Genomic DNA, 288,358 nt, shown 5'->3' with positions numbered 1-288,358 from the left:
TTCATTTCATTTTAGTTGCTTTTCTTATATTTCAGTGATGAGAACATCAGATCACTTGATGTTCCCAATTTTCTGATGGGAACATCAGACCATTTGGGAAGGAATCGGACGAGGGAGTGGGGAATGGTGGGGATGACAAGGGGACGGAAGTGAGAAATGGTGGGGAGGACAAGGGACATGGAAGGGGGGTAATGGTGGAGAAGGACGAGGGGATGGGTGAGTTTGGGATGGTGGGGAGGACAATGGGACAGGGGAGTGGGGCATGGTGGGAAGGAAGAGGGGATGGTAGAGTGGGGAGGATGCGGGGATGATTGAGTGGGAAATGGTTGGGAGGCCGAGGAGACGGGTGAGGCGGGAATGGTGGGGAGGACTGGGAGACAGGGAAGGGGAAAGGTTTGCTGTGGCTCAGCAACGCACATGTGTTGCTGAGCCACAACAACGCGTGGCCGGGTACTGCTAGTAAATAAATAAAAACAAAAATATATAATACGTGAATCTTCACATATATAAGAATCACACATTCTGAACAATCTGAATGTCATTCAGGTTTATCATCTGAATGCACCAAGCTGTGCCTCTTCATATTTCGAAGATGACTGAAGCTGGAGACTTGTAACGTCGATAACCCGTAACCATATTTTGGCTTTCACTTAATATTTATATTCCTTGAAATGTAATCACATTACTATCAATATATCTGCCTTTCTTCTGACATATGAAAACGTTAAAAACAAGAAAGGAGACTTCTGGCAAGGAAAATGTTTTCTTTTTATTTACAAACATGTCAATTTCTACTTTGTAAAACACAACATACTAAGTCCCCTGCTAGCTTGTCTTCAGTTCCCAAGAGAGAGTACCAGTGATGTCATTATTGATCTGCTTGTTATAATCTACATTGCCCTTGACAAAAAATTAGTTCCCAATTGTCCTCTTCATTAACATGAGAAAGGCCTTTGGTACTGTAAACCATAACATAAAATCTTACTTAAACTTCACCGCTATGGTATCCGAGGCCTTACTTTGGACTATATTCGTTCCTATCTCAGTGATAGGACACCAATATGTAGTCATTAAAACCATTACGACCCCCACTTTACCTGACTCCAGGAGTCAGGAACTCCTACCCTGACAGTAGGAGTTCCACAGGGCAGCATCTTGGGACGTCTCCTATTTCTTATATACATCAATGATTAGCCGAATGTTTCTAACATTTTTAAACCTATACTATTTGCAGACGACACTATCTTTGTCTATTCTGACCCAAACCCCCCACAACTTCAGATAGACAATGTTAACATTACCAATTAAAATGAGGGGAAGTTCCTTGGCCTATAAATTGACAAGGGATTGAACTTCAGCACCAACATACAACACACAGACAAAAAAGTCTCAAAAACGGTCGGTATACTTTCTCAAAACAGATATTATGTTCCCCCACTCTGCTCTCAACTCATGATACTGCGCAGTAATCTATTCTTATCTAACAAACGGTATCTGTGCATGGTGTTCAACCACTGCACATTATCTGAAGCCAATCATCACTCAACAAAAATCTGCTATCAGAACTATATCAAACTCTGTCATCAGACAACACACAACCACTCTATTCAAGTCCCTTATCTTGTCACTCCACACATTCTCATGTGTGGAGTGACATACCTTATCTTCTCACATACACTCACTCCACACATTCTTATGTGCTATGTACATGTACAAAACCTTGTTCCTAAATGCTAATCTTGATCTGAAACTTTTTCTTGGTAGATGTAATAGATATGAAGTAGACATGAGTCCCACACCAGAAATAAATATATCTTAGATATCCCCAGAATGAGACTAAATCTGTGAAAACACTCAATGCAAATAAAACGGCCCATTCTTTGGAACTCACTCCCTGATTATTTTAAAATATTCCAGTTCAAAAGCAAAACCAAAAAGTAACTAATTTCATCCTCATAGTTTCCTAGCTTTTGCTTCAAACTCGCACTGTATCTTATACTACCCACTTCCCTAATATTAGTTCTTGAGACATATATCCTTACCAGTGTAATTACCGTTGTAAACTTATGTTGTAGTTATTTGTTGATATAAATATCTTGCTACAATGTACCCTTTCATCTTATCTGATATTTTAGATTTAGATGCATTTTAGAGGCTTTGCATGAATGTGAAAATACCCATCTTATATAATCTCACTAGGCCATTATACCTTCTTGCAAATATTATTATTATTATTATTATTATTATTATTATAATTATTATTATTATTATTATTATTATTATTATTATTTTCATTATTATTATTATTATTATTATTATTATTTTCATTATTATTATTATTATTATTATTATTATTATTATTTTTATTTTCATTATTATTATTATTATTATTATTATTATTATTATTATATAGACCAGTAAAGTTAATTAGCATATGTGCATATAAATTGTATAAATCTCTGGTGTGCTGCCATTTTGATTACTAAATGCAAGGGAGGAAATCTCATCTTCAAAATAACAACGTTGCTCTGGAAAAAAATGCAACACAAAAATCATTCCAGAGTTAAGTGAACTTATGTACGAGGAACGGTTGAGGGCCACAGGGCTAACAACACTGCAAACCAGGTATGACATGGCGGATCTCATTGAAACTTTTAAAATATTGAACAACTTGGAGGATGTTGATCCGGAACATTTATCCAAATGGTCAGATGTAACACAAACAGGGAGTAACGGTTTCAAGCTCAACAATCCAAGATATAGGACTGATAACAGGAGAGCCTTTTTCACCCAAACGGTTATATACCCATGGAACCGCCTACCCGCGGAAGCAATAAATGCCGAAACTCAGTTAACATTTAAAGTACAGATGGAAAAGATCATCAAGACAAATGGGTGACCTTCTTCAAACCGTCGGCTACCTGTCCTCATCGCGACCACTGGTGTTAGTGGCTCTCAGGTAAACTCAGGTATATCTGCAAGCAGACTGAATATCTTCAATCACTATGGACGCTTGTGGAATTTAATATCTAAATGCTCTAAGATGTGCTATATTATGGGTCCACAATATCGAAATCTTGTGCCACACACGCCACATTCAAAACGTCTTTCATCTGTATGGAATATTCTGATAGGTGCAGCTCGTGTTGAAGATTTCCACCATCAGGATGACTGCACAATTGCCTTAGTCGGGAGACACATCACGGTGAAGCCTCAAAGTTGACCGTTTTATATGTTGAGTCCAAAATAGTCTCAAAACTGAGTCTATTTTCGTAATTGTTACGATTATTTTGCACATCCCGATTGTACACCATGGCATCATGACATGGCATTTATCATGATGCCATGGTGTACCTTTTTATATATGAATGCTGACTGAATCTCTTTCATCAATCTGGACGCACGCAATACGGTGGACCGCTAATTTCTGGGCGAAGAAAACATATGACTAACAAGTTGTGTCAAGCTGCGCATTCAACAAGCCGGGATACTGAAAACGCGGGCAGCGGAGGTTGCAACCTCTATTCACCTTCAGTCGCTGCCTGCACCACAAGTAACCTCCACCACCTCATCACCCACATGGCCTACGACGTCAAGTACCTCCGAAGTTTAGAAGTACTTCAGAAAAAGTACATTTGCAGCTTCCCATGGATACAGTGCCAGCACATCTGAGGTACCAGACATCAGCCCTATTTAGGATCATTCCCACTGTGCTTACGATGCGTACACAGCGTCAGTATACATGCCCGGGCGCTTGCAGCGCCGGTGTACATGCCATCCCTTAGTTGCCCTCCCTTTCCCACGCCGTCCCTTGCATCTGAACCTAGGGCTGTGATCGGACTTGCCAGAACGGGCGGCGTTTGGTTGAGCAGACCACGTGTTGGTCGGGTAGTCCCCAGGCCAGCCGGGCGAAGTCGTGTTCAGCCCGACGGCCGCTTGGGCGGACAGGCGGCCATACGTGGTGGGAAGGTTTCGCTTGTCGGCAACAGCCTCGCTTTGTATGAGCAGGCCTTGTGGTTTAGTCGGACGAGCCGTGTACGACTAACCAGGGCGTGCCCACGGGCGAGGTCGCCATGGGCCGAGCAGCCATGTCTCAGTGGAGCAAGGCTACATGTTCAGTTGAGCTGCTCACATGCGACCGGGTCTGCGCTCACGCGTCTAGATGAGTTCTCCCTCCCACGCCTGGCGTGGGAGGAAGAACTCGTTATTATAAAATTATATTATTATATCATTAATATCATTATCAATTGATATCATTATCAAATGAATAAATCTACAAGAGACGTGACAAGGGTTCGAACCTACGTCCGAGAGGAGCACAGACGCGCCTTAATCGATTGAGCTACGACTTGAATAAAAATTGCAACCGGGAAATCAACTTGATCTATCACGGATCATGCAGTTTCTCCGAGTAGGAATCGGCAAACCGTGATACTGCCACAGTGACCCCTAAACTATCAACGGGAAGTGCTAATTATAGGGACCAGCTCTCTCACATGGCCAAAACAGGCCTTAACTACATAAAACAGCTAAGATTTCACAATTATACTAACATAATTATAACATTGTGTAGTACTAACATTATACTGTAGCTTATTTTTACCACCATATGTGGTTTAAACTATGTGACATTAACAGTAAATGTATATAGCTTATTTATAAGCACCAATTGTGGTATAGGCTATATACATTTAACCACACCCCCAATTGTGTTCAGGTAAACACCCAGAAGGTTAAATATTAAAATACAGTCCACTATTTGAAGTAATAATAAAGATCAATTAAATAAATTTAATATAAATAATTAAACTATCCTATTATGAGAGAATTCAAATCATATCAAATGTTTATTCAGGTAAAAGTATATAAATAGATGATGAGCTACAAACATAATTTTGGATTTCTAGAAAGAGCTAGTATATACAATGCCTAAAGCCACTAATACGCACAGTGTTTCAGACAGGGTGTGGGAAACAATACTTAGGCAAATTGAGATCTAAGCATAAATTGAATTGAAAAAGGGAGGGTAAAAAATATAGCAGAAATCAATAGTTATACAAATTGGTCAACAAACAGTATTATTTGAAAATAGCAAGACATGGGTTGACATTTAGGGAGAACGGTAGGTTACATGGAGTTTATTAGGTAGTACTTAGTTTTTCTCTGAAACTGGTTGCGAGAGATACAGTCATGGACGTGATTGGGAAAGTCACTCCACATTCTGGGTCCCTTGATTTGTAGAGCATTTCTAACTTGGTTAAGTCGTACTCTTGGAATATCAAATAGGTATTTGTTTCTAGTGTGGTGCGCATGGGTTCTGTTACAACCTTATAGGAAGTGTTTAAGGTCAGGATTGATATTACAGTTCAGGGTTTTAATTATATATAGAGTAAACTTGAGAGATGTGCAGTGACTTAATATCTAACACATTAAAACATTTAAGTCAGGGTACCATGTGCTGTCTGCGGCCAGAGCTTGGTATTATTCTAATAGCAAATTTGTGTTGAGTAATTAGAGGACGTAGATGATTTTGAGTACTAGAACCCCAAGCACAAATATCATAATTGAGATAAGGATAGATGAGAGAGTAATAGAGCGTTTACCAGGGCCGGGCGAGGTACATCATATCTGATCTTGGAAGTAATGCCAACAGTTTTATAAACTTTTCTTGCTATATTTTAAGAGTGACCCTGGAACTTCAGCTTCTTATTGATGAGGACACCAAAGAATTTACCATCTACTTTGTTACTAATCTGGATATTGTTTATTCTTAGATTAATTTGATCTGAGGATTTATCACCAAACAAAATATTGGTTTTGTCAATGTTATGGGTGAGTTTGTTAGCAGTTAGCAAAAGATGGAGTTTATTAGGTTCAGTATTCACTGAATCATTCAGAGTAAGAGGGTTAGGACTGGAGAAAATGAAGGTTGTGTCATCAGCAAATAAAATTTAGTTGAGGTGTTGAGAAGCAATTGGATGGTCATTAATGTAGATGAGAAACAAGAGAGGGTCAAGTATGCTGCCTTGTGGAACACCAATGTTGCTGGGTAGGGTGGGAGAAATGGAATCATTCACAGAAACATGCTGGAGCCTGTCATTAAGGTTAGACTGAAGGTATTGGAAAGAGTGACCTCTGACTCCTTAATGATGTAATTTAAGAAGAAGGTTTTGGTGTTTGACAGTGTCAAACCCCTTATGTAGGTCAACAAATAACCCAATAGGGAACTCATTTTTTATCAAGAGCTGCATTTATCAAGTTAATCATACATATAAGTGCATCGTTAGTGCTGATACATTCTGGACGTGTCCAGTTGCTCAGATTTACTTATCAGTTATAGGAGGAAGAAGCTTATTTAATTTTAATTTATTGTTATATCCAGTCTTGATAAATACTTTTCTTCGTATTTTAACTCAATGACTTGAAACATTATATTTATTGGGAGAAATATTAAGAAACTCTCCCACTTGGTTGATGCAACACTTTTCCCGTGGTTGCGTGGGAATTATATGGTACACTTCTCTTTGATAAATTTAATACTGTTGGTATTATTAGTAAATACCTTACATAACAATTTAACTAGGTATGTCAGGGGTTAGTAACTGATGTCGGAATTTCCGACAATACCATCGTCACTGGGGGATGTGGCTTTACCTTTGTTTAGCCTTGAGGTTACCTTGAGGTGCTTCCGGGGCTTAGCGTCCCCGCGGCCCGGTCGTCGACTAGGCCTCCTGGTTGCTGGACTGATCAACCAGGCTGTTGGACGCGGCTGCTCGCAGCCTGACGTATGAGTCACAGCCTAGTTGATCAGGTATCCTTTGGAGGTGCTTATCCAGTTCTCTCTTGAACACTGTGAGGGGATTGCCAGTTATGCCCCTTATGTGTAGCGGAAGCGTGTTGAACAGTCTCGGGCCACTGATGTTGATAGAGTTCTCTCTCAGAGTACCTGTTGCACCTCTGCCCTTTCAACGGGGGTATTCTGCACATCCTGGCATGTCTTCTGGTCTCATGTGATGTTATTTCTGAATTGAATGTGATGTTATTAGGGTTGAAAATAACTCAAACTCAGTAAATGGCACGTTGTATTCATCTTCCTTGTGGAGCATGAAGTCAACGAGATCTCCGTAACCAGCATTTAATCTGAATTGTGTATCTGGTGGAAGATTATCGAAGCTAGAGGTGATTGCCCAAGCATCGACTAACTCGTTTGCTCTGTGTAGAGGGTGAGGGTGTGACACTTAGCCGATCTTAACGCCTTTAATTCTTGTAAATATACTTCCATGCCTGGCTGAGGGGTGTGTGAAAGTGGAGACTGTTAACAAAAGTTTCCCAGTTATCTTGCCTGAGCTCTGTTATGCGCTCTCTTGCCTTGGCTAGGGCTTTCTGAAAGAGCTCGAGCATTGCTGGCATACGGGTTTTATATGCAAGTCTAACTCATCTGGCAGTGCGTTTTAAAGTACATAGTTTGGGGGTCATTGTAATTGGCATGGTATTTATTACTTTTCATATCGTTCTGACCATTGGATGGTGCGGAGGGCTCACCAAAAGGGACAACGAACATCTGAATGTTCTCTACTAGATTGTCGTTAAATGTCTGGATTACGGAGGGATCATAAGTGCTGTACCATTCTGACACGAGCAACAAAATCTTCACGTCAAGTAATAGGAACACTGATCCGTTTGCGTTTAAAGGTCCCACCGGGCAAGATGGTATTTCCGATACATAGAGTAGTCAAATTAGGATGATGATCTGACAACAAATCTGTTACAATTGATGATGTTCACAAGATGTGAGAGACGTTGAAACCAACACAGAGGTCATGAATGCCTCCACATATATGCGTGGGTTCAAGGTCGTGCACAATCTGCAAATCTTCGTGACTAGTAGCGACATCAGTTGATTCCATTCCCGTTACTGAAGCAAAAGCCACCAATATCCTTGTGTCAAGCATTGTATTCACCAAGAATGATTGTGGGCTCTGCTTGAGCACAGGCTGGAAGATCAATATAATTTAACTTTCCTTGTGGATAATATAGATTAAATACATTGAGGATAGAGTTGCCTACATAGTTCCTGCCACTCTGTGATGTTGTTGACCCTCAGTTTGCTTTCTTGGAAGAAGTTGATGGGGTAGAGATTGTTTGATATATAGAATGCAAGAGTTACTGGATCTGAGGTTGTAAGAGACAAATTGTGGGAACACTGCACTCCTGGAGACATTCAATATCGAAGTGTTCAGTTGTTACTTTGTGGTGTAAATCAGAGTCTTTTTTTTTGATGGGTGCAATGTTGCAGCTAAGGATGGATAACTTAGTTATTTGTGCATTTAAAGTAAGCATTATATAGATTTGACATTATTAGTCCACATAATATATATTATCGATTTCACTACGATATAAGTCTAGGAACATTTCTGAGCATATTACCAATGTCACACATTTCCCTCCAATTGTCCAATACACATTGTCAGTCTTTTTTATCTTAGAGTCGTTACCTATATAGCTAAGCACAGCTTTGGCATTTAACTTGCATAGAAGGGTTCCTCTACACAAGGATTCAAGATCACTAGAATTTTTACCTAACTGGCAAGGGAATACATGTTTTGAGGGTTCAGGGATGGAAAGAGGTTGGAGGGAGGGGTAGGGGGGGGGGGTAGGGAGTGTTGGCAGTCCTTGCTTACAAATCTCTTCATGCACGTGAGCAGCTCTTCAATGTCGCTGGTGGATTTTTTCTCATGTTGGCGCTGCTCTTGCAGCCGCTTCGTCTCCTGCTGTGACTGCTACTGGTATTCCTGCCACAGTTTACAAAGGGCAGCCGCTGCTTGAACAGTTGAGCGACCCAAGCGAGAGTTGATAGGGAGGCCGAGGTTGCGATCCACCTCATCTTGATCCTGTTCCTTATCCCCCACTTTCAGTTGACTGTGGGGTCCAGCTGTGGGTGGTCCCCTCCCCCCACAGTAGGTGACATTGTGCCAGACCCGTGAAGTGACCATTCTACATCAGGGGGCGTGACCACCACTGGAAGAATTGGGGCATGGTCATTCTACATCAGGGGCAGACCCACCGTTCGCAGAAGATACAGCACCTGGTGCGTGTGGGGGGAGCTGGAGTGATGGGAGGAATCTTTGGTCTGCCACTGGTCCCCTTGTGGATTTTGTAATTAACAGGGGGTGCATTTGGTAGCCAGCTTGAGCGAACCTCACATCTAGACGCCTCTGAACGGCGAGTGGAACTGTTGGCAGCACTTGGCAACTGCTCTTCATGGTGGGTGGTGTGAAGGAAAAGGCAAGTGTGCTACTGACACCCCTGTGTGGCAGGTTCCCAGCACTTGGCGTGTTGACACCCCCCGTTGGCAGGTTCCTGGCCCCCTGGTGAACTTTGTGTTTGGCAGATGGTAAAATATTTGGTAGCCAGCTGCTATGAACACAACACCCAGATGGCTCTGCCCAGGTAGTAGAACCTGCAGCAGTACCTGGCAACTTTCCTCCCGGGTGGGCGCCATCAGGCGTCAGACAGTAAACTGCTGGTCGTTTAACACAGTCAATGTGCCATGCTGGATTGCCTCGTTGGCCACTAGGGGGTCCAGACGTGCTCGCCTGCCCTGCCAGTTGTTACCTGGAGTTGCAAGAGGGAGGGTGCTGTTTGGCGTGTCGGCGCCATGGAGGGGGGCCCCCTTCCCCCCAGTTGTGCGTGCCCAGTTTGTAGGCCTCGAGTTTTCTGATCAAGCTGGCTATTCTGAGGTGGGGCTCGTGCTGTGTGAAATGCTGCGGGTCCCTGTGGTGGACGTTTATGGCATTGAACTGGTGACTGCCCGTAGGGTGGTTGTCAAGTTTACGATGGAGGAGGTGTACCCGGCGTTTTTGCGTCGTTACACTGTGACTGTCTCTGATCGCAGTGGTGCCATCACAGATGTTAGGGTGCGTGGGGCGCCCTTGGAAATCCCAGAGGGGCTTCTGTAGCGTTATTTCGGTCAGTTTAGAGCTGTTGTCAGTGTGCGGCTGCACCTGCTCTCCTCGGGTACGCTTAAGGCTTTGCAGTCAAACATTCACACCCTGGGAATGAGGCTGATGGTGGATATTCCGTCCTCAGTGAAGCTCCTGGGTAGTTATGTTAGGGTGTATTATGCACGCCAGCCCTTGTGGCCAGTATATCTCATCCTCACTAGATGGCGTCGTCCATTTGGAGGGGGTTTCGGGAGCTGACCCACAGATGGCGCGGTCGTCACTGCTCCGTGCTCGGACGCTGGGCTCGGGTCCGTAACACCTCCCCACCAAAAAGAATTTGGTTTAGGGTTCTATAAAGAAAAACACAAACCAAATTAGTACGTGGATACAACTCCACACAATCTCACGTACACTAAGAACTGGAATGGCGAGGATGTCCTGTCCACAGAACTGTCCCACTGGGCAACTCTGGCATGAAGGAAACTTGCAGATGGAAGACGATGATCTGCCTGATGTAATCTTCCACACCTCCACTGCGATGTCAAGCAGGGGCATAATCTCACGTGTCCCGAGTAAGGATTGGTGTAGACACGATCTGGGGCGACTCGACACTTCCCTGTGTCGTGGCACCGATGATGGCTGGTCACAGACGGCATTTCTGGTACCAGTCCGGTAGTCCTTCAGGGAGACGGGAACCTGGAATACAGGGGTCTGATAATTTAGAGTGACAGCGGCAGTGGGCAAGTCAGTACTTACTGCACACTCGCCTACTAGGCCCACACCTAGTTCCAACAGAGCTGCTTGTACCCCGCAGATGGTGTCTGCTCTGCCACCGTCAGGTCGACCAACGTTCCGCATAACGCTGAATCCAGGCTCAGCAATCACGCGGGGGGTGTCAACCTGTCGGAAACAGTCACTCTTAATGTCACATCTCATACCTCCCGTATCTACCATCACCTTCCAGGTCCCTTCTTCGACTGCACTACTCACAGTGCACGTCTCCAATCCCTGGGGTCTTTTCACGATGTTCAAGGGAGCCATCATCTGTCAGGTCGTCCACCGGTCCTTACTGAGAACACACACGAGAATAAAACAAAATACAGCTAAGAGACATGGGGCCAACTGAGGGATAAGCTTCCTGAGCCTGTAATGTCCATAACCGGCTATATTCATTAGCCTGGTTTGGACCGAAGAGGGCACTAGAACTTTCGTACATACCTCACATACCTCCGACGTCTGGGGAATCTCTGGCCGGTTCAATGAATGCTGTATCTTGCCATACCGCAAGTACTCATCTGCCTTCGCTCCAGACTCTGGGGTATCCGTAGGTGCTTGCACACGAGACCTCTCCTCTTGCTCAGTTGCTTCTGCTACCTTAACCGCATGTTCCTCGTCGGGAGAAGAATCAGGAGACTCTGCTAGGATGCTCTCGATCTGTCGGGTAGAGGACAAAATAAACATGTTACCTGATTCCGGGTCTGACTGTACCTGGACATTACCACTGTCTGCTATTACCTCAGACCTTGCTGTTCCGGCTGACTCGTCCGCGACCTTGGGAAGATTGTTGCTCCAATCTGTCACCAAGTCGTTGGCTAGTAATAAGTCAATCCCAGCTATAGGGAGGGTATTGACTACTGCCAACGCACATGTGCCGCTGAAGTAAGGCGAGTCGAGATGTATCGGCACTAAGGGGGCGATGTACTGCGTCCTAGGAAACCCAACCAGGACAACCTTTTGTCTCCCATCCACACTCACTCCCTCGGGTAACGAGTTTTTCACGATCAGGGACTGGGCTGCTCCACTATCTCTGAGCACTACAACTGATCTACCAGTATGATCACTCGTTACATACCCGCTTGAAGTGTGAGGGGAAAACAATCTTGGTTCTTCCTGCGTAGTCGTAGACTGGCTTCCTGCTGGTAGTGTTACGCAGCTCATCAGCATCACCTCCCTACGTGGGCCGCTACCTCTTCTGCCTCGACACATAGCAGCTACATGCCCTTTCTGCCCACAAGTCCAACACACCATATTCCTCCTCGGACTCCGGTGTTTCGGACTGTTAGGACTAGTCCTTCGAGGGCTACTTGGGGGCGTCTTCTCAGCGCTTCGTGGGACGGGTCTCTCCTCTTCCTGATGAGGTTTGTCAAACCGGCGTGGATAATTCCTCGGGACGTACTTAGCAGAAGGCCTATGCGTTAAGATGTACTCTTCAACCATGGTGGCTGCCGCACGTAAGGTCTCTACCTGCTGCTCTTCTAAGTATGTCTTCAGGTCTCCAGACAGACAGTCTTTGAAGTCCTCTAACAGTATGAGCTGCTCGAGGTCTTCTTTGGTTTCCACCTTCCGAGAGGCACACCATTCTTGGAAAAGCCGCTCCTTGATGGTCGCGAATTCGGTGAAAGTGTGCTCCGAGGTCTTCTTCAGGTTTCTGAACTTCTGCCTGTAAGCCTCAGGTACCAATTGGTACGCCATGAGCACCACTTTCTTCACCTTATCGTAATCGCCAGAGTCATCAAGGGACAACGTGGAGTAGGCGATTTGGGCCTTCCCAGTCAAGACAGACTGTATCATGATGGCCCAATTCTCCTTTGGCCACTCCAAAGAGGCTGCGACTTTCTCGAAGGCTGCGAAGAACTTCGAAACTTCCTTCTCGTTGAACTTCGAGACCATTTTGATGTTCCTTACCGGATCGAAACCACTTGTTTCCATTCTTTGCCTCCCACCGCCTAACCGCAATACTTCTAGCTCATGTTGTCTCTCTCTTTCTTTTTCTTCTCTCTCTCGCTCTTCTCTTCTTTCTTCTCTTTCTCTTTCTCGTTCTTCTCTTTCTCTTTCTCGTTCTAATTCTAAACGCCTCATCTCTAATTCTTTTTCTTGTCTCTCTCTTTCCATTTCTAATTTCTTCCATTCTATCTCACGATTTATTTCCAAGGTACGCATTTTTACTGTAAGTAAGCTAATATTCAGCTCACCTGCATCACTGTCAATGTCACTGCCCTTATCTTTCTTTTCAGTGGAAGCTACTTCCTCACTTTCTTTTGAACCTTGTGCCTCACTTTCTCGTTTCTCCTCGGCCTTCAAATGCCAGTGAACCTTGGACAAGATCTCCACACGGGAATCACTGGCACGTATCTTGATCTCCAGGTAGGCACTCACCAGTACGAGTTCCTGTTTGCCCAGATATTTCAATCTGGCAAGACAGTCCTCCCTGTTCAGAAAAGCCTGAACATCGTCCAGATCGTCGATGGTCGCTTTTTCTGCCATTGTCACCGAGATGGAACACTAGCACTTAACACACCGCTTTCGTTAGCACTTAACGCACCGAGCACTGTTCTACGTCAATATTGCACTTTATCGCACCTAGCGCCTCACTTGCCAATATTGCACGTGAGAGGCGGGGCACCGCACTACACAATATTGCACTTAATCACAGCGAGCACTTTGCTATACAATGTTGTACTTAATCAGAGCGAGCACCGCACTCTACAACATTGCACTGAATCACTCCGAGCACCGCACAGGACGTATAATGTCCTAATAGTCACACACAGGGGGAATTATTTACAGGGATTATGCTACTTCACCACCCCTGTCAAACATACTTGACAAGGGGTCGGATCCCGCTGGGGATGCCAATTATGTTACGGCCCTCTAGGGTCGCAACTGGGTTCTTTCTCTGATGTTAGTAGAGTTTGGGTATCCGGCCCCAAGCTAGTAGTGACTTTCAAGGGATGTGATCCGTAACGCAAGTAAATTAAAGGGGAAGGGATACAAATTAAATAAACTTAATATATAATTACCATCACCATAAATAGATATATAAAAGGTCACAGGGGGGGGGTATAAACACTATAATATACAATCTGGTCTTCCTCTGAAGACGCGGAGTGTTCCACGGTTCTTAGTGTTCTCAACGATGCTTAGCTCCGGTTCTCTTCTGGTGGCCTCTAGACGAATCCTTAGATTCTCCCAGCGAGTCTACCCCGGCCACAGGCCAGCCAAATCACAGTCCCACTGGGTACACCGTCGTGAAGGCCGTCAACCACAAATCCAGCCTGTAGCTGGCAGGTTCCAATCAGCAACGCTGCGTAGGCAACTCCACGACCGATGCTAGGGTTGCGAGCCCTAGGCAGGAGCCTCGTGTGATTCCACAGATCACTCTCCTCACCATAACACCCCAGTGGCTATTCTTCTCCACGAGTCAGCCCTGGGTACGACAATTCCTCAACTGCCACGTCACAGGCAGACTAACACAACAGTGTTCATCCGGGGGGGTGACTCAACTTCTGCAGCTAATACTTGGAGACTCTACGGCTGCCTTGGGTAGACTGATCCAACGTTTATTACAGCAGTCCCAGGTCGACTCTGTAATCAGACACGTCATCAGTACCGGTTACACTCTAGGGCACCTCACTTACTGGCTTAGACACAAACGCCCACCTATCCACTCCATAGATGGCGTTGCTGTCTAAGCGTCACCTCACCAGAGGTCAGCAGCGGCTGTGTTATGAGCTGATCAGGACGGGAAACTAGCCCTTGTGGCCAGTATATCTCGTCCTCACTAGATGGCGTCATCCATTTGGAGGGGGTTTCGGGAGCTGACCCACAGATGGCGCAGTCGTCACTGCTCCGTGCTCGGACGCTGGGCTCGGGTCCGTAACATATGTCTAGACAGTAAAAATAATCAATCAGTTGAAGGCTACCTTGCTCAGGGAGCATGAGAGGGGGGGAGGGGGGATGGCTGGGAGAGAAGCCCCTACCACACCTCGACCAGAACACGTGTGTTTACAAACAGTGAACATGTGTCACAGTGCTTAGCGAACATTTATCGACTTAAGACACCTTATCGAATTATCTTTATCACTAGTGATTACTCTCTAGAACTGAGGGGAGTACCTGGACAATATATCTAGAAGGAAAAATTCCTAGAACTTTCTATATAAGTGTAGTGTGGAGCACATAAAGTGACACTGTCTCCACCTCCACCATCATCACCAATCATCCATCTGCAAACACAAGTAAGGACAATCACATAGCAATGCTACCAGAACTATCTACAGCAAAGGTGTGATATAAAATATCGTGCCTAAACTCAATAAGAGAGTTATCCAGTCTGGCACACTTGTCAGACAGGCACCCGGCATTCAGAGAAGTATATTGAATGTTGTTAAGTGTACTAATTGGCCAATTGTATGCTTGTATAACTTTAATATGTCAAATAAGTCTGTCTGTCGGTTATAGAGTGAGGCAACGCCTCATATTTCAGTAAGTTTATTAATATTGTAGTGCAGCAGTTGAATCTTCTTCCAAGCATAAAGACGCTCGCGAGGTAAACAAAATCTCATGAGTGTCCCTTGTGTGGGAAAAGCTTCAATCGTGTTGACTGAATCTCTTCATATAAATTGAATATATCTATATATATATATATACACATGAACATATAAATTAAGTTAACAATTGCTTACTTAGTTTTCTTTAATTTATCATATAAGTTTATCTAATTGAATATAATCTTTAGAGCTTAGTTAATAGTACTTAGACCATATTTAAGGTCCTTTATCATACTTCTACAATTTAAATTGTTGTTTATAGTAAATGAATATTGGCTGTTGATAGTTATGGTGCTAGGCTGAACTATGTATATGTTTAAATCCCTGCTTTAGACAGAACCAATGATCAGTCACAGAACTGAATTTATTAAAATCTTATCCTTGGATAAAAAAAATACAAGTTAATGTGAGATACTTGTCTGCAGGTGGACTGGAACTTCAATCAACTAATTCATTCACCCCCACCTGCCCCTTACAGCCCACAATCTGTCATTAGGAAAAGAAGAGCTAGGATTTACTACCTTAGCTAGAGACTTTAGATGAATTAATTTGCAGACAGTAATTTTTAATTTAGTACAGTACAAGTCCCTAGTAGTCTCCTCTCATATCAATCCTGGCAGGTTTTTCCCACATCAGGTTTGTAACAAAGGACTAACCACTGCACCACAGGGACTGCAACAGCTGGGTGTCCATCACCCAGGTAACCTCAGTTGTGCAGACCTGACAACAGCCAGGTCTTGCACCAGAGGTAAAGGGAAACTCAATTGTGCAGACCTGACAACAGTCACAAATGCCCAGATGGAGTCACTCTGCATCCATGGAGGGATGGTAGACAGGACGTGTGGAATTATATGTGTGCGTTTACATTGGCTGATACTTATACACCTCAAAGTATAGCTGAGGGAGGCTAGGCGGCCACCTTCAGGGAGACCCAGAAAACTAACAAGTACAGGGACCTAGAACGTTGTTACAGATTCATGCAGATAGGCTCTAAGATCTGGAGAGCCTGTGGTAAATATGCACTTAAATTCCTAAAAAAGGTGGGTGAGATACTCATTAGGCAAACTAGAGACTCAAGAGGGGCCAGTTTCTGGTTCCAGCGCCTCAGTGTTGTGTTCCAGAGAGGAAATGCTTGCTGTATCTTGGGCATGCAATCCACATCCAAAGCAACCTGTCCTCTTAAAAAGAACGTCAACATTTGTCGTTTGACTCTACAGCTGTTTTTGGACGTTATTTTGTGTAAAACTACGTCTATTATCGCTTCCATGGACTATCTCTTGTTATACAATGAAATACCACACTCTTATTATTCTATAACTCACTGACTATGCTCTGATATTTGTTCTTCAAGTAAAAATATGTATATTTTTGCCTTAATTAGGCTATAATACAGAAAATTCCAGCCTATTGATCTTTATATTTAGGAAAACATTTAATAAATTTGGAAATGAATTTTTCGTTCGCCGACAGTTGCCTGTTACTACTTAACCCTCTATGCTTTAATGTCGCTGGTCATTGTGACTTTCCCAGGATTTATATAGGTTTTGTATTAGCATTTAGTCAGACTACAGTAATTTAACTAATGGGAAACCTCTATAGTTGTCGTAAATTAATAATAATCATATTTCAAATAATAAGATAGCAAGCATATGCAACATTTTATGTTACGACTTTTCGGGTAGGCCGTTCTGTTTGTTTACAACCCCAATGGTTCAAAATACACAATACTTTTAATATATAAGTGACTAAGTATGCTCTAATATATGGTCCTCGATGAAAATTATCGTTTTTTTTGTTAATTTGTCCATAATGAATAAGATTCCTTACTGTTGATCTTTATATTAAGAAAAACATCTAAACAAATTGGTATTGTGTTTTCGTTCAGATAAAGTTTCCAGGTACTATTTCCTAGTTATCAATTAATGTAGGTGGTTATTTTATTTCGCGGCTACCAGGGGCTTTCTCCCATTATACAATATAAATGTACTCACTAACTATTCTCTGGTATCTGTTCTTCAAGTAAAATTACCTATTTTTTTTGCTTAATTAGTCCATAATTCATAAAATTCCTTCAGGTCGATCTTTATATTTAGGAAAACATCTAATAAATTTGGAATTTAATTCCGTATGGTATGTACAAGACGCCTTAATCCACTTGACCATCACGACCGGACAAAATGAGGTGATAGCCGAGCCTATTTGAACCACCCCACTGCCGGCACTCGGATAGTATTCTTGGGCATAGCATTTTACCAAATCACCTCATTCTTTGGGGCACACGTGAGGAACACAAATGCGTCAAGTGGATTAAAGCGTCTTGTACATACCAGTTGCGTTGCTCCTGGGAGTATGGGTTCGAGTCACTTCTGGGGTGTGAGTTTTCAGTTGCATATTGTCCTGGGGACCATTCAGGCTTGTTCGCATTTGTGTTCCTCACGTGTGCCCCAAAGAATGAGGTGATTTGGTAAAATGCTATGCCCAAGATTACTATCCGAGTGCCGGCGGTGGGGTGGTTGAAATAGCCTCGGCTATCACCTCATTTTGTCCGGTCGTGATGGTCAAGTGGATTAAGGGGTCTTGTGCATACCAGTTGCGTTGCTCCTGGGAGTATGGGTTCGAGTCACTTCTGGGGTGTGAGTTTTCAGTTGCATATTGTCCTGGGGACCATTCAGGCTTGTTCGCATTTGTGTTCCTCACGTGTGCCCCAAAGAATGAGGTGATTTGGTAAAATGCTATGCCCAAGATTGCTATCCGAGTGTCGGCGGTGGGGTGGTTCAAATAGCCTCGGCTATCACCTCATTTTGTCCGGTCGTGATGGTCAAGTGGATTAAGGCGTCTTGTACATACCAGTTGCGTTGCTCCTGGGAGTATGGGTTCGAGTCACTTCTGGTGTGTGAGTTTTCAGTTATATATATATATATATATATATATATATATATATATATATATATATATATATATATATATATATATATATATATATATATATATATATATATATATATATATATATATATATATATTTATATATATATATATATATATATATATATATATATATATATATATATATATATATATATATATAGATATATATATATATATATATATATATATATATATATATATATATATATATATATATATATATATATATATATATATATATATATTGGTGTATACTGGCAGCAGGTTTTCTTTCAAACATGTTTCATTGAATATGACCGCATATTCTGTATTTATTATTTTCTGGTTTAGGGCTTCTATCCCTCTAACTATTTTCTTAGCATCAGGGCTTATTTGAAATAGGAGTTCTCCAAAACTCATTTTCGTACTTTTAAGGTGAAGAAAAGAAGTGATTTACTATAGAGTGTATTAGGTCAGGTGATAATACAATGAAGGTGAAAACATGGGGGGATACATAAGGGATAAACATAGGGGCTGCAGAAGGCTTATTGGCCCATACGAGGCATCTCCTATCCAAACACAAAGATTAATCCAGTGTAATTGGCCTGTTATGTTGGACATTGTCTTCTGTGTTGGCATCGATATGTTCTTGTCTTGTCCTTACTCTCATGGTGGGTAGAGTAAATAGTTCCGTGATTTGGGTGTTCATGGTAGGTCGCTCTATTCTTATGTGAATTGCCTCAAGAATTTGTAATCTTCTTGAATCTTGGGTTTTGTCTATTATGCAAGTATTCTTGTTCAACATTTCTCTTGTTAGAGTAATGTCATGGGCTTGTCTCATGTGATTCCTAGGGGCACCAGATTGAAGATGGCATGTCAAACGCCTCGTCAGCTTGGTCGACGTCATACCTATGTACTTACATTGATGGTTACATCCTTCGTGGGGGCAAGTGTACATGTATACAACGCTTGACTGCTGTAGAGGGTTCTCCGTCGGCTTCGGGCTGTTTTTGATAAGGAGTTCGGAAGTCTTCTTGGTTTTGTAGAATATTATCAGGTTTATGTTATGTTATGTCTCAGATGAACTAATTCACCTAAAAAGACACCTAGAGAGAGAGTCAGTACTCCGATTTACACATGAAAATAGTGAAAATAACAGTCTGCCATTCTTGGATGTACTAATAACAAAAACAGGAACCTCTTTAAGCACCAACGTATATACCAAGCCCACCAACATAGGATTATGCCTGAACGGTAGAAGTGAGTGCCCCCAAAGATACAAAGCCAGTGTTCTCAATGCTTATATTCGTCGAGCGCTTACCCACTGCTCTGAATGGAGCAACGTGAGTAGAGAGTTTGAAAGAGTAACTCAGGTATTGGTGAACAACGGATATCGCAACGCGGAAATAAACGCTGCTATAAGAAGACACTTGGACCGTTGGTATAATTCAGAACCTAGAACAGAAACCACAACACCCCCAATAAAATTATATTACAAATCAACCATGCACAGTGAACATATAAAAGAGGAAAGAATAATGAAAGAAATAATCCGTAAAGGAGTAAAAAGCACTACTCCTAACCAAAACATAAACCTGATAATATTCTACAAAACCAAGAAGACTTCCGAACTCCTTATCAAAAACAGCCCGAAGCCGACGGAGAACCCTCTACAGCAGTCAAGCGTTGTATACATGTACACTTTCCCCCACGAAGGATGTAACCTTCAATGTAAGTACATAGGTATGACGTCGACCAAGCTGACGAGGCGTTTGACATGCCATCTTCAATCTGGTGCCCCTAGGAATCACATGAGACAAGCCCATGACATTACTCTAACAAGAGAAATGTTGAACAAGAATACTTGCATAATAGACAAAACCCAAGATTCAAGAAGATTACAAATTCTTGAGGCAATTCACATAAGAATAGAGCGACCTACCATGAACACCCAAATCACGGAACTATTTACTCTACCCACCATGAGAGTAAGGACAAGACAAGAACATATCGATGCCAACACAGAAGACAATGTCCAACATAACAGGCCAATTACACTGGATTAATCTTTGTGTTTGGATAGGAGATGCCTCGTATGGGCCAATAAGCCTTCCGCAGCCCCTATGTTTATCCCTTATGTATCCCCCCATGTTTTCACCTTCATTGTATTATCACCTGACCTAATGCGGGTATAAAATCAACTAGTATTGTAAGATCTGTTCACTTGCGAATGAACCATGGAGGTTCGAAACGTCGTGCAAATTATACAAATAAGTGTAATACACTCTATAGTAAATCACTTCTTTTCTTCACCTTAAAAGTACGAAAATGAGTTTTGGAGAACTCCTATTTCAATTAAGCCCTGATGCTAAGAAAATAGTTAGAGGGATAGAAGCCCTAAATCAGAAAATAATAAATACAGAATATGCGGTCATATTCAATGAAACATGTTTGAAAGAAAACCTGCTGCCAGTATACACCAACATATATATATATATATATATATATATATATATATATATATAAATATATATATATATAAATAAATATATATATATATATATATATATATATATATATATATATATATATATATATATATATATATATATATATATATATATATATATATATATAGTTTTTCTTTCAAACATGTTTCATTGAATATGACCACATATTCTGTATTTATTATTTTCTATATATATATATATATATATATATATATATATATATATATATATATATATATATATATATATATATATATATATATATATATATATATATATATATATATATATATATATATATATATATGTATATATATATATATATGTATATATATATATATATATGTATATATGTATATATATATATATATATATATATATATATATATATATATATATATATATATATATATATATATATATTAGTCTGACGCGACACGAGCGCGTTTCGTAAAACTTATTACATTTTCAAAGACTTTAGTTCACAAATACACAACTGAATAGAACTTACGCATCTCCGATTTTATATCCACATTTGAGTGAGGTGGAAGGGGTGATGTGGCATTAACACAAGACAGAACAAGAGGTGGCATTAATAGGGTATTAATTTCATCAACACAAGACAGAACAAGAGGTGGTATTAATAGGGTATTAATTTCATCAACACAAGACAGAACACGAAACAATGGGTATTGAATAGAAGTGTTTGTAGAAAGCCTATTGGTCCATATTTCTTGATGCTTCTATATTGGAGCGGAGTCTAGAGGTGGGTAGAATATAGTTGTGCAATAATTGGCTGTTGATTGCTGGTGTTGACTTCTTGATGTGTAGTGCCTCGCAAACGTCAAGCCGCCTGCTATCGCTGTATCTATCGATGATTTCTGTGTTGTTTACTAGGATTTCTCTGGCTATGGTTTGGTTGTGGGAAGAGATTATATGTTCCTTAATGGAGCCCTGTTGCTTATGCATCGTTAAACGCCTAGAAAGAGATGTTGTTGTCTTGCCTATATACTGGGATTTTTGGAGCTTACAGTCCCCAAGAGGGCATTTAAAGGCATAGACGACGTTGGTCTCTTTTAAAGCGTTCTGCTTTGTGTCTGGAGAGTTTCTCGTGAGTAGGCTGGCCGTTTTTCTGGTTTTATAGTAAATCGTCAGTTGTATCTTTTGATTTTTGTCTGTAGGGATAACGTTTTTACTGACAATATGTTTCAGGACCCTTTCCTCCGTTTTATGGGCTGTGGAAAAGAAGTTCCTGTAAAATAGTCTAATAGGGGGTATAGGTGTTGTGTTAGTTGTCTCTTCAGAGGTTGCATGGTGTTTCACTTTCCTTCTTATGATGTCTTCCACGAAACCATTGGAGAAGCCGTTGTTGCGCTCGTGTCGCGTCAGACTAGAAATAAAAATGAATTTTGGAGAATTGATTTTTGATTTACCTCCAACAGTGAAAAGAAATGTACGAAAGATTGAGAAAATTCGTGTTAGAATTATTAATCTTACTTTTTCGGTCATATTTAATAATATATGTCTACAGGAAAGACTGCTACCAAAATATACTAATATTAAAGTGCACGACCCAGCAGCAAGGAATCAAGCCTTCACGATAAAATATCGCCAGGATCTGATTCGTGATCAGATATACAAGGCAGAGAATGAAATCAAAGACAACAAAACGCAACTTCTTCATGCTACAAACGAGTGGAGAAATAGCAACATCGACGAAAGTATCCGTACCCGCATTGAACAACACCTCGACATCCTCACAGACCAACATCACCTCAGCACTGAAACAAGGATTATCAAGAAACTAACAACATTATATGGAGGACCTATGGCAATTCCACGACCTAGAGATGGCTTCCTGAACCTTGCAGGAATTAACCTCACTGAGGACCAAGTAACTCTCCTAAATCTGGGCATAAACTGTCATGTTATGTCCAGACCGAGTGAGATGGCCCGGAAAGTAGAGTTGGACATTCTGTTGGACGACATATTCGACCTCGAGACACAAAAAAAGGTCACTACCAAAGATACCTTACAAGCAGAACTTATTGCAGAAGGAGGAAAGAATCGAGGCAATTACAGAAGCACCATACTGTCCCCCGAGCTTAAAGCGGCAGCTAAAAGCCTTCGTGAGAACAAGGAGATAGTTGTCAGGAAAGGTGACAAGTCGCCAATATATGTCATTCTTAAAAAAGACGAATATCTGGCGAAAATGAACATCATACTCTCTGACCAAACTAAGTTCCAAAGGGTAATGAAGGACACTACAGCTGAATTAAAAGCAAAGGTCAACAAACTGATCGAAACTGTGAACGCCAAGAAATCCGGACTCCACCTGCCAAAGATCATTGGGGAATATAAACCTGGATATGCGTATGGAAATGTCAAGACACACAAGCCTGGAAACCCACTTCGGCCAATCATTAGCCAGATACCCACACCCACGTACAGACTGGCGAAGCGACTCAATGGCCTGCTGACTCCTTATGTTCCTTGCGCCTTCAGCCTGAAGTCTCCAAAGGAATTTGTTGACTTACTGCGGGGCACACGGGCCACAGGGATAAGAGCCTCGTTGGACGTAGAATCGCTGTTTACCAACGTACCTGTGGACGAGACAATCGGAATGATAGCCGACAGAGTGTATCGTGATCCAGCCTGTACTCCTCTTGACATACCAGAAAATATTCTGATGAAACTACTCCAAGCTTGTACTAAAGAGGCACCCTTCTTGAGCCCGGATAAGCAAGTAGATGGGGTCGCCATGGGTTCTCCCCTAGGTGTCCTGTTTGCAAACTTCTACATGGGTACCATCGAGCAAAAAGTCTTAGTCGACATGAACTTGAAACCGGTCATATACTGCAGGTATGTTGACGACATTTTTACACAGGTACCTGATGTCAGACATCTGCAGGAGCTGAAGGAGGCATTTGAGCAGAGTTCCGTGCTGCGTTTCACTTACGAGATGGAAAAGGATGGGAAGCTGCCCTTTCTAGATGTAACAGTCATGGAAAAGGGCGGAGGTTTCCACACTGCAGTCTACACTAAGGAAACGAACATAGGAATGTGCCTAAATGCCAACAGCGACTGCCTAGACAGGTACAAGAGGAGTGTTGTTAACGCATATGTCAACCGTGCTCTCAGCCACAGCTCAGAATGGAAGCAAGTCGACGAAGAACTCTGCAGGGTAAGGCAGGTACTAGTCAATAACGGTTTCTCCAATGTTTTTTTCGAAGACATCATAAGAAGGAAAGTGAAAAGCCATGCAACCTCTGAAGAGACAACTAACACAACACCTATACACCCTATTAGACTATTTTACAGGAACTTCTTTTCCACAGATCATAAAACAGAGGAAAGGGTCCTGAAAGATATTGTTAATAGAAACGTTATCCCTACAGACAAAAATCAGAGGATACAACTGACGATTTACTATAAAACCAGAAAAACGGCCAGCCTACTCATGAGAAACTCTCCAGACACAAAACAGAACACTTTAAAAGAGACTAACGTCGTCTATGCCTTTAAATGCCCTCTTGGGGACTGTAAGCTCCAAAAAACCCAGTATATAGGCAAGACAACAACATCTCTTTCCAGGCGTTTAACGATGCATAAGCAACAGGGCTCCATTAAGGAACATATAATCTCTTCCCACAACCAAACCATAGCCAGAGAAATCCTAGTAAACAACACAGAAATCATCGATAGATACAGCGATAGCAGGCGGCTTGACGTTTGCGAGGCACTACACATCAAGAAGTCAACACCAGCAATCAACAGCCAATTATTGCACAACTATATTCTACCCACCTCTAGACTCCGCTCCAATATAGAAGCATCAAGAAATATGGACCAATAGGCTTTCTACAAACACTTCTATTCAATACCCATTGTTTCGTGTTCTGTCTTGTGTTGATACTTTTAATACCCTATTAATATCCCCTCTTGTTCTGTCTTGTGTTAATGCCACATCACCCTTCCACCTCACTCAAATGTAGATATAAAATCGGAGATACGTAAGTTCTATTCAGTTGTGTATTTGTGAACTAAAGTCTTTGAAAATGTAATAAGTTTTACGAAACGCGCCCGTGTCGCGTCAGACTAGAAATAAAAATGAATTTTGGAGAATTAATTTTTGATTTACCTCCAACAGTGAAGCGTAATGTACGAAAGATTGAGAAAATTCGTGTTAGAATTATTAATCTTACTTTTTCGGTCATATTTAATAATATATATATATATATATATATATATATATATATATATATATATATATATATATATATATATATATATATATATATATATATTTATATATATATATATATATATATATATATATATATATATATATAAATATATATGGAACCCTCAACTCTATAAGTGTTGGGTTCCTACAAACTCAACCAGAGGTGGTACCCTCTATATAAGAACATAAGAACAAAGGTAACTGCAGATGGCCTATTGACCCATACGAGGCAGCTCCTATCTATAAACACCCAATCCCACTCATATACTGATTGATTACCAATCGTCAGCCAGATACCCACACCCACGTACAGACTGGCAAAACGACTCAACGGCTTGCTGACTCCTTATGTCCCTTGCGCATTCAGCCTGAAGTCTCCAAAGGAATTTGTTGACTTGCTGCGGGGAACACGGGCAACAGGGATAAGAGCCTCGTTGGACGTAGAATCTCTGTTTACCAACGTACCTGTGGATGAAACAATCGGGATGATAGTCGACAGAGTGTTCCGTGATCCGGCCTGTACTCCTCTTGACATACCAGAAAACAGTCTGAGGGAACAACTCCAAGCTTGTACTAAAGAGGCACCCTTCTTGAGCCCGGATAGACACATGTATAAGCAAGTAGATGGGGTCGCCATGGGTTCTCCCCTAGGTGTCCTGTTTGCAAACTTCTACACGGGTACCATTGAGCGAAAAGTCTTAGTCGACATGAACTTGAAACCGGCCATATACTGCAGGTATGTTGACGACATTTTTACACAGGTACCTGATGTCAGACATCTGCAGGAGCTGAAGGAGGCATTTGAGCAGAATTCTGTGTTGCGTTTTAATTACGAGATGGAGAAGGATGGGAAGCTGCCCTTTCTAGATGTAACAGTCATGGAAAGGAGTGGAGTTTTCCACACTGCAGTCTACACTAAGGAAACAAACATAGGAATGTGCCAGAATGCCAACAGTGACTGCCCGGACAGGTACAAGAGGAGTGTTGTTAACGCATATGTCGACCGTGCCCTCAGCCACATCTCAGAATGGAAGCAAGTCGACGAAGAACTCTGTAGGGTAAGGCAGGTCCTAGTCAACAACGGCTTCTCCAATGGTTTCGTGGAAGACATCATAAGAAGGAAAGTGAAACACCATGCAACCTCTGAAGAGACAACTAACACAACACCTATACCCCCTATTAGACTATTTTACAGGAACTTCTTTTCCACAGCCCATAAAACGGAGGAAAGGGTCCTGAAACATATTGTCAGTAGAAACGTTATCCCTACAGACAAAAATCAGAAGATACAACTGACGATTTACTATAAAACCAGAAAAACGGCCAGCCTACTCACGAGAAACTCTCCAGACACAAAGCAGAACGCTTCAAAAGAGACCAACGTCGTCTATGCCTTCAAATGCCCTCTTGGGGACTGTAAGCCTCAAAAAAAACAGTATATAGGCAAGACAACAACATCTCTTTCCAGGCGTTTAACGATGCATAATCAACAGGGCTCCATTAAGGAACATATAATCTCTTCCCACAACCAAACCATAGCCAGAGAAATCCTAGTAAACAACACAGAAATCATCGATAGATACAGCGATAGCAGGCGGCTTGACGTTTGCGAGGCACTACACATCAAGAAGTCAACACCAGCAATCAACAGCCAATTAATGCACAACTATATTCTACCCACTTCAAGACTCCGCTCCAATATAGAAGCATCAAGAAATATGGACCAATAGGCTTTCTACAATTACTTCCATTCAAATACCCATTGTTTCGTGTTCTGTCTTGTGTTTGAATTTAATACCCATTCAATACCCATTGTTTCGTGTTCTGTCTTGTGTTGGAATTTAATACCCATTGAATACCCATTGTTGAAAGTTCGTTTTTAAACTCATCCACCTCACCCAAATGTAGATATAAACCTCGATGATGTGTAAAGTTCTATTCAGTTTAAGTTGTGTGTTTGTAAACTAAAGTCTTTGAAAATGTAATAAGTTTTACGAAACGCGCTCAAGTGTTGTGTCAGACTAGAAATAAAAATGAATTTTGGAGAATTGATCTTTGAATTACCATCAACAGTGAAAAGAAATGTAAGAAAGATAGAGAAAATTCGTGTTAGAATTATTAATCTTACTTTTTCGGTCATATTTAATAATATATGTCTACAGGAAAGACTGCTACCAATATATATATATATATATATATATATATATATATATATATATATATATATATATATATATATATATATATATATATATATATATATATATATATATATATATATATATATATATATATATATATATATATATATATATATTATGTGTGTGTGTACTCACCTAGTTGTGCTTGCGGTGGTTGAGTTCTGGCTCTTTGTCCCGTATGTATGTATTCATAATATATATATATATATATATATATATATATATATATATATATATATATATATATATATTTATATATATATATATATATATATATATATATATATATATATATATATATATATATATATATATATATATATATATATATATATATATATATATATATATATATATATATATATATATATATATATTATATATATCCTGCCTGAAATGCTGCACGTACTAGTGGCTTTACAAGATAGTTCTTATAAAGATAACATTTTGTGGTTATTCTCTGTATCTGGTTCATCTAACAGTAAATAAGTACCTGGGAGTTAGACAGCTGCTATGGACTGCTTCCTAGGGAAGTGTGTGTGTGTGTTTGTATTCATGTCGAATTTTACAAAGTAGGAAGAAAGATGTTTGAAAAAAAAAAAATCAAATATTTTTGAAAGTATAAGTAGATTTGATATTTTTCTTTAATTGTTTATGTCTGCTGTCTCGCCTTCTTTATAAAATGGCATCATTCTTGCTTTTTTAAGGATATCAGGAAAAGTAAGGCACTCCAGAGATTTGTTGACTCCTTCCTAGTGTTGCCTAGCCCAGCCCAGCCTAGACAAGGCAGGCTGGGCATCCTAGCCTCACGCAGCTTAGCCCCCACCTACATGTTGCATCCCAGTCCATCCTAAGTGATCATTACCTTACTGGCTGTGTTTTCTCTACAGCCCTGAATGTAATGTGGTGGAACATAAGCAGATACATATCAGGTCTTAGAGAATCTGTACTTCATACATTTCTTAATAATGTCTCACAAATATTTAAATGATTAAAAAAAATTGTATAATAACTTCATATTATTCTTGCAATTTATTTTTGCATTTTTTTTTATACAAAATTTACATTTTAAAAGATTACCTCTATTTTTAGATTGATGACTTGAAGACTACAGTGCCATCCACAGCAAATCATGGTCTTAAAATATCTCCTAGCAATAACGAGACCAATTTTCACAGAGATCAAATTTTCGCTAAGCAGTAGTCACAGGTAAATATATATTATATATATAATATTATATATATAAAATTAACTACTTCATTGCTCAAAGCCCCTTTAGTCATTCTGAGATTTGTGCTATTTTATTATTAATTAATTAGGCTATATTTTAATGTTTTGTAATGTTTTCATTACTTTTTTTGTTTTGAAATATAAATTGTTGTTTTGAAACATTTTGACATTAACTATACCTGAATATTTATAAACAAAAAAATACAAGAACTATGTCCTTGACAATTGCACTAAGAAGTCTTTGCCAAAATCAGGTGCTCAGTGCAGTAGGGAAAAACTTAAAAGTTGTACCACCTCTGGTGCAAGATTAGGGACCCATAGCCTCAGAGAAGAAAATAAAGAGTACTCAGAGAAGGCCTTAAATAATAGGCAGGCTGTTTGTGTGTGTTTCGACGGTAAGCTTGCTGACACCATATGTAATTACCTAAGTGTAGTTACAGGATTAGAGCTACGCTCGTGGTGTCCCGTCTACCCAGCACTCTTTGTCACATAATGCTTTGAAACTACTGACGGTCTTGGCCGCCACCACCTTCTCACTTAACTTGTTCTAACCGTGTACCACTCTGTATGCGATAGGAAATTTTTGTATATTTCTTAGGCATCTTTGTTTAGTTAGTTTAAATCTATGACCTTTTGTTCTTGAAGTTCCAGGTCTCGGGAAATCTTCCCTATCGATTTTATCAATTCCTATTACTATTTTGTACATAGTGATTTTATCACCTCTTTTGTTGTCTTCTAGTTTTGGCATATTTAATGCCTCTGACCTCTCCACATAGCTCTTGCCCTTTAGTTCTGGGAGCCACTTAGTAGCATGTCTTTGCACCTTTTCCAGTTTGTTGATGTGCTTCTTAAGATATGGGCACCACACAACCGCTGCATATTCTAGCCTTGGCCGAACAAAACTCGTGAACAATTTCTTTAGTATTTCGCCATCCATGTATTTAAACGAAATTCTGAAGTTAGAAAGCGTGGCATAGGCTCCTCACACAACGTTCTTTATCTGGTCCTCAGGTGATAGTTTTCTATCTAGAATCAACTCTAGACCTCTTTCTTTATCAGAATTATATAAAGATTTCTCACATAATTTATAGGTTGTGTGGGATCTATGTTCTATTCCACATTCCATAACATGGCATTTATTCACATTAAATTCCATTTGCCAAGTGGTGCTCCATATACTTATTTTGTCCAGGTCTTCTTGAAGGGCATGACAATCATCTGAATTTCTTATCCATCCCATTATCTTAGCATCAAAAGAAAACATGTTTATATAATTCTGTATTCCAACTGGTAGATCATTTATGTAGACAATGAACATTTCTGGTGCATGTACTGTGGTACTCCACTTGTGACACTTCTCCAGTCCGATTGCCTCTGATTACTGCCCTCATTTTTCTGTCAGTCAGAAAATTTTTCATCCATGTTAGAAGCTTACCTGTCACCCATCCAAAATTTTCTAGTTTCCAGAACAACCTCTTATGTGGAACTCTGTCGAAAGCCTTTTTTATGTCTAGATAGATGCAGTCAACCCAACTACCTTTTTCCTCTAAAATCTCTGTGGCTCAATCATAGAAACTGAGTAAATTCGATACACAGGATCTTCGATATCGAAAACAGTACTGTCTGTGTGATATTATATAATTTCTCTCCAGATGTTCTACCCATTTAGTTTTTATTATTTTTGTTTTTGTTTTCAATATTTTCACTGTTACACTTGTCAATGATTCAGGTCTATAATTGATGGGGGTGGGGTCTTTCCTGTTGCCACTTTTGTAGATTGGAACTATGTTAGCCTTTTTCCACATGTTTGCTATGACTCCTGTACACAGGGATGCCTGAAAGATCAGGTGAAGTGGAAGGCTGAGCTCAGATGCACATTCTCTCAGAACCCATGGTGAAACTTCATCTGGACCAACTTCTTTGTTCATACTTAGCTCCTTTAGCATATTTTCCACTTCATCTCTAGACACCTCTATACGCTCTATGATGTTCTCAGAAATTCTTATTGTGTCTGGTTCTCTTAAGATTTCATTTTGTATAAACACACTTTGGAACTTTTCGTTTAATGTTTCACACATTGCATTAACATTTTGTGTGAATCTGTTTCCTATTTTCAACCTCTGGATATTATCCTTTACCTGCAATTTGTTGTTTATGAATTTGTAGAATAGGCCCAGTTCTGTTTTACATTTATCCATTATCCCTTTTTAAAAATTGTTTCTGCCTCTCTCCTTACTCTTGCATAGTTGTTTCTCGCATCTTTGTATCGCTGGTATGATTGGGGGTTTGGCTTCTTTCTATATTGATACCTGCTTGATGGGGTTCTGCTCTTCTACTCCCCAAGCCCGGCCCGAGGCCAGGCTCGACTTATGAGAGTTTGGTCCACCAGGCTGTTGCTTGGAGCGGCCTGCAGGGCCACATACCCACCACATCCCGGCTGATCCGGAACTTCTCTTAGAAAACAGTCCAGTTTTCTCTTGAAGATGTCCACGGTTGTTCCGGCAATATTTCTTATAGTCGCCGGGAGGACGTTGAACAACCGCGGACCTTTGATGTTTATACAGTGCTCTCTGATTGTGCCTATGGCACCTCTGCTCTTCACTGGTTCAATCTTGCATTTTTTTTCCATATCGTTCACTCCAGTACGTTGTTATTTTACTGTGTAGATTTGGGACCTGGCCCTCCAGTATCTTCCATGTGTATATTATTTATTATCTCTCTCGTCTCCTTTCTAGAGAGTACATTTGGAGAGCTTTTAGACGATCCCAATAATTTAGGTGTTTTATCTCGTCTATGCGTGCCGTATATGTTCTCTGTATTCCCTTTATTTCAGCAATCTCTCCTGTTCTGAAGGGGAAAGTGAATACTGAGCAGTACTCGAGACGGGACAACATAAGTGACTTGAAGAGTACAACCATTGTGATGGGATCCCTGGATTTGAAAGTTCTCATAATCCATCCGATCATTTTTCTGGCTGACGCAATATTTGCTTCGTTATGCTCCCTAAACGTTAGATCGTCGGACATCATTACTCCCAAATCCTTGACATGCTGTTTTTCTACTATGGGAAGATTCGATTGTGTTTTGTACCCTGTATTATGTTTCAGATCCTCATTTTTGCCGTACCTGAAATTTATCACTGTTAAACATCATGTTATTTTTTGCTGCCCAATCGAAAACTTTGTTGACATCTGCTTGTAGTTTTTCAATGTCTTTCATTCCATTTTTGTGTCTTTTGGTCTGTGGCCCTCTCTCAATTTCTGTTGAACCAATCCTGTTTTCTGGCCCTGCATCTCTGTTTTGGTATGAATATTTGGTATGTGCCTTCATTGTGTATTTTGCCAAAATTTGGCATACATTTAATTTACTTCCCTGTTTAGCAACAAGTCTGCCTAATTACTTATTAAACCAATTTTGAAGTTCCCCATAGTGACCTCTCTCTTGAAACCAAGTTTATCAACTGTTTCAATGTCCCCATTTTCTGTGTGTGTGTGTTTGGAGGCTAAGCTTGCTGATACCATGTGTGTGTGTGTTTGGAGGCTAAGCTTGCTGATACCATGTGTGTGTGTGTGTGTGTGTTTGGAGGCTAAGCTTGCTGATACCATGTGTGTGTGTTTGGAGGCTAAGCTTGCTGATACCATGTGTGTGTGTGTGTGTATTTGGCGGCTAAGCTTGCTGATACCATTTGTGTGTGTGTGTGTGTGTGTTTAGAGGCTAAGCTTGCTGATACCATGTGTGTATTTGGAGGCTAAGCTTGCTGATACAATGTGTGTGTGTGTGTTACGGCCCTCTCGGGACGCAACGGGGTTCTTACTCTGATGTTGTTAGAGGAAGTTGTATCCGGCCCCATGCCAGTAGTGGCTATCAAGGGATGTGATCCGTGACACAAGTAACTTAAAGGGGAAGGGAAATAAAGGCAAGAACTTAAGATTATAATTATTAAACCATCACCAAATAAATAATATAAGATTACACAGGGGGAAGGGTATTAACACTGTACACAATCGTCTTCTCCTGAAGACTCTGGATCCAAGCTCTTGGTGCTAAGTCCTCGGTGCTTTCGTGGCCTCACAACGAATCCTTTGAGAAGCTGAGTCTACCCTGGCCACAGGTCAGCCAAAACACAGGTCCACTGGGGGCACCGCCGTGGAGGCCGTCAACCACAAGTCCAGCAGGTCTGCTGGCAGGTTCCGGATCAGCAACGCTGGTCAGGCCACTCCACGAGCGATACTAGGGTAACGCCCTAGTCAGGAGCCTCGTGTGATACCACAAATCACTCTCCTGTCCTCAATACCTCAGTGGATTATCGTCTCCAGCAGTCGGTCCTGGGTAATCCTTCTACTGCCACTCCACTGGCAGGGTAACACCACAGTGTTCTTCCAGGAGGCGACTCACAGCTGCTACAGTAAAGCACAAGGTATGGGGACGGCTGCCTTGTGTAGACTGACTCAACTTCCATCACAGCAGTCCCAGGTCGACTCTGTAAGCAGACACATCATCAATAACAGGGACACACAAAAACACCTCACTTACAGGCTCAGACACAAACGCCCGGCGTATCCACTCCATAGATGGCGTTGTAGTCTGAGCACCACCTCACCAGAGGTCAGCAGCGGCTGTGTTGTGTGCTGAACAGGACTGGAAACTGGCCCTCGTAGCCAGTACACGTCGTCCTCACCAGGTGTCGTCGTCCGTTTGGAGGGGGTTTCGGGAGCTGACCCACAGATGGCGTGGTCGTCACAGCTCCGTGCTCGGACGCTGGATCCGGGTCCGTAACACCTCCCCACCAAAAAGAATTTGGTTTGGGTTTCTAAAAGGAAAAACACAAACCAAATTAGTATGTGGATACAACTCCACACAGACTCACGTACATTATGAACTGGAGTGATGAGGCTGTCTTGTCCACAGAACTGTTCTACTGGACAATTCCGGCACAACGGGAACTTGCAGATAGAAGGCAATGACCTGCCTGATGTAATCGTCCACATCTCCACTGCGATGTCAAGCAGGGGCGTCATCTCACATCTCTCAAGTAAGGATTGGTTTCGACACGATCTGGGGTGACTCGACACTTCCCTGTGTCGTGGCACCGATGATGGCTGGTTACAAACGGCATTTCTGGTACCGTTCCGGTAGTCCTTCAGGGAGACGGGAACCTGGAATACAGGGGTCTGATAATTCAGAGTGATAGCGACAGTGGGTAAGTCAATACTTACTGCATACGTCTCTACTAGGCTTACACCTAGTTTCAACAGGGCTGCTTGCACACCGAAGATGGCATTCGCTCTGCCACCGTCAGGTCGACCAACGTTCCGTATAACGCTGCATTGAGGCTCAGCTATCACGCGGGGGGTGTCAACCTGCCGGAAACAGTCACTCCTATTATCATATGTCGTACCTCCTGTATCAACCATCACCTTCCAGGCTCCTTCGTCGACTGCAACACTTGCAGTGCATGTCTCTAAGCCCTGGGATCTCTTCACGATTTTCATGGGAGCCATCATCTGTCGGGTCGTCCACCGGTCCTTACTGAGAACACATAAGAGAACAAAACAAAATATCACTAAGAAACATGGGGCCAATTGAGGGGTAAGCTTCTTGAGCCTGTCACGTCCATAACCGGCTATATCCACTAGCCTGGTTTGGACCAAAGAGGGCACTAGACCTTTCGAACACACCTCACATACCTCTGACGTCTGGGGAATCTCTGGCCGGTTCAATGAACACTGTACCTTGCCATACCGCAAGTACACATCCGCCTTCGCTCCAGACTCGTTGGTATCCGTGGGTGCCTGCACACAAGGCCTCTCTTCTTGCTCAGGTACTTCTGCCCTCGAAACCTCATGTTCCTTGTCGAGAGAAGAATCAGGAGACACTGCTAGAATATTGTAGACTCTGTTGTCAATCTGTAGGCGAGAGGAAGGATTAAACATACTCAAATCCGGGTCTGTCTTTACCTGGACATTACCACTGCCTGTCGTTACCTCTGACCTTGCTGTTCCGGCCGACTCGTCCATGACCTTGGGAAGATTGTTGCTCCAACCTGTCACCAAGTCGTTGGCTAGTACCACGTCAATCCCAGCCACAGGGAGGGTATCGACTACTGCCAACACACAGGTGCCACTGAAGTAAGGCGAGTCGAGATGCACCGGCACTAAGGGGGCGATATACTGCGTTCTCGGAAACCCAACCAGGACAACCTCTGGTCTCCCATCCACTTTTACTCGCTCGGGTAACGAGTTCTTCACGATCAGGGACTGGGCTGCTCCACTATCTCTGAGCACTACTACAGATCTACCAGTATGATCACACGTTACATACCCGCTTGAAGTGTGAGGGGCGAACAAACTTGATCCTTCCTGTGTCGTCGTCGACTGGTTTCCTGCTGGTGGTGTAACAGCTCATCATCATCACCTCCCTACGTGCGCCACCACCTCTTCTGCCTCGGCACATAGCAGCTACATGCCCTTTCTGCCCACAAGTCCAGCACACCACATTCCTCCTTGGACTACGGTGTTTCGGACTGCTAGGACTTGTTCTTCGAGGGCTACTTGGGGGCGTCCTCTTAGCGCTTCGTGGGACGGGGGTCTCTTCTTCGTCCTGAGGTTTGTCAAACCGGCGTTGGTAATGCCTTGGGACGTACTTAGCAGACGGCCTATGAGTCAGGATATACTCTTCAGCCATGGTGGCTGCCGCACTCAAGGTCTCCACCTGCTGTTCCTCTAAGTACGTCTTCAGGTCTCCAGACAAACAATCCTTGAAGTCCTCTAGCAGTACAAGCTGCTCGAGGTCTTCTTTGGTCTCCACCTTCCGAGAGGCACACCATTCCTGAAAAAGTCGCTCCTTGATGGTGGCGAATTCGGTGAAAGTGTGCTCTGAGGTCTTCTTCAGGTTTCTGAACTTCTGCCTGTAAGCCTCAGGTACCAATTGGTACGCCATGAGCACGACCTTCTTCACCTTGTCATAATCGCCGGAGTCGTCAAGGGATAACGTGGAGTAGGCGATTTGGGCCTTCCCAGTCAAGACTGACTGTATCATGATGGCCCAATTCTCCCTTGGCCACTCCAAAGAGGCAGCGACTTTCTCGAAGGCTGCAAAGAACTTTGACACTTCCTTCTCATGGAATTTGGGGACCATTTTGATGTTTCTTACCGGATCGAAACTACTGGTTTCCGTTGTTGGCCTCCGACCACCGCCTAATCGTAATACTTCTAGTTCATGTTGTCTCTGTCTTTCCTTTTCTTCTCTCTCTCGCTGTTTCTCTTCCCTTTCTCGTTCTTTTTCTCGTTCTTCTCTTTCTCGCTCTCGCTCTTCTCTTTCTCTTTCTCGTTTCTCTTCTCTTTCTCTTTCTGCTTTCCTTTCTTCTAATTCTAAACGTCTCATCTCTAATTCCTTTCCTAATCTCTCTCTTTCCATTTCTAATTTCTTGTCTTCTCTCTTTCTCGCTTCCTCTTCTCTCTCTTTAGCGATTTCTAGCTTTTTCCATTCTATTTCGCGATGGATCTCTAGTTCACGCATCTTCACAGTGAGCACACTTATATTTAGTTCACTCATCACTTTCGATATCACTGCTCTTGCCTTCCTGTTCAGTGGAAGCTATTTCCTCACCTTCCTTTATACTAGGAGTCTCGCCTTCCTGTTTCTCTGCCTTCAAATGCCGGTGAACCTTGGACAAGATCTCCAAACGGGAATCACTGGCACGGATCTTGATCTCCAGGTAGGCGCTCACTAGCACAAGTTCCGGTTTGCTCAGATATTTTAATCTGGCAACACAGTCCTCTCCATTCAGAAAAGCCTGAACCTCGTCCAGATCATCGACGGTAGCTTTTTCTGCCATTTTCACAGACGGAACACTTAACTAGCACTTAAGACACCGCTTTCACGTTAGCACTTAACGCACCGAGTACTGTTCTACGCCAATATTGCACTTTATCGCACCTGGCGCCTCACTTGCCAATATTGCACGTAATTACTTCGGGCACCGCACTACCCAATATTGCACTGAATCACAGCGAACACTTCGCTCTACAATATTGCACTGAATCACGACGAGCACCGCACTACACAATATTGCACTTAATCGCTTAATCACAGCGAGCACCGCACTGCACAATATCGCACTTAGTCACTCTTGAGCACCGCACAGGACGTATAACATCCCAATCGTCAATCACAGGGAAAATTATATACAGGGATTACGCCACTTCACCACCCCTGTCAAACATACTTAACAAGGGGACGGATCCCGCTGGGGATGCCAATTATGTTACGGCCCTCTCGGGACGCAACGGGGTTCTTACTCTGATGTTGTTAGAGGAAGTTGTATCCGGCCCCAAGCCAGTAGTGGCTATCAAGGGATGTGATCCGTGACGCAAGTAACTTAAAGGGGAAGGGAAATAAAGGCAAGAACTTAAGATTATAATTATTAAACCATCACCAAATAAATAATATAGGATTACACAGGGGGAAGGGTATTAACACTGTACACAATCGTCTTCTCCTGAAGACTCTGGATCCAAGCTCTTGGTGCTAAGTCCTCGGTGCTTTCGTGGCCTCACAACGAATCCTTTGAGAAGCTGAGTCTACCCTGGCCACAGGTCAGCCAAAACACAGGTCCACTGGGGGCACCGCCGTGGAGGCCGTCAACCACAAGTCCAGCAGGTCTGCTGGCAGGTTCCGGATCAGCAACGCTGGTCAGGCCACTCCACGAGCGATACTAGATTAACGCACTAGTCAGGAGCCTCGTGTGATACCACAAATCACTCTCCTGTCCTCAATACCCCAGTGGATTATCGTCTCCAGCAGTCGGTCCCGGGTAATCCTTCTACTGCCACTCCACTGGCAGGGTAACACCACAGTGTTCTTCCGGGAGGCGACTCACAGCTGCTACAGCAAAGCACAAGGTATGGGGACGGCTGCCTTGGGTAGACTGACTCAACTTCCATCACAGCAGTCCCAGGTCGACTCTGTAAGCAGACACGTCATCAATGACAGGGACACACAAAAACACCTCACTTACAGGCTCAGACACAAACGCCCGGCGTATCCACTCCATAGATGGCGTTGTAGTCTGAGCACCACCTCACCAGAGGTCAGCAGCGGCTGTGTTGTGTGCTGAACAGGACTGGAAACTGACCCTCGTAGCCAGTACACGTCGTCCTCACCAGGTGTCGTCGTCTGTTTGGAGGGGGTTTCGGGAGGGTGTGTGTGTGTGTTTGGAGGCTAAGTTTGCTGACACCGTGTGTGTACTCACCTGTTTAAATAATACTTAAATAATGCTCAGAATACTCTCACAAATTTATATCAATGCAATATTTTGGAATCTTATAAAACAAAAATTGTATGACTAAAAATTTTCCTTCTTTCCCATCAACAGGTCTTCCTCACTGGGCTTGCTCGGCTTTTGTGTTACTGTGAGGGTGCCATCATCGTTTACCCTTCAAGACTGACTCATGTTGGCATTGCATTTGTGGACTTCCCTTCACAATAAACAGTCCTTCTCCATATGGTGATTGTCCAGGGCAAGCAGGGTGTGACTGCCATCTTGGAGAAGCAGGATCTTTTAATATGAGGAATATTCCGTCTTCTCTACTTACGCCAGCTTGTGCCAGCCTTGCATTCTTGTTACTTCATGGCCCTTGGGCCTTTTTTATTTATTTTACCTAATTAATTTTTTTGTTAATACCCGTGTTTCACAAGAGATCCTTAACATTTTAAGCACCAATTGTATTGACTAATGTACGTCTTGTAACCTTTAAGACATAGATTGACAAGACATAGATAAATGAGTGAATAATACTGAGTGACTAGGTTAGGGCGAGGAACATAGTACAGTGTCTGACTTTGGAAGAATGCCTACTGTTTTAGTAACCTTATTGCTATGATCATAATCGTATGGGTTAAAAAGCATTTGTTGTCACTCCTACACTGTGTCTTGTTGAGCTTGAAACCTTTGCTCCTTGTTCGTGTTACATCTGACCTTTTGAAGAAATTGTATGAATCAATATCCTCCAAATTGTTCAGTATTTTAAAGGTTTCGCTCTATTACTCTCTCATTTGCATATATCTAAGCATATAGATTAGATATAGATTTAGATTTGATTTTTTATTCAGGTAAAGGTACATACATTGCAGATGAGTTACAAAGGGAAAGACAATGGCTAGAGTTCACTAGCTCTGTTGGAAGAGAAACGTCTGCAAGACAAGTGTGGGCAAAAATTCAGGTAGCTAAGGGGAGCAGAGCCCGGCCTGCGGCTCACAACGACCCCCAACGGCTTCATTTTGTATCTTCTCTAACTTGCCCATCCTACCTTTACCAAAACAAGAAATGACAGGTGCAGCATAATCAATAAGAATTCTTACAGTACTCAAGTACATCATTCGTAGCACAGGGACTCCCACTCCTTTCCACAGCATGCCAAGGCCTTCAGAGGTTGTAATCTCTTCCGACATTGACCCAACAGTCTGTTCATCTCAGTTTCCAAACTCTCATGGGTATATCCAACATATATGCCTAAATATTTATATATATTAACTCTCTCTATATATTTTTACCGTTTATTTCCAATATAATGGGCCTCCGACTTCTACATTCAAACTTTAGTTTTGTCTTCATTAACCACCAGTCCCATGTGACACAGGTTTCCGAAATTGTCCAACACTGTTTGAACCTTTGAAATATCTTTGCCCTGAAACAAAATATCATCGGCAAATATGATTGGAGTTACCCAATTTGAGTATTTCTCAGATGCTATCTTATTCATTTGTACATTAAACAGTGTGGGACTCAACACTCCTCCCTGAGGTGTGCCGAGTTCTTGACCTTGATACCTTGAACCTTGAACCATACAACCTTGATACCACACCTGAGCCTTTCTTTCCTGAAGATAATCCCCTATCCAGCGCAATAATCTCCCTTCAACTCCAAGACCAGCTAATTCATATAAAATAACCTCTTTGTTGGCTTTATCAAAAGCTCCATGTAAATCAATAAAAATTCTATAATAATCATTACCATTAGCTAGACATTTAATAATACAGTCAGAGGTACTTTTTCCTCTGAGGAACCCGAACAAATTACTAGACAGCTGATCACCTATTATATACAAAAGTTTATTTAAAATGATCCTCTACATCATTTTACAAAAACAGGACGTTAAAGACACAGGTCTGTACTCTCCATTGGCTTTAGGGATAAGGATGATCATAGTTTTTTTTCATTTACTGGGAATTCTGCCCTCTTATAACTAATATTAAAGAGGTCTAACAGCGGGCTTTTCGTCATAATGGCAAGTTCATTAAGTATTTCATAAGTTACTTCATCCTCTCCAGGGGCGGTAGATTTCCCAACTTTAATCGCCGTTATTAGTTCTTCTCTGGTAATACCTGTGCAAGTGACATCACCACTGTTACCTGTTGTAAGTATAAAATCCTTTCTTGAATCTTTCCAAGAATGTAACGACTCTCGTTACAGCGGGTAATTGAATGAACTAAGTTTGGCAGCTTCCGCCCATTTATTTACGAGACCTTTTGCAATTCCTTACGGGTCAGGATGTGCAACAAAATTATGCTTTTTACCCCATATTTTATTTATGTCTTGCCAGATTTACTTCAAGTTTATGTTACTCCAAACTTTCTCTGCAAACTCCTGCCAATACTTGCTCCTAATTTCCTTTCTCTTCTCCCCACAATTTTATGGGGGGATGCTTTTCTATACCAGATGTTTTCCGGTTCAATGATGCATTAAATACATCTACCTCGTTAATTAAATCTTAATAAAATGCTTCTGCCGAAACTGGCTTATAAGTATCATACCAAGACTTAATATGACAAACAAAACCCCTTAATTCTCCCTTATTAAACTTTAAGCTTTTCCTCTGAGGACAGGCATGCTTTTTATCTAGTTTAAGCTGTATTTGTAATGCAAAATTATCCCTTAGCATTTCATCCACAGTAAGACAATTCTCCTCTATGCCCTTAGCATTTATCAAACAAGCATTATCTAATCTCCCTCCCCTCAGATAAGTAGGAGAGGGCTCGCCCAGCAGTTGAACATCTTCATGTTCAACATGTTCATCTTCATGTTCAGAATGTTACCATCCCTATCCACAGTTTCCTGGAGTGCTACTATGTTAATATTCTTTCTAAGAGTATAATAGTGTACATCCACCGCTCTAGTTTTTAATCCATTAACGTTCCAAGATAATATTATCAATCTACTTTCATCCATGATTAATAATAAAACTACCTTTGCCCTGTCCGTCACATTCCATGAGATACGAGAGTACCTTAGAAACTTCCTTCCAACTCCCTAATATTTTTTCTTTCTCCTCACTTGCACAACTACTAGTTGTGACTGAGTTGTTAACTGAGTTAACTGAGTTGAGTTGTGTTAACTACAACTTGCACAACTACTACAACTATTACACACACACACACACATTGTATCAGCAAGCTTAGCCTCCAAATACACACATGGTATCAGCAAGCTTAGCCTCTAAACACACACACACAAACGGTATCAGCAAGCTTAGCCTCTAAACACACACACACACACACACACACACACACACACACACACACACAAATGGTATCAGCAAGCTTAGCCTCCAAACACACACACACACACATGGTATCAGCAAGCTTAGCCTCCAAACACACACACATGGTATCAGCAAGCTTAGCCTCCAAACACACACACACATGGTATCAGCAAGCTTAGCCTCCAAACACACACACACAGAAAATGGGGACATTGAAACAGTTGATAAACTTGATTTCAAGAGAGAGAGGTCACTATGGGGAACTTCAAAATTTGTTTAATAAGTAATTAGGCAGACTTGTTGCTAGACAGGGAAGTAAATTAAATGTATGCCAAATTTTGCAAAATATACAATGAAGGCACACAAACATTCATATCAAAACAGAGATGCAGGGCCAGAAAACAGGATTGGTTCAACAGAAATTGAGAGAGGGCCACAAACCAAAAGACACAAAAACGGAATGAAAGACATTGAAAAACTACAAGCAGATGTCAACAAAGTTTTCGATTGGGCAGCAGAAAATAACATGATGTTTAACAGTGATAAATTTCAGGTACGGCAAAAATGAGGATCTGAAACATAATACAGGGTACAAAACACAATCGAATCTTCCCATAGTAGAAAAACAGCATGTCAAGGATTTGGGAGTAATGATGCCCGACGATCTAACGTTTAGGGAGCATAACCAAGCAAATATTGCGTCAGCCAGAAAAATGATCGGATGGATTATGAGAACTTTCAAATCCAGGGATCCCATCACAATGGTTGTACTCTTCAAGTCACTTATGTTGTCCCGTCTCGAGTACTGCTCAGTATTCACTTCCCCCTTCAGAGCAGGAGAGATTGCTGAAATAGAGGGAATACAGAGAACATATACGGCACGCATAGACGAGAAAAAACACCTAAATTATTGGGATCGTCTCAAAGCTCTCCAAATGTACTCTCTAGAAAGGAGACGAAAGAGATGCCAAATAATATACACATGGAAGATACTGGAGGGCCAGGTCCCAAATCTACACAGTAAAATAACAACGTACTGGAGTGAACGATATGGAAAAAAATGCAAGATTGAACCAGTGAAGAGCAGAGGTGCCATAGGCACAATCAGAGAGCACTGTATAAACATCAGAGGTCCGCGGTTGTTCAACGTCCTCCCAGCGACTATAAGAAATATTGCCGGAACAACCGTGGACATCTTCAAGAGAAAACTGGACTGTTTTCTAAGAGAAGTTCCGGATCAGCCGGGCTGTGGTGGGTATGTGGCCCTGCGGGCCGCTCCAAGCAACAGCCTGGTGGACCAAACTCTCACAAGTCGAGCCTGGCCTCGGGCCGGGCTTGGGGAGTAGAAGAGCAGAACCCCATCAAGCAGGTATCAATATAGAAAGAAGCCAAACCCCAATCATACCAGCGATACAAAGATGCGAGAAACAACTATACAGCAGTAAGGGGAGAGGCAGAAAGAAATTTTTAAAAAGGGATAATGGATAAATGTAAAACAGAACTGGGCCTATTCTACAAATTCATAAACAACAAATTGCAGGTAAAGGATAATATCCAGAGGTTGAAAATAGGAAACAGATTCACAGAAAATGATAATGCAATGTGTGAAACATTAAGCGAAAAGTTCCAAAGTGTGTTTATACAAAATGAAATCTTAAGAGAACCAGACACAATAAGAATTTCTGAGAACATCATAGAGCGTATAGAGGTGTCTAGAGATGAAGTGGAAAATATGTTAAAGGAGCTAAGTATGAACAAAGAAGTTGGTCCAGATGGAGTTTCACCATGGGTTCTGAGAGAATGTGCATCTGAGCTCAGCCTTCCACTTCACCTGATCTTTCAGGCATCCCTGTGTACAGGAGTCATAGCAAACATGTGGAAAAAGGCTAACATAGTTCAAATCTACAAAAGTGGCAACAGGAAAGACCCCACCCCCCCTCAATTATAGACCTGAATCATTGACAAATGTAACAGTGAAAAGATTGAAAACAAAAACAAAAATAATGAAAACTAAATGGGTAGAACACCTGGAGAGAAATTATATAATATCACACAGACAGTATTGTTTTCGATCTGGAAGATCCTGTGTATCGAATTTACTCAGTTTCTTTGATTGAGCCACAGAGATTTTAAAGGAAAAAGGTAGTTGGGTTGACTGCATCTATCTAGACATAAAAAAAGCTTTCGACAGAGTTCCACATAAGAGGTTGTTCTGGAAACTAGAAAATTTTGGATGGGTGACAGGTAAGCTTCTAACATGGATGAAAAATTTTCTGACTAATAGAAAAATGAGGGCAGTAATCAGAGGCAATCGGACTGGAGAAGTGTCACAAGTGGAGTACCACAGTACATGCACCAGAAATGTTCATTGTCTTCATAAATGATCTACCAGTTGGAATACAGAATTATATAAACATGTTTGCTGATGATGCTAAGATAATTGGATGGATAAGAAATTCAGATGATTGTCATGCCCTTCAAGAAGACCTGGACAAAATAAGTATATGGAGCACCACTTGGCAAATGGAATTTAATGTGAATAAATGCCATGTTATGGAATGTGGAATAGAACATAGATCCCACACAACCTATAAATTATGTGAGAAATCTTTATATAATTCTGATAAAGAAAGAGGTCTAGGGTTGATTCTAGATAAAAAACTATCACTTGAGGACCACATAAAGAACGTTGTGTGAGGAGCCTATGCCACGCTTTCTAACTTCAGAATTTCGCTTAAATACATGGATGGCGAAATAATAAAGAAATTGTTCTCGAGTTTTGTTCGGCCAAGGCTAGAATATGCAGCGGTTGTGTGGTGCCCATATCTTAAGAAGCACATCAACAAACTGGAAAAGGTGCAGACATGCTACTGTAACACGGGTAGGGTGTTCTCGAATTATCTTTCCTTCCTTCTTTCCCTCTACCCGTATTCTTACTTTTTATTCTCTACCAAGGGACTCCAGAACTTTTACTAAAGCCGACTCCACGCCACGTGGTCCTAAGACGATTGACTGACTTAGGATTCTACAACCCGTATGACGTGACATAGGCTTTGAGCAAAACCCTAGAGTCGCCTCCGCCGCCACCACCAGACCAGTAACACTGGGCAATGATCGAGGTCTGGATCGATCATGCTAATTAATAAACGTTGGGGCTTGATCCCCACTATAACCGATGACCTTGGAACTTGAGTGTGGAATTAATTAAACGGGAATGATGACTTCCGATTTGGTGTTAGAATCGGCGCCCAATCCAACTCTGCCTCGTGTGGACCACGTGACCGGGGCAATTTCATATACATATAACAAACACATGGAAATAATGAAAATACAATTTTACTAGCTATTAATTTATTAAAAGAAAAACTAAAACAAAATCTAAATGGTTATCACTCCCTATCAATCTACCACTCCCTACTTGGCAATGAATGGGCTATCCCTATAAATACTCATAAAGCAACTCTACCTTGGGAGACCAGCTAGATGTTTGTGCTGTCGGGAGGCCGATGATGGTAAGGCCACCTGCCCGAGTTGTTTCTCAAAGCACACTAATCTGTTCTCTCTCTGGTCTTCCCCAGACTAGGGCATTGTATTGTTCCGCATCGCTTACCAAGTTACTTAGCAAGGTTTAAGTTATGACAATTAACCTCTGTTGTACTTAATTGATCCAGACTGGTTGAATTATTTTACTGAAGTTAAATTACACAAGCATCTAACGGCAGAGCTGTTCCCGATCACCAAATGGCTATTTGACCTTTGAGAAATAGTGGACATGTCAACTCTGATGACCTATGACCGCCGGTCACTCCGCCTTACAACTTAGATCTGATTCGTGACGTCACTGATGGTGACTTAACTCAATAATTAGAATACTCTTGATATTATAACTATATAATACAATTTGAATGCAACCTGAATAAAGACTATTTTCTCTAAATTACTGAATACTATAGGATGATTCATTATACGAAGCTATGAACAAGGCGTCGATTATTTTCACCGCGAATTCCCTGGGGTCAGGTCCCGGGTCACCATGCGGGTCCAGCTTCCCATTCTCTTTTGTCGATAAACCACTCTGGATAATTCTTACAACCAGCCTAGTTTGTTACAACCCCCCCCCCCCCCTGCACAAGCACTTAGTAAACCTTGTTAATTTGTTAAAAATCACGAGGTTTAGTATCCAAACCCACAATTCAACTCATGCCACAAACAAAAGCTAACCTAACTAAAAAAATTTGACAATTATTTGAGTGTCCAACATCATAAACATGTTCCAATTCATAAATTTCTCAGCTGTCAACTGACAGCAATCCTCCGACATCAGGAAACATACATCCTATCCTTACTGACATAGCTAAATAACATGTCCCTACTCTAACAGCAAAGACTAGCTAATAAAATCTCTTGGCTCTTCACTAGCCAAGTTCATGTGTCCTCTAGAGCCGGCCACACCGTGCTCAAACATAAACATAAAAGTTAACTACAGACTGAACTTTCAGTCATCTGGGAGCGTACTACTGAACTATCAAGTTCACCTCCGTGTACTATCTACTCCCCACTCAATGTCAACCTTAACATGCTAAGGAACACACCTAATGTTTATTACATGTATCTAAAAATATATAAAAAAAATTCCTATACTATCTCACAGGTTTCAGCTGACTGTACAGCCAAGTGTTCTCACTTACTAGAAGTGTCAATGTTTATATTGGTATGCCTCTCCTGTGTTCAAACATTCTGCAAACGTAGCACACAACATAATTTTCCCTAACCGTTTGTTCTGGGCTTAAACAATGTCACAGGGGCTTCGATTTTGATTACTGACCAATTTATAGAGTAAAATTTTCATATATTATACCAGAATTATTTTAAATCTGTTTTTCGACATTTATAAAGTATTGATTCTAAATCTGTTTTTTAACATGTAAACAAAAGTGTCCAGATATTCTTTATACAGATGTTCAGAGCCAACTTTGTTGTTTGTATCAATTGTTCATATTGAGTAATCGAGAAAAAAAATCGATGCTGCTGGATGCTGAATGTAGTCGCTGACGATGACGATGTCGATCTTGCTTCTCCCCATGTGTAGACATCAATACCTGGTCCTCTTGTACTCCCATCCGGTACTCTTGAATGACGACAGAGTGTAGTAGAGCGGAGTGCCAAGTGACAGCTGTAGAATACTGTTACTTCGGCCATTGATCTTGCTCTCGACAGTCCACACGCCTTCATATCAATCACAGTTCACACGGCAGTCTTGATGTTAAACTTGACGGCGCAGATGACCACAGCAGAGCAGGACTGGATGTACCAACAGCGTCTCGTAGCAGGAGTGATGTCAGAGGGTCGTAGAGGCGGGTTGCTTGTTTGCAGAACAGGTGAATCTCGTCTTCCATCATTGCTCACGTCATCTCGGGCGTTTCTCGATGTCACCAGGTTACTAGGCCGTAAACACCAACTGTGTATACCCTCGTACCGCCGACTTTAGGCCAAAGGAGACAATTTTGCGACCTTCTATTGGCGAGTCCCGGTACTCTGTAGGGAAACCGTGCCTTCCACCTGTGACCGCCTTACTTCCGCTTTCTTGTTACTTCTGATGACGTAATCATTAATCTTCCGGCGAAATTTTTGAGTACTGCTACGCGCTTTCTATTTCTTGACCTCTCCTCCAACACTGCTGGAATGGCTGCAGTCTTGATGACGCAGCAGGTGGGTAGTGGTGATCTCGAGACAGCTACCCCGGCGTTGTATGGCACCTCCGGTGACTGCTATAATGTGGACAGCTCGCTGGCCCTGACAACCTCGTTAGTGACGTGAGGCGTCGGCCAGGTGACTCTTGGACAGTCACTCATCCCCAAAGTAACTGATGTATGGGTTACTGGGTCTGGTGGGGGAAGGTCTTTGTGTAACGTGCCTCCCCCCTCGGTCTTTACAGACAAGGGTTCACGTGTGGCTGGGACAACTGGGTCGGTGTACCAATCAGACCTGGGAACAGACAGACACAACACAGCGGAAGCATAGATATACTCTGGGTTTGGTGGAGGTGGAACCCCAGAGCACGGTAAAAGTTGCTACCTGAGTCAAGTATAGAGATAGTACACCTCATTGCCTTTACAGGAAAATCTAATGAATGCTAAATTATACTAACCAAGGAAGTTACTTTACTGTATAGCGCGAGATCTCGTCACCATAGGGTGGCGAGACTGCACCTGACTACTGATGAGCGATGACAGAGGGTCATCCTCGTCCTCTGGCTCGTCGGTGAAGCCATGAGTCAGCACTGCTGAGTCAGGAACTAGACCCGCTGAAGGCAGTTCTAATTCCTCTCTAGCATGATAATGTTTCAATTTATTTACATGAATTGTCCTTTCCACCTGGTCCTCGAATACTCCTTTTATAACAAGATTAACCGGCCCCGCCCTTTTAATTACTCTATATGGTCCTCCCCACCTCGGAGCTAGTTTCCTGCTCTGATTGGCGGGCGCAGCCTCATTCACTCTCAATACGAGGCTTCCTTCCTTCAACTCAAGGGGGCGCACTTTCTTGTCATAAAAATGAGCATACCGATTCCGTGCCTTCTTGGACGCTTCAGCTGCAATATTCCATGCATTTCTCATTTTTCCAAGGACCTCTGAAGGATAGTCCTCCCCGTATGCAACATTATGTCTGTTAAGCAGACCTGAGGGGAAATTGCATGAATTACCAGTAAACAAATGAAGTGGTTGGGTGTTAATTGATTGGTGGATGGCAGTATTCAAGGCGAACTGAACATAGGGTAGGTGTTCATCCCAGGTGTTTGCGTCATGTTCAGCAAGGATTGCAAGCATATCCTTGACTGAACGATTAGTCCGTTCCGTCATTCCGTTTGCTTGTGGGTGGTAGGCTGTTGTAATTGCCGAAGTTGTCTCTAAAATCTTTCACACTTCTCTAAATATATTCACATTGAATTCTTGACCCCGGTCAGAGACTAAAACTTTAGGAGGTCTGAGTACAGTAACGAACCTACGCAAGAACGCATCTGCAACCGTACGAGAATCCTTCTGAGGTAATGCAACTAGTGTAGTGTACCTAGACAGATGGTCAACTAGCACCAACACGTATCTGTTACCTGAATGACTGTGATGTAAATCAATCAAATCGGCCCCCACACGATCTAACGGCTTACGAATTTCAGGAAATTCCTGAAGTGGGGCTTGTACCTTAAGGGTACCTTTCCTCCTCTGGCAACGAAGGCCCGACTTCACGAAATTGATTACTTCAGAAAGTAATCCTGGAAAATAAAATAGAGACTTTGCTTTCAAGTGGGTTTTAAAGACCCCCGGATGCCTTGCAATTTTAGAAGCATGCGCAAGTTTTAATGCTGATGACCGCAACGCGTCCGGAATAACTAGTTGAAATACTGCCCTATCATTCTGGCTATTCACATAATACAGGACGCCCTGTTTCATCTCAAAATCATGAATAGGTAAATTCTTTTTCGTTTTTGGGTATTTTCCTCCTTCTAAATTCTCAATAATTTCTTTCCATCTAGGCTCGCTCATCTGGTATTCCCTCATTTTATCTGATGGAATGGTTTCAATATTTTCCTTAACTTGAACTGCCGCTATGTTTCTACTTAGCGTATCTGGCACAACATGTGCTGGACAAGGCTTGTACAAAATCTGGAATGAGTGGGCCGAAAGTTCGTGAGACCAGCGTGACATTCGTGGGCATTTTGTTCGCTTTTTAAATATGTGTGTTAACGCTCGATGGTCTGTGTAGATTACAAAGTGCCGCTGAAATGGGTATGGCTCGAAATACCAAACTGATTCTACTACTGCCAGTGCCTCCCGATCCGTAGCTGAATAACGAACTTCAGGTCCTTTGACCTTCCTACTGAAATAGGCTACTGGATGGGGTAAATTATCTGCATCTCGCTGAATTAAGCACCCGCCAATAGCTATACCGCTGGCGTCAGTGTGCACCTCCCACTCTTTCTCAAAATCAGGAATAGCCAATACCGGTGTCGTGATCAGTTGGTCTTTCAGTTTGCGATAGGCCTCGTCATGCTCAGAGTTCCACATAAACTTCGCATTTTTCTTTGTCAGGTCAGTCAGGGGTGCTGAAATGCCAGCGAAACCTTCAATATGACGACGAAAATATCCGGCCGCCCCCAAAAACCAACGCACGTCCTTTGCTGTCCTTGGAGTAGGCATGTCAGCAATGGCGCGGCAAGAGTCTGGGTCAGGTCGGATACCGTCTGGGCACACCTGGAACCCCAGAAATTTGAATTTCTGAGCGGCCAGGGTGCACTTCTGAACATTCAGCTGAAACCTGCCTGATCTAACAACTTCAAAGTCTCAGTCAAGTCCCATAGGTGTTCCTCAAACGTCCTGGAATATATCACAACATCATCCAGGTACGCTAAAGAATGCCTACCCAGTACCGGACTAAGGATAAAGTTGATGGCCCTCTGAAACGACGAAGGCGCTGTCTTTAAACCAAACGGCATCCTACGGAATTGATAAGTGTGCCTACCATCCGAGAATGCTGTTTTTTCCCTATCTTGTTCTGCCACCGGAATCGCCCAATACGCCGATTTTGCGTCAAGAGTTGAGAAATACTTAGCAGCATCAAATTGATCTATTATCTCCTGTATTCGGGGCAACGGATACACATCACCCTTAGTTAATTCGTTCACCTTCCGGTAGTCAACACAGAAACGATAACTACCGTCCGGTTTCTGAACTAGCACAACAGGAGAGAGCCACGGAGACGTACTAGGCTCTATTACGCCCTGTCTCAACATTTTCTGGCACTCCTCCCTGATAATGTTCTTTGCCTGTTCCGGCAACCTCCACTGTCTCGTATACACAGGCAAATGATCACCAGTTGGAATGGTGTGCTCGATCTTATCAAGGAGACCAATCTGGTCATCCTCTGTCGCAAATAATTTCGGGAATTTTCGTAAAACTCCTCTCAGTGCCTTCCTATCTGCCTGTGTAATATGTTGCAAATGAAGTGCTGAAATTAATTTTTCTACTTCTTCTACATTCTGTGCAACATTTCTCGTCTCGTATTGTACTTTGGATGGAGTTTTCTTATCTACCATTTGCAATGCACTACATTGTGCAGTGACGGCTGGCGTCTCAGCTGACTCATGGTGAAAGATTTCTGTGTCCTCCACCATGGTTCCCTGAGATACCCTATCACCTGCCCTGAAGCGAAAAGTCTTATGCGAAAGATTGACAACTGGAATGAGTGCACCTTTATCGAGCACTACAATTAAGTGATGAGGAATTAATAAGCTATCACATCTCCCAGCCACCTGAAGGGTGGTACCTGGTTGTATGTGACGTCCCACGGCTACTTTAATAAATTTAACAGAGTGTGGTGGGCAACTCTGTTTGGTCAATGCATGCAATGCGCATGACCTCTTAACTGTGCCTGGAAGAGACTTAAAAATCAATTTTGGATAGTGCGCATTATATTTCAGCTTCCTCTTAAGTGAAGCTACAACTGGGGGATGGTCGATCATCTCCACTGGGTAGGAAGTCTGTCCCAACTGCAACCTGCAGTTCCTAGCCCCTTTTTGAGCAGACAAGGAATAATCAAATCGCGACAGAAAATCAGTTCCCATTAAGATGTGACCAGGAAAATCAAGGTTCTCTACGATCGTTGATGTGTGAGGCTGCAATTCCTCATCAATATATGAACCGGATGGTAGATAAAGGTTTTGTGTGCACTACAGGAAGGTTTTGCGAGTTCTTTCCGGAGAGGTGTTCCGGTACTGTTTGGGGTGCTGCCGCATGTTGGTTGGGGGTTTACAGACTTGTGTGCTTGAGCTGTGGCTCTGCTTGAGCTAGCGTGTGTGTGTGTGTTTCTCTTCGTTTGTTACATGCTTTGTATGTCATGAGAGTGAGTAGAGTGTGGTTTAGTGTTATATTCTGTGTGAGTGTGTCCTGTTGCGAGGGTGGGAGGAGTCTCCCCCTCTTGTTTGCTTCGAAAAAATTTGTGTGTGATGAACATGGTGCAGTTCTGATTTTGGAATGTGTTCATTCCTTTCTTGTGTGCCTCTATCCTCTGACCTCAGCAGTTGTATTAATTTATTTGTCTTTGTATTGCTGTGTTTTTCTACGTTTTCTCTTGTTGGGACTTATTATGTGTTATATTTCCGTGTAATTTGTTGGGTTTGGTGGAGGTGCTGTCCTCTTTTTATTGAAGGCCTTTGTGAGTGTTTAATTTTCTTTTGTGTTTTCTGTATTTACGTGTTATATTTTCCTGGTTCTGTCTTTGCAGTTCCTTAACTGTGTTTCCCATAGTGTAGCTCTGTTCCCTTTTATGCGAACTGTGCCCTGTTTCGTGTACTTGTGTTTCAAAAGGTGATTTTTTTATTTATGTATTGGTTTGGTGTATTTGTTTTGGTATTGGAATAGTGCTCTGTTGCTGGTGATGTATCTTGTGGTGTTCGACAATGTTATGGTGCTTCGGTAACTTGTCTTTTATTTATATTTATATGCTATTTTATAATACAGAGAACAAAATATCCTGGGTGACCACGACCAATCTAAGAGTCCGACATTACAATAAGCAACTTTCATGCACACGGCTAGACTAGAACTTTGAATCAACTGCCTACACCTAGTGCTCGAACACTTCTGGCAATTCGTTGCTAAAAATATACATACTTTGTTCCTCAGTGTTTCTGCGCCTTCACAAAGCTACCTCAGATTCTGTGGTAGTCTTGCAAACTGGAACTAGCAGGTCCAGTGTTTATCACAAAGCAATGTGCGAAGTAAAACATGTGTATGGGGGCAAGTAACAAAATAAGCAGACTAACAGACATTGTCATAGATCGAATAAGACTTGGCTACAAGTAATTCTGGCAGTTCGGCTTGTATAGGGATCTAGATGAAATAAAGTGTAAAGTGTGTGGACAAAGACAGAGACACACACTCGACCACTATATCTTGGATTGTAGTAAAATTTAGCCATTTACAGATAAATCTACACTAATGTTGTATGATATGGCACCCTATCTTATTATTAAGGATAAAGTACCTGAAATCCTTGCACTGAATCCATATTTCGCTCCCAGTAGATAAACGATATACGAGATTAAGAAACAAGTAATGTATTGTGAAGACTAATAATAAACAATAGCTTCCCTACAACTCTGTAATATCTCCATTGCTCAAACAATTTGTATTAGCGATAGGACCTACCATTAATGTATAATGACTTACTGTAAATATATAGCTCTTGAAATAAAACATTCTCTTTAACTAGCTGACATTGTAATTATAAGTTGTGAAGGATAGATGAAATTGTTCATGTAACAATCTCCGTGCACAATAAACTAGCCGCCTTCGGCGGCAACAATAAAAAATAAATGTTGATTGAAAGTTAAGAGGCGGGACCAAAGAGCTCGAGCTCTCCCTCGCAATTACAATTAGGTGAGTAACAATAAAAGTGTCACACACAACCCATAAAACCTATAACCCATGTCAGACACAGCCAACACAGACAGACACTTACAACTATGTCTCACTCAACCCATGCCACAAACAACTGTGTTGCACACAACCCATACCACTTACAACTGTGTTGCACACAACCCATACCACTAACAACTGTGTTGCACACAACCCGTACCACTTACAACTGTGTTGCACACAACCCATACCACTTACAACTGTGTTGCACACAACCCATACCACTAACAACTGTGTTGCACACAACCCATACCACTTACAACTGTGTTGCACACAACCCATACCACTTACAACTGTGTTGCACACAACCCATACCACTTACAACTGTGTTGCACACAACCCATACCACTTACAACTGTGTTGCACACAACCCATACCACTTACAACTGTGTTGCACACAACCCATGCCACTTACAACTGTATTGCACACAACCCATACCACTTACAACTGTGTTGCACACAACCCATACCACTTACAACCTTGTTGCACACAACCCATACCACTTACAACCGTGTCGCACACAAACAATACCACCTACAACCACTTCACAAACAACCCATTTCACTGAGAACTCGTATCATTCAAACCATTCCACATGTGAGAGCGAGAAACACAGGTGTTTGAGTACATAACTTTTTCTTACGTACAGTTGCAAATATAGTGCCTTAAGTACAGACACAAATATTATGAAATAATCAATGGAGTCGGAGTTTGTCTCCCTGTAGATTCCTTCCCATAGTGATCTCGGAAAGCATGATAGAACTGATGAGTTAGCCAAACCTTTTGCTCACTGAGAAGGAATTGATTATCATCTTGGACTGCCTTTGGGCAGCCTGAGGGCAGAAATATTCTGGGAACATGAACATTTCGTAGACTTGACGCAAAGTGAAATTCACACCAGTTACTCCATCTATCATCATTCTATTATGCAGTAAGAACCGCTCGTCTATGGGTGATCAAATAAGGTAGGCAGATGTCTAGATGTTACCACTGCTAGGCTTAGGCTCGGCTACAAGTACCTCTGGGAGTTTGTAACATGTGCTGATGTAAATTTGACTGAATGTAAACTCTGTTAGCAGAACTATTCACATAATTTGCGTCATTATATAATGGAATATGAAAAATCGCGGAACTCGGAGATACCACCAATGGTGTCCAAGAGGGTCTGCTATCATAGGGGGGTGTCGTGAACCTGAACCCCGGTTCATTCCGAACACAGTGAATACACAACACATAACACTTTGCCTCAGCAACCATTACTACCACCGTGTACTCCTACACACACCAGACCCTTGAGGCGTACCACTAGGTTTGTACTGGAACACAATGAATGAACATACGGAAGGTATTTAAAGGCCGTCGGATTTTGTCATTTAATTACAAAGAATAGACTCTGACAAATAATACTATATTAATTAACATACTCTATTAGGTCAATACACTTCCAATACCCATAGACCACTTGACCTCCGCGATCACCACACACACTCGTAACTTCCGCCTAAGTCCCTAATACGGAATGATTACTACAACGCTCCACACCCGGTTAGTCTTACATTCAATACTCACATACTGCAGACTTAACTTGGTCACTAAGATCACAACAGGCTCTCGCATAGCTGTCTGCTACACTTCGCTGCTGCCACAGACGGGGATCCAAAGGACTTGCTAGTTCCACCTCCACAATCAGACTGCCTCCAGTCAGCCATGGCCTCAAACATTTCACCACGCCTCTCAAGGAAGGTATAATCCGATTAACCTTATCCCTAGAGCGGTAATCTTGTTCCTAGAAGCCTGACGAAGAATAATTCCTCTTTCCAGGAATTATTAATTTGGCTAAACAGCTTCGGTCTTAATCCATTGACCTTTCTTAGATATGTGATCCATAGTCTGTCTACTTACATGTACTTTCAATCATCATTCGTTAAGTGTTGTAGTAATGATCCTCTAGCTAATAATTCCTACTAACTTGTGGATTACAACAGGGGGGCCTATGCCCCATGTCATCAGGCAGGCCTCCATTGGCCTGGAGTTCTCTGGGATTGCTTCCTACCACGCTGTGCAGGTGGTAATGATTGATTTGCTACGTGTCCCATTGGAATCTGTATGTGGTGTGCAGCTGCTTGCCGGACGACGGGCGATTGTCAAGTTCAGCTCCCCAGCGATTTATCAAGGTCTCGTCATGCGCTATGATGGGCGCTCATTCGATCTTCCTGGAGATGGTGGGTCGGTGACCCTCTCAAACCGTTGTAGAGCCACGACGTATGTGGCAGGGCCTGAGATGCCTTTTGAGTTCCCTGAGGATCTTCTACGTCGGTACTTTGCCCGGTTTGGGCGGGTCCTACATGTGAGGATGAATGCCGTCCCTACCGGGAGATGGAAGTGGGTCCCGAATGCGACCCGCACTCTCGCCATTCGCCTCAGGGATCCTGTACCGTCCTCCATCATGATGTTGGGGTTCCCGATTCGTGTTTTTAACGCAGGACAACCTTGGACTTGTTTCAGGTGCGGCCAACCGGGTCACCTGGCCGCGGGGTGTGAGGAGCGCCGGGTCACCCATGTTAACCTCTTTCAGGAGGAGGATTTTCTCCCGCTGTCGGCCCCGGACCTGTCTCCACGTGCTGGACCGGTTTCTGCCCCGGTGTTGGGTGGTGGTGTGGATGTTGACGTGGGGTTTGGGGCGGCCTGCCCCCGCCGCCGACTTCCCCGCCTCCGACATCCCTGCCCCTATTGCCCCGTTTCGGCCGCCCATGCCTGCTCCGTCCCTGCATGTGGCGTCTCCTGTCCCTTTGGATGTCCGCGGCGAGGAGTCTCCTGCTGTGTGTGGGCCGGTACCTCCGGCCGTGGAGGTTGCGGTTCTCAGGGGCCAGGCCTTGAAGGCGCGTCCGTCGGAGAGTTCTGCTGTGTTACGGGATGATGAGGGTGATAGCTCGGATGTCTGGCAGCCCGTCTCCAAGCGCTTGAGGCGGGTCCTGAGTGTGTCTCCCCTTCGTGGGGTGCCTTGGGTGGAGGTGGAAGAGTACGTTGATCCGGCGTCTCCTGCCTAGGTTGGCGGGTCTGTGGGGGGCACTGTGCTGCCTCCGATGTCGCCCCCTATGCCTACTGCTGATGACTCCCCACTGTGGGAGGTTGCTCTTGCCGAACGGGACCTCGTCGTGGTCTTACGGAAGGATGTGCGCCAAGGTGCCTCTGCTCCTGTGCTTGCTGGCGGGGGCCCCGACTCGTCTGTGTCCTCTGAAGGTTCCCAGACACAGATTCGAATCCTCGTCACAGCCCTTGTGGATTAGTTCATTGGATGCATCACGTTAGTGTGATTTCTGTGTGTAATGATGAAAGGGTAAAGAGGGAAAACGGCCTATTGACATAGCTCGAGTGCAGAGGGGAGTTGTGTAAAACCCTGGTTTGTGCCTCGGAGAGGCTGCGGGATCCAGTAAGTTCAGTAGAACTTCGGTTTCAATTCTTTTAACCCTGTCGTAGCTTAGTCGATTAAGGCAGTGTCTGGGATGCTCCCGGACGCAGGTTCGAATCCTCGTTACGGCCCTTGTGGATTTGTTCATTGGATGCATCACTTTACTGTGATTTCTGTGTGTAAGGGTAGTACCTGGTGGAATGTTACGTCCCACGGCCAAAAATTGTCGTACTAGAAAATGGTAGTGGCTCGCAAAATTGGAATAATGTTACGTTTTCTGTTTGGGGTCTTCTGGTAGGTTAGGATACGTAGGTAGGACACTTTTGTATGACAGTTTGTTGACGTTGGGATACCTTAAAAGGAGAAAGACAGGCTGATAAGGAGTGTGCAGTTGTTTCACTTTAAAAGATAAATCAAATAAATAAAATTAATTCGGTGGAAATGCAGGAGTGCATACACACATTCACAAGCAAGGGCCGCTTAACACACAGCGGAGGGCGTGTACACACACACACCGTAGAGATTGAGAGGCGGAACCAAAGAGCCAAAGCTCAACACCCGCAAGTGTTCACGGGTGTGGAGGCGAACATACAACTAGGCAAGTACAACTAGGTGAGTACACACTCACACTGTTATGGCCTCATTTAGCCCGTAACTGGGTTCATTTCATTCAAACTTCCTACTGGACCTTAGTGCCTACTCTTACCAGATCCAACCCCAAGTCTTAGGTAAGTTATTAAAACTGAATAGTAATAATCAATCCGACGGGAATGGGGTAAACAACACTAAACAAACCCATCATCACAAGTACTTCGTAACTATATACACTATATAAATATTTACATTATGGATGACACTGTAGGTGTCACTTTCACACAGGACTCTACAACAGAATCTCTGTGATCTTCTATCCCGGCAAGTCCACGTCTATCTTCTATCGTACAACACTCAAGGTTCCTTCTTTGAGCCTTTCTTCTATGGTACTCATGCCGGCGAATTCCCCATTTTCAGTAATTCATGGGCCGGTCCTCCCCAGTATCATCACAGGGTCAAAATATCACTTCGAAACTCCAGCAACACGCTGGTTGACTTCCTTTAAAGGCTTCACCTCTATCAAGCCTAAACTTAGATGACAGACGGATGCTAATTCCATCAAGTAACACAATTAGGCCACTGAGGGATACGTCAGTCCAATAACTCGCTGGACTGCACTTGCTAGTCATTCCAGGTGAACAAACTCTTGTCAACCAAAGTAAAGAATAAAACTTGTAAAGTAAGAAGAAACTGCACAGGTGTCAGTATGATCACAGCCTTCCATGGGGGGGAAGAGAAAATGGGATCTGGTGCACTCAAATGATGGCGTTGACATCGTCACACCTGCCTTTCTAAAAGAATTTGTTTTATTTCTTAACAAAAAAAATTAGCGTTTTAGATGCAAGATAAGGCATCTGATTCCCCAATAATCCACTCCTTTTATGTGTTCAATAAGAAGTGCATTTTGTTGTAGGTGTAGGCTCTATCTGGTTAACTTAAGATGAAGACGGAATAACCTTATAAGTTATTCTTATAAGGTTATTCCGTTTTATCGGAATATTATTTAGTTATTCCGTATATGTTATGACGGTTTCAGGAGGCCTGGTCGACGACCGGGCCGCGGGGACACTAAGCCCCGGAAGCACCTCAAGGTAAGGTAACGGTTAACTGTCATAACCTTATGACGGAATTGTGCAAAAAACTATAAAGGATTTTGGCCAAACCTGACCAAAATTAGATAACCATTACAAGTCAGATAGACGTCAAAGTGTTGCTCAGTGTTCACAAGAAGCCAATGTTTCTTTTTTTATCACTGAATGATTCCATTGACTATCACTGAATTTCTTGGAATAATAAGCCACAGGGTGTTCTACCCCTTTTGTATCTTTTTGTGACAAAACTAGCTTCCCTCTATGCCGAAATCTGAAGCATCTACTGTTAATATGAATCTGTCATTGAAATTAGGGGACATGAAAATGGAAGATGATATCAGTATGGCTTTTAGGCTCTCAAAGGCTAGCTGACAATCTTTGGCCCATATGAACTTTGCTCCCTTCTTCAGGAGATTTGTCAAGGGCACTGCTATTGTCGAGAACTTAGGAAGAAACTTACGCTAGAATGTGGCCATACCCAGGAAACGCAGGACCTCCTTGCGTGATGAGGGGAGTCGGGTATCGAACAACGGCTCCTACTTTCATGTTCTTAGGGGCGATCCATCACCACCAACCACATGCCCTAAAAAGATTACTGATGTCTTAACAAATTCCGATTTATGGAGACTGGCTACCAACTGAACTTGATGAATAGCCAAAAAGAATGTCTCCTTGCAGGTCGGGTGCCTGCACCCCCCCCCACCCCCTTGCTACACTTCTCACGCCCGGTGTGCAGGCCGCGAGGTGACTGTGCAGGCTGCGAAGTGGCCGTGCGGGCGGCAAGGGGGCAGTGTAGGCCGTGTGGTGGACGTGCATGCTCGTTTCTTTCTTTGGTTGGCCCAGCTAGTTTTACTTTAGTGCTATGCCCTAGGGGCTGGTGTTCCCTTGCAGGTTAAGTTATCGTTTCTCTTGGTTTCTCCTTGCCTTTGGCTTATTATTATTTTAAATTAGGTTAAGTCGGTCCTTGTTCTTGTCTAGCCTGGTTATTTCGCCCCTCTTTATTGGATTTATCTACGGTTTTTGTTTTATTGGTTTGCTTGGTTTTTATACTTATTTGGCTCCTGCCTCGGTGCAACTCCTTAGTAGCTACGCTTTTTCTTCACTCCTTGTCTGAGAAACCTCATTAGTGTCAGAGTGTAGGGAAGTTTCAGTCCATGCGCTCGTTTTGAAGCGCCCTAATAATGCACACAGGTGTTAAACTTCATATGTGTACAGAGTGTGGGAAAAGATTCAGTCACTGGGCACTCCGAAGGTCTCATAATGGTGCACGCAAGTGATAAGTTTGTCTATGCTGCATATAATTTTTTTGTTGTTTGAAGCTTAGTATTTGGTTATAATCTGGAAAATTGTTCCCCCCCCCCCCCCACTGCCTATTTAATTAATTATAATTGTTATATTAATGTTTTTGTTGTACCTCTTTCCTTCAGGAAAGGAAACTATTTCCTTTTAGCTATGATTACATTTATCCATTTGTTTTAAGTTTTGGTTTGTTTACATTATGTGCGCCTTATTTACTTCTTGCAATTTATCAGGTATGTGTATTATTTGTTCCATTTAATTGTTACTTTCATGTTTTGTCAGTTTTGTGCCTTTTGGCTTATTGGTTTTCCCTTTGGATTTGTTTCATTATAGGTGTAAGGGAAATTAGCTAATTGGAATATGAATTTAGGTAATAGGTTTTAAAAACTCGCTTTTTGCACTGTTGGTTTTATTTATGTACTTTGGATTATTGTTTTGCTTAATGGAATTATTGGAATTTGACTTAGTGCATGATAGGATTCTTGTTGAAGTATTGGAATATTCTTTTTGGATTATTGGAAATACTGCATGATTATCTTTGTATTGGAATAAAGTCAGTGTTGGAATACTGACTTTTGAATATTGGATTTACTTAATGGGTATAATGGATTATTGACTTGATGCATGATTGGATTCGTGATGAAATATTGGATTAGTCTCTTTTGAATTATTGAAATTTCGTAATGGATTTTTGGAATATTGACCAGCCTGCTGGTTTGGTCAATATTAACCTGCTGTTGAACTATAGATTTTACTTAATTGTGTCAGTGGTGATGACTTTTTTGTTGTCTTCTAGCTTATGGATGTCGTTCAGAAGCATTTCGATTTCCAGGCGTTTATTATGCATCTTTGGTTTAGATATGAATGGACAATTTAGACCAATATTTAAGAGGTCTCTATGGTCCTGGGTAAGATCATAAGAAGTAAGGTTAATATAGCCATCTTTAGGACGAGGGATCTTTAACTGTCTACCGTTTAGGGCTGTTAACTGACGGAGTGTCTTAATTTCTAAACGAGTTTTATGTTGTTGTTTCAGGTTAAATAGTTCACTGTTGATGGTTTGCTTGAGTTGGTTGGGGATGTTGTACTGGCTCCATTTGTTTAACTGATGTTTAGCTTGCTCTGTAAGGGTTTGTAGGGCTTCCTTCTTCATGTTTAGTTGATTACGTTTGAGCTCTTGCCTATACCTATATGTAAACTGTGCGTTGCGGACTGCTGGGTCATGTGAGTTTATGTTTTTTTTTTGTTTTTTTTTTTTTACATGCAAAGCATGCAATTTAAATACAATAAAAACAACACAGAATACAAAACAGAACAAAATAAAACAATAGACCACCGGCCAGAAGGGCCGACAGCATAGCACAACAAAACACAAACACGAGAAATGCATAGAAAAATACAGCATACATCAAGGCACAAAACATAATACAATGGCAAACTAGCAATCACAGTAACATCACAAAACAAAACCTGCATAAAACAAAACATACATCAAGAGGCATAACAGGAAACACAACAGGACAATCAGAATACATTCCAAACAAAACATAAAGAACAAACACATACAACAGGTAAAGCAATATAAAAACACCAGGTCAAACATACAGCACAGAAACAATACAGGAATAAAAACACTCAAATCCAAACCGTCCGCCCTGTAACAAACAAAGGGCGAGGCCAAAAGAAACAATAATAATAAACAAGCAAACCACGCAAACAAGAAAACAAAACAGGTACAAACACAACAACATATAAGCACTGGCCTGAAGGACCGAGAAGAAAACACAACATAAAGTACATCAAGAAACATGCTGGAACTTAAGTTTTGTTTTTGTTTTTTTGTTTTTTACTTTTATGGTTACATGCAAAGCATGCAACTGAAATACAATATAAACACAGAAAACATAACAGAACAAAATAAAACAAGAGACCACCGGCCAGAAGGGCCGACAGAAGAGTACAACAAAACACAAACATGATAAACTCATAGAAAAATACAGCACACATCAAGACACAAAACATTATACAATGGCAAACAAGCAAGCACAGTAAAAACTCAAAACAAAAAACACTGCATAAAACAAATTATACCTATACTATCCGCCCCGCAACCAAAGGGTGAGGCCAAAATAAACAATAATAAGAATCAAACAAACCAAACACAACAACATACATGCACTGGCCTAAAGGACCGAGAATAAAACACAAAACAAGGCAATATGCACAGCACGCAACAAGCCATGAATAACAACAAAAACAACAACTACGGTAAGTGTACATGCAGGCCCGTAAGCCTGTCCGGTGGGAACCGCATATTGAACGCCTCCCAAAGCAGCTACTTCGTCCAGGAGGCTCGACCCAACACTGGGGGCGCCATGCGGACCAGAACCCCGGCAACAAACACCCGCAGACAAGGAACCCACGCGGTGTCCCTCCGGACGCGAGTAACCGCCACCCTATCCCATTAATTCGGAACCCATCCATCAGAAAAATCCTCCGGCCGGGTAAGCATCAGGAACTCGGCAACCCAGGCCTCCAGATCCGCAAAGCACAACGGGGGCCCGACAGAGGGCATCACCACAGGGGCATCAGCGGCCACGGGCACACCACCAAATGACTGCAGGGAATCATGGTGGGGCGGATCCTTACGTAAAGTCACCACCAGGCCACGCCCAGCACCAGCATCCGCACCATCCCTGGCAGCAGATGCCACCACACCCCACAGCGGAGAGCCCCCGGACGGGGAAGAAACAGGAGACCTACCCGAGACACGGGCATCAGCACCAGCATGCACATGAACCTCCGCCACCACCACCCGCGGAGACAACGACTCAGCCGGATCCACGCCGTCAACACTATTAGACTGTTACGGACCTGAGTCCAGCATTGTAGCACGGAGCTGTGACGACCACGCCATCTGTGGGTCAGCTCCTGAAAGCCCCTCCAAATGGACAATGCCATCTAGTGAGGACGAGATATACCAGCCACAGGGGCTGGTTTCCCGCCTTAATCAGCTCGTGACATAGCCGCTGCTGACCTCTGGTGAGGTGGCGCTTAGACAGCAACGCCATCTATGGAGTGGATAGGTGGGCGTTTGTGTCTAAGCCTGTAAGTGAGGTGCCCTAGAGTGTAACTAGTACTGATGACGTGTCTGATTACAGAGTCGACCTGGGACTGCTGTATTGGATGTTGGATCAGTCTACCCAAGGCAGCCATAGTATCTCCACGTGTTTGCTGCAGAAGCTGTGAGTCACCCCCCGGATGAACACTGTTGTGTTAGCCTGCCTGTGAGGTGGCAGAACCAGGGATTGTCGTACCCGGGGCTGACTGGTGGAGAAGACTAGCCACTGGGGTGTTGTGGTGAGGAGAGTGATCTGTGGAATTACATGATGCTCCTGCCTAGGGCTCGCAACCCTAGTATTGGTCGTGGAGTGGCCTACGCAGCATAGCTGATTGGAACCTGCCAGCTACAGGCTGGATTTGTGGTTGAAGGCCTCCACAACGGTGCACCCAGTGGTACTGTGATTTGGCTGGCCTGTGGCCGGGGTAGACTCGTCTAGAGAATCTAAGGATTCATCGTGAGGCCACGAGAAGAGGACCAGGGCTACTCATCGTGAGCACCGTGGAACATCCCGTGTCTTCGGAGGAAGACGAGTTATTGTAAATAATAAGTGTAGTAATAGCAACCCCACGTGTGACTGTGATATATTTATTTATGGTGGTGGTAGCAATATATATTTAATTTTGTGTATTTGTATCCCTTCCCCTTTAATTTACTTGCATTACGGAACACACCCCTTGAAAGCCACTACTAACTTGGGCCGGATACCCAAACTCTAATAACATCAGAGAAAGAACCCAGTTGCGACCCAATAGGGCCGTAACATAATTGGCATCCCCAGCGGGATCCGACCCCTTGTCAAGTATGTTTGACAGGGGTGGTGAAGTGGCACAATCCCTGTAAATAATTCCCCCTGTGTGTGACTATTAGGACGTTATACGTCCTGTGCAGTGCTCGGAGTGATTCAGTGCAATATTGTAGAGTGAAGTGCTTGCTGTGATTTAAGTGCAATATTGCGAAGTGCGGTGCCCGGTGTAATTACGTGCAATATTGGCAAGTGCGGTGTTAGGCGCGATAAAGTGCAATATTAACGTAGAACAGTGCTCGGTGCGTTAAGTGCTAAAGTGAAGCGGTGTGTTAAGTGCTAGTGTTCCATCTAAGTGACAATGGCAGAAAAAGCGACCATCGACGATCTGGACAACGTTCAGGCCTTTCTGAACAAGGAGGACTGTCTTGCCAGATTGAAATATCTGGGGAAACAGGAACTTGTATTAGTGAGTGCCTACCTGGAGATCAAGATACGTGCCAGTGATTCCCGTGTGGAGATCTTGTCCAAGGTTCACCGGCATTTGAAGGCCGAGGAGAAACAGGAAGGCGAGGCACATAGTATAAAAGAAAGTGAAGACATAGCCTCCACTGACAAAGAAGATAAAGGCAGTGACATTGACAGCGATGCAGGTGAGCTGAATATAAGCTTGCTAACTGTCAAATTGCGTGCCTTAGAAATAAATCGTGAGATAGAATGGAAGAAATTAGAATTAGAACGAGAATTAAAAGATAAAGAAATGGAGATGAGGCGTTTAGAATTAGAAGAAAGGAAAGAAGAGCGAGAAAGAGAAGAGAAACGAGAGAGAGAAGAACGAGAAATAGAGAGAAAAGAGCGAGAAAGAGAAGAGAAACGAGAAAGAGAAAGAGAAGGGCGAGAAAGAGAAGAGAAACGAGAAAGAGAAGAGCGAGAAAGAGAAGAGAAACGAGAAAGAGAAGAGCGAGAAAGAGAAGAGAAACGAGAGAGAGAAGAACGAGACAGGCAAGAACGACGAGACAGAGAGGAAAGAGAGAGACAACATGAGCTAGAAGTATTACGGTTAGGCGGTGGGAGGCAAAGAATGGAAACAAGTATTTTCGATCCGGTGAGGAACATCAAAATGGTCCCAAAATTCAATGAGAAGGAAGTGTCGAAGTTCTTCGCAGCCTTCAAGAAAGTCGCAGCCTGTTTGGAGTGGCCAAAGGAGAATTGAGCCATCATAATACAATCCGTCTTGACTGGGACGGCCCAAATCACTTACTCCACTTTGTCCCTTGATGACTCCGGCGACTATGACAAGGTGAAGAAGGTCGTGCTAATGGCATACCAATTAGTACCTGAGGCTTACAGGCAGAAGTTTAGAAACCTGAAAAAGACCTTAGAGCACACGTTCTCCGAATTCGCCACAATCAAGGAACGGCTTTTCCAAGAATGGTGTGCCTCTCGAAAGGTGGAGACCAAAGAAGACCTCGAGCAGCTCATACTGTTAGAGGACTTCAAAGACTGTCTGTCTGGAGACCTGAAGACGTACTTAGAAGAGCAGCAGGTGGAGACCTTGAGTGCGGCAGCCACCATGGCTGAAGAGTACATCCTAACGCATAGGCCTTCTGCTAAGTATGTCCCGAGGAATTACCCACGCCGGTTTGACAAACCTCGTCATGACGAAGAGAGACCCGTCCCACAAAGCGCTGTGAAGACTCCCCCAAGTAGCCCCGAAGGACTAGTCCTAACAGTCCGAAACACCGCAGTCCGAGGAGGAATATGGTGTGTTGGACTTGTGGGCAGAAAGGGCATGTAGCTGCTATGTGCCGAGGCAGAAGAGGTAGCGGCGCACATAGGGAAGTGATGTTGATGAGCTGTGTAACACCACCAGCAGGAATCCAGTCTATGACTAGTCAGGAAGGACCAAGTTTGTTCGCCCCTCACACTTCAGACGGGTATGTATCGAGTGATCATACTGGTAGATCAGTTGTAGTGCTCAGAGATAGTGGAGCAGCCCAGTCCCTGATCATGAGAAACTCGTTACCCGAGGGAATGAGTGTGGATGGGAGACAAAAGGTTGTCCTGGTCGGGTTTCCTAGGACACGGTATGTTGCCCCCTTAGTGCCGGTACATCTAGACTCGCCTTACTTCAGCGGCACATGTGCGTTGGCAGTAGTCGATACCCTACCTATAGCTGGGATTGACGTGATACTAGCCAACGACTTGGTGACAGATTGGAGCAACAATCATCCCAAGATTGTGGACGAGTCAGCCGGAACAGCAAGGTCTGAGGTAACAGCAGGCAGTGGTAATATCCAGGTACAGACAGACACGGAATTAGTTAACCTGTTTAATTCTCCCTCTCACCTACAGATTGACAGCATTCTAGCAGAGTCTCCTGATTCTTCTCCCGACGAAGAACATGCGGTTAAGGAGGCAGAAGCGACTGAGCGAGAAGAGAGGCCTCGTGTACAAACACCCACGGATACCCTAGAGTCTGGAATGAAGGCACCTGAGTACTTGCGGTATGGCAAGGTACAGCGTTCATTGAACCGCCCAGCGATTCCCCAGACGTCGGAGGTATGTGAGGTATGTGCGAAGGTTATAGTGCCCTCTTCGGTCCAAACCAGGCTAATGGATGTAGCCGGCTATGGACATTACAGGCTCAGGAAGCTTATCCCTCGGTTGGCCATATGTTTCTTAGCAGTATTTTGTCTTGTTCTCGTGTGTGTTCTCAGTAAGGACCAGTGGACGACCCGACAAATGATGGCTCCCTTGAACATCGTGAAGAGATCCCAGGGATTAGAGACGTGCACTGTGAGTGTTGCAGTCAAAGAAGGGACCTGGAAGGTGATGGTAGATACAGGAGGTACGAGATATGATATTATGAGTGACTGTTTCCGACAGGTTGACACCCGCCGTGTGATTGCTGAGCTGGGATGCAGCATTATACGGAACGTTGGTCGACCTGACAGTGGCAGAGCGAATGCCATCCTCGATGTACGAGCAGCCCTGTTGGAACTAGGTGTGAGCCTAGTATAGGCGTATGCTGTGAGTACTGATTTAACTGTCGCTGTCACTCTAAATAATCCAAACCCTGTATTCCAGGTTCCCGTCTCCCTGAAGGACTACCGGACCGGTACCAGAAATGCCGTCTGTGATCAGCCATCATCGGTGTCACGACACAGGGAAGTGTCGATTCACCCCGGATCGCGTCAGTATCAATCCTTACTCGAAGCACGTGAGATTATACCTCTGTCAAACATCGCAGTGAAGGTGTGGGAAGTCACATCAGGCAGAGCATTGCCTTACATCTGAAAGTTTCTTTCATGCCAGAGTTGCTCAGTGGGACAGTTCTGTGGACAAGACATCCTCGCCACTCCAGTTAATAGTGTACGTGAGACCGTGTGGAGTTGTATCCACGTACTAATTTGGTTTGTCTTTTCTTTTATAGAGACCCAAACCAAATTCTTTTTGGTGGGGAGGTGTTACGGACCCGAGTCCAGCGTCGTAGCACGGAGCTGTGACGACCACCCCATCTGTGGGTCAGCTCCCGAAGCCCCCTCCAAATGGACGATGCCATCTAGAGAGGACGAGATATACCGGCCACAGGGGCTGGTTTCCCGCCTTAATCAGCTCGTGACATAGCCGCTGCTGACCTCTGGTGAGGTGGCGCTTAGACAGCAACGCCATCTATGGAGTGGATAAGTGGGCGTTTGTGTCTAAGCCTGTAAGTGAGGTGCCCTAGAGTGTAACTAGTACTGATGACGTGTCTGATACAGAGTCGACCTGGGACTGCTGTATTGGATGTTGGATCAGTCTACCCAAGGCAGCCATAGTATCTCCACGTGTTTGCTGCAGAAGCTGTGAGTCACCCCCCGGATGAACACTGTTGTGTTAGCCTGCCTGTGAGGTGGCAGAACCAGGGATTGTCGTACCCGGGGCTGACTGGTGGAGAAGACTAGCCACTGGGGTGTTGTGGTGAGGAGAGTGATCTGTGAAATCACACGAGGCTCCTGCCTAGGGCTCGCAACCCTAGTATCGGTCGTGGAGTGGCCTACGCAGCGTAGCTGATTGGAACCTGCCAGCTACAGGCTGGATTTGTGGTTGAAGGCCTCCACGACGGTGCACCTAGTGGGACTGTGATTTGGCTGGCCTGTGGTCGGGGTAGACTCGTCTAGAGAATCTAAGGATTCATCGTGAGGCCACGAGAAGAGGACCAGGGCTACTCATCGTGAGCACCGTGGAACATCCCGTGTCTTCGGAGGAAGACGAGTTATTGTAAATAATAAGTGTAGTAATAGCAACCCCGCGTGTGACTGTGATATATTTATTTATGGTGGTGGTAGCAATATATATTTAATTTTGTGTATTTGTATCCCTTCCCCTTTAATTTACTTGCGTTACGGAACACACCCCTTGAAACCCACTACTAACTTGGGGCCGGATACCCAAACTCTAATAACATCAGAGAAAGAACCCAATTGCGACCCAATAGGGCCGTAACATAGACCCACAATCACTGAAGTCCCCAACATCAGCCCAGGCCGTAGACGAACGCCTGGAACATTTGGGCTCTGGCCGGATATCGTCAGAGCCGGAAGCGGACCCAGAAACACGGGCACCACCAGCCGGACGAACCAACGCCCGACACAGAACGGCAGCAGCCTCTACCACAGGGGGAACCGGACCACACACAGCAGGAGGCACCACAGCCACCCCATCACACAGCACAGACGGCGAGGGTGCAGGGACCAGGACAGATGCAGCAAAGGAAGAACCGGAAGACGATGGGCCCGAGCAGCTGTCAGACGGAAGAGGCTCAGGAACGGCAGACGGAAGAGGCTCAGGAACACCAGCTGGAACAGGTGGAGCACCAGCTGAAACAGAGGGCACCTCCTCAGCCGAATAGACGTCCACATCCACCGAATCATCCACGGCAGGCGCAGAACAGGCAGCAGCCTGATGGCCCAAAAGACCACAACGATAACACGTCTGCGGCTGGCGGGCGTAAAACACCCGAACGTTGTACCCCATAAGGCGCGCAGATGACGGAATATTTGCCCGGAGTCTCATGCCCAGGGTGCAAATGTTAGACCTCACACCCTTAAGAGGACTAGAAGACACCTCGTTCACCCTCACACTAACTACCGCGCCAAACCGGCCGAAATACCACCGTAGCAGAGCCTCTGGGAACTCCACGGGAGCCCCATGCACACTGATGTAAGTAAGTGCACCACTTCTATCAGAAAGGGTTACAGTGCCCGCACCATCCGGTAGGGGTAGTGTCCGCCCCTCGTATCACAGAAGAAAATCGCGATACGCGACCTCCTCTGTGAACTTCACAATCGCCCTACGGGCCGTTACCAACTCGACCCCATAAATCTCAAACACAGGGACAGCGCATATCACAAGCAAGCGCAATCTCCGGGTAACCTGCCCGCACAGAGAACTATAGACCCACAGACTGAGCCCAGACGACAGGGGGTAGAGGGACCCCCATTGTAACGCCACGTCAGCACAGGCGGGCAGAGACACCCGCCCCCAACCGGCCGAAACTGGCAAACAACACCAACTGCTGGAGCGCCGAAGCAACACGTCTGTCCCCTACCGAAGCTAGGGCCAGACTCATGTGGGTTTATATTGGTGTATACTGGCAGCAGGTTTTCTTTTAAACGTGCCTCATTAAATATGGCCGCATATTCTGTATTTACTATCTTCTGTTGTAGGGCTTCTATCCCTCTAACTATTTTTCTAGCATCAGGGCTTAGCTGAAAGAGTTCTCCAAAACTCATGTTCGTTATTTTTAAGTTAAAGAAAAAAGTGGATTACTATAGAATGTATTACACTTATTTATACAATTTGCAGAACGTTTCGAACCTCCATGATTCATTCTCAAGTGGAAAGAAATAACAGAGCTCGTTAAATTTATAGCAGTATGGGGTCAGGTGATAAAACAAGTAGAATAAAGGAAAAGGCAAGGAGATAAATATGGGACGAAGCACATACAAAGATTAATTAGGTGTAATATTGCCTGTTATGTTGAGTCGTGTCTTCTGTGTTAGCATCGTTATATTCCGGTCTTGTCATTACTCTCATCGTGGGTAGAGTAAATAGTTTCATGATTTGGGTGTTCATGGTAGGTTGATCTATTCTTATGTAAATTGCTTCAAGAATTTGTAATCTTCTTATATCTTGGGTTTTGTCAACACAGGTATTTTTGTTCAACATTTCTCTTGTTAGGGTGATGTCATGGGCTTGTCTCATGTGATTCCTGGGGGCACCGGGTTGAAGATGACAGGTCAAACGCCTCATCAGCTTGGTCGACGTCATACCTATGTACTTAGATTGAACGTTACATCCTTCGTGGTGGCAAGTGTACATGTATACAATGCTTGACTGCTGTAGAGGGTTCTCCGTCAGCTTCGGGCTGTTTTTAATTAGGAGGTCGGTAGTCTTCTTTGTTTTATAGAATTTGATCAGGTCTATGTTTTGTTTAGGAATAGTGCTTTTTACTCCTTTACGGATTATTTCCTTCTTTTTTATGTTCACTATGCATAGTTGATTTGTAATATAATTTTATTTATACAGGTCCATTTTACTTAATGAATATATTGGAATATTGACTTATTGCATGTTTGGTTACTTGATGAAATATTGGAATATTCACTTTTGAATTAGTGTAATCACTTAATGGATGTATTGGAATTTGCCTTAATGCATTTTCGACTTATTGGCGTAATTTGGGATATTGCATTTGAATTATTGATTTTATCTATTGGATTTATTGGAATATCAATTTTGATTTATGGATATTACTTATTGGATTCTTGGAATATTGACTTATTGTGTGTTGAACTGTTGGAATATTCACTTTGCTCTATTGTAATTACTTAATGGATTCTTTGGATTAATGACTTAATGCATTTTGGATTCTTGACGTAATTCTGGGATATTGACGTTTGAATTATTTTTTTAACTATTGGATTTATTGGATTATTGATTTATGGATTTTGCTTATTGGAGTTATAGGATTATTGACTTATTGCCTTCTCATGTCACTCATTGCATTGCACTTTCCTGGGTATCTGGGTGTTATTTTGGCCTGCAGTGCCGTCGGACGTGTGCTCTGCGTCACGCGTCCCCGTGTAGTTTGTGTGAGTGCCCTGCACCTTAGCCCTGCCATAGTTGACTTGGAGGGACGCTCAGTCGCCCTGGGCCTCTGGGCGTGCTCGGTCAAGTGGGGTGGCGTGAGTCGGTTAAGGCAAGTGTCTGGGAATCACCAAAGCACGGGTTCAAGACCCTCCATTGCCTCAAAATGGTTTGCCTTATGCATTTTGGTTTCATCGACGTGATTTTGGGATATTGGCGTTTGAATTAATGATTTTATCTATTGGATTTATTGAAATATTGATTTTGATTTATGGAATTTACTTATTGGATTCTTAGAATATTGACTTATTGAATGATTGTTTTTGTTGAATTATTGGCATATTCACTTATGGTTTATTGAAATTACTTAATGGATTCATTGGTATATTGACTAAATACATTTTGGATTCATTGACGTAATTCAGGGATGATGACGTGTGATTTATTGATTTCAACTATGGGAATTATTGGGATTTTGATTTATGGATTTTGTTTATTGGATTTATTGGAATAATGACTTATTGCCTTCTCACTCAGGGCTGCATTCGAAGGTGCTACAGGTCGGCACTTTTTTTTTTTTTTTTTTTTATTATTTTCTACCACAGACGTGGCCACACATTTACAATGCTAACCAGCATATATACATTTTCTTCTGTCCTCCATGGACAGGGTTAGAGAAGTGTTAAACATACAGTTCAAGGGTTTATTGAACACTCAACCACAGAAGGTGATTCGGTGCTTTTAAAATGCTAAGCTAACCTACATACGTAAATACATAGATACACAGATTTACGTATGCCCTACATAAAGTATTAGATGTGTCTTTTACATAGTGTCATTAATGTACATTCACAAAGGTGAAATGTAATTCTGATCAGCTTCCATATATGCTTTATACCCATACATATACATACACACACACACATACACATACATATATACACACACACATGCATTCACATACATTTGTCTCATTTACCCTGACAGGGTGAGGTAGCTGATAAAGAAACTAGTGTGCAATTAAGCACTTAATCACTGAAGGTGATGAAGGTACTTTTACAAGCTCAGGTTATATAGTTACATCACATACATACATTGTATGATTGATACATTACATGGTCAATTTTGGATACAAGTCCAATATATCATCAAGTGTTCCAGTACTCATATAGTAACTACAGAGTTCAGCATACCTTAGCCCAGGAGGGCGAAAGTCAGTCAGTATTGGACACTCTACAATATAATGTTCAAGAGAGTGCATGTTTTCTCTTTCACAAAGTTGACACATTGTGTACTCGACATTTGGGTTTTGAGAAAGCTGCCAGATACGTCTATATCCCAGGCGTATTCTGGCCACCATAACATCACATTGCCGGGTTCTTGTTCTATTAGTCCCATATGTGAATGTCTCCTCACGATATCTATCATAATATTTAATGCTACAACTTTCAGGTCTTTGAGAATTTGTTAGGTCGGTGAGATTTTCATTAGATATTTGTTTAAGTATTCTCTTTGTCACTGCTAATGAAACACCCATATCAATTTCTACCACTGGTTTTCTGCAGGCTGACTTAGCAAGCATATCAACAGTGTCATGCCTTGAGATGCCAACATGTGATGGTATCCATAGGAATTTAATCTCAAATCTGTTTTCTTTGGCAGCTAAAACATTAATTCGAATATCACTGACTATTTTCTGGGTGTCACTACTATGTGCGTTCAATGCCAGGAGTGCACTCTGCGAGTCACAGTATATAAGTCCACTGCCTTTGTCTTTTAAAAATTCAGTGGCAAGGTATATGCCTGCAAGTTCGGTTTGAGTTGGGTCGGCACTGGGAGGGCTGCACACATAGGTGCTACAGGTCGGCACTGGCAGGGCTCCACCAGTAGGTGCTACAGGTCGGCACTGGCAGGGCTCCACCCGTAGGTGCTACAGGTCGGCACTGACAGGGCTGCACACATAGGTGCTACAGGTCGGCACTGGCCGGGCTGCACACGTAGGTGCTACAGGTCGGCACTGGCCGGGCTGTACACGTAGGTGCTACAGGTCGGCACTGGCAGGGCTGCACACGTAGGTGCTACAGGTCAGCACTGGCAGGGCTGCACACGTAGGTGCTACAGGTCAGCACTGGCAGGGCTGCACACGTAGGTGCTACAGGTCAGCACTGGCAGGGCTGCACATGTAGGTGCTACAGGTCGACACTGGCAGGGCTGCACACGTACGTGCTACAGGTCGGCACTGGCAGGGCTGCACACGTAGGTGCTACAGGTCGGTACTGACAGGGCTGCACACGTAGGTGCTACAGGTCGGCACTGGCATGCTGCCAGGCCCTGCTAGCGTAGGAGCATAAGACGTCATCACAGAGGCCGTCGTAATGCCAAAAAACTGCACACAAGTGCGCTAAATGGTTACCTGGGGATGCGACTTGCCAAGACTGCGCATGCGGAGGGAGAGATGTCAGAGGAGGGACATCACGCCGGCCGGTGCCAAGGGCCAAATGCGCCAGCAGCTGGTAGTGGTGGTAGTGGGAGTCGTGGTAGAGCGAGTAGAGGTAGTGGGTGTGGTGGTAGTGGGAGTAGTGGTAGTGATAGTGGTGGTAGTAGGAGTTATGGTAGTGAGAGTGATAGAAGTGGGTGTGGTGGTAGTGGAAGTGGTGGTAGTGGCAGGTTGCCGTACTGGGAGTGGTGGTAGTGAGAGCTGTGATGGTAATGGGTGTGGTGGTAGTGGGAGTGTCGGTAGTTGGAGTGGCAGTAGTGAGGGTGGTGGTAGTGTGAGTTGTGGTAGTGGAAGGGTTGCTAGTGAGAGTGGTGGTAGTGGGAGTGGTTGTAGTGGGAATGGAGGTAGTGGTAGTAGTGTGGGTGGTGGTAGTGAGGGTGGTGATAGTAGGAGTGGTGGTAGTGGGAGTGGTTGTAGTGGTAGTGTGGATGGTGGTAGTGTGCGTGGTGTTAGTGGGAGTGGTGGGTAGAGGGAGTGTTAGTAGTGTGAGTGCTGGTAGAGGGATTGGTTGTAGAGGGAGTGGTTGTAGAGGGAGTGGTTGTAGAGGGAGTGGTGGTAGTTGGAGGGGTGGTAGTGTAGGTCGTGGGAGTGGTAGTAGTGTGGGTGTTGGTAGTGTGGTTGGTGGTAGTGTGGGTGGTGGTTGTGTGGGTGGAGATAGTGAAGGTGGTGGTAGTGTGGGTGGTGGTAGTGTGGGTGGTGGCAGTGTGGGTGGTGGTAGTGTGGGTGGTGGTAGTGTGGATTATGGTAGTGTGGGTGGTGATAGTGTGGGTGGTGGTTGTTTGGGTGGTGGTAGTGTGGGTGGTGATAGTGTGGGTGGTGGTAATGTGGTTGGTGGTTGTGTGGGTGGTGGTAGTGTGGGTGGTGGTAGTGTGGGTGGTGATAGTGAGGGTGGTGGTAGTGTGGGTGGTGGTAGTGTGGGTGGTGGTAGTGTGGGTGGTGGTAGTGTGAGTTATGGTAGTGTGGGTGGTGGTAATGTGGGTGGTGGTTGTGTGGGTGGTGGTAGTGTGGGTGGTGGTATTGTGGGTTATGGAAGTGTGGGTGGTGATAGTGTGGGTGGTGGTTGTGTGGGTGGTGGTAGTGTGGGTGGTTATAGTGTGGATGGTGGTAGTGTGGGTGGTGATAGTGTGGGTGGTGATAGTGTGGGTGGTGGTAGTGTGGGTGGTGATAGTGTGGGTGGTGGTAGCGTGGGTGGTGATAGCGTGGGTGGTGTTAGTGTGGGTGGTGGTAGTGTGGGTGGTGGTAGTGTGGGTGGTGGTAGTGTGGGTGGGGGTTGAGTGGGTGGTGGAAGTGTAGGTGGTAGTGTGGGTGGTGGTAGTGTGGGTGGTGATAGTGTGGGTGGTGATTGTGTGGGTGGTGGGTGGTGGTAGTGTGGGTGGTTATAGTGTGGATGGTGGTAGTGTGGGTTATGGAAGTGTGGGTGGTGTTAGTGTGGGTGGTGGTAGTGTGGGTGGTGGTAGTGTGGGTGGTGGTAGTGTGAGTTATGGTAGTGTGGGTGGTGGTAATGTGGGTGGTGGTTGTGTGGGTGGTGGTAGTGTGGGTGGTGGTAGTGTGGGTTATGGAAGTGTGGGTGGTGATAGTGTGGGTGGTGAGTGGTGGTAGTGTGGGTGGTTATAGTGTGGATGGTGGTAGTGTGGGTTATGGAAGTGTGGGTGGTGATAGTGTGAGTGGTGGTTGTGTGGGTGGTGGTAGTGTGGGTGGTGATAGTGTGGGTGGTGGTAGTGTGGGTGGTGATAGTGTGGGTGGTGGTAGTGTGGGTGGTGATAGTGTGGGTGGTGGTAGTGTGGGTGGTGATAGTGTGGGTGGTGGTAGCGTGGGTGGTGATAGCGGTGGTGGTGGTAGTGTGGGTGGTGATTGTGTGGGTGGTGGTAGTGTGGGAGGTGGTAGTGTGGGTGGTGATAGTGTGGGTGGTGGTAGCGTGGGTGGTGATAGTGTGGGTGGTGGTAGTGTGGGTGGTGATAGCGGTGGTGGTGGTAGTGTGGGTGGTGGTTGTGTGGGTGGTGGTAGTGTGGGTGGTGGTAGTGTGGGTGGTGATAGTGTGGGTGGTGGTAGCGTGGGTGGTGATAGTGTGGGTGGTGGTTGTGTGGGTGGTGGTAGTGTGGGTTATGGTAGTGTGGGTTGTGATAGTGTGGGTGGTGGTTGTGTGTGTGGTGGTAGTGTGGGTGGTTATAGTGTGGGTGGTGGTAGTGTGGGTGAGGGTTGTGTGGGTGGTGGAAGTGTAGGTGGTAGTGGTAGTGTGGGTGGTGGTAGTGTGGGTGGTGGTAGTGTGGGTTATGGTAGTGTGGGTGGTGATAGTGTGGGTGGTGGTAGTATGGGTGGTGGTAGTTTGGGTGGTGGTAGTGTGGGTGGTGATAGTGTGGGTGGTGATAGTGTGGGTGGTGATAGTGTGGGTGGTGATCGTATGGGTGGTGGTAGTGTGGGTGGTGATAGTGTGAGTTATGGTAGTGTGGGTGGTGGTAATGTGGGTGGTGGTTGTGTGGGTGGTGGAAGTGTTTGTGGTGGTAGTGTGGGTTATGGTAGTGTGGGTGGTGATAGTGTGGGTGGTGGTTGTGTGGGTGGTGGTAGTGTGGGTGGTTGTAGTGAGGGTGGTTATAGTGTTGATGGTGGTAGTGTGGGTGGTGGTAGTGTGGGTGTTGGTAGTGTGGGTGGTGATAGTGTGGGTGGTGGTAGTGTGGGTGGTGGTGGTGTGGGTGGTAGTAGTGTGGGTGGGGGTTGTGTGGGTGGTGGTAGTGTGGGTGGTGGTAGAGCGAATTAGCAATAAACACAGTAGGCTTAGTGACGTCGCAGGATATGCTGTGAAGCGGTCATCCTATTTGAATTTCATGTTTTGGCTCAATTATCTTATGTTCATGTCTTACTAGTTCATAAATTACAAATTAAAAAGCAAGGAAAAAAGATATAACACAATTTAAAGTGATTATCTTGCTATAAATAGCTCATGTTGTGATGTAAACTAATATAAATAAGTACATAAAAATGGGAGCGGATACCCAGAGCGGACTCTGGCCGCAGGTCAGGGTGTCCTGAGCAGTCTGGCTCCATGTACACTCCCAGCAGGTCCTGTCACAGCCGTCCTCTGTTTGGTAAGATGACTACACCACCACCACTGTCTCTCACCCTCACTGGCACTCTCTCACCACCACCACCACCGCCACTGTCTCTCTCTCACCACCACTGTCTCTCACTAACCACCACTGTCTCTCACTCACCACCACTGTCTCTCTCTCACCCTCACTGGCACTGTCTCTCTCACCCTCACTGGCACTGTCTCTCTCACCATCACTGGCACTCTCTCACCACCACCACCGCCACTGTCTCTCACTCACCACCGCCACTGTCTCTCTCACCATCACTGGCACTCTCTCACTGCCACTGTATCTTACCCCCACTGTCTCTCACTCACCACCACTGTCTCTCACTCACCATCACTGTCTCTCACTCACCACCACTGTCTCTCACTCACCACCACTGTCTCTCTCTCACCACCACTGTCTCTCACTCCCCACCACTGCCTCTCTCTCACCACCACCGCCACTGTCTCTCTCTCTCACCACCATTGTCTCTCACTCACCACCACTGTCTCTCACTCACCACCACTGTCTCTCTCTCACCACCGCTGTCTCTCTCTCACCACCACTGTCTCTCACTCCCCACCACTGCCTCTCTCTCACCACCACCACCACCGCCACTGTCTCTCTCTCACCACTATTGTCTCTCACTCACCACCACTGTCACTCACCACCACTGTCTCTCACTCCCCACCACTGCCTCTATCTCACCACCACCACCACCGCCACTGTCTCTCACTCACCACCGCCACTGTCTCTCTCACCATCACTGTCACTCTCTCACCACCACCACCACCGCCACTGTCTCTTACCCCCACTGTCTCTCACTCACCACCACTGTCTCTCACTCACCATCACTGTCTCTCACTCACCACCACTGTCTCTCACTCCCCACCACTGTCTCTCTCTCACCACCACCACCACCGCCACTGTCTCTCTCTCACCACTATTTTCTCTCACTCACCACCACTGTCTCTCACTCACCAACATTGTCTCTCTCTCTCACGACCACCACTGCCTCTCTCTCACGACCACCAGTGCCACTGTCTCTCTCTCACCACCATTGTCTCTCACTCACCACCTCCACCGTCTCTCTCACCACCATTGCCTCTCACTCACCACCACCACCGCCACTGTCTCTCACTCACCATTTCCACCACCACTGTCTCTCACTCACAACTACCACCACCACTGTCTCTCTCTCACCACCACCACCACCACCACCGTCTCACTCTCACCACCACCACCACCATCTCACACTCACCACCACCACCACCACCATCTCACACTCACCACCACCACCACCACCATCTCACACTCACCACCACCATCTCACACTCACCACCACCACCACCACCATCTCACACTCACCACCACCACCACCACCATCTCACACTCACCACCACCACCACCACAATCTCACACTCACCACCACCACCACCACCACAATCTCACACTCACCACCAACACCACCACAATCTCACACTCACCACCACCACCACCACCACCATCTCACACTCACCACCACCACCACCACCGTCTCACACTCACCACCACCACCACCACCACCACCACCACCACCACCACCACCACCACCACCACCACCACCATCTCACACTCACCACCACCACCACCACCGTCTCACACTCACCACCACCACCACCACAATCTCACACTCACCACCACCACCACCACCACCACAATCTCACACTCACCACCACCACCACCATCTCACACTCACCACCACCACCACCATTATCTCACACTCACCACCACCACCACCACCGTCTCACACTCACCACCACCACCATCTCATACTCACCACCACCATCTCACACTCACCACCACCACCACAACCACCACCACCATCTCACACTCACCACCACCACCACAACCACCACCATCTCACACTCACCACCACCACCACCACCATCTCACACTCACCACCACCACCACCATCTCACACTCACCACCACCACCACCATCTCACACTCACCACCACCACCACCACCATCTCACACCCCACCACCACCACCATCTCACACTCACCACCACCACTGTCTCACACTCACCACCACCACCACCATCTCACACTCACCACCACCACCACCATCTCACACTCACCACCACCACCACCATCTCACACTCACCACCACCACCATCTCACACTCACCACCACCACCATCTCACACTCACCACCACCACCACCACCGTCTCACTCTCACTACCTCCACCACCACCACCATCACCACCACCGACTCACTCTCACTACCTCCACCACCACCACCACCACCACCACCACCACTACCACTGTCTCACACTCACCACCACCACCACCATCTCACACTCACCACCACCACTACCATCTCACACTCACCACCACCCCCGTCTCACACTCACCACCACCATCACCACTACCGTCTCTCACTCTCCAACATTACCATCTTTCACACACCACCACCACCACCACCACCGTCTCACACTCACCACCACCACCACCACCACCGTCTCACACTCACCACCACTACCATCTCAAACTCACCACCACCACCACCACCATCTCACACTCACTACCACCACCACCATCTCATACTCACTACCACCACCACCGTCTCACTCTCACCACCACCACCACCACCGTCTCATTCTCACCACCACCCCCACCACCACCACCATCACCACCACCACCGTCTCACTATCACCACCACCATTTCACACCCACAACCACCATCACCACCACCGTCTCCCACTCACCACCATTATCATCTCTCACACTCACCATCACCACCACCATCTCACACCACCACCACCATCTCACACTCACCACCACCACCATCTCACACTCTCCACCACCACCACCGCCGTCTCACACTCACCACCACCACCACTGTCTCACACTCACCACCACCACCACCACTTTCTGACTCACCACCACCACCACCACCACTGTCTCACACTCACCACCACCACCACCACTGTCTCACTCACCACCACCACCACTGTCTCACTCACCACCACCACCACCACTGTCTCACTCACCACCACCACCACCACTGTCTCACACTCACCACCACTGTCTCACTCACCACCACCACCACCACCACTGTCTCACTCACCACCACCACCACCACTGTCTCACACTCACCACCACTACCACCACTGTCTCACTCACCACCACCACCACCACCTCCACCGTCTCACTCTCACCACCGTCTCTCACTCACCACCATTACCATCTCTCAAACTCACCACCACCATCACCACCACCGTCTCACACTCACCACCACCATCGTCTCACACAACCACCAATACCACCGTCTCACTCTCACCGCCACCACCACCGTCTCTCACTCACCACCATTACCATCTCTCACACTCACCACCACCACCATCGTCTCACACTCACCACCACCACCATCGTCTCACACTCACCACCACCACCATCGTCTCACACTCACCACCACCACCATCGTCTCACACTCACCAATACCACCAACACCATCGTCTTGGAATTTCGTCCTCTGCCTCTGGGGGGCGTGGACGTCGGGCTCTGGCTGCCAGTAGCTGTTTGTCGCTGACTGGTGGTGGTTGCTCGTTGGTGTGGGGCGCCAGCTGACTGGGGCGGAGGTCAGCAATATGGCGGCGGCTGGTGGTAGCAGCATCTCTCCCACTCGCGTGGCGGTGACGTTTGACACGTCACCTGGATACGAGCGGTTTGTGGGGTGTTGGAACGAGCGGACGACTCCCCTTCCTCATTCGGCTGTGTCTGTGACTGTCTCTGATCCGTGGGGTCCACTGAGCGTGCACGGGGTACCTGTTAGGTTTCCTGAGGTGGAGCTTTCTTCTGTGTTTGCGAGGTATGGTACGGTGTTGTGTCATCGGTACAACTTGTTTAGTGCCAGGCGGCTGCGGGGCCTCCGTCTGGGTACTCGCACGCTGCATATGCGCCTCAAGGAGTCCATCCCCACTAAGGTTATGTGCTGTGGTCTTCCGCTCCGAGTTTTCTATCCAGGGCAGGCCCGCACGTGCTTCCGCTGTGGGGAGGAGGGCCATGGTGCTGCCCAGTGTGAGGTTCCTCGAATGGAGACTGCTTCTGTATTCAGTGTAGGGGATTTTCCCCCCCTCCGTGAGAATGGTGCTTCCCTGGCCGGTCCTCGGCATGGGGGTGTGACTGGTGGGGCACCTGTGACTGTTGTGCCTGGTGGTGCACCTGCGACCGTTGTGCCTGGTGGTGCACCTGCGACTGTTGTGCCTGGTGGTGCACCTGCGACCGTTGTGCCTGGTGGTGCACCTGCGACCGTTGTGCCTGGTGGTGCGCCTGCGACTGTTGTGCCTGGTGGTGCACCTGCGACTGTTGTGCCTGGTGGTGCGCCTGCGACTGTTGTGCCTGGTGGTGCACCTGCGACTGTTGTGCCTGGTGGTGCACCTGCGACTGTTATGCCTGGTGGTGCACCTGCGACTGTTGTGCCTGGTGGTGCACCTGCGACTGCTGTGCCAGGTGGTGCACCTGCGACTGCTGTGCCTGGTGGTGCACCTGCGACTGTTGTGCCTGGTGGTGCACCTGCGACTGCTGTGCCTGGTGGTGAACCTGCAACTGCTGTGCCTGGTGGTGCACCTGCGACTGCTGTGCCTGGTGGTGCACCTGCGACTGTTGTGCCTGGTGGTGCACCTGCGACTGTTGTGCCTGGTGGTGCACCTGCGACTGCTGTGCCTGGTGGTGCACCTGCAACTGTTGTGCCTGCTGGTTCGTCTGTGCCTGTGGTGTCTCCTGTGCCAGCTGTGGTGGAGGACGTGGCTGCTCCTGATTCCTGTCTTCTACTTCCGGTGGATGTGGAGGTGCATCCTGTTCCTGGTGCTTTGTTGGTGGATGGGCGTGGTGTTGGGAGTGTCGTCTCGGTGCCTCCCATTGTGGGCGGTGCGTTCGCTGAGGGTGATGGAAGCGTCGTCGTTGGCGCCGGCGTTCCTGTTGCATGCATTGCGAGTCCGCTTTCTGCTCCCCCTGAGGGTGCATTCCATGAGGGGGCGTTGACCTCCCTTGCTCCTCGCCGGAAGCGCGTTGCGGGGGCGCGCTCACGCAGTAGAGAGCCCCCTGGCAAACGGATTGAGGCTTCGCAGAGTTGTGCCTTGTGTGGTGCCCCCACTCCTCCTAATTCTCATGTGTCTGATATGGATTCCGGAAGTGATGCAGTGCCGGATGGCAGCAAGATTTCCTCGTCGGTGGTGGACGTCGGTGATACCTGGTCAGTGGCAGCGGGGTTTCGGCGTGCTTCGCTGGGTGATGCCGGCACTGTCCGCTTCCTGCGGGATCAGAGTTCCGGCATTACGGTGGATTTCCCGACGGTGGGGCGGCGGCAGTTTGAGCCTCAGGATGATGACGGCGCCTCTGCAGTGGGTGGCTCTGTGCCCTCTGGTGGTCCTGGAGGGGCTGGGGGTCATTAATGGGTTCGATGGCGCCTGCTATTGTTTGTGCGTCTTTGAATGTTCGTGGTCTGAATGCTTTGGCGGTCCAATTGGGCCTTGTGGATGTGCTTCGGGAGCAGTGGGTGGATGTGGCTCTGGTCCAAGAGCACAATGTTCGGGATGTGTCTGTGTTGCAGGGGTTGTGTGCTGAGTTTCATGTTGTGTTGAACCCGCCGAGGACGTCCTTTGGGGGAACGCTGATGTTGTTTTCGCGGAGGGCATCTATTTCCGTGCTTCACACGGAAATGGATGAAGAAGGGCGGGTCTTGTTTGTTCGGGCTGAGTATTTGGGGGTTGTGATTCCGTTATTGACGGTGTACGCCCCTTCTGGGGTGGCATATCATCAGGACCGGGAGCTGTTTTTTCGGGAGGGGCTTTTGCCATACCTGCGGCATGATTCATGGGATTTGATCTTTGGGGGGATTTTAATTGTGTTACGTGTGTGAGGGATTGCTCTAGTGCTCACCCTCGGAATGTTTCGGCCGCTTTAATTGAGGTTTTGCGTGCGTGCGGGTTTCGCGATGCGGCTGTTTTGTGTGGCGGCTCGTTGGAGTATACCTTCGCTGCGCATGGGGCGAGTTCTAGGTTGGTTAGGTTCTATGTTTCTGGTGGGGAGTGTTCGGTTTTTGATTTTCGCACGGTCCCTGTGGCTTTCTCGGAACATTGTTTGGTGGTTGTCTGGAGTCAGGTGCGGGTGGGGCCTGGGTGGTGGAAACTAAATTGTCGGTTATTGCGTTGTCCACGTATTTGTGTGCAGTTTCGGGCCTGGTGGGTTGGCATCGTTGCCCGGAAGGCTGATTTCTCCTCTTTGTTCGTTTAGTGGGAGTGGTGTAAGGTGGAGTGTCGGAGTTTTTTTGGGATTGTTGCTAAGCGGGAGGCTGCCGGGAGGTTTGGTCTGCTGCGGTTACTTCAGGCGCGTTTGTCTTCTTTATATGTGCAGTTGAATGCTGGGGTTGACTGCTTTAGTGAAATTGCTGAGTGTAAGGAGCGTATTTGTGATTTGCGTGCTTTGCGTGCGGTGTTGGCTGACGGTGTTTGCGTGCGTGCTCGTGTAGCTGAGCGGGTGGATGGGGAGAGGCTCTCTCCCTTTCTTTTAGGGAGGGAGACCTACCTTACCTTACCTTGAGGTGCTTCCGGGGCTTAGCGTCCCCGTGGCCCGGTCGTCGACCAGGCCTCCTGGTTGCCGGACTGATCAACCAGGCTGTTGGACGCGACTGCTCGCAGCCTGACGTATGAGTCACAGCTTGGTTGATCAGGTATCCTTTGGAGGTGCTTATCCAGTTCTCTCTTGAACACTGCTACTGTCTGAGAAGGCTGCTAGGGGTTCTCAAGGGTCTTCGGCGGCCTGATGGGTCTGTGACTTCTAGCACGGAGGGTGTTCTGCTTACCGCGCGGCAGGAGTTGGAGGCACTCTATGGGGAGGTGCGTGGGGATAGTGTGCTCACGGGTTCCTTTTTGGACAGGTGCTTCCCCGGTTTGTCACGCTCGGAGTGTGACCGGTTGGTGCAGGATGTTTCCACAGTGGAGCTCCTGGAGGTGGTTTGGTCGTTTCGTTCTGGGAGAGTGCCGGGTGCGGATGGCCTGCCCATTGATTTCTACCTTACCTTTTGGGATGTGTTGGGGGAGGTGCTTTTGGAAGTGGTGCAGGCGTGTTTGCGTTTGGGTGCTCTGCCTGATTCCTTTTGTAACGGGATCGTGCGGCTGCTCCCAAAGCCGGGCGATTTGCATTTGTTTTCCAATTGGAGGCCTATTACGCTCCTAAATGTTGATTATAAAATTCTTTCTAAGGTTTTAGCGCGTCGATGTCAGGGTGTCGTTGCGTCACTGGTCTCTATGGAACAATTTTGTGGTGTGCCTGGCCGTGCCCTGATGCATTGCAATGCCTTACTTCGTGATGGGCTTCTCTATGCGTCCGATTATCGGCTTTCGGCGGCTATGATCAGCTGGACTGGTCCAAGGCCTTCGATCGGGTGTCTTTAGAGTTTGTTTTTAGTGCTATGGAGAGGCTTGGTTTTCCGGTGGTGTTTGTGGGGTGGGTCCGTTTGTTGTATGTCCGGAGTCGCAGTCGCGTTTGTGTGAATGGGTTTTTCAGTTCATTTTTTCCTATTTGCCGTTCCGTTCGTCAGGGGTGTCCCATGTCCATGCTTTTGTATGTGATGTTTCAGGAACCTCTTTTCCGGGCGGTGAAAGCGTGTTCCTTGATTGTGCCTCCTTGTCTGCCATCCGGTCACCGGCTACCCGTTTGCGGGTATGCTGACGACACCGTTCTTTTTGTAGCTTCGGAGGGTTCTGTTGGGACTGTCCAGGACGTTCTCCTGTGGTTTGAGTCCGCTATGGGGGCAGTTCTTAATCGAGCGAAGTCGGGGTTGATGGGGATCAGTGAGTGGGCCTCCGCCTGGTGTGGGATAGGTCGTGGTTTCCGGTGGTCTCCTCGATTCGGGTTCTTGGGGTTACTTGGTTTGCCTCCTATGACCACTCCTTGGAGTGGAATTGGGGTGCTGTCTCTCGGTCGGTTGGTGTTGCGGTTGGCCTTTTGTCGCGTCGTCCTTTGACGATTTATCAGAGGGGACTGCTTGTTGCGTGTAAGGTCTTGTCGCGTGTCTGGTTTGTAGCTCGATGTTTCCCGTTGGATCGTCGGAAGGCCTTGAGTTTGGAGAGTGTGGTGTACAGATATGTATGGTGTGGGCGTTATCAACCGGTGCGCCGTTCGACGTTGGTGTTAGGGGTGAGAGAGGGGGGTGTTGGCATTCCTGACGTCTTCACGAAGGCCAAGGCCCTCGTCTGGGTCTCGTTGCGTCAGGGGTTGGTTCTCGGTGGGGGGTTGAATACGCTGGGTGTTTTTTTCTGCTCGCTTCGCTTCAGTTTTTTGGTTGATTTGGGGGGTTTGTCAGGAGGTGGCCTTGTTTACCCCCCTGTTTATTCTTGGGCCGTGGGGATTCTTCGGGAGCTCTGCCACCATCCTGGGTTTCTGTCCTTCTCGTGCAAGGCTGTGTATGGGGTGTTGTTGCCCCGGGTGCGGCCTCGAGTGGAGGGCTTATTCCCGTGTTGGGGTTGGGGTGGTATCTGGTCCTGTTTGGGGGCACGGTTCTTGGCGCCTCAGCAGCGTGAATTGCTGTTTCGGGTTCTGCATTTGTCGCTGGCGACAAATGAGCGGTTGTGTATGCTTGGCTTGCATGATTTTGGGGCGTGTGTTCATTGTGGTTTAAGTGAATCGCAGGTGCATGTATTTTATTTTTGTGTCCGGTTACAGGGGTTGGTGGACTGGTTTCGGGATGTCCTGGAGGTGTTTTGTGGTCCGGGTGGGTTGTCGGGGTGATGTTTTGCAGTTTTTGTTTTTGTATTTTCCGGCTTATTCGCAGCGGGTGCGTAATACATTATGTGTTTTGGTTGCTGATTATGTGTTTTGTGTGTGGGTTGGGAGGCGGGAGGGTTTTGGGGTTGCCCGAATTTTAGGATTTTTGCGGGGGCGCATGCGGTTTATCTGGTGGTGGTTGCAGCGCGCTTTTCCAGAGGAGTTTGGTCGGTGGTTCACAGATGCCTATGTTCGTAGGGTTGCCTTTGGGTCGGTAGGTGCCTTGGTGGGAAGGTGATGTTCTCGTCTTGGGTGGGGTTGGGGTGTCGATGTGGGTTTAGAGGGGTTGAGGGGTTTTCGGGGTTTGCTTTGCTATGCGCTCCCTTTTCGCTTCTTTGGGTGTCCTTGGCGGGGGTTGCATGTGATTGTGTGTCTCCCCCCTTGAGATGCTGCTGCTCCTGTGTGTGTGTGTGTGGTGTGTTTCCGTACCTCCGGGTGCCGGTTGTGTCCGTATGCGTTTGAGCGTGTGGTTTTGAGGGAGGTTTTGGCTCCTGCGTGGGCCTGGGTTTTGTGCTGTACTGCTTTCTACTGTTCTTTTTGTGGCCGTGTTTCGCTTTGGCCTGCGACCCATTATTTTGCGTGCTTGGGTGCTGTGTGGTGTGCCGTGGTGGTGTGGGTGGTATGAGTGTGTTTGTCTTGTTGTTTAGGGTGTTTAGTGTGTGTGCACATAATTTCTTCTCAATTAGTGTATGTCATTTTCCTGGGTAGTGCGTGTATGGTCCTATGCTCCTTTGTTATTCTGTGTGTGTGGTAGGGGTGGTTTTGTGCACGTGATTCTATATCCACGTCTGTGTATGTTTTATGTTATTGGTTCCAGGTGTGTTTAAATGTTATTTATGTACTCTATTGTTTTCTTTATTTTTCATGTAATTTTCTTTGCCATGTTCTGTATTGCTATGTAGATATGAACTGTTTTGCCTATTGTTTCCATGTACTGTTTTAGCACTTAATTCCCTGCACTGTTTAGCCCATTGCTTCAATGCGTTTTTATTTTGTTCAGCGCTTGTGTTTGTTTTGCGGTTACTGTTATAGTTTAGTGTACAGACTGTTTATTCCTGTGAACTGTTCCTTCATTGGTATACTTGATGTGTACAGGTTTTCGTTGGTTTGTGTGTTCTTGTATTTGTGTAATTTATAAAAATTCAAAAAAAACACCATCGTCTCACACTCACCACCACCACCATCGTCTCACACTCACAACCACCACCACCACCATCGTCTCACACTCACAACCACCACTGGCCGGTTTTATTAATGTGAGTACTCATAAATTTATCTCTGTATTTTGTTGTTGCGCTTAAGTTTCTTGTGCTGATTATACAGCGACCTTCCGACTTGACGCTGTCTCATTAGCACCTGTACAGGTGAGTGAAGCATAGTCAAAGAATGTACATGTAAGGGACGGTTACAGTACATCTGGGGGATTACTGTAATTTGGTCTCTCTTTGTGTATGTGTTACACGTTTATACACATTTAGTCAGGTTGTACTTTTCTTTTGAGTTGCGGTTCGGTTCAATATTATACCTTTCTGGTTATAGATTTCCATGTGTATGGTTTGTTATCATTTCGGAAGAAACCAGTTAATCCAGAGACGTAAAAGGTGATCTGTTGTGATACCCTGATTTATTGACTACTGTGTTTATTGATAATTCTCTTTGTGATTAATAATGCCAGTGTGTTGTGTTGTGATTTTGTGCTGTGTTATTGATTAAGCACTGTGAAGAGTAGCCTAGTGTTACCATGTTCTGTTCTGTCTGCGTGATGAGAATTTATGTGATCTATAATAGTTAATTGAAGAGTCAGTGAAGTTAATTAGTTATTGTGACTAGCTGTCAATTGAGGCAGTGTAATTAACGTAATCAAGTGAAGTGACATAGTCTTGGTTGGCAAGATATCTTAAGTTACAGCGTTGAGTCAGCGTAAATTGTTCTTGATTAATTGATTAATTATCTGTCCGCTTGACAGTCATTCATGGAATTTCCCAATGATTGTTTAAATGTCTTTGTGGCAGAGTAATTACTGTGGAACAATTATTGCTTTGGTTGTTAGACTAAGTGACAGATTGTAATTAATGTAAATTACTTTTGGGTGTTGATCGTCTGGATGTAATTAAATAATGTAATCAACTAAATTGTTGTTTTATTAAAACATTTTATTGTTTGTTTGATAGAACGATAAAGTAATTACTGCTGCTTTTATTGCCGTCCTTAGAGACGTGTGTTATTAACGTAATTTGAGAGTGTTACAGGAGACTCAGTGACCAGTGTTCTGATCACCATGGGGGGGGGGGGGGTTTATACAATGAAACTTGGGTTATTATAACCAACCTGATACTTGTTTACCGTCGAACAGAGACCCCAACCACTCCCTGACAGCCACTCCCTGACAGAACAAACAGCCGACCTCGGTAGACACACTCGCGCTACCACCGATTGATCAGCAATGGACACTGGAGAGTTTGCAATTCTTTGGAAGATCACCATAGTATGCGTCTGGTTCTGGGAGAGTGGTTCAGCGGCACCTCTGTTTCGGGGGATATGGCTCACACTTATATTCCTCCTCCGGTGCGATGTTCTCTCACTAACGTTTCTCACACAAACGTTGCAGTTCTCCCACACAAACGTTGCAGTTCTCCCACACAAATGTTGTAGTTTTCGCACACAAATGTTGCAGTTCTCCCACACAAATGTTGCAGTTCTCCCACACAAATGTTGCAGTTCTCACACACAAATGTTGCAGTTCTCACACACAAATGTTGCAGTTCTCCCACACAAATGTTGCAGTTCTCACACACAAATGTTGCAGTTCTCACACACAAATGTTGCAGTTCTCACACACAAGTGTTGCAGTTCTCCCACATAAACGTTGCAGTTCTCCCACATAAACGTTGCAGTTCTCCCACATAAACGTTGCAGTTCTCCCACATAAACGTTGCAGTTCTCCCACACAATCGTGAATCCATCATCATCATGACATAATAAATGTTTTCCTAATAAAACATAATTAAATGTATTCACAGAAAATAATCTCCACCCAACATCTCTCTTAACACTACGGCATCGCCGTGAGATGGGTCCTCCCCCATCCTGGACGGGTCCACCTGGGAACATGTCTTGACAAGTCCCTGGGGCCTCCCTTCGTCACTGGGGCTGCTGCCCCTCAGTCGCTCACCAGACAAGGGAGAGTGAGGGTGCGCAGCTATCGCCTCCAACATGTCCACTCAATTTAAATTTCCTATTTCAGCTCAATAAAATTTCTACCCTATATATTCATATGTTCATTATGATCGTTGGACACACGATCAAACACTGTTAGCTAATCTAACAAACTATTAAACAAGCCTACTACAAGGATCTATGACCTAGGGGCATGCTCAGGCCCTGGTCCTCAACAATGGCGCTCACACAGGCCGCCCAGAAAATCACTGTAGGACTGCTTCACAAGGCTTCTTCAAGTCCTGACTTGAGCACACTGAGTCGCCCAGTAGGCTCCACAACAGAAGGCCTGCTTGTTTACTTCCTTTTGAGGAAGCAACACAATTAGAGTTCTACAAAGGCATGACAGACACACACTTTCAGGTCGCCTCTAATTTGTCAAAATTACAGAGAAATGGTGCACTATGTCCCTCAATAGTTTCCTCACACTTGGAAACAAGCAGCCTTTGCTCCACCACTAACACAGGGAACTATATTCTTCCTTCTTCCAGGAGAATCAACAAAGTACAACCACCTCTGACGACTGCCATAACTCAAGTGAGGTCACGACCTACTGCTTGCATCACTTCTTCCCACCAAAGTATCAACATCTCATTTCATGTCACTTATTTCAATGCACATCCTCTGCTCATATTTTAAAATTAATCACTGACGATTATTATTTATTAATATATACATCTTTCCTCTGACCTCTCAATCAGGTCCGGAAGGCAGAATAACTCTCACTGGGGTGGCCTCGCTCCACCCAGTCTACATTGCGTCATAACACCAGTCTTGCTGTGTTTGCTTTGTTGTTAATTGTTTTGATTTGTGTCTTGAGTCAAAGTGAGCATCTTTTTGTTCAGTCTACTTCATTTTACCAGCCAAAAGCATTACAAACAGGATTCCGTACTGTACTGCTACTTGAATAGCTGTCATTAGTAGTTACCTAGGACAATTAACGTAACGTTAAATGGTTGTGCTTTGTATTAGTATTAAGTCCTATAATAAATTGTTATTGTTAATGAAAGAAGTGTCTTTATGTCAATAGCGTTCAACAATATTTACCACCATACCTATGCTGCAACAAACTAGGCTATTTCTTGCATTTAATGAAGGTCTGTTTCTAGACTCGAACTTCATTCATAACCACACACCAAATATAATTTTGGTGTGAGATTCCAATAGTTACCCTTAACATTGCCCTAGAAATTGAGGAGCTAAGCGACCTAGTGGATAGGTTTCCCAAGGAAGTGGACATCGACGGTTGCTCTTGTCATTTTATTTTTCTGTTTTAAAGTAAAATGTTCATGTCTAACACTCAACGTGTTGGCTTGTGCAAGCCTATCTGTCTGACCATCACTAGTGAATTAGTGCAAAAAATAAGAAAATCTCAAATTATTACGAGGATCTAAAAATTTACACCTAAAGTCATGGAAAAGATGATCTATTTCTCAAGAGTCCTCCCTAAGTTCAAAAAATGACGGTTTACACCCATTATGCTCCAATATTCAAATATTAAAGTTGCTTTTGGAAATACTTGCATAACTAGAATTATGGCATACACATGAATAGACCCTCTCCACCTCTCTTTCTTTTTTAAACTAAGGCTAGGGGTTCATAATGGCTGTCACATGACGTTCCTAGTGAAACTTCATGCAAGAGCTGTTATCATAATCTAAGCTCATCTGAAGTCTGCTTCTAGAAACTCATTTATTTCAAGAGAACATATTTTTAATCTATTACATAGGGAGCTATCATATAAAGAACCTGGTGAAACTGCAAGCAAGAGCTGTAATCCTTCATCAGCTATGTTGAAACCTACTCCTAGAGGCCCTTTAATTTCATGAGCCTAGTTATATGCTTTACTAGGAGAAGCCTTTATTCGTTAACAACATTAGGTAACACTCATATAAGGAACAGGCTGAGCTTGTAGCCAACTGTGTGCCAGAGTTATGTGATCAGTTGACCTGGTCTCCCGTGTATCAACCTGTTGAGCGAACAAATCCCAGATGCGAGTCGTTCTAGGAATGAATGATCACTGACGGAGTGATGTTCTCGAGAAAGGCACCGCCAGCATGAGAATTGAAGGTTGAGCGCCTAGTGCTACAGGTGGCAACTACTGGTAGTCCACAGAGTTGGGCCAGGTGCGAAACTTTTTGGATGTTGGCCTTTTACATAAAAATAAGACCACCAACGTCACGACGGTGTTGCAGGCTCAGATGTTCAGACCGTTCCCGCCAGACTTGGTCAAGACTAGAGATGAGCCTTTCTGCACGGCTCGCCACTTTGTCCAATAGTCTGATGAATGGTGGGGAGCTGACTACTCAGGAAAGGGGTGCGATGATGTACTGCTTGTTAGATGAGAGCGAAATTGTGCTTCATGTAAGATTTTGCAGCTGTCAAATCACCTTCTTTCACACCTTCATGTAAGGCTGTAAGTGTCCTGGCTGACGTTTGGGCTAAGTTAAGCACGTTAATCTTCATTATCTCTGAACAGTCAAACTTCACTCCAGTCAATTTTATCTGTCAACACTAGGGATTTGCCATCCATTTGAAAGCCTGTCCGATTTGCAATGTACAATCTAGTTATCATCATCGTTTGTGTTTTCTCAGCCGCAAATGTGACCTGTTATCTCCTACCCCAGGTAGAAATCAATGAAAGTTGATGATTGATGAGTCTGGCAATTTCTTCTTTTCTGTTTGTAAAGTTTAGAGTGCAATCATTAGCATAGGCTTGAGTTTGAGGAATGAGATGAAATAGATTGTTGAAATAGACATTCCACAGCAGAGGGCCAAGCACACTACCCTGTGGATCGCTGGCACCAATTCAGTGACTTTTGGATTCTGCTCCATTGAGGACTACTGTTAGGGTCTGTTGTCGAAGGTAGTCTTTTATTAACTCTAAGACGGAGCCTGAGATACCTAGTGCTTGAAGCTTCATTACTAATCCAGAGTGCCAGACCCAATCAAAGGCTTCTGCTATGTCTAGAGCAACAACACTGATGATTTTGGACTCATTCTGTGACTGATGCCACTTAGTGGAAAGATTTAGCAAGAGATCCGAAGCAGGTCGGCCTTTTCTAAAACCATACTGTCGATCACATATTAGCCGATGATGATAAAAAAAAATATAATGACCAAATCCACAAGGGCCGTGATGAGGGTTCGAACCTACGTCGAATCATCAGGGCCCTTGTGAATTTGTTCATTTAGTGCATCACGTTATTGTGATTTCTGTTTGTAAAGTGATATAATTTGCTCAGTAATTAATGATTCTTGGATTTTACCAGTAATGAAGAGAAGTGAGAATGGACTTTAGTTACCAACCACTGTGCGGCTCTTCTGGACCACTGGACTGCCTTCTTCCGTACTGGAACAACAACTGCCTTCTTCCATAAGGAGGGCTAAATTCCTTCACCTAAATTCCTTGGAATGACCTTATCTGGCTCCAAAGCTTGGCCTGTGTCTAGCCTTTTAAGGAAATGGAGAACTTCAGCCTGCTGTATAACTACTTCAGTCATCCTAGACACAGTGCTTAGAGCAAGATGTGGAGGCTGACATTCAGGATCAGGAACTTGCAGCTTGGCAACAAAGTGGTTTGCCAAGATGCAATATCTACACCAAAGCTAATCAGTAGGCTTGGTCACATTCTGCCGGTGAGGGATATGCCAATGCTTGAGGTCTAGTATAGGAATGTACTGAGAGGGTATGCCAATGCTTGAGGTCTAGTATAGGAATGTACTGAGAGGGTATGCCAATGCTTGAGGGCTAGTATAGGCATATACTGAGAGGGGTTCTGTCTCTTTCTCTCTCTCTCTCTCTCTCTCTCTCTCTCTCTCTCTCTCTCTCTCTCTCTCTCTCTCTCTCTCTCTCTCTCCCTCTCTCTCTCTCTCTCTCTCTCTCTCTCTCTCTCTCTCTCTCTCTCTCTCTCTCTCTCTCTCTCTCTCTCTCTCTCTCTCTCTCTCTCTCTCTCTCCTCTCTCTCTCTCTCTCTCCCTCTCTCTCTCTCTCTCTCTCTCTCCCTCTCTCTCTCTCTCTCTCTCTCCCTCTCTCTCTCTCTCTCTCTCTCTCTCTCTCTCTCTCTCTCTCTCTCTCTCTCTCTCTCTCTCTCTCTCTCTCTCTCTCTCTCTCTCTCTCTCTCTTTCTCTCTCTCTCTCTCTCTATTTCTCTCTCTTTCTCTCTCTCTCTCTGTCTCCTTCCTTCCTCTCTCTCTCTCTCTTCTCTCTCTCTCTCTCAAAAGTGAATTTCTGATAGTACAACAAAATAATTATTATGAGTCTATAGCCAACTGAACCTTATGAACCTCATATAATATCATGATAAAAGTTCGAATGAAGAGACGAAGTTGCACAGTAATTGAGTTTTCCCTGGAGTGCCTGGTATCAGGCGCCCTTCACGCAGTGCGCAACAATGACGGAGTGCGTGACCAGCTGAGTCATTGTTGTGTATATTGGTGATGAGATAGGCAGCATGTGCTGATCTCTCTGGGCAGCTCCCTCGCTCATTCTTGGCCAGACACAGATACGGAAAGGACCGGTAAGCACGCTACTGCCGTCGTCAGTATTCGGTCTCTCTCACTGTTATAATATTATGAAGAAATATTGTGACCATTGTAAGAGTCGGTCTCAGGGTAGAGACGATGGGTTAGTTATATTTTACACATTGTTTTTCAATCATATTACAGCGTCGTGGACTTATGCTCTTGGGCTGCAATCTGTCTTACTTAACCACGACCTCATATCTCACCTCTAGATAAATGTTTTGGAGCGACGCTGGGAATGTGACGCAACATTCGATAGTGACTCCCAGATTCTTGCCTTACTGGTCACATTTATCACTAAAGCGTTGGTTCAACTCCCCGCATTACTCCTAATAATTTTCTCCCGGCTATATCACGTCATTGATATGCATTGGCATATCCCTCACTGGCAGAATGTGATCTAGCTTACTGATTAGCTTTGGTTTGGAAATTGCTGCCGGACGGCAGTCGAGGCCAAAAACAAGGCCTAGAGTAAATTTAAGACATCCCTCGGCTCATAACAGAAACATTCATAAACAATTTTGTCGTATTATCAAAGAAGTTCAGTGGGTATATCCAGATGGAAATCTGAAACCCGAAGAAAGCTTGTATCTTGAAGGGTTAGATCCAAGGTCTGGTGGTCCCTGGTGAAAGATCGGCATAATTATTCATCTGAGGACACAATCCCAGATCTAAACCTGGAACGATGGAACCAATGATCAGGGAAAGGCTGATCTACTGGCAAACCACTTTGTTGCCAAGATGCAAGTTCCTGATCCTGAATGTCAATCTTCCCTTTTATCATATCATGTCATATCTGAATGTCATATCTTCCCTATTATCTTAGCATCATCAGCAAACATGTTCATGTAATTCTGTATTCCCACTAGTAGATCGTTTATGTAAACAATGTACATTACCGGTGCAAGAACTGAACTCTGTGGTACTCCACTCATGACATTCCTCCAATCCGATACCTTGCCTCTGATTACGTCCCTCATTTTTCTGTCAGTTAGGAAACTTTTCATCCATGTTAGTATCTTACCTGTCACCCCTCCAATATGTTCCAGTTTCCAGAACAACCTCTTATGGGGAACTCTGTCGAAAGCCTTTTTTAGGTCCAGATAGATGCAGTCAACCCAACAATCTCTTTCCTGTAAAATCTCTGTGGCTCGATCATAAAAACTGAGTAAGTTCGTTACACAGGATCTTCAGATCGAAAATCATACTGTCTGTCTGATATTATATCGTTTTCCTCCAGGTATTCTACCCATTTAGTTTTAATTATTTTTTCCAATATTTTGACTATTACACTTGCCAATGATAAAGGTCTATAATTAAGGGGGTCTTCCCTGCTTCCACTTTTCTAGACTGGAACTATGTTAGCCTTTTTCCACACATCAGCTACAACTCCTGTACACAGGGATGCCTGAAAAATCTGTTGAAGTGGAATGCTGAGCTCAGGTGCACATTCTCTCAGAACCCATGGTGAAACGCCATTTGGACCAACTGCCTTGTTCTTACTTAGCTCCTTGAGCATTTTTTCCACTTCGTCTCTAGTCACCTCTATGTGCTCTATGTTGTTCTCTGGAATTCTTATTGTGTCTGGTTCCCTAAAGATTTCATTTTGTTCAAACACACTTTGGAACTTTTCGTTTAGTGTTTCACACATTTCCTTTTCATTTTCTGTTAATCTATTTCCCATTTTCAACCTCTGAATATTATCCTTTACCTACAATTTGCTGTTTATGAATTTATAGAATAAACATGGTTCTGTTTTACATTTGTCTGCAATCCCTTTTTCCAAATTTCTTTCTGCCTCTCTCCTCACTGCTGTGTAGTTGTTTCTCGCATCTTTGTATCGTTGGTATATTTGGGGGTTTGGCCTCTTCCTGTATAGATTCCATTTTTGTGTCTTTTGGTCTCTGGCGTTCTCGCAATTTCTATTGAACCAATCCTGTTTCCTAGTTCTGATCTCTGTTTTGGTATAATTTTTGTTGTGCCTTTATCATATATTTCACAAAACTTGGCATACATCTCATTCACTTCCTTGCCTAGCAACAAGTCTGTCCAATTATACTCACTAAAAAAAAATCTAAGGTCGCCATAATGTCCTCTCCTGAAGTCAGGTTTTTCAACTGCTTCAACCTCCTTATTTTCTTCCAGATTATAGTGCATTGCATACTTTATTCCCAAAAAGACATGGTCACTTTTACCCAAGAGAGGAAGGTACTGAATGTCAAATATCTCTTTCTCCTTCCTGGTAAATATCAAATCTAGCATGGAGGGAACGTCCCCTTCCCTCATCCTCGTTGCTTGTTTAACATGTTGATACAAGAATGTTTCCAGGATGAGGTCTACAAATCTACAGGTCCAAAAATCTTCTGGTTTAGCTTCATATGCTTCCCAGTCTATGGATTTCAAGTTGAAGTCACAGACTATCAACAGTCGTTACCTATCGTTATCCGCTCTCACTATAATCTCTCTCATTGTTGTTATAAGACCTTCTCATTTACTATCTAGCTCCTCCTTTGAACATGTGCTGCTTGGTGGTGGACCATATGCATTTATGATCATTAGTTATCATCTTCATGGCAGATCTTTAGTGCTATTATGTCACCTATTTGTGGAATGGCAGTCATTATTTCCTTTACCTTTAGGTGTTCTTTCACCAGCCCAGCAACGTCACCCCCTTTCCTAATTTTTCTGTCCCGTCTCCAAATTGAGTAGCCCCTTGGGAATATGACCACATTTAAAATACCATCTTCAAGTTTTTTCTCCGTGATAGCAACAATGTCTGGTGTCTGCAGCTGTATTACATCACTTAACTCCAGTATCTTCGATCTCACTCCATCTATGTTGGTGTATGCAATCTTCAGGAACTTGTTCCCCCTCTCCTTATTCTTCACTCCCCCCCACCCCCTCTCTCTATTGATTTTGTTGGTTTGCCTTTATGTACCAATTTACTGGTCGGCCTACCCCATCACTTTGTAGAAAAAAGAATTGATTTCTTCTTCATTCCTGCTCTCATTTAAACGTTTTGCCTCGGCGAGGTTCAGTTTCAGCTTCTCTCTGTCTTCTTTTGAAAGCTCTCGTCTTAACGACCACACTTTCCCATCCTCATCACTTTGTAATTTTCTAGCATTCCTTAGTACTTCTTCCATCTGTTTGGCACCATTTAGGGTAATCCTCAAAGGTCGATCTTTCCCTTTTGCATATCTGCCTATTCTCCTGTAGTCGCACACATTCTCTATGGTTGTAAGACCTTCCAAGAGGCCAACAATTTTATCTACTACTTTTGCTTCTTCTACAGCTCTTTCTGGCCTAGATGTTGTCTCCTTTTCTTTGCAGCCAAAAATTATCAGGGACTTACTCCGATCAACTGTGTTTTGCACCAACTTCGGGTTAGATGCCAATTCTTTTCTCACTTCCAGCCTAATGTTTGTTTTATCTTGGTTGCTACAGTGTTTGGCTTCCTTTACTGCTTCTTCAATTTTTTCCTTCTCTTTGGCCACTTGTGCATAGGTGAGTTGCATATCTTTCTTGCACTGTTCTATTCCCTGTGTAACTTCCTCCATCTGTGCTGACAAAAGCTGTTTCTCCTGTTGAATTTCCTTACCTAACCTATTGTACTCATTTATGTTTAAATTTACTTTAACCTCTTCCAAAGCTATTTTTAAGAGTTTATTTTCTTCTTCCGTGGCTTTGCAATTTGTTTCCAATTGATTCTTATTCTTGCGCATGTCTTTCACTAAACCCTCAAGACATAAAACTTTGCTATTTAAATGGTCATTACTTTCTTTCAATTTACTAATTATTTCTACATGAGAGTTCACTATAGTATCTAATTTTACCAACTTGTTATGTAGACTGTTAATATCAATGCTTTCTTCATTGAATCCAGCAAAATCAAGCTCTGTTTTGTTTTTCATCTTGCCGGCGGCCATCTTGAATGTTCTTCTCTGCACTGGAAACACTAGGGCAACTTTTTCTCATCCGATTTTTCACTTCCTTTGGCACATTCCTGTTATCTCACCTATTTTTCAAAAGCACTATACCTTTATGTTCTCTGGGACACCACTCACTATCATCAACCTGTACTACAATACTTATAATTCTTGAAATATGCTGAAGCTCCTCTGATGCAAGTGTTGATCCTAGGGGTGTCACCTTTTGAATCATCACTTTTCATTGAATTCATCACATCATCATTTGAAGTTATCACTGCCTGATGTTATAATGGAAGGGGGACTCCCCTTCCAATCACTAACCCCTTTCCTCCTCACCATCTACCATACACCAACAAGAATAATCAATAAAGGTAGGCAATAACTTGTACATATTTTAGTACTAAAGATTTGGGTGAATTAGGTATAAAATATACTTTAAAGTTATATTTTTTGGAGTGTAGAATGGATTAATTCAATTTACAATATTTCTTACGAGATAATTCGCTTTAATTTACGAATTTTCGGCTTACGAACCGTCTCTGGGAACGGACTAAATTCGTAAGGTACCACTGTACAGGTTTTATATATTATAATAAACCCATTTAAAAAAAAAAATTATAAACCCATGGAACTGCCTAACCATTGAAGCTGTAAATGCCAAAACTCTTGTTAAATTATAAAATCCAGCTGGAAAAAATCCTCAGGGCAAATGGGGGATGACCATTGACAATCCGCCAGCTTTCTATCCTCGTCAAGGTGACTAGTGTGTTAATGGCCCATCAGGTAAATGGCTGGCCTTATTTTATCACAGTTTCTAGCTGAAAAGCTGTGAAGTTAATGGTGGACCATTACTTGGAAATAATTTTCTTTTCAATATCTTGCAAGTTTGTATTTTTATTTGGCCTTTCTGGCATGTATTATTATGCCCTATACATAAGATGGTATAAGGTATAATAATACATAATACCCTATACATTTGTCAGTTTCTTGGCCATTTTTGAAGTTCAAGTACAGTAGATCCTTTTACAAGGCCTCCATATCATTTTCGCTCCCCACTTTCCTTTGATCTTAGCTCCCCACTTAGATCTTTGTGTCAAGCACACAGTAGAGTATCAGACAACACATTCTAAACTGGAAATGGCTGATAGAAAACAGAAATTCAGTACAAATTAAGTGAAGTCAGAGTAGATAGATGTCACTAGTGGTGTGCCACAAGGGTCTGTACTGAGACAACTGCTGTTCTAAACCTAAAAAAAATGACCGGTATACTGGAGCGACCAGTAAAATCAGGAAATTTGCAGACTAATCAAAGATTGGGCATGTAGTAAAGACAAAAGAAGAGTCATGAACTGCAAAGACAAACTCCAGTGCTGGGTAGAAAAATTACATGTTGAGAAATGCTTGGGAAACCTTGGTAAATGCAGGGATGCTATGTACCGCATCAATAATACACTTATGGGCAGATCAAATTGTGACTGACTTGGGAGTCATGGTAAAAATTATCTAAATCCAAGATCTAAGTCCATCAGTGCACAGAATGAAGATAGCAGGTTGCTGGAATTTCTAACACCTATCACCAACAGAAGTACAAATATCATCCTTCACAGGTCTGTGTCTAGCACAGGTGATGCCCATCTTGTACAATATTTAGTTATGGTCCTTATAGTAGAGAACGGATGTAGATCATTAATAAACGTACAAAGAAGAATGACGAAAATACAGTGGAAAAATACCTGGTATGGGAGAGTTTTCCTACGGTCAATATAATATGCACTTCTTAGAGAGAGATGCAGGATAATGGGGGGGGGGGTGGAGGATATGGTCAAGGATTTCAAGCAGGTTAGGGAAACAGGGTTCTACAAATTTTGAAAAAGAGGTCACACCCACAACAATGGGTAAAAGCTGGTTATGGAAGAGTGGAATGGTCTGCTAGTTAACACTATTGAGAGGAAGTTAACAGGTGTCAAGAACAGAGTGGATAGATACTCAAGTAAGAGGGGATGGATTTAAATGGGAACTGCCTAGTATGGCCCAACAGGCCTGTTGCAATGCTCCCTAGTTCTTATGTTCTTATGTCATTAATGAAAACTGTGTACTTGTATTACTGTATATAAAAAGAGTTGCACCAAAATGGAACCTTTCAGTATTCTCAGCATTTCTCCACTTTTTTTCTAATTCAAATAGAGCAACCCTTTGTTTTGTATTTTAACCACTATTGTACAATAATTTGCCATTGATTACATGTGCTAATAGCTTTTGAGCCGAGTCTTTCATGTAGTAAATTATCAAAAGCTTCAGGTCTTAAACCATGCATCAACTGTTTCCATAAATATGTTAAGGTTTGTAAAGCAGGAATTGGTTTAGACAAAACTGTTGAGTGATGCTTTTACAAGACTGAACAGAGGGAATGGATGGACGATGTATACCCTTAGAATTCTTTCCATAAGCTTTCAGATGTGTGGTTAGGCTGATTAGTCTATAGGTAGAGATTCAGTTTATTGGCAAGTTCTTTTATGATTGTGGATTGAATTCTATTAACACCTAAAGCTCTTAACTTGCCAATGCACTTGATAATATAATATATAACATATATAATGGGGAAACAGTATCCCTTAACTCATTCTTTTTCCTGCTTCAAACACATGTGAGGGTATTGAGATGTCTGATCATTCTTGTGTGACGACCAATGATGTAACGTATGCATGCCCCTCAGTCGCTCACCAGACAAGGGAGAGTGAGGGTGCGCAGATATCGCCTCCAGCATTTCCACTCAAATTAAATTTCCTATTTCAGCTCAATAAAATTTCTACCCTATATATTCAAATGTTCATTATGATCGTTGGATACACGATCAAACACTGTTAGCTAATCTAACAAACTATTAAACAGGCTTACTGCAGGGATCTATGACCTAGGGGCATGCTCAGGCCCTGGTCCTCAACAATGGCGCTCACACAGGCCGCACACAAAATCACTGTAGGACTGCTTCACAAGGCTTCTTCAAGTCCTGACTTGAGTACACTGAGTCGCCCAGTAGGCTCCACAACAGAAGGCCTGCTTGTTTACTTCCTCTTGAAGAAGCAACACAATTAGAATTCCACAAAGGCATGACCGACACACACTTTCAGGTCGCCTCTAATTTATCAAAATTACAGAGAAATGGTGCACTATGTCCCCCAACAGTTTCCTCACACTTGGAAACAAGCAGCCTTTGCTCCACCACTAAGACAGGGAACTACATTCTTCCTTCTTCCAGGAGAATCAACAAAGTACAGCCAACTCTGACGACTGCCGTAACTCGAGTGAGGTCACGACCTCCTGCTTGCATTACTTCTTCCCACCAAAGTATCAACATCTCATTTCATGTTACTTATTTAAATGCACATCCTCTGCTCATATTTTAAAATTATTCACTGACGATTATTATTTATTAATATATACATCTTTCCGCTGACCTCTCAATCAGGTCTGGAAGGCAGAATAACTCTCACTGGGTAGCCTCGCTCCACCCAGTCTACATTGCGTCATAACACCAGTCTTGCTGTGTTTGCTTTGTTGTTAATTGTTTTGATTTGTGTCTTGAGTCTAAGTGAGCATCTTTTTGTTCAGTCTACTTCGTTTTACCAGCCAAAAGCATTACAAACAGGATTCCATACTGTACTGCTACTTGAATAGCTGTCATTAGTGGTTACTTAGGACAATTAACGTAACGTTAAATGGTTGTGCTTTGTATTAGTATTAAGTCTTATAATAAATTGTTGTTGTTAATGAAAGAAGTGTCTTTATGTCAATAGCGTTCAACAATATTTACCACCATACCTATGCTGCAACAAACTAGGCTATTTCTTGCATTTAATGAAGCTCTGTTTCTGGATTCGAACCTGATTAACAGCCACAAACACCAAATATAATTTTGGTGTGAGATTCCAATAGCATTGGAACATTGCCCTAGAAATTGAGGAGCTAAGCGACCTAGTGGATAGGTTTCCCAAGGAAGTGGACATCGACGGTTGCTCTTGTCATTTTATTTTTCTGTTTTAAAGTAAAATGTTCACGTCTAACACTCAACGTGTTGGCTTGTGCAAGCCTATCTGTCTGACCATTACTAGTGAATTAGTGCAAAAAATAAGAAAATCTCACACTATTACGAGGATCTAAAAATTTACACCTAGAGTCATTGAAATGATCTATTTCTCAAGATCTATTTCCCTTAATTCAGAATATGACGGTTTACACTCATTATGTTCCAATATTCAAATATTAAAGTGGCTTTTGGAAATACTTGCATAACTAGCATTATGGCATACACATGAATAGACCCTCTCCACCTCTCTCTCTTTCTTTTTTAAACTAAGGCTAGGGGTTCATAAAGGCTGTCACATGACGTTCCTAGTGAAACTTCATGCAAGGGCTGTTATCATAATCTAAGCTCATTTCAAGTCTGCATCTAGAAACTCATTTATTTCAAGAGAACATACTTTTAATCTATTACATAGGGAGCTATCATATAAGAAACCTGGTGAAACTGCAAGCAAGAGCTGTAATCCTTCATCAGCTATGTTGAAACCTACTCCTAGAGGCCCTTTAATTCCATGAGCCTAGTTATATGCTTTACTAGGAGAAGCCTTTATTCATTAACAACATTAGGTAACACTCATATAAGGAACAGGCTGAGCCTGTAGCCAACTGTGGGCCAGAGTCGTCATTTGATCAGTTGACCTGGTCTCCCGTGTATCAACCTGTTGAGCGAACAAATCCCAGATGCGAGTCATTCTAGGAATGAATAATCACTGACGGAGTGATGTTGTCGAGAAAGGCACTTCCAGCATGAGAATTGAAGGTTGAGCGCCTGGTCCTACAGGTGGCAACTATTAGTAGTCCACGGAGTTGGGCCAGATGCGAAACTTTTTGGATGTTGGACTTTTACATAATAATAAGACCAACAACGTCACGACGGTGTTGCAGGCACTGATATTCAGACCGTTCCCGCCAGACTTGGTCAAGACAGGAGATGAGCCTTTCTGCACGGCTCGCCACTTTGTCCAAAGGTCTGATGAATGGTGGGGAGCTGACTATTCAGGAAAGGGGTGCGATGATGTACTGCTTGTTAGATGAGAGCGAAATTGTGCTTCATGTAAGATTTTGCAGCTGTCAATAAGGTGTGAAATGCACCTTCGGCATGTAAGGCTGTAAGTATCCTGGCTGACGTTTGGGCTAAGTTAAGCACGATAATCTTCATTATCTCTTGAAGAGTCAAACTTTCCCAAAATGTCAATTTCATCTGTGAACTCTAGGGATTTGCCATCCATTTGAAAGCCTGTCCGGTTTGCAATGTACAATCTAGTTATCATCATCGTTTGTGTTTTCTCAAACACAAGAGAGAGAGAGAGAGAGAGAGAGAGAGAGAGAGAGAGAGAGAGAGAGAGAGAGAGAGAGAGAGAGAGAGAGAGAGAGAGAGAGAGAGAAAGAGAGAGGGGCGAGAAAGAGAGAGAGAGATAGAGAAAAAGAGAGAGAGAGAGAGAGAGAGAGAGAGAGAGAGAGAGAGAGAGAGAGAGAGAGAGAGAGAGAGAGAGAGAGAGAGAGAGAGAGAGAGAGAGAGAGAGAGAGAGACCAGAGACAGATAGAGAGGGGAGAGAGAGAGAGAGATAGAGAAAAAGAGAGAGAGAGATAGAGAAAAAGAGAGAGAGAGAGAGAGAGAGAGAGAGAGAGAGAGAGAGAGAGAGAGAGAGAGAGAGAGAGAGAGAGAGAGAGAGAGAGAGAGAGAGAGAGAGAGAGAGGAGAGAGAGAGAGAGAGAGAGAGAGAGAGAGAGAGAGAGAGAGAGAGAGAGAGAGAGAGAGAGAGAGAGAGAGAGAGAGAGAGAGAGAGAGAGAGAGAGAGAGAGAGAGGGGGAGAGAGAGAGAGGGGGGAGAGAGAGAGAGGGGGGAGAGTGAGAGAGAGTGTGACGGACCCGAGCCCAGCGTCCGAGCACGGAGCAGTGACGACCGCGCCATCTGTGGGTCAGCTCCCGAAACCCCCTCCAAATGGACGACGCCATCTAGTGAGGACGAGATATACTGGCCACAAGGGCTAGTTTCCCGTCCTGATCAGCTCATGACACAGCCGCTGTTGACCTCTGGTGAGGTGATGCTTAGACAGCAACGCCATCTATGGAGCGGATAGGTGTGCGTTTGTGTCTAAGCCTGAAAGTGAGGTGCCCTAGAGTGTAACCGGATGACGTGTCTGATTACAGAGTCGACCTGGGACTGCTGTAATGAACGTTGGAGCAGTCTACCCAAGGTAGCCGTTGGTTCTCCAAGTATTAGCTGCAGAAGTTGTGCGTCACCCCCCGGATGACCACTGTTGTGTTAGCCTGCCTGTGACATGGCAGTGGAGGATTTGTCGTACCCGGGACTGACTAGTGGAGAAGACTAACCACTGGGGTGTTTGGATGAGGAGAGTGATCAGCGGAATCACACGAGGCTCCTGCCTAGGGCTCGCAACCCTAGTATCGTTCGTGGAGTGGCCTACGCAGCGTTGCTGATTGGAACCTGCCAGCTTACAGGCTGGATTTGTGGTTGACGGCCTCCACGACGGTGCCCCCAGTGGAACTCTGATTTCGCTGGCCTGTGGCCGGGGTAGACTCATCGAGGGAATCAAAGGATTCATCGTGAGGCCACGAGAGAACCAGGACCACTCGTCTTGAGCACCGTGAACGTCCAGAGTCTTCAGAGGAAGACCAGATTGTATATAATAGTGTTTATACCTCCCCCGTGTGTTAAGATATATATTATTTATGGTGATGGTGATAATTATATTATTAAGTTTTTGCCATTGTCTCCCTTCCCCTTTAATTTACTTGCGTTACTGAGTACACCCCTTGAAAGCCACTACTAGCTTGGGCCCGGATACCCAAACTCTACTAACATCAGAGAAAGAACCCAGTTGCGACCCGAGAGGGCCGTAACAGAGAGAGAGAGAGAGAGAGAGAGAGAGAGAGAGAGAAAGAGAGAGAGAGAGAGAGAGAGAGAGAGAGAGAACCTCTCTCAGTATATGCCTATACTAGCCCTCAAGCATTGGCATATCCCTCACCGGCAGAATGTGACCAAGCCTACTGATTAGCTTTGGTATGGATATTGCATCTTGGCAAACCACTTTGTTGACAAGATGCAAGTTCCTGATCCTTACCTCCACATCTTGCTCTAAGCACTGTGTCTAGGATGACTGAAGTAGTTATACAGCAGGCTGAAGTTCTCCATTTCCTTAAAAGGCTAGACACAGGCCAAGCTTTGGAGCCAGATAAGGTCATTCCAAGGAATTTAGGTGAAGGAATTTAGCCCTCCTTATGGAAGAAGGCAGTTGTTGTTCCATTACGGAAGAAGGCAGTCCAGTGGTCCAGAAGAGCCGCACAGTGGTTGGTAACTAAAGTCCATTCTCACTTCTCTTCATTACTGGTAAAATCCAAGAATCATTAATAACTGAGCAAATTATATCACTTTACAAACAGAAATCACAATAGCGTGATGCACTAAATGAACAAATTCACAAGGGCCCTGATGATTCGACGTAGGTTCGAACCCTCATCACGGCCCTTGTGGATTTGGTCATTATATTTTTTTTTTATCATCATCGGCTAGTATGTGATCGTCAGTATGGTTTTAGAAAAGGCCGACCTGCTTCGGATCTCTTGCTAAATCTCTCCACTAAGTGGCATCAGTCACAGAATGAGTCCAAAATCATCAGTGTTGTTGCTCTAGACATATCAAGCCTTTGATTGGGTCTGGCACTCTGGATTAGTAATGAAGCTTCAAGCACTAGGTATCTCAGGCTCCATCTTAGAGTTAATAAAAGACTACCTTCGACAACAGACCCTAATAGTAGTCCTCAATGGAGCAGAATCCAAAAGTCACTGAATTGGTGCCAGCGATCCACAGGGTAGTGTGCTTGGCCCTCTGCTGTGGAATGTCTATTTCAACAATCTATTTCATCACATTTCTGAAGCTCAAGCCTATGCTAATGATTGCACTCTAAACTTTACAAACAGAAAAGAAGAAATGCCACCCGTTGCAAGACTCATCAATCATCAACTTTCAGTGATTTCTACCTGGGGTAGGAGATAACAGGTCACATTTGCGGCTGAGAAAACACAAACGATGATGATAACTAGATTGTACATTGCAAATCGGACAGGCTTTCAATTTTTTTTTTTTTTTTTGAGATATATTCATGAGTTGTTACATTCTTGTACAGCCACTAGTACGCGTAGCGTTTCGGGCAGGTCCCTGGAATACGATCCCCGCCGCGAAGAATCGTTTTTACAACCAAGTACTCATTTTACTGTTGAGTTAAACAGATGCTACAGTTAAGAATTTGCGCCCAGTAAATCCTCCCCGGCCAGGATACGAACCCATGACAAAGCGCTCGCGGAACGCCAGGCGAGTGTCTTACCACTGCACCACGGAGACTGGTGGCAAATCCTTAAAATCCCTAGTGTTGACAGATGAAATTGACATTTTGGGAGTGAAGACTCTTCAGAGATAATGAAGACTAACGTGCTTAACTTAGCCCAAACGTCAGCCAGGACACTTACAGCCTTACATGAAGGTGTGAAAGGTGAATTTGACACCTTGACAGTTGCAAAATCTTACATGAAGCACAATTTCGCTCTCATCTAACAAGCAGTACATCATCGCACCCCTTTCCTGAGTAGTCAGCTCCCCACCATTCATCAGACTATTGGACAAAGTGGCGAGCCGTGCAGAAAGGCTCATCTCTAGTCTTGACCAAGTCTGGCGGGAACGGTCTGAACATCTGAGCCTGCAACACCGTCGTGACGTTGGTGGTCTTATTATTATGTAAAAGTGCAACATACAAAAAGTTTCGTGCCTGGCCCAACTCCGTGGACTACTAATAGTTGCCACCAGTAGCACCAGGCGCTCAACCTTCAATTCTCATGTTGGAGGTGCCTTTCTCGAGAACATCACTCCGTCAGTGATCATTCATTCCTAGAATGACTCGCATCTGGGATTTGTTCGCTCAACAGGTTGATACACGGGAGACCAGGTCAACTGATCACATGACGACTCTGGCACACATAGGTGAGTATTAATTAGGTGAGTACACAGTTGGCTACAGGCTCAGCCTGTTCCTTATATGAGTGTTACCTAATGTTGTTAACGAATAAAGGCTTCTCCTAGTAAAGCATATAACTAGGCTCATGGAATTAAAGGGCCTCTAGGAGTAGGTTTCAACATAGCTGATGAAGGATTACAGCTCTTGCTTGCAGTTTCACCAGGTTCCTTATATGATAGCTCCCTATGTGATAGATTAAAAGTATGTTCTCTTGAAATAAATGAGTTTCTAGAAGCAGGTTTCAGATGAGCTTAGATTATGATAACAGCTTTTGCATGAAGTTTCACTAGGAACGTCATGTGACAGCCTTTATGAACCCCTAGCCTTAGTTTAAAAAAGAATGAGAGAGAGGTGGTGAGGGTCTGTTCATGTGTATGCCATAATGCTAGTTATGCAAGTATTTCCAAAAGCAACTTTAATATTTGAATATTGGAGCATAATGGGTGTAAACCGTCATTTTTTGAACTTAGGGAGGACTCATGAGAAATAGATCATCTTTTCCATGACTCAGGTGTAAATTTTTTGATCCTCGTAATAGTTTGAGATTTTCTTATTTTTTGCACTAATTCACTAGTGATGCTCAGACAGATAGGCTTGCACAAGCCAACACGTTGAGTGTTAGACGTGAACATTTTACTTTAAAACAGAAAAATAAAATGACAAGAGCAACCGTCGATGTCCACTTCCTTGGGAAACCTATCCACTAGGTCGCTTAGCTCCTCAATTTCTAGGGCAATGTTAAGGATAACTATTGGACTCTCACACCAAAATTATATTTGGTATGTGTGGTTATGAATCAAGTTCGAGTCCAGAAACAGACCTTCATTAAATGCAAGAAATAGTCTAGTTTGTTGCAGCATAGGTATGGTGGTAAATATTGTTGAACGCTATTGACATAAAGACACTTCTTTCATTAACAATAACAATTTATTATAGGACTTAATACTAATACAAAGCACAACCATTTAACGTTACGTTAATTGTCCTAAGTAACCACTAATGACAGCTATTGAAGTAGCAGTACAGTACGGAATCCTGTTTGTAATGCTTTTGGCAGGTAAAATGAAGTAGACTGAACAAAAAGATGCTCACTTTGACTCAAGACACAAATCAAAACAATTAACAACAAAGCAAACACAGCAAGACTGGTGTTATGACGCAATGTAGACTGGGTGGAGCGAGGCTACCCCAGTGAGAGTTATTCTGCCTTCCGGACCTGATTGAGAGGTCAGAGGAAAGATGTATATATTAATAAATAATAATCGTCAGTGATTAATTTTAAAATATGAGCAGAGGATGTGCATTTAAATAAGTGACATGAAATGAGTTGTTGATACTTTGGTGGGAAGAAGTGATGCAAGCAGGAGGTCGTGACCTCACTCGAGTTACGGCAGTCGTCAGACGTGGTTGTACTTTGTTGATTCTCCTGGAAGAAGGAAGAATATAGTTCCCTGTCTTAGTGGTGGAGCAAAGGCTGCTTGTTTCCAAGTGTGAGGAAACTGTTGGGGGACATTGTGCACCATTTCTCTGTAATTTTGATAAATTAGAGGCGACCTGAAAGTGTGTGTCTGTCATGCCTTTGTAGAACTCTAATTGTGTTGCTTCCTCAAAAGAAAGTAAACAAGCAGGCCTTCTGTTGTGGAGCCTACTGGGCGACTCAGTGTACTCAAGTCAGGACTTGAAGAAGCCTTGTGTAGCAGTCCTACAGTGATTTTGTGGGCGGCCTGTGTGAGCGCCATTGTTGAGTACCAGGGCCTGAGCATGCCCCTAGGTCATAGATCCCTGCAGTAAGCCTGTTTAATAGTTTGTTAGATTAGCTAACAGTGTTTGATCGTGTGTCCAACGATCATAATGAACATATGAATATATAGGGTTGAAATTTTATTGAGCTGAAATAGGAAATTTAAGTTGAGTGGACATGTTGGAGGCGATATCTGCGCACCCTCACTCTCCCTTGTCTGGTGAGCGACTGAGGGGCAGCAGCCCCAGTGACGAAGGGAGGCCCCAGGAACTTGTCAAGACATGTCCCCAGGTGGACCCGTCCAGGATGGGGGAGGACCCATCTCACGGCGATGCCGTAGTGTTAAGAGTGATGTTGGGTGGAGATTATTTTCTGTGAATACATTTAATTATGTTTTATTAGGAAAACATTTATTATGTCATGATGATGATGGATTCACGATTGTGTGGGAGAACTGCAACGTTTATGTGGGAGAACTGCAACGTTTATGTGGGAGAACTGCAACGTTTATGTGGGAGAACTGCAACGTTTGTGTGGGAGAACTGCAACGTTTATGTGGGAGAACTGCAACGTTTATGTGGGAGAACTGCAACATTTGTGTGGGAGAACTGCAACGTTTGAGTGGGAGAACTGCAACGTTTGTGTAAGAAACGTTAGTGAGAGAACATCGCATCGGAGGAGGAGTATAAGTGTGAGCCATATCCCCTGAAACAGAGGTGCCGCTGAACCACTCTCCCAGAACCAGACGCATACTATGGTGATCTTCCAAAGAATTGCAAACTCTCCAGTGTCCATTGCTGATCAATCGGTGGTAGCGCGAGTGTGTCTACCGAGGTCGGCTGTTTGTTCTGTCAGGGAGTGGTTGGGGTCTCTGTTCGACGGTAAGCAAGTATCAGGTTGGTTATAATAACCCAAGTTTCATTGTATAACCCCCCCCCCCCCCCTTGGTGATCAGAACACTGGTCACTGAGTCTCCTGTAACACTTTCAAATTACGTTAATAACACACGTCTCTAAGGACGGCAATAAAAGCAGCAGTAATTACTTTATCGTTCTATCAAACAAATAATAAAATGTTTTAATAAAAACAACAATTTAGTTGATTACATTAATTAATTACATCCAGACGATCAACCCCCAAAAGTAATTTACATTAATTACAATCTGTCACTCAGTCTAACAACCAAAGCAATAATTGTCCCACAGTAATTACTCTGTCACAAAGACATTTAAGCAATCATTGGGAAATTCCATGAATAACTGTCAAGCGGACAGATAATTAATCAATTAATCAAGAACAAATTACGCTGACTCAACGCTGTAACTTAAGATATCTTGCCAACCAAGACTATGTCACTTCACTTGATTACGTTAATTACACTGCCTCAATTGACAGCTAGTTACAATAACTAATTAACTTCACTGACTCTTCAATTAACAATTATAGATCACATAAATTCTCATCACGCAGACAGAATAGAACATGGTAACACTAGGCTACTCTTCACAGTGCTTAATCAATAACACAGCACAAAATCACAACACAACACACTCGCATTATTAATCACAAAGAGAATAATCAATAAACACAGTAGTCAATAAATCAGGGTATCACAACAGATCACCTCTTACGTCTCTGGATTAACTGGTTTCTTCCGAAATGATAACAAACCATACACATGGAAATATATAACCAGAAAGGTATAATATTGAACCGAACCGCAACTCAAAACAAAAGTACAACCTGACTAAATGTGTATATACGTGTAACACATACACAAAGAGAGACCAAATTACAGTAATCCCCCAGATGTACTGTAACCGTCCCTTACATGTACATTCTTTGACTATGCTTCCCTCACCTGTACAGGTGCTAATGAGACAGCATAAAGTCGGAAGGTCGCTGTATAATCAGCACAAGAAACTTAAGCGCAACAACAAAATACAGAGATAAGTTTATGAGTACTCACATTAATAAAACCGGCCGGTGGTGGTTGTGAGTGTGAGGTGGTGGTGGTGGTGGTGGTGGTGAGTGTGAGATGATGGTGGTGGTGGTGGTGGTGGTGGTGGTGGTTGTGAGTGTGAGATGATGGTAGTGGTGGTGGTGGTGGTGGTGGTGGTTGTGAGTGTGAGATGATGGTAGTGGTGGTGGTTGTGAGTGTGAGATGATGGTGGTGGTGGTGGTGGCTGTGAGTGTGAGACGACGGTGGTGGTGGTGGTGGTGGTGGTGATGGTGGTGGTGGTGGTTGTGAGTGTGAGACGATGGTGGTGGTGGTGGTGGTGAGTGTGAGACAGTGGTGGTGGTGAGTTGAGACGATGGTGGTGGTGGGTGAGACAGTGGTGGTGGTGGTGAGTGAGACAGTGGTGGTGGTGGTGAGTGTGAGATGGTGGTGGTGGTGGTGAGTGTGAGATGGTGGTGGTGGTGGTGGAGGTGGTGGTGGTGGTGAGTGTGAGACGGTGGTGGTGGTGGTGAGTGTAAGACGGTGGTGGTGGTGAGTGTGAGACGGTGGTGGTGATGGTGGTGAGTGTGAGACGGTGGTGGTGGTGAGTGTGAGACGGTGGTGGTGATGGTGGTGAGTGTGAGACGGTGGTGGTGGTGGTGAGTGTGAGACGGTGGTGGTGGTGGTGGTGGTGAGTGTGAGACGGTGGTGGTGGTGAGTGTGAGACGGTGGTGAGTGTGAGACGGTGGTGGTGGTGGTGGTGGTGAGTGTGAGACGGTGGTGGTGGTGAGTGTGAGACGGTGGTGAGTGTGAGACGGTGGTGGTGGTGAGTGTGCGACGGTGGTGGTGGTGGTGAGTGTGAGACGGTGGTGGTGGTGAGTGTGAGACGGTGGTGGTGGTGGTGAGTGTGAGACGGTGGTGGTGATGGTGGTGAGTGTGAGACGGTGGTGGTGGTGGTGAGTGTGAGACGGTGGTGGTGGTGATGGTGGTGAGTGTGAGACGGTGGTGGTGGTGGTGGTGGTGAGTGTGAGACGGTGGTGGTGAGTGTGAGACGGTGGTGGTGGTGGTGGTGAGTGTGAGACGGTGGTGGTGGTGGTGGTGAGTGTGAGACGGTGGTGGTGGTGGTGAGTGTGAGATGGTAGTGGTGATGGTGGTGGTGGTAGTGGTGGTGGTGAGTGTGAGACGGTGGTGGTGGTGGTGGTGGTGGTGAGTGTAAGACGGTGGTGGTGGTGGTGGTGAGTGTGAGACGGTGATGGTGGTGGTGAGTGTGAGACAGTGGTGGTGGTGGTGGTGAGTGTGAGACAGTGGTGGTGGTGGTGGTGAGTGTGAGACGGTGGTGGTGTTGATGAGTGTGAGACGGTGGTGGTGGTGGTGAGTGTGAGACGGTGGTGGTGGTGGTGAGTGTGAGACGGTGGTGGTGGTGGTGAGTGTGAGTGTGGGACGGTGGTGGTGGTGGTGGTGAGTGTGAGACGGTGGTGGTGGTGGTGGTGAGTGTGAGACGGTGGTGGTGGTGGTGGTGGTGGTGGTGGTGAGTGTGAGTGTGGGACGGTGGTGGTGGTGGTGGTGGTGGTGAGTGTGAGACGGTGGTGGTGGTGGTGGTGGTGGTGGTGATGGTGGTGGTGGTGAGTGTGAGACGGTGGTGGTGGTGGTGGTGGTGAGTGTGAGACGGTGGTGGTGGTGGTGGTGAGTGTGAGACGGTGGTGGTGGTGGTGGTGGTGATAGTGGTGGTGGTGAGTGTGAGTGTGGGACGGTGGTGGTGGTGGTGGTGGTGGTGAGTGTGAGACGGTGGTGGTGGTGGTGGTGGTGGTGGTGATGGTGGTGGTGGTGAGTGTGAGACGGTGGTGGTGGTGGTGGTGGTGAGTGTGAGACGGTGGTGGTGGTGGTGGTGAGTGTGAGACGGTGGTGGTGGTGGTGGTGGTGATAGTGGTGGTGGTGAGTGTGAGTGTGGGACGGTGGTGGTGGTGGTGGTGAGTGTGAGACGGTGGTGGTGGTGAGTGTGAGACGGTGGTGGTGGTGAAGGTGGTGAGTGTGAGACGGTGGTGGTGGTGGTGGTGAGTGTGAGACGGTGGTGGTGGTGGTGGTGAGTGTGAGTGTGGGACGGTGGTGGTGGTGGTGGTGAGTGTGAGTGTGGGACGGTGGTGGTGGTGGTGGTGAGTGTGAGTGTGGGACGGTGGTGGTGGTGAGTGTGAGTGTGGGACGGTGGTGGTGGTGAGTGTGAGTGTGGGACGGTGGTGGTGGTGGTGAGTGTGGGACGGTGGTGGTGAGTGTGAGTGTGGGACGGTGGTGGTGGTGGTGGTGAGTGTGAGTGTGGGACGGTGGTGGTGGTGGTGGTGAGTGTGAGTGTGGGACGGTGGTGGTGGTGGTGAGTGTGGGACGGTGGTGGTGGTGGTGGTGGTGAGTGTGAGTGTGGGACGGTGGTGGTGGTGGTGGTGGTGGTTATGTTAAGTTAGACAGCAAGAGGGAGCCTTCTTTCTCTGGGATAATGTGCGGTTGTATTTTGTTACTATATAATTACTAATGAAGAGACAAGGAAAGCCTCTTTGTTTCCCTGTTAGTTTAGATGATGTTGATATTGTACAAATGAATCAGAAATATTGTTATGCGAGTGTGGTGGTAGGCATAGCACAGACTACACACACCTCTTTCTGTACTGGAAAAACCTATCAACATTAGCATGGAACAGCTTACCCATCAACCTGTTGTTTTAAACTATCGCAGAATAAACAGATCGGTGTGGACCTTCCTTATTCTAGACAATGTTACAGACAGTCGCTCATGAGTGGAAGGTGATGGGGAACGCGCAAAGAGGACGGGAGGGGAGGGGGTGAGGGGGTACTGTTGACAAATACTGTCGTTGCCGTGCATGTTATCTTGAGGTTATCTTGAGATGATTTCGGGGCTTTTTTAGTGTCCCCTCGACCAGGCCTCCACCCCCAGGAAGCAGCCCGTGACAGCTGACTAACACCCAGGTACCTATTTTACTGCAAGGTAAGAGGGGCATAGGGTGAAAGAAACTGCCCATTGTTTCTCGCCGACGCCCGGGATCGACCCCGGGACCACAGGATTGTTACGTACTCCTAGCAGAATACGTATATAAATTTGAAATAGCATTTTTGTTCTATTATGTCATTGCCTGTATATGTACACACATTGTGTTTTTGTAAATGGTCGTGTGGTGTGGCAGCGTCAGTGGAGACAGGAGCGCGGTTGCTTTGCACACGTCTATTACCTGTTTGATTCGGGAAAGCTGGAGCTGTTCAGTGCCTCAATTGACAGCTAGTCACAATAACTAATTAACTTCACTGACTCTTCAATTAACAATTATAGATCACATAAATTCTCATCACGCAGACAGAATAGAACATGGTAACACTAGGCTACTCTTCACAGTGCTTAATCAATAACACAGCACAAAATCACAACACAACACACTCGCATTATTAATCACAAAGAGAATAATCAATAAACACAGTAGTCAATAAATCAGGGTATCACAACAGATCACCTCTTACGTCTCTGGATTAACTGGTTTCTTCCGAAATGATAACAAACCATACACATGGAAATATATAACCAGAAAGGTATAATATTGAACCGAACCGCAACTCAAAACAAAAGTACAACCTGACTAAATGTGTATATACGTGTAACACATACACAAAGAGAGACCAAATTACAGTAATCCCCCAGATGTACTGTAACCGTCCCTTACATGTACATTCTTTGACTATGCTTCCCTCACCTGTACAGGTGCTAATGAGACAGCGTCAAGTCGGAAGGTCGCTGTATAATCAGCACAAGAAACTTAAGCGCAACAACAAAATACAGAGATAAATTTATGAGTACTCACATTAATAAAACCGGCCGGTGGTGGTTGTGAGTGTGAGGTGGTGGTGGTGGTGGTTGTGAGTGTGAGACGATGGTGGTGGTGGTGGTGGTGGTGGTGGTTGTGAGTGTGTGGTGGTGGTGGTGGTGGTGGTGGTGGTGGTGGTTGTGAGTGTGAGATGATGGTAGTGGTGGTGGTTGTGAGTGTGAGATGATGGTGGTGGTGGTGGTGAGTGTGGTGGTGGCTGTGAGTGTGAGACGACGGTGGTGGTGGTGGTGGTGGTGGTGATGGTGGTGGTGGTGGTGGTTGTGAGTGTGAGACGATGGTGGTGGTGGTGGTGGTGGTGGTGGTGAGTGTGAGACAGTGGTGGTGGTGAGTTGAGACGATGGTGGTGGTGGGTGAGACAGTGGTGGTGGTGGTGAGTGAGACAGTGGTGGTGGTGGTGAGTGTGAGATGGTGGTGGTGGTGGTGAGTGTGAGATGGTGGTGGTGGTGGTGGAGGTGGTGGTGGTGGTGAGTGTGAGACGGTGGTGGTGGTGGTGAGTGTAAGACGGTGGTGGTGGTGAGTGTGAGACGGTGGTGGTGATGGTGGTGAGTGTGAGATGGTGGTGGTGGTGAGTGTGAGACGGTGGTGGTGGTGGTGGTGGTGAGTGTGAGACGGTGGTGGTGGTGGTGGTGAGTGTGAGACGGTGGTGGTGGTGGTGGTGAGTGTGAGTGTGGGACGGTGGTGGTGGTGGTGGTGGTGGTGAGTGTGAGTGTGGGACGGTGGTGGTGGTGGTGGTGAGTGTGGGACGGTGGTGGTGGTGAGTGTGAGTGTGGGACGGTGGTGGTGGTGAGTGTGAGTGTGGGACGGTGGTGGTGGTGGTGAGTGTGGGACGGTGGTGGTGGTGGTGGTGAGTGTGAGTATGGGACGGTGGTGGTGGTGGTGAGTGTGAGACGGTGGTGGTGGTGGTGGTGAGTGTGAGACGGTGGTGGTGGTGAGTGTGAGACGGTGGTGGTGGTGGTGGTGGTGAGTGTGAGACGGTGGTGGTGGTGGTGGTGGTGAGTGTGAGACGGTGGTGGTGGTGGTGGTGAGTGAGACGGTGGTGGTGGTGGTGGTGAGTGTGAGTGTGGGACGGTGGTGGTGGTGAGTGTGAGTGTGGGACGGTGGTGGTGGTGGTGGTGAGTGTGAGTGTGGGACGGTGGTGGTGGTGAGTGTGAGTGTGGGACGGTGGTGGTGGTGAGTGTGAGTGTGGGACGGTGGTGGTGGTGGTGAGTGTGGGACGGTGGTGGTGGTGGTGGTGAGTGTGAGTGTGGGACGGTGGTGGTGGTGGTGGTGGTGGTTATGTTAAGTTAGACAGAAAGAGGGAGCCTTCTTTCTCTGGGATAATGTGCGGTTGTATTTTGTTACTATATAATTACTAATGAAGAGACAAGGAAAGCCTCTTTGTTTCCCTGTTAGTTTAGATGATGTTGATATTGTACAAATGAATCAGAAATATTGTTATGCGAGTGTGGTGGTAGGCATAGCATAGTGTGTGTAGTCTGTGCTACACACACCTCTTTCTGTACTGGAAAAACCTATCAACATTAGCATGGAACAGCTTACCCATCAACCTGTTGTTTTAAACTATCGCAGAATAATCAGATCGGTGTGGACCTTCCTTATTCTAGACAATGTTACAGACAGTCGCTCATGAGTGGAAGGTGATGGGGAACGCGCAAAGAGGACGGGAGGGGAGGGGGTGAGGGGGGTACTATTGACAAATACTGTCGTTGCCGTGCATGTTATCTTGAGGTTATCTTGAGATGATTTCGGGGCTTTTTTAGTGTCCCCTCGACCAGGCCTCCACCCCCAGGAAGCAGCCCGTGACAGCTGACTAACTCCCAGGTACCTATTTTACTGCAAGGTACGAGGGGCATAGGGTGAAAGAAACTGCCCATTGTTTCTCGCCGACGCCCGGGATCGACCCCGGGACCACAGGATTGTTACGTACTCCTAGCAGAATACGTATATAAATTTGAAATAGCATTTTTGTTCTATTATGTCATTGCCTGTATATGTACACACATTGTGTTTTTGTAAATGGTCGTGTGCTGTGGCAGCGTCAGTGGAGACAGGAGCGCGGTTGCTTTGCACACGTCTATTACCTGTTTGATTCGGGAAAGCTGGACCTGTTCAGTTTGGGAGTTCCAGATGTCACTTTTATTAAGTTTATATAAGTATTTATTTACTGTAATTAAACAGGTGGCATTGTACTTATATATTTTGTAAGTAACTATTATCTGTAATTTGCATTCTTGTGTGTTTTGAGAACAAGTGGTTGTTCAATTAGTTTTAAATATTAAAAAGTCCTTAGTTTCCATCCCTCATCCTGGGATGAGGCAGACGGGAGGTGAGAATTTGGGTTGCGACAGAGCGAGAGTTCAGTAGCTTCGGGGAACCAGGAAGAGTAACATGTGGGAGATAAGTCTGTTATTTCTTGTTGTGCCATATTTTATTATACTATATTAGGAGAAGGACAATACCTTTGTTTGTTATATAAGTTAACTTGACCATCTGTGTTTTTATATTATACTGTCTTGAATATATATCTATATAATATTTTGTATCTATTCTTCAGTCCTAAAGGAAGATTTTTATTTATGTGCTCATTACTTATCAAGGGGTTATACTGGTGACCCGCTCTTGAGAACAGCAGTTTTCTCGTATCCCTAGACGTAATTAAAGCTTGGCTGCTGTAGGGTCACGAGCCGTAACGAACGATAGGTAACAAGGATCACAAGTCCAGCGTGCTGTCCTCTCCGCCGACCGGCTCCCTAGTACCAGCTGAGACATCAAAGAGTGTAGACCGGTCCCCTTAGCTCCGGTTTAATATGGACTTTCTTTTTGGACTCCAGTTTAACATTAACATGGTCATTGTGAGTTACCATAACCTCTTGTGTGTTATGGTGTGCGGTCGGCAGTCAACTCTAAGAGGAGGTAATACTATGGAAGCTGAGGCGGTGACAAACAGATGACTCCCACGGCCCCCTATTACCTTCTCACGTCTTTCCATACATCATATTACCCGGTCTCCTAGCCATGTGGTATGTGCCATGAGCCATGTGGCATGTGGCCGGAATGTGGAACTTCATATGCTTCTAGATTTTAAACCCATAGAGGCTGGAGGGTGAGGGGGAGGGGTAAGGGTGATGGGCCATTGTTTACAAATACTGTGGATACCACATACTGTCTCAGTAGCAGCAGAGACGCCGAATAGTGAAGACCTTTACTCAAGGACTGTATGTGTGTGTGTGTGCGTGTACTCACCTATTTGTACTCACCTATTTGTGCTTGCGAGGGTTGAGCTCTGGCTCTTTGGTCCCGCCTCTCTACTGTCAATCAACATATGTACAAGTTCCTGAGCCTATTGGGCTCTATCATATCTACACTTGAAACTGTGTATGGAGTCAGCCTCCACCACATCACTTCCTAATGCATTCCATTTGTCAACTACTCTGACAAAAAATTCTTTCTATTATCTCTGTGGTTCATTTGGGCACTCATTTTCCATCTGTGTTTCCTAGTGCGTGTCCCCCTTGTGTTAAATAGCCTGTCTTTATCTACCCTGTCAATTCCTCTGAGAATCTTGTACGTGGTGATCATATCCCCCCTATCTCTTCTGTCTTCTAGCTACGTGAGGTTTTATTCCCATAGTCTCTCCTCGTAGCTCATACCTCTCAGCCCGGGTACTAGTCTGGTGGAAAACCTTTGAACTTTTTTCAGTTTGGTCTTATGCTTTACTAGATATAGACTTCATGCTGGGGCTGAATACTCCAGGATTGGTCTGACAGTTGGTATACAAATTTTTGAATGATTCCTTGCACAAGTGTCTAAATGCCGTTCTTATGTTAGCCAACCTGGCATATGCTGCTGATGTTATCCTCTTGATATGGGCTTCAGGGGACAGGTCTGGCGTGATATCAACCAGGTCTTTCTCTCTCTCTGACTCTTGAAGAATTTCATCTCCCAAATGATACCTTGTAATTGGCCTCCTGCTCCCTACACCTATCTTCATTACATTACATTTGCTTGGGTTAAACTCTAACAACCATTTGTTCGACCATTCGTTTAGTTTGTCTAGGTCTTCTTGAAGCCTCAAGCAGTCCTCCTCTGTCTTAATCCTTCTCATAATTTTGGCATCGTCAGCAAACATTGAGAAGAATGAGTCTATACCCTCCGGGAGATCGTTTACGTATATCAGAAACAGGATAGAACCGAGCAGAGAGCCCTGTGGGACTCCACTGGTGACTTCACGCCATTCTGAGGTCTCACCCCTCACTGTAACTCTTTGCTTCCAATTGCTTAGGTATTCCTTTATCGACTGGAGCACTTTACCAGTTACTCCTGCCTGTCTCTGCAGCTTATGTATCAGCCTCTTATGGGGGACTGTATCAAAGGCTTTCCGACAGTCCAAAAAAATGCAGTCCAACCAGCCTTCTCTTTCTTGCTTAATCTTTGTCACCTGATCGTAGGTATTATTAAGCCAGTAAGGCAAGATTTACCCTCCCTGAACCCATGTTTGCGATTTGTCACGAAGTCCCTTCTCTCCAGGTGTGTTACTAGATTTTTTCTCACGATCTTCTCCATCACTTTGTGTATGTGTGTGTGTGTGTGACACGAACTAATGACTTCTTCTTGGAGTGTGTTGAAGGGTTTCTGGCCCACTGTGAGACTTACCTTATCTCCGTGTGATTATAGCGTAGGCGGCAGACGGTGACCCATTGGAAATACACAACTCCTTCCGACTGTCAACTATGCAAGCCGGGAACATCATCATATGTGTTTAGATACCACAGCCCACCCCTTCATAAACACATCCTGAGAGAGAGAAAGACGAGGGTGACTGCAGCAGATGCCTCCTCCTACAGCCCTCTTATCTCTCTTTCTCCTCGAACACCACTTGACCCACACCTTACAACAACAACAACATATTACCAGCTCTCCTACCCCTTATCTTCTCTCTTGTGTGTGTGTGGGGAGGGGGGCACCCCTCGGGGGGGGAGGTGGCACCCCTCGCTCAACATAGTCATCTTCCCTACTTACTATTATTTAACTATATATCTACATATCCCACTGCTGCTGCTGCTTAACTCTACGATACCAACATATACATACCTGCTCCTGCTTCACACCTGTTCCTATACTCACTCCTCCTTCTACTACCCCCCCCCCCCCCCGAGACACACAACGTCCCGGGAGACACACAACGTCCCGGGAGACACACAACGTCCCGGGAGACACCGAACTCTATGCTCAAAAGACACACACTTTAATTTTAAACACACCTGCTGTTGCTGCTGCTGATGCTAGACACCTGTTCTTATACCTACTCCTTTTACCGTTACACACTTATACCCCCCAGCGACACATAACGTCCCGGGAGACGTGGGACGTCCTGCCCCCGCGCACCCTCGGAACCTCATACACCCATTGAGACGTGACTTCCGTGATTATCTGTGACAGGTACACCCAATCGCACAACTGTCACAGGTGTTGCGGATGGTCTACGTCCCAGTTTACGCTACTATTGTCAAGGTCTTGAAACTTTGTGCATTATTATTTTGTAAATTGCAAAATTGTTCATCAGTGATGGATTACACGAAATTCTAAATAACCTAGCTATATATTAATGAAATTTTTATCGGAAAACACATTTTAATGTGAACAATTCCATTGAATAAATGTTCTTAAAGGGGTCTTAGCGAATCATTTAAGACACAGGAGTAAATTAAAAAATAGACACAATAACTACAACTAAAAAAGCGAGTCAGATCTACGTCAGTTCTTGACATATCTCAAAAGAAAACATTTTACATTTACAGAAAGCGGAGCGTAAACAACATGTCTTCGCTTCTTCATGTAGTAGGAAGAAGCATGTCAGCAGTGAGGGTGTGGCGTCAGGTGTGCCCCATCTTGCAGTGCCTCAGTCAACAACGGGCCACACCTCATCTCAGTCCATTTTCCTCAGCTATGGCAGTGCAGTGCTCCCACCGCCCGCCCAAATTGTAAGAAAATATTCTTTATTGTCCCACCAATACTAATAGTATTAAGCGGAGAAACGTCTTACATAAGCCTATAAAATTAAAGTCTTTTAAATGTAAAACAACTTTTCCCATCCCCCCTTTGTCCCCCTCCTCCCCCCTACCTTTCCCCTCTTCCCATTGTCTCATTAGATATATTATTAGGAAGGACTGAAACAACTATATGGGTCTTTTATCCCCACTTCATCCTCCTCCTTTTCTCATACCACTTTAGTGCCTTCATCCTCCCCTCTCCCACCACACTTTGGTGCCTTCATCCTCCCCTCTCCCACCCCACTTTGGTGCCTTCATCCTCCCCTCTCCCACCCCACTTTGGTGCCTTCATCCTCCCCTCTCCCACCCCACTTTGGTGCCTTCATCCTCCCCCTCCCCCTCCCCCTCACAACTTTGGTGCCCTCATCCTCCCCCTTCCCCACACCACTTTGGTCCCCCCTCTTTGTCGGCACCAGCCCACCAGCAGCCAGTAAAGCGCTCCGGTAAGCCCTCCCATTATCACCAGCCCGCCCCTCCCTGGTAAACCCCGCCCATCTACCCCGGCCAGCCCCACCCTGGTAAACCCCGCCCACCTACACCGGCTCGCCCCTCCCTGGTAAACCCTGCCCATCTACACCGGCCCGCCCCTCCCTGGTAAACCCCGCCCATCTACACCGGCCCGCCCCTCCCTGGTAAACCCAGCACAGTCCGCATTCCACCAGGGAACGCACTTCCGTGGACCCTGACAGGAAGAGCGAGGAATAGAGCGGAGGGCAGCGTTGAAGACAGTGTCATGAAAAAGGAGGAGAGCGCGAGAGAGAGGCAGAAGGGAGAGGTCAGAGAGAGCAGCACTGAGGGTAAATAGGGTCCAGTCCGCCTTAGCAAACTGCCACCTAGGAAAAAAAAGGGGAAGGGCAAAACGAGAAAAAGGAAACAAGGATGGGGAAATGATCACTGCCATGGAGGTCATCAAGAACCTGCCACGTGAAATCTAAGTAAAAAGAAGGAGAGCAGAGAGAAAGATCAATACAGAAAGGGTGCGAGTCCGAGAGTCCAAATGAGTGGGCTCACCAGAATTCAGAAGAGACAGGGAAGAAGAGAGGAGAAACGGCTCAAGAAGGCGACCCCGGGTATTCGTCAGGACATCACCCCAAAGAGAATGACGACAATTGAAGTCACCCAGCAGGAGCACAGGCTCCGGCAAGGAGTCTAGGAGGTGTTTCAAATCAGGAAGAGAAAGCGGGACACTCGGGGGGAGATAAATGGAACAAACTGTGTACCATTTCCCCACAAAGATACGAGCAGCAGAACAATGGAGAGGCAAATGAAAAAGTAAAGGAACAAAGGGAACATCAGCGCGGATCAAGAGAGCAGAAGAATTAGGAATCTCAGCAATGGCTGGGGGGGGGGGAAGAAAGGAATAGCCATGAAAACGACCAGGACAAGCACCAAGCATCGGCTCCTGGAGACAGACACAAAGGGGCGAAAACCGCGAAATCAGAAGTTGGAGTTCGAGGAAATTGGCGTAATAACCTCGAACGTTCCATTGAAGAATAGATATCGACGAGAAAAGAAAGGACAACAACAGAGAACAAGGAAGAAACAAAGGTGAAAGAGCAAAACAGCACGTTAAAGAATATCAGGGTCGGGATCAGGGTCAGCAAAGCCAGGGTTATGGGGCATGGGTAAACTGAGCAAAGACGGAGGGAAGGACGCGGGAGAACAAACCAGAGGTGGGCGGGCGGGGTCCGGAGGAGGAGGAAGAGGAGGAGACAACGGAGAGGAGCAGTCAAGGACAGCAGCAGGAAGAGGGGAAGTAGAAAGAGGGGGAGCGCACCTCAGCAAGAGCAGCAACCGAAAGGGAAGCAGGGGCCAAAGAAACCTCCATAGCAGGAACAGGGGGCGCAAGCACAGAAATGGGAGGGGAAGGAGCAACAGAGCCAGAAGTAGGGGCCAAGGAAGAAAGCGAAGCCTTCTTACCTGCCGGGGAGGAGGAAGGAGAGGAGCCAGGCTTACGCTTCTGACTTACAGAGACCGGTGTCCCAGCAACTACGTACCGGGCAACGGATTCCAGTGTCTCAACAGGAGAAGCTGAACGAGAGCACACACGACGGCCGTTAGAAGAGCGATGGACATCTGCCTGCACCGACAGGTGGCGGGGAGAGCCAATAGATGGAGGAAGAGGATGGGACGGAGGATCGGAGGGAGGCGAGGAAGAAGACACAGGAGACACGACAGACCGGGTAGAAAGAAGGGGAACCCCAGACAGAGGACCAGGAGGAGGACCCTTCGGGACAGAACTCAAAGGAACAGAGGAGGGGGCAGTGGGCGTATCAGGGTCCAAGGCCCGGAAACGGTTGTGAGTCTGAGGAAGGAGGGAAGGACGAGGAGAGGAAGAGCGCAACACGCGAGCATAAGAGACGTTATCATAAGGCGGGAGCCGGCAAACCTGGCGCCTCACCTCAGGAAAAGATAAACGCTCCCGGTGCTTCAAGTTGAGGACGGCCGCCTCAAGCTTGTAATGGATACAGGCACGGGAGAAGGTAGGATGGGCCTCACCGTAGATGAGGCAGCGAGCTTGGCGAGAAGTGCACTCCGACTTAGCACTCCGTACAGCCCCCAGGTCACCACTGGGGGCTGGACCTTCACCCCCACACAAAGGACAGAGAGAGACAGTCCCAGAGCAGCGGAGGGCACCATGCCCAACCCTCCAGCACTTGTTACAAAGCCGAGGAGAAGGAATATACTCCTGGACAGAGCACCTAGCACCAGCAAGAATGACAGAGGATGGAAGGGTCCTACCATCAAAGGTGATCTTCACAACACAAAGGGGTTGACGGCGACGACCACGGGGGGGGGGGCGAGTAAACGAGTCAACCTGGAGGACAGAATGGCCTTGGGCATCAAGGATATGTCGAATATCATCGTGGCAATCCTGCAGATTCCGAACACCGGTTGCAACATGGGGCGGGAGGAGAATAGTGCCAACTCTGGCATTCATCTGAACATTCTTGGAGACCCGAACAGGGATCTCGCCAAGGCAAGACAAGGCTGCCAAGCGGGAAGCTGCATCCTGAGAAGGAGCAGCAATGACACGTGTACAGAGACGAGTTGGGTTGAAGGTAACAGACGCATCCACGGAATCAACAAGATGCCGATGGAGGGAGAAATTGTCAGGAGGCACAGAATCAAGAGGGAGGAGATCAAAGTATTTTTCCCATAAAGTGGGACCAAACAAGGCCTGATACGTGGCAGTATGGGAAGGAATCGAGCGAGTGCAACCGGGGCGCGAACGGCGTTGAGAACCCCCAGAGAGAGAGGGGTTAAAAGGCGCAGTAGTCACAACAAGAGACTTAGCCGCACCAGGGGACGAAGTGGTCACCACTGGGGGCTGGAGGCTCGACCCAACCACAGAGGAGGGAGGGGAGCTGGAGGAAGAAGTCAGGACGGTCAAAGGAGGAGCAAGGTCGGGGCCCAACGCAGCGGGAGCTACAGAACCTGGTCTTCCAATACAGGCCGACTCGGGGGCTTGGTCGCCCACCCCACGAGCCTGAGAGGGTACAACGGAAACATTTATCGACATAGAGACGAAGAGAAAGAAATTCATCCACGAATGTGCCCCCATACCCACCATGGAGCCACAATCAGAGGCAGGACACCCAACAGGAAGCTATCGCCGATCATGCCGGGGCCCCCTAGGGGTGCGTCGTGAGTATACGCCCCACAAACTCCACCTTAAGAACCGTCAGTCCATCCAGATCGGGTTCAGCGACAAAAGGGGGATTGACAATAAAAGGTTCCCCTCGCTCGAGACGTCGGGTACAACAGGTCTACGGGTGCAAGAGTATGCCTCCTCAAGCACCCGGGCGTCAAAATAGAAGAAGTCCAAAGAAAGATCCAAAACAAGCAAAAGGTCGGCAGGAAACAACAAGCAGATAGGAGAAGAGGGGGAGAAAAACGAAACAGAAGGAAAAGGAAAAGGTGCTCAGCACAATTGGAGATGATGGCAGCAGAAGCACAAGGCTAGAAAAGGACAGAGGACTGTCCCAAGGAGCATCACACTCCGGCAGCGGCCCACTAAGACCCCCTCACGGCATCAACGAGCTGAGCGGGGAGGGGGGTGGTGATAGTAAACGATCCCATCAGGCAGGTCTCGTCACCTTCTCTCATATTTCATGTTCCCCAGTGTTTATTTACTTAATAACTACTGGTATAATATCTTGCTATTACAAAACTATTCTAATATCATAAAAGACATATTTACTCAAAGTTTCAAGCAAAGAATGCATATATAACACACACACGAAGGACTCCTCTTCACGAGATTCAATTGCTATAATCTTTTGTTTATGTTCCAAAATCTTAAAATCGGTCCCAGTATTATGTAGTAGAGAAAAATTGAGTTGTATCTAGTTTACATAAAGCTACGAGTGGTCGAAACCACACTTAGATCCCAGACCAAACTTTCGAAAGTTTTTCGACTTAGTGTAGTAACAACCATGAGGTAACACTCACTCACCGGAGAGTTGACATTATGCTCTGTAGCACATGGTGCTGATCGTGACCCGCCATCCACGAGAGGTCATCTATCATGTCGACCTCACTGTCTGATCAAGGCAAGAAACAGGAGCCATGCATCGCTGCCACTCCACCACCAATAGATGGTGTTGTCCATGTAGCGTCCAATATCAGGGGAACTGAGGTGCCTACTCATAGATGATGCCGCAATCGCCACTCCATACTCCAATGAAGGTGGCAATACCGTAACATCATTGGATATATCCATATCCAATGAAGTGTAGGACGTCTAGTACACTGAGTAGATGTCTTACTCTTTTTTACAAGACGGAGGTATTAAGCAACATCATTCTCAATATTAAAACACTATCCTTAATCGTCAAGACATAGTGAAAGATATGACAGTTATCACACACACCGACGACAGTAGAAGGCTTCGTATGCTTGAGGCTGTGTTCATGCAAAAGCTGACACCAGTAATCAACATCCAGATGAAATAGACTTCGAGCATAATTTAATTTTCATAGTTTCCTACCTTGTGCTTCAAACTCATACTGTATCTTGTGCTACCTACTTCTCCAATATTATTACTTACGACATATATCTTTACCAATGTAATCAGCTCTGTCAATTTATATTGTTGTTATTTGTTGATATAAAACTTTCCTGCAATGTACCATTTCATCTTACCTAATATGTTAGAATAAGGACCTGCCTGAAACGCTGTGCATGTTAGTGGCTTTAGAAGAATGTACAAATACCAATCTTATGTAATCTCACCAACCCATTGTATTTCCTTATGAATAAATTATTATTATTATTATTATTATTATTATTATTATTATTATTATCTTTATTATTATTATTATTTACTGTGCCTTAGACTGAAAACTAGGAGAATATCGCCAAGAATCGCGCTGCAGACTGAATGACGACTGTGGAAAGGTGGTGTCTACGCAAGCCCAGGGCTGGCGGCTCCCCATACCAGCAGCTCTCACTTCCCCAGTACATTCGTATAATCCTAACCCGCTCCCACACAAATTGTTGACAATGAATGGTCGCCATCGATATTGATGAACATGTGTATTTATTTCAAGAAGAAAATGTTTCAGAAGTCTTGACCTTTGTGTTTTACTGAAAGTTTAAACAATTACTCCCATTGTGGAACTATATTTGGTTCCTAATTTCTCTAAAGTAATTATTATATTTTCTCAGGAATGAAATGCAGGAGGTGAAGTGGCTTCACCCAGGCGATGGCAGGGTAGAGGACATGATAGCCATGAACAAACATGGCACTTGGCGCCATTGCGTATATTTTACCTTGCACTTGGAACAACCATTAGAACCACAGCAGTATCTTCAAGCTGTAACTCATCTGCGTAAGTAAGTATAGAGCACAACATTCTTTTGTATAAAACAAGCCATAATAAATAACTTTTTTGAGTTACTAGGTGTACCATCTCGTGCTAAGACAGAATTACTCCAAACTGCTGGAGAGTGCTAATTATTATATGATTTTATATAGAACATATTTATGCTTCGTTATTGTTGTGTTTCATTGTTCGTCAACGACGTGTTCATTGTTCATTAATGTCGTGTTCATTGTTCATCAACGTCGTACTTGTGAGAAAACGTCAACACTGTTCCTCTTCTATGCACAGTTGTGCCAGAATAAAAGAAGTAAAATATTCTAATAAAGTCTGTGGGGCTAACCATAATGGAAGTGAGGGATGGGAAAACTGGCCCTGGGTCGAGTGAGTACTGTGACTGGCAGTGTGTCGAGTGAGTACTGTGGCTGGCAGTGGGTCGAGTGAGTACTGTGGCTGGCAGTGGGTCGAGTGAGTACTGTGACTGGCAGTGGGTCGAGTGAGTACTGTGGCTGGCAGTGGGTCGAGTGAGTACTGTGGCTGGCAGTGGGTCGAGTGAGTACTGTGGCTGGCAGTGGGTCGAGCGAGTACTGTGGTTGGCAGTGGGTGAAGTGAGTACTGTGACTGGCAGTGGGTCGAGTGAGTACTGTGGCTTGCAGTGGGTCGAGTGAGTACTGTGGCTTGCAGTGGGTCGAGTGAGTACTGTGGCTGGCAGTGGGTCGAGTGAGTACTGTGGCTGGTCCTGGGTGGAGTGTGGACTGATGGCTGGTCCTGGGTGGAGTGTGAACTGGTGGCTGGTCCTTGGTGGAGTGTGAACTGGTGGCTGGTCCTTGGTGGAGTGTGAACTGGTGGCTGGTCCTTGGTGGAGTGTGGACTGGTGGCTGGTCCTGGGTGGAGTGTGGACTGGTGGCTGGTCCTGGGTGGAGTGTGAACTGGTGGCTGATCCTTGGTGGAGTGTGAACTGGTGGCTGGTCTAGAGGGGAGAGTGAACTGGTGGCTGGTCCTGGGTGGAGTGTGGACTGGTGGCTGGTCCAGAGTGGAGAGTGAACTGGTGGCTGGTCCTGGGTGGAGTGTGAACTGGTGGCTGGTCCTTGGTGTAGTGTGAACTGGTGGCTGGTCCTTGGTGGAGTGTGAACTGGTGGCTGGTCTAGAGGGGAGAGTGAACTGGTGGCTGGTCCTGGGTGGAGTGTGAACTGGTGGCTGGTCCTTGGTGTAGTGTGAACTGGTGGCTGGTCCTTGGTGGAGTGTGGACTGGTGGCTGGTCTAGAGGGGAGAGTGAACTGGTGGCTGGTCCTGGGTGGAGTGTGAACTGGTGGCTGGTCTAGAGGGGAGAGTGAACTGGTGGCTGGTCCTTGGTGGAGTGTGAACTGGTGGCTGGTCTAGAGGGGAGAGTGAACTGGTGGCTGGTCCTGGGTGGAGTGTGGACTGGTGGCTGGTCCAGAGTGGAGAGTGAACTGGTGGCTAGTCCAAAGTGGAGAGTGAACTGGTGGCTGGTCCTTGATGGAGTGTGAACTGGTGGCTGGTCCTGGGTGGAGAGTGAACTGGTGGCTGGTCCTGGGTGGAGTGTGAACTGGAGGCTGGTCCTTGGTGTAGTGTGGACTGGTGGCTGGTCCTGGGTGGAGTGTGGACTGGTGGCTGGTCTAGAGGGGAGAGTGAACTGGTGGCTGGTCCTGGGTGGAGTGTGGACTGGTGGCTGGTCCAGAGTGGAGAGTGAACTGGTGGCTAGTCCAAAGTGGAGAGTGAACTGGTGGCTGGTCCTGGGTGGAGTGTGAACTGGTGGCTGGTCCTGGGTGGAGTGTAAACTGGTGGCTGGTCCTTGGTGGAGTGTAGACTGGTGGCTGGTCCTTGGTGGAGTGTGGACTGGTGGCTGGTCCTGGGTGGAGTGTGAACTGGTGGCTGGTCCTGGGTGGAGTGTGAACTGGTGGCTGGTCCTTGGTGTAGTGTGAACTGGTGGCTGGTCCTTGGTGGAGTGTGGACTGGTGGCTGGTCCTGGGTGGAGTGTGAACTGGTGGCTGGTCCTGGGTGGAGTGTGGACTGGTGGCTGGTCCTGGGTGGAGTGTGGACTGGTGGCTGGTCCTGGGTGGAGTGTGGACTGGTGGCTGGTCCTGGGTCGAATATGTACTGGGGCTACACCACATCCCTTGTGGCACACCATAAACCCACACCCCCGGGGCACGCAATAACCCGGAAGGCACATGACTCCACGGAGGGCATACCACACCCCCGGGGGCACACCCCGGGGGCACACCACACTGTAACGGGAGGTGGGGGAAATAGCTCTATCTTGTCCATTATCCCACCCCTAGTTAACTATCCTAACGGGAGGGTGGAGTAAATGGCTCTCTTTTGTCCATTATTCCACCCCCCAGTTAGCTAATCTAAAGCTCTCCACAGAGTCCTTACTGCAGCCTCTAGTTCAACACCTTGTGACCTAGGTATTTGATTACCTAGGTATCACGACAACAAGGCATTATAACCTGATCAGCTACCCGCGACTCTAGAGAAACACTAGAACAGTTCACGGCCACGAACGAAGCAGAGAAACGAAAGGAAAGAGATGAATAATGAAGTAATTAGTGAAGGTTTGGGGTGAGAGAGTAGGGAGGACTAGGCGGGAGGAGTGTGGTCAGGAGAAAGAGAGAGAGGGTACGGAGATGAAATGGAAGTAGTGGTAGAGGTAGAATGGTAGATAGGTAGAAGTAGGAAAGTAGATAGTAGAAGTAGAAGGTAGACTACCACCAACCACTCAAGACCATTATATACAAGGCCAGGAATGGAACTTGTCGGAATCACAAAATTCTCTAAGATGTCATTATTAACATGATTTAACTTGAATCATGTTCCAGGCAAGATTTTATTAGTTACTAACTCGAGTTTGCCATGTATCAGAAATTCCAAGAACTCGGGAACGCAATTAAAGTCAAATTAAAAGTAACTGAATCAACTATTTATTTAGCAAGATGAATATCAGAATTCAAGCAATCGAACTAAAGGTTCATTACTAATGTACCAAGTGAGTCACTACACCAGAATTCGAGACCATTACAGCCGTCTGCCCCCTGATTGTCACACAACACTAGTAAACACGACTACGTCACCTTTCATGTTCAACTCACCAAGTGTCTGCCTATAGCTGGATAGAGAGGGGGATGGGGGACTGTAGTGGACAGAGACTGTTCCGCCCCGTCCGGCTGACAGCCTCTCGGTTTTGCTCTGCTGGCTGTTCTCCTGTCTGCTGTCTGTCTCTTCCTATCTATCCCTCGAGTGCACAGTACCCTGTGTTATATTGGGGACCAACTAGCTAACTCCGCCCCCAAGTAGATAGCCCCAGGCACTCTACCAAGCCACACCTTAAATTGGCGGCATGTTTGAAGGTCACTCCCGGCTAGTCGCCTGCAATTATGAGCTTAGCGTAGACCAGGTTAGCTTCCCACGACCTGACCTTGGTCACTTGGTGGTCATTAACACTTAGAGGTAAGATTTTCTTAGTTACTAGGGGCCACCAACCGGTGCCTCTCGAAATCTTGTCTGTGACTCCTTTTCTATATATATATATATATTAAAAACAAAACACCTTTACGGTGTTACAACATACCCGGGGCACACTACACCCCTGGGGTCACACCACACCCCCGGGGGCGCATCACACCCCCTAGGGCACACCACACCCCCGGGGACACACCACACCTACGGGGGCACACCCTCCAAGGGCACACCACACCCTCCAGGGGAACACCACACCCTCCAGGGGCACACCACACCTCCGGGGGCAAATCACCCACCCCCAGGGGCGAACCACACCCCCAGGGGCAAACCACACTCTCCAGAGGCACACCACACCCCCCAGGGGCACCCCACACCCTCCAGGGGCACAACACACCCTCCAGAGGCATACCACACCCCCGGGGGCACACCACACCCTCCAGATGCACACCACACCCTCCAGGGGCACACCACACCCCCGGGGGCACACCACACCTTTGGGGGCACACCACACCCTTCAGAGGCATACCACACCCCCGGGGGCACACCACACCCTCCAGATGCACACCACACCATCCAGGGGCACACCACACCCCCGGGGGCACACCACATCTTTGGGGGCACACCACACCCTCCAGGGGCACACCACACCTCCGGAAGCAAATCACACACCCCAAGGGCAAACCACACCCCCAGGGGCACACCACACTCTTCAGGGGCACACCACACCCCCCAGGGGGTACACCACACCCACCAGGGGGTACACCACACCCTCCAGCGGCGCACCACACCCCCGGGGGCACACTACACCCCTCACGGGAACACCACACCCTCTAGGGGCACACCACACCCCCCAAGGGCACACAACAACCCCCCAGGGGCACACCACACCCTCCAGGAGCACACAACACCCACGAGGGCACACCACACCCCTGGGGGGCGCACCACACCATCGAGGGCACAACACACCCCCAAACGCACACCACACCCCAAGGGGACCACAACACCCTCCAGGGGAACACTACACCCCGGATAGGCACACCACACCCCCGGGGGCACACCACACCCCTGGTTGCACACCACACCCCTGGGGGAACACCACACCCACGAAGGCACACCACACCCTCCACGGGCACACCACACCCCCGGGGGCACACCACACCCTCCAGGGGTACACCTCACCCCCGAGGGCACACCACACCCCTGGGGCACACCACACCCCTGGGGGCACATTACACTCCCGAGGGCACATCAAACCCCAGGGGCACACCACACCCTCCAGGGGCACACTAAACCTCCGGGGGCAAATCACACACCCCCAGGGGCACACCACACCCTCCAGGGGCACACCACACCCCCAGGGGCACACCACACCCTCTAGGGGCACACCACACCCCCGGGGGCACACCATACCCTCCAGAGGCACACCACACCTTCCAGGGGCACACCACACCCTTGGGGGCACACCACACCCTCCAGCGACACACCACACCCCCCCATGGGGAACACCACACCCCCGGGGGCACACCACACCCCCGAGGGCACATCACACCCTCCAGGAGCACACCACACCCCCGAGGGCACACAACACTCCTGGGGTCACACCACACTCGCGGGGGCACACCACTCCGCCGAGGGCATCCCACACCCTCCAGGGGCACACCACACCCCCGGGCACACCACATCCCCGGGGCAGACCACACCCCCGGGGACACACCACACCCCCAGGGGCACACCACACCCCTGGGCACAACACACCCCCGAGAACACACCACACCCCCGAGGGCACACAACACCTCTAAGGGCTCACCACACCCCCGGGGCACACCATACCCCCGGGGACACATCACACCCCCAGGGGCACACCACACCCCTGGGCACACCACACCCCCGAGGGCACACCACATCCCCGATGACACACCACACCCTCCAGGGGCACACCACCCCACCGGGGGCACACCACACCCTCCAGGAACACACCACACCCCTGGGGCCACATTACACCCTACAGGGGAACACCACACCCCCGAGGGCACACCACACCCCTGGGAGCACATCACAACCCCTAGGGCACAACACACCTCCGAGGGCACACCACATCCTCCAGGGGCACATCACATCCCCGGAGGCAAACCACAGCCCCGGGGGCAAACCACACCCCTGGGGGTACAACACACCTCCCGGGGCACACCACACACCCGGGGGCACACCACACGCCCGAGTGCACACCACACCCTCCAAGGGCACACCACACCCCCGAAGGCACACCACACCCCCGGGGGCACACCAAACCCCCGAGGGCACACAACACCCCTGGAATCACACCACACCTCCGGGGGCACACCACTCCCACGGGGCACAAAACACCCATGGGGGCACACAACATACCTGGGGGCACACCATACCCCCGGGGCTCACCACACCCCCGGGGCACACCACACTCCCTAGGCACACCACACCCCCGGGAACACCATACCCCCGAGGGCACACCACACCCCCGAGGGCACACCACACCCCCGAGGGCACAACAGTAGTGGAAATGACGCCATAGAGCGGCAATTTTGTTTTTTTCGACTGCCGCTCTATGGAGTCAGGGGTATTTTCAACTTTTAGACCGGCAATTATGTTTTTTTTCGACTGCCGCTCTATGGAGTCAGGGCTATTTTCAACTTTTAGACCGGCAATTTTGTTTTTTTCGACTGCCGCTCTACGTCGCAGGGTTATTTTCAACTTTTAGACCTGCAATTTTGTTTTTTTTCGACTGCCGCTCTACGTCGCAGGGTTATTTTCAACTTTTAGACCAGCCGTTTTGTTTTTTTCGACTGCCGCTCTACGTCGCATGGCTATTTTCAACTTTTAGACCGGCCGTTTTGTTTTTTTCAACTGCCGCTCTACGTCGCAGGGCTATTTTCAACTTTTAGACCGGCCGTTTTTTTTTTTTCAACTGCCGCTCTACGTCGCATGGCTATTTTCAACTTTTAGACCAGCCGTTTTTTTTTTTGTTTTTTTTTCCGGGGTCTGTCTACGCACCCCTAGTTTCACGAACTTAAAGTACGACATAGACCGTGCATTTTTTGTTTTTCAGGGACCAGTCTACGCACCCTGGGTTTTCTACAAGTCGCTCTATGGTCCCTGCCATTTTCTCTCAAGGGGATTAAACGGCCGCCTCCAATCATCCCCAAATTTCGTTGGCTCAGTGACCCTGCACAGACATTGCTAATAGTCAATGACGTCACCAGCTAGCCGCTCAGCTTTCCTGCACCAGCATGTTCGAGGGGATTAAAAAGCCGGTCTATGAGTCGTGTGTTTTGCGATACAACAGTGACCTTGAAACCTAATGTAAAATACCATCATCCCTAGTCTTTTTTTAATTTCATATTTACTTCCAACCATCGCCCATTACATTTATCAAAGAGGATCATGTATGTGAGGGAAGAACATAACTTCAGCACTGCAAGAGGTTATGTGTGTATTTTCAAGTTCGTCCCCTGCTGCCTGTATTTACCCAGGTCTTTTTCCTAAATATAAAACTTATCCAATTCATTCCTATTCTGTTTCATGTTGATACGTTTAATAGGTTACTAATATTCCCCTTTACTATGACCATTCGGTCGCACCTCTATCATGTCACCCCTATTTCTTCTTCGTCGTCGTTCTAGAGAATGTAATTTGAGCTTTGACAATCTTTCTTGAAGGATCGTTTATTATGCATAGGGCAAAAAATAATATGAAAAAACTGCTATCAGTCGTTTATATTAAAAAATAGAGGCCTGGGCATTGGTGATTTCAATGCGTTTTCAGTAGTAACCAATATTGTCCTTAACCTCATACACGTCTCACATTCGCTCAAAACATACCTCCCACACCTTGCTGTGTCATATAACAAATAAAAAAACACATTCAGTAAAGCAAGCCTCTCATATTTTAAAATAAGGCCTTCTGCGGCGCGAGGCGCGCTAAATGCGGATCCCAGGAGGTTCACACATAAGTGTGAACTCTTAATCTGGCTTAATACCTCACCTATACTCTGTGCTTCAACAAAGTTGATATTCAGCTACAATAGCTCGTATTTTCGCTCGTTGCTTATATTTTCTGTTATTCATAAACCCGATCAAACCATCCTAACCTAACCTAACCTAACTTATTATATATAACAAACAAATACATTCTACAGACCAGTTGTTGTTGATGTTTAGTGACATCACGAAAAGCGACCTCAGGTATAGGGATAAGGTATTGCTGGCCATTAGCATATAGGTGTGAAGGTATTACAGCGCCTGACTGGTCAACTATGTATGACGTCACCAGACAACCAATGCGACCTTTGGCGTCCTACTGGCATGTGTATTTGATGTTATTAATCAAAAATGTCTAGACTATCCATCCCCACCTAACCTAATCAGAGGTATAAGAATATACATTTTAGTCATCCACAACTGTAATCATTATTCAGTGATAAGTTCAAAAGTATAACAGAAGCCCAAATGTCGTACTGCAATTTAAGCAGAATCGTACATCTGGCAGCATAGCAGGTGAGCTGAACATAAGAATAAAGGTAACTGCAGAGGTCCTATTGGCCCATACGAGGCAGCTCCTATATGTTTCCACCCAATCTCATTCATGTCCACCCTATGCTTAAAACAACCAAGGGATCCCACTTAAAGTATTACTTTACAATAATAGTTTTAATAAATAGCTCCTATTCTAGTTTTATACACAACAGCAATTATGAAAACCCTATATCTAGATATTCTACTATAATCCACAAGTAGTTACCACACATCTGGCAGTACAGCGGATTAGTGGCTGTGTTCATAGGCTAGTCAACTGTCCTCACATCCATCAAATAGATATCCAAATGTCGCACCTCAATTCATCCATCTAGCAACTCAGCTGGATGTTAGCCACTATATTCATAGGCTAATCATTTCTACACCTCAAAAAATCCTAGTCTTGCTACGCAAATCAGCTAACTTGTTTCTAAACCAACACTCACAAATACAATCATGCATACCTACACATACTTCAAAACCTATGCATTCATAGAGAATAGCCTAGTTTTTGCCACCATTTCCCCATTAATAAGATGTAATTTATGCCATACACACAGAAAATACAGCATTTACACACCAAATATGCCATTTATGCACAAAATATATTATTTACACTCAAAATATACCATCACATGAAAAAATATGAGATTTTCATACAAAATATGTCAGTTGCAAACAAAAATATACCATTTACATAATATTGCATGTACACTCAGAGTATGACATTTACACAAAGTACGGTATTTTGCACAAATATATCAAAATGCTTATGCATTTAGACAATCAAAAATGCGCTTTAACTAAAATTACACAATTTCACAAACGTAATTTTCACAAAATACCCACACATTGTCTCATAAACCAAAATACACTTACACCATAAAGATCTATTTTATCAAATTACAGAGCTTACACAAAATACACAATTTTCACACACACAAATACAGTTTCACCAGTTCCACTTCAACAAATTAAAAACACAACTTGCACAAATGCACTATTATCACAAAAATTATTACACAGTTTGTGTAATTATTTTACATCTTTGCACAATTAATACAAGAAAACTTGCTATATAATTACTCAGCTTGCACAATGACAGTCAATACCCAAAGGTATAAATAAACAATTCGTCCATATGCAATTACACAACATGCGCAATTAATACACAACTTATACAATATTACACATCTTTCATATTTATTACACACAACTTGCACAAATGCATATCTAGCACAAATACGTGCAATACATAACTACCCCAAATATGAAAATACACAACTAGCATAAATACACGATTTACACAAATACAATTGCGACATTTACACAACTAGCTCAAAAATATAATCAATACACAACTTACCAAAATATGAACAATACATAACTAGCACATATTCATTAAATACACAACTATGCAATTTCCGCAAATACACATACAAAAACATATACAATTAATACATACAACTTGCACAAAACAATACACAATTTATAGAAATATAATCAATACATAATTTCAATAATCATACAACATATGCAAAATACATAATCTGCCCAATTAATACACAAGTATATTAATTGTGCTATATATGTACAAACACAACCAACTGGGTCAAACAATACACAATTTGCATGATATTTTTCTGGGTATATTTAGGACATTAATTATAATATGCTGAGTTTAACCAACTCCCCAAAAGTCAGAATTTCACATATAAAAATGTTTCTTATAACTTCCAATGAGCTCAATATATAACACATTCTTTTTCCATTAAGATATCAACATTATTAGTGCTAAACTATTCATCTAACATATGTCCACTGTTTTTATGTCTTATTAATACCTTCCTTGTTACATTCTCTCCAATCAGACCACCATATTTATGTATTTATTCAAACCATCTAACAGACTTATTTGTTCTAGCCTTAGTTATGTTAGGGCAGGTGGGGTTAGGTGGAGTCAGTATTTTCTATGATAATTTTAGACAAATTTGCTATATCTTATCAAAATGCATCCTGTTAAAACTTAAATTCATCTAAATCTATCAAAAATATACTTATACTATGCAAATTTGACTAAATTCTACCCAGCTAAACTTACTAAATATGAGCATCCCATATCCTCACATACAAGCCTATGTCGCCTCTGTCCATACATTATATGAGTCTGCCATATAGCACGAACCCCAAATAGGAAAATTTACATTATTTCATAAACATACTAGTTCACTACCCTAAGATATTATATATGTCCTTCCCTACACGACCTCACCAAACCTGACCTAGCATATCCAACCCTGGATTTGGTTAAAGTTGGCGAAATGTATGCTATGCCACCTAAATTTCACCAAATTTAAGGCAATTTCCACCAAATATACCCAAATGTTGTGTATCATAGCATCGCCAAAGCCCATTTTCTCCTATTCCATACTACCCTACACAACCTCACCTAACCTGACCTAGCATATCCAAACCTGGATGTGGTTAAAGTCGGCGAAATTCATGCTATGCCACCTAAATTTGACCAAATATACCCAATGTTTCATATCACAGCACTGCCAAAGCCCATTTTTACCTACATTTTCTCCTATTCCATCCTACCCTATGCAACCTTACATAACCTATCCTACCATATCAAAACAAAGATTTGGTTAAAGTCTGCGAAATTTAAGCTATCCCACCTAAATTCTATCTAATTTAAGGCAATTCCCACCAAATATATCCAAATGTTCTGTATCACAGCACTGCCAAAGCCCATTTTTACCTACATTTTCTCCTATTCCATCCTACCCTACGCAACCTTACCTAACCTATCCTATCATATCCAAACCTAGATTTGGTTAAAGTAGGCGAAATTTAAGTTATCCCATATAAATTTGACCTAATTTAAGACAATTTCCACCAAATATACCCAAAAATGTTTTGGAACATAGCACAGCCAAAGCTCATTTTAGCTGAGTTTTCACCTATTCCAACCTGCCCTAGACAACCCTACCCATCCTCTCCTGGCATATCCAAAGTCAGATTTGATTATAGTTGGCAAAATTTATGCCTTTCCAACCTAAATTTTACCTAATTTAAGCCAATTTCCACCGAATATACCCAAATGTTTTTGTATCTAGCATAGTCAAAGTTTATTTTAGCTGAGTTTTCGCCTATTCCAACCTGCCCTAGACATCCCTACCCGGCCTCTCCTGGCATATCCAAAGTCAGATTTGATTATAGTTGGCAAAATTTATGCCTTTCCCACCTAAATTTTACCTAATTTATGCCAATTTCCACCGAATATACCCAAATGTTTTGTATCTTAGCATGGTCAAAGTTCATTTCACCCAAGTTTTCACCTATTCCATCTTACCTTACACAGCCTCACCTAACCTGACCTAGCATATCCCAAGCTAGATTTGATTAGAGTTCGTGAAATTTATGCTTACTCACCTAAATTCAACCTAATTTAAGACAATTTCTACCCAAAATGATTTGTTACATAGCTCAGCCAAAGACAATTTTACCCGAGTTTTCACATATTCCAACCTACCCTACATAGCCTTACCTATCCCTGACCTAGCAGATTTGATTAAAGTTGGGGAAATTTAAGCTATCGCCATCAAATTGGAGACAATTCTCCATTCCATCTAAACCTGGACCTAGCCTCTGATACTACATATACTCAGAGAAGTGATGTTTTTTGATATGAACCTAAATGCCCGTGCCTAACCTGCAAGAGTCTTGGAGCTTTGTTGAATATTTTATCTATTTTTCTTCGAAAACTGAAGTTTTGGATATGAACCTATCCGCACTGTGCCTAACCTGCTAGGATCTTTGTTGAACATCGTAATCATATTCACAGAAAAGTGATGTTTTGGATATGGACCTAACAGTCCCTCTCCTTTAAAACTTGGAACTGTGTTCAATATTGTAGATATAGTGTTGGGTATGTGTTTTGTTTTTACACATCAACCCAACCGTCCTGGACCTAACCTCCCTTCATCTAACTTCAAATTTATCGTAAATATGGAAGGACGTGTTGTTTGTGCATCAACCCAACCGTCCTTGACCTAACCTCCATTTATCAAACTTCAAATTTATCATAAATATGGGAGGACCGTGTTATTTGTGCATCAACCCAGCCGTCCTGGGTCTAACCTCCCTTTATCTAACTTCAAATTTATTGTATTTATGGGAAGAAGGTGTTGTTTATGCATCAACCCAACCGCCCTGGACCTAACCTCCGATACACGAATCTTGGTTCAACATTGCATCATACTCGTAGCATATTTTTTTTCACATAATTCAACCATCCTCAACCTAACCTCTATTACCTGGGGGGAGGGAGGTTAATGGAAAATATGATAATAATGGGAATTTTCTCTACATCAGTTCAACTTAACCATCCTTAACCTAACCTTAGTTAGAAAGGGATATAACTCACCAAAACTATTTAATTACCATTTACCTTATTTTCCTTATCCTAACCCATAACCAGAGGGTTTAGACCCCCCTTTACCTCGAAATTAGAGTACAGGGTTAAATTAGGGAATGTTAGGTTTATATGTGAAAATATATTCCTATCTTAAATATATAGTATAATTTCGAGGTAAAGGGGGGTCTAAACCCTCTGGTTATGGGTTAGGATAAGGAAAATAAGGTAAATGGTAATTAAATAGTTTTGGTGAGTTATATCCCTTTCTAACTAAGGTTAGGTTAAGGATGGTTAAGTTGAACTGATGTAGAGAAAATTCCCATTATTATCATATTTTCCATTAACCTCCCTCCCCCCAGGTAATAGAGGTTAGGTTGAGGATGGTTGAATTATGTGAAAAAAAATATGCTACGAGTATGATGCAATGTTGAACCAAGATTCGTGTATCAGAGGTTAGACCCAGGACGGCTGGGTTGATGCACAAATAACACGGTCCTCCCATATTTATGATAAATTTGAAGTTTGATAAATGGAGGTTAGGTCAAGGACGGTTGGGTTGATGCACAAACAACACGTCCTTCCATATTTACGATAAATTTGAAGTTAGATGAAGGGAGGTTAGGTCCAGGACGGTTGGGTTGATGTGTAAAAACAAAACACATACCCAGGTCCATATCCAAAACATCACTTTTCTGTGAATATGGTTACGATGTTCAACAAAGATCCTAGCAGGTTAGGCACAGTGCGGATAGGTTCATATCCAAAACTTCAGTTTTCGAAGAAAAATAGATAAAATATTCAACAAAGCTCCAAGACTCTTGCAGGTTAGGCACGGGCATTTAGGTTCATATCCAAAAACATCACTTCTCTGAGTATATGTAGTATCAGAGGCTAGGTCCAGGTTTAGATGGAATGGAGAATTGTCTCCAATTTGATGGCGATAGCTTAAATTTCCCCAACTTTAATCAAATCTGCTAGGTCAGGGATAGGTAAGGCTATGTAGGGTAGGTTGGAATATGTGAAAACTCGGGTAAAATTGTCTTTGGCTGAGCTATGTAACAAATCATTTTGGGTAGAAATTGTCTTAAATTAGGTTGAATTTAGGTGAGTAAGCATAAATTTCACGAACTCTAATCAAATCTAGCTTGGGATATGCTAGGTCAGGTTAGGTGAGGCTGTGTAAGGTAAGATGGAATAGGTGAAAACTTGGGTGAAATGAACTTTGACCATGCTAAGATACAAAACATTTGGGTATATTCGGTGGAAATTGGCATAAATTAGGTAAAATTTAGGTGGGAAAGGCATAAATTTTGCCAACTATAATCAAATCTGACTTTGGATATGCCAGGAGAGGCCGGGTAGGGATGTCTAGGGCAGGTTGGAATAGGCGAAAACTCAGCTAAAATAAACTTTGACTATGCTAGATACAAAAACATTTGGGTATATTCGGTGGAAATTGGCTTAAATTAGGTAAAATTTAGGTTGGAAAGGCATAAATTTTGCCAACTATAATCAAATCTGACTTTGGATATGCCAGGAGAGGATGGGTAGGGTTGTCTAGGGCAGGATGGAATAGGTGAAAACTCAGCTAAAATGAGCTTTGGCTGTGCTATGTTCCAAAACATTTTTGGGTATATTTGGTGGAAATTGTCTTAAATTAGGTCAAATTTATATGGGATAACTTAAATTTCGCCTACTTTAACCAAATCTAGGTTTGGATATGATAGGATAGGTTAGGTAAGGTTGCGTAGGGTAGGATGGAATAGGAGAAAATGTAGGTAAAAATGGGCTTTGGCAGTGCTGTGATACAGAACATTTGGATATATTTGGTGGGAATTTCCTTAAATTAGATAGAATTTAGGTGGGATAGCTTAAATTTCGCCGACTTTAACCAAATCTTTGTTTTGATATGGTAGGATAGGTTATGTAAGGTTGCATAGGGTAGGATGGAATAGGAGAAAATGTAGGTAAAAATGGGCTTTGGCAGTGCTGTGATATGAAACATTGGGTATATTTGGTCAAATTTAGGTGGCATAGCATGAATTTCGCCGACTTTAACCACATCCAGGTTTGGATATGCTAGGTCAGGTTAGGTGAGGTTGTGTAGGGTAGTATGGAATAGGAGAAAATGGGCTTTGGCGATGCTATGATACACAACATTTGGGTATATTTGGTGGAAATTGCCTTAAATTTGGTGAAATTTAGGTGGCATAGCATACATTTCGCCAACTTTAACCAAATCCAGGGTTGGATATGCTAGGTCAGGTTTGGTGAGGTCGTGTAGGGAAGGACATATATAATATCTTAGGGTAGTGAACTAGTATGTTTATGAAATAGTGTAAATTTTCCTATTTGGGGTTCGTGCTATATGGCAGACTCATATAATGTATGGACAGAGGCGACATAGGCTTGTATGTGAGGATATGGGATGCTCATATTTAGTAAGTTTAGCTGGGTAGAATTTAGTCAAATTTGCGTAGTATAAGTATATTTTTGATAGATTTAGATGAATTTAAGTTTTAACAGGATGCATTTTGATAAGATATAGCAAATTTGTCTAAAATTATCTTAGAAAATACTGACTCCACCTAACCCCACCTGCCCTAACATAACTAAGGCTAGAACAAATAAGTCTGTTAGATGGTTTGAATAAATACATAAATATGGTGGTCTGATTGGAGAGAATGTAACAAGGAAGGTATTAATAAGACATAAAAACAGTGGACATATGTTAGATGAATAGTTTAGCACTAATAATGTTGATATCTTAATGGAAAAAGAATGTGTTATATATTGAGCTCATTGGAAGTTATAAGAAACATTTTTATATGTGAAATTCTGACTTTTGGGGAGTTGGTTAAACTCAGCATATTATAATTAATGTCCTAAATATACCCAGAAAAATATCATGCAAATTGTGTATTGTTTGACCCAGTTGGTTGTGTTTGTACATATATAGCACAATTAATATACTTGTGTATTAATTGGGCAGATTATGTATTTTGCATATGTTGTATGATTATTGAAATTATGTATTGATTATATTTCTATAAATTGTGTATTGTTTTGTGCAAGTTGTATGTATTAATTGTATATGTTTTTGTATGTGTATTTGCGGAAATTGCATAGTTGTGTATTTAATGAATATGTGCTAGTTATGTATTGTTCATATTTTGGTAAGTTGTGTATTGATTATATTTTTGAGCTAGTTGTGTAAATGTCGCAATTGTATTTGTGTAAATCGTGTATTTATGCTAGTTGTGTATTTTCATATTTGGGGTAGTTATGTATTGCACGTATTTGTGCTAGATATGCATTTGTGCAAGTTGTGTGTAATAAATATGAAAGATGTGTAATATTGTATAAGTTGTGTATTAATTGCGCATGTTGTGTAATTGCATATGGACGAATTGTTTATTTATACCTTTGGGTATTGATTGTCATTGTGCAAGCTGAGTAATTATATAGCAAGTTTTCTTGTATTAATTGTGCAAAGATGTAAAATAATTACACAAACTGTGTAATAATTTTGTGATAATAGTGCATTTGTGCAAGTTGTGTTTTTAATTTGTTGAAGTGGAACTGGTGAAACTGTATTTGTGTGTGTGAAAATTGTGTATTTTGTGTAAGCTCTGTAATTTGATAAAATAGATCTTTATGGTGTAAGTGTATTTTGGTTTATGAGACAATGTGTGGGTATTTTGTGAAAATTACGTTTGTGAAATTGTGTAATTTTAGTTAAAGCGCATTTTTGATTGTCTAAATGCATAAGCATTTTGATATATTTGTGCAAAATACCGTACTTTGTGTAAATGTCATACTCTGAGTGTACATGCAATATTGTGTAAATGGTATATTTTTGTTTGCAACTGACATATTTTGTATGAAAATCTCATATTTTTTTATGTGATGGTATATTTTGAGTGTAAATAATATATTTTGTGCATAAATGGCATATTTGTTGTGTAAATGCTGTATTTTCTGTGTGTATGGCATAAATTTAATCTGATTAATGGGGAAATGGTGGCAAAAACTAGGCTATTCTCTATGAATGCATAGGTTTTGAAGTATGTGTAGGTATGCATGATTGTATTTGCGGGTGTTGGTTTAGAAACAAGTTAGCTGATTTGCGTAGCAAGACTAGGTTTTTTTGAGGTGTAGAAATGATTAGCCTATGAATATAGTGGCTAACATCCAGCTGAGTTGCTAGATGGATGAATTGAGGTGCGACATTTGGATATCTATTTGATGGATGTGAGGACAGTTGACTAGCCTATGAACACAGCCACTAATCCGCTGTACTGCCAGATGTGTGGTAACTACTTGTGGATTATAGTAGAATATCTAGATATAGGGTTTTCATAATTGCTGTTGTGTATAAAACTAGAATAAGAGCTATTTATTAAAACTATTATTGTAAAGTAATACTTTAAGTGGGATCTCTTGGTTGTTTTAAGCATAGGGTGGACATGAATGAGATTGGGTGGAAACATATAGGAGCTGCCTCGTATGGGCCAATAGGACCTCTGCAGTTACCTTTATAATTATGTTCAGCTCACCTGCTATGCTGCCAGATGTACGATTCTGCTTAAATTGCAGTACGACATTTGGGTTTCTGTTATACTTTTGAACTTATCACTGAATAATGATTACAGTTGTGGATGACTAAAATGTATATTCTTATACCTCTGATTAGGTTAGGTGGGGATGGATAGTCTAGTCATTTTTTATTAATAACATCAAATACACATGCCAGTAGGACGCCAAAGGTCGCATTGGTTGTCTGGTGACGTCATACATAGTTGACCAGTCAGGCGCTGTAATACCTTCACACCTATATGCTAATGGCCAGCAATACCTTATCCCTATACCTGAGGTCGCTTTTCGTGATGTCACTAAACATCAACAACAACTGGTCTGTAGAATGTATTTGTTTGTTATATATAATAAGTTAGGTTAGGTTAGGTTAGGATGGTTTGATTAGGTTTATGAATAACAGAAAATATAAGCAACGAGCGAAAATACGAGCTATTGTAGCTGAATATCAACTTTGTTGAAGCACAGAGTATAGGTGAGGTATTAAGCCAGATTAAGAGTTCACACTTATGTGTGAACCTCCTGGGATCCGCATTTAGCGCGCCTCGCGCCGCAGAAGGCCTTATTTTAAAATATGAGAGGCTTGCTTTACTGAATGAGTTTTTTTATTTGTTATATGACACAGCAAGGTGTGGGAGGTATGTTTTGAGCGAATGTGAGACGTGTATGAGGTTAAGGACAATTTTGGTTACTACTGAAAACGCATTGAAATCACCAATGCCCAGGCCTCTATTTTTTAATATAAACGACTGATAGCAGTTTTTTCATATTATTGTTTGCCCTATGCATAATAAACGATCCTTCAAGAAAGATTGTCAAAGCTCAAATTACATTCTCTAGAACGACGACGAAGAAGAAATAGGGGTGACATGATAGAGGTGCGACTGAATGGTCATAGTAAAGGGGAATATTAATAACCTATTAAACGTATCAACATGAAACAGAATAGGAATGAATTGGATAAGTTTTATATTTAGGAAAAAGACCTGGGTAAATACAGGCAGCAGGGGACGAACTTGAAAATACACACATAACTTCTTGCAGTGCTGAAGTTATGTTCTTCCCTCACATACATGATCCTCTTTGATAAATGTAATGGGCGATGGTTGGAAGTAAATATGAAATTAAAAATAGACTAGGGATGATGGTATTTTACATTAGGTTTCAAGGTCACTGTTGTATCGCAAAACACACGACTCATAGACCGGCTTTTTAATCCCCTCGAACATGCTGGTGCAGGAACGCTGAGCGGCTAGCTGGTGATGTCATTGACCATTAGCAATGTCTGTGCAGGGTCACTGAGCCAACGAAATTTGGGGATGATTGGAGGCGTCCGTTTAATCCCCTTGAGAGAAAATGGCAGGGACCATAGAGCGACTTGTAGAAAACCCAGGGTGCGTAGACTGGCCCCTGAAAAACAAAAAACGCACGGTATATGTCGTACTTCAAGTTCGTGAAACTAGGGGTGCGTAGACAGACCCCGGAAAAAAAACAAAAAAAAAAACGGCTGGTCTAAAAGTTGAAAATAGCCATGCGACGTAGAGCGGCAGTTGAAAAAAACAAAACGGCCGGTCTAAAAGTTGAAAATAACCCAGCGACGTAGAGCGGCAGTCGAAAAAAACAAAACGGCCGGTCTAAAAGTTGAAAATATCCCTGACTCCATAGAGCGGCAGTCGAAAAAAACAAAACGGCCGGTCTAAAACTTGAAAATACCCCTGACTCCATAGAGCGGCAGTCGTAAAAAACAAAATTGCCGCTCTATGGCGTCATTTCCACTACTCACAACACACCACTGAGGACACAACACACCCCCGGGGGCACACCACACCTCCGGGGCACACCACATCCCCGGGCACACCACACCACCGGGGCAAACCACACCCCCGGGGCACACCACAGCCCCTAGGGCACACCACGCCCTCCAGGGGCACACCACAACCTCCAGGAAAACACCACACCCCCGGGGGCACACCACACCCCCGAGGGCACACCACACCCCCGAGGGCACGCCACACCCCTTAGGGCACACAACACCCTCCAGGGGCACACCATACCCTTCAGCAGCACACCACACCCCCGGGGGCACACTACACCCCCCAGGAGAACACCACACCCCCTAGGGCCACACAACTCACCCGAACGGCACACCACACCCCCGAAGGCACACCACAACCTCCAGGGGCACACCACACCCCCGAGGGCACACCAAACCCCAAGGGCACACCACACCTCAGAGGGCACACCACACCCCCGAGGCCACACCACACCTCTGGGGCACACCACACCCTCCAGGGGCACACCACAACCTCCAGGGGCACACCACACCCCCGAGGGGCACACCACACCCCAGGAGGCACACTAAACCCCCCGCGGGCACACCACACCCCTGGGGGAACACCACACCCCCGAGAGCACACAACACCCTCCAGGGGAACTCAACACTTTCAGGGCACACCACACCCTTCAAGGGCACACCACAACCCCGATGGCACACCACACCCCTGGGGGCACACCACACCCTCCAGGGGCACACTACACCCCCGGGGACAAACCACACTCCCAGGGGGCACACCACACCCCTGGGAGCACACCACACCCCTTAGGGCACACCACACCCTCCAGGGGCACACCACATCCCTGGGGGCACACTACATTCTACAGGGGCACACCACACCCCCGAGGGCACACCACACCCCTGGGGGCACTCCACACCCCCGGGGGCACACCACACCCTCCAGGGGCACAGCACATCCCTGGAGGCAAACCACACCCCCAGAGACAAACCACACCCCCGGGGGCACACAACACCCCCAGGGGCACACCACACTCCCGAGTGCCCACCACACCCTCCACGGGCACACCACACCCCCGGGGGCAAACCACACCCCCAGGGACACACCAGACCCCTGAGGGCACACCACACCTCCGAGGGCACACCACACCCTCCATGAGCACACCACATCCCCGGAGGCAAACCACACCCCCAGGGGCACACCACACCCCTGGAGGCACACCACACCCCCGGGGCACATCACAACCCCGGGGGTTCAAAACACCCCTGTGATCACACAACACTCCTGGGGGCACACCACACCCCCTAAGGCACACCACACCCCTCGGGGCACACCACACCCCTCGGGGCACACCACACCCCCAAGGGCACACCACACCCCCGAGGGAACACCACATTCCTGGGGCACACCACACCCACCAGGGGCAAACCACACCCCCGGGGGCAAACCACACCCCCGAGGCCACACCACACCCTCCAGGCGCACACCACCCCACCGGGGGCCCACCACACCCTCCAGGGGCACACCACACCCCTGGGGGCACACTACACCCTGCAGGGGCACACCACACCCCAGAGGGTACATCACACCCTCCAGGGGCACATCACATCCCCGGAGGTAAACCGCACCCCCGGGGGCAAACCACACCCCCGGGGGCACACCACACCCCCGGGGGCACATCCCACCCTCGGGGGAACACCACACGCCCGAGTGCACACCACACCCTCCAGGGACACACCACACCCCCGGAGGCACACCACACCCCCAGGGGGTACACCAAACCCCCGAGGGCACACAACACCTCCTGGAATCACACTACACCTCCGTGGTCGTACAACTCCTCCAGGGGCACACCACACCACAGGGCACACCAAATCCCCGAGGGCACACCACATCCCCGGGGGCACACCACAATCACGGGGCACACCACACCCCCGGGCACACTATAACCCCGAGAGCACACCATACCCCCTAGGGCACACCACACCCCTGAGGACACACCACACCCCCGGGGGCAAAGCACACCCCCGGGGCACACCACACCCCTGGGCACACCACACCCCCGGGGCAAATCGCACCCCAGGGGCACACCACAGCCCCGAGAGCACACCACACCCACCCGGGGCACACCACAGCCCCGAGGGCACACCACACCCACCCGGGGCACACCACACCACAGGTGGCACACCACACCCTCCAGGGGACACCACACTCCCGAGGGCACACCACACCTCCGAGGGCACACTACACCCCCGAGGGCACACCACACCCTCCAGGGGCACACCACACCCCCGGGGGTACGCTACACCCCCCAGGGGAACACCACACCCCCTAGGGCCACACAACACACCCCAAGGGCACACAACACCCCCCAGGGGCACACCAAACCCCCGAGGGCGCACCACACCCACCCAGGGGCACACCAGCACCTCCAGGGCCACACCACACCCCCGAGGCCACACCACACCCCAAGGGCACACCACACCCCGGAGTTCACACCACACCCCCGAGGCCACACCACACTTCTGGGGCACATGACACCCTCCAGGGGCACACCACACCCCCGAGAGGCACACCAGACCCCCGGGGGCAAACCACACCCCCGAGGCCACACCACACCCTTCAGGCGCACACCACCCCACCGGGGGCACACCACACCCTCCAAGGGCACACCACACCCCTGGGGGCACACTACACCCTAAAGGGGCACACCACACCCCAGAGGGCACATCACACCCTCCAGGGGAACATCACATCCCCGGAGGCAAACCACACCCCTGGGGGCAAACCATACCCCCGGGGGCACACCACACCCCCGGGGGCACACAAAACCCCCGAGGGCACACAACACCCCCTGGAATCACACTACACCTCCGTGGTTACGCCACTCCCCCGGGGGCGCAAAACACCCATGGGGGCACACAATACTCCTGGGGGCACATCACACACCCAAGGCACAACACACCCCCGGGGCAAACCACACCCCCGGGGCACACCACACCCTCGGGGACACACCACACCCCCGGGAGCACACCACACCCCAGGGCACACCATACCCCCGAGGGCACACCACATCCCCTGGGCACACCACACCCCCGAGGCCACGCCACACCTCTGGAGCACACCACACCCTCCAGGGGCACACCACACCCCCGAGGGGCACAGCACACCCCCGGTGGCACACCACACCCCCGGGGGACACCACACCCCTGGGGTACACCACACCCCTGAGGGCACACTACACTCTCCAGGGGCACACCACACCCTCAGAGCACACCACACCCTTCAAGTGCACACCACACCCTTCAAGTGCACACCACACCCCCGAGGGCACACCACACCATACTGGGGGCACACCACACCCTCCAGGGGCACACCACACCCCCGGGGGCAAACCACACCCCCGGGGGCACACCACACTCCTGGGGGCACACCACACCCCTGAGGGCACACCACATTCTCCAGGGGCACACCACACCGTCTGGGGCACATTACACCCCCGGGGGCACACCACATCCCTGGGGGCACATAACACCACTGGGGGCACACCACACCCTCCAGGGGCACACCACACCCTCTGGGGCACACTACACCCACGAGGGCACACCACACCTCGGAGGGCACACCACACCCCCGAGGCCACACCACACCTCTGGGGCACACCACACCCTCCAGGGGCACACCACAACCTCCAGGGGCACACCACACCCCCGAGGGGCACACCACACCCCAGGGGGCACACCAAACCCCCGCGGGCCCACCACACCCCTGGGGGCACACCACACCCCCGAAGGCACACAACACCCTCCAGGGGAACACAACACTTTCAGGGCACACCACACCCTTCAAGGGCACACCACAACCCCGATGGGACACCATACCCCTGGGGGCACACCACACCCTCCAGGGGCACACCACACCCCCGGGGACAAACCACACTCCCGGGGGGCACACCACACCCCTGGGAGCACACCACACCCCTAAGGGCACACCACACCCTCCAGGGGCACACCACATCCCCGGGGGCACACTACATTCTACAGGGGCACACCACACCCCCGAGAGCACACCACACCCCTGGGGGCACTCCACACCCCCGGGGGCACACCACACTCTCCAGGGGCACAGCACATCCCCGGAGGCAAACCACACCCCCAGAGACAAACCACACCCCCGGGGGCACACAACACCCCCAGGGACACACCAGACCCCTGAGGGCACACCACACCTCCGAGGGCACACCACACCCTCCATGAGCACACCACATCCCCGGAGGCAAACCACACCCCCAGGGGCACACCACACCCCTGGAGGCACACCACACCCCCGGGGCACATCATAACCCCGGGGGTACAAAACAACCCTGTGATCACACAACACTCCTGGGGGCACACCACACCCCCGAAGGCACACCACACCCCTGGGGGCACACCACACCCCCAAGGGCACACCACACCCCCGAGGGAACACCACATTCCTGGGGCACACCACACCCTCCAGGGGCAGACCACACCCCCGGGGGCAAACCACACCCCCGAGGCCACACCACACCCTCCAGGCGCACACCACCCCACCGGGGGCCCACCACACCCTCCAGGGGCACACCACACCCCTGGGGGCACACTACACCCTACAGGGGCACACCACACCCCAGAGGGTACATCACATCCTCCAGGGGCACATCACATCCCCGGAGGCAACCCGCACCCCCGGGTTCAAACCACACCCCCGGGGGCACACCACACCCCCGGGGGCACACCCCACCCTCGGGGGCACACCACACGCCCGAGTGCACACCACACCCTCCAGGGACACACCACACCCCCGGAGGCACACCACACCCCCGGGGGCACACCAAACCCCCGAGGGCACACAACACCCCCTGGAATCACACTACACCTCCGTGGTCGTACCACTCCTCCAGGGGCACACCACACCACAGGGAACACCAAATCCCCGAGGGCACACCACACCCCCGAGGGCACACCATACCCCCGGGGGCACACCACAATCACGGGGCACACCACACCCCCAGGCACACTATAACCCCGAGAGCACACCATACCCCCTAGGGCACACCACACCCCTGAGGACACACCACACCCCCGGGGGCAAAGCACACTCCCAGGGCACACCACACCCCTAGGCACACCACACCCCCGGGGCAAATCGCACCCCAGGGGCACACCGTCACACCCTCCAGGGGCACACCACACCCCGGAGTTCACACCACACCCCCGAGGCCACACCACACTTCTGGGGCACATCACACCCTCCAGGGGCACACCACCACACCCTCCAGGGGCACACCACACCCCCGAGAGGCACACCACACCCCCGGGGGCAAACCACACCCCCGAGGCCACACCACACCCTCCAGGCGCACACCACCCCACCGGGGGCACACCACACTCTCCAGGGGCACACCACACCCCTGGGGGCACACCACACCCCCAAGGGCACACCACACCCCCGAGGGAAAACCACATTCCTGGGGCACACCACACCCTCCAGGGGCAAACCACACCCCCGGGGGCAAACCACACCCCCGAGGCCACACCACACCCTCCAGGCGCACACCACCCCACCGGGGGCCCACCACACCCTCCAGGGGCACACCACACCCCTGGGGGCACACTACACCCTACAGGGGCACACCACACCCCAGAGGGTACATCACATCCACCAGGGGCACATTACATCCCCGGAGGCAACCCGCACCCCCGGGGGCAAACCACACCCCCGGGGGCACACCACACCCCCGGGGGCACACCCCACCCTCGGGGGCACACCACACGCCCGAGTGCACACCACACCCTCCAGGGACACACCACACCCCCAGAGGCACACCACACCCCCGGGGGCACACCAAACCCCCGAGGGCACACAACACCTCCTGGAATCACACTACACCTCCGTGGTCGTACCACTCCTCCAGAGGCACACCACACCACAGGGCACACCAAATCCCCGAGGGCACACCACACCCCCGAGGGCACACCACACCCCCGGGGGCACACCACACCCCCAGGCACACTATAACCCCGAGAGCACACCATACCCCCTAGGGCACACCACACCCCTGAGGACACACCACACCCCCGGGGGCAAAGCACACTCCCAGGGCACACCACACCCCTAGGCACACCACACCCCCGGGGCAAATCGCACCCCAGGGGTACACCACCACACCCTCCAGGGGCACACCACACCCCGGAGTTCACACCACACCCCCGAGGCCACACCACACTTCTGGGGCACATCACACCCTCCAGGGGCACACCACCACACCCTCCAGGGGCACACCACACCCCCGAGAGGCACACCACACCCCCGGGGGCAAACCACACCCCCGAGGCCACACCACACCCTCCAGGCGCACACCACCCCACCGGGGGCACACCACACTCTCCAGGGGCACACCACACCCCTGGGGGCACACTACACCCTACAGTGGCACACCACACCCCAGAGGGCACATCACACCCTCCAGGGGAACATCACATCCCCGGAGGCAAACCACACCCCCGGGGGCAAACCACACCCCCGGGGGCACACCACACCCCCGGGGGCACACCAAACCCCCGAGGGCACACAACAGCCCCTGGCATCACACTACACCTCCGTGGTTACACCACTCCCCCGGGGGCACAAAACACCCATGGGGGCACACAATACTCCTGGGGGCACACCACACACCCAAGGCACACCACACCCCCGGGGCAAACCACACCCCCGGGGCACACCACACCCTCGGGGACACACCACACCCCCGGGAGCACACCACACCCCAGGGCACACCATACCCCCGAGGGCACACCACATCCCCTGGGCACACCACACCTCCGAGGCCACACCACACCTCTGGAGCACACCACACCCTCCAGGGGCACACCACACCCCCGAGGGGCACAGCACACCCCCGGTGGCACACCACACCCCCGGGGGACACCACACCCCTGGGGTACACCACACCCCTGAGGGCACACAACACTCTCCAGGGGCACACCACACCCTCAGAGCACACCACACCCTTCAAGTGCACACCACACCCCCGAGGGCACACCACACCCCTGGGGGTACACCACACCATCCAGGGGCACACCACACCCCCGGGGGCAAACCACACCCCCGGGGGCACACCACACTCCTGGGGGCACACCACACCCCTGAGGGCACACCACATTCTCCAGGGGCACACCACACCGTCTGGGGCACATTACACCCCCGGGGGCACACCACATCCCTGGGGGCACATAACACCACTGGGGGCACACCACACCCCTGAGGGAACACCACACCCTCCAGGGGCACACCACACCCTCTGGGGCACACTACACCCACGAGGGCACACCACACCCTCCAGGGGCACACCACACCCTCCAGGGGAACACCACACCCCGAGGGCACACTGCACCCTCCAGGGGCACACCACACCCCCATGGACAAACCACACTTCCGGGGGCACACCATACCATTGGGGGCATATCTCACCCCTGGGGGCACTCCACACTCCCGGGGGCACACCACACCCCCTGGGGCACACCACACCCCTGGGGGAACACTACACCCTACAGGGGCACACCACACCCCCGAGGGCACATCACACCCTCCAGGGGCACATCACATCCCCGGAGGCAAACCACACTCCCGGGGGCAAACCACACCCCCGGGGGCACACCACACCCCCGGGGGCACACCACACCCCCGGGGGCACACCACACCCCCAGGGGCACACCACACGCCCGAGTGCACACCACACCCTCCAGGGGCACACCACACCCCCGGAGGCAATCCACACCCCCGGGGGCACACAACACCCCCTGGAATCACACTACACCTCCGTGGCGTGGCTTTGATTAAAACGTGCATAGAATGCAACATGAAGGTAGATTACCAACAGAGCTTTCAATGCCAACTCTGTTCAGCAGCCATACACAAAAAATGTGCCAACATGACTAACAATTCAAGGAGAAATGGTCCCAGTGACCACTCTGTGTACTGGTTCTGCAAAAAGGATGATGTAACTTTTTTGAAATTGATGGAAATCCTGGATAAAACTCCCGCCGAAAACAGAGAATTACTAATTAATGCCTGCATAGCAATTTCTAATGTCTTCCAACAAACTGTACATGACACCAAGGTACAACCAGCTGTGGCACAGAGCTCGGTGGCAGCGGCGCCTGAGCAGGGCGCGCAGCCGGGGATGCCTGAGCAGGGCGCGGAGTCGGGGATGCCTGAGCAGGGCGCGGAGTCGGGGACTCCTGAGCGGGGCGCGGAGTCGGGGACGCCTGAGCGGAGCGCGGAGTCGGGGACGCCTGAGCAGGGCGCGGAGTCAGGGACGCCTGAGCAGGGCGCGGAGTCGGAGACCCTTGAGCGGAGCGCGGTGTCACAGGCCCCGGAGCAGAGCGCAGTGTCACAGGCCCCGGAGCAGAGCGCGGTGTTACAGGCACCGGAGCAGGGCACAGTGTCAGGGACGCCGCAGCAGAGTGCGGTCCCTGGCAAAGGGAAACCAACAAAACAAGGCCCTAAAATCTGTTGGTATTACAAATGGGCTACCTGTAAGCATGGGGAATCGGGAAGAATAAATGGAACATGTACATACGATCACCCTAGAAAGTGCTGGAACCTCCTCAATACAGGTAAATGTACCAAAAGCTGTGAATTCTTTCACCCAGAAATTTGCAAGAACACTTTGGACAGGAAAGAGTGCTTCAATGCTGAATGTCCAGCTTTTCATATAAGAGCTACCAGGCGAATAAAACCGACAGACTACCACTATGAAAACAGTCACTACTCCATCGACTGGGATAATTTTTTAGCAAGAGGAGGAGGAGAAGAATGGGTAAAGATGACCAGACTCTACACCAACTCGGTCAAATGATAGAGAGGACGCAAACACAGTGGCCTCCTTTCCAGAGCCTCAGCTATTAACACCAAGTAAAGCATCCAGCACTTCCACTAACACGATAACATCATTTATATTTGCCAACATCCAGGGTATAAAAACACGCAAATCCAACAAAGTTCACTTTATAGATGGTCTCCTTCATGAGGCAAATGCAGTGTTTGCAGCCCTAACGGAAATTCACACAAAGGACTACCTTGATGGTGAAATATGGATCTCAGAATACAATCTCTTCAGATGTGATAGGAAACACCGGCATCAGGGTGGGGTCAGCCTCTACATCAAAGACACACTCATCTGTACTGAGCTGCTAAACACCTCAAATGATATGGTGGAAGTGCTGATAGTCAAAATAGAGATCCTAAATGTAGTTGTCCTTGTATATAAGTCACCAGAGGCAAACCCTCAGAAGTTTAAAGACCAACTAATGAAAATAGAGCACTGCTTGGAAAACCTCACAAATCCAGCTCCGAACATCATCCTGCTTGGGGACTTCAACCTACGGCACCTGAAATGGAAGCACCTGGCTAATACAGTAATATCAGAAAGAATACCAGGAAGTAGCCTAAACGAACAGGCACATGCAAATGACCTGCTTCGGATGTGCGATAGGTTTGCCTTAAACCAGCAAATAGTAGAACCAACTAGGAAGGAGAACACGCTGGACCTCATTTTCACTAATAATGATGAGTTGATCGGGAACATAATGATTACAAATACCTGTTACTCAGATCACAACTTAATTGAAGTTCTGACAACCATGGGGAATGGACCTTCAAAACCAGTCCAGATTCCTGGTGGAGGAGATTTCAGCAAATTCAACTTCAGTAATAAACAGATAAACTGGGAGCAAATAAACCAGGACTTCACAGAAATAATCTGGAAAGAACAGCTAGAAAATGCAAACCTGAACCAGTGCCTGGAAAAAATAAGCTCAGTAGCACTAGAAATATGTTCAAACCGCATACCCCTAAGAAAAAAGAGAAAGAGATGCAGATTGGAACGGTAACATCGTTCCCTATGTAGGCGAAGAAAACGAATCGCGGAACAACTTGAGAGTCGCACCCTATCTCAAGAACGGCGAAGAAGGTTAGGTACAGAAATACAAACAATTGAACTCAAGCTACAAGAATCATACAAAACCCAGGAGAGGCAATGAGAGCAAAAGGCCATCAGTGAAATAGAGAGAAATCCGAAATATTTTTTCTCCTCTGCAAAATCAAGATAAAAAACCACATCTAGTATCGGGCCCCTGCGAAGGGGAGATGGAACTTTTACCGATGACAACAAAGAAATGAGCGAGTTACTGAGGAAGCAGTACGACTCTGTTTTCAGCGAGCCATTAAATGCACTAAAGATTGATAACCCAAATGAATTTTTCATGGATATGATACCAACATCAAATCATATATCAGACGTCGCCCTATCCCCACTTGATTTTGAAGAGCGATAAACAGTATGCCTATGCACCAGGCCGGATTCTTGGAACTCCATATTCATCAAGAACTGTAAAAAACCACTATCGCAGGCCGTTCACATTCTGTGGAGACAAAGCCTAGATACTGGCGTTATCCCTGACATACTAAAAACAGCAGAGATAGCACCACTCCATAAAGGAGGAAATAAGGCAGAGGCAAAAAATTACAGACCGATAGCACTAACATCGCACATCTTAAAAAATTTTGAGAGAGTGCTAAGAAGTAAGATCACAAAATGCATGGAATCACAACATCTCCATAACCCCGAACAACATGGTTTCAGAACAGGGCGCTCTTGCCTGTCGCAGTTGCTGGACCACTATGATATGGCATTAGATGCTGTGGAAGACAAACAAAACGCTGATGTAATTTACACAGATTTCGCAAAAGCTTCTGATAAATGTGACCATGGTGTTATTGCACATAAAATGCGTTCAAAAGGAATTACCGGGAAAATAGGCAGATGGATCTACAATTTCCTGACTAACAGAACCCAATGTGTAATAGTCAACAAAATAAAATCCAGCCCATCAACCGTGAAGAGCTCAGTCCCCCAGGGTACTTTGCTTGCTCCAGTACTTTTTCTCATCCTCATATCGGACATAGACCAGAACACAACCTATAGCACTGTATCATCCTTTGCAGATGACAGTAGGATTTTCAGGAGAGTTGGGAACATAGAGGACACGGCAAACCTCCAATCAGATGTAGATCAGGTATTTCTATGGGCTACAGAAAATAATATGGTGTTTAACGAGGATAAGTTCCAGCTCATGCGCTACGGAAAAATTGAAAATATAAAAACAGAAACCACGTACAAAACTCAGGCAAACCATAACATAGAACGAAAAGGCAATGTAAAGGATCTGGGTGTACTCATGTCGGAAGACCTTACCTTTAAAGAACACAATAAAGTAGCCGTCACAACTGCAAGAAAAATGACAGGTTGGATAACAAGAACTTTTCACACTAGAGATGCTATACCGATGATGATACTTTTCAAAACGCTTGTGCTCTCTAGATTGGAGTACACCACACCCCAGAGAGCACATCACACCCTCCAGGGGCACACCACATCCCCAGGGGCACACAACACCCCTGGAGTCACACCACACCCCCGGGGGCACAGCACACCCCTTGGGGCACTCCGAACCCCCGAGGGCACACCACACCCCCGGGGTCACACCACATTCCCGGGGGCACACCACATCCCGGGGGCACACCACACCCCCGGGGGCACACCACACCCCTGAGGGCACACTACACCCCCCAGGGGCACACCACAACCCCGAGGGGCACACTACACCCCCAGGGGCATACTACACCCCGAGAGCACACCACACCCCTTAGGTGCACATCACACCCTCCAGGGGCACACCACACCCCCGGGCACACCACAACCTCCAGGGGGCACACCACACCCCCGAGGGCACATCACACCCTCCAGGGGCACACCACATCCCTGGGGCACACCACACCCCCGGGGGCACACCACACCCCTGAGGGCACACCACACCCTCCAGGGGCACACCACACCCCCGGAGACACACCACACCCTCGGGGGCACACCACACTTCCAGGGTCACACCACACTCCCGGGGTCACACCACAACCCCGGTGTCACACCACACCCCTGGGGGCACACTACACCCCGGGGTCACACCACACCCCTGGTGTCACATCACACCCCCGGGATCACAGCACACCCCCGGGGCACACCACACTCCCGGTGTCACAACACACACCTGGGGTCACACCACACCCCCGGGGCACACCACACTTCGGGGGTCCCACCACACCCCTGGTGTCACATCACACCCCTGGGGTCACACCACACCCCCGGGGTCACACCCCACCCCCGGGGTCACACCACACCCCCGAGGGCACACCACACTCCGGGGCACACCACACCCCCGGTGTCACACCACACCCCCGGGGGCACACCACACTCCCGGGGGCACACCACACCCCCGGGGGGCACACCACATCCCCGGGGGGTCACACCACACCCTCAGGGGAACAACATACCTCCGGGAGCACACCACACCCCTGAGGGCACACAACAACCCTGAGGGCACACAACACCTCTGGGGTCACACCACACCCTCAGGGGAACAACATACATCCGGGAGCACACCACACCCCTGAGGGCACACAACACCCCTGAGGGCACACAACACCCCTGAGGGCACACAACACCTCTGGGGTCACACCACACCCTCAGGGGCACACCACACCCCCGGGGGCACACCACACATCTGGGGGCACACCATACCCCTGGGGGCACACAACACCCCGGCGGGCACACCACACCCCCGGGGGCACCCCACACATTCGGGGGCACACCATACCCCCAGCGGCACACCACACCCCTGGGAGCACACCACACACCCGAGGGAACACCAAACCCCCCAGGTGCACACCACACCCTCCAGGGGGCACACCACATTCCCGGGGGCACTCCACACCCCCAGGGGTACACCACACCCTCCAGGAGCACACCACACCCCCCAGGTGCACACCACACCCTCCAGGGGGCACACCACACTCCCGGGGGCACTCCACACCCCCAGGGGTACACCACACCCTCCAGGAGCACACCACATCCCCCAGAGGCAAACCACACACCCGAGGGCACACCACACCCTCCAGGGGCACACCACACCCCCGGGGGCACCTCCCACCCCAAAATGGCACACTACACCCTTCTGGGGCAGACCACGCCCCCCAGGGGCACACCACACCCCCGGGGGCACACCACACCCCTCAGGGGCACACCACACCCTCAAGGGGCACACCACACCCTCCAGGGGAACACCCTTACCCCCTAGGGGACACCACAACTCCGGGGGCACAGCACACCCTCCAGGGGCACTCCACACCCCCCAGGGGCACACCACAACTCTAGGGGCACACCACACCCTCCAGGGGCACACCACACCCTCCAGGGGAACACCCCACCACCGGGGGCACACCACACCTCAGATGACACACCACCCCCGGGGTACACCACACCCTTGGGGGCACACCACACCCCTGTGGGAACACCATACTCCCGAGGGCACACCACACCTCCGGGGCACACCACACCCACGGGCACACCACACCTCAAGGGCAAACCACACCCCCGATGGCACACCACACCCCCGAGGGCACACCACACCCCCGGGGCACACCACACCACCGGGGCACACCACACCCCCGAGAGCACACCACACCCCCGAGGACACACGACACCCCCGATGTCACACCACACCCCCGGGGTACACCACACCCCTGGGCACACCACACCCCCGGGGCATACCACACCCCCAGGGCACACCACACCTTTGGGGGCACACAACACCTTCCAGGAAAACACCACACCCTCCAGGGGCATACCACACCCACCAAGGGCACACTACATTCCCGGGGGCACACCACACCCCCGGGGGCAAATCACACCCCCCGAGAGCACACCAAACCCTCCAGGGGCACACCACATCCCCGGGGGCACAACACATCCCCGGGGGCACACCACACCCCTGGGGGCACGCAACACCCTCCAGGGGCACACTACATCCCCGGGAGCACACCACACCCCCGAGGGCAAACAACACCCTCCCGGGGCACACCACACCCTCCACAGGCACACTACTCCCCCGGGGGCATACAACACTTCCCAGGGGCACGCCACACCCACCAGAGGCACATTACACCCCCCGGGGAACACTACACTCCCAGGGGCATACTACACCCCAAGGGCACACCACACCCCCTAGGTGCACACCACACCCTCCAGGGGCACACCACTCCGCCGAGGGCATACCACACCCTCCAGGGGCACACCACACCCCCGGGCACACCACAACCTCCAGGGGGCACACCACACCCCCGAGGGCACATCACACCCACCAGGGGCACACCACATCCCGGGGCACACCACACTCCCGAGGGCACACCACACCCTCCAGGGACACACCACATCCCCGGGGGCACACCACATCCCCGGGGGCACACCACACTCCCTGGGGCACACAACACTCCCGGGAGCACACTACACCCAGGGGGCACACTACATCCCCGGGGGCACACAACACCCCTGGAGTCACACCACACCCCCGGGGGCCCACCACACCCCCTGGGGCACTCCACACCCCCGAGGGCACACAATACCCCCGGGGTCACACCACAGCCCCGGGGGCACACCACAACCCCTGTGTCACACCACACCCTCCGGTGTCACACCACACCCCCGGGGGGCACACCACACCGCCGGGGACACACCACACCCCCGGGGACACACCACACCCTCGGGGGCACACCACACTTCCAGGGTCACACCACACCCCCGGGGACACACCACACCCCCGGTGTCACACCACACCCCTGGGGGCACACCACACCCCGGGGTCACACCACACCCCTGGTGTCACATCACACACCCGGGGTCACACCACACCCCCGGGCACACCACAACCTCCAAGGGGCACACCACACCCCCGAGGGCACATCACACCCTCCAGGGGCACACCACATCCCTGGGGCACACCACACCCCCGGGGGCACACCACACCCCTTAGGGCACACCACACCCTCCAGGGACATATCACATCCCCAGGGGGCACACCACATCCCCGGGGGCACACCACACTCCAGGGGGCACACAACACTCCCGGGAGCACACCACACCCCGGGGGCACACCACATCCCCGGTGGCACACAACACCCCTGGAGTCACACCACACCCCCGGGGGCACACCACACCCCCTGGGGCACCCCACACCCCCGAGGGCACACAACACCTCCGGGGTCACACCGCACCCCCTTTTGCAAACCACACCCCCAGTGTCCCACCACACCCAAGGAGGCACACAAAACCCCCGGTGTCACACCACACCCCTCGGTGTCACACCACACCCCCGGGGGCACACCACACCCCCGGGGACACAACACATCCCCGGGGGCACACCACACCCCTGGGGGCACGCAACACCCTCCAGGGGCACACCACACCCTTCACAGGCACACTACTCCCCCGGGGGCATACAACACTTCCCAGGGGCACGCCACACCCACCAGGGGCACATTACACCCCCCGGGGCACACTACACCCCCAGGGGCATACTACACCCCAAGGGCACACCACACCCCCTAGGTGCACACCACACCCTCCAGGGGCACACCACTCCGCCGAGGGCATACCACACCCTCCAGGGGCACACCACACCCCCGGGCACACCACAACCTCCACGGGGCACACCACACCCCCGAGGGCACATCACACCCACCAGGGGCACACCACATCCCGGGGCAACACCACACTCCCGAGGGCACACCACACTCCCGGGAGCACACCACACCCAGTGGGCACACTACATCCCCGGGGGCACACAACACCCCTGGAGTCACACCACACCCCCGGGGGCCCACCACACCCCCTGGGGCACTCCACACCCCCGAGGGCACACAACACCCCCGGGGTCACACCACAGCCCCGGGGGCACACCACAACCCCTGTGTCACACCACACGCTCCGGTGTCACACCACACCCCCGGGGGGCACACCACACCGCCGGGGACACACCACACACCCGGGGTCACACCACACCCCTGGTGTCACATCACACACCCGGGGTCACACCACACCCCCGGGCACACCACAACCTCCAGGGGGCACACCGCACCCCCGAGGGCACATCACACCCTCCAGGGGCACACCACATCCCTGGGGCACACCACACCCCCGGGGGCACACCACACCCCTTAGGGCACACTACACCCTCCAGGGGCATATCACATCCCCAGGGGCACACCACATCCCCGGGGGCACACCACACTCCAGGTGGCACACAACACTCCCGGGAGCACACCACACCCCGGGGGCACACCACATCCCCGGGGGCACACAACACCCCTGGAGTCACACCACACCCCCGGGGGCACGCCACACCCCCTGGGGCACCCCACACCCCCGAGGGCACACAACACCTCCGGGGTCACACCGCACCCCCTTTTGCAAACCACACCCCCAGTGTCCCACCACACCCAAGGAGGCACACAACACCCCCGGTGTCACACCACACCCCTCGGTGTCACACCACACCCCCGGGGGCACACCACACCCCCGGGTACACACCACACTTCCAGGGTCACACCACACTCCCGGGGACACACCACAACCCCGGTGTCACACCACACCCCTGGGGGCACACTACACCCCGGGGTCATACCACACCCTTGGTGTCACATCACACCCCCGGGGTCACACCACACCCCCGGGGCACACCACACCCCCGGTGTCACACCACACACCTGGGGTCACACCACACCCCCGGGACACACCACAATTCGGGGGTCACACCACACCCCTGGTGTCACATCACACCCCTGGGGTCACACCACACCCCCGGGGTCACACCCTACCCCCGGGGTCAAACCACACCCCCGAGGGCACACCACACCCCGGGGCACACCACACCCCCGGTGTCACACCACACCCCCGGGGGCACATCGCACACCCGGGGGCACACTACACCCCCGGGGGGCACACCACATCCCCGGGGGGTCACACCACACCCTCAGGGGAACAACACACCTCCGGGAGCACACCACACCCCCCAGAGGCAGACCACACACCCGAGGGCACGCCACACCCTCCAGGGGCACACCACACCCTCCAGGGAAACACCCTTACCCCCTAGGAGACACCACAACTCCGGGGGCACATCACACCCTCCAGGGGCACTCCACACCCCCCAGGGGCACACCACAACTCCAGGGGCACACCACACCCTCCAGGGGCACACCATACGTTCCAGGGGAACACCCCACTACCGGGGGCACATCACACCTCCGGGGGCACACCACCCCCGGGGTACACCACACCCTTTGGGGCACACCACACCCCCGTGGGCACACCATACTCCCGAGGGCACACCACACCCCCGGGGCACACCACATCCCCGGGCACACCACACCTCTAGGGCAAACCACACCCCCGAAGGCACACCACACCCCCGAGGGCACACCACATCCCCGGGGCACACCACACCGCCGGGGCACACCACACCCCCGAGGGCACACCACACCCCCGAGAGCACACCACACCCCCGAGGACACACGACACCCCCGATGTCACACCACACCCCTGGGGTACACCACACCCATGGGCACACCACACCCCCGGGGCACACCACACCCCCAGGGCACACCACACCTTTGGGGGCCCACCACACCTTCCAGGAAAACACCACACCCTCCAGGGGCACACCACACCCTCCAAGGGCACACTACATTCCCGGGGGCACACCACACCCCCGGGGGCACACCACACCCCCCGAGAGCACACCAAACCCTCCAGGGGCACACCACACCCTCCGGTGTCACACCACACCCCCGGGGGCACACCACACCGCCGGGGTACACCACACCCCCGGGGACACACCACACCCTCGGGGGCACACCACACTTCCAGGGTCACACCACACCCCCGAGGTCACACCACACCCCCGGTGTCACACCACACCTCTGGGGGCACACCACACCCCGGGGTCACACCACACCCCTGGTGTCACATCACATACCCGGGGTCACACCACACCCCCAGGGCACACCACACCCCGTGTGTCACATCAAACCCCCGGGGGCACATCTCACTTCCGGGGGCACACCACACCCGCGGGGGCACACCACACCGCTGAGGGCACACCACACCCCCGGGGGCACCCCACACCCCTGAGGGCACAAAACACCCTCGGGGGCACACCATGCCCCCGGCGGCACACCACACCCCTGGGAGCACACCACACACCCGAGGAAACACCACACCCCCGAGGTGCACACCACACCCTCCAGGGGGCACACCACACTCCTGGGGGCACACTACACCCCCCAGGGGTACACCACACCCTCCAGAAGCACACCACACCACCCAGAGGAAAACCACACACCCGAGGGCATACCACACCCTCCAGGGGCACACCACACCCCCAAGGGCACCCCTCACCCCCCAGGGGCACACTACACCCTCCAGGGGCACACCACGCCCCGCAGGGGCACACCACACCCCCGGGGGCACACCACACCCCTCAGGGGCACACCACACCCTCCAGGGGCACACCACACCTTCCAGGGGAACACCCCACCCCCGAGGGCACACCACAACTCCGGGGGCACAGCACACCCTCCAGAGGCACACCACACCACCGGGGGCACACCACACCTCCGGGGGCACACCACCCCCGGGGTACACCACACCCTTGGGGGCACACCACTCCCCTGGGGGCTCACCACACCCCCGGGGACACACCACACCCTCAAGGGGCACACCACACCCCCGAAAGCACACCAACCCCGACGGCACACCACACCCCCGAAAGTAAACCACACCCTCCAGGGGTACACCACAATCCCCGGGGTCATACCACACCCCCAGGGGTACACTACACCCTCCAGGAGCACACCACAACACCCAGGAGCACACCACAACCCCCAAAGACACACCACTCCCTCCAAGAGCACACCACACCCTCCAAGGGCACACCCTACCCTCCAGGGGCCACACCACAACCTCCAGAGGCACACCACACCCTCCAGGGGCACACTACACCCTCCAGGGTAACACTACACCCTCCAGGGGCACACCACACCCCCGGGGGCACACCACACCCTGCATTGGCACACCACACCCCCGGAGGACTACCACACCCCCGAGGGCACACCAAACCTCCAGGGCACACCAAACCCCCGTGGGCACACCATACCCCCGAGGGCACACCACACACCCCAGGGCACACCACACCCCCGGGCACCCCACACCCCTGGGGCAAACCACACCGCCGAAGGCACACCACACCCCCGAGGGCACACCACACCCCCGGGGCACACCACACCGCCGAAGCACACCACACCCCCGATGGCACACGACACCCCCGGGGTACACCACACCCCCGGGGCACACCACACCCCCGGGACACACCACACCCCCGGGGCACACCACACCTTTGGGGGCACACCACACCTTCCAGGAAAACACCACACCCTCCAGGGGCACACCACACCCTCCAAGGGCACACCACACACTCGGGGGCACACCGCACCCCCGGGGACCCACCACATCCCACAAGGGATTACCATACCCCTCAGAGGGCACACCACACTCCCAGGGGCATACACGCCCCGAGACCGCACCACACCCCCCAAGGGCACACCACACCTTCCAGTGGCACACCACACCCCCGAGTGCACACCCCCACCCCTGGGAGGCACACCACACCCCTGAGGGCACACTACACCCTCCAGGGGCTCACCACACTCTCGAGAGCTCACCACACCCTCCAAGGGCACACCACATCCCCGGGGGCACACCGCACCCCCGGGGGCACACCACACCCCCGAGAGCACACCAAACCCTCCTGGGGCACACCACATCCCCGGGGGCACACCACATCCCCGGGGGCACACCACATTCCTGGGGGCACACAACACCCTCCAGGTGCACACTACATCCCCGGGGGCACACCACACCCCTGAGGGCACACAACACCCTCCAGGAGCGCACTTCTCCCTCGGGGGCATACCACTCCCCCCAGGGGCACACCACACCCCCCAGGGGCACACAACACCCCCCAGGGGCACACCACACCCCCAGGGGTACACCACACCCTCAGGGGTATACTACACCCCGAGGGCACACCACACCCCCTAGGTGCACACCACACCCTCCAGGGGCACACCACACCCTTCAGGGGCACACCATAACCCTGGGGGCACACCATACCCCTGGGGGCACACCACACCCTCCAGGGGCACACTACTCCCTCGGGGGCATACCACACCCCAAGGGGCACACCACACTCCCCAGTTGCACACAACACCCCCCAGGGGCACACCACACTCCCAGGGGCACACCATACCCCCAGGGGTATACTACACCCCGAGGGCACACCACACCCCCTAGGTGCACACCACACCCTCCAGGGGCACACCACACCCTTCAGGGGCACACCATACCCCTGGGGGCACACCACACCCTCCAGGGGCACACCACACCCCCGGGCACACCACACCCTCCAGGGGGCACACCACACCCCCGAGGGAACATCACACCCACCAGGGGCACACCATATCTAGGGGGAACACCACACCCCCGGGGGCACACCACACCCCCGGGGGCACACCACACCCCTGAGGGCACACCACACCCTCCAAGGGCACACCACATCCCCGGGGGCACACCACATCCCTGGGGGCACACCACATTCCTGGGGAACACAACAGTCCCGGGGGCACACCACACCCCCGAGGGCACACAACACCCTGGAATCACACCACACCCCCGGGGGCACACCACATCCCCTGGGGCACTCCACACCCCCGGGGTCACACCACGCCCCCGGGGGCACACCACACCCCAGTGTCACACCACACCCCCGGAGGCACACCACACCCCCGGTGTCACACCACACCCCCCGGTGTCACACCACACCACCGGGGGCACACCACACCGCCGGGGACACACCACACCTTTGGGGGCACACCTCACTTCCAGGGTCACACTACACCCTCGGGGTCACACCACACCCCCGGTGTCACACCACACCCCTGGGGGCACACCACACCCCGGGGTCACACCACACCCCTAGTGTCACATCACACCCCAGGGTTCACACCACACCCCCGGGGCACACCACACCCCCGGGGTCACACCACACCCCTGGGGTCACACGACACCCCCGGGGCACACCACACTTAGGGGGTCACATCACACCCCTGGGGTCACACCACACCCCCGGGGTCACACCACACCCCCGGGGGCACACCACACCCCGGGGCACACCACACCCCCCGGTGTCACACCACACCCCCGGGGGCACACCACACCCCCGGGGGCACACCACACCCCCGAGGGGCACACCACACCCCCGGGGGGGCACACCACACCCCCGGGGGGCACACCACACCCTCAGGGGAACACCACACCCCCGGGGGCACACCACACCCACAGGGGCACACCACCCCCCTGGGGGCACACGACACCCCCCAGAGGCACACCACACCCCTGGGGACACACCACACCCCCGGGGGGCACACCACACCCTCGGGGGGCACACCACACCCCATGGGGAACACTATACCCCCGGGGGCACACCATACCCCTGGGGTGTGGTGCTTCTTCTTGAAACACTCTACACGCCCCTTCAAATAGTCTAAGGCAGCTAGTTCTTGACATACTCTATTCTTTTCTTCATTTAGTTGAAGGGCATATAGTTCTTGACACACTCTGAACTCCGGTTCATATTTTCAAGGGCACCAATTATTTGACACGCTCTATACTACCCTTTATATAGGATAGGTCAGGTGGTTCTTGGCACACTGTGTACTCCCCCATCTAAAGTCAAGCGCACCTAGTTCTTGACACACACTGTACTAATTACCATCATACAGTCAAGGTCTGCTAGTTCTTGACTGCAGCGAGGATTAAAACTCAGACAAATTCCGGTCATAAAATGAACTCTCAAATTTTGGTTTTAAAACTGGTCTCTGACAAATTCCAGTCTTAAAATTTATTATGTTAAATTTTGGTCTTAAATTGGTCTCTCACAAACGTCGGTCTTAAACTAAACTCTGAAGAAATTTTAGTCTTTAACTAATCTCTGAAAAGTTACTGCTAACAGGTGTATTTTCCTTAACAAAACTTCTAAAATATTCCTTAACTCCTTTATTCTTATTCCTGTCGTGATATTCAAATATACATCCGTCGACTTAACATGAAAGTCTAGATGGGTCGCCTGAGGAAGGACTTTCTTAGCTAACACACCAAGTGTAGTAAGTAGCTCATTCCTCACCCTGGAACCATATCAGAACCATTGACAAGCAAACGCCGAGACCTCAAAAAGTTGAAATCCCCTCCACTTACGCCGTTGACCTTCGTCATTCACCGGAGCGAATCTAACGAGCAGATCCTGGGTTCTCACAACAGAATTTCTTGTTGTTTAGTGCTATGAATTCAACTCTAAACTCATGAAGCAGTCTCAATTTAACAAGCGAGTGGCACAATCTAAGTAGTGCAATAAAATGTGTGGGGTGTAACGAAAAGACAGTGTTCAACATAACAATACAATTTATTCAATAAAGTACTAATTACTACAACAACGAAAGGAATATCAATGACGTTACTCGAAGTCCTTCTTGTGACACTTTCACTGACAGCTAGACATCATCGAAGGCTGCATAATGAACTTACTTGAACATACTGAATGAACACAGAGGAATCAATCAAGCAAGCAAGACATCCTAATCTATAATCACTATGCAACATCAGCAAGGTAGGATATGAGACACGTCTCCAACAACCTCCTATCAGTACTCTACGCTTCTTGCCGCCCTCCCCTGGAATTTTTTGTTCTCTTTTATTTATAAAACACATAAATACAATATAAAAACAGTTACCAAAGCACTATTACACAGTCAGTTGGATAGCTCACACATGGCTCATAAGAAAATCGAAACAATCAACACAAAACAGGTGTTTAAATTCCCATCCCTCAGCACAGAAGGACAATTACAGTACTGACGAATAAAGGTGTATGATGGGGAACATAAATGAACACAACACAAGGGGAAAGCATATATCCATCCACTTAGCCATGTACAAAACCCATAAAACACTTGAAAACATTAGTAGCATTTTACCCAATGAAACCCTTTCCCAAAACGCCCCACTAAACAACACACCTAAGGCATACAGACCAAAAGGCCGGACACATAATACAAAAACAAAGACCAATGACAAAAAGTGCATAAAAGAAAGAAAAGCAGTATACAAAAATGACAGTAATAAATTAACAATGTAAAACAGCGTAAACGAATGCAAAGCAAATTACTCAGTTTTAAAACACACAGTTCAGTTACAACACGCAAAAGCCAGCACAAACATACACATACATATATATATATACATACACATAGTTTTGTTTTCCTTTTCCATATAAAGTCATTAAATAAATATACATTCAAACCCTAGCAAATACAGAGCTATCTCACACCACCCAAACCTAGGACACGAATAGTATAAAGGTAACAGAAGAAATGCACAAATGATAAGGTACCCACTCAAGGAAAACAGAACACATGTCATGTCAAAGGCCACATATGTACTATGGCAGGGCATAATAAAAAGAACCCAAGAATCCAAAATGAAACACACATTACATTCCGAACCCGGAGAAAGCATGAATAAAACCAGTAGATAAAACTAGTTAACTATATAACAAAGTCCCCTCAACCGGAAACAATGTAACAGGGGGGTCACAGCACCCCTTAAAATATACATATACACATTAGTACCTGTACCACCCAGAAACTGGGAAAACAGGGAAGCACAACATAGGGACAGGTCATGCAAGGAATCCAGGAAACCATACCTCAAACAAACTCATACACACCGAAACTGTCTCAAATCATAGCACCACAAACATCCGTATGGTACCCCAGCCACAATACCATCATAGTGCTATGCAGTGACACACACAGTGCCGTCCCACAAAGCCATCACAAGAAGAAAGGAAGACACACGGACAACAGGTCATGTCGCGCGCAAACCCAGCACACACACACACTCGCACACTCGCACAAATGGAGATTGAATCCCACAGCTAAACATTACACATTGACCGCATGCCAACAACCAAAGTCAAAACAAAACGGAACCCAGAACACTAACAGCCGCCACCTGAAGAGTATAGTATAAACGAACAAACACCTCAGGAGGAGGAAAAAAAAACAGAGGCCCAACAAAACCAGAACGACACACACAAAGCAGGAAAAAACAAAATTGATAACCCAGCAACGTCCCTGAACCCCAGGAAACCCAAGACACATGGCAACCGACCTACGGAGCCCAGAGTCCATCAAACCCACAAAACGAAAGCAAACTACAATCCCAGTACCCCCCCCCCCCAAAAAAAAAAAAAAACACGTCATATACTACCCATAACGAACATAAGTATCAGTAAAATGGTTCCCCAACCCTTCCCCAAGCAACCAACGTAATTCCCATTTCGAGTAACGTAACCGACCTTCCAAAATCCCCAACATTCTATCCACGGTATACCTCTCCCGCCTCCCAACCCACACACAATAAAGATAATCCGATAGAACCAAAAGCACAGTATTGCGGACCCTCCTACAAGGAGCTTGAACATCAAACATCAATAAACTTAAAGGGAAAATACTGTACACTGACCCGCAAAAACGCACAAGCGTCCTATTCAACCAATCCACCAACCTTGCCCGGCCTGGGCAAAAATAAAACACATGAAACGCCGTCTCCAGCCCCCCACAAAGGTCACACCCAGCACTATCCTTAATCACCAACCTCAGTAGCTGCTTGTTAGTCGCAAGCGACTCGTGTAAATACCGGTACAGGAATTCCCTCTGCGACGGAGCTAGAAACTTCAAATGGAGCGATTGTCACACCACCAAACCAATCAAAAAGAGGAAACGAGTCTTCCACAGCAGGGGCGACAAAAGGACACAATTCCTCATACGCCCTCCGACACGTAAAAAACAAGAACCCCTCCACATGACAAAGCCTCCGGAGGACATCAATTGCACAAGTATAAAAGGGAGGCGATAGAAACGCAATCTCTCTACACAAGGGTAACCTCAACAGAGAATTTACACGCATCGTACAATAATATAATCCAGAGAGAACACACCGTACCCCCCCCCCAAGAGCCCCTTCCTAAACGAGACAAAAAATATTGCCAACGCCTTATAGTATACATCGAACAATCCATTTGCGCCTCGCAATTTTGGCAAATAAAGCGTAGACCTACGTATCGGACAATATCTCCCACCCCACAAGTATCGAAAAAAAACCTAATTAATGGCCAATGCAAACTGCCGACTCAACAGAAAGGTATGAGCCATGTACCAAACTTTGGACAGAACCTTGCAGTTAAGTAGCAGCCCCCTCTGAAACAAAGTCAACCTCCTCCCATACAAACATGAAATTGAACCCAAAACTCTTCTAGAGACTGCCTCCCAATTCTCCTGCAAGGACATCGCATACGTTTTACACCACCGGAGGCCAAGAGTCTGAATCGAGTCCACATCCGGGAACCAAGAACCCCCCCACGAAGGCCGAGAAGCCCAGGCACCAAGTCCCATCAAACAAGATTTCTCCCGATTTAGCACTGCCCCCGTCGCCCGATGAAACCGAGCCAGTACATCCTGCACCACAAGAACTGACTCCTGTGTGGAGACAAACACAGTCGCGTCGTCTGCATACCCTACAACGGGTACCAGCAAACCATTCGGGAGACGCGGCGGCACAAGAGAATGATGTAACCGCAAAGCCATATACAGAGGTTCCTGAAACAGAATAAACAGGATCATAGAAAGGGGGCAACCCTGCCGGACCGACCTCCCAAGGAAAAAGGGGGCACTTAATACCCTGTTAATACAAACACTATCTTGCATCCCCTATACAGCATCCTGACCCAAGAGACAAACTGCGGCCCAATCTCCATCCCTCCATACCCTCTCCATCACCTGAAACACAAAACTCATATCCACCCTATCAAAAGCCTTGGACCAATCTAAATTAACCATGGCCGATGGAACAACATTATCCGAAAGATAATAAATCATATCCCTCATCAAATTATTGCAGTAGACAACCGACCAACCCGGAACACCACAAAACTGCCCCGGTGAAATACACTTCCCCAAAACCAACCGAAGCCTATTCGCCAGTAACTTGGAAAGAATTTTATAATCGTGGTTCAGGAGAGACAACGGTCTCCAATTTGAGAGCAGCTGCACATCCCCAGATTTCAGCAGGAGACGAATAATACCAAATGATTGTGACCCACTAATAACACCATGCCTCAGGCTATACCGCACCACCTCTGAGAAGTCCGACCCAATCACCCCCCCATAAACACTTATAGAATTCCGCCGGCAACCCATCAGACCCAGGCGCCTTCCCATTTGCTAACCCCCGAACCACCTCCCAAATCTCCCTATCCGTAAACTCTCTCAGTAACGGCACATTGTCCTCAACAGACAACACATTCTGGCAAAAACTAAGAAAATGCTCACAATCCGCCGACATACACTCTACCTTCCTATACAAACCCTCCAACTCTTCCCGAGCGTAACACACCAACCCATCAGTATTAGTGAGGACCGTTCCATTTACCCTGCGAATACCAGTCATAATGGTAGAGTACCTAGGAGACTTAACCTTACCCAATAAGTGGGCAGAGACTTTCTCACCCTCTACACGCTCAGATGTCAACAGACGGATATGGATACCCTGAGCCACCTCCTCCTGCAACCCATTTATCCGTCTCTTCAGCAATACAATCTCATCATACCTATCCAAACCCTGGTCCATGAGCCCATAAAGCTGACGCAATCGACCCTGCAACAAATTCGAAAGACCATACCATTCCGCTGCAAGACGCTTCGAGAAACGAACAAAGAAACGTTTGCACTCCATCTTACACCAGTCCCACCAATCTAGCAAAGACACAAAATCAACTTTCCGCAGCACTAGCGCTCTCCACATCACACCAAATTCCTCCACCACCAACGGGTATCTAAGCAAACCACAGTTTAGCTTCCACCAACCCCTACCCAACTGCACCTGATCATTGACAACAACGCCCACCACCACCATACTATGGTCCGAAAAACAGACAGGAACAGTGGCCCAAGAGCGGACCTGACCATGAGATTTGTGCACATACACGCGATCAAGACGAGAGCCATAATCCCTACTAACAAACGTATAGGCCGGGACACCACCCGCCAGGAAACAGGTATCACGGAAGTGCATAGATTGCAACGTCCTAACTAAAGCAGAAGAGACAGACGCCTGAGCACGAGTGCTACAGTCCCGACCTGAGATTACACAATTAAAGTCACCACCAAAAATCATCCTTCTCGTGTCATTCCGTAAAAAATAAAGTAAACCATCCGAGAACAACTCTTCCCTCTCAGCTCGCCTATGCGTTCATGAGGGCGCATACACATTCAGCAAGGGAATCATGGAACCCATAAACGACACATGCCCCAAAATCACATTACCGCAGTCATCCATTTCCGAACTCACTATCCCCATGTTCACCCTCTTTGCCAACAAAATCATCGAGCCACCCTTTGATAACACAGGAGGGTTCAGCAACACCTCGAAATAATCCAACACCTCCAGTCGGTCCATACACTTAACATTAGGCTCCTGAATAAATATAACATCCAACTTGTGATAGCGGGCGACCAACACAAGCTGACGTTGCTTCAAACGGCAATTCAGCCTTTTTAACGTTCAATGTCGCACATTTCATCCACACATCCATAGAGAAAAATTAACAGAGAAGACCACATTCACACAACACTACCACTATATCCCAGGGTAGCATCGCACTCAACAGAAGAGCCCTCAACCCCATCTCCCAAAACTACTGGAGTGGGAGCCACTTCGGCAAGCTTACCCAGAGAACTCTTCTGTAGCTTTACCACCAAATTTCCCCCTACCGACTCTTCCTGGACCCCTTTCACAATATCCCACCAATCCACATTCTGTGTACCACCAGGTGGTGGATCACTCCCGCGAATTTTAGGGACTCCATTATCCATCACAGATACGCCCCCACCAGAAGGCGGAATATCCGAGTCGGACGGAACCATAGGATCACACCGTACAGCCGTCAAGGAAGGAGGGGGGGGGGGGGGTGCCGTCTTCCAACCTCCTCCGTGCATCTAGGATATTCTGAAGAGAACCTCCAAATTTCCGCCGCTTCATACTGTGCTGCCCAGCGCCAACAGGCAACAGGCAATCTGCCTCATGTCGTGCAGAATCGCAACTAGAAGCATGTACATCCTCCGCCACCACCTCAGTTGTTCGAGCAGCAGACCGAGCCATATCAACACCATCACTGATCACTTGCTGCGGGTTCCGATGCACACCAAACGACTCAGCATTGGAGCACCCATCCACCGATGAAATGCCCACCACTGCATCTACCACCTCACCAGAGCAGGTAGGCACCGCAGCACACTCGCATTCGGAGCTGGTCTGCACGGGCACACACGGCCTTGTAGGGAGATCGTCATTCCCACTAGACCTTTCAGGAGACGCCACAGCAGTACGGACGTCATCCTCACCAGGAGATACCACTGAAGCAGCACTCTTAGGACTCAGATTTGCGCCATCCACCACTGCATCCGGTCCCATACAAAGGGCACTGCTCAAAACTGATAGATCTTCTTACTCGTGCAAAGGAGGAAAATCATTTTCATTGAACAGATTAACCCGGTCATCCATCCTGGTGGTGCAGGCAGCAGCCACATGGCCAACATGACCACACTTGAAACATGTCCGAGTCTGTCCCCGGTACAAGAAGCCGACCATATAGCCAGCAATCGAAAGTGAGGAAGGCACATTCCCACGAAGGACCATTCTCGCCGTCCTGTAATTATTCATGAGTCCTTTGACGGCTCCAGACGTGTGCCTACACACACGAAAAAAGTCGACACGCCCATACCTGGCAAGCGCCCGACGGAGAAGATCCTCTGACATTTCAATTGGAGCATTTTTAATCGATACGTACGTATACTCCACACTCAAATTCGCCACCCTCACAGAGCCCCGACCGTTCCTCAGCCGCACCTCCCGATCCTCATACTGTTCAATAAACTGCCTGAACAAGCAATTCTCGGCGAACTTCACCACCACTCTGTCCTCGCTAATGATCTGCAAACCAACAAGATCTTCCACCTTCACTTTCATAACATCAAACAGCGTATTACTGATGACTCCAATGTCCACTTTACAGGTAAATGTCAGCCCTGCCGACTCCTTCCTCCGCAGTGGCGGCACGTAAGTCCCCATACTGAGACGAGGAAGTTTTTTTTATTTTTTTTTATTTTTACATGCAAAGCATGCAAATTAAATACAATAAAAACAAATACAAAATACATAAGAAAGGAAAACAATAGACCACCGGCCAGAAGGGCCGACAGCATAGCACAACAAAGCACACACACGAGAAAAGCATAGAAAATGACAGCATATATCAAAGCACAAAACATAATACAAAGACAAACAAGCAAACACAGTAACATCACAAAACAAAACCTCCAGAAAAACAAACCATACAACAAGAGGCATAACAGGAAACATAACAGGACAAACACAATACAGTCCAAACAAAACGTAAAGGACAAACACGTACAACAGGTAAAGCAATACAAAAACACCAGGTCAAACGCACAGCACAAACAATACAGGAACAAAAAACACACACACCAAACCACCCGCCCCGTAAACAAAGGGCTAGGCCAAAATAAACAATAAAAAATTTTCAATAAAAAATTAACAATAAAAATAAACAAGCAAAACACGATACCTGAAAACAAAACAGGCACAAACACAACAACAAACATGCACTGGCCTGAAGGACCGAGATTAAAACAACAAAGTATATCATGAAACAAAACTAGACACTTCAACACAAAACAAAACAATACAACTTTATACAAAATTTTTCAAAGACACTAAACACCAGCCAGAAGGGCCTACAGCATAAACAACCATGAACAGAAACATAATGAAACAAAAAAAGAAACAATACCGGAAATATAAGAAATACAACAAAGCACCGGCCTGAAGGGCGCACAATAGGTACAACACATTACAAAACAAACCACAGGTCCAAGCACACAGACTACTCAAATGTCTCATACTTATCCGGCCACTCCGCCGCCGGGAAACGAATACAATACGCCTCCCAAAGTAACATGACGTCCTCCGAAATAGGTTCAGTACGAACTGTACGAGGATCAGGCATGGACTCCGGCACACCCACAATAAAACACTGAGCACGTCGAATCCAGATGGTAGAAGGGCACCACGGAACCGGACGCATGCGGTCATCAAAGTCAAACCGCAAAGTATGTTGATCATCATGCGCCACTCCGGAGAGCAGGATGATAGGGAGAGGCTCCTTCCCACGAGGCCGGGCAATGGGCATCGCACTGGGAGCCTCCTCGGCTGTCTCACAGGGCCCTGCGTCAACCACCGAACGTTGTACCTGCTGGGACCCCCCCCCCCCCCCCCTGCTTGGCATCCTTCTTCAGCACCAGCTTGATGCCTTGGCTCGCACCAGAACCCACACCACCCACGTCTGTAGGAGCAACCACCTCCCACTGCGTAGAACCTTCTGCAGGAGAAAGAATAGGAGGTAAAGCAGACGCACACCCATCGTCAACAGCAGACACATGTACATCAGCCACCACCAGCGACGTAGAGCACGAAGCACCCGGAATCGCCACATCATCTCCCGAAGCGCCACCTGCTTTGTAATCCTCCGCATCAGCCCAAGCAGTAGAAGAACGCCTGGAACGCTTGGGCACTGGCTGCACATCCTCACAGCCGGAGGCGGACCCAGAACCACGGGCCTCACGAACCGGGCGAACCAATGCCCGACGCAGTACGGCAGCAGCCTCAACCACATGGGAAACTGGGCCGCACACAACAGGACGCTCCGCAGCCCCCCTAACACCCAGCACAGCCGTAAAACCTGGCGAGGGTGCAGGACCAGGCACAGCAGCAGGATTCGAGGAAGATGCAGACGACCCACAGAGACCAGCCGGAAGACCCTCGGGAGCAACTGGCACAGCGAAGTGACCAGCGACAGGAGCCACCGGAACACTCGGAGGAGGGACAACAACCACCGGGGGCACGTCGGGTGACGCAGGGTGGGCCGCATCAGCAGCGAATGGGACCTGCCCCTCATCATCTCCGGAATCCACGTCCTGAGGGAGCGGCGGGAAATCCTCTTCCCGAAACAAGTTAACAGGTGCAGCAGGGGCCTCAGAGCACCCGGCAGCCTGATGCCCTAACTGGCCACACCGGAAACAAGTACGGGGCTGCCGGGCATAATACACCCGAACGTAGTAACCTAGCAGCCGGACAGAAGATGGGATATCCGACCGCAGGCGCATACCTAAGGTACGGACGTTCGTCTGCTTCCTAACATACTTCCCCCGAGGAAAGCTTGTTCACCCGCACACTGATGACAGCACCATACTTCCCGAAAAAGCGCCGGAGAAGGTCTTCAGGGAACTCCAGGGGCGCACCATGCACACTGACATATGTCAGGGCACCACTTCGGTCCGAGATCGTAACAGAGCCAGCGCCATCCGGCAACTGCAACGAACGCCCTTCGTTCCGCCAGAGGAAGTCCTGATACTCCTCCTCCCACACGAACTTGACAATCACCCAGTGGGCCGTAACAAGCTCAACTCCTTATACAGCCTCCACCGGGACACGCAGCATGTCGTACATTACCAACTCAATGGCCGGATAACCAGCCTTGTACGAGAATTCCAGACCCACGGAATTCACCCGCAAAACAGGAGGAATTGCAAGGCCCCCCATGTCAAAATGGCCACGTCAGCACGCAGCCAGGCAGGCAACAACACTGCCCACGTCAGCACAGGCGGGAAGAGACACACCCGCCCCCAACCGGCCGAAACTGGCAAACAGCACCAACTGCTGGAGCGCCGAAGCACACGTCTGTCCCCTACCAAAGCTAGGGCCAGACTCCTGAGACGAGGAAGTAGTCACCCCGCAGTGGCAAACGACTACTCGCCAGGGCAAGATTGGCTGCTTGGCAGCCGTGCAGAGCGGTTCTGTTTACATTCGCTCCTCAGTCTTGCCTGGACGTTTGGCGTGCACACAGCTGGTGGCGTTTTTTGTGGCCTTGTTTTTTGTGGAGTTCCCAGAGAGCCTGCTCCGCCGGTTCTTAGGAGGATATGGGAGTGTTCTCGCCTGTCGGGCGAATGTGCTGAAGTTTGGCCGTCTTCGTGGCGTCCTGATGGGTATCCGCACGGTTACCATGAAGCTGAGGAAGGCGATCCCGTCGTCGATGGTACTGCTGGGGTTCAAGGTGCAGTGCTTTTATGCGGGACAAGAGCGCACATGTTTTCGGTGCGGTATGGCTGGACACCAGGCTGCTGGTTGCCGTAATGGCACCGTCCGGTTGGTCAGTGTCTTGCGAGAAGAAGATTTTCCTTCATGGCCTTGTGGACCTGGGGGATGATCCTGCCGGGTTGAACCCTCCCCCTGCACCTACCGGTTATGATGGCGTTGTGGGTGCGGTGCGCCCCACTGGTGCTGACGTGTCGGGTCCGATGTCTGTGGACCCCCCTGGTTTGGGTGGTAGTGCGGTGGTCACGCATGTGGAGGTGCATCCGCCTCCGGTTGCCATAGCCGTCGATGTTGACGCTTCGGTGGGGCGTGGCCCTGTTTTGTCGCCGGTGGAGGATGTCGTGCCAGATTCTGGTGCCTTTGGTGTGGAACCCTTGGAGGCAGATGAGTTCTTGGAAGGGGGTCGCCCCTCTCGTCGTCCTTCCACCACTGCTTTCCAGGGTCAACCTGGCTCTCAGACGAAGCGCCGGAAGACGAACAGGAGTGGTCGCTCCGGGGACCGAGGGCCTTCGGTGCGGAGGTTAGAGCCTGATGCAAGTGTTGGTGATGGTGAGGGTGTGGCGGTGTCTGTAGTAGACCCGTCGGTGCCGGGCGGTGGAGGGTGTGTTGTGGACCCTCCTGGTGATCTCGTATGTGGGTCCCCTGGGGTACGTAGCCCGGAGTGGGCGGTAGTGGATCCGGGGGACTGTGGCAGTGATGATCGCGGCCTTGTGATGAAGCTCTGGAAGGACTCTGGCCTCCCCCCCCCTGTGGGGAGTGCGTCTCCGTCGCCTGGAAACCCGGTGGCAACTGCTACTGCTTCCGTACACGGGGTGTCGGCCGGACCGGTATGACGGTTTTGTGGTTAGATAGGGTTTATCTCTTTTCCCGATGGATCCTAAATTAACATGTGCTTCGCTGAATGTGAATGGTTTGCGTTCTGTGGCTGTACAATTGGGCCTGGTGTCGATGCTGCGTGAGTGGAGGGTGGATGTGGCTTTTGTGCAGGAGCACAATGTGCAGGAAGTGGGGTTGTTACATGTGTTGGCTGAGGGGTTTACGGTGGTGTTAAACCCTTCATGTGGCTTGCGTGGAGGTATGTTGATCCTGCTTTCTAAGCGGGCCCCGATTTCCGTGCTTCACACGGAGATGGACGAAGGTGGTCGAGTGCTGTTAGTTCGGGTCTCCTTTTTGGGGTCTGAGGTCTCTCTCTTGAATGTGTACGCGCCATCTGGGGCGGCGCAGAGGCAGAACCGGGAGGTTTTCTTTTCCTGTGATATGCTGCATTTTTTGCGGCACGATACGAGGGGGATGATTTGGGGGGGGATTTTAATTGTATTACATTGCCGGGGAATAGCAATAGTCTTCGTCCAGCGAATATCTCGCCGGCTTTGACTGCTACCTTGAAGAGTTGCGGGTTTTGGGATGTGGCCGTGTTGCAAGGGGGTCCTTTGGAGTACACTTTTATCTCGCGTGGGGCTTGCTCTCACCTGGATCGTTTTTACGTGCCTACTGGGGGTGGTTCGGTTTTTTCGTTGCAGACGGTTCCCGTGGGGTTCTCGGACCATTGCATGGTGGTGTTGCAGGTGGAGATTCGCTCCCAGGTGCGGGTTGGCCGTGGCTGGTGGAAACTGAATTGTGGGTTGCTGAAATGCCCTGTTAAGTGTGCCCAGTTCCGGGCCCGGTGGGCTGTTTTGGCCGCTCGGAAGGGGACTTTTCCCTTAGTCCTGGAGTGGTGGGAGTGGGCTAAGGTGGAATGTCTGTCGTTTTTTCGGGTGATGGCGAAGCGGGAGGCGTCGGGAAGGTTTGGTCTGTTGAGGGTCTTGCAGGCACGGTTATTTCGCCTGTATGGGTTGCTGAATCAGGGTTTAGATAGGTTTCGGGAGATCTCGGAGTGTAAGGATCTCATTTGTGGGCTGAGGGGGTACGTGTGTAGGCTGGGGTGGAGGAACGGTTGTGTGGTGAGAAGCTCTTGCAGTTTTTACTGCGGAGGGACGGGTGGGGCATGCCTCTGTTTTGTTGGCAGGTCTTCATCGGCCGGACGGTTCGGTTTTGTCGGACACGGGGGCGATTTTGCATTATGTGCGTGGTGAATTGGAGTCTTTGTATTGGGAGGTTGCGGGGGATGAGGGGTTGATGGAGTCCTTCCTCCAACACTGTGCACTGCACCGGGGTTGCCGGGTATGGATTGTGTGGGTCTTGTGCGGGAGGTAAGCCCTTCGGAGCTTTGGGAGGATGTGCGGTCCTTTCGTCGTGGTAAGGTTCCAGGGTCGGATGGGTTTCCGATGGAGTTCTATGTCGAGTTTTGGGATGTGCTTGGTGCCGATTTTTTGGAGGTGGTTCGATTTTGTCTTCGGAGTTTGTCTCTGTCCGTTTCGCAAAATGATGGTCTTGTGCGGCTTCTTCCGAAGCCGGGGGACTTACGTTTTTTTGCAAATTGGCGGCCTATTACGTTGCTAAATGTGGATTACAAGATTATTTCCAAGTTGTTGGCTGGACGTTTGCGCTCGGTTGTGGGATCGGTGATCTCTTGGGGTCAGTTTTGTGGCGTTCCAGGTAGGTCGTTGGTGCAATGCAATTCCCTTTTTCGGGATTTTCTCCTCTTTGTGGAGGAGTCTGGTGTTCCCGCCGCCATGATAAGCCTGGATTGGTCCAAGGTTTTTGATCGCGTGCCAATTGGGTTTGTTTTGCGGGTCCTGGAGAGGTTTGGTTTCCCGCCCCAGTTTGTGGGCTGGATACGGATGTTGTATGCTGGTTGTAGTAGTAGGGTGTGTGTCAATGGGTTCCTTAGTGCTCCCTTCGCTATTCGGCGTTCGGTTCGACATGGGTGTCCTCTGTCGATGCTTCTATATATTCTGTTTCGGGAGCCCTTTGTTCGCGCAGTGCATGCTTGTCGTTCAGTTGTCTCACCGTGTTTGCCAAATGGCTTGTCCCTCAAGATTTGTGGTTATGCGGACAACACGGTCTTGTTTGTTGCCGCTGAGGGTTCTGTGCCTGCTGTTCAGGATTTGGTGCTTCAATTTGAGTCGGCTACAGGGGCTTTGGCCAATCGTGGAAAGTCTTGTCTTCTGGGGTTGGGGGGTTGGGCCTCTCGTTTGGTGTGGTCTGGTTCGTGGTTTCCGGTGGTTCAGTCCATTCGGGTTCTGGGGATTACGTGGTTAAGGTCGTATGTGCAGTTTAATTGGGAGGCAGTTTCGCGGGGGGTGGGCGTAGCTGTGGGGATGTTGTCGCAAAGGGCCCTGACTATTTACCAGCGGGCGATTGTCGTGTCTTGTATGGTTTTGTCGCGGGTCTGGTTTGTTGCGCAGTGTTTTCCGTTGGATCGGCGGAGGGCTCGCGCTCTGGAGGGTTTGGTGTATCGTTATGTGTGGTGTGGCCGGTATCATCCGGTTCGTCGATCTACGTTATGTCTTAAGGTTTTAGAAGGTGGAATTGGTATTCCTGATGTCTATGTGAAGCCGTTGGCTTAGTTTTGGGGGTCAGTTCGGGAGGAATTTGGTGTTAGGGGGTGGGTTAAACTCCTTGGGGTTGTTTTACTGCTCTATGAGGTTTAGTTTTTTGCTTGATCTGGATCGTTGCTAGGAGGTGTCCATGTATACGCCTCCAGTGTATTCGTGGGTGGTTTTGATCCTTCTGGAGCTTTGTCGATTTCCTGGGTTTGTCTCTTTTGGTTGTCGGGAGGTGTATGGGGCGCTTGCCTCTCGGGTGCCTCCCAGGGTCGAAAGTTTGTACCCTTGTTTCGACTGGGGGAATGTGTGGGAGGCGTTGAGTGGGCCGTGTATTGCGCCACGGACGCGTGAGTTGGTTTTTCGATATTTGCATGAGTCTTTGGCTACGAATGCGAGGCTCTTTATGTTGGGTTTGGTCGCCTCTGATAGTTGTGTTCATTGTGGGAGACGTGAGACTCGGTTGCACATCTTTTATCTATGTGCGTGGGTTCAGGGTTTGGTTGGGTGGTTGCGGGATGTCATTGCAGTCTTTTATGGTCCAGGGGTGCAGGTCGACCTATTGCAGTTTTTGTTTTTTTCGTTCCCTCGGGGATCCAGGCGGGTGCGTAACACGCTCGGGGTGTTGTTAGCGGACTATATTTTTTGTTTATGGGTTGGTAGGATGGAGGGGTATGGGGTGGGTAGGATTTTGGGCTTTTTGAAAGGCCGTCTGTCTTATACTATGTGGTGGTTGCGTCGCTCCTTTCCTAGGGCTTTTGATGCTTGGTTCACGGTCGAGTATGTCCGGGGTGCTGCGTTGGTGTAGGTGGTGGGTTCCTGTGGGCGTGGTTGTGTGTGTGTCTGTGCGTGTTCCTTTGGTTCTGTTCCCTCTGGTGGGTGGGGTTTGGGGGGTCTGTGTTTGTTTGTCTTTGGGGTTTTGTGTGTACTGGGGTTTGCTTGGTTACCTTGTGTACTCACCTAGTTGTACTCACCTAGTTGTGCTTGCGGGGGTTGAGCTCAGGCTCTTTGGTCCCGCCTCTCAACTGTCAATCAACAGGTGTACAGGTTCCTGAGCCTATTGGGCTCTATCATATCTACACTTGAAACTGTGTATGGAGTCAGCCTCCACCACATCACTTCCTAATGCATTCCATTTGTCAACCACTCTGACACTAAAAAAGTTCTTTCGATTATCTCTGTGGCTCATTTGGGCACTCAGTTTCCACCTGTGTATCCTAGTGCGTGTGCCCCTTGTGTTAAACAGCCTGTCTTTATCAACCCTGTCAATTCCCTTGAGGATCTTGAATGTGGTGATCATGTCCCCCCTAACTCTTCTGTCTTCCAACGAAGTGAGGTTTAATTCCCGTAGTCTCTCCTCGTAGCTCATACTTCTCAGCTCGGGTACTAGTCTGGTGGCAAACCTTTGAACCTTTTCCATTTTAGTCTTATGCTTGACTAGATATGGACTCCATGCTGGTGCCGCATACTCCAGGATTGGTCTGACATATGTAGTATATAATGTTCTGAAAGATTCCTTACACAAGTTTCTAAAGGCCGTTCTTATTTTAGCCAACCTGGCATATGCTGCTGCTGTTATCCTCTTGATATGAGCATCAGGGGACAGGTCTGGCGTGATATCAACCCCCAGGTCTTTCTCTCTCTCGGACTCTTGAAGTATTTCATCTCCCAAGTGATACCTTGTATCTGGTCTCCTGCTTCCTACCCCTATCTTCATTACATTACATTTGCTTGGATTAAACTCTAACAGCCATTTGTTCGACCATTCCTGCAGCTTGTCCAGGTCTTCTTGAAGCCTCAAGCTGTCCTCCTCTGTCTTAATCCTTCTCATAATTTTGGCGTCGTCAGCAAACATTGAGAGGAAAGAGTCTATACCCTCTGGGAGATCATTTACGTATATCAGAAACAGGATAGGTCCAAGTACAGAGCCCGGTGGGACTCCACTGGTGACTTCACGCCAGTCTGAGGTCTCACCCCTCACTGTAACTCTCTGCTTCCAATTGTTTAGGTACTCCCTTATCCACTGGAGCGCCCTACCAGTTACTCCTGCCTGTTTCTCTAGCTTATGCATCAACCTTTTATGGGGTACTGTGTCAAAGGCTTTCCGACAGTCCAAAAAAATGCAGTCCGCCCACCCTTCTCTTTCTTGTTTAATCTTTGTCACCTGATCATAGAATTCTATCAATCCTGTAAGGCAAGATTTACCCTCCCTGAACCCATGTTAATGGGTTGTCACGAAGTCTCTTCTCTCCAGATGTGTTACTAGGTTTTTTCTCACAATCTTCTCCATCACCTTGCATGGTATACAAGTTAAGGACACTGGCCTGTAGTTCAGTGCCTCTTGTCTGTCATCCTTTTTGTATATTGGTACTACATTAGCAGTCTTCCATATTTCTGGTAGGTCCCCCGTTTTCAGTGACCTACTATACACTATGGAGAGTGGTAGGCAAAGTGCTCCTGCACACTCTTTCAATACCCATGGCGAGATTCCATCCGGCCCAACAGCTTTTCTCACATCCAGCTCCAATAGGTGCTTCTTGACCTCATCTCTTGTAATTTCGAACCTATCCAAGGTCACCTGGTTTGCTGCCACCTCTTCTAGCGCCGCGACATCTCCCTGTTCTATTGTAAAGACCTCCTGGAACCTTTTGTTGAGTTCTTCACACACCTCTTTGTCATTCTCTGTGTACCTGTCCTCGCCCACCCTAAGTTTCATCACCTGTTCCTTCACTGTTGTCTTCCTCCTGATGTGACTGTGTAGTAGCTTGGGTTCGGTCTTGGCTTTATTAGCTATATCATTTCCATACCTTTTCTCAGCTGCTCTTCTCACACTGACATACTCGTTCCTGGTTCTCTGGTATCTCTCTCTACTTTCTGGTGTTCTGTTATTACGGAAGTTCCTCCATGCCCTTTTGTTCTGCTCCTTTGCTTTCATACATTCCTTATTAAACCACGGATTCTTCCTTTGCTTCTCTGTTTTTTCCTGTCGGGCTGGGACAAACCTGCTTACAGCCTCCTGACATTTTTGGGTGACATAGTCCATCATGTCTTGTACGGACTTGGTTCCGAGTTCTGTGTCCCAATGTATATCCCATAGGAATTTATTCATTTCCTCATAGTTTCCCTTTCGGTACGCCAGCCCTTTGGTTCCCAGTTCTTTTTTGGGAGTGATAATTCCCAGCTCAACCAGGTACTCAAAGCTCAATACACTATGATCACTCATTCCCAAGGGGGCTTCCAACTTAACTTCCCTTATATCCGACTCATTTAGGGTAAATATCAGATCAAGCAAGGCTGGTTCATCCCCTCCTCTCATTCTTGTCGGTCCCTTAAACCCTGTGTGGCAGGGTTTTGTTTGTGTGTGGGTGGGTATGGGTGCGTTGTGGTGTTGCGTGACATGTCTGTCTCTCTCCATGTGTCCGGTGCGTGGGTGTTTTTTCTGCTTGGTGGCTGGCCGTCCTCTGTCTGTGGGGGTCGAGTTTGTGTGCTGGGTGACTGTGTTTGTTTCGTATGTGTTCCATTGTTGTGTGTTTTTTGTATGCTTGTGTTCATTGTCATTTTGTCTTGCTGCCTTGTGTTATGTGCTTTTCATTATGGTTCCTGTTGGCACGCCCCGTATGGGTGGCATGTGTTGTTTGTTTGTGTGTTTATGTTTTTTTACACTTTGTTCTGTTATCTGTGTCATTTTACTGTGTTATATCTTCCAATGTCGGTTTGTACTATACCGATTCCTTTATTTTTTACTATGTTATTTTACTACGTAATGCTAATGTGTTCTGTTTCCTTTATTTTATGTACTGTGCTGTGTATTGCTATGTTGTATTCCATTGTTATTTTCCTGCATTTCCTTACTATGTTGTATTTACAGTGTTATATTACCATGTTTGTTATTGTGTTCTCGTTTCTGTGGTGTGTTGTCTGCTGTTGTGTGGTGTGGTGCATGGTGCGTGTGTTTTGCGTTTGTGTTATTTTTTTATGTGTTTCTTTGTATGTGTATTCCTGTTTATAATTTACCCTTGGTTTTATTGTGCTCCTTGTGTGCTTTTGTCATTACTGACGCTTTTGGCGCGCCCCGTCTGGGTAGTGCTAATTTTGTTTTTATGTGTGTGTGTGTTCTTATGTGTTTTCTGTTATTTGTTTTCACTTTTGTGTTGATCAGTGTTACTTGTTATCTGTGTTGTTGTTATTCTGTGTTCTTTGTTATTCTGTGCTTTCCTGTTTATATGGTTACTATACGTTGTACTTGCTCTGTTTTAAAAATAAAAATAAAAAAAAACTCGCCAGGCCAACCGAGAAGCGTCCAATGGTAACACCAGCAGAGAGACCTCAGGAACGTCTGACCTGGCTGGTGGTTCGACCACGACTCCGCCCTCCCCTGGAATGGGGGTTGCAATGCAATCAAATTAGTAGGCTATCAATGACATGACAATGACTAATGGGGTTACTGGCACTCCAGCAACCCTCCACAATTAAATCACGTTACACAGTGTTAACACATCGTCCGTCGGACGAATCAACAATCAATAACAAATTGATTACGTTAATAACATAACTAAAAGTAATAACTTTTACGTTAACTTAATCTTGTCTTCTCACAGACAATCAAACTTACAACTGTCACTAGTAACTCGAAAGTTATACAAACACTCTACCCGTCGAACATTCAGTGAGTAATCCCCATTAATCCCTGTACTTCCAGACAGCTGATTAATTTCTGTACTAGTTACGTTAACTACGTTATCGGTTACTATCGCCCAACGATAGTTTACTCCAATTACAATGTCTGAAGTGCTAAGAGAACGGTAATCACTCGTTATTACCCTTGAACAATTAATTACTATCCCGAAGATCAATAATTAATTAATACAAATACGTAACCTTTCACACTGGGCTCAACAATTTACATTAATGGCATGAATTCTGTCTGAGCCTTCCTTAGTCAGACCAATTCAGGTAATTAATAACGAAAATTATTCACCACGTTTACGTTATTTTACAATGACAACTCTTCCCACGAGTCAATCAAATTACCTGTCCTCTGACAGATCAATAACCGACGTTATGTTAATGGAACAATGGAGCCTTCGTGTGAGTCGATATACATTGATCAAAGTTTATTACTTTGACTTCCTGGAACCTGTTAATTACCAGCCCACTGACAGATAATTACAACAAACAATACTCAGAATGGAGGATACAGCCCTCCCGGAATTCTATTATTCATGTCCGGCTTTTAGCTAGGCTCCCTGAGAGACTAACACAGCTTTTCCTAGGAAATAATTAACCCAAACGCATCATACGTTACTCAAATTGTTAAAGAACAATTTCTCTATAAGCAATGGGTGTTCCCTTGGTTACGTTACATTAATTGCCTTGTAATCACCTCACTGAATACCGGACATCGATGTCCTACCAGATAAACAGGAAAATATAACCCAAGTACTTGACTCAATGCCAGAGTTTCACCCACGACAATGATAAATCACAATAACAAATCACAGTGATTTGCTATACAATCTGGTTGCAATTACAATACCGCAGAACACCAGTAAATAACCCTCAGTGCTCTAACCCACAAGAACACGGCCCCACGATTTACTAACTGCAATTACACACACGGTGAGTGATCAACACTAGCAACAATCACCAACAATTACAACCCCTTGCAATAACACACACGGCAAGCGCTCTAATTCATATATATTAGAACACGGCACAATACTCTACTGTCCGGTTGCAATGACCAACCATGCCCTAATTACCTTTAAGAACACGGGCCCACACGTTGCAGTAACCACAGTAAATAACACTAAGACTACTCCAAGATGGCCGACCAAGGTGCTTTCCAAGATGGCTGGCGGCGTTGCCATCTTCTTCTTGAGGTTATCTTGAGATGATATCGGGGCTTTTTTAGTGTCCCCGCGGCCCGGTCCTCGACCAGGCCTCCACCCCCAGGAAGCAGCCCGTGACAGCTGACTAACACCCAGGTACCTATTTTACTGCTTGGTAACAGGGGCATAGGGTGAAAGAAACTCTGCCCATTGTTTCTCGCCGGCGCCCGGGATCGAACCCGGGACCACAGGATCACAAGTCCAGCGTGCTGTCCGCTCGGCCGACCAGCTCACTTGCCAGCCATGGCAATGAGGCTGGAGGCGTGGGAGGTAGGCTCCTGCCATGCTCCCAAGCCTCGCGCCACACAAGCAAATCCTCTGTCACAGCGCCCTCTCCAAAATGAAAGCTGTTGCTGGCTCTAACTCTGTCCACAAATGCGTCACAATGGCTATTGTAACATATTTGGATTGCTGATGACTGGCTTTCAGATGAGCCCTAACTCAAGATGATTCGGGTATGGGTTAACAAAACTAGGCCCGTGCACTTGCTAAGTGTACAAACTGCCACAGGCATAAAAACCAGGGGAAGTTTACTCTGGTGAAACCATCCCTTCACAGTCTTATAAGTTCATAAATAGGGATTGTTTTCGTTATCGAATGTGAAAGCATTGAATGCAAATTAACTTCTAATGGGCGTCTACCATATTTATTATTTATTTGAAATGTTTTTATCAGTATTTTAAATGAGTAAAATACTCCCTGACATCATGTAAGCGACAAAGAAGCAGTGAAACACGGTAGGAAAAGGATTAATCAAGTTGTATGGTTTTCAGTAAGGTTCAGCTGTTGAGGACCTGTTTCCGCCTCCGTGACAAAGAGTGGTGGCTGTGTGAGATGCCAACACCTTCCATCGACTTCCAGGTGAGCATCGCACACACCCTTTGTGTCACCAACACCTTCCTCTTTTACCATCTCTTCTTCAGGATTATATATATATATATATATATATATATATATATATATATATATATATATATATATATATATATATATATATATATATATATATATATATATATATGTCGTACCTAGTAGCCAGAACCCACTTATCAGCCTACTATGCAAGGCCCGATTTGCCTAATAAGCCAAGTTTTCATGAATTAATTGTTTTCGACAACCTAACCTACCTAACCAAACCTAACCTAACTTTTTCGGCTACCTAACCTAACCTATAACGATAAGTTAGGTTAGGTTAGGTAGGGTTGGTTAGGTTCGGTCATATATCTACGTTAATTTTAACACCAATAAAAAAAAATTGACCTCATTCATAATGAAATGGGTAGCTTTATCATTTCATAAGAAAAAAAATTAAGAAAATATATTATTTCAGGAAAACTTTGCTTATTAGGCAAATCGGGCCTTGCATAGTAGGCCAAGAACTGCATTCTGGCTACTAGGTACGACATATATATATATATATATATATATATATATATATATATATATATATATATATATATATATATATATATATATATATATATGTCGTACCTAGTAGCCAGAACTCACTTTTTGGCCTACTATGCAAGGCCCGATTTGCCTAATAAGCCAAGTTTTCTTGAATTAATATATTTTTTCAAATTTTTTTCTTATGAAATGATAAAGCTACCCATTTCATTATGTATGAGGTCAATTTTTTTTATTGGAGTTAAAATTAACATAGATATATGACCGAACCTAACCAACCCTACCTAACCTAACCTAACCTATCTTTATAGGTTAGGTTTGGTTAGGTAGCCGAAAAAGTTAGGTTAGGTTAGGTTAGGTAGCTTAGGTAGTCGAAAAACAATTAATTCATGAAAACTTGGCTTATTAGGCAAATCGGGCCTTGCATAGTAGGCTGAGAAGTGCGTTCTGGCTACTAGGTACGACATATATATATATATATATATATATATATATATATATATATATATATATATATATATATATATATAAATATATATATATATATATATATATATATATATATATATATATATATATATATATATATATATATATATATATATATATATATATATATATATAAATAATAATAAATAATATTATTAAATATGACCGAAAAAGTAAGATTAATAATTCTAACACGAATTTTCTCAATCTTTAGTACATTTCTTTTCACTGTTGGAGGTAAATCAAAAATCAATTCTCCAAAATTCATTTTTATTTCTAGTCTGACGCGACACGAGCGCGTTTCGTAAAACTTATTACATTTTCAAAGACTTTTAGTTTACAAATACACAACTGAATAGAACTTACGCATCTCCGATTTTATATCTACATTTGAGTGAGGTGGATGGGGTGAGGTGGCATTAATAGGGTATTAATTTCATCAACACACGACAGAACAAGAGGTGGCATTAATAGGGTATTAATTTCATCAACACAAGACAGAACACGAAACAATGGGTATTGAATAGAAGTGTTTGTAGAAAGCCTATTGGTCCATATTTCTTGATGGTTCTATATTGGAGCGGAGTCTTGAGGTGGGTAGAATATAGTTGTGCATTAATTGGCTGTTGATTGCTGGTGTTGACTTCTTGATGTGTAGTGCCTCGCAAACGTCAAGCCGCCTGCTATCGCTGTATCTATCGATGATTTCTGTGTTGTTTACTAGGATTTCTCTGGCGATGGTTTGGTTGTGGGAAGAGATTATATGTTCCTTAATGGAGCCCTGTTGCTTATGCATCGTTAAACGCCTAGAAAGAGATGTTGTTGTCTTGCCTATATACTGGGTTTTTTGGAGCTTACAGTCCCCAAGAGGGCATTTGAAGGCATAGACGACGTTAGTCTCTTTTAAAGCGTTCTGTTTTGTGTCTGGAGAGTTTCTCATGAGTAGGCTGGGCGTTTTTCTGGTTTTATAGTAAATCGTCAGTTGTATCCTCTGATTTTTGTCTGTAGGGATAACGTTACTATTAACAATATCTTTTAGGACCCTTTCCTCCGTTTTATGAGCTGTGGAAAAGAAGTTCCTGTAAAATAGTCTAATAGGGGGTATAGGTGTTGTGTTATTTGTCTCTTCAGAGGTTGCATGGCGTTTCACTTTCCTTCTTATGATGTCTTCGACGAAACCATTGGAGAAGCCGTTGTTGACTAGGACCTGCCTTACCCTACAGAGTTCTTCGTCGACTTGCTTCCATTCTGAGCTGTGGCTGAGAGCACGGTCGACATATGCGTTAACAACACTCCTCTTGTACCTGTCTGGGCAGTCGCTGTTGGCATTTAGGCACATTCCTATGTTCGTTTCCTTAGTGTAGACTGCAGTGTGGAAACCTCCGCTCTTTTCCATGACTGTTACATCTAGAAAGGGCAGCTTCCCATCCTTTTCCATCTCGTAAGTGAAACGCAGCACGGAACTCTGCTCAAATGCCTCCTTCAGCTCCTGCAGATGTCTGACATCAGGTACCTGTGTAAAAATGTCGTCAACATACCTGCAGTATATGGCCGGTTTCAAGTTCATGTCGACTAAGACTTTTTGTTCGATGGTACCCATGTAGAAGTTTGCAAACAGGACACCTAGGGGAGAACCCATGGCGACCCCATCTACTTGCTTATACATGTGTCCATCCGGGCTCAAGAAGGGTGCCTCTTTAGTACAAGCTTGGAGTAGTTTCCTCAGAATATTTTCTGGTATGTCAACGGGAGTACAGGCTGGATCACGATACACTCTGTCGGCTATCATCCCGATTGTCTCGTCCACAGGTACATTGGTAAACAGCGATTCTACGTCCAACGAGGCTCTTATCCCTGTGGCCCGTGTGCCCCGCAGTAAGTCAACAAATTCCTTTGGAGACTTCAGGCTGAAGGCGCAGGGAACATAAGGAGTCAGCAGGCCATTGAGTCGCTTCGCCAGTCTGTACGTGGGTGTGGGTATCTGGCTAATGATTGGCCGAAATGGGTTTCCAGGCTTGTGTGTCTTGACATTTCCATACGCATATCCAGGTTTATATTCCCCAATGATCTTTGGCAGGTGGAGTCCGGATTTCTTGGCGTTCACAGTTTCGATCAGTTTCGAGTCCTGGCTTTGTTGCTGTGGACTCTTCCCTTTCACAGTATATACTCAAATGCTCTAATCTTTCTAACAAACGTGACTTAACATAAGCTTTCCCCCTTCCATTTCTTTCTTTCTCTTTCCCTTTCTTTCTCTCTTCTTTCTTTTTCTGTTCATTGTCTTCTACGCTCCCTTGCTATCCTCTTCTTATTCCTATTACCATCTCCTTCGGTGGTTATAATAGGAGCTGCCTCGTATGGGCCAATAAGCCTGCTGCAGTTCTCATTACTACTATCCCCTACACCTGACTTTCCTCCTCAGCTCTCTCTTGCCTATTTAATTCCTGTCCCTACCTGTCCTCATCACAATCGACTTGAGAATGGTCCAGGACGGACCGAAACGTCGTCGTCTCTTCAATTTCTAGTGTGTGGTCTGGTCATCATCCATCGCCACTCCGGAGGCCAAGATGAGAGGGAGAGGCTCCTTCCCAAGAGGCCGGGCAATGGGCAGCACACTGGGAGCCTCCTCAGCTGCCTCACAGGGCTCCTCGGCAACCACTGAACGTTGCACCTGCCGGGACCCCCCACGCTTGGCATCCTTTTTCAGCACCAGCTTGATGCCTCGGGTCGCACCAGGATCCACACCATCCACGCCCGTAGGAGCAACCACCTCCCACTGCGGAGAACCTTCTGCAGGAGAAAGAACAGGAGGTAAATTAGACGCACAATCATCGTCAACAGCCGACACATGGTCATTAGCCACCACCAGCGTCGTAGAGCACGAGGCACCCGGAATCGCCACACCATCTCCCGAAGCTCCACCCGCGTCGTAGTCCTCCATATCAGCCCAAGCAGTAGAAGAGCGCCTAGAACGCTTGGGCACTGGAAGCACATCCTCACAGCCGGAGGCGGACCCAGAACCACGGCCCTCACGAACCGGGCGAACCAACGCCCGTCGCAGTACTTCAGCAGCCTCAGCCACATGGGGAACCGGGCCGCACACAACAGGATGCTCCGCAGCACCCCCAACACCCAACACAGCCGGAACACCTGGCGAGGGCGCAGGACCAGGCGCAGCAGCAGGAGTCGAGGAAGACGTAGACGCACTCGGCTGAGGGGCAACAAGCACAGGGGGCATGTTGGGTGACGCAGGAGGGGCCGCATCAGCAGCGACTGGGACCTGCTCCACTTCATCTCCGGAATCCACGCCCTGAGGGAGCGGCGGGAAATCCTCCTCCCGGAATAAGTTAACGGGCGCAGCAGGTGTCTCAGAGCACCCGGCAGCCTGATGCCCCAACTGGCCACCCCGGAAACAAGTACGGGGCTGCCGGGCATAGTACACCCGAACGTAGTAGCCCAGCAGCCGGACAGAAGATGGGATATCCGACCGCAGGCGCATACCTAATGTACGGACATTCGTCTGCTTCCCAGCATACTTCCCCGAGGACAGCTTGTTCACCCGCACACTGATGACTGCACCATACCTCCCGAAGAAGCGCCGGAGAAGGTTTTCAGGGAACTCCAGGGGCGCACCGTGCACACTGACATATGTCAGGGCACCACTTCGGTCCGAGATCGAAACGGAGCCGGCGCCATCCGGCAACTGCAATGAACGCCCCTCGTTCCGCCGGAGGAAGTCCCGATACTCCTCCTCCCCCACGAACTTGACAATCACCCGGTGGGCCGTAACAAGCTCAACTCCATACACAGCTTCCACCGGGACACGAAGCATGTCACACATAACTAACTCAATGGCCGGATAACCAGCCTTACACGTGAATTCCAGTCCCACGGAATTTACCCTCAACACAGGAGGAATAGCCAGGCCCCCCATGGCAAAACGGCCACGTCAGCACGCAGCCAGGCAGGCAACAACACTCAGTGTCATAGTAGACAAATGGAATGCATTAGGAAGTGATATGGTGGAGGCTGACTCCATACACAGTTTCAAGTGTAGATATGATAGACCCCAATAGGCTCAGGAACCTGTACACCTGTTGATTGACGGTTGAGAGGCGAGACCAAAGAGCCAGAGCTCAACCCCCGTAAGCACAATTAGGTGAGTACACTGGAAGTACTTCCACAATAATCAACTGCCAGGAAAATCCCTGGTGTTACTTACATACAGACATTCTTTATGTGTGCACTTATGACCAGTACTGGACTTCTTCTCCTGCAGAAGTTTACTCTACATGGAATAAGAATCACCTAGAATGAATTTCCTAAAATCCTACCAGAGTGGAATATAACCACTAGGACAGCCCACTCAGTCCTTGGCTAATATATGTATAATCTGTTCCCATGTGTACACACACACACACACACAAATGTAAACCTGCCTACACAGGTAAAATCCCTGTAGACTGACAAGAACGTCAATAAAGGTGAAAATCCCACGCGCCCGCACTTCTCTTCACCTCTACAGGTGCTTGGAGACAATGCTGGTGGACTACCTGACCCTCGAATCCAGGCATAGAGATAATAATCATCAAAAATCACACAGGGTACTTACTTCATTTACACAGCTGGATTATTCACGTACATACCCAAGTGTCCTACCATACCCAAGCACCTATTGTAGGTGGGTAGTCACAGCGGCTGGGCTAAGGTGGTAGACTAGGAGGGAGTCTCGCGTGGCTCGGTGCGTTTTCGTAGCCTTACTCACAGCACACGGCGCAGTTCCGTACCCTTACCAGCGAAGCGAGGTGTTCGTACACAAATGGCGATTCTCACGAAATTCCCTCGAATTTCTATGGGAAAACCTGCCCCCAGAACACTTGACAAGATATTAACCTTTCACTCTACTGCTACAGAACACTAGCAGGTGGTCAGAATGTCTGATTAATCATTGGAATTGGGCCCCACGAATCTGGTAACTGCTCGTATGCTACTTTACCCACGTTCCACGATTTTGTTTCTACACTCCCTTGCTATCCAACCTAAATACGACGAGTTCCCAGATTCTGCTACGTTGTATGGACTCTCGTCGATGTTGCTGGTAGCTGGAGATGTATAGTAGCCAACTGCCACGACGCTCTTTACTCAATTTGGCCGAATGAGCAAAGGAGGAAATCAGGCAAGGGCGGAGGCAGGGTGGCAGAATGCGTCTTGAGGCAAGACGCCGGCATCTTCCCGGGTCCTCCTCAAGCGAACCACTCAAAGGAAGGCACACAGCTGCCTAGCCTCTTAGCCAGTCAGAGACGAGCTTGCATTGCCGCAGGGGCGATCCCAAGATGGCCGAACAAAATGGCCAGCTGGCATTGCGATGGTAGCAAGTGGTCCACCCTCGCCTCCACGCTTCGCGCCTTCCCATGCAAACCCTGTCTACCTCCAAGCTCTACAAAACAAAAGCTGTTGCTCGCTCTAACACTTTGCACATATATGCAACAACGGCCATTGTAGCATATTTGGAATCCTGAAGACTCAGGCTCTCAGATGAGCCCAAACTCGAGATGATTCGGTATGGGTTACCAGAACTAGTCCCGTGCACGTGAAGTGCACGTGCTGAGTGCCACGGCACGTAAAACAAGTGGAAAGTTTAGCTAGTGTTAAACCATCCCCTCACAGGCAGCACCCTATTGGTCAACAATGCCACACACCTGGTACTGACCAATCAACAAGCAGCTGGCGCGGCTACCACAATGCATTGTGTACTCGTCTCATCCAGCGGTAAAGCTCTCCTCCCTCCTCCATATTTTCCTGGCCGAAAAAGCCTAAAGCCATTTTCAAAACAATGAGAATCATAATTGCTGTCAACTGACAGTTCAGGCTACTCCTAAAATATACAAAATCTCTTCCCCATGCTTCAAGGTATATACAATTCAGGGTCATATGATTCTTATAAGCGGGATATAGGTTAAAAGGGCCTGAATTCCGTAACTACACACAATTGCTTCTTCAGCTTCTTCTTCTTCTTCTTGATAGTAGGTGCAGTTTGCATGAAGGGTTTGTCCTCCCGATGACTGCACTAGTACAGATGTTGGTAGAGGCGTTTATGTTGAAGATGATAAGAGTTTTAAAAGTGCTTGTTGCGTTGTGCTGTAGACAGAGGAGCGGCGACTAGAACAGAGGTGTATGTTAGAGGGAGACTTGCCGCACCGTAGGGCGGTGTGTTGTGTTTATGGTGTCAGCTGATCCTTGGTGTTGCGACGAGGCAGTTGTTTTCTGTGTTTAGCTGTTGGTGGCGCCAGGTATAAATGTGGCGCGGGTCAGATGTGACCCAATTTGTTGGTCGATTGGAGATATTTAGCCAGTGCTTTGACTATTTGGTATTTTTCTTGTAACGAGTGGTCACCGCCTCCTAATATATGCTCGATGGTAAAGGGTATTTTAAGTGAGATAAGTACTTGTTTGAAATTTACTCTGGCACTATAGTGTCGGAAGCAATGTAGGAGATAGTGTTCGACTGTTTCAGGCACCTGACAGTGGATGCAGAGTTCGTTGATGTCTGTTCTGTACTTAGAGCTGTGTGCTGCTAGTTTGGTGTGTCCCAGCCTTAATCTGGTCATCGCTATATCAATTTCTCTGCATTTATATCTGACATGTTTCCAAGTTTCCCATTTCTTTTTAATGGACCCATAGTACAAAGGTGAGCATGACGTTTTCCATTTCGTCGCAAAATCTTGGGTGATGGTATTTATGAAGGCTCTTTTACGTGCAACATGGGGAATTGGATGACGGGTAATGTGAGGTGTGTTGTGCATTGATTTGGCTAGTTGATCTACTAGTTCATTATGGAGAATACCACAATGCGCTGGGACCCATTGGATAGAGGTATCATAACCGTTCAAACGATGTTCATGAAGAAGTTGAAGACATGGGTAAACAAACTCCTTGCACGTTTTTGAAGAGTACGTAATTGCTTGAATCGCACTCTTGGAGTCACTGCAGATTGTATATGTCCCGATTGGTAATGTTGTGATTATTTGGAGAGCTTGATATAAGGCATATAATTCAGCTGTGAAAACAGATAGTTGGTTTGGTAATCGCCATCCCTGCTTGAGATGGTATTCCGGTATCCATACAGCGCTAGTGACCGAGGGTACGTTGTTCATGATGATGCGAGATCCATCTGTATAAATCGCTGTGGTATTTGGGTAGCAATTTTCATTGTTGAGAGAAAGACTGAGGCTATGGCTGAGTTTGGTGCAGACTTTGGAATGTTGTCTTCGAGTTGTATTGATGTATTAGGAGTTGTATAAAGCCAGGGTGGAATAGGGGGAACAGTAAGTTGGGTTTCCGAGTTTTGGAGTAGAGAGGTCTTTATTGAGGTTATTTGTAGCCCGTGTGAGGAAAGGTTGTGAGTGATTGGTTGGGAAGTGGGGGTTATGTGGGTTAACTGTTGGGTTAATTTTTGATCTGTATGGGTGTGTCTGGTGAGCAGTGGTACAGAGTGACAGATAGTTGGCACACATTATGTCTCGTCTGGTGGCTAGGCTTGTGAGGCCCGTTTCCCCGTAAAGACCGAGGATAGGAGTGGAACGCATTGCGCCACATATAAGTCGCATGGCATTGTTTTGGATGACCTCTAGGCTCTGTAGGTTAGTAGGCGCAGCCGACGCATATGCTTGGCAACAATAGTCTAGTTGGCTGCGAATGTAGGTTGTATAGAAACGGAGCAGGATTTTATGGTGTGCTCCCCAGGTGGTGCCAGTGAGGGCTTTCAGTATGGCGAGTCGGGGTTGTGTCGTCTGTTTAAGGTGTTGAATGTGTGCTTTCCAGGTAAGTGAGGGCGAGTCTAAGTGCATGCCAAGATATTTATGTTCTCGTACGTGTTGGATGGGAGTGTTGTGTATTGTGAGGGTGGGTAGATAAACAAGTCTTTTTTTAGAGAAAATTTGATAATAGGTTTTGGTAGTACTAACTTGAAGGCCCCATTGTTGTGTCCAATCTATGAGGTGATCAAGTACTGTTTGCATTGTTGAGACTGTATTAGGTAAGGCGTTGTCTGAATAATACAGTGTTAAGTCGTCGGCGTACGCCGAGAGGTTAACAGGATGGGTGTTAGGCAAATCTGTTAAGAATGCAGCAAAAAGGGTTGGGCTTAGTATGGAGCCTTGTGGGACACCCGTTTGTATTGGGATGTCATCGGAAAACTCGCCTTGTATATAGACTTTAGAGGTCCTGTTCGTAAGATAGGATTTTAACCATAAAAGTAATCTTCCTTGTACGCCTAAACGCCCACAGGGAAGAATACTTGTATGGTTAAAATCCTATCTTACGAACAGGACCAAAGGCCTGAAAATCGGTTTCTCCTCAAACTCTTTAAATATTTTTGTAGATAGTCTACATGGTAATTGCCCCAACTTTTCCTAATGGATCAACATAGTAACATGAACACAAAAAATAAATATAATTTTTTTTAATAAATTGACAATTTTACATTTTCAAATAAAAATGTAAATTGTAAAATGTCACCAATTGTAGTTTTTTTTTTAATATTCATATGTACAGAAATGTGTCAAAGACATGCACTCCATGTATGTGTTCATATTCATTTACATATATTAATAATTAAAAACCTAAATCTTATGATTGCACACAGGACACAGTTTGCCTTTAAATATTTACATGGTAATCACTTATTTGCTGTTGGTAAAAGTTTATTAGTTCCAATTGTGGGCGCCCAGCACGTCCAGACACTGGGTGGTGATGTACCAGACATGGTCCTCATCTTCTTACTAAGGTCCTAGATGGGAAAACAAGAGACGCAGGATAATTTGTTGTTGTTAATGAGGGATGGTTACTGGAGGCCTGAGGAAGCTATTGTGATCCCCATGTATGCGTGGGAGTTTACACTTTTGTGATAGGCCTAAAACAACCCTGGTTGTGGTGTACACTATCAATGAAACAACCCTGGTTATGGTGTACACTATCAATGAAACAACCCTGGTTATGGTGTGCAGTTTAAGGGTTAATAATCCTTCATAGGTAGATAGGCCTTAATCCCAAAACCACTAGCACACTAGACCACTAGCCCTTACCATCAATAGCGGGAACTCAACCCTATTAGCACAAGTGGTTCAGAGTTTCCTATATTGTTTTTTAGTGAAAACGTTTCATCGATAAATTTATACTAATTTGGACATTCTGTATGTTACATTTAAGCAGCAGTGTCATGTTTATACAGGTGTGATGAACCTCAATAATATTCCAGCATAAGGCCGATGAGGGGCATACAAGAGGCTGCAAATGAATTTTGTAAATTAGTAATCATAGTTCTGTGATCAGGTCATTCATATGGAGACGCTGTAATGTGAATATATTTACCGGTCATAATTACAGATTCCTCAAGCGCACGAATCATCTAAAAAAAACTGGAACATTTTAAAAACTGAAAATTATTAAGGAAAATGATTATGTAACACATTACTGAGTTTTATTGTTGAAGTGATGTTTGGAAGAGCTTTAGAGCCCATTTAGTCTTCAAGCGCTAGACCTTATGCGCTCAATTCACCTTTATTATTTAGGTTAACTAACAAATGTTTGTAATAGCTTTATCCACTTAAGGTTATCTAACAAATGACTTTATAGCTTTATCCACTTAAGGTTAAGTAGCAACTGAATTAATAGCTTTATCCACTTAAGGTTAAGTAACAAATGACTTAATAGCTTAGATCAACGGACATTGGGGTTAGGTTTATCCAACAGTGTCATTTTGATGAAACACTGATCCTTACGTTAATTTCGACTACTATTTTGGTTAACTAATGGAGGTCAATGGGTTAATTAGTGAAAGGCTGGTCTAATTATCTCCTTAAATTTTTATGGTTCATTATGTTTTATTAAGCAACTCAGGCCCCTTAATAAAACATTTTTTTTCTAGAATAATTGATACATCGCTCTATTATCTGGATAAACCTTAGCCTTTGTTTCATATGACTGTATTTCTGAACAAATTATTGTTACTTTATCTCTCAGGTTGTTGAAGGGTCAGATCCACTTAAGGAAACACAGTCACTGATACACATGCCTACAAATTTGACCGATGGACCTCTGTGGCGCGTTCGACTTCTATCATCTACCCCTGAAGACCTTCCTCCTCGGCCAGAGATAAACGAAAAATTTCCATATCGGAACACAGTGATATTTGAGTGCCAACATGCAGCAATTGATGCTGGTGATATCATAATGATTATTCGTTGGTTCCATAAAATCATTGATGACATGCTAAGCGGAAAGCCCATTGATGATTTGCAATTTGATCAACTTGCAGACCACAGTCAGACATCAGAAATTACCCAACAAATAAAATCGGCTCTTGAAAATGATCCTGAGCGGTTGAGCTCATTAATTAAACTTAAAAAACAAGAGCCTGCCACTTCTGTCCTCATTGAAGCTTTCGGAGCCCCAGAACCATCTCAGGCAGAGACAAAATACTTGGAAAATGTTTTTCTGAATATCTCAGATGTTGATAAGTTTCATGCCAAGTGTCAGTCTGAAAATATTTCGTTCAATTCAGGATTTACGAGTGTAATTAACACGGCTCTTGTTGAGGTAGTAATGGAGGCTGGCTTTACACGAGACGCCTACAATATTAGGAGTCGTATTCCCATTGATATGCGTCGTTACATGAAAGATTACTCCAAGACCTTCCTTTCGGGTTTCCATGGTGCTCCAATGTTTCAGAGCATTTCAACACCTTACAATGTTAAAGATCATTTCTGGATGTATGCAAAGCAGCATGATGTTCAGTTTCAGAATAACTTGAAGAAAAAATCATTTATTGAAGATATGATCATTGAGAGAATGCTTCGGCCAGCTGATTTTTCTCCTGAGAAATTCTTTGCAAATCCACAACCTATTACGAGAGACTATTTGTTTACAAATATGTTTAAACATTTTTCCAGAACATACGGAGTAGGTAAACATGTTCAGCTAACAGATTTTAAAAGTTATGTAAATATTCATGCTCTTGACGTTACATTCGTCTGCGCCTTATTCCAAATATGTGAAGAGATCCGCTTTGATGTCTGGTACTCGTCACGGGGATTAACAAAAAATACAGCACAAAACATTGCTGACAAAACTGTTTCAGTCTTCAGTGAAATTTGTGAAAATATATAATGTTTAGATGTCAGATCAAGGAATTCCTTCATATGTAAGAAATCATAGATGTCAAGAGTGGGTCACTTTGGGGGTTAAATAGCCAAATTACATTTCAATATTTACTGTAACATTTCGACGTATATGTACTTAGTTATGTGTCATGTAAAATTGGCTCCAGCAAGTCAGTGATAGATAGTAAGTGCTCTCAAAACATAAAGCCTCATTATCCAGCCTATCCACCTGTTTTGGTGAGTACTAATAGTAACGATGAGGTCATTGCTATATATGCCGATGTACAACGAAATTAAAGAGTAGAAATCTGAACTAATGAGTTGAACAAACCGGAAAATTATTTTTTACTTGTGTTGCTTTGACACACACCCTCATGTGATGACTATTGTGCATCTGGGGGTTCCAAGAATTATCCTCATGGCTTCATTTCTAATTCTCTCTAACGCTTTACTCCTATTGCTAGAGAGACTCATAAGGTGCAGGGCAATGTAGTCCAATAGTGACATGATGGACATGTAGAACATTCTGGCATTTTTTACATTGATAGAGGTGACTTGATCATTAAGTTTTTTTCTTTTTTTGAGATATATACAAGAGTTGTTACATTCTTGTACAGCCATTTGTACATTCTTGTACAACGCGTAGCGTTTCGGGCAGGTCCCTGGAATACGATCCCCGCCGGGAAAAATCGTTTTTACAACCAAGTACCTATTTTACTGTTGAGTTAAACAGAGGCTACAGTTAAGGATTTGCGCCCAGTAAATCCTCCCCGGCCAGGTAAATCCTCCCCATGACAGAGCGCTCGCGGAACGCCAGGCGAGTGTCTTACCACTGCACCACGGAGACTGGTGGTGTCAGTCAGTTTTCCTTAAAATTCATTTCAATTTTAATTTTGTTGACCAAATACACAAAATATCATCACCCTAAGTAAACCAAGAAATAATTCTGGGGGTAATTTTACAAATAAATTTCTTTAAAACATTTCTTATACAGATTTGAAGAAATAGTTTTTCTTTCGAATTAATTTTTTCTTTCGATTAATTTATCATCAGTAATGATTTGGAACATTCTTTAATTTGTTAAAAGTCATTTAACTAAAGATCATATAAATCCACCGAACTAGTCAAATGCGAATAAGAAATAGTACCAAAGTGTGGGGACAAAATTTTAGCGAGCCACTTAGAAAGCTCAAAGATAATGGGTCCCACAAAACTTATAATAGGCCTTGTGGTATAATTAGGCTTATGAGTCTTGATTAAATGGAATGACAATAACTATTGGATAAAATTTGTGTGGATCCCTTCCCTTGCAGGTGGAAAACATGAATTTGTAGATCGATTGGATAATGAGGCTTGCAGGAAAGAAAATATTGATTATGACTTTGGACTATCTAATGCAATTATTAGAAGCATACAAATTAAAGAAATTAATTCAGATTTAGAAGAACTAAGAAATGCCCAGAGACCTGAAAGCTGCAGTATTAAAAGGTTTGACAATTTTTGTAATAATAGGTATTTGTATGTCAGCACAGTAACCGGACCAGGCAATGTGATGTAGTCATTACCCGAATTCGCCTTGGCTATAGGCACATCTGGCAGGTTAGTGTGGCTGAGGCACTACCAGAATATTCCGATTGAAAACAAACCTTCAATGCATTCACTAGAACACTATACTGTTGAATGTGAAACCGTAAAAGATTTTAGACCACCTGGCCTATTGTACCACCAACTGTGTAACTATTTCATTGAATCTGGTGTACTGGACGACATCCTAAAAATTTATCCAAAATTTGCTTGTCCATTTTAAATAACGACTTATATATATATATATATATATATATATATATATATATATATATATATATATATATATACATGGTAAGAAGAGATGCAGTACTTTGTGCCGTACATCGCCATTTCCGGCCCCTCTACCCGTTCATACTATCGTGCTACAGTGGCGAGTCAAAACTACTCTTTGGTGAACATGAAATCAGATCATGTGAAGGTGTTCAGCAAGGTGATCCTCTTGCTCCCCTTCTTTTCTGCTTAGTCTTAAAAGAAATCACCGAAAGCTTGTCCAGCGAGTTCAACATCTGGTTTTTGGATGATGGCACTATAGCTGGCACCGTAGACCACCTCTTGTCAGATATCAGGAAAATAAGGGAGCAAGAAGTAAGCCTGGGTCTCGTCCTGAACCCTTCCAAGTGTGAAGTAGTCTCCTCCAACCCAGACATCGTAGCTAGAATAAGGTCTGCCTTGCCTGGAGCCCATGTCATTAGGGCCGAGAACAGCACCCTCCTTGGAGCTCCCCTCGGGTCTAACGCCATTGAGGAGATCCTCGACAAGAAAATCGCAGACCTTAGGAGGATGGAAGACAGAATAGGTGACATCGATGCCCACGATGCTTTTTATCTCCTCACCAAATGCCTATCCCTTCCGAGGCTAACCTACTTTCTGAGGTGCGCCCCATCTTACAACAACCCAAAGCTTGACGAGTATGACCTCCTACTGAAGACCATGCTGGAAAAAGTTGTTAACCTCTCTCTCAACGAATGCCAGTGGAAACAAGCCACTCTTCCTGTCAGGCTCGGTGGCTTGGGTGTCCGCACCGCCACCCAAATTGCAGTCCCAGCCTTCCTGTCTTCCTCCTCAGCATCAGATGACCTGGTTAAGGAAATTCTACCTGACACCCTGAGTGATGTAGCGGGGATACAGGACCCCCACTACACGGAATGTGACACGAAATGGGGTGCCATGACAGACCCAGCACTCAGACCAGCCATGCCGAAAGCCAAGAAACAATCCAGTTGGGACAGCCCCATTGCAGACAAAGAAGCCACAGCTTTGCTGGAGGCAGCAACAACCCCCAGTGATCGTGCACGCCTCACAGCTGTGCAGGCTCCCCATGCAGGGGACTTCCTTCTGGCAGTCCCTATGTCTGCGACAGGCACACGTCTTGATCCGCAGGAGCTCCGTATTGCAGTCGCTCTCCGCCTTGCTGCCCCTATCCACACTGTTCACAGGTGTATTTGCGGCGAGGCAGATGCTGACGAATATGGATTGCATGGCCTGCACTGTGGAAAATCGGGTGGTTGGCACACTAGACACGACGAAGTCAACGACATCATTAAAAGAAGCCTTGCCTCTGCTCAGTGTCCAGCGGAGAGAGAGCCCCGCAACCTACTGAACCGTGACTCTGTTAGCTTTGCCGGCCGACCAGACGGAATCACACTGCGTCCGTGGAAGGGTGGCAGGCAGTTAGCATGGGACTATACTTGCGTATCCACCCTGGCAACGACATACATCACCCTCTCTGCCGGCACGGCAGGAGCCGCAGCGACACACAGAGAAAAACAAAAGTCAGTCAAGTACAGGCAATTAGATCAAAGGTACAATTTCGTTCCAATAGGGTCTGAGACCCTAGGCCCATGGGGTGAGAGTGCAAGAAGGTTTCTTAAGGATCTTGGTTCCAAGCTCATTGACACCACAAGAGACCCTAGAGCAGCAAGTTTTCTCTTTCAGCGCCTCAGTGTCGCGATCCAGAGGGGAAATGCCCGCTGCATCCTCGGTTCCTGCCCGGCGTCGGAGGAGTTCGAGGAAATCTACAGCCTCTAGGAAGCGAACTTTTTCTTGTGTCCTCTTAATGTTCATTTTTTGTATAAAATCAGATATGTAACTGTATAACCTTGCATAATAAAGTGTACATCATAATAAAAAAAAAGGGGGTGGTAGGAGAAGTGAACACTCTTTCGTATTCAGAGTTAAATGTCAAGTTTTTCCCTGAGTGCTCTGTGTTCCCTTCTCTGAGGCTGTGGGTCCCTATAATTACACCAGTGGTGGTACCCCCTATATATATATATATATATATATATATATATATATATATATATATATATATATATATATATATATTGTGAGAGTTTGTTTGAGAATTTGTGGAATAAAATGAAATTGGTATGAGGAATTTTAGCTCGGAAAATTTCTAAGAATTTTCTTTATTCTTTAACCTTTATTCCTGTCGTGATATTCAGTTAGGTCGCCTGAGGAAGGACTTGCTTAGCTAACACACCAGTGTAGTAAACAGCTCATTCCTCACTTTGGGACAATGTATGAACAATTGACTAGGCCCGAGCAAACGCCGAGACCCTAATGAAAATTGAAATCCCCTCTCTTAGGCCGCCGACCTTCGCCTTCGCCGAAGCGAATCTAACGAGTAAGTCAAGGGATCTCACAACAATAATTTATTGTTGTGTGGTGCCGTATATTTGATCCAAAGCTCAGAACTAGTCTCAACTTTATTAGTCGAGTGTGAAGAACATTTGCATAACAATAATAATGTGTGGGGGTGTAACGAAAAGACAGTGTTAACCATAACAACTTAGTTTATTCAATAAAGTACTAACTACTACAACAAAACAAAAAGAAATGTCAATGACGTTACTCGAAATCCTTCCTATGACACTATCAATGACAGCTAGACACCAGCCCCTCAGACTGCATAATGAACTAACTCGAACATAAGCGTGACCACAGAGGAATCAACAAGTGTTACGAACCCGGATCCAGCGTCCGAGCAAGGAGCAGTAACAACTACGCCATCTGTGGGTCAGCTCCCGAAACCCCCGCCAAACGAACGACGACACCGGATGAGGACGGCGAATATCGGCCACAAGGGCCAGTTTCCAGTCCTGTGCAGCTCACAACACAGCCGCTCCTGACCTCTGGTGAGGTGGTGCTCCGACGACAGCGCCATCTATGGACTGGATACGTCAGGTGTTTGCGCCCGAGCCCGTAAGTGAGGTGTATTAGTGTCCCGGTTATTGATGACGTGTCTGTTTACAGAGTCGACCTGGGACCACTGTGTTGATGGTTGAGTGAGTCTATCCGAGGCAGCCAGTCTCCATACTGTGAACCTTGCTGCAGCTGTTGTGACGTCGTCCCCCCGGAAGAACACTGTGGTGTGTTAGCCTGCCAGTGGAGTGGCAGTGAAAGGATTTACCCGGGACCGACTGTTGGAGACGATCATCCACTGGGGTATTGAGGACAGGAGGGTGATTGGTGATATCACACGAGACTCCTGTCTAGGGCGTACCCATTATATCGTTCGTGGAGTGGCCGTACCAGCCTTGGTGGCTCAGTACCTGCCAGCAGACCAGCTGGACGTGTGGTTGACGGCCTCCACGACGGTGCCCCCAGTGGACCTGCGTTTTGGCTGACCTGTGGCCCGGGTAGGCTCGGCATTCTCAGAGGACACGTCGTGAGGCCACGAAGAAGGCACCGAGAGTTATGGCACCAGCGTCTTCAGTAGAAGACATCGATTGAGGATTAATCCCCTTGTAAAGTGTTAATACCCCTCCCCCTTGTGTACTCTTTTATTCTATATATTTAATCGGTGATGGTGAACATTATAATATTAAGTTCTTAACTTTCTTTCCCTACTCCCTTTTAAGTTACTTGCGTCACGGATCTCATCCCTTGATAGCCACTACTGGCTCGGGAACGGATACATATATCTTCCTCTAACAACATCAGAGAAAGGACCCCGTTGCGTCCCGAGAGGGCCGTAACAACAAGAAACAAGAACTAACAGATCTATAATCACAATTACAACAAATGACACAGTAGGTTCTGAAACATGTCTCCAGTAACCTCCTAACTGTTCAACGCCTCAGTGCAGTCTACACCTGCAATGGCGGTTGCAATGCAATCAAATCAGTAGTCTTCCAATGACAACAATAACTAATGGGTTCACTGGCAACTCGAGCACCCTTCCTCAAATTAATCCTTACGTTAACACTCCGTCCCACGGGCGATCAACAATCAATAACAATTGATTTACGTTAATAACACAATAACATTTACGTTAATAACAAGGTAACATTTACGTTATATTAGTAAGTAATTATCAAAAGAAGGCACCAAACCGGGAAGGCTATGTAGCACCATCAAATACGCAAAATAATCAGAGGGCGCTAAATATCACCAAGGATGCCAATACGAGAACAAAAACGCATAAGGCGAACGATATCAAAAGTATCCGAGTCACCAAGAATTCTATCGAGGGACAGGTGACCGCGAGGGGCGGTCGGAAAGCAAGACACACGCTCGTCGTGGAAGTCAGGACATTCAAGAAGGACATGCACGACCGTAAGAGGGACAATGCAACTAGGACAATAAGGAGCAGGGCGGCGCTCCATCAAGTGACCATGGGTTAAGCGAGTATGGCCAATACGCAGCCTCGCCAGAGCTGTTTCCCACCGCCGGTTACGGTGGAAGGAGGACGGCCACGAGGAAACACAACATTTAAGAGTACGTAGCTTGTTACCAGTAACAGACAACCAAGAAGCCTGCCAACGGGTAAGGACTGAGGAATGGATAACCGGGTAAAAGTCGGAATACGGAATGCCTTTACGAGAGATGGGACAAGAGCGGACAGCTTCCTTAGCGGCAGCATCCGCACGCTCATTTAAAGACACACCAATATGGCTGGGAACCCAACAAAACTCAACCGACTTAAATTTACTGTGAACGAGAAACAGCCAATGCTGGATCTCGACAACTACTGGATGAACCGGATTAAAGGACCCGAGAGCCATGAGGGCACTACGAGAGTCAACAACAACCACAAAGGAAGACTGACAACGAGAAAGCAGGAGACAAAGAGCATAGAGAATAGCATAAAGTTCCGCTGTAAAGATGCTAGTCTCCGGAGGCAAGCGACACATATAAGTGCGATCAGGAAAAACAACAGAGTAGCCAACACCGTCCGCTGACTTAGACCCATCGGTGAAGACAGAAACGGAGCGGGAGTGAGAAGAAAAGTGCTCGAGGAAAAGGCATTTTAGAACCGTAGGAGGGGTAAAAGCTTTAGTGATACGGGTCAAGGAAGTACAAAACCGCGGAAGAGGGACCCTCCACGGGGGCAAAGAAGGAACAACACGAGGAGAAACATCAGAAATACGAACGGAGAGAGAATCCTGCAGGCGAGATAACCGGACAGAAAGAGGGAGGTGGTGAAGAGGAACAGGAACCGCAGGAGGGGTAAAAGTTAAAGCACGACAGAGGCGAGAGGAAGGATGTTGCAAGGACCGCGCAAGATAGTGAAGACAGAAGCGATCACGGCGGTCCTGGAGAGACAGGAAGCCAGTGTCAACATATAAGCTAAGGATGGGAGTCGAACGAAAGGCACCAGAACTGAGGCGCAACCCAGTATGGTGCAAAACATCAAGACGGCGAAGAGTAGAAGGAGAAGCAGACGAGTAAGCAGGGCAACCATAATCGAGCTTAGACAGGACGAGAGAGGAATGTAAAGCAAGGAGAGTGCGCCTATCTGCCCCCCAAGAAGTATGGGACAAGACCCGAAGGAGGGTAAGGGCCTTAGAGCACTCAACACGGAGGTAAGAGATATGGGGAGACCAAGACAAACGAGTGTCAAGGAATAACCCCAAAAGCTTCGCGGAATCTTTGTATTCAAGGGGATGACCATTAAGTGACAAAGAGGGACGAAGAACAACCCGTTTCCGCGTAAAAGTCATGGCACAAGTCTTAGAAGTAGAGAACTTGAAGCCATGACCTGTGGCCCAAGACGACACGGCATCAATTGCAAGTTGAAGCCGGCGTTGAAGGAGAGGCGAATCATCACCCTGACAACAAAGGGTAAGATCATCGACATAGAGAGTGGAGAAGACACCAGAAGGAAGAGAGGAAAGAAGACCATTGAGGGCAACAAGAAAAAGAGTAGTGCTCAGAACACTACCCTGGGGCACACCTTCGTATTGCTGAAAAGAGGGAGAGAGAGCGGTACCAAGGCGCACCCGAAAGGAACGACGAGAGAGGAAGCTGCGGAGAAAGAGAGGGAGATGACCACGAAGGCCAAAAGAATGAAGTTGAGATAGGATATGATAACGCCAAGTGGTGTCGTAAGCCTTTTCTAGGTCAAAAAGGACGGCAACAACGGAGGTCTTCGCAGCAAAAGCAGTACGAATATAGACCTCCAAGTTCACCAGGACATCTGTCGTGCTGCGGCACTTGCGGAAACCAAATTGAGAAGGGGAGAGGAGGTGATGGTGTTCCAGGAACCACATCAGACGAACGTTAACCATACGTTCAAAGAGTTTGCAGACACAACTTGTGAGAGCAATAGGGCGAAAGTCCTTAGGGGAAGTACCCAGAGACCCCGGTTTGCGAACAGGGAGGACCACGGCATCGAGCCAGTCCTCAGGGACTGACGACGACTCCCAGATCCGATTATACAGACTCAGTAAATACTGAGACGTGCTTGGAGGGAGATGGCGAAGCATCTCATAATGAATACCATCAGAGCCCGCCGCCGTAGAACCGCAGAGGGCCAGGGCAGAACGAAGTTCAGAGAGAGAGAAGGGATCATTATAGGGAAGATGAAGATGAGTGCAGAAATCTAAAGGACGAGACTCAAGGACAGGTTTACGAAGAAGGAAAGATTGGGGAAGATGAAGACCAGAGCTAACAGAAGAAAATTGGGAACCCAGCTCGGAAGCGACCTGCAACGGGTCCGCCACAAGAGTATCATGGAGGTGAAGGACCGGTGAAACATCGGGAACGAACTTACCCGCTATCTTGCGGATACGCTTCCAGATCTGGGCCAGAGGGGTCTCGGACGTAATTGTTGAGACATAAGATGCCCAACATTCACGTTTAGCCGTACGGATGGCCCTACGGGCCACCGCACTCGCTTTCCGAAAGAAAAGAAAAGAATCGGTCGTCTGCCTACGGCGGTGCCTCTTCCAGGCTGCACGCTTACAGCGGACAGCCCGAGCACAGTCCGCATTCCACCAGGGAACGCACTTCCGTGGACCCCGAGAGGAAGAGCGAGGAATAGAGCGGAGGGCAGCGTTGAAGACAGTGTCATGAAAAAGGAGGAGAGCGCGAGAGAGAGGCAGAAGGGAGAGGTCAGGGAGAGCAGCACTGAGGGTAAATAGGGTCCAGTCTGCCTTAGCAAACTGCCACCTAGGGAAAGAGAGGGAAGGGCGAAAAGAGAAAAAGGAAACAAGGATGGGGAAATGATCACTTCCATGGAGGTCATCAAGAACCTGCCACGTGAAATCTAAGTAAAGAGAAGAAGAGCAGAGAGAAAGATCAAGACAAGAAAGGGTGCGAGTCCGAGAGTCCAAATGAGTGGGCTCACCAGAATTCAGAAGAGACAGGGAAGAAGAGAGGAGAAACGGCTCAAGGAGGCGACCTCGGGTATTCGTCAGAACGTCACCCCAAAGAGAATGACGACAATTGAAGTCACCCAGCAGGAGCACAGGCTCCGGCAAAGAGTCCAGGAGGTGTTTCAAATCAGGAAGAGAGAGCGGGACACTCGGGGGGAGATAAATGGAACAAACTGTGTACCATTTCCCCACAAAGATACGAGCAGCAGAACAATGGAGAGGCGAAGGAAAAAGTAAAGGAACAAAGGGAACATCAGCCCGAATCAAGAGAGCAGAAGAATTAGAAGCCCCAGCAATGGCTGGGGGGGGGGGAGAGAAAGGAATAGCCACGAAAACGACCAGGACGAGCACCAAGCATTGGCTCCTGGAGACAGACACAAAGGGGCGAAAACCGCGAAATCAGAAGTTGGAGTTCGAGGAAATTGGCGTAATAACCTCGAACGTTCCATTGAAGAATGGACAACGACGAGAAGAGAAAGGACAAAAACAGAGAACAAGGAAGAAACAAAGGCGAAAGAGCAACAGAGCACGTTAAAGAATATCAGGGTCGGGATCAGGGTCAGCAAAGTCAGGGTTAGGGGGCATGGGTAAACTGAGCAAAGACGGAGGGAAGGAAACGGGAGAACAGATCAGAGGTGGGCGGGCAGGGTCCGGAGGAGGAGGAGGAGGAGGAGGAAGAGGAGGAGACAACGGAGAGGAGCAGTCAAGGACAGCAGCAGGAAGAGGGGGAGTAGAAAGAGGGGAGCGCACCCCAGCAAGAGCAGCAACCGAAAGGGAAGCAGGGGCCAAAGAAACCTCCATAGCAGGAACATGGGGCGCAAGCACTGAAACGGGAGGGGAAGGAGCAACAGAGCCAGAAGGAGGAGCTGAGGAAGAAAGCGAAGCCTTCTTACCCGCCGGGGAAGAGGAAGGAGAGGAGCCAGGCTTACGCTTCTGACTTAAAGAGACCGGTGTCCCAGCAACTACGTACCGGGCAACGGATTCCAGTGTCTCAACTAGAGAAGCCGAACGAGAGCACACACGACGGCCGTTAGGAGAGCGATGGACATCCGCCCGCACCGACAGGCGGTGGGGAGAGCCGATAGATGGAGGAAGAGGATGGGAAGGAGGATCGGAGGGGGACGAGGAAGAAGACACAGAAACACGACAGACCGGGTAGAAGGAAGGGGAACCCCAGACAGAGGACCAGGAGGAGGATCCTTCGGGAGAGAACCCAAAGGGACAGAGGAGGGGGCAGTGGGCGCATCAGGGTCCAAGGCCCGGAAACGGTTGTGACTCTGAGGAAGGCGGGAAGGACGAGGAGAGGAAGAGCGCAACACGCGAGCATAAGAGATATTAGCATAAGGCGGGAGCCGGCGAACCTGGCGCCTCGCCTCAGGAAAAGATAAACGCTCCCGGTGCTTCAAGTTGAGGACGGCTGCCTCAAGCTTGTAATGGACACACGCACGGGAGAAGGTAGGATGGGCCTCACCGCAGTTGAGGCAACGAGCCTGGGGAGAAGCGCCCTCCGACTTAGAGTGACCTTCGCCACCACACAAAGGACAGAGAGAGACAGTCCCGGAGCAGCGGAGGGCACCATGCCCAAATCTCCAGCACTTGTTGCAGAGCCGAGGAGAAGGAATGTACTCCTGGACAGAGCACCTGGCACCAGCAAGAATGACAGAGGGTGGAAGGGTCCTACCATCAAAGGTAATCTTCACAACCCGGAGGGGTTGACGGCGACTACCACGAGGGGGACGAGTAAACGTGTCCACCTGGAGAATAGAATGGCCCTGGGCAGCGAGGATATGTCGAATATCGTCGTGGCAGTCGCGCAGGTCCCGAACACCGGTCGCAACATGGGGCGGGAGCAAAATAGTGCCAACACTGGCATTCAACTGAGCGTTCTTCGAGACCCGAAAGGGGGTCTCGCCAAGGCAGGATAAGGCAGCCAAGCGGGAAGCAGCATCTTGAGAAGGAGCAGCAACGACACGTGTACCGAGACGAGTGGGGTTGAAAGTAATGGAGGCATCCACGGAATCAATGAGATGTCGATGGAGGGAGAAATCGTCAGGAGGCGCAGAATCAAGAGGGAGGAGATCAAAATATTTGGCCCACAAAGCGGGACCAAACAAGGCTTGATAGGTAGCAGAACTGGAAGGAATCGAGCGAGGGCGGCCGTGACGAGGACGGCGGTGAGAACCCCCAGAGAGAGAGGGGTTAAAAGGCGCAGTAGTTACAACTAGAGAAGGAGCCGCGCCAGGGGACGAGGTAGTCACCACTGGGGGCTTGGGGCTCGACCCAACCACAGAGGAGGGAGGGGAGCCAGGGGAAGGAGTCAGAGAGGCCAAAGGAGGAGCAAGGTCGGGGCCCAATGCAGCGGAGGCTACAGAGCCCGGTCTTCCAATACGGACCGACTCGGGGGCTTGGTCGCCCACCCCACGAGCCTGAGAAGGTAAACCAGAAGAAGCCGAAACAGGGGTTATCATCTTGACGAAAAGAAGAATTCATTCACGAATGTGCCCCCACACCCACCATGGAGCCACAATTAGAGGCAGGACACCCAACAAGAAACTATCGCCGATCTTGTCGGGGCCTCCTAGGGGTGCGTCGTGAGTATACGCCCCACAAACGCCACCTTAAGAAACCGACAGTTCGTCGAGATCGGGTTCAGTGACGAAGTGGGGATTGACAAGAAAAGGTTCCCCTCGCTCTCGACGTCGGGTACTGCAGTTCTACGGGTGCAAGAGTATGCCTCCTCAAGCACCCGGGCGTCAAAATAGAAGAAGTCCAAGGGAAGAACCAGAACGAGCAAAAGGTCAGCAGGAAACGGCAAGCAGATAGGAGAAGAGGGGGGAGAAAAACGAAACAGAAGGAAAAGCAAAAGATGCCCAGCAGAATTGGAGAGGACGGCAGCAGGAGCACAAGGCTAGAAAAGGACAGAGGACTGTCCCAAGGAGCATCACACTCCGGCAGCCGTCCACTAAGCCCCCACACGGCGACAACGAGCTGAGCGGGGAGGGGGTTACGTTATATTAATAACACAACTGTCACTAGTAACGCGGAAATTACACAACACTCTACCCGTCGAGCATTCAGTGAGAGAATCCCATTAATCCCTGTACTACCAGACAGCTGATTAATCTCTTTACTAGTTACGTTAATCGGTTACTAATCACTCAGCGATGGTAAACTCTGATTTACAATGTCCAAAGTGCTAAGAGAACGGTAATCACTCGTGATTACCTTTAGAGTAATTAATTACTATCCTCAAGATCAATAATTAACCAATTAAAATACGCAACCTTTCACACTGGCTCAGCAATTTACATTAAGGTATGAATTCCGTCTAAGCCTTCCATACTCAGACCAATTCAGGTGGCTAATAAAAGTAATTTGCCCCACGTTCACGTTATTCTAAAATGACGTTACTCTTCCCACGAGTCAATCAAGTGCCGGTACTTCCGGACAGATAACGACGTTACATTAATGGAACAATGTAGCCTTCGTGTGAGTCGATCAAACAAGGATCGAGGTTAATTACTTTGACTTCCTGAAACACGTCAATTACCCGGCCCACTGACCGTTAATTACGACAGACAATACTCTAATTCTTATCTGGCTGATAGCTAGGTTCCTCAAGACTACCGTAGCTGCTTACAGGAATGTAAATTAACCCAAACGTTTTCTACGTTACTCAAATTGTCAAAGAACAAATTCTCTTAAAGCAATGGGCGTTCCCTTGGTTACGTTATATTAATTGCCTCGCAATCACCTCACTCAATACTGGACTTCGATGTCCTACCAGATAACAGGAGAATATATGTGTACCCAAGTACTCGTCTACAGCCGAGTTCCCCCACGACAATGACAAATCACACTAACAAACCACAGTGATTTACGTTACAATCCGGTTGTAATGACAATACTGCAGAACCTAGTAAAATGACCTACAGGACATGAACCCTCTAGAACACTGCCCCACAATGACTTACTGAACTGCAATCACATACGGTGATGCTCAATACTAGCAACAATCACCATCAAATAACAACCCCTTTGCATTAACACACACGGCAAGTACTCTTAATTTCCAAATATTAGGATACTGCACACACTTACTTACTTACTGTTGCAAATGACCCCAGTGCTCTCAATAACCCCCTAGAGCATAGGTCAATATATATATCAATCACCTCACTGTAAATAACACAATAACACTGGGCACCGTGACACTATGATTATATATATATATATATATATATATGTCGTACCTAGTAGCCAGAACTCACTTCTCAGCCTACTATTCAAGGCCCGATTTGCCTAATAAGCCAAGTTTTCCTGAATTAATATATTTACTATAATTTTTTTCTTATGAAATGATAAAGCAACCCTTTTCTCTATGTATGAGGTCAATTTTTTTTTATTGGAGTTAAAATTAACGTAGATATATGACCGAACCTAACCAACCCTACCTAACCTAACCTAACCTATATTTATAGGTAAGGTTAGGTTAGGTAGCCAAAAAAAGCTAGGTTAGGTTAGGTTAGGTAGGTTAGGTAGACGAAAAAACATTAATTCATGAAAACTTGGCTTATTAGGCAAATCGGGCCTTGAATAGTAGGCTGAGAAGTGCGTTCTGGCTATTAGGTACGACATATATATATATATATATATATATATATATATATATATATATATATATATATATATATATATATATATATATATATATATATATATATATATATATATATATATATATATATATAATTACTGCTGACACATGTAACCTACAGCTATGAAACGTTATTGGGAACACTAAGGAGAATCTCACACTCCTTAAATCACATGGGTGAGTGATTTATCGATCACGCATGCCAATAAACACTCTCGAGAGTTACGTTACTTGACAGAGCGATGGCGGTCTCTCCAGACCGCCTCGTCACTCACCAAAACTCACCAAAATTATGTTACTACATATATATATAAATATAAATCACACTTGTCACGGCCCTGGGAACAATACAAGAAATTAAGACCACACTGTGGTACACTCCACAATAATCATTGCCAGGAATCACTGGCGTTACACATACCTGAGCGCTCAGTGTTGGAATTCCACACCTGCAAGACCACACATGGAAATGATATCACTCCGTCCCACGGACGATCAAAAATGATTACCACAATGAAATAATATAATTATTACATGGACAACCTCTCAGTCCATGGCTAATCTATGTATACTCTGTTCCCGTGTGTACCCACACACACACACACACACTGTACGTCTGTGTACACCAGACTTAGTCCCTGTGGACTGACAAGATAAGGGTGATAATCTCACGTCTACACTCCACTCCACCTGAACAGGTGCTGCGTGACAATGTGACGGAACACTTGACCTCGAATTCAAGCTTTAGAGACTACTAATCACCAGAAATACACACATAGGTACTTACTCATTCACACTGCCGGCTACACACCATTCTCATACATCAGGCACCCCGCTATAGGTGGCTGGCTCGCTCCGGGTGGCGTAGGCGGCGGTAATACCTTACGTGGTATTTATTCGAAAAATTGGCGCACACTCAAACCCCGTTCGTACCCAGGTGACGCGCACAACGACAGCGTCTCACACCAACATGGGAAATTTGCCTTAACACTGACACGAATTTCCCCGTTCCTATCGACTGCTACAGAGCACTAGCAAGTCTAATCAACACTGGTATGGGATCTATGAGTCTGTTACTGCTCGTATGCATATTCCCCACGATCCCAGATCACTGTACCTTTACCCCCTGTACACAATGTCTTAAGCCCCTCCAAGCGACGACCTCGGCCGGATTCTGTGACGACCGCTGTCGTTGGTGAAGCAGGGAGCATCAGCAGTTGAGTAGTCCAGCCACCACGACGCCCTATACTTCAATTTGGCCGAATTAAGTACAGAGAGCGTCTTGACAAGGTGGCAGCTGGGTTCAGAATGATGCTCACACCGACGACTCCTGCGTCCTTCTCGAAATAACCAATGAGAGGAAGGCATACAGCGGCCTACCCCTCTCATCCAATCAGCGACGGTGTAGCATAGCCCCTAGGGCAACTCCAAGATGGCCAACCAACATGGTAGCTCAAGATGTTTACTAAGATGGCGGCTGTTTCCATGACAACGACTCAAGTGGCCAGTGAGCGCGGGAGGCCCACAGCTCACCCACGCCTGGGCCTAGCTGTTCCTGCCCAAAGTTGAGTCTCGCTTCTGCCATACAAGGAGATGATGCTATCAGCTCTAGCACTGTCCACAGACATGCCACCCCGGCCAGGGTAACATTTATGGACTGCTGATGACTGGGGCTCTCACATGAGCCCAAACACTAGATGTTTCGGTTGCTGGTTACCAAACTTAAGTCCGCCCACTTAAGAAGTGCACTTAACAAGTGTACTGGCTCCCGCAGGCATAAGAACACTATTGTAAGTGAGCTGGTGAACCATCTCCTCACACACATATATATATATATATATATATATATATATATATATATATATATATATATATATATATATATATATATATATATATATATATATATATATATATATATATATATATATATATATATATATATATATATATATATATATTATATATATATGTCGTACCTAGTAGCCAGTACGCACTTTTTGACCTACTATGCAAGGCCCGATTTGCCGAATAAGCCAAGTTTTCCTGAATTAATATATTTTCTCTAAATTTTTTCTTTTGAAATGATAAAGCTACCCATTTCATTATGTATGAGGTCAGCTTTTTTTTATTGGAGTTAAAATTAACATAGATATATGACTGAACCTAACCAACCCTACCTAACCTAACCTAACGTATCTTTATAGGTTAGGTTAGGTTAGGTAGCCGAAAAAGGTAGGTTAGGTTAGGTTAGGTAGGTTAGGTAGCCGAAAAACAATTAATTCATGAAAACTTGGCTTATTAGGCAAATCGGGCCCTGCATAGTAGGCTGGGAAGTGCGTTCTGGCTATTAGGTACGACATATATATATATATATATATATATATATATATATATATATATATATATATATATATATATATATGTGTGTATATCACGAAAATAAACATGTGATTAAGAATGTGACAATGTCAGACCACGGAGGAAAAATGAAACAGGAAATTTCCTTAAGTACTTTCGTATATTAAATACATCTTCAGAAGGTCCAAATGTCGTGGTCTGACATTGTCATATATATATATATATATATATATATATATATATATATATATATATATATATATATATATATATATATATATATATATATATATATATATATATATATATGTCGTACCTAGTAGCCAGAACGCACTTCTCAGCCTACTTTGCAAGGCCCAATTTGCCTAACAAGCCAAGTTATCATGAAATAATTATTTTTCGACTACCTAACCTACCTAACCTAACCTAACCTAACTTTTTCGGCTACCTAACCTAACCTAACCTGTAGAGATAGGTTAGGTTAGGTTAGGTAGGGTTGGTTAGGTTCGGTCATATATCTACGTTAATTTTAACTCCAATAAAAAAAAATTGACCTCATACATAATGAAATTGGTAGCTTTATCATTTCATACGAAAAAAATTAGAGAAAATATATTAATTCATGAAAACTTGGCTTATTAGGCAAATCGGGCCTTGTATAGTAGGCTGAGAAGTGCGTTCTGGCTATTAGGTACGACATATATATATATATATATATATATATATATATATATATATATATATATATGTCGTACCTAATAGCCAGAACGCACTTCTCAGCCTACTATACAAGGCCCGATTTGCCTAATAAGCCAAGTTTTCATGAATTAATATATTTTCTCTAATTTTTTTCGTATGAAATGATAAAGCTACCAATTTCATTATGTATGAGGTCAATTTTTTTTTATTGGAGTTAAAATTAACGTAGATATATGACCGAACCTAACCAACCCTACCTAACCTAACCTAACCTATCTCTACAGGTTAGGTTAGGTTAGGTAGCCGAAAAAGTTAGGTTAGGTTAGGTTAGGTAGGTTAGGTAGTCGAAAAATAATTATTTCATGATAACTTGGCTTGTTAGGCAAATTGGGCCTTGCAAAGTAGGCTGAGAAGTGCGTTCTGGCTACTAGGTACGACATATATATATATATATATATATATATATATATATATATATATATATATATATATATATATATATATATATATATATATATATATATATATGACAATGTCAGACCACGACATTTGGACCTTCTGAAGATGTATTTAATATACGAAAGTACTTAAGGAAATTTCCTGTTTCATTTTTCCTCCGTGGTCTGACATTGTCACATTCTTAATCACATGTTTATTTTCGTGATATACACACATATATATATATATATATATATATATATATATATATATATATATATATATATATATATATATATATATATATATATATATATATGTCGTACCTAATAGCCAGAACGCACTTCCCAGCCTACTATGCAGGGCCCGATTTGCCTAATAAGCCAAGTTTTCATGAATTAAGGTTTTTTCGACTACCTAACCTAACCTAATCTAACTTTTTCGGCTACCTAACCTAACCTAACCTTTAAAGATAGGTTACGTTAGGTAGGGTTGGTTAGGTTCGGTCATATATCTACGTTAATTTTAACTCGAATAAAAGAAAATTGACCTCATACATAATGAAATGGGTAGCTTTATCATTTCGTAAGAAAAAAATTAGAGAAAATATATTAATTCAGAAAAACTTTGCTTATTAGGCAAATCAGGCCTTGCATAATAGGCAGAGAAGTCCGTTCTGGCTACTAGGTACGACATATATATATGTCGTACCTAGTAGCCAGAACGCACTTCTCAGCCTAATATGCAAGGCCCAATTTGCCTAATAAGCCAAGTTTTCATGAATTAATTGTTTTTCGACTACCTAACCTAACCTAACTTTTTCGGCTACCTAACCTAACCTAACCTATAAAGATAGGTTAGGCCCTGTTACGGCCCTCTCGGGACGCAACGGGGTCCTTACTCTGATGTTGTTAGAGGAAGATATATATATCCGTTCCCAAGCCAGTAGTGGCTATCAAGGGATGAGATCCGTGATGCAAGTAACTTAAAGGGAGTAGGGAAAGAAAGTTAAGAACTTAATATTATAATTATTACCATCACCGATTAAATATATAAAATAAAAGAGTGCACAAGGGGGAGGGGTATTAACACTAGACAAGGGGACTATTCACAATGTAGTCTTCTGCTGAAGACTCTGGATCCAAAAGCTAGGTGCTGAGTCCTCGGTGCTTTCTTCGTGGCCACACAACGAATTCTCCAAAGAAGTTGAGCCTACCCTGGCCACAGGTCAGCCAAAACACAGGTCCACTGGGGGCACCGCCGTGGAGGCCGTCAACCACACGTCCAGCTAATCTGCTGGCAGGTTCTGAGCCAACAAGGCTGGTCCGGCCACTCCACGGACGATATAAGGGGTACGCCCTAGACAGGAGCCTCGTGTGACACCACAAATCACTCTCCTGTCTTCAGTACCCCAGTGGATGATCGTCTCCAACAGTCGGTCCCGGGTAAATCCTGTTACTGCCACTCCATTGGCAGGCTAACACACCACAGTGTTCTTCCGGGGGGACGACGTCACAACAGCTGCAGCAAAGTTCAAGGTATGGAGACTGGCTGCCTCGGGTAGACTGACTCGACTCCCATCACAGTAGTCCCAGGTCGGCTCTGTAAGCAGACACGTCATCAATAACTGGGACACTAAAACACCTCACTTACGGGTTTGGGCACAAACACCTGACGTATCCAGTCCATAGATGGCGCTGTCGTCGGAGCACCACCTCACCAGAGGTCAGGAGCGGCTGTGTTGTGAGCTGTACAGGACTGGAAACTGGCCCTTGTGGCTGGTACACCTTGTCCTCACCAGGTGTCGTCGTCCGTTTGGCGGGGGTTTCGGGAGCTGACCCACAGATGGCGTGGTCGTTACTGCTCCGTGCTCGGACGCTTGAGGTTATCTTGAGATGATATCGGGGCTTTTTAGTGTCCCTGCGGCCCGGTCCTTGACCAGGCCTCCACCCCCAGGAAGCAGCCCGTGACAGCTGTCTAACACCCAGGTACCTATTTTACTGCTAGGTAACAGGGGCATAGGGTGAAAAACTCTGCCCATTGTTTCTCGCCGGCGCCCGGGATCGAACCCGGGTCCACAGGATCACAAGTCCAGTGTGCTGTCCGCTCGGCCGACCGGCTCCCACCGACCGGCTTTGGTTATCCAATGATAACCAAAGACGAGAGATGAGACAGCACAACAGCAACAGAGCAGCTCCCCCCCCCCCCCACCACCTGTTGTAGCAAGGCCACAGTTAACACCTTATCCACTTGACGATTCATTAGCATATCTCAGAAGAAGGATAATCTACTTCAATGCACAAAACTGTGTAACATCAGGCTGAAGTCAAAGCTAGAGCAGGAGAAAAACAGCAATGAGGGATGAGCAATAAAGAAATAACTGCACAATTACACAAATTAGGATTAGACAAACCAATTAACACTCAAAGCAGTACAGTATATTTATGCAAAGTATCACCGTGCCTTCACACAGACTACACTGAAGCTAGTGTTCCTGAACTTCATAAATTAGTCCAAAATACAAATATTTATTTTTAATACCAAACCAACTATCAAAATCGCATCTACTCATTAAACTGTATGCTAGAATTGCCTAACTTTTTTCTAATTTAAATAATATTATATGGATCTGAAACTTGGGTCTAATCTGAATTATCTACTGTAGGGCCTCATTAATACAAACAACTATTAAAGATACCCATCAATATCCCCATACATGAAGTAATTACAGTAATGTGATGAGAAAATCACTGTACTCCATAAATTCAATCTGGCCTCATAGAACAACTCCCAAGATCCTCTCCAGGTAAGAATATCCTCCTGCCATGGTTCCCTTTCACCACCTTTTTCTGTAAGGATGCCTCCATTGCAAGAATATCTCTTGGTCCATGTTGGCAATATTTGGTTCAACATTCAGTGAAATTAGGATGGGGAGCATAGGTATATCAAGCAAAGATGGCTGGGTTGAGGTGGGGGCAGGAGGGGATGCAGGTAGACTGACAATCTGGAGTGGGAGGAGGCCTCGAGATGGGCAGTCACGGAAATAGGGGAAGGACTTTAGTGCACTTTATGTGGACAGCGTGGAGTACACTTTATCAAAGACAGCGTCATGGAGAATCGAAGGCAATGTTAACCTCGATAGCGGGGTCAGTCGACTCTGCCACAGAGACGAGAGCTAAAAGGTGGAAAGCTGGGAATGCACCAATGCCTTCTGACCTGCTGGAGGAGGAAAATGGAGCCAGCTATCTTGAGATGATTTCGGGGCTTTAGTGTCCCCGCGGGCCGGTCCTCGACCAGGCCTCCACCCCCAGGAAGCAGCCCGTGACAGCTGACTAACTCCCAGGTACCTATTTACTGCTAGTGGATCCGGGTTCGTAACAGTTAGGTTAGGTAGGGTTGGTTAGGTTCTGTCATATATCTACGTTAATTTTACCTACAATAACAAAAATTGACCTCATACATAATGAAATGGGTACCTTTATCATTTTATAAGGAAAAAAATTGAGAAAATATATTAATTCAGGAAAACTTGGCTTATTAGGCAAATCGGGCCTTGCATAGTAGGCTGAGAATTGCGTTCTGGCTACTAGGTACGACATATATATATATATATATATATATATATATATATATATATATATATATATATATATATATATATATATATATATATATATGTATATATATATATATATATATATATATATATATATATATATATATATGTTCTGGGAGTTGTTCTACTCCGCTCAGTGCTACAGCTTTGTTCCGATCGGCTCGGAGACCCTCGGTTCGTGGGGAAAATGTGCATTGAAGTTCCTGAAGGAATTGGGGGACAAATTGATCAGCGCTACAAAAGACCAGAGAGCAAAAAGTTTCTTGTTCCAGCGCCTCAGTGTTGCGATTCAAAGGGGAAATGCCTGTTGCGTCTTGGGCACTAGTCCAACTTCAGAGGAATTCGAAGAAGTGTTTGACTTGCAACAATGATCGAACCCGTCTGTGACATTCATCAATGTTTCCCATTGTTGTGTTCTTCAAGAGATCCATAACCTTTAAGCACCTTTTTGCATTATTATTTTTGTATCAACCCATGTATATCTTGTAACCATCAAATGCATAATAAAGCACAAAAAATATTCAAGGAAGGGGGTGGTAGGAGAAAAGCACACAGAAACTGTATTGGAGGGGATCTAAACATTCCCTCTAATGCGTTATGCGTGGTTTCCTCCGAGGCTATGGGTCCCCCTTCTTCCAGCTAGAGGTGGTACTCCCTTCATATATATATATATATATATATATATATATATATATATATATATATATATATATATATATATATATATATATATATATATATATATATATATATATATATATATATATATATATATATATATATATTTTATAATAGGGAAGGGAGTACCACCTCTGGCTGGAAGAAGGGGGACCCATAGCCTCGGAGGAAACCACACATAACGCATTGGAGGGAATGTAGGTCCCCTCCAATACAGTTTCTGTGTGCTTTTCTCCTACCACCCACTTCCATTTTTTTTCCTTTATTGTGTATTTAAAGGTTACAAAACATACAAGACAAATGCCTAAAGGTTATGGATCTCTTGAAGCTCCTCCGCTTCTGGACAGGAACCGAGGACGCAGCAAGATTTCCCCTCAGGATCGCAACACTGAGACGCTGAAACAAAAAACTGGAAGCCCTTGGGTCTCTGGTGACGTCAATATATATATATATATATATATATATATATATATATATATATATATATATATATATATATATATATATATATATATATGTATATATATATATATATATATATATATATATATATATATATATATATATATATATATATATATATATATATATATATATATATATATATATATATATATATATATATATATATATATATGTCGTACCTAGTAGCCAGAACGCACTTCTCGGCCTACTATGCAGGGCCCGATTTGCCTAATAAGATAAGTTTTCCTGAATTATTATATTTTCTCTAATTTTTTTCTTATGATATGATAAAGCTACCCATTTCATAATGTATGAGGTCAATTTTTTTTATTGGAGTTAAAATTAACGTAGATATATGACCGAACCTAACCAACCCTACCTAACCTATCTTTATAGGTTAGGTTAGGTAGCCGAAAAAGGTAGGTTAGGTTAGGTAGTCGAAAAACAATTAATTCATGAAAACTTGGCTTATTAGGCAAATCGAGCCTTGCATAGTAGGCAGTGAAGTCCGTTCTGGCTACTAGGTACGACATATATATATATATATATATATATATATATATATATATATATATATATATATATATATATATATATATATATATAGGGGTACCACCACTGGTTTAATTAATGGGACCCACATCCTCGAAGAAGAAAATAAATAGTGTTCAGAGAAGACCTTGTGGATTCTCACTGAATACTTTAATCTTTTCCTCTCTTACCACCCCTATTGTTTTTTTTATTTGATTTTATTGCAATGCTACGGTTTACAGAAAACACACACTTATATAACAATATAACAATATACCAATCAGTGTTCGAGGACTTCGTCCAGCTCCTCGGGGGTCGGGTGCGTACCTAAGATACAGCACGCATTTTCCCTCTGAACAGCGACACTGAGGCGCTGGAACATGAAACTGGACGCTCTTGGGTCTCTAGTCTTCCCAATGAGTTCCTCGCCCAGCTCCTTCAGGAACTTAAGTGCCCATTTACCCCAGGCGCCCAGAGTCTCAGAGCCTATTGGCACAAACCTGTAACAACGTTCCAGGTCCCTGTACTTGTTAGTTTTCTGGGTCTCCCTGAAGGTGGCCGCCCCGCCTCCTACAGCTGTGCTGTAAGGTAGATAGGTATCAGCCAATGTAGATGCACACGTGTAGTCCCACACGACCTGTTTACCTTCCCTCCACGGCTGCAGGGTGACTCCATCTGGGCATTTTTGGCTGTTGTCAGGTCTGCACAACTGAGGTTCTCTTTGTGCTGGGCACCCAGCTGAAGCAAAACTTCTCTTGATGATGTCATTGACTGCTTCATGTCTGGCAATCTTTCCCTGTGTCTTACGACAGATGAGACCATGGCTGCCGTATTCGTCTGCCCGTGCATGCACGCAAATATGCGGCCATATATATATATATATATATATAACTTTTTCAGCTACCTAACCTAACTTTTTCAGCTACCTAACCTAACCTAACCTATGAAGATAGGTTAGGTTAGGTTAGGTAGGGTTGGTTAGGTTCGGTCATATATCTACGTTAATTTTAACTGCAATAAAAAACAATTGACCTCATACATAATGAAATAGGTAGCTTTATCATTTCATAAGAAAAAAATTAGAGAAAATATATTAATTCAGGAAAACTTGGCTTATTAGACAAATCGGGCCTTGCATAGCAGGCCGAGTACGACGTTCTGGCTACTAGGTACAACATATATATATATATATATATATAATCTTTGGACAACACCCACCAGTGGGACTCGAACCCAGAAAGCACAACTACCTTCCAGTAGCTGGCATAACTAGTATGCTTTAACCCACTACGCCATCAGACCTTACAAAAGAAGTAGATAGTTCGAGATATATATATCTCAAACATCTCTACCTCCCGAAGGCACCAGATGAGTGAGGGGTCAGTCTGCAATTTTCGTCAAGCCACTGTCAATGTGAGAGAACTCGTGTCCAGCTTATAAGCCTATACTTGCATAAACCACAAGTGAAGATAAACAATCTTTGGACAACACCCACCAGTGGGACTCGAACCCAGAAAGCACAACTACCTTCCAGTAGCTGGCATAACTAGTATGCTTTAACCCACTACGCCATCAGACCTTACAAAAGAAGTAGATAGTTCGAGATATATATATCTCAAACATCTCTACCTCCCGAAGGCACCAGATGAGTGAGGGGTCAGTCTGCAATTTTCGTCAAGCCACTGTCAATGTGAGAGAACTCGTGTCCAGCTTATAAGCCTATACTTGCATAAACCACAAGTGAAGATAAACAATCTTTGGACAACACCCACCAGTGGGACTCGAACCCAGAAAGCACAACTACCTTCCAGTAGCTGGCATAACTAGTATGCTTTAACCCACTACGCCATCAGACCTTACAAAAGAAGTAGATAGTTCGAGATATATATATCTCAAACATCTCTACCTCCCGAAGGCACCAGATGAGTGAGGGGTCAGTCTGCAATTTTCGTCAAGCCACTGTCAATGTGAGAGAACTCGTGTCCAGCTTATAAGCCTATACTTGCATAAACCACAAGTGAAGATAAACAATCTTTGGACAACACCCACCAGTGGGACTCGAACCCAGAAAGCACAACTACCTTCCAGTAGCTGGCATAACTAGTATGCTTTAACCCACTACGCCATCAGACCTTACAAAAGAAGTAGATAGTTCGAGATATATATATCTCAAACATCTCTACCTCCCGAAGGCACCAGATGAGTGAGGGGTCAGTCTGCAATTTTCGTCAAGCCACTGTCAATGTGAGAGAACTCGTGTCCAGCTTATAAGCCTATACTTGCATAAACCACAAGTGAAGATAAACAATCTTTGGACAACACCCACCAGTGGGACTCGAACCCAGAAAGCACAACTACCTTCCAGTAGCTGGCATAACTAGTATGCTTTAACCCACTACGCCATCAGACCTTACAAAAGAAGTAGATAGTTCGAGATATATATATCTCAAACATCTCTACCTCCCGAAGGCACCAGATGAGTGAGGGGTCAGTCTGCAATTTTCGTCAAGCCACTGTCAATGTGAGAGAACTCGTGTCCAGCTTATAAGCCTATACTTGCATAAACCACAAGTGAAGATAAACAATCTTTGGACAACACCCACCAGTGGGACTCGAACCCAGAAAGCACAACTACCTTCCAGTAGCTGGCATAACTAGTATGCTTTAACCCACTACGCCATCAGACCTTACAAAAGAAGTAGATAGTTCGAGATATATATATCTCAAACATCTCTACCTCCCGAAGGCACCAGATGAGTGAGGGGTCAGTCTGCAATTTTCGTCAAGCCACTGTCAATGTGAGAGAACTCGTGTCCAGCTTATAAGCCTATACTTGCATAAACCACAAGTGAAGATAAACAATCTTTGGACAACACCCACCAGTGGGACTCGAACCCAGAAAGCACAACTACCTTCCAGTAGCTGGCATAACTAGTATGCTTTAACCCACTACGCCATCAGACCTTACAAAAGAAGTAGATAGTTCGAGATATATATATCTCAAACATCTCTACCTCCCGAAGGCACCAGATGAGTGAGGGGTCAGTCTGCAATTTTCGTCAAGCCACTGTCAATGTGAGAGAACTCGTGTCCAGCTTATAAGCCTATACTTGCATAAACCACAAGTGAAGATAAACAATCTTTGGACAACACCCACCAGTGGGACTCGAACCCAGAAAGCACAACTACCTTCCAGTAGCTGGCATAACTAGTATGCTTTAACCCACTACGCCATCAGACCTTACAAAAGAAGTAGATAGTTCGAGATATATATATCTCAAACATCTCTACCTCCCGAAGGCACCAGATGAGTGAGGGGTCAGTCTGCAATTTTCGTCAAGCCACTGTCAATGTGAGTGGGTTAGTGGGTTAAAGCATACTAGTTATGCCAGCTACTGGAAGGTAGTTGTGCTTTCTGGGTTCGAGTCCCACTGGTGGGTGTTGTCCAAAGATTGTTTATCTTCACTTGTGGTTTATGCAAGTATAGGCTTATAAGCTGGACACGAGTTCTCTCACATTGACAGTGGCTTGACGAAAATTGCAGACTGACCCCTCACTCATCTGGTGCCTTCGGGAGGTAGAGATGTTTGAGATATATATATCTCGAACTATCTACTTCTTTTGTAAGGTCTGATGGCGTAGTGGGTTAAAGCATACTAGTTATGCCAGCTACTGGAAGGTAGTTGTGCTTTCTGGGTTCGAGTCCCACTGGTGGGTGTTGTCCAAAGATTGTTTATCTTCACTTGTGGTTTATGCAAGTATAGGCTTATAAGCTGGACACGAGTTCTCTCACATTGACAGTGGCTTGAGGAAAATTGCAGACTGACCCCTCACTCATCTGGTGCCTTCGGGAGGTAGAGATGTTTGAGATATATATATCTCGAACTATCTACTTCTTTTGTAAGGTCTGATGGCGTAGTGGGTTAAAGCATACTAGTTATGCCAGCTACTGGAAGGTAGTTGTGCTTTCTGGGTTCGAGTCCCACTGGTGGGTGTTGTCCAAAGATTGTTTATCTTCACTTGTGGTTTATGCAAGTATAGGCTTATAAGCTGGACACGAGTTCTCTCACATTGACAGTGGCTTGACGAAAATTGCAGACTGACCCCTCACTCATCTGGTGCCTTCGGGAGGTAGAGATGTTTGAGATATATATATCTCGAACTATCTACTTCTTTTGTAAGGTCTGATGGCGTAGTGGGTTAAAGCATACTAGTTATGCCAGCTACTGGAAGGTAGTTGTGCTTTCTGGGTTCGAGTCCCACTGGTGGGTGTTGTCCAAAGATTGTTTATCTTCACTTGTGGTTTATGCAAGTATAGGCTTATAAGCTGGACACGAGTTCTCTCACATTGACAGTGGCTTGACGAAAATTGCAGACTGACCCCTCACTCATCTGGTGCCTTCGGGAGGTAGAGATGTTTGAGATATATATATCTCGAACTATCTACTTCTTTTGTAAGGTCTGATGGCGTAGTGGGTTAAAGCATACTAGTTATGCCAGCTACTGGAAGGTAGTTGTGCTTTCTGGGTTCGAGTCCCACTGGTGGGTGTTGTCCAAAGATTGTTTATCTTCACTTGTGGTTTATGCAAGTATAGGCTTATAAGCTGGACACGAGTTCTCTCACATTGACAGTGGCTTGACGAAAATTGCAGACTGACCCCTCACTCATCTGGTGCCTTCGGGAGGTAGAGATGTTTGAGATATATATATCTCGAACTATCTACTTCTTTTGTAAGGTCTGATGGCGTAGTGGGTTAAAGCATACTAGTTATGCCAGCTACTGGAAGGTAGTTGTGCTTTCTGGGTTCGAGTCCCACTGGTGGGTGTTGTCCAAAGATTGTTTATCTTCACTTGTGGTTTATGCAAGTATAGGCTTATAAGCTGGACACGAGTTCTCTCACATTGACAGTGGCTTGACGAAAATTGCAGACTGACCCCTCACTCATCTGGTGCCTTCGGGAGGTAGAGATGTTTGAGATATATATATCTCGAACTATCTACTTCTTTTGTAAGGTCTGATGGCGTAGTGGGTTAAAGCATACTAGTTATGCCAGCTACTGGAAGGTAGTTGTGCTTTCTGGGTTCGAGTCCCACTGGTGGGTGTTGTCCAAAGATTGTTTATCTTCACTTGTGGTTTATGCAAGTATAGGCTTATATATATATATATATATATATATATATATATATATATATATATATATATATATATATATATATATATATATATATATATATATATATATATATATATATTGTGACGATAATCTCCTTCAAGAGAGATTGAACCTGCTCTTCCCTCCAAAGTTCGTCGTTATAAATCCCTATAAAACTAATATGGAAGAAATATCCAACAAATACATCTCCAAGGTTTGCCAGAGCGCAAACGTATGCAGCCAGGAACACCTGCTCCACCTCGAACCACCAAACTACCTGTCTGTCGCCTGCTCATCGCTGATTGGCTGCGGGTCCAGTTGCACCTGCCCTCCACCCACCACACTACCTGATGTCTGGGTCCACCACGACCTCAGCCCTCAGAATATCCAGTGCTTTCAACAAGTCAACACGTCTCGTTGGTAGACTAAGCTGTGGCTTACGTGTACTAAGAGAGGTGGCAGCTTAAAGCCAATATCCCTGCACCTATTTTATATTGTTTGTTATACACTTGTTATTACTCACTTGTCTTAACGTAACTTTTCATTTTGTCATTTGATTATTCTTATTATTTTGATTGATTGATTTTATGCTCCAATTTGTATGTCCATTTTATTCATGTTTTGCTTTTCTAACGTAATTAAAATCTCATTGTTAAATTTACTTGTGTTTTGTGTGTCTTTCCATTACCTTACCACAGATGAAGTTCCAGATTTTCTATTTTTTGTTTCTATATGTGACGAGGCCATACCCCTAGCTTTTGAACAGCCGAACACCAACGCGTTACCGTCACAATATATATATATATATATATATATATATATATATATATATATATATATATGTCGTACCTAGTAGCCAGAACGCACTTTTCGGCCTACTATGCAATGCCCGATTTGCCTAATAAGCCAAGTTTTCCTGAATTAATATATTTTCTCTAATTTTTTTCTTATGAAATGATAAAGCTACCCATTTCATTATGTATAAGGTGAATTTTTCTTTATTGGAGGTAAAATTAACGTAGATATATGACCGAACCTAACCAACCCTACCTAACCTAATCTAACCTATCTTTTTAGGTTAGGTTTGGTTAAGTAACCGTAAAAGTTAGGTTAGGTTAGGTTAGGTAGGTTAGGTAGTCGAAAAACAATTAATTCATGAAAACTTGGCTTATTAGGCAAATTGGGCCTTGCATAGTAGGCTGAGAAGTGCGTTCTGGCTACTAGGTACGACATATATATATATATATATATATATATATATATATATATATATATATATATATATATATATATATATATATATATTATAATATATAACCTGAAAGGGGTTCCACCCTTAGTGCAAGCGCAGGGACCCATAGCCTCGGAGAAGAAAATAAAGAGTACTCAGGGAAGACCTTGTGGATCCTCACTGAACACTTTGATATTTTCTTCTCCTACCACCCCTATTTTTTTAATGTGTGTGTATATGTATCTAACTTTATTATTATTATTATTATTATATATATATATATATATATATATTATTTTAAGCTGCATCTTTTATGAACCAATCCATGCTCTTGTGTGGCAGTGCACAATAGAAACTAGATTTTACATATTCATACATTAAAACATTAATTGTAACCATGATATATATATATATATATATATACTTCATCCTACAGTTTAGACCTATTGTCTTGTGTACGACCCTCTGTCCTGTGTGACAGTGAATACCAGCATTATCCTCACTTTAATAACACTTAATTGAAATCCTCCGATTAGGCAAAATTGTAATTAAATTTTGTCAACAAAGATATTTATAATAATATAATGAGTCTTGATCAAGCAATTAAGATACAGTAAGGATGGAGATGAGGTTGTACACTGGTTAAGGTGATCATTATGATTTCTTATTTTTACATAAGTACGTTTATTGTAGAATTGGGATGTGTAAGAAAAGTAGGAGGGGGGGGAGGAAATTCGTGTATTACTTTTTTTTCTGTAGACTCATTATTGTGAATGTCATTATGGTTATCGGTATATATGAAAACTGTCTTTTTATTTTATCGATTTTATCTATGATTCTGCAAAAGATTTTTGCACCTATATTGCCGGAATAATCCATTTCTCGTATTAGAAATGTAATAAGATTGATTCCAGTTATGATGCTGAAACTCCCAACCATAAGAATTGAGCAGCTCGCTACTACCTTCTGTGTAAGGGTGATGGGAGATCCAACATCACCCTTACTACTTGTCTAGTAGTAAGCAGTAGTCAGAGAAAAACTGACCAGTGCTGTTTGTTGGGAGAAAAGTGTTGCAAACGCACTAGCGGGCAATCTATATACAAGCTGGTTGAGTAGAAGTGTTGCCATTAAACTGAAACTTCACATTAAACTGTGAAGTGTCTAATTAAACTGAATATTCCTATTGTATGCAACGTATTAGCCAATGATATTCCTGGAGCTTTGCAATTATTTTATTCACTCTCGTATTCTTGAAGATATTCTCCCATTGTACACAAAATTTACAAGTGCAGGCTACTAAACATAGTGTCAATCATGGAATTAACGTGAGACTTGCTAGAATGTTTTATGTATCATTTATACGCTCTGTGATTGTCTACAATGCTCTACATCTTACACTGTATACAGACAAAGCTGAAATCTCTTGAAACCTTGCAAAATTAAGCTATGCGTCTCATCCTTGGGGCTCCAAAGTTCACGAGAATAGTTAATATGAGAGCAGAGTTAAAATTACCTACCATAAGTGAGAGAATTTTGTCTATTAGCACAGTTTTCGGCGTGAAGGCATTGAGTAGATCTACGCAACACATGAAGTTTCAAGCTAAACTTTCTAATATGCTGCGCTCACCTGAGGTTTATAGAAGAAGAACGAAATCTGATTATGTATTTTGGTTCTACATGCGCCCAAGAAAGATAGTGTACACTCTACATTGGTAAAACAGTTAACATTGAAAAGTATCACTGAGAGTACTCTGAGTATGAGTAACGATGTGTATCAGTGCTATACCGACGGTTCTGTAGAAGAAGGTGGACGATGTACCGGATGTGCATGTAATATATTTGAACAATCTTCTCTCGTACATACAACAATGAAGCGTATCAATGACTGGGCAAGTACAACTCAAACCGAACTTGCAGGCATATACCTTGCCACTGAATTTTTAAAAGACTAAGGCAGTGAACAGGCTGTGACTGTGATATACTGTGACTCGCAGAGTGCACTCCTGGCATTGAACGCACATAGTAGTGACACCCATAAAATAGTTAGTGATATTCGAATGAATGTTTTTAGCTGCTAAAGAAAACAGAGTTGAGATTAAATTCCTATGGATACCATTACATGTTGGCATCTCAAGGCATTGCACTGTTGATATGCTTGCAAAGACAGCCTGTAGAAAACCAGTAGAAGAAATTGATATGGGTGTTTCATTACCAGTGACAAACAGAATACTTAAACAAAAATTGCTAATGAAAATCTCATCGACCTAACAAATTCACAAAATCCTGAAAGTTGTAGCATTAAATGTTATGATAGATATCGTGAGGAGACATTCACTTATGGGACTAATAGAACAAGAACCCGGCAATGTGATGTTATAGTGGCCAGAATACGCCTGGGATATAGACGTATCTGGCAGCTTTCTCAAAACCCAAATGTCAAGTACACAATGTGTCAACTTTGTGAAAGAGAAAACATGCACTCTCTTGCACATTATATTGTAGAATGTCCCATATTGACTGACTTTCGCCCCCCTAGGCTAAGGTATGCTGAACTCTGTAATTACAATATGAGTACTGGAACACTTGATGATATATTGGACTTGTACCCAAGATTGACCATGTAATGTTTCAATTATACAATGTATGTATGTGATGTAACTATATAACCTGAGCTTGTAAAAGCACCTTAATCACCTTCAGTGATTAAGTGCCTAATTGCACACTAGTTTCTCTGTCAGCTATCTCACCCTGTCAGAGTAAAAGAGACACATGTATGTGAATATATGTGTGTGTATATATGTATGTATATATGTATATGTACGTATATCTGTGTGTGTGTATGTATATGTATAAAGTACATATGGAAGCTGATCAGAATTGCATTTTACCTTTGTAAATGCACATTAATGACACTTCAAACACTTTATGTAGGGCATACGTAAATCTGTGTATCTATGTATTTATGTATGTAGGTTAGCATAGCATTTTAAAAAGTACCGAATCATCTTCTGTGCTTGATTGTTCAATAAATCCCTGAACTATATGTTTAACAGACCTCTAACCCTGTCCTTGGAGGACAGAAGAAAATGTATATATGCTGAACAAATCCACAAGGGCCGTGACGAGGATTCGAACCTGCGTCCGGGAGCATCCCAGACACTGCCTTACTAGACTGAGCTACGACAGGGTTAACAGGGTTGAAACCGAAGTTCTACTGAACTTACTGGATCCCGTAGCCTCTCCGAGGCACAAACCAGGCTTTTACACAACCACCCCCCCCCCCCCCTGCACCCGAGCTATGTCAATAGGCCGTTCTCCCTCTTCGCCCTTACATCATCACACACAGAGATCACACGAACGTGATGCATCAAATGAACAAATCCACAAGGGCCACAAATCTTTGTGTAATGACGTTAGGGCGAAGACGGAGAAAGGCCTATTGACAGCTCGGGTGCAAGGGTAGGGGGGGGGGGGTTGTGTAAAAGCCTGGTTTGTGCCTCGGAGAGGCTACAGGATCCAGGAAGTTCAGTAGAACTTTGGTTTCAACCCTATCGTAGCTCAGTCGATTAAGGCAGTGTCTGGGATGGTCCCGATTGCAGGTTCGAATCCTCGTCACGGTCCTCGTGGATTTGTTCATTTGATGCATCACGTTTGTGAGATTTTTCTCTATGCCTACCTCCTTTAGGAGGTGGACTACAAGTTTAAAGTCTGCTCACGGCAGTTAAGCATGAGTCCAATAGAATAAAGGAAAAGCGGGAGCAAACCGCCAGGCCTCCACCACCAAGGGTGAAAACCTGTCCACAATAGGCCGCTGGCTCCTCCTAGTTAAACAGGACGTTAAAACTAATAAAGGGTAACCGACGGGTTCTCACAATCAAATATTTATATTTGATGTGGCGCTATGAATTGGAATCCGAATTCCCAAGAACATCCGCCTTATCATGATCACATCAACATTTAATAATATGCAGAAATATGGTGGAATAATATGGTTGAAGAGTTGACATCAAAGACCGTTTTCTATAACATAACAATTTATTAATAACAAGAGACTAACTACTACATTACCGAGTTTACGTTACTTTACTATCACTCCAGTGGCACGATAACAACCAGCTAAATAGCAACCCTTGCTGTGAGGCTGCATACTGAACTAACCTGAACACAGGTGTGCCCACTGATGACGCAATATTGCAAAACAAAGAAAAATATCACAGACTAAGTTACACCACAGCGAATGGTTACATTATTGTACATCAAGTGGCATTTGCAACACAGCTATTCAACAGCCCCTCGAGAAGTGACAGCAGGCTCCATCTTGCTGACACTTCGGGCTGACAACATGAACTAACTGAACAAATGAAGGATATCCACTGAAGACAAAGACACAAGCAGGCAATCAATAGTGTCTCGGTTTCCCTGACAGCTACTATAATCACAAACTTAGGGGTCCTCCCGCCCCCCAAGAGAGACCCACGTAACTAGGAGGGTAGTCCAACAGTGACCCCCCCCCTATCACAACCCAGTGTGAACACTCTTTGCAACTCCCAACAAGAAGTTGCCCTGTTGTAAACAGTAACAAAGACAGGCAAGGCGGGATTCTGGGACACAGCTCCACAAATCCCTAGATGACTCTACTCTCGTCACCAGACGACAACCAAAAGAAATTGCCTTAAGTGATTAATTATGTTAATTGACTCATCGCAGCAGTCAGCAACAAAGTACTACGGTAATCACAAACAATTGTCTCCCACTAGACAACAACATGATGATACTCTACGATAATCTTTAACACTTGTCTCTCTCTTGTTAACAATAACTCAAACATATATTACATCACACTTGACTCCTAGCAAGTATTCAGTGAGTAACTCTCAATTAAGGTCAAACGGACCAATAATTACATCCCCATTGAGTTACGTTAACTAAGCCTACCCTAACTTGGTAGCTTCTCAACAGTCTGTGTCAAAAAATACTAGTGAGTGTTAATTACCCTAATTAATTCCCTAATTAATTCTGAGCGATTAATTAACTGTCACCAGGACCGATAATTAATCATCCAGAAATACGTCTCACTCCGCACTGCCTAAGCAGGTCTCATCAACCACTGTGAATTCACGGGAAAGGAGTTAATTACCCTAATTACCAAGATGTGCCAATAATCCACTGTCCTCAGACAGGATATGATTAATACAACGATTTATGCTAGCTCCATGACTTCGCTTTACCGAGTCATCGGAGCTCTCCAATGTTAATTACTCCACTAATTAACCTGAGCCACTAATTGCTATACCCCTGAAAGGTAATTAGTCTCGAGCATATTACGTTAACACAAATACTGACAGACTCTGACAGATCCTCTCCCACTACGTGAATTCGTGATGAGAAGGCTAATTACATAATTAGCTAGAGTGGTCAATTAGTTGTCACACGGACAATTAATTGCTCCCGAGACGTATCTCATTCAAGCTCAACACTGTTCTCTCTTAACAGCCCTCACTCACTCCACAATACTAAGTGTGCACCCCTTATCCAGTTAATTACCCCTTTCTTAATTAACTCACTGAATCCTTAAGTCCTCAACACAACTTAAAGAAATAAAGTAACCCCAGCGTTACATAGGTCACACTACAATGGCATGCAACATCATAAAAGCACTGCCCACATATGGTTGCGGCTACTGCAACTCGCTAATTACTGTGCCCACACAATAATGACACACGGTTGTGCAACACACAAAAGTATACTAATATTACTGCCCCCCCCCTCTTTTTCTCTTGCACCCGATTGCAAAGGACTACTGTGAACACACACTTACTTCAGCAAGGCAATTAACCCATCAATTGCCTGCTCTCATTAAGTACTGTGAATTCCCCTGAATAATCCTAGAGGTCCCTTAAACCCTCAACACAGTTCCTGGGGCAATAATATCGTATAAACTGAAACAATACTGCACAAACCTGCAACATAATGATGCCATCAGCATACCCCACATGATAATGACATCATTAGGCAATCAGTCAGCAATCACATCTACTGACTCACCACACAACACAGTACATAAACATGCAAATGAACACATAGAAATGGTATTCACATAATCAATGAAAATTATATCACCAAGTAATCGTAACTAACTACCTCTAATGATTATAATTTTATGGTACTCTATGGCATTAATCCAGTCTGAACGATTATATAGAATCGACAGGCTGGATCACTTATATGGTAAACCTCTACACTGACCGGTTACGTACTCTAGTCAGTCTACTATACATACAGTGTGGTCCCGTGTATAATATCTGTCTCCAGGTACCGCCCTATCAATCACCTGGCCCTACTGACAGCTGTCACTCAGCTGCTTCTCTAGCCTGGCGAGGCTCTGAGACAAGCTCTTGCCGAGAATTTCCACCGGTATGCATCACAATGATAATAGTCCTATCATTTCTACTGCCCTCTTCCCCTTATTATTTCCTCATTTCCCAAGTCACTACCACACTAGCTGACAACACTTAGCTTGCTTGCTCCTCATGCGTCGACAAGATGTGGCCCTCGGCTGTCCCGGGAAAGTGGACAAGTCATGTGGCCACCGCGCCCCTCCCGAGCTGAGAGGGGGAAGGCGTTTGGACGGCGCGCGGGCAGGCGGGTGGGGTGGCCGGCGCACGGGCAGGCGGGTGGGGTGGCTGGCGCGCGGGCAGGCGAGCCATGTGGTGGGTCCATGTGGCCGGACCATGCGGCGGGTGGCCACGGGTAGTGCATGACGTCATAGCACCCCACCGGCTGAGCTGGCGCGCGGGGTGGGGTTTGGCCGCGCGCGGGGTGGGGTTTGGCCGCGCGGGTGGCCTGGGTGGGTGGCCACGGGTGGCCACGGGCTGGCAGGCTGCCGCCCACAGGAGTACCCACGCGGCTGGGGAATCACAACCTTGCTCTACACTGGGGTGACAATGGCCGGCGGCGTCCCCACACTGACGCAGCCTGGCGGAATGCATAGTCCAACATGGGCCTGTAATATCACACACACTTACACTGCCCAACACCAATCGTCCATTGCCACTAGACAGGATACTCGTCACACCTGTTACACCATGAGGCTCTGCCAGCCTGCTCATGGGTGAACACAGTCAACTGTCTCTTTAGCTTTTTACTGTTACTTCCGTAAATCCTTGGCCCCAATTCACCTAATTGGGCCTTGGCACAACCAGGGATAGCAGGGGTGCCATCCCTGCTAGTTAACACGGTAACGTCCGCGATTAATGGGTTGGAGGGGGAAAACTTCCCCCCTCCACCCAGACACGTCCTAGTCCACCTGCTACCCTGCTCCGACTGACGATTTCCTGCGCTAGGGAAACTCAAAATGCCCATACCTTCCCCTACTTTGTCTAGACCAATCAGCTTGGAGCCGGCACGGCTCCTCGTGCCTAGACCAGTCACAGGCCTCCGTCACATTCGGGCGTCCTGTGACGTCACAAGGAGGGAGAGGCCTATGACAGTGGCGTGATGTCTCTCATGTGTGGGGGGGGGGGGGGAAAGGCAACGTTCACTCCACTCTCCCCACCTCTAACGTTTTTTTTATTCAAGTACCACACCATCCTATTTCACAGAAACAGGAAAATCTCTGAAATTCTCTCTACAGAGCAGGGGAGTCGGTCGGCCGAGCGAACAGCATGCGGGACTTGTGATTCTGTGGTCCTGGGTTCGATCCCAGGCGCCGGCGAGAAACAATGGGCAGAGTTTCTTTCACCCTATGCCCCTGTTACCTAGCAGTAAATTAGGTACCTGGGTGTTAGTCAGCTGTCACAGGCTGCTTCCTGGGGGTGGAGGCCTGGTCGAGGACCGGGCCGCGGGGACACTAAAAGCCCCGAAATCATCTCAAGATAACCTCAAGATAACCCGAGTCCACACAAATAACCCACATCCATATTGAGATAGTTCTCTACAGAGCAATCACAGACTTCTAACTACTCACAAATGATAGTCCATATCATAAGCTTTCATTCAACACCCAACAAGCATATGTTATTTTGAAAGCTTCAGTTTCTAGAGGGACTAGCCTAATCTAGAAACTAGGAAAACTAGCTGAGGGATCTAGATCCCTCACACAACCTCCTACTAAAGAATATATTTTCCTGCAAGGAAAATACATTCAAAACACAAGCTAGTTTTTCTGCACACACCTGCCCAACAGGTGTACTAGCTAAACAAGTGTGGAGTGTGAAACTCTGTTTCCTATATATCCCTGGCCTGAGGGTCTCTGTGCACTACCACCGGATCACCCTTGGTGGTGCTGCCCGACTTTGGAGTGGCAACATGTTCGGCTCCAGCTCTGGTCCTGGCCGGTTCAACACCTCGCAACCATTTCCATCACTGAACCTCCCATTTCCAACCTCGGTCTGTGTCATACTGGACACATGAGCAACACATTGGTGTGGCCTTACCGGTGAAGCACTTCTACATTCCCCTCAGCCTACAAAAGACTTACTGTCAGTCCTCCACCTGACCTAGCAACAAGTTGACAGGATCACTCTCACTGTCCAACTGCCCAACACCAGCCGGTCTTGCTCTACCGACTGAACTATCTGGGAGAAAACCCTCTTCTACAAGTACCTATGCTCCCCTACTGAGCTTGGGGTCCCTCCATTGCTTCTCCTAGGTCTCGCTACTCTAACAAAGACTCAAGCGAAACTTTTGACATCTGTCAAACTCTCTTGTCTATTTCTCCCTGGATCTAACTTGGAATGTGATCAGCATTCCCTCTGCCTATCTACTCCAGATCTACCGACTGGATCTATTTCCCTCTCCAGATCTACCGACTGGAGATTTTTAGCCAGTGCTTTGACCATTTGATTTTTTTCATGTAACGAGACGTAACCTTCTCCTAATATGTGCTGGATGGTCAAAGGTATTACGGTATCACCATACTTCGACCAGTAAACCAATTCCCGTCGGAATTCCGGTCTTACTCGGGCATACACATGTGTTCCACAACTGTTTTCAGCTTCCACAACTGCTACAGGACCCTCTGCCCTGGCAATCCCTGAGCCGACCCTCAGGGAACCCTCACTGTTCAGCCACAGCGACTCCGTGGTTCTCAAGCTTGAGAACAAGCTTGAGACGGTTGTCAAGAACGGTTCTCCGCGGTTCTCAAGCTGGCCAGGACTCCGAAGACGAACCCAAGGAAGCCAACCACGATGACTCGACCGACACCCATGCTTCAGTCGATGTCAACGGCTCTCCCGCCCCTCATGCAGCCGCCCGGGTACCATCTCCCCCTCCAGCTCCCGCACCTGCACCAACCAGACTGACAGGCTCCCATCTAACCTTCTCCAGGTATTTCCGACGTGGCCGTGCACTATCCAAAGACGACAAACAGCATAACTCCATAATCCACAACGACTACTGGGAATACAAGTGCAGGGAAGCATGACAAAACTTTCCATAATTGTCCCTCATGAATGTCTCGACCACCTCTGCGACTACGACACCTTGAAGAAGGAAATTTGACCAGACTACTAACTTCGGAGAACTGGGATAAGGATGCGAAAAAGTTGAATTTTTGGTTTGGAATTTTTAATTTCAATCCTTATTCCTGTCGTGATAGTTTAGTATTACATCCATTAACTTTAACTGAAAGTCTAGATGGGTCTCCTGAGGAAGGACTTGCTTAGCTAACACACTAAGTGTAGTAAGCAGCTCATTCCTCACTCTAGAGACCATAGAAGAACAATTGACTAGGCGCGAGCAAACGCCGAGATCTCAAAAGTTTGAAATTCCCTTCACTTAGGCCGTCGACCTTCGTAAATCGCCGGAGCGAATCTAATGAGTAGGTCACGGGTTCTCACAACGTATTTATACAGTTGTGTGGTGCTATGAATTCAGCTCTAATCTCATGAAGCATTCTCAAATGAATAGCAATAGTAATTTCAGACGACATGGCAGAACACATATAAAGCAATAAAATGTGTGGGGTGTACGAAGGGACAGCGTTCAACATAACAACACAGTTTATTCAACAAAGTACTAACTACTACAACAATGAAAGAAATATCAATGATGTTACTCGAAATCCTTCCTGTGACACCTTTACTAACAGCTAGACACCAGCCACGAGTGCTGCATAAATGAACTACCTTGAACATACTGGGTGATCACAGAAGAAAACCAAGCAAGACATACTAAGTCTATAATCACTAATGCAACAACAACGAGGTAGGTTAGGAGACACTCCTCCAGTAACCTCCTCCAGTTCCTTTACGCTTCTTGCAGCCCTCCCCTGCAATGGCGTTTGCAGTGCAATCAAACTAGTAGTTTATAGATGACATGATAATGACCAGTTTGGTTCACTGGCAACTCCAGAAACCCTCCTTAATTAAATTCTTTCGTTAACACTCCATCTCTCAGACGATCAACAATCAATGACTAATTTATTAAGTTAGTATCAAAGTAACACTTACGTTAACTTAATCTTGTCTCCCACAAACAAATCAAACTGCACAACTGTCACTAGTAACTCGGAATTACAAAGACTCTACCTGTCGAGCATTCAGCGAGTAATCCCCATTAATCCCTGAACTACAGACTCGTCCGCCCCAATGAACTACAGACAAATACTCGTCCCAATGACGAGTTCACCCACAACACAATAAATCACAACACCCTGTGATTTAGCACAATTACAATCCGGCTGCAATTACAATTACTGCAAAACACCAGTAAATAACACTCACGGTGCTCTAAACCACTAGAACACGGCCCATACAATTTACGGAACTACAATAACACACACGGTGATTGATCAACACAATAACAATCACGGCCCAACAGTTTACAACCCCTTTGCAATAACAAGCATACACGGTGCTCTAATTTCACTATATTAGAACACGGCCCAATACTTTACTACCCCAGTTGCAATGACACACGGTACTCTAATTACCACTTAGAACACGGCCCAACTCTTTACAACCCGGTTGCAATAACCACTTACTGCAACCACAGTAATAACACACTAGGCTTCGTGACACTACAATTATATATATTGTATCTGCTGACCTCACCTGTAGCCTTCAGCTATCAAACGCTAATGGGAAATACTAAGGAGATAACACACTCCTGATAACTTGGCAAGTGATTGGCGATCCCACGGATCGATGATTACTCCCGTGAATTACGTTACTCGATAGAGCTGTCAGCAGTCATTCCTGACAGCCACGTTACTCACACTTCACAACAAATCTAGCAAAATTACGTTAAACAGGTCAGCCACACACACACACACATATATATATATATATATATATATATATATATATATATATATATATATATATATATATATATATATATATATATATATATATATAGTTATATACACTTTACATACACTGGCTAATTACACTTATCACAGCCCTGGGAACAGAACACTTGTATAAAAACACACACTGGTATTACTCCCCAATAATCATATGCCAGGAAATTCCCGGTGTTACCACACCGACATTCTACCCACTGACACTCTACCGTGCAATGATGACCGGAATTGGATTCCTCTCCTGCAAAAGACTACATGGACATGGGACACAAAAATAACAAATCCTCTTAGAAAAATGTAAATATATGAAATCTCAGCAGAATAGAGTATAAAACACACTAGGACGGCCCTCACAGTCCTCGTCTAATATATCTGTATAATGTGTTCCCGTGTGTACACACACACGTGTGTGTGTGTGTGTGTGTGTGTGTGAGTGACGGTTGAGAGGCGGGACCAAAGAGTCAGAGCTCAACCCCCGCAAGCACAATTAGGTGAGTACATGTACATCTGCACACAACATATCACGTCCTCCCTACTGACAAGTATTATAGATTGTGTGTTGGTGGTGCTGTCGTCGTTGATCCTTCTCTATGGACAACCCAACCCACAACTCGGTAGAGAGATTATACCTCACTAGGAGATCACCCTTGGCGCTTCTGGCTCTTGGAGAGGGGCTCAACGTCACACATTTAGGGGATGCGGCTCCAACACTTAGCCTCATTGTCACGTGCACACACCCACTCGAGCCGCTGTGACTCCCCACTCTCTCCTTAGGTGATATGATCTCCTCAATCCCCCTTTGACTTATTAGTATTACCTTCTACCCTGTCCACAGCAGTGGTTCTTGGTTCTTTCTCTCTCTCTCTCCTTCTGTACTATTTCATGGGAAGCCTCACTAGAACAAGGTCAAATACCAGCAAATTTGAATACATTTACTGGACAGAGCACATACACAATATATATACACATATAATAATAATGAATCCTATACTCTATACTATTACAATCAGGTTGCTCTCCAACACCATCAGAACTCTATTATCAGTTTACCAAGTGGTATCCTATCTTCTGATTCACCACCTGATACTATCAACCTCCTCAAGTAGATCAAGTCTACATACACCGTTGTACTATCAACAAGAGAAATATATATATATATATATATATATATATATATATATATATATATATATATATATATATATATATATATATATATATTTATATATATATATATATATATATATATATATATATATATATATATATATTTATATATATATATATATATATATATATATATATATATATATATATATATATATATATATATGTCGTACCTAGTAGCCAGAACTCACTTCTCAGCCTACTATTCAAGGCCCGATTTGCCTAATAAGCCAAGTTTTCCTGAATAAATATATTTACTATAATTTTTTTCTTATGAAATGATAAAGCAACCCTTTTCTTTATGTATGAGGTCAATTTTTTTTTATTGGAGTTAAAATTAACGTAGATATATGACCGAACCTAACCAACCCTACCTAACCTAACCTAACCTATATTTATAGGTAAGGTTAGGTTAGGTAGCCAAACAAAGCTAGGTTAGGTTAGGTTAGGTAGGTTAGGTAGACGAAAAAACATTAATTCATGATAACTTGGCTTATTAGGCAAATCGGGCCTTGAATAGTAGGCTGAGAAGTGCGTTCTGGCTATTAGGTACGACATATATATATATATATATATATATATATATATATATATATATATATATATATATATATATATATATATATATATATATATATATATATATATATATATAAATGTGTACAATGAAAATCAGCATGTGAATGCAATAACATATATCAGCATAAATGTTCCTTGATACACCGCAAAGATCAATTGATCACCCTATCAGTCCTAGTACGCATACATCTGTAAGTAATCCAGCCGACGACTGTAACTCTAAACTTCAGTATAAAACACTCCTTGACATAAGAATGCAAACAATCACTCACCTCTCACTGCGTCTTGCACGCTAATGACAACCAAACACTATCAACTCCCTACAAGTAATCCACCAGAACTTCCCTTCCACCTCTGGAAGTTCACTACCTTGATATCTTTAGGTTCTTCCAGGCTTAACTACCAGGATCCTCTGCATCTCCTCCAGGCTGCTACCATGAAGTTTCCTTGAGCAACTACGGTACTTCACCCTTCTGCTAGGTTCCTCCACAGCTCTCCTGGCTGCTACACCATGAAGTTCCCTCGAGCAACTATGGTGCTTCACCACCTCTACAGAAGCACGTGACACTCCTCTTCACTGCTTCTCCTCACAGCTCGAGGTCCTCTGCTCCACTACCTTGGAGTCTCATCAACTACTCCCTCTGTGCTGGCTTCGAAGTTCACAGCAACTTCTTCCCCAAAGGACAAACTTGCAACCCATCGACACCCCAATAAAAATGTTTCCCCTTTAACACATAAACAAAAATAATCACACAATATGTTTGCCTCAAACCTCTATCTGTCCTCTACATACTGTGAGAGTGGACTTCCCCGTTGGGCAGGTCCATGCTCCACCTCGCCTGGCGGGCCTCACACTGGGAGGGTCCTCCGCCGTCAGGAGCCGGGCTCCCTCAGTTGCCTGCCAGCGCTCAAAGGAGACGGACGTCGCTCCGTGTTCCTCCCTCTCCACTCTCTTATTTCAGGCTTTGTGCTTCACCAAAACATGTCAAACTTATCAATAAACATTGCTACTGTCGCTGGGCACACGACCAACTACAAGCAATCACTATGAACTGGCTTAAATCGTGCTTACCACAGATTGTCTAGCCGAGGGCGCTATCCCTCTGACAGAGTTTGGTTAGGGCGCTTCCACGGCCCACAATAATGTCCCTGGGCGGTTTAATAAACACTCCTCGTCGCCCAGGACTTGAGACCACACTTCCCCTGCTCGATTCCACAGCTGGTACGTCTGCACACTTCTCTTCTCTTTGAGATATATCACTAGGGGTTCCCTTCTGACGGGAACTCAAACGGAGCGTGGCTTTCCCCCTGCGATGTCTGGCCTCAAGTGAGGTCAAAGCCCTCCAGAAACGAGCCTCACGCCTCCAGCAAAATGTCCACATCACCTAGCCAGTCATTTATCTGTTTTCTTCTTCACTGCCCATAATCTTAAATTGTTCATCATATCTGTTACGGCCCTTTCGGGACGCAACGGGGTTCTTACTCTGATGTTGTTAGAGGAAGATATATCCGGTCCCAAGCCAGTAGTGGCTATCAAGGGATGTGATCCGTGACGCAAGTAACTTAAAGGGGGAAGGGAAAGAAAGTTAAGAACTTAAGATTATAATTCACCATCACCAAATAAATAAATAAGATATAAAAGAGTGCACAGGGGAGGGGTATAAACACTTATTTACAGGGGAAACACAATAGTCTGCTGCTGAAGACTCTGGACACAGGCTCTCGGTGCTAAATCCTCGGTGCTTCTTCGTGGCCTCACAACGAATCCTCTGGGAAGTTGAGCCTACCCTGGCCACAGGTCAGCCAAAACACAGGTCCACTGGGGGCACCGCCGTGGAGGCCGTCAACCACACGTCCAGCAGGTTCGCTGGCAGGTTCCGGAACAGCAAGGCTGGTCAGGCCACTCCACGAGCGATATAAGGGGAACGCCCTAGACAGGAGCCTCGTGTGACACCACAAAATCACTCTCCTGTCCTCAATACCCCAGTGGAAAAACGTCTCCAGCAGTCGGTCCCGGGTAATCCTTCTACTGCCACTCCACTGGCAGGGTAACACCACAGTGTTCTTCCGGGGGACGACTTCACAGCTGCTGCAGCAAAGCACAAGATATGGAGACGGCTGCCTTGGGTAGACTGACTCAACTTCCATCACAGCAGTCCCAGGTCGACTCTGTAAACAGACACGTCATCACTAACTGGGACACACTAAACACCTCACTTACGGGCTCAGACACAAACGCCCGACGTATCCACTCCCTAGATGGCGGTGTAGTCTGAGCATCACCTCACCAGAGGTCAGCGGCGGCGGTGTTGAGCGCTGAACAGGACTGGAAACTGGCCCTTGTGGCCAGTACACCTTGTCCTCACCAGGTGTCGTTGTCCATTTGGTGGGGGTTTCGGAAGCTGACCCACAGATGGCGCGGTCGTCACTGCTCCGTGCTCGGACGCTGGATCCGGGTTCGTAACACCTCCCCACCAAAAAGAATTTGGTTTGGGTTTCTAAAAAGAGAATTACAAACCAAATTAGTACGGCGACACAACTCCAAATGGACTCACTTGCATTATGAACTGGAGTGATGAGGCTGTCTTGTCCACAGAACTGTTCTACTAGAGAATTCCGGCACAACGGGAACTTGCAGATAGAAGGCAATGACCTGCCTGATGTAATCGTCCACATCTTCACTGCGATGTCAAGCAGGGGCATCATCTCACATGTCTCAAGTAAGGATCGATATCGACCCGATCTAGGGCGATTCAACACTTCCCTATGTCGTGGCACCGATGATGGCTGGTTACAAACGGCATTTCTGGTACCGTTCCGATGGTCCTTCAGGGAGACAGGAACCTGGAATACAGGGGTCTGATAATTCAGAGTGACAGCGACAGCGGGTAAAACAGTACTTACAGCATATTCCTCTACTAGATCCACACCTAGTCCCAACAGAGCTGTTCGTACCTCGCAGATGGCATTCGCTCTGCCACCGTCAGGTCGACCAACGTTCCACATAACGCTGCATTGAGGCTCAGCAGTCACGCGGGGGGTGTCAACCTGTCGGAAACAGTCACTCATATTATCGTTTCTCGTACCTCCTGTATCAACCATCACTTTCCAGGCCCCTCCTTTGCCTGCAACACTTGCAGTGCAAATCTCCAATCCCTGGGAATTCTTCACGATGTTCACGGGAGCCATCATCCTTCAGGTCGTCCACTGATCCTTACTGAGAACACAGAGAACACATACGAGAACAAAACAAAATACCGGTAGGAAACATTTGGTTACCTTAGGGACAAGTTTCCTGAGCCTGTCATGTCCATAGCCGGCAACATCCACTAGCCTGGCTTGGACCGAAGAGGGCACTAGACCTTTTGAACACACCTCACATACCTCTGACGTCTGGGGAATCTCTGGCTGGTTCAATACACGCTGTAACTTGCCATACCGCAAGTACACCTCCGCCTACGCTCCAGACTCGTTGGTATCCGTGGGTGCCTGCACACAAGGCCTCTCTCCCTGCTCAGTTACCTCTGCTATCGTAACCGCATGTTTCTCATCGGGAGAAGAATCAGGAGACACTGCTAGAATACTGTCGATCTGCGGGTGAGAGGAAGGATTAAACATACTTACATCCGGGTCTGTCTTTACCTGGACATTACCATTGCCTGTTGTTACCTCTGACCTTGCTGTTCCGTCCGACTCCTCCACTATCTTGGGATGATTGGTGCTCCAATCGGTCACCAAGTCGTTGGCTAGTACCACGTCAATCCCAGCCACAGGGAGGGTATCGACTACTGCCAACGCACATGTGCCGCTGAAGTAAGGCGAGTCGAGATGTACCGGCACTAAGGGGGCGATGTACTGCGTCCTAGGAAACCCAACCAGGACAACCTCTTGTCTCCCATCCACACTCACTCCCTCGGGTAACGAGCTCTTCACGATCAGGGACTGGGCTGCTCCACTATCTCTGAGCACTACAACTGATCTACCAGTATGATCACTCGATACATACCCGCCTGAAGTGTGAGGGGAAAACAATCTGGGTTCTTTCTGCGTAGTTGTCGACTGGCTTCCTGCTGGTGGTGTAACACAGCTCATCATCATCACCTCCCTACGTGCGCTGCCACCTCTTCTGCCTCGGCACCTAGCAGCTACATGCCCTTTCTGCCCACAAGTCCAGCACACCATATTCCTCCTCGGGCTCCGGTGTTTCGGACTGCTAGGACTTGTTCTTCGAGGGCTACTTGGGGGCGTCTTCTTAGCACTTTGTGGGACGGGTCTTTCCTCTTCGTCATGAGGTCTGTCAAACCGGCGCTGGTAATTCCTTGGGACGTACTTAGCAGACGGCCTATGAGTCAGGATATACTCTTCAGCCATGGTGGCTGCCGCACTCAAGGTCTCTACCTGCTGTTCCTCTAGGTACGTCTTCAGGTCTCCAGACAAAGAATCCTTGAAGTCCTCGAGCAGAATCAGCTGCTCGAGGTCTTCCTTGGTCTCCACCTTCCGAGAGGCACACCATTCCTGGAAAAGTCGCTCCTTGATCGTGGCGAATTCGGTGAAAGTGTGCTCTGAGGTCTTCTTCAGGTTTCTGAACTTCTGTCTGTATGCCTCAGGTACCAATTGGTACGCCATGAGCACAACCTTCTTCACCTTGTCGTAATCGCCGGAGTCGTCAAGGGATAACGTAGAGTAGGCGATTTGGGCCTTCCCAGTCAAGACTGACTGTATCATGATGGCCCAATTCTCACTTGGCCACTCCAAAGAGGCAGCGACTTTCTCGAAGGCTGCAAAGAACTTCGAAACTTCCCTCTCATTGAATTTGGGGACCATTTTGATGTTTCTTACCGGATCGAAACCGCTGGTGTCCGTTGTTGGCCTCCGACCACCGCCTAATCGCAATACTTCTAGTTCATGTTGTCTCTGTCTTTCTTTTTCTTCTCTCTCTCGCTCTTCTCTCTCTCTTTCTCGTTCTTCTCTCTCTCGTCTCTCTTCTCTTTCTCGTTCTTCTCTTCTCTTTCTCGTTCTTCTCTTTCTCTTTCTCTTTTCTCTTCTCTTTCTCTTTCTGCTTTCCTTTCTTCTAACTCTAAACGTCTCATCTCTAATTCTTTATCTTGTCTCTCTCGTTCCATTTCTAATTTCTTCCATTCTATTTCACGATTTATCTCTAGGGCACGCATTTTGACTGTTAGGAAGCTGATATTAAGCTCACCTGCATCACTGTGAATGTCGCTGCCCTTATCTTCCTTTTCCGTGGAAGCTATTTCCTCTCCTTCTTTTGTACTAGGAGCCTCGCCTTCCTGTTTCTCTTCTGCCTTCAAGTGCCGGTGAACCTTGGACAAGATTTCCACACGGGAATCACTGGCACGAATCTTGATCTCCAGGTAGGCGCACACTAGTACGAGTTCCTGTTTATTCAGATACTTTAATCTGGCAAGACAGTCCTCTCTATTCAGAAAAGCCTGAACATCGTCCAGATCATCGATGGTAGCTTTCTCTGCCATTGTCACAGATGGAACACTCAACTAGCACTTAACACACTGCTTACACGTTAGCACTCTATGCACCGAGCACTGTTCTACGTCAATATTGCACTTTATCGCACCAAACACTGCACTTGCCAATATTGCACGTAATCACTTCGGGCACCGCACTACGCAATATCGCACTCAATCATAGCGAACCCTTCGCTCTACAATATTGCACCGAATCACTGAGCACCGCACAGGACGTATAACGTCACAATCGTCACACACAGGGGGAATTATTTACAGGGATTACGCCACTTCACCACCCCTGTCAAACATACTTAACAAGGGGACGGATCCCGCTGGGGATGCCAATTATGTTACGGCCCTCTCGGGACGCAACGGGGTTCTTACTCTGATGTTGTTAGAGGAAGATATATCCGGTCCCAAGCCAGTAGTGGCTATCAAGGGATGTGATCCATGACGCAAGTAACTTAAAGGGGGAAGGGAAAGAAAGTTAAGAACTTAAGATTATAATTCACCATCACCAAATAAATAAATAAGATATAAAAGAGTGCACAGGGGGAGGGGTATAAACACTTATTTACAGGGGAAACACAACAGTCTTCTGCTGAAGACTCTGGACACAGGCTCTCGGTGCTAAATCCTCGGTGCTTCTTCGTGGCCTCACAACGAATCCTCTGGGAAGTTGAGCCTACCCTGGCCACAGGTCAGCCAAAACACAGGTCCACTGGGGGCACCGCCGTGGAGGCCGTCAACCAAACGTCCAGCAGGTTCGCTGGCAGGTTCCGGAACAGCAAGGCTGGTCAGGCCACTCCACGAGCGATATAAGGGGAACGCCCTAGACAGGAGCCTCGTGTGACACCACAAAATCACTCTCCTGTCCTCAATACCCCAGTGGAAAAACGTCTCCAGCAGTCGGTCCCGGGTAATCCTTCTACTGCCACTCCACTGGCAGGGTAACACCACAGTGTTCTTCCGGGGGACGACTTCACAGCTGCTGCAGCAAAGCACAAGATATGGAGACGGCTGCCTTGGGTAGACTGACTCAACTTCCATCACAGCAGTCCCAGGTCAACTCTGTAAACAGACACGTCATCACTAACTGGGACACACTAAAACACCTCACTTACGGGCTCAGACACAAACGCCCGACGTATCCACTCCCTAGATGGCGTTGTAGTCTGAGCACCACCTCACCAGAGGTCAGCGGCGGCGGTGTTGAGCGCTGAACAGGACTGGAAACTGGCCCTTGTGGCCAGTACACCTTGTCCTCACCAGGCGTCGTCGTCCATTTGGTGGGGGTTTTGGGAGCTGACCCACAGATGGCGCGGTCGTCACTGCTCCGTGCTCGGACGCTGGATCCGGGTTTGTAACAATATCCAACCAGATATTTTACATATGTGTTATCACCTCTATATTTCTTAGACCTTCTGGTTAGGTTAGGCTTGCTGAATAACTCTCAAGGAGGAAGACTCGTTTCTCCTGTAGGCTGAGATCATAACACTCCCCTCCCCTTATTTTTGAGAGTTATTCCAGTGGCAAAGCTTGGGATAATACATCCGCCACCACACTGTCTCGGTCTTCAACCGACTGGTTCGACCGGTTGATCTGCTTATGTACTCCCTTAGGAGTCTACAATTAGTTCGTTGCTCCTTGCAACATCTGGCTCACAACTCGCCAGAAACATGATCTTCTCATAAACGATCTGACCTCTCTGGCACCTCTCGGCTAGGCTGTCCTCCTAGGACGCCTGCGCTCCATCGGTCCACTCTACTTATTGTTTCCACCCTCTGTTTCCTCGTCTTCTTCTCTTCACGTCCAGAGTCAGACGTCTACTGTCTGTACCTCCTCTGTCGTCTTCACACTTCCATCTACTGCCATTGTATTTCCATCTCCTGTCATCATACTTCACTTCCTCGTCTTCACCGACGATCCTCCCTTTCGTCTCCTCATTTATCCAAGACCTCATCCTGTTTGACTTCCATCGAGTCCTCGGCTTTCTTCTATTCCTCCATGCTTGTCTGATCATCCTCTTCCCACACTTCTCACCTCTATACAACTCCCTTTCTTCTCCTTCAACTCTTCTTTGTTCCCTAAAAGTTTCTCCGAGCACTGTACTACACCCAACAGCACTCGACTGTACATGTTGCTTTACCTCTCCTAGAATGCTCGTAAGCATCTCTCCACACATACTGTCTCTTGCCCTTTCATTTTCTCGGCTATTACTCTTCTTCACTATCTCTCCTCCACGTTTTCTGTGAAACATGTCAACTGACATCTCAAACAACTTAACTCCACTATCCATATGCTTCTGTGCTCGTGGACCACTTGACGCTCTACTCTCGTCCTCAGTATGTCCACATCCTTCCTCATTCCTACTCAGCACAGTTGCATTCATCTTCCGACTCTTAATTTCAGCAGTCTGGGCTCTACTCAGGTCCGCTCTCTTCACATGATTCTTCTTCGGCTGGGCCACCTTCACTTTTGACCTCACCGAAACTTCATTTTCCTGGGCTGGACCTTCATCAAACAGCCATGCTATATCCACATCGATATCTTCTACCGGTTTAATCGACACTGTCTCATCTTCTCCAGCGTCTTCCTTGTCGGCCGCCACCTCTGCCTTCATCACTACCGAGACAGGGTTTTCAATGGCTTGGCGGTCTCCTGACTCATCTCTTCGGACATCAGTCAGGTTCACACTCTCAGGTGTCCCACCCGTGCCGAGGCCTTCTGGGCACTCCTCTGGCACAGTCTCTGCTATGACTCCTGGCAACACCTTTGTCCCGCACAAGTCATTCCCCAGGATCACTTGGACTCCTGGAACAGGTATGTCGGGGCACACTCCCAACATCACCTCCGCCGACACATATTCCGACCTTAGCTAGACAGTGCATACGGGCATGTCACTCTCAGACAATAACCCATATACTTTCATCTTACTCCTGCCAGCTAACCGTCGATCATTCCCAATCAGGCTTCTCGTAATCAAGCTCTGATTAGCTCCGGTATCTCTTAAGATACCAACTTCTACCTCAGGTTGGCCTCCTATACTGATCCAACCTTTGCTAATGAACGGCCTATATCTCTCGTTCACTAAGTTCACCTTCTGTGGTTTGTCTTGCAACACTTTAGAATATTTAGTTCTGGGGTCACACATGGCCAGGGTCACAACTCTTTTGCACTGCCGACAGTCTCGCATCACGTGACCCAATCCGTTACAATTGTAACACCTTACCTGGGAGAAATCTCTCCTATACGAACCAGAGTGGCTCTGACTTTGTCCACTCGCATGAGAGTTCCTCGAGCCAGGCACACTACTTGCACTCTGTGGGGCTATATTGAACTCTTGATTTCCTGGATCACGATTAGTTTCTCGTTTAGCTCCTCTATCCTCACTTTCAGACGAAGTGCGCGACCTACTCTTCTGAGTTTTAGGGTACTTACTTTTATCTGCCCATTTATCAAAATTTTTCTCACCCCAGACTCCTCTGGGTCTTTCATAATTTCTTCCTCCCCAGACTCCACTGGATCTGCCATTGTTGCGTCTCACCTCATTCTTAACTCTGTTCTCCCTCAAGATCCTGTATGCTTCGGTAATCATATCCGCCCTATCTGCGGCATCTTTCACCTCCTTTATCCCTGCTTCTTGGATCTTGAACTTTGTTTCGGTATGCATCATCTCCAAGAACTTCTCCATGACCATCAGTTGCTTCAGGTCAGCGTAAGATCCAACTCCAGCAGCCTCAATCCATTTCTGGAATCGTCTTTCCAGATCTCTTGCTGTCTCAGCAAAGGTACACGCTCCAATTTTGATTATCTCTCTGAAGCGCTTCCTATAAGCTTCTGGGGTTAGCTGAAACGAGCGCAATATGCTGCTCTTTACTGTGGCATAATCCTGGCACTCTACCAGTGACAATTGGGTGTACGCCTCCCTGGCTGCACCGGTCAATCTTAACTGGACCAGCTGGGCCCATTCCTCCTGTGGCCACTCCTTGATGCTGGCTACCTTTTCAAAATGCTCGAAGAAGCTCTCTGCCTCTTCGGGAACAAACAAGGGAATGTCCTTCTCCCAAACCCTAACATCTGGTGAGTGTGATACCTGGGTGGTGCTCTCTGGCAACCCATGTTCAATCCTTTGCTCAGCCAAGGTTCTATTCGCTTCTATCTGCATTTGTGTTGTTCTCTCCTTTTCTTTTTCGACCTGGGCTTTTTCTTTTTCGATCTGGGCTTTTTCTTTTTCTTTCTCCTGTTCCAACTCCAGTTCTCTTATTCTGGTTTTCTCTTTTTCTTTCTCCACCTCTAGTCTTGCTTTCTCTACTTCCAGCCTGGTTTTCTCTTTTTCCTTCTCGGCTTCATTTTTCATCTGGAGTTCTAATTTCATATTTTCCAGCTGGAACTGTCTCTCCTCACGCTGCATCTGGAGCTCTAACTGGAATCTCTTTAAGCACCTATTCCGGCTATTCCTGCTACTGCGGCTACTCTTGTTGCTCCTACTCGATCCTTGGGATCTCATTTCATCCTGCCCATCATCCTCCTTTCCACTTTCAGCTCCTCTCTGGGCTCCTTGTTCTGCCGCTTCACTCCTGGCTTTTAACTGCCTAAGGATCTCATCCTTCATCCCAGCTACTTTAGATGCTTTCAACCTAATGCCACATTTTCCTGCTATTTGTTTCAATTGATCCCTCGTGCAACCTTCCAAGTCCTCGGGCTTGCCTGACTCCACAAATGCTTGCACCTTATCCATCTTGTCCTGTGAGTCTTCCCAAGGGAGAGAATATACACCTGCGGTCACACAGTTTATCTATTTCAGCAAGGGTGTACAAGTCCACTCTTGGACAGGGTGTGGGTGTGTCAGTTCACTATCCCGGACAGGCCCCCAATTTATTATAGATTGTGTGTTAATGGTGTTATCGTCGTTGATCCTTCACTACGGACAACCCAACCCACAACTCGATAGAGTGCTTATACCTCTCTAGGACATCACCCTTGGCGCTTCTGGCTCTTGGAGAGGGGCTCAACGTCACACATTTAGGAGATGCGGCTCCAACACTTAGCCTCGTTGTCACGTGCACACACCCACTCGAGCCGCTGTGACTCCCCACTCTCTCCTTAGGTGATATGATCTCCTCAATCCCCCTTTGACTTATTAGTATTACCTTCTACTCTGTCCACAGCAGTGGTTCTTGGTTCTTTTTTTCTCTCTCTCTCTCCTTCTGTACTATTTCATGGTAAGCATCACTAGGACAAGGTCAAATACCAGCAAATTTGAATACATTTACTGGACAGAGCACATACACAATACATATACACATATAATAATAATGAATCCTATACTCAATTTCATCTATTACAATCAGGTTGCTCTCCAACACCATCAGAACTCTATTATCAGTTTACCAAGTGGTATCCTATCTTCTGATTCACCACCTTATACTATCAACCTCCTCAAGTAGATCAAGTCTACATACACCGTTGCACTATCAACAAGAGAATTATATATATATATATATATATATATATATATATATATATATATATATATATATATATATATATATATATATATATATATAAACGTGTACAATGAAAATCAGCATGTGAATGCAATAACATATATCAGCATAAATGTTCCTTGATACACCGCAATGATCAATCGATCACCCTATCAGTCCTAGAACGTATACATCTGTAGGTAATCCAGCCGACGACTGTAACTCTAAACTTCAGTATAAAACACTCCTTGACATAAGAATGCAAACAATCACTCACCTCTCACTGCGTCTTGCACGCTAATGACAACCAAACACTATCAACTCCCTACAAGTAATCCACCAGAACTTCCCTTCCACCTCTGGAAGTTCACTATCCTGATATCTTTAGGTTCTTCAGGGCTTAACTACCAGGATCCTCTGCAGCTCCTCCAGGCTGCTACCATGAAGTTTCCTTGAGCAACTACGGTGCTTCACCCTTCTGCTAGGTTCCTCCACAGCTCTCCTGGCTGCTACACCATGAAGTTCCCTCGAGCAACTATGGTGCTTCACCACCTCTACAGAAGCACGTGACACTCCTCTACACTGCTTCTCCTCACAGCTCGAGGTCCTCTGCTCCACTACCTTGGAGTCTCATCAACTACTCCCTCTGTGCTGGCTTCGAAGTTCCCAGCAACTTCTTCCCCAAAGGACAAACCTGCAACCCATCGACACTCCAATAAAAATGTTTCCCCTTTAACACATAAACAAAAATAATCACACAATATGTTTGCGTCAAACCTCTATCTGTCCTCTACATACTGTGAGAGTGGACTCCCCCGTTGGGCGAGTCCATGCTCCACCTCGCCTGGCGGGCCTCACACTGGGAGGGTCCTCCGCCATCAGGAGCCGGGCTCCCTCAGTTGCCTGCCAGCGCTCTGAGGAGATGGATGTCGCTCCGTGTTCCTCCCCCTCCACTCTCTTATTTCAGGCTTTCTGCCTCACCAAAACATGTCTAACTTATCAATAAACATTGCTAATGTCGCTGGGCACACGACCAACTACAAGCAATCACTATGAACTGGTTTAACCGTGCTTACCACAGATTGTCTAGTCGAGGGCGCTATCCCTCTGACAGAGCTTGGTCAGGGCGCTTCCACGGCCCACAATAATGTTCCTGGGCGGTTTAATAAACACTCCTCGTCGCCCAGGACTTGAGACCACACGTCCCCAGCTCGATTCCACAGCTGGTACGTCTGCACACTTCTCTTCTCTTCGAGATATATCACTAGGGGTTTCCTTCTGACGGGAGCTCAAACGGAGCGCGGCTTTCCCCCTGCGATGTCTGGCCTCAAGTGAGGTCAAAGCCCTCCAGAAACGAGCCTCACGCCTCCAGCAAAATGTCCACATCTCCTAGCCAGTCATTTATCTGTTTTCTTCTTCACTGCCCATAATCTTAAATTGTTCATCATATCCAACCAGCTATTTTACATATGTGTTATCACCTCTATATTTCTTAGACCTTCTTGTTAGGTCAGGCTTGCTGAATAACTTTCAAAGGGGGGAGACTCGTTTTTCCTGTAGGCTGAGATCATAACACAAGGACGGAAATAATGGTGAAAACTCACGCGCCCGCGCTTCTCTTCACCTTAGCAGGTGCTAATAGAGACAACCGGCGGAACACATGACTTCGAATTCAGGCTTAGAGATAAATATCACCAATACATACAGGGTACTTACTCATTTATACAGCCGGCTCACACACACACACACACACACAGCTCCTACCATACATACAGTTACCAGTCGATTGACAGTTGAGAGGCGGAACCAAAGAGCCAAAGCTCAACCCCCGCAAGCACAATTAGGTGAGTACAATTAGGTGAGTATACACCCTGATGTAGGTGGGGCCACCTCTTCAAGGCGACGGAGCGGCTAGGGGTGCAACCTGTTCTCGCACTTTCTTACAATCAATATTGACTTATTAAATACGTGCATATGTGACATACTAAACATACTAGTTTACCTTGAAAAGCTTCATAGAAAACACCGACCTTACCTAACCTTCTTAGTATGTTAAGATAAGCATCTTATTGCTTCGTAATTACAATTATTACTTAACCTATACCTATAATAGGTTAAGTAATAATATTTACAATTATTATTTAACCTATACCTATAATATTACAATTATTACTTATCTGTACCAATAATAGGTTAAGTAATAATAATTACAATTATTATTTAACCTATACCTATAATAGGTTAAGTAATAATTGTAATTATGAAGCAATAAGATGCTTATCTTAACATACTAAGAAGGTTAGGTAAGATCAGTGTTTTCTATGAAGCTTTTCAAGGTAAACTAGTTTGTTTAGTATGTCACATATGCACGTATTTAATAAGTCAATATTGACTATACGAAAGTGCGAGAACGGGTTGAGGGGTAGACGGGTAGTCTCTCACGACTCAGCTCACTTCGTTCCCTTCCTCACCCTGCCGGCTTCGTACCTGGCTCGGGCGAATCGTGGCATTCGTACAAGATGGCACCAACCACTATGAACGATAGTGTCTCTCGAAATTTTCACGAATTTCTATGGGAAAACTGCCCTGAACACTGGCAAGATATTCTCAAATCACCCCACTGCTACAAGACACTCGCTGGAGATCAGATAGTCTGATTGATAACTGAGATTGGGACTTACGTATCTGTTCCTACCTACTCGTATGAACTTTCAACCCATTTTCACACAAGACAGCACATATATGACTTAATGCTTAAAGTCAATATGTTGTAGAGGGAACCACATTCAAAGTGCCCGCCAAAGGAGACATTTTACAGTATAGGCAGGGCTGTGCCCTGATTGGTGGACGGCGACGGCGCACAGCCTACCCGCGCAGCAGCGCTGAGCAGGCCGAGTGGGCCAGATTTGAACTACATGTGACCCCGTGCGGACGACGCCTACCGAGCACCACTGGCACTTAGGATATGTGCCCAAAGGACCCCTAAAGAGGCATTGATTCCCTCTGTCCTACCCTTCCTGAGGAGCCTAGACTTGCTCCACCTGCCCTACCAGCCCTACCTCTCCCTACGACGACAGTTCCAGGTGAAATATTACTGTACTATTGTTGTAACACGTGGGTCACCTCTACATTGGCGCAGTGAGTAAACGTTCCCACGCGGTGATCAAGAGGACCTTGCCAAGATATCTGCATCATCGTTCTGCCGACTTCAGTCAAGACGTCTTAGATAGTGTTCAACGTTTCCAGTCTCGAATTACTGGCTTTGGTTGCACCATAGATGTTCTTCGGTTTGTTGTTCAATAGCGGTGCCCAAGATATTTCAACCCCTGTTTTTTTGTGCATATGTTTTATTCCACATCTCGTGCAATCCCCCAAGATTCTCCATAAGTTCCAGTTATCAGTGTTTTATACGGATTATTTCCCCGGATTTGTTGCATTTTATTGTCTTGTCCCCCAAGCACCGATTCCCGCGGTCCCCAAGTTCTTTGAAGAAGGGGAGACGAGTACCACCATTCACACGGAATACGGGCCACCGTTCATGAGCATATCCGACCTGTATTGTTTACGAATCCGCTTGCGGAGGATTTCAGGCTGTCGTTCCCGAGCGCATCCGTCTCCAGTGTGTTTACTACAGCGACGCCGGTCCCAGCTCTGCAAGGTGCTTGCTACAGGTCTGTTACTTTCTCATTTCTACTGTTAGCTAGACGTAACCTGTTCTAGGCTTTCTACAGAAGTAACGGCTCAAGGGGAACAGATACATTAAGTAAGCCAGTGAGTTTGTGTTCATACCAGATTTAAGGTGGATGGTGATCCGCCCTGCACACAGTTCCCCACGTTCACCTGAAAAAGTGTTTTTGAGAACCCTCAGCCCAGTGCTTATGAAAATCAGGCACATTGCTTGTTAAAGTTCCTCAAAGTGCCTGCCATATCAGATTTTCCAGTTTTGCAAGTGCAGTAAGTGCCCAGTTTTTGTCTAAGCCTCAAGTGATTTAGGTACCAATTAAGTGTGCAGTGTTGCTGCATACCAATGTTGCTGCATGTTGCTTGAAACCCACCTGGCCCCAGATCTAAGGCTTATTACCAGGTGTGGCACGATATATTTGAGCTTTAACTTTCGACACCAGCACAATGGCTCTAATCAAGATAAACTCTGCTTCGGCTGCTGAGCTGCAGCTGCTACCGGGTGTAGGAGATACATTGGCCGCTCGCATTATCAAGTTTTGGCATCGCCACGTGATCACGGAGGACAACATTTATGATATCAACCGCCTTCAGGCCACACCCGAGTTGATGGCTGCTATATCGTTTGAGGTGGACCCGTCCCAACAGGGCCCCGGGCCCACAGGTCAGGAAGCAGGAAGTCGTTCATCGTCCTTGTCCAGCGAAACGGGTACCCGCCGTTCCTCTAGGGGTGCCGCCAGGGGCAGACAACGTGGACGCCGACCTCAGTCACCAGCTTACTCCAGGGCTAGTGGCCTGCAAGGTACTCGGCAGGGGAGCCCCTCCCACCATCGATCGGCTCGATCAAGGAGACGGCCAGCTCGACACTCGTCACACAACTCTCGGACTTCCGATTCGGATGCCTCTCGATCCCGCAGCAGGCGACCAGGTAATCGCCAACAGAAAGAGACCTTCCGCACACCACCTCGGGCGTTGGACTATGACGGGAAGTCAGACTGGGCCACCTTCTACCGCCGTTTCACGTCTTATGCCTCGGAAAAGGACTGGAGCGGACCTACGTTATTGACACAGTTAGGGTGGTGCCTCAAGGGTAAGACGAGTGATTTTTACAATCACTTACTAGACAGAGAACCGCCGATCGATTATAATCGCATGATGCATAAGATGATCAAGCGATTTGGCGATAGGGAAGTTCTGGATGTAGCCATGATGAAGTTTAACCAGGCTCAGCAGGAACCAGAAGAGGATATCGCTGATTGGGCAGATAGGGCCCATCACTTGGCTCATCGGGCCTACAAACATGTGCCACGATGGGAAGTGGAACAAATCGCAGTAATGAGATTTGGCCAGGGATTACAGGATAAGAGTCTGGCAGGATACATTTCCAATGCGAGGAACTCCTCCATGGAGGAGGCTATTGATCGGGCCCAAACCTTCCAGCACAATGCCATAGCGATCCACGGTTCCTCAGGTTCCAAAGGATACGACTCCCATCACCGAGTGCCCCAAGGTCCAGCAGTGCGAGTGAATGCAGTGGGAAGGTACTCCCAGTATGAGCGGCCACCCAGGAGTAATGACGCTTCTCGGCGCTCGACACTCGCCCTTCCCAGCTCCCTAGGCACGTCACCGGCTACCAGCTCTTCAGGTTTTGGAATCAACACTTGCCGACCATCGAGTGCGGGCTCGCATCCTTTATCTTCCATGGGCGTGGAGGCGAAGTTGGACACCTTGGTAGCAGGTATCTCAGAGACCAACGGGAGATTGGACCAGGTGTGTGAGACTTTGAGGCACCTTACAGTTGCTCTTATGTCACCACAGCATCGCCGTAGCCCATCCCCTAGGCGGCCTGTTCAGTGCTACAGGTGTGGGAGAGAGGGTCATTTTGCTCGGGACTGTGAGGAATCCGAAAGGGATGAGGAAGCAGTCCGCCAGCACGGGGACACCTCGGGCAACAGGCCACGTGTTTCATTTAAGGACCAAAATTCGTCTTTAAACGCTGCCGGGTCGGCTCATTCGGCCTAAATCCGACCCAGTGCATAACAGGCCAAGGAGGGGCATCGGAGCAAGATGCTGACCAGATATTGTCTAGAGGTGTGGAAGACATCTCGGCTCACACTGACAGGGTGGACATGGACACTAGCACATCAGACACGTACAACCAGCAGAGTTTGGTTATGCTGAGTGAGAACTCGTCAAGTGAGGCCCCTTCAGGAATCCAATGCAGGACAAAAGTGGCAATTCGGGACCATGCCACTACTGAACAGACAGGTCTGGATCAAGAAGCGAAGCAAAATTCTCACAGGAAGTGGGGCCCGTTAAGACACAATGTGGAAAGGAGGGCTCAGAAGAAAATAAAGAATGAACTAGCATTTGGTCAGTTCTTGGAAGGCATAGATCCAATTGCTTTCCCTTGGGATCCTGGGGGTGAGATGTGGGAAGAGGGTTGCTCTGTCAAAGGACTCACATTCAAGGAGCAGCGCTTCGGTGCGAGGAATATTGTTAGGACAGAGTAAATTCCTAAGAATGAAGCTGAAAAGAAAAAAAAAAGAAAAAAGGAAACGGAATAGTGTAGTGCATGCAATGTTGAAACAGTTCGTGTATAGTGCAAAGATAATACTGGTAATAATTGTAATGTTCGTGTATAGTGCAAAGATAATACGGGGTAATAATTGTAATGTTCGTGTACAGTGCAAAGATAATACGGGTAATAATTGTAATAGGACCCATTCATGAAACCAGACTTTTTACAAAAAGACATGTTATATATAGTGAAACATTTTCCCTCCAATATACCCATTGTTCTATAGGGACGGGAGGAATGTAGAGGGAACCACATTCAAAGTGCCCGCCAAAGGAGACATTTTACAGTATAGGCAGGGCTGTGCCCTGATTGGTGGACGGCGACGGCGCACAGCCTACCCGCGCAGGCCGAGTGGGCCAGATTTGAACTACATGTGACCCCGTGCGGACGACGCCTACCCAGCACCACTGGCACTTAGGATATGTGCCCATAGGACCCCTAAAGAGGCATTGATTCCCTCTGTCCTACCCTTCCTGAGGAGCCTAGACTTGCTCCACCTGCCCTACCAGCCCTACCTCTCCCTACGACGACAGTTCCAGGTGAAATATTACTGCACTATTGTTGTAACACGTGGGTCACCTCTACATTGTTGAATGTGATTTAGTACATATGTGATATATTCCAGTTACCTTTTTTTCCAAGGTCGAAACTCTTCCTCACGTACCAATTTACGTCTCACAGTACCCGTCCATCAACGTAGATAGCAGAATAGTCGTGATTGGTTCAATTATAATGAAAATTGTAGTTTTCAGGTCCCACGTGGGTTGTGAAATTTACCTACTATTGTCCATGCTCTTAGAATATTACAGATCAGCTACATCTTATTGAAGGCTCGTAGTTTTGTTTTGAGAAATATTAGTTGTTCTTAGTAAATTATAATAAGCACTATAAATTATTACATAGAATAACAGTGCTTCACCAATCAATATTATATACCTTAGTTTGCGCTTTAAAAATCTTTAAAGAATGTTTTGTAGGAACGCTAACAGAAAACGATGTTATGTTGGAATGTTTATGGGGTAAACTACTGCAAACTTGGGGATCACTTCCACCCACAGGAAGGGTATGGGGTCCAATACCATCCACTGGATGTGTATGGCGTCCACTACCACCGACAGGATGGGTATGGGGCTCATAACCACCCACAGGATGAATATGGCGTCCACTATCACCCATAGCATGGGTATGGGGCTCCAACCACCCACAGAATAAGTATGGGGTCCAATAACACCCACTGGATGTGTATGGCGTCCATTGCCGCCCACAGGATGAGTATAGGGTCCAGTATCGCCCACAGGATTAGTATATAGGGTCCACTGCCGCCCACAGGGTCGGTAGAGGGTCCACTACCGCCCACAGAGTTGGTAGGGGGTGAAATGCCGCCCACAGGGTCGTATGGGGTCCACTGAAACCCACAGGGTCGGTATGGTGTCCACTGCCACCCACAGGGTCGGTATGGTGTCCACTGTCACCCACAGGGTCGGTATGGGGTCCACAGGGTCGGTAGGGGTCCACTACCGCCCACAGGGTCGGTAGGGGGTCCACTGCCGCCCACAGGGTCGGCAGGGGGTTCACTACCGCCCACAGGGTCGCTATGAAGTCAACTACCACCCATAGTGTTTGTATAGTGTCCACTACCGCCCATAGTGTTATTATGGGGTCCACTACCCCACATAGTGTCAATATGGGGGTCCATTACTACCCACAGGGTGTGTCTTGGGTCTATTTTTTTCTGTATAGCAGAGGTGGCAATATTGCTTTTCTAATCTCATTTGTTGTTCAATGTAAAATATTTGTTGCTCGACTTGCAACAATATATATATATATATATATATATATATATATATATATATATATATATATATATATATATATATATATATATATATATATATATATGTATATATATATATATATATATATATATATATATATATATATATATATATATATATATATACATATATATATATATATATATATATATATATATATATATATATACATATATATATATATATATATATATATATATATATATATATATATATATATATATATATATAGTATAGTGCCTTTGCAATAATGTACCAATATGTGTATTTGTTGTATTGTATTGTTGAAATACATTGTTCACATGATATACATGTGAAATATTGTTGAAAACCTCTTGATGACTTATAAAACCAAAATTATTTAGTAGTCAGAAAAAGACAAAAACGCGAACTATATGTTAAACCTCTACCAGACAATTATTTTAAGTAAAACCGAAGATATTTGTAGTTTTATAAAAGGGGCAGTTTTCATCGCTCGTCGAGCTCGAAAACCGCAGCATTCATCTCGGAACCATGCCTATTTCACACAGATTCCTTAATAAACGTAAGAGTTTTATATGTCACAAGAAAGATATAAATATAAGCTACATTCTAAAAACCTTACCATGGGCATATTTAAATTTAAAGCGAAGATACGTGTACTTTTATAATAGCCGAGCTTTGACCCCGGACAGATTGATCGACTGAGCAACTCTCTCTCAGAACAATTTTTATTTCACGTGAATTCGTTAATAAACACAAATGTTTTATATGTCTCAAGAAAGGCAGACATATAAGCTTCACTTTAAACACTTTAACATAGACATATTTAAAGTTCTAATGAAGATACATGTATTTTAAAATTTATGGAGCTCCCACCCCGTACAGACTGAACGACAGAGCAACTCTCTCTCAGATCAATGTTTATTTCATGTAAATTCGTTAATAAACACAAATGTTTTATATGTCTTAAGCAAGATAGAAATAAGAGCTTCATTTTAAATACATTACAATATACATATTTATAGCTCAAGTGAAGATACATATGTTTTTATAGTAGCACTCAGTAGCTTGTCGGGCATGGAGTGCAGACGCCTACGCACTTGCCGATATATTGTATAATTAACTAAGATACGCTAATAAAGCCTAAAATCTTATATGCCTCCAGAAAGACCGAGATATGAACATTATTATGATTGCACCAAATGAAATATATCATGTTCGAGAACAAAGATATATCAATTTTAAATTAAGTTTCGACTCTTGCTCGGGCGAGAGAGATGGGGGCGACTCTCGCCCCAACTATTGGAGATTCTGTCCACTAAAGACCCAAAGCTACTCAAACCCTCCTAGCATTATTTAAGTAATGATGTAATATGGTATATTTACTCACTATAATGTGGGTGCTGAATGCAGAACATGAGAAAACATATATTTAATTCAAAGTAATATAATTTCATTATGAAATCAGTAAATAAGTAGCCTCAAAGGAAGTCGACGGTCTAAGCGTCAATGTTGTGGAGCGACTTATCCAAGATATATCGTTGTTTGAAAAGTGTTTGTTGGCATATCCAGTTGTCGCACTTCTCTGCACAAATTATCACAAATTTAAATTATAATGTTAACAAGTAGAATACGTATTTTTAATAAAATCTAACATAACTAGCCAGAAAACATTTAACATTTATTAAAAAATATATATTTGGAAGTTAAATCGACTTCATAGGACAATAGTGTTGTTATATATACTCGTTATTCGTTGACATGCGTTCGCAACTTAAACTACCATGTACTGTACTTATGTAAAATCTCCCATGTCTCTTCGCTCATCTCGCCGAACCCTACAGGCTCTGTGATATATTGTTTAATTAATTGAGATTCACTAATAAAGCTTATAATTGTATATGTTATCAAAAAGGCAGAGCTTAGTTTAGTTCATTTATTATGCTCCCCATACCCATCCTATGAGCGATAGTGGAGTGTTACAGAGGCCCATAATGGGCTCAGGGACAGCCCCACAATTCATATAGCCAAGCAAGTTATAATCTTGATAAGCTAGTTACTAAAGTCAATGCACATTGTCACATCAACAACGGGCTCGAGACCGACCACAAGATCAGTTTATAATTTAAGCAACTGACATATATGGAGGGCTAGTGTCACAATTGATATGTTTATCCTACACATAACCCCCTCTTCCCCATCCAATGGGCAGCAGTGGATAGGTTACAATCAAGTCGTTTTTTGCGTTTTATTCAGAGATTAGATCTTATTGGGTGAGGAAAGATATTCATATTTTAAAGAAGGCTTCTTGGCTGATGCTCTCCATTGATGGAAAATATACAACCTTTTGAAAATCAATGTTAGTTTGATCTAGATATTGTAATTAACGAAAGTACTTATGTCATAAGAAAGGTAGAAATATAGGCTACATTTAAAATCCTTTGTCATAAATATAACTGAAGTGAAAACGAAGATATATGCGTTTTGATAGTTACTTGATGGCTAGCTCTGAGAGTGTGAAGCCCTGTACACCAGCTAATAAATTGTATAATTGGTCTCCATATATTTTAATTAATCTTAAAAATCTATATGTTAGAAGAAAGGAAAATGTAGCCGTTAATGTGACAACATTTAAAAATATATATCTCTTAAGTTAAATAAATAATACCACCTTATCGCCGGTGTCCGGACACATGAAAACTACCTAGGTATCAGTATCCAGCCAGGCGGGGATCACAGGCTGCACAATACTGATAAATTATGTAATGCACTACTTGTGGTCGATCTCGAACCCATTTATGATGTGACGACTTATAGTGAATTTTGTAACTAGCTCATCAAGATTGTAACTTGCTTAGCTAAATGAATTGTGGGGTTCGGTCCATTCATTTTCTTTCTTTATTATGCACCCCATAATACACATCCCGTGGGCGGTGGTGTAAAGGATTACAGAGGCACATAATCGGTTCAGGAACTGAACCCTCTAGTTCGTTTAGCTAAGCAAATAACAATCTTTTGACGTTAGTTACAAAATTATTAATGTACACATACTTATGCATACATGTACATATTCATATGTATACATATATACATACACATACATATTTAATCACCCACACAAATACACACATCAGTAATCTTTTGTGTCACAAGTGATTCAACAAGAGGCTCACAACAGTCACTTTACAAGGCACTTTAGATCTATGAGGAGTCGCACAGTTACTAGTCTTGCTCCACACCCACCCAACTGGGCGGCAGCTTTACAGTTACCTGGTGTTATTCTTCACCTATATCTTTTTCTGGTTAAACCCTATTTACATTATGCAGTTCAGGTTTCGTCGCCATACTATAGTTTTTAGTTTAGTTAATTTTTCACATAATGGGTTCAGGGACTGAACACAATTTATTTATCTAAGCAAGTTACAATCGTGAGGAGCTAGCCACAAAATTCATAACACATCGTCACAGCAACAACATGTGTTCGAGATTGACCACAAGTACAGTTGCTAAATTAAGCAAATGCCATATGTGGAGAGCTAGTGTCACAATTGATATGTTTGTCCTGCACATTTCCACAGTAGTTTGCTTGGGTTCTTTTAATCATCTTAGATATCATTGAAGAGAACCTCCTAGGTACTATACTGTATATATACTGGTAAGAAGTATAATAATCCTGAGAAATCGTGTAAATTATGTTGTACGAGTGCTTCCAGTTAAGTAATATAGTTCATTTGTGTGCGCGTGCTTGAAGAGGATATGTTATCCATCCCCACCCCCACCTTGTAAATATTTGTGGGTTTCAGACCATACGGCCGCGGCTTACCCTCTCCGCGGTCGAGGGTAAGATCACTGGACTGGATGTATATACCCAGTATTACAAGTAAACATTAGCAATAACAATTATGGAAAGCTCCTTCACCTATACATAGACAAGAGACTGAACTTCAGCACCCACATACAACACATAAGGGGATGCTCTGAGAGAGAGAGAGGGAGAGTAAAAATATCCACTGAGGTCTGATTAAGTCCTTTTGGGGACCTTAATCATTAGGACGTTCAATGATTAACGCAAAGTGAAGTGTATTCAGATGGTATATTGACAACATTCAACATATTTCATAATGACCTAGTAGTACTTGGTGCACAAATACTTTTTCCAAAGGAATCGCAAAATAATTAAACACAACTGTACCGTAAAGTGTTATATATTTATTTCAGTTTGAACAATTTTTAACATTAAAGGATAAATCCTTTAATTGGTTGAAATTGGTTTTAACATTCGAAATCTAATTTGTTGATGTTAAATAATATAAGGTTCAAATTTATTAAGATATATACTTTAAAAACTATTTCTATTTGAAATTTAAATAACATAAAAAGAGTACAGAATATAACAAATACCGACTATATAAAAGACCTGACACTTGCAGCACTTAATTATGCTATTGTAACACATTGAAAGTAATAACATTATTTGATTCAGCAAAGCATTTGGTAAGGTTATAATAATACTAATAATAATAATAATAATAATGTATTAATTAAGTATTTTAAATTATAATTCACAACTTGCTAGCGCACAAGAAACAAATCCACGAATCATCATTACATTCTGTAACACCTACACATGATCCATGGTTTCAAATATTGCAACGGTCACAGCATACCATCAGCTTGTAGAGCGGCAGCTCTACAGTCATGTGCTCCATACCCACCCAACTGGGCTGCAGCTTTACAGTCATGTGCTGCACACTTACTCAACTGGGCGGCAGCTTTACAGTCATGTGCATGCATTACCTACAGTAAGCAAATTTTGGATACTTCGCTAAGATTTCGGGCAGCACATCATTATGAATGAAGTACTTACACATTTCATGGACACTATTGATGTTGTTATCTTTAAATTCCGCGATTTTTTCACATTCCATTATATAATGACGCAAAGTATGCGAATAGATCTGCTGACAGAGTTTACATTTAGTCAAATCTACATCATCAGATGTTACAAACTCCCAGAGGTACTTGTAGCCGAGCCTAAACCTAGCAGTGGTAACATCTAGAAGTCTGCTAACATTATTGGATGACCCATAGACTAGCGATTCATCAAAGTTTATACAATATTGTGAAATTGAGAGTCAGTGTAGTAACATAAATTGGTAAATCATAAATATTGTAAGTTAAGAATCTGATGCATATGTGTGTGTTTTATACCCTTGGTAAGCGAGAGTGGAAAGTAACCTTAGACGTACTGCGGTCAATGTGGGGGGGGGGGAGGGAGGGAGAATGGGAGAGTCAAATTCACCCTCCAACATCTGGGCATAGTACCACCAGCCTCCACAACACTCCATCAGCCTCCAGCTGATGCTTATAGATGCCTCATCTAACCTCACCTATGTCACACATTAACCTATAGTTCCTGTGATATTTAAACTCCTCCTCACAGTGGCGTCTCACCAATATAAACTGTATTGGATTTTGTCCAGAAATAGCTATATGCTGACTGGACGTGTATGTATGTATGTATGTATGTATGTATGTATGTATGTATGTATGTATGTATGTATGTATGTATGTATGTATGTATGTATGTATGTATGCATGTATGTATGCATGTATGCATGGATGGATGGATGGATGTATGTATGTACGCATGCATGTATGTATGGATGTATGTATATATGTGGTCTCCGTGGTGTAGTAGTAAGACACTCGCCTGGCGTTCCGCGAGCGCTATGTCATGGGTTCGTATCCTGGCCGGGGAGGATTTTCTGGGCGCAATTCCTTAACTGTAGCCTCTGTTTAACGCAACAGTAAAATGTGTACTTGGATGAAAAAACGATTCTTCGCGGCAGGGGATCGTATTCCAGGGACCATAGGATTAAGGACTTGCCCGAAACGCTACGCGTACTAGTGGCTGTACAAGAATGTAACAACTCTTGTATATATCTCAAAAATGTACGCATGTATGTATGTATGTATGTATGTATGTATGTATGTATGTATGTATGTATGTATGTATGTATGTATGTATGTATGTGTGTATGTATGTATGTATTCCCAATCACGATAAAGACTCCCCCTCTATCATCCAATTAAAGAGAAAAACACCTATGTACTAAATAATCAACTCCTTGTAACTTTAATTATGCTGACCTTCCTATCTGTATTCAGACTGAGCCTACCATCATTATAGGTGATTATAACGCTAGGCATAGGAATATGGGTAATTCGCAGTTCAATAATCGTAACGGCAACCAACTGTTGTCACTATTAGGTAGTCACGATGATGCACAGGTTGTGGGTGACCTTGAACCGACGAATATCTACGGGGGTATTCTTCATCTATGTCTCGGTTTCAACGTATCCCACACCGTCTGTGCCTCGTCAATAGTGCCAGATATGGCGTCTGATCATCTCCCCATATTAGCCACTGTAAGCATTGGCAGCTCTATCTTCCCCGGCGGAGTGTTCAAGCGGAAGAGGCTGGGTGTGCCCATCGATCAACGAGACAATCTTGTTGCTCATGTGTCAGATTAGTGCAGTTCATCTGAGCCTTCATCAGTTGACGCTTATAACAATGAGCTCGCAGGTACTATCGAGCAGTTTATAGAATCACTTGATCCATCGTCCAGGCCACGTAACCCAAATTACACTGGTCATAGCACTTATGTTTATTATAATGATTCTAAATTGCATACACTAAAACGCACTGCCAGAATAATTGGACTACCTTGTAGAAGGACCCGCACTGCTGAAATGCTTCGGCTCTTTCAAGCGGCTCTGGCTAAGGCCAGGGAACGTATGGTGGAGCTGCGGCAGACAGACTGGGAAACTTTTGTCCGTGGTCTCAATTCTCACACGCCACTTAGTCGGGCATGGAAGGATATCAACAAGGTCAATGGGAAAAATGCTGCAGAGATCTCGTACCCTAATCCTCTGCACAGAGCAAATGAGCTTGTTGATGCTTGGGCCACGACTTCCAGCTTTGACAGTCTTCCTCTACCCTCACAGAATGAATTAAATAATAGATATACTGATAGGGCCAGGCTCCTTGACTTCATGCGTCATCAAGAGGATGACTGTGACATGCTTTTTACTGAATACGAACTAGATTCTGCTCTACATAAAGGCAAAGCTACATCACCCGGGGAGGATGGAGTTACTTACGGCATACTGCATATGCTTCTGCTAGTTCCAGGGAATCCCTTGCTTCAATTGTATAATATGAGCTATGTAACTGGGGAGCTTTCTAAGTCATGGACCAACAGTGTTATTATTCCCATTCCTAAACCTCACCAGCCGAGTGCTTTTCGCCCAATCTCCCTCACTAGTTGTCTCTATAAGTGTCTTGAGAGGATGGTTCTCAACCGTCTCCTTTACAAAATTAATAATATGGTGTCTCCCCAGATATATGGCTTTACGCATGGAAAGAGTGTACATCACTGTATTACCACATTCCTCACCCTGCATACTGATAGCTCATATACCACTTTCCTAGATCTTAAGTCAGCCTTTGACATTGCTAACCCACACGTCATTCTGAGAGAACTTGCTAAAATGAATATTGGAGGATGGCTTCTACGGTGGATAAGAGGCTATCTATCCAACAGGAAGTCATCTGTAATGTTCCAAGGGCATAGGCGTGTAACGAGAGATTTTGAACTTGGCACTCCACAGGGAGGTGTCCTCAGTCGTACTCTGTTCAATGTGTTAATCAATGCACTTTTAAACTTAGTAACTAGAAGGTCCAGCGAACACATCTTTAGCTATGTGGATGATATACTGATCCACACCAATGGGTATACCAACACCCAAAATATTCTGAACTCTGTATTGTACACATGTCAGGAACTATGCTTAGTCATCTCAGTAGAGAAAACAAAGATCCTGAACCGACACCCACCCAGACGGGGTGGGGCCGTTCGCAAAATGCAGTTGGATGATGGCTCTCTGCTCGACTATGTTACTAGATACAAATACCTTGGTCTTGAGGTTCTACTGTACCGCAATGTTTTAGCCAGACTGGGTCGCCAATGTAGAGAGAGGCTCCGTGCGCTCAAGGCTGTGGCAGGCAAACACAACTGTACCGTACTGTGTTATATTTTTATTTCAGTTTGAACAATTTTTAACATTAAAGGATAAATTCTTTAATTGGTTGAAATTGGTTTTAACATTCGAAATCTAATTTGTTGATGTTAAATAATATAAGGTTCAAATTTATTAGGATACATACATTAAAAACTATTTCTATTTGATACCAACAGTATCACGTTAAAGAAGCGTCTCGCCTTGCTAACCCAAGTATAAAATATATAAAGAAACGGTGCAACTGTACTGGTATCTGCAGTACAAATATATGTCCCTATTTAAAGAAAAAATAAACTGCACCAATCACTGCCACTCCTCACACCAATCCAACAATAAGGAGCGTGATAATAGTGCTTCACATTCGACAATGTTAAATTATTTAACAGAAGACGAGATAATGAACATTGGAACAAATGTACAGCTCTCTGACCTTCATATAAAATCTGCATGTGACCTCATCAAACAAACTGTGCCAAGCGTAGAAGGCCTTCATGACCCAGCGTTGTAGCGGGACCTCTCCTGGCCAGTTACAATTGATGAATTTATTCAAATTATCCAAGTTGATGGCTGTCACTGGGTCACCAACCATCAACGTTTCCAACATTGGAGTAACTGGACAAATTAACATATACGACACCAGGCATAAATTACCATCCAAATCTACTGCAGTTATCTTGTGTGCTCTTGCTAATTGCCAGGATGATAAGCTGATATGCAATATAATGAATGTCAGCAGACACAGGGACTCAAGTATGAGTGGGGTATATGCTGTGGCGTTTGCTGCATTACTTGCAAGTGGTGTAGATCCGGTGAACCTCGTATGATGTGCAGAATGAGACAACATCTTCAAGAGAACTTTAAAGAAAAGTGTCTCATCTCATTCCCTGCAGCTCAGACACTGAGAAGAAAACGAATCATCCGGTCATGCTCGATGGAAGTGTACTGCATTTGCAGAAAGCCAAATGATTTGAAGCTGATGGTATGCTGTGACCGTTGCAATATTTGAAACCATGGATCATGTGTAGGTGTTACAGAATGTAATGATGATTCGTGGATTTGTTTCTTGTGCGCTAGCAAGTTGTGAATTATAATTTAAAATACTTAATTAATACATTATTATTATTATTATTATTAGTATTATTATAACCTTACCAAATGCTTTGCTGAATCAAATAATGTTATTACTTTCAATGTGTTACAATAGCATAATTAAGTGCTGCAAGTGTCAGGTCTTTTATATAGTCGGTATTTGTTATATTCTGTACTCTTTTTATGTTATTTAAATTTCAAATAGAAATAGTTTTTAAAGTATATATCTTAATAAATTTGAACCTTATATTATTTAACATCAACAAATTAGATTTCGAATGTTAAAACCAATTTCAACCAATTAAAGGATTTATCCTTTAATGTTAAAAATTGTTCAAACTGAAATAAATATATAACACTTTACGGTACAGTTGTGTTTAATTATTTTGCGATTCCTTTGGAAAAAGTATTTGTGCACCAAGTACTACTAGGTCATTATGAAATATGTTGAATGTTGTCAATATACCATCTGAATACACTTCACTTTGCGTTAATCATTGAACGTCTTAATGATTAAGGTCCCCAAAAGGACTTAATCAGACCTCAGTGGATATTTTTACTCTCCCTCTCTCTCTCTCAGAGCATCCCCTTATGTGTTGTATGTGGGTGCTGAAGTTCAGTCTCTTGTCTATGTATAGGTGAAGGAGCTTTCCATAATTGTTATTGCTAATGTTTACTTGTAATACTGGGTATATACATCCAGTCCAGTGATCTTACCCTCGACCGCGGAGAGGGTAAGCCGCGGCCGTATGGTCTGAAACCCACAAATATTTACAAGGTGGGGGTGGGGATGGATAACATATCCTCTTCAAGCACGCGCACACAAATGAACTATATTACTTAACTGGAAGCACTCGTACAACATAATTTACACGATTTCTCAGGATTATTATACTTCTTACCAGTATATATACAGTATAGTACCTAGGAGGTTCTCTTCAATGATATCTAAGATGATTAAAAGAACCCAAGCAAACTACTGTGGAAATGTGCAGGACAAACATATCAATTGTGACACTAGCTCTCCACATATGGCATTTGCTTAATTTAGCAACTGTACTTGTGGTCAATCTCGAACACATGTTGTTGATGTGACGATGTGTTATGAATTTTGTGGCTAGCTCCTCACGATTGTAACTTGCTTAGATAAATAAATTGTGTTCAGTCCCTGAACCCATTATGTGAAAAATTAACTAAACTAAAAACTATAGTATGGCGACGAAACCTGAACTGCATAATGTAAATAGGGTTTAACCAGAAAAAGATATAGGTGAAGAATAACACCAGGTAACTGTAAAGCTGCCGCCCAGTTGGGTGGGTGTGGAGCAAGACTAGTAACTGTGCGACTCCTCATAGATCTAAAGTGCCTTGTATAGTGACTGTTGTGAGCCTCTTGTTGAATCACTTGTGACACAAAAGATTACTGATGTGTGTATTTGTGTGGGTGATTAAATATGTATGTGTATGTATATATGTATACATATGAATATGTACATGTATGCATAAGTATGTGTACATTAATAATTTTGTAACTAACGTCAAAAGATTGTTATTTGCTTAGCTAAACGAACTAGAGGGTTCAGTTCCTGAACCGATTATGTGCCTCTGTAATCCTTTACACCACCGCCCACGGGATGTGTATTATGGGGTGCATAATAAAGAAAGAAAATGAATGGACCGAACCCCACAATTCATTTAGCTAAGCAAGTTACAATCTTGATGAGCTAGTTACAAAATTCACTATAAGTCGTCACATCATAAATGGGTTCGAGATCGACCACAAGTAGTGCATTACATAATTTATCAGTATTGTGCAGCCTGTGATCCCCGCCTGGCTGGATACTGATACCTAGGTAGTTTTCATGTGTCCGGACACCGGCGATAAGGTGGTATTATTTATTTAACTTAAGAGATATATATTTTTAAATGTTGTCACATTAACGGCTACATCTTCCTTTCTTCTGACATATAGATTTTTAAGATTAATTAAAATATATGGAAACCAATTATACAATTTATTGGCTGGTGTGCAGGGCTTCACACTCTCAGAGCTAGCCATCAAGTAACTACCAAAACGCATATATCTTCGTTTTCACTTCAGTTATATTTATGACAAAGGATTTTAAATGTAGCCTATATTTCTACCTTTCTGATGACATAAATATTTTCGTTAATTATAATATCTAGATCACACTAACATTGATTTTCAAAAGGTTGTATATTTTCCATCAATGGAGAGCATCAGCCAAGAAGCCTTGTTTTAAATATGAATATCTTTCCTCACCCAATAAGATCTAATCTCTGAATGAAACGCAAAAAACGACTTGATTGTAACCTATCCACCGCTGCCCATTGGATGGGGGAGACGGGGTTATGTGTAGGATAAACATATCAATTGTCACACTAGCCCTCCATATATGTCAGTTGCTTAAATTATAAACTTTAGCTTTGATGTCCATAGGGATTGGAAAGGATGGGGGAGGTAGAGGGGTGGGGAGATGAAATTCAGGAAGAGGATGCGGGTGTAGAGAGAGAGGAGGTTTGAAAGTTCGGTGGCCTGTCCACCATGGGTTGACATTTGTGTATGTGTTGTTTGTTTGCGTATGTGTTATGTTGGGTTGTCAATACATTGGCTGGGGGGGGGGGGGCTAGTGTTTGTGACCTTGTTGGTGTTCTAAAGCACTAGAGCCGGTGGAGTTGGCTGAAGGAGGTTAATCTTAGCAACATCAGGGTAGTTACACTTCTGATGCCACGACAAAGGTTTTTTTGGTTTTATATTTTTTTTTGTAGGAGTTTTATTTATTTATAGTTCGCATAGTAGAGCCAGCAAAGTCAAATCCTAAAGGGTTTTTTCAGTTATATCGAACTAAGACTAGGGAAAGGATAGGTCCATTAAAATCTGAGACAGGTCAAATAACGGATAATGACAAGGAGATGAGTAGTATTTTTAACAAATATTTTATATCAGTATTTACTAAAGAAGAACTTAACAATATGCCTTCAGCCGAACAATTCTATGTGGGTGGGGATGAGGACAGGTTGACTAGTTTAGTAGTTACCAGGGAGGATGTACTTAAACAATTAGAAAAACTAAAACCAAACAAATCCCCAGGGCCGGATGAAGTGTTTGCCAGGGTGCTTAAAGAATGCAAAGAGGAGCTTTCCGAGCCACTGTCTACCATATTTAATAAATCAATAGAGTCAGGCAGAGTGCCAGAGTCATGGAAGGTATCTAATGTGGTACCAATTTTTAAGAAAGGAGATATATCACTTGCGTCAAACTATCGGCCAATTAGCCTAACGTCTATTGTGGGAAAGTTACTTGAATCAAAAATTGCAAATACAATTCGTTTCCATCTTGAAAAACATAAATTAATAAATGAGTCGCAACATGGTTTTACAAATGGCCGTTCATGTTTAACAAATTTGCTAACTTTTTATTCCAGCATAGTTGAGGCAGTTGATAGTGGTAAGGATTGTGATGTTGTGTACCTTGACTTAAGCAAAGCTTTTGATACAGTGCCACATGAAAGACTAATTAAAAAAAAATAGAAGCTCATGGTATTGGGGTTGCTATATTAACTTGGATTAGGGCATGGCTATTCCAAAGGAAACAGAGAGTTATTATAAATGGGGTTAAGTCAGAGTGGGATAATGTTGTTAGTGGAGTACCTCAGGGCTCTGTCCTGGGACCTCTGTTGTTTATAATATATATAAATGATTTAGATTCAGGTTTGAGTAGCAACATTTACAAATTTGCCGATGATACGAAAATCGGTAGGGAAATTAATTTGGAGGAGGACTCACTATCACTTCAAGTTGATCTAGATAGGGTTTTGAAATGGTCAAAGGATTGGCAAATGCAGTTTAATGCTGTTAAATGTATAGTTTTGAGGCTAGGCAATGATGAGAGTTACAAGATACGAGCTAGATGGTGTTAAGATTGCGAAGTCAGATTGCAAAAGGGATCTGGGAGTTATGATTAGTAAGAATTTAAAACAAAAGGATCTATGCATGAATGTTCGTAATAAGGCGAATAGGACACTGGAATTTATTAATCGAAGCGTTAGTAACAAGACACCTGGTGTGGTTCTTAAGCTATATCTTGCTCTGGTTAGGCCCCATTTAGATTATGCAGTTCAGTTTTGGTCGCCGTATTATAGAATGGATATAAATTCACTTGAACGTGTCCAATGTAGGATGACTAAGTTAATTCCCCAAATTAGAAATCTTTCATATGAAGAAAGATTAACAAAGCTTAAGTTGCATTCACTGGAAAGGCGAAGAGTTAGGGATGACATGATAGAGGTTTACAAGTGGATGAATGGACATAACAGGGGGGATATTAATAGGGTATTAAAAATATCAACACAAGACAGAACACGAAACAATGGGTATAAATTGGATAAGTTTAGATTTAGGAAAGACTTGGGTAAATACTGGTTCAGTAACAGGGTTGTTGATTTGTGGAACCAATTGCCGTGTAACGTGGTGGAGGTGGGGTCCCTCGATTGTTTCAAGCGCGGGTTCAACAAAGTAAAGTAATTATCAAAAGAAGGCACCAAACCGGGAAGGCTATGTAGCACCATCAAATGTGCAAAATAATCAGAGGGCGCTAAATATCACGAAGGATGCCAATACGAGAACAAAAACGCACAAGGCGAACGATATCAAAAGTATCCGAGTCACCAAGAATTCTATTGAGGGAGAGGTGACCGCGAGGGGGCGGTCGGAAAGCAAGACACACGCTCGTCCTGGAAGTCAGGACATTCGAGAAGGACATGCACGACCGTAAGAGGGACAATGCAAACTAGGACAACAAGGAGCAGGGCGGCGCTCCATCAAGTGACCATGGGTTAAGCGAGTATGGCCAATACGCAACCTCGCCAGAGCTTTTTCCCACCGCCGGTTACGGTGGAAGGAGGACGGCCACGAGGAAACACAACATTTAAGAGTACGTAGCTTGTTATCAGTAACAGACAACCAAGAAGCCTGCCAACGGGTAAGGACGGAGGAATGGATAACCGGGTAAAAGTCAGAATACGGAATGCCTTTACGAGAGATGGGACAAGAGCGGACAGCTTCCTTGGCGGCAGCATCCGCATGCTCATTTAAAGACACACCAATATGGCTGGGAACCCAACAAAACTCAACCGACTTAAATTTACTGTGAACAAGAAACAGCCAATGCTGGATCTCGACAACTACTGGATGAACCGGATTAAAGGACCCGAGAGCCATGAGGGCACTACGAGAGTCAACAACAACTACAAAGGAAGACTGACAACGAGAAAGCAGGAGACGAAGAGCACAGAGAATAGCATAAAGTTCCACTGTTAAGATGCTTACCTCTCCGGAGGTAAGTGACACATATATGTGCGATCAGGAAAAACAACAGAGTAGCCAACACCGTCTGCAGACTTAGACCCATCGGTGAAGACAGAAACGGAGCGGGAGTGAGAAGAAAAGTGCTCAAGGAAAAGGCGTTTTAGAACCGTAGGAGGGGTAAAAGCTTTAGTGATACGGGTCAAGGAAGTACAAAACCGCGGAAGAGGGACTCTCCATGGGGGCAAAGAAGGAACAACACGAGGAGAAACATTAGAAATACGAACGGAAAGAGAATCCTGTAGGCGAGATAACCGGACAGAAAGAGGGAGGTGGTGAAGAGGAACAGGAACCGCAGGAGGGGTAAAAGTTAAAGCACGACAGAGGCAAGAGGAAGGATGTTGTAAGGACTGCGCAAGATTGCGAAGACAGTAGCGATCACGGCGGTCCTGGAGAGACAGGAAGCCAGTGTCAACATACAAGCTAAGGACGGGAGTCGAACGAAAGGCACCAGAACTGAGGCGAAACCCAGTATGGTGCAAAGCATGAAGACGGCGAAGAGTAGAAGGAGAAGCAGACGAGTAAGCAGGGCAACCATAATCGAGCTTAGACAGGACGAGAGAGGAATGTAAAGCAAGGAGAGTGCGCCTATCTGCCCCCCAAGAAGTATGGGACAAGACCCGAAGGAGGGTAAGGGCCTTAGAGCACTCAACACGGAGGTAAGAGATATGGGGAGACCAAGACAAACGAGTGTCAAGGAATAACCCCAAAAGCTTCGCGGAATCTTTGTATTCAAGGGGATGACCATAAAGTGACAAAGAGGGACGAAGAACAACCCGTTTCCGCGTAAAAGTCATGGCACAAGTCTTAGAAGTAGAGAACTTGAAGCCATGATAGGTGGCCCAAGACGACACGGCTTCAATTGCAAGTTGAAGCCGGCGTTGAAGGAGAAGCGAGTCATGACCCTGACAACAAAGGGTAAGATCATCGACATAGAGAGCGGAGAAGACACCAGAAGGAAGAGAGGAAAGAAGACCATTGAGGGCAACCAGAAAAAGAGTAGTGCTCAGAACACTACCCTGGGGCACACCTTCGTATTGCTGAAAAGAGGCAGAGAGAGCGGTACCAAGGCGCACCCGAAAGGAACGACGGGAGAGGAAGCTGCGGAGAAAGAGAGGGAGAAGACCACGAAGGTCAAAAGAATGAAGTTGAGATAGAATATGATATCGCTAAGTGGTGTCGTAAGCCTTTTCCAGGTCAAAAAGGACGGCAACAACGGAGGTCTTCACAGCAAAAGCAGTACGAATATAGACCTCCAAGTTCACCAGGACATCTGTCGTGCTGCGGCACTTGCAGAAACCAAATTGAGAAGGGGAGAGGAGGTGATGGTGATCCAGGAACCACATCAGACGAACGTTAACCATACGTTCAAAGAGTTTGCAGACACAACTTGTGAGAGCAATAGGGCGAAAGTCCTTAGGGGAAGTACCCAGAGACCTCGGTTTGTGAAACGGGAGGACAACGGCATCGAGCCAGTCCTCAGGGACTGACGACGACTCCCAGAGACGTGCACGGAGGGAAGACGTGCATGGAGGGGGACTGTCTTATCCTGCCTTGGCTGTCTCGCCAAGGCAGGATAAGGCAGCCAAACGGGAAGCAGCATCCTGAGAAAGAGCAGCAACGACACGTGTACCGAGACTAGTGGGGTTGAAAGTAATGGAGGCATCCACGGAATCAATGAGATGTCGATGGAGGGAGAAATCGTCAGGAGGCGCAGAATCAAGAGGGAGGAGATCAAAATATTTGGCCCACGAAGCGGGACCAAACAAGGCTTGATAGGTAGCAGAACTGGAAGGAATCGAGCGAGGGCGGCCGTGACGAGGACGGCGGTGAGAACCCCCAGAGAGAGAGGGGTTAAAAGGCGCAGTAGTTACAACTAGAGAAGGAGCCGAGCCAGGGGACGAGGTAATCACCACTGGGGGCTCAACCCGTTCTCGCAAATTCGTATAGTCAATATTGACTTATTAACTACGTGCATAGGTGATATACTAAACATAATAGATACCCTTAAAAAGCTTCATAGAAAACACCGACCTTACCTAACCTTGTTAGTATGTTAAGATAAGCATCTTATTGCTTCGTAATTACAATTATTAATTAACCTAGGTGATGGTGATCCAGGAACCACATCAGACGAACGTTAACCATACGTTCAAAGAGTTTGCAGACACAACTTGTGAGAGCAATAGGGCGAAAGTCCTTAGGGGAAGTACCCAGAGACCTCGGTTTGTGAACAGGGAGGATGACAGCACCACTGACAGCACCTTTCAAAGCTGTAGAAATTGCTGACCTAGAGAACGTGCAGAGATCCTTTACTGCTAGAATCCCCTCAGTAAAATATCTAAACTATTGAGGCCTCATAGCCTGGTGGATAGCACGCAGTACTCGTAATTCTGTGGCGCGGATTCGATTCCCGCACGAGGCAGAAACAAATGGGCAAAGTTTCTTTCACCCTGAATGCCCCTGTTACCTAGCAGTAAATAGGTACCTGGGAGTTAGTCAGCTGTCACGGGCTGCTTCCTGAGGGTGGAGGCCTGGTCGAGGACGGGGCCGCGGGGACACTAAAAAGCCCCGAAATCATCTCAAGATAACCGACTAACATGCCAAAATCTGTATTCTCTTTAGCCTAGACGGGAGAGAGAGATATAATAATTTACACGTGGAAAATATCAGAAGGGCTGGTCCCAATCCTGCACACAAATAACACCACATGAGACCAGAACGTATTGCAGGATGTGCAGGATACCCCCCGTTGAAAAGCTGAGGTGCAATAGGTACTCTGAACTCTTTGAACATCAGAGGCCCGAGACTGTTCAACACGCTTCCACTACACATAAGGGGCATAACTGGCCGACGCCTCACAGAGTTCAAGAGAGAACTTCATGAATACCTCCAAAGGATACTTGATCAATCAGGCTGTGATTCATTCGTCAGGTTGCGAGAAACCACGTCCAACAGTCTGATTGACCAGTCCAGTATCCAGGTGGCCTGGTGGAGGACCGGGATGCGGGGTCGCTAAGCCCCGACATTATCGCAAAGTAACCGCATGATATGTTAGGTGACAAACCTGATCGAGTTCTATGAAAATTTTATTAAATATGACAGGAAAAAAGATGACTGTGTTCATCTGAATTTTCCTAGATTATCAAAAAGGTAATATTTATATACTAAATTGAATAGCAATTATCTTTTCATGCGCTTAAAAACGAACGAATATCTGTTTAATATGCTTAAGTAGCAAGTTACCATCTAATTATAAACGAATTGCAGTATTTAATTAATAATAATAATTTATTTAAGAATAAGGAAGAATAATTTAGTTATGAGCAGAGTAATAATTATATATTTTTTTAGCCGAAGTAACTATCAATTATCTACATTTACGTTGAAGAGATAAACAATAAAAAGGACGCGTAAATTGCCATTCCTCATCAGCGCGAGCGACCGCAGGTATAAAACCTGCGGCCTACGTTAGGTTGGCCTCAGTGGCTCCCAGGTCCCAGAGAGAAACAGAGTGGGTTCAGTGGCTCCCAGATCCTAGACTGAGACAGAGTGGTTTCAGTGGCTCGCAGGTCCCTGAGTGAGACAGTGTGGCTTCAGTGGCTCCCAGGTCCCAGAGTAAGACAGAGTGGCTTCAGTGGCTCCCAGGTCCCAGAGTGAGACAGTGGCTCCCAGGTCCAAGAGTGAGACAGTGGCTCCCAGGTCTCAGAGTGAGACAGTGGCTCTCAGGTCCCAGAGTGAGACAGTGGCTCTCAGGTCCCAGAGTGAGACAGTGGCTCCCAGGTCCCAGAGTGAGACAGTGGCTCCCAGGTCTCAGAGTGAGACAGTGGCTCCCAGGTCCCAGAGTGAGACAGTGGCTCCCAGGTCTCAGAGTGAGACAGTGGCTCCCAGGTCCCGGAGAGAGACAGTGGCTTCAGTGGATCCCAGGACCACAGAGGTGGATGGTGACCACGGGACGTGTTGTATGTTATCTCTGCTGAAGATTTATATGTGTAACGCTTATTGATGAGTGTGGGTCTCATCACCTTTGTGTGTCTGACATTATTCTACGCTTATATTCATATCACCGTGTTGGGAATTTCATTGCGAGTCCATTGATACCAAATTAACATCCATCAATGTTATGTCTAAGAACGACGTTATTGTTTACATCGTCTAGTATTGGTGAGGTAAATACGGGTCACACAAAAGTGATGAGACCCACACTCATCAATAAGCGTTGCACATATAAATCTTCACCAGAGACAACATACAACACGCCCCGTGGTCACCATCCACCTCTGTGGTCCTGGGATCCACTGAAGCCACTGTCTCTCTCCGGGACCTGGGAGCCACTGTCTCACTCTGAGACCTGGGAGCCACTGTCTCACTCTGGGACTAGGGAGCCACTGTCTCACTCGGAGACCTGGGAGCCACTGTCTCACTCTGAGACCTGGGAGCCACTGTCTCACTCTGGGACCTGGGAGCCACTGTCTCACTCTGAGACCTGGGAGCCACTGTCTCACTCTGGGACCTGAGAGCCACTGTCTCACTCTGGGACCTGAGAGCCACTGTCTCACTCTGAGACCTGGGAGCCACTGTCTCACTCTGAGACCTGGGAGCCACTGTCTCACTCTGGGACCTGGGAGCCACTGAAGCCACTCTGTCTTACTCTGGGACCTGGGAGCCACTGAAGCCACACTGTCTCACTCAGGGACCTGGGAGCCACTGAAACCACTCTGTCTCAGTCTGGGATCTGGGAGCCACTGAACCCACTCTGTCTCTCTCTCTGGGACCTGGGAGCCACTGAGGCCAACCTAACATAGGCCGCAGGTTTTATACCTGCGGTCGCTCGCGCTGACGAGGAACGGCAATTTACGCGTCCTTTTTATTGTTTATCTCTTCAACGTAAATGTAGATAATTGATAGTTACTTCGGCTAAAAAATATATAATTATTACTCTGCTCATAACTTAATTATTCTTCCTTATTCTTAAATAAATTATTATTATTAATTAAATACTTCATTTCGTTTATAATTAGATGGTAACTTGCTACTTAAGCATATTAAACAGATATTCGTTCGTTTTTAAGCGCATGAAAAGATAATTGCTATTCAATTTAGTATATAAATATTACCTTTTTGATAATCTAGGAAAATTCAGATGAACACAGTCATCTTTTTTCCTGTCATATTTAATAAAATTTTCATAGAACTCGATCAGGTTTGTCACCTAACATACCATGCAGTTACTTTGCGATAATGTCGGGGCTTAGCGTCCCCGCATCCCGGTCCTCCACCAGGCCACCTGGATGCTGGACTGATCAATCAGACTGTTGGACGTGATTTCTCGCAACCTGACGAATGAATCACAGCCTGGTTGATCAAGTATCCTTTGGAGGTATTCATGAAGTTCTCTCTTGAACTCTGTGAGGCGTCGGCCAGTTATGCCCCTTATGTGTAGTGGAAGCGTGTTGAACAGTCTCGGGCCTCTGATGTTCAAAGAGTTCAGAGTACCTATTGCACCTCAGCTTTTCAACGGGGGGTATCCTGCACATCCTGCAATACGTTCTGGTCTCATGTGGTGTTATTTGTGTGCAGGATTGGGACCAGCCCTTCTGATATTTTCCACGTGTAAATTATTATATCTCTCTCTCCCGTCTAGGCTAAAGAGAATACAGATTTTGGCATGTTAGTCGGTTATCTTGAGGTTATCTTGAGATGATTTCGGGGCTTTTTAGTGTCCCCGCGGCCCCGTCCTCGACCAGGCCTCCACCCCCAGGAAGCAGCCCGTGACAGCTGACTAACTCCCAAGTACCTATTTACTGCTTGGTAACAGGGGCATTCAGGGTGAAAGAAACTTTGCCCATTTGTTTCTGCCTCGTGCGGGAATCGAACCCGCGCCACAGAATTACGAGTCCTGCGCGCTATCCACCAGGCTACGAGGCCCCAATAGTTTAGATATTTTACTGAGGGGATTCAAGCAGTAAAGGATCTCTGCACGTTCTCTAGGTCAGCAATTTCTCCAGCTTTGAAAGGTGCTGTCATTGTGCAGCAGTATTCCACTCTAGAGAACACAGGCGTCTTGAAAAGTATGATCATTGGTTTAGCATTTCAAATTTGAAAGGTTCTTGTTTTCCAACCTGTCATTTTTCTTGCAGTTGTGACGCCCGCTCTTTGTCACCTGGTCGTAGAATTCTATCAAGCCTGTAAGGCAAGATTTACCCTCCCTGAACCAATTATGGCGATTTGTCACAAAGTCCCTTCTCTCCAGATGAGTTCCCAAGTTTTTTCTCACGATCTTCTCCATCACCTTGCATGGTATACAAGTCAAGGACACTGGCCTGTAGTTCAGTGCCTCCTGCCTGTCGCCCTTTTTGTATATTGGGACCACATTCGCCGTCTTCCATATTTCTGGTAGGTCTCCCGTCTCTAGTGACTTACTATACACTATGGAGAGTCGCAAGCAAAGTGCCTCTGCACACTCTTTCTGTACCCATGGTGAGATCCCGTCTGGACCAACAGCCTTTCTAACATCCAGATCCAGCAGGTGTCTCTTGACCTCCTCTCTCGTAATTTCGAATTCTTCCAAGGCCGCCTGGTTTACTTCTCTTTCTCTTAGCACAGTGACCTCACCTTGTTCTGTTGTGAAGAACTCTTGGAACTTCTTGTTGAGTTCATCATACACCTCTTTGTCATTCTCTGTATACGTGTCCTCGCCTGTTCTAAATTTCACTACCTGTTCTTTCACTGTGGTTTTCCTTCTGATGTGACTGTAGAGTAGCTTTGGTTTGGTCTTGACTTTGTTTGCCATATCATTTTCATAACTTTTCTCTGCTTCTCTTCTCACCCTGACATACTCATTCCTGGTTCTCTGGTATCTCTCTCTGCTTTCTGGTGTTCTGTTATTCCGAAAGCTCCTCCACGCCCTTTTGTTCAGTTTCTTTGCTTCCATACATGCCCTATTATACCATGGATTCTTCTTTTGCTTCTCGGATTTTTCCTTTTGAGCCGGGATGTATCTGCTTACTGCCTCCTGACACTTTTGGGTGACATAGTTCATCATATCTTGTACAGACTTAGCTCTGATGTCTGTGTCCCAAGGTATTTCCCTTAGGAAGCTTCTCATCTCCTCATAATTTCCCTTTCGGTATGCCAGCCTTTTGTTTCCTAGTTCTTTTTCGGGGGGAGGGGGGATAATTCCTAGCTCTACCAGGTACTCAAAGTTCAATACACTGTGATCACTCATTCCCAAAAGTGCTTCCATCTTGACTTCCCTTATATCCCACTCATTTAGGGTAAATATCAGATCAAGCATTGCTGGTTCATCTTCTCCTCTCATTCTTGTTGGATCCTTGATGTGCTGGCTTAGAAAGTTTCTTGTTGCCACGTCCAGCAGCTTAGCTCTCCATGTTGCTGGTCCTTCATGCGGGTCTCTGTTCTTCCAATCTATCTTCCCATGGTTGAAGTCTCCCATAATTAGTAGTCCAGATCCATTCCTGCTAGCAACAGAAGCTGCTCTCTCTATTATGTTAATGGTGGCCATATTGTTTCTATAATATTCCTGTCTGGGTCTTCTGTCATTTGGTGACAGAATGACTACGACTATAATTTTTTGCTCTCCAGTTGTTATTGTTTCTATTATGTAGTCACTGAACCTTCACATCCCTGAACAACCAACTCCTCAAAATCCCAGCCTTTTCTTACCAGCAGGGCTGTGTGTGTGTGTGTTAGTGTGTGTGTGTGTGTGTGTGTGTGTGTGTGTGTGTGTGTTTACTAGTTGTTTACTAGTTGTGTTTTGCGGGGGTTGAGCTTTGCTCTTTCGGCCCGCCTCTCAACTGTCAATCAACTGTTTACTAACTACTTTTTTTTTTTTTTTTTTTTTTTTTTCACACACACACACACACCCTAGGAAGCAGCCCGTGACAACTGACTAACTCCCAGGTACCTATTTACTGCTAGGTAACAGGGGCACTTAGGGTGAAAGAAACTTTGCCCATTTGTTTCTGCCTCGTGCGGGAATCGAACCCGCGCCACAGAATTACAAATCCTGCGCGCTATCCACCAGGCTACGAGGCCCCCCCTGTGTGTGTGTGTGTGTGTGTGTGTGTGTGTGTGTGTGTGTGTTTGTGCATGCCTTTGCGTACCTGGTACCATAACCACTCGACCCCACCATGACAGTGCAAAAGTCGTTGGTAGCCGAGGCAATATCCACAACGACCCGACAGCACTTGGCGGTGAGCTTGGGCATAGATATTTCATCGAATAACCTCACTTTGTGTTACCATGTGAGCAACACAAGTGCGAACAAGCTTGAATGGTTCCTGTTCTGCTATGAACCTTGGCATACCAGGTACGCCAAGGTGCATAGTGCTCCTGGCCGTCTGGGTTCGAATTCTTCTGGGGTGTGGAGTTTTCAGTTGGATATTGGCTTGGGGACCATTCAAGCATGTTCATATTTGTGTTGTTCACATGGCCCCACAAAGTGAGATGATTCGATGAAATATCTATGCCCAAGCTAGGGGGCCTCGTAGCCTGGTGGATAGTGCGGAGGACTCGTAATTCTGTGGCGCGGGTTCGATTCCCGCACGAGGCAGAAACAAATGGGCAAAGTTTCTTTCACCCTGGATGCCCTTGTTACCTAGCAGTAAATAGGTACCTGGGAGTTAGTCAGCTGTCACGGGCTGCTTCCTGGGGGTGGAGGCCTGGTCTAGGACCGGGCCGCGGGGACACTAAAGCCCCGAAATCATCTCAAGATAAGCTTACCGCCAAGTGCTGTTAGGTCGTTGGGGATATATCCTCAGCTACCATTGACTTTTGTACTGTGGACTGAAGATTTCCTCCTAGACCAGCAATAACACTAGAGTAGTCATCATGTGGGTTATGCAGTAAATGTTGACTCCAGGTCACTGCGTCCAGTACTCCAGCCCTAAACCCCAACATGTTGAAACCGGTAGAACCCTCTCCTACGTCCCCAATGTAGATCTACAGGGGAATTACACTGTACCAACTGCAACAGTCTAATTTATTAATAATATAACATAGGAAATTATACCTAAGGAAATGAGAGAGGCTTTCTGGGATTTTCAGTAAATTATGCCTCTTATCTCTGTTGAAATTCTAATGTTAGGAGCTCACAACAAAAGAAATAATTTTTAGATACAACCGGGACGCGTCCTTGGAGAATGCAACAGCTCGATATGTAGCAATTCGTTTAACTGCACGATTCTGCTGTACAATTTGCACCTCTGAGTGAGACAATTCTGCGGTTATAAGCACAAATATGGCGTCAATCTGGAGAGCACAGTGATGCATATGTCTCTCGTACCAGGAGCTCAGGAACTCCGCCCCATGGCGGGGCGCTCCTCCCCCTCTCATCAGCTGGTAGTCACGGCACACATTTTCGGTGCAAATTCAAACCTTGTCCTTTCCTGACATTCTCACTCCCTAAGATTCTAACTCCCCAACACTCTCTCTCACTAATATTTACACTCGCTAACATTATACCGGGGGTCGGAAAATGAATGATGAAAAGAAAAGAATAATAAAGTAATGGGTGGATGTTTGGGGCGAGGGAGGAAGAGAAAGGGTGAGGGAGGTATGAGGAAGGAGTATGGGAGTAGCGAGGAGTGGTCAGGTAGAGAGGTAGGAGGGAGGAGAAAGGAAGGAGTGGTCAGGGGAAAGGGAAAGTTAGAGAGGAAGAGAATAGGAACACTGAGGGAAGTAGAAGGTACATAGTTAGAAGTAGTAGTTGCAGAAAGTAGCTGCCACCATCCATTCTAAACTTAGTACAAATTAGACAAGGAATGGAACTTGTTTGTACTTTAAGCTGTTATTAACTGTTAGGAATGTATCAAAGGCATCTGCTGTAAGCATATACCCATAATCTTTAAACCGGTAAGATCAGCAACCTTTCCCTGTCTCCCAGTCCTCCCCACCATTCCCCCTCCCTCGTTCCCTCGCCCTCCCAACAATTCCTCACTCCCCCATCCCCGCGTCCTCTCGACCAGTTCCCACTCCCCTGTCCCCTCGTCCTCCCCACCATCCCCTACTCATCTGTCCCCTTGTCCCCCCTTCCCCACCATTCACCATTCCCCTGTCCCCTCGTCCCCATCAGCCCCAACTCCCTATTCACTCATCCTCCCCATCATTACCCCCTTCACTATCCCCTCGTCCTCACTACCATTCCCCATGAATTAAGAAAAAAGTTAAAAAAAAAACGAAATGAAAAACAATGAAAAAATAAAAAATAAACTATTCTCACAAAATGAACGGTATGGTAAACAACACAGCTCAATTGTAATGCAATGTCACACAAAATTAAATCAAAAGGAAAATAAATAGAAATCTATGAAAATTTAATTATCAATGAAACCCAAAACATTGAAATGGATTCGTAACATATTTAGTATAGCATGTGTTGCTCTTATGTGCAACAGATGGCGCTGTTTTTTTTAAACATGTTTTTACCTGTCACAGGTGTGGCATCTGTACCTATACTCACGAAATGAATGGTGTGGTAAACAATACAGCTCAATTCCAACACAATGTCACACATAATAATAAAATCCAAATGAAAATAAATTGAAATCTTTGAAAATTCAATTTCATTGAAATTCATTGCAATCAGAAACATTGACATGGAAACGCAACATATTTTGTATAGAATGTGTGTTGCTATTATGTGCAGCAGATGAACCTGTTTAAAAAAAAAAACATGCTTTTACCTGTCACAGGTGTGTCATCTATATAGTATGTATATAAAAACACGCGTGTATTCGAATTGAACGTTGTGTCAAAATTTTAACGCAATCAGTGAAGAACTTTCGGAGATTATAGAGTGTGTTGTTCTTACATCCAAGAGATGGCACTGTTTTTCAAAAAAACGTGTTTTTTCCTGTCACAGGTGAAGCATGTGTATAGTAGGTATATTAAAACATGCGCCTATACGAATGCAACGTAGTCATAAAATTTCAAAGCAATTGGTGAAGATTGCTTTGAAATCAGTTTTGGCGAAGAAAGAGGTTTCGAAGATTCCCTCACATGAAAAACAAATAAAAAACACAGTTTAAAAAAAAAACATGTTTTTTCCCTGTCACAGATGTAACATTCATATGGAATTTATATAAAAACCCGCTTGGATGCAAGTGGAACTTTGTGTGAAAATTTCAAAGCAATCGGTGAAGAACTTTCAGAGATTAACGATTTTGAACAAACGAACATTTACATTTTTATTTATATAGATGATAAGTATCATAATTCAAGCAATTTAACTTAATGTTAATGTTGTCAAGATTAATATACAATGTGATTCACCCACAAGAATTCGAGAATATAGCAACTGACTGCCCCTGAAATCACATAAAATGTTAAGTTTGGAAAACAAGAAATAAGTCACCTTAACGTTCACTCACCAAGGGTCTAAGCCTAATTTGAATAGAGAAGAGGGAGGAAGGGGTTGACAGGCAGAGTCCCCACCCAGCCTGCCAGCCTTGACTGGCTGCTGTTCAATCGTCCAGCCTCTCTGTCTATTCTGTTCTGTTCTCTGCTGTTACTGGGGGTATCCTCTCCAGTGTACAGTTCTCTGGGTATTTATTGCAAACCTTGGAGCTAAACACCGCCCACATGTAAGAGGATGAGGAGTAACCAAGAGGAACACAGCACACAAAACCAAGAGGAACACAGCATAGATAAACAAGAGGAACACAGAGCAGATAACTAAGAGGAACACAGCATAGATAAACAAGAGGAACACAGAGCAGATAACCAAGAGGAACACAGCACACATAACTAAGAGAAACACAGCATTGATAACCAAGAGGAACACAGCGCAGATAACCAAGAGGAACACAGCACAGATAATCAAGAGGAACACAGCACGGATAACCAAGAGGAACACAGCACGGATAACAAAGAAGAACACAGCACAGATAACCAAGAGGAACGCAGCACATATAACCAAGAGGAACACAGCACAGATAACCAAGTGAAACACAGCACGGATAACCAAGAAGAACACAGCACAGATAACCAAGAGGAACACAGCACAGATAACCAAGAGGAACACAACACAGATTACCAAGAGTAACACAGCACAGATTACGAAGTGGAACACAGCACAGATAACCCAAAAGGAACACAGCACGGATAACAAAGAAGAACACAGCACAGATAACGAAGAGGAACACAGCACAGACAATCAAGAGGAACAAAGCACAGATAATCAAGAGGAACACAGCACGGATAACCAAGGGGAACACAGCACGGATAACCAAGAGGAACACAGCACAGATAACCAAGAGGAACACAGCACAGATAATCAAGAGGAACACAGCACGGATAACCAAGAGGAACACAGCACGGATAACAAAGAAGAACACAGCACAGATAACCGAGAGGAACGCAGCACAGATAACCAAGAGGAACACAGCATAGATAACCAAAACGAACACAGCACAGATAACCAAGAGGAACACAGCACAGATAACCAAAAGGAACACAGCACGGATAACCAAGAGGAACGCAGCACAGATAACCAAGAGGAACACAGCCCAGATAAACAAGAGGAACACAGCACGGATAACCAAGAGGAACACAACACAGATAACCAAGGAGAACACAGCACAGATAACCAAGAGGAACACAGCACAGATAACCAAGAAGAACGCAGTACATATAACCAAGAAGAACACAGCACCGATAACCAAGAGGAACGCAGCAGAGACAACCAAGAGGAGCACAGCACAGATAGCCAAGAGGAACACAGCACAGATAACCAAGAGGAACACAGCACAGATAACCAAGAGGAACACAGCACAGATAACCAAGAGGAACACAGCACGGATAACCAAGAGAAATCCAACACAGATTACCAAGAGTAACACAGCACAGATTACCAAGTGGAACACAGCACAGATAACACAAGAGGAACACAGCTCGGATAACAAACAAGAACACAGCACAGATAACCCAAGAGGAACACAGCACGGATAACAAACAAGAACACAGCACAGATAACCCAAGAGGAACACAGTACGGATAACAAACAAGAACACAGCACAGATAACCAAGAGGAACACAGCACAGATAACCATGAGGAACACAGCACAGATAACCAAAAGGAACACAGCACAGATAACCAAGAGGAACACAGCACAGATAACCAAGAGGAACACAGCACAGATAACCAAGAGGAACACAGCACAGATAACCAAGAGGAACACAGCACGGGTAATCAAGAGGAACAAAGCACAGATAACCAAGAGGAACACAGCACGGATACCCAAGAGGAGCACAGCACGGGTAACCAAGAGGAACGCAGCACAGATAACCAAGAGGAACACAGCACAGATAACCAAGAGGAACACATCACAGATAACCAAGAGGAACACAGCACAGATTACTAAGAGGAACACAGCACGGATAACCAAGAGAAACACAACACCGATAACCAAGAGGAACGCAGCACAGATAACCAAGAGGAGCACAGCACGGATAACCAAGTGGAACACAGCACAGATAACCAAGAGGAACACAACACAGATAACAAAGAAGAACACAGCACAGATAACCAAGAGGAACACAGCACAGATATAACCAAGCGGAACACAGCACAGATAAACAAGAGGAACACAGCACGGATAACCAAGAGGAACACAGCACAGATAACCATGAGGAACACAGCACAGATAACCAAGAGGAACACAGCACAGATAACCAAGAGGAACACAGCACAGATAACCAAGAGGAACGCAGCACATATAACCAAGAGGAACACAGCACCGATAACCAAGAAGAACGCAGCACAGATAACCAAGAGGAGCATAGCACGGACAACCAAGAGGAAAACAGCAGAGATAACCAAGAGGAACGCAGCACATATAACCCAGAGGAACACAGCATGGATAACCAAGAGGAACACAGCACAGGTAACCAAGAGGAACACAGCAGAAATAACCAAGAGGAACACAGCACAGATAACCAAGAGGAACACAGCACAGATAACCAAGAGGAACACAGCACGGATAACCAAGAGGGACACAGCACATATAACCAAGAGGAACACAGCACATATAACCAAGAGGAACACAGCACAGATAACCAAGAGGAACACAGCACGGATAACCAAGAAAACACAACACATATAACCAAGAGGAACACAGCACATATAGCCAAGAGGAACACAGCACAGATAACCAAGTGGAACACAGCACGGATAACCAAGAAGAACACAGCACAGATAACCAAGAGGAACACAGCACATATAACCAAGAGGAACACAGCACAGATAATCAAGAGGAACACAGCACGGTTAACCAAGGGGAACACAGCACGGATAACCAAGAGGAACACAGCACAGATAACCAAGAGGAACACAGCACAGATAATCAAGAGGAACACAGCACGGATAACCAAGAGGAACACAGCACGGATAATAAAGAAGAACACAGCACAGATAACCAAGAGGAACGCAGCACAGATAACCAAGAGGAACACAGCACAGATAACCAAAACGAACACAGCACAGATAACCAAGAGGAACACAGCACAGATAACCAAAAGGAACACAGCACGGATAACCAAGAGGAACGCAGCACAGATAACCAAGAGGAACACAGCCCAGATAAACAAGAGGAACTCAGCACGGATAACCAAGAGGAACACAACACAGATAACGAAGAAGAACACAGCACAGATAACCAAGAGGAACACAGCACAGATAACCAAGAGGAACGCAGTA

General features: G+C 46.0%; 3 protein-coding genes across 5 annotated transcripts in view; all 3 read left to right on the top strand.

The window, feature by feature from the left end:
- The window catches only part of LOC138349591 (proline-rich protein 36-like), a 233,332-nt gene extending 193,170 nt beyond the window's left edge, over nt 1-40,162 (top strand). Inside the window, exons 2-3 of the transcript XR_011225120.1 lie at nt 28,231-28,347; nt 37,745-40,162. The gene's annotated coding sequence lies outside the window, so the exon portion shown is untranslated. The remainder of the gene's footprint in view (nt 1-28,230; nt 28,348-37,744) is intronic.
- Nucleotides 40,163-75,301: 35,139 nt separating this feature from the next.
- LOC123748539 (uncharacterized) lies at nt 75,302-198,259 on the top strand. 3 transcript variants are annotated; one of them, XM_069314727.1, is made up of 5 exons: nt 75,302-75,355; nt 118,280-118,462; nt 124,205-124,372; nt 185,668-185,755; nt 196,808-198,259. In XM_069314727.1, exons 2-5 carry the CDS (start codon nt 118,299-118,301, stop codon nt 197,951-197,953), a joined length of 1,566 nt encoding a protein of 521 aa, XP_069170828.1. In that variant the 5' UTR covers nt 75,302-75,355; nt 118,280-118,298; the 3' UTR covers nt 197,954-198,259. The 3 variants fall into 3 exon arrangements, with proteins under 3 accessions (XP_069170828.1, XP_069170827.1, XP_069170829.1); XM_069314726.1 differs by lacking the exon at nt 75,302-75,355 and adding an exon at nt 91,733-91,885; XM_069314728.1 differs by lacking the exons at nt 75,302-75,355; nt 118,280-118,462 and adding an exon at nt 91,803-91,885.
- A 56,867-nt stretch (nt 198,260-255,126) lies between these two features.
- LOC138357815 (filaggrin-like) overlaps nt 255,127-288,358 on the top strand; it is a 106,224-nt gene continuing 72,992 nt past the window's right edge. The window contains exons 1-7 of the mRNA XM_069314992.1: nt 255,127-255,769; nt 256,723-257,052; nt 285,616-285,903; nt 286,150-286,495; nt 286,796-287,010; nt 287,331-287,546; nt 288,170-288,358. The exon at nt 288,170-288,358 is cut by the window's right edge and continues 237 nt beyond it. Of these exons, the coding sequence (XP_069171093.1) occupies nt 255,127-255,769; nt 256,723-257,052; nt 285,616-285,903; nt 286,150-286,495; nt 286,796-287,010; nt 287,331-287,546; nt 288,170-288,358 (2,227 nt within the window). The remainder of the gene's footprint in view (nt 255,770-256,722; nt 257,053-285,615; nt 285,904-286,149; nt 286,496-286,795; nt 287,011-287,330; nt 287,547-288,169) is intronic.

The sequence above is a fragment of the Procambarus clarkii genome, chromosome 80 (genome assembly GCF_040958095.1).
Source record: "Procambarus clarkii isolate CNS0578487 chromosome 80, FALCON_Pclarkii_2.0, whole genome shotgun sequence".
NCBI classification, from domain to species: domain Eukaryota; kingdom Metazoa; phylum Arthropoda; class Malacostraca; order Decapoda; family Cambaridae; genus Procambarus; species Procambarus clarkii.
This window is presented reverse-complemented; position numbering and strand designations above follow the sequence as displayed.

Bases quoted from the DNA above. Each gene is read 5' to 3' on its own strand.
- LOC123748539 (XM_069314727.1), top strand. From the start codon at position 118,299: ATGTCTTCGCTTCTTCATGTAGTAGGAAGAAGCATGTCAGCAGTGAGG. The intron at 118,463-124,204 runs GTAAGAAAATAT...ATATTTTCTCAG, and splicing joins TCCCACCGCCCGCCCAAATT to GAATGAAATGCAGGAGGTGA. The intron at 124,373-185,667 runs GTAAGTATAGAG...TATGGTTTTCAG, and splicing joins GCTGTAACTCATCTGCGTAA to TAAGGTTCAGCTGTTGAGGA.